Source organism: Myotis myotis, unplaced genomic scaffold (assembly GCF_014108235.1).
Source record: "Myotis myotis isolate mMyoMyo1 unplaced genomic scaffold, mMyoMyo1.p scaffold_m19_p_5, whole genome shotgun sequence".
Classification (NCBI taxonomy): Eukaryota; Metazoa; Chordata; class Mammalia; order Chiroptera; family Vespertilionidae; genus Myotis; species Myotis myotis.
In genome coordinates this window covers 37,087,233-37,301,261 of record NW_023416357.1, presented here as the reverse complement: position 1 = coordinate 37,301,261, position 214,029 = coordinate 37,087,233, and the positions used below count along the sequence as shown (strand labels likewise).

At 39.8% G+C, this 214,029-nt stretch overlaps 10 protein-coding genes, 3 non-coding genes and 1 pseudogene across 46 annotated transcripts; 4 read left to right on the top strand and 10 right to left on the bottom strand.

Annotated features, from left to right (window-relative positions):
• Window positions 1-1,547: 1,547 nt before the first annotated feature.
• MARVELD2 (MARVEL domain containing 2) lies at window positions 1,548-20,188 on the bottom strand. 6 transcript variants are annotated; one of them, XM_036310798.1, is made up of 8 exons: window positions 19,916-20,053; window positions 16,184-16,856; window positions 15,693-15,916; window positions 13,093-13,128; window positions 8,023-8,171; window positions 7,588-7,759; window positions 6,730-6,780; window positions 1,548-5,878 (listed from the first exon to the last, which is right to left on the bottom strand). In XM_036310798.1, exons 2-8 carry the CDS (start codon window positions 16,839-16,841, stop codon window positions 5,756-5,758), a joined length of 1,413 nt encoding a protein of 470 aa, XP_036166691.1. In that variant the 5' UTR covers window positions 16,842-16,856; window positions 19,916-20,053; the 3' UTR covers window positions 1,548-5,755. The 6 variants fall into 6 exon arrangements, with proteins under 6 accessions (XP_036166691.1, XP_036166687.1, XP_036166685.1 ...); XM_036310794.1 differs by lacking the exon at window positions 19,916-20,053 and adding an exon at window positions 20,097-20,188 and having other exon boundaries at window positions 15,693-16,856; XM_036310792.1 differs by having other exon boundaries at window positions 15,693-16,856.
• Window positions 20,189-20,451: 263 nt separating this feature from the next.
• RAD17 (RAD17 checkpoint clamp loader component) lies at window positions 20,452-49,114 on the bottom strand. 9 transcript variants are annotated; one of them, XM_036310789.1, is made up of 18 exons: window positions 48,945-49,060; window positions 48,589-48,631; window positions 46,912-47,019; window positions 45,135-45,389; window positions 44,571-44,654; window positions 42,943-43,099; window positions 38,269-38,405; window positions 37,742-37,794; window positions 37,532-37,657; window positions 37,371-37,440; window positions 35,608-35,719; window positions 32,953-33,138; window positions 30,894-30,979; window positions 30,616-30,762; window positions 28,895-29,044; window positions 26,169-26,289; window positions 23,076-23,133; window positions 20,452-21,230 (listed from the first exon to the last, which is right to left on the bottom strand). In XM_036310789.1, exons 3-18 carry the CDS (start codon window positions 46,951-46,953, stop codon window positions 20,960-20,962), a joined length of 2,055 nt encoding a protein of 684 aa, XP_036166682.1. In that variant the 5' UTR covers window positions 46,954-47,019; window positions 48,589-48,631; window positions 48,945-49,060; the 3' UTR covers window positions 20,452-20,959. The 9 variants fall into 9 exon arrangements, 6 of the variants coding, with proteins under 6 accessions (XP_036166682.1, XP_036166678.1, XP_036166680.1 ...); XR_004967777.1 differs by lacking the exon at window positions 48,589-48,631 and adding an exon at window positions 21,894-22,018 and having other exon boundaries at window positions 21,100-21,230; window positions 48,949-49,114; XM_036310785.1 differs by lacking the exon at window positions 48,589-48,631 and having other exon boundaries at window positions 48,949-49,114.
• On the top strand, window positions 29,936-30,064 carry LOC118657234. Its single transcript, XR_004967946.1, has one exon. It is a non-coding gene; the product is annotated as a small nucleolar RNA SNORA11 (small nucleolar RNA).
• On the top strand, window positions 48,600-63,326 carry AK6 (adenylate kinase 6). Of its 6 annotated transcripts, none has more exons than XM_036310801.1 (5): window positions 48,603-48,712; window positions 51,029-51,121; window positions 60,465-60,523; window positions 60,633-60,778; window positions 62,716-63,326. In XM_036310801.1, the coding sequence occupies exons 1-5, from the start codon at window positions 48,637-48,639 to the stop codon at window positions 62,906-62,908; spliced, it is 567 nt and encodes a 188-aa protein (XP_036166694.1). In that variant the 5' UTR covers window positions 48,603-48,636; the 3' UTR covers window positions 62,909-63,326. The 6 variants fall into 6 exon arrangements, with proteins under 6 accessions (XP_036166697.1, XP_036166694.1, XP_036166696.1 ...); XM_036310803.1 differs by lacking the exon at window positions 48,603-48,712 and adding an exon at window positions 49,297-49,427; XM_036310800.1 differs by lacking the exon at window positions 48,603-48,712 and adding an exon at window positions 49,678-49,853.
• TAF9 (TATA-box binding protein associated factor 9) lies at window positions 49,385-53,075 on the top strand. Its single transcript, XM_036310799.1, has 3 exons — window positions 49,385-49,427; window positions 51,029-51,121; window positions 52,130-53,075. Exon 3 carries the CDS (start codon window positions 52,147-52,149, stop codon window positions 52,939-52,941), a length of 795 nt encoding a protein of 264 aa, XP_036166692.1. The 5' UTR covers window positions 49,385-49,427; window positions 51,029-51,121; window positions 52,130-52,146; the 3' UTR covers window positions 52,942-53,075.
• An 8,545-nt stretch (window positions 63,327-71,871) lies between the features above and the next one.
• On the top strand, window positions 71,872-100,996 carry CCDC125 (coiled-coil domain containing 125). Of its 3 annotated transcripts, XM_036308472.1 has the most exons (13): window positions 71,873-72,268; window positions 80,148-80,273; window positions 80,385-80,488; window positions 83,826-83,884; window positions 85,129-85,215; window positions 86,245-86,322; window positions 87,228-87,313; window positions 88,356-88,438; window positions 92,234-92,349; window positions 93,111-93,218; window positions 94,982-95,156; window positions 98,172-98,302; window positions 99,880-100,996. In XM_036308472.1, exons 2-13 carry the CDS (start codon window positions 80,188-80,190, stop codon window positions 100,186-100,188), a joined length of 1,422 nt encoding a protein of 473 aa, XP_036164365.1. In that variant the 5' UTR covers window positions 71,873-72,268; window positions 80,148-80,187; the 3' UTR covers window positions 100,189-100,996. The 3 variants fall into 3 exon arrangements, with proteins under 3 accessions (XP_036164363.1, XP_036164365.1, XP_036164364.1); XM_036308470.1 differs by having other exon boundaries at window positions 71,872-72,268; window positions 80,148-80,488; XM_036308471.1 differs by lacking the exon at window positions 71,873-72,268 and adding an exon at window positions 79,039-79,488 and having other exon boundaries at window positions 80,148-80,488.
• CDK7 (cyclin dependent kinase 7) lies at window positions 95,150-124,168 on the bottom strand. 10 transcript variants are annotated; one of them, XM_036308473.1, is made up of 12 exons: window positions 123,991-124,164; window positions 123,609-123,668; window positions 120,974-121,007; window positions 119,768-119,835; window positions 118,859-118,927; window positions 116,761-116,871; window positions 115,294-115,412; window positions 113,105-113,204; window positions 108,294-108,380; window positions 105,966-106,115; window positions 103,716-103,863; window positions 95,150-95,765 (listed from the first exon to the last, which is right to left on the bottom strand). In XM_036308473.1, exons 1-12 carry the CDS (start codon window positions 124,054-124,056, stop codon window positions 95,680-95,682), a joined length of 1,098 nt encoding a protein of 365 aa, XP_036164366.1. In that variant the 5' UTR covers window positions 124,057-124,164; the 3' UTR covers window positions 95,150-95,679. The 10 variants fall into 10 exon arrangements, with proteins under 10 accessions (XP_036164366.1, XP_036164370.1, XP_036164369.1 ...); XM_036308474.1 differs by lacking the exon at window positions 95,150-95,765 and adding an exon at window positions 102,962-103,156 and having other exon boundaries at window positions 123,991-124,163; XM_036308477.1 differs by lacking the exon at window positions 105,966-106,115 and having other exon boundaries at window positions 123,991-124,168.
• Window positions 124,169-127,621: 3,453 nt separating this feature from the next.
• On the bottom strand, window positions 127,622-135,779 carry MRPS36 (mitochondrial ribosomal protein S36). Its single transcript, XM_036310122.1, has 4 exons — window positions 135,662-135,779; window positions 130,433-130,496; window positions 128,645-128,832; window positions 127,622-128,126 (listed from the first exon to the last, which is right to left on the bottom strand). The coding sequence occupies exons 1-4, from the start codon at window positions 135,698-135,700 to the stop codon at window positions 128,109-128,111; spliced, it is 309 nt and encodes a 102-aa protein (XP_036166015.1). The 5' UTR covers window positions 135,701-135,779; the 3' UTR covers window positions 127,622-128,108.
• A 1,493-nt stretch (window positions 135,780-137,272) lies between these two features.
• Window positions 137,273-152,173, bottom strand: CENPH (centromere protein H). Of its 2 annotated transcripts, none has more exons than XM_036309379.1 (9): window positions 152,015-152,173; window positions 149,660-149,715; window positions 148,387-148,435; window positions 147,972-148,046; window positions 146,721-146,777; window positions 144,158-144,221; window positions 143,771-143,822; window positions 142,210-142,373; window positions 137,273-138,581 (listed from the first exon to the last, which is right to left on the bottom strand). In XM_036309379.1, the coding sequence occupies exons 1-9, from the start codon at window positions 152,089-152,091 to the stop codon at window positions 138,489-138,491; spliced, it is 687 nt and encodes a 228-aa protein (XP_036165272.1). In that variant the 5' UTR covers window positions 152,092-152,173; the 3' UTR covers window positions 137,273-138,488. The 2 variants fall into 2 exon arrangements, with proteins under 2 accessions (XP_036165272.1, XP_036165273.1); XM_036309380.1 differs by lacking the exon at window positions 152,015-152,173 and adding an exon at window positions 150,577-150,698.
• On the bottom strand, window positions 145,734-145,862 carry LOC118657238. Its single transcript, XR_004967950.1, has one exon. It is a non-coding gene; the product is annotated as a small nucleolar RNA SNORA11 (small nucleolar RNA).
• Window positions 152,174-155,006: 2,833 nt separating the features above from the next.
• Window positions 155,007-162,888, bottom strand: CCNB1 (cyclin B1). 2 transcript variants are annotated; one of them, XM_036309377.1, is made up of 9 exons: window positions 162,756-162,888; window positions 161,922-162,092; window positions 161,656-161,826; window positions 159,623-159,805; window positions 158,368-158,526; window positions 158,016-158,252; window positions 157,526-157,666; window positions 156,768-156,878; window positions 155,007-156,288 (listed from the first exon to the last, which is right to left on the bottom strand). In XM_036309377.1, exons 1-9 carry the CDS (start codon window positions 162,774-162,776, stop codon window positions 156,181-156,183), a joined length of 1,302 nt encoding a protein of 433 aa, XP_036165270.1. In that variant the 5' UTR covers window positions 162,777-162,888; the 3' UTR covers window positions 155,007-156,180. The 2 variants fall into 2 exon arrangements, with proteins under 2 accessions (XP_036165270.1, XP_036165271.1); XM_036309378.1 differs by lacking the exon at window positions 157,526-157,666.
• A 4,663-nt stretch (window positions 162,889-167,551) lies between these two features.
• SLC30A5 (solute carrier family 30 member 5) lies at window positions 167,552-193,195 on the bottom strand. 3 transcript variants are annotated; one of them, XM_036308979.1, is made up of 16 exons: window positions 192,824-193,193; window positions 186,819-186,941; window positions 184,545-184,611; window positions 183,436-183,521; window positions 182,397-182,484; window positions 179,981-180,068; window positions 178,345-178,421; window positions 177,939-178,109; window positions 177,143-177,431; window positions 176,768-176,976; window positions 175,904-176,061; window positions 174,941-175,070; window positions 171,369-171,570; window positions 170,531-170,757; window positions 169,975-170,103; window positions 167,552-169,243 (listed from the first exon to the last, which is right to left on the bottom strand). In XM_036308979.1, exons 1-16 carry the CDS (start codon window positions 192,916-192,918, stop codon window positions 169,073-169,075), a joined length of 2,310 nt encoding a protein of 769 aa, XP_036164872.1. In that variant the 5' UTR covers window positions 192,919-193,193; the 3' UTR covers window positions 167,552-169,072. The 3 variants fall into 3 exon arrangements, 2 of the variants coding, with proteins under 2 accessions (XP_036164872.1, XP_036164873.1); XM_036308980.1 differs by lacking the exon at window positions 192,824-193,193 and adding an exon at window positions 192,364-192,796; XR_004967503.1 differs by having other exon boundaries at window positions 169,107-169,243; window positions 169,975-170,117; window positions 192,824-193,195.
• On the bottom strand, window positions 169,411-169,498 carry LOC118657160 (annotated as a pseudogene).
• Window positions 193,196-206,801: 13,606 nt separating the features above from the next.
• On the bottom strand, window positions 206,802-206,905 carry LOC118657148. The gene has a single exon (XR_004967884.1). It is a non-coding gene; the product is annotated as a U6 spliceosomal RNA (small nuclear RNA).
• Between the last annotated feature and the right edge of the window lie 7,124 nt (window positions 206,906-214,029).

Sequence of the window (214,029 nt, the reverse complement as noted above, 5' to 3'; positions counted from 1 at the left end):
TTGTGTGCCCGGCCTATTCGTAACTGAATAAGGTAAGTCCCTGACTACACTCACACTTAGGACAACCACTGCTCCGTAGCCGACACCTGTTTTCTGGCTGTCAGCATCCAAATCCCTTTATTCCTCTGGGAACTCCCCAAGTGACGAACCTGGGAATCAGTCCACTTCCCACTGACTCACCTGAATCTGAGTCACGAGGCCACCAGCATCATAGGATGGGAGGGTTGGTGGAGCATTTGGTACAGAAGGCAGCAGGAGAGCTGTTCTCACCAGATGGGATTGCAGGTGTGATTTTGGACATTGTCCCTGCTGCCAAGCCTCCAGCTCAGTTCTCCAGCCCTCCCAGCAATTCTGTAAGCTAGATAGTAGATGGCAATAAATTCTTCTTCTCCTTAATCATACAGCGTAGGTTTCTGTGACTTATAACTAAGACTCCTGACTGCTAAATCCTCCTAGCAAAACTCCCTACAAAATGATTACAAATATTTATTGTTTTAACAGTAACACAAAATATTTTGTGTTGTGTAAAAAAGAGCAATCTCGTATATTACTTACAAATCTTACTGTCTTGGCAATTGCCTATTATGGGTCTAACATCTGGCAATAACTTTAGTTCCTCCAAAGCAAGTAAATGGTAGGGTTACCCATTAAACAAATTACTTCACCGGGCAAACAGAATTAAGTCTCTAACTACATACCTGCAGGTAGAATGCACGATAAGTTCATTCTATCTGGGGACCGTTCCCCCCTCTTTATAAAGAAGAAAGGTGCCAGATCCATGTTCTGTTAATTGGAAAATGCTGCTCAGTCCCAAGCCTTCTCTTCTCTTTCTTCCTTTCATATTAGCATGAGACCTTGCAGATCAGCAATCAGTTGAAATGGAAATGTAATTTGAGTATTTCAATGCCAGTGTGTAGCCAATAGGCTGTGTACAGACCTCTAAAGAAGCCTGACTATATAATAAACACTCATTAACAGCTCGAGTTATTAACAATGAACTGTACTTTAACATCAGAACAAAGAATGTGGAACTAAATGTCAGGATTTTAATAGAGTTTTATGGCTGACAATATCATTTCAGATAGTTTTATCTCATCTCCTCCCACTGCTCAGGGGAGTTAAGTGAGGCCACATAGCTTGACCCCAGACCGAACTCCCATTCCTTGGTTTTCCCACCATACAATATGAACATCAGTAACTTTAAAACAATAATATAACTAAATTGAATTAAATTGAAATAAGTAGAAAACAAACTCTAAATTCAGGTAAATCACATGATCTAGTTTTATTATTTTTTAAAAAAATTTTTAAATTGATTTTTTACAGAGAGGAAGGGAGAGGGATAGAGAGTTAGAAACATCGATGAGCGAGAACCATCGATCAGCTGCCTCCTGCTTACCCCCTACTAGGGATGTGCCTGTAACCAAGATACATGCCCTTGACCGGAATCGAACCTGGGACCCTTCAGTCCGCAGGCTGACACTCTATCCACTGAGCCAAACCGGTTAGGGCTATTATTTCTTAATTAAAACATAAAACACAGCATATATAACTTTAAAATTTTTTATTAATACCAAAACTCGTTCTTTATTTAATATGCTTGTGTAAATACAGGGAGGGGGAAAAGTAGGTTTCAGTTGTGTGGAAAAGTAAATAATAATACAAGAATAGCTCAGTGCTACAGAGTGAGAAGTCATTCATGAAAAGAAGTCAATCAATGTGGCGAAGTTCATTGTCTTAATTGCCAGTCACCCCCCATCCTGATCAGTCAACAGCCATCAACATTGAGGAAAGACCCTCCACCAGCAAAAAGATTACAAATTATTGAAATCTGAGAGGATGGTCCCTAATGCCATTTTACTTAATACTGGTCCATCATTACCTGGGATTGGGTTGTGTGTGAACATGCTTTCAAGGACTCTTGGTGGGATTACAGAGCTTCGCTGATGATGACTGCAAATTCAAGTCTTAACTCAGAGTATGCGGGAAATTGTCAAGGATAATTTGTTTTCTGTTCATGTTAGATTTATTACTTGGAATTTGATAATGTACACATAAAGAACATGTCTCAACTATAAAAAAATAATACAAGAATAAACAGTTTCGCATACCGACAACTGTAAACCTACTTTTGCCCCACCCTGTATATAATTAAGACGAGAATGGAAGGATAAGTTTCGAAATATTAATAGTGACTATCTCTGAGGGGGGTAGAATTATGGGCAATTTCATTTGTGTGTATTTAGAAGAATATAAGCTTATCTTCATTTTCTAAATTTTCTACAATAAATGCATTTCCATATACTTTCTGAAAAAGCCTTTTGTCATTGTTATTATTAGTTATTTTGATATTCTACCTTTAAAGTAGTCAACGCAATACTGAACTCAATGAAAGTATATTTGAATATCCAACCACCACTTATTGAGCAATTGGTTATTTTCCGTACATTATTGCATTTAATTTTCACAACACTTTCATCAGGCAGTATTATCATCCCCAGATAAGGAAGCAGATGCTTGAAGAGGTTCATTTGTCAAAATCATACAGTAAGAGATGTGTTGGTTGTGGGCTCATAAGCCCACATTCTCCTTCTGCTGGGCTGACCCATCCTTCCTACCTTTGACTGTCCCTGTTACATTCTCTATTACAGGAGAGTCGCTCTGTCACAGGCTGGTGTAGCCTCTCAGATACTCTTCTTTAAAAACATATTTAAAGTATTAAAGTTGGTAATTTTTAAATGATTCTATGTATCATAAAAAGACTAGAAAGAGCCCTAGCTGGTTTGGCTCAGTGGATAGAGCCTTGGCCAGCAGTTTTAAGAGTTCCAGGTTCAACATCAGTCAAGGGCACATACCGTTTTTGCAGGCTTGATCCCTGGCCCTGGGCAGGGCACGTGCAGGAGGCAACCAATCAATGTCTCTCTCTGACTCTCCCTCTTCTTTCCATTCTCTCTAAAAATCAATGGAAAAATATCCATGAGGATTAACAAAACAAAACACACAACAAAAAGACTAGGAGGATATGCTCCCAACAATATATATCGCCAGGGAGTGGAACTGATAGTGGTTGGACTTTTATTTTCTGAGCTTTTATACTCATTTGTTTTTGTGGGGTTTTTTTCCTTTAAAAAAATTTCCAATCGTTTTTTAAATAGATGAGTCAGAAAAAATTTATAGACTTTGCCTGTATTGTTTATCTTTTGACCATTGCTGCATCTCATATAAGGTTTCTTTCACAAATCATTTCCAGAAATGCACATCAAAATGTGTACTGCATCAACAACCTCTTGTCTTCTCATTCAGATCTCCTGTTAGACTATAATCCAAGGTCTCTATCTGACTACTGACTACTGTATCTTCAATGCTACAACAACCGCTCAGTGAAAACATTTGGCACGTAACTGGCAAATGAATAAGTGAAGACTATATACTTTCCTCTTTCCCAGTTTTAGACACACTGACATAATCTTATATTAACTTTGAGATTAGAATATATGTTAAAGTCAGATAAGAGGGGAAAAAATGTAGAGAATTATCTTTGCTTCCAAATCTTCACACCTTGCCAAAGGTGGCTGTTATGGGTTGAATTGTGGTTTCGACCCCCAAAAGATTATGTTGAAGTCCTAACCTCTGGTACCTTAGAATGTGATGTCATTTAGAAACAGGGACTTTACAGGTGTAATCAGTTAAGATGAGGTCATCCTACGGAGGGCGAGTCACTAATCCAATATGCCTGGTGTCCTCACCGGAAGACAGCTGTGTGAAGACAGGATCTGGGTGATACGTACACAAGCCCAGGGATGCCAAAGATTGCCAGGAAACCACCCGAAGCCAGGAAGGATTCCTCACAAGTTTCAGAGGGAGCATGGCCCTGCTGACATTGTAATTTCAGACTTCTAGGTTGCAAAACTGAGAGGCAATAAACTTCTGTTGTTTTAAGCCACTCAGCTTGTGGTACTTTGTTATGGCAGCCTGTGGAAACCAACACAGTGGCCTTGACTTTGAATTCTTACAAGTAATGGGGGAGGAGTAAACAGCCACCTGAATGTCATGACCTACAGGTTTGCAGTGATTTCCCAGCGTGCTTTATGATAATGAAAATATTTTCAAGAACATGCCCAGTCAACACAGGAATGTTAGAAAAGCAAAACAACAGGTAACAAGTTTTAATATGCCTAGGTATTGATATAAAATTTTAAAAAAAATCAGTGTTACAACACCACTTCTCAAGAATTAACATTTACAATTGTAGTAAAATAAAGTTTCACAAAGTTAAATTTCCTAAATGCTTCATTTCAATATTAATCTAAATTTTTACGGTCTACCAAAATGTATTCTTTCATCTATTTTATTTTTAAAGCATTGGTGCTCTTAAGTGAAATGTTTGTTAGCGGGCCCCAATACATAAAATAGAAAGGGAAGCTGTTCTAGGTGGGCGGGGGTGTGTGTGCTTCCAGAGGGGGCCTCACACTTCCCTCCGTGTCACCTTAAAACTCTTAGAGCCCTAAGCATAGTCTGAGCACCATGGTATTAAAATAACAACAACATTAAATAAGATTTCACTGACAAAGAAAAACTAGGAGGTTCATTCAGTAACCAACACTTTTAACCCTCTGCTTTTCTACGTTTTCAGCAGTTTCACTTTAGAAAATTCTTTGGACACCAATTATTTGAATGGCAGCTATATTGAGCAGAAATTGTATTTCTACACCTGGGAAATTACAAGATAAATGCTGCTGAATAGGATCTAATAACAAGGATTTTCAAAAAAATGTTTTAAGGCAGTTCATTGTTCATACTAATAAAAATAAAACATTTCTCATGAATAAAGCCCCAAAGCCAAGATAGTTCTTAGGAAGATGAAGCATCCCAATAAGTGAAAGTGGGATTCTAGGTAAATGTAACGTCATGGGGCCCGAGGATAAATGTCCAAACAGCAGAGAAAATGTCCAAACAACATCCACATGGTCCCATGAGATGGGATGCGTACAGGAACAGCTGGGCTGTGGAGATGTGTGCACAGGGAGACCGATTAAAGATGGGAAGGCTGTGTTGGACCCCACTGGGCACAGAACCACAATGAAAGCATCTACTTAAGGCTACGAGTGGTTAGAGTTATTAACAACACAACAGGGAAGGTCAGGAGACACATGGCCTTGTGGTTAGCTGGCAGGGCTTGCTCATTAAGGACCTTAATCCTGGTAACAACCCAATGAGGTGGGTACTATTTTAGGCCCGTTTTACAGGTGGGGAAATAGGCATAGAGAGGTCACACACCTTGGCCAAGATCATCGGGCTTGAAAATGTTGATGTTGGCTTCAAACCCTCTCCAGGGAACAAATGACACCTTTGGCTAGGATGAGAAATTTGTCCTAGAAAATCTCAGGAGCCGGCCTGAGTGAAAAAGGAAAAGCTGATCCTCTACGGCACCAGAATCAAGACTTCCTCAGCACCAGAACTGATACTCATCTTCTCTCACACCCCAGGATACGAGCTCTGAATCACTTCCAATGTCAACAAAGATAAACATAAACTGTACAGAGATGAATTCAGTATGTCTTCCATTCTTCGTAAAGTTGAGTCTTTCTGAAATGTCTGATGTGAAACCACACTGTTCTAACACTGCAGACTGGCTAAACCAACTGAAAGCTGATTCAGGAAGCACTTGCTTCTCAAATATCACAGAGACTAACATAAAAAAAGACAGTAAATAAATATTAAGTTTGATATTAAAAAAATTGGTTTCAGATAAGGTTTAAGAATAACCTTGTACATCCCAATTCATTACTTTATCATATTCTTGAATTCTCTGCTTTATGTGAGAAAGTTTATTCTTTAGGTAATCACAGCGCTCCTTCTTTTCCAGAAACGTAGGGTCCTGGGGAAGAAACACAGTTGTTAACGTCAGCCTGTGCTACCTCAGCGAAGAACTCAGACACACATTATCACCCGGAAAATGACCCTTCTCAACAGATTTTCCTGCAGCAGATTTCAAAATCTGCTTAGCAAGAAAACCAGCTAAGCTCTCCACAGGTTTCTAATAAACTGTATTTTTTAGAATAGTTTTAGGTTCACAGCAAAGTTGAGAAGTTCAAAGAGCTGAGGTACCTATAACGTTAGTAGTTTAAAATACATGCAAAGTAAATAATAACTATAGAAATGTTTAATGAAAGCTCTCTTTGGCCTCTACTGATTGGTGCAAACAAGTGAAGGATGGAGTTAGAAACATGTAAAGTAACGGAACCTTGGGGAGGAAATGTGGGTGACAAGTGGTGTTTCAGTGCTCCTTTCCCTGGGTGGCTAAATCAGGACACGACAGAATGCCATCAGAACAGAGCAAAGGTGAGAAGAAAAGGTGCCCAGCAGGCACTCCTGGTCCCCTAACAAGTAGGATCTTAGGAAACACAGAAAAACAGCCCTGTTTGTGTGGCTCAGCTGGTTGAGCACTGTCCTGTGCACGAAAAGGCTGACAATTCAATTGCCCAGTCAGGGCATATGCCCTGGTTGCAGGCTCAATCCCCAGTTGGGGTGGGTACAGGAGGCAACCCATTGATGTTTCTCTCTCTTTCTCCCTTCCTCTAGCTCTAAAAAAAAAAAAAAAAAAAAAAATCAACAAAATAAGAAATAAAAAAAAACAACACCTACTTTTAAAGCTAAAAGAATCTAAAATCTGTCAGGTGTCTCCATTGTACCTGGATAATATACTTTGAAGAAAATAATTTCACTAACCTTCTTTTTTTTCTTAAATTCTTCATGGATTCTTGAAATTCTCTCATGTTCCTAAAAATAGTATATTGTATACTTAATATATTGTGAATTAAAACACTTGCATTTATGCACAACCTATCTCAAGAATGTGTCTCAAAGCACACTGAGAATTAGAACAGAAAACAATTTTTACCTAAGACTGCAATCACAATATTCATACACAAAAATGCAATTGACCGGACGTGTGAGGATTACTATGTGCCAGGCACTGAGGTGAACAGACGGAGAGGCCCCACCTGCATGAAACCAGAAGCGAGTCCCAGTGCCACTGCCTGCCATGGTGTGACCTTGAGCAAGCTCATTCCCCTCCCTACGACTCAGTTTTCTTATTGGTAAAATGGAAGTAATAACCCTATGTACCTCATAGGGTTGTGAGAAGCTTCATTTATATGAAATGATGCCTGTAAAGTGCTTGGCACATAATGATCACACTCGCTATTATTAAGCATCATTTTCACCCTTGTTGGAAAGTTCTTTTTCATGTTATCACATATTGTGAGTAAGAGGTTGAGATTTTCAACTTTGAGAGCAGCTAATATAATGTTCCTTCTAACTTTACTCTAAGTTTTATATAAAAATATGCAATTTATACTTTACTTAAATGAGAAAATAAAATCCTGTTTAATAATTTAAGGCCGAAGACATTAAATTATATAATTTGAATTGTAACCTTGACTAGTCACCTTGACGACCTCAAGTGACTTACTTCCCTAGACATACACAGCAGGCGCATGTGGTTATGACTTCTCTATATTTCAAGAAAGGTCAGATGTATCCTTTCGTCACTCTCGGTGTTCCCAGGCAGCCGCAGACACTGACCTGTTGGTTTCCCGAATGATGTGGCAGTCTGCTCATCACTGCGTCCAGCTCATCGAACTTCCTCAAGACGGCCTGGACTTCTGCAGAGAGCTCCTTGTACTCTGAAAACTGGTCTTGGAACACAGCCTTATAGCGCTCCCGTTCATCATCTGTCCGAATCACAGGGTATTTTCTGGGGGGAGGGAGGGAGAAGGATTAACCAGAGTTATAACTTGTTCACTAAAACAAGCTGAACTTGAAATCAGTTTAGCTTATTCCTCACTGACCATACTGTGCACCTCCAACTCAATATGCCACCTCACAGGTAACAAACAGCTGCTCAAATAGAAATGATTGCAAGCAGAGAGGATTAACTCGGAGACAAAAAGAAAAATGAAAAGCCCAAATGGAAAATCTCAATTTCTACCCCGAAGAAGGATTTATATTGATACTCACGCCACATAGTCAGGCAACATGATAGGTTTGGGAATGTGGCCTGAGGGGATATGTCCACTCAGTATTTCAGGTTTCATATTTGTTGGTCTCAATTCTTTGAAATGAACTTCTTGGTCTCTCTGTCTGTCACCTCCGATGGCCATTTCACACTATCGTGAGGGAGAAAAAGAAGATTTGTTTATAAACAGAGACAGAAGGAGAAAAAAAACAGCGGAGTTTATCCTTAGAAGAAAATGGAGGGGCAAGAAGAATAAAAGCAGAAATAACAATTAACACGTCCCTTCAGAATTACATGTTTTATAGTCACAAAGTTGTTCTGTTTCTGTAACAGCTAAAGGGACACACTGAGATATGGGAGAGCTCGTAATAGGTACAACACCCTCCAACCCCAATCATATGTATGTCAAAGGTGGACCATGACATGGTGGGTGTGGGCGTCTTAAGTACTTTATTATTTAGGATTTATACCCCCAACCAATTGTAAAAGAGTAAAAAATGTAGTCCAAAATAAGAAATTCAGGGAACAAAAATGGAACAAGTCTTCTTAAGTGGAATTAGAAAGAATGACACCAGAACCTGAGATGAATGAATTACAAGTAGCCACTGAGTAGCCCAGAGAGGGATGCATGGTGCATTGTTTTCATTATCAGAAAGGAAAGCAAGGACTCGGCAGGGGAGGTGCTGGATGCCTTTAACTTGCCCATGTGTCCCTAACCTGCGATTCCCTGAGAGACCCGTAAGGATCTTGGAGGTGGTGGTTTAAGTCACCGTGGTTTCTACCCTGGAGAGCTCCAGAGGCCTTTTTAGTAAAAAATGGTACATTCAAAAGACAGGAAAAGAACATAAGATGAAGTGGCCCAGGGAGGAAATATGGGGGACAAGCCTTACGAGCTAAAATAGCCGAAAGAAGGGCAGAGGGAGTGGAAGGCCCGCGAACCTGCCCTAGACCAGGCCAGCTAAGATGGATACGCAGCTTTGGGGCTGGGAAAAGAGTGTTCAAGGCCCCACTAAGCAGTGCCCAGAACACCGAACAAGTTGGTCAGGTTGGTGGATGCCAGGAAAGGGGTTTCCACATAGGAGCCATGTTCAGAGAGGTTTAGTACATTCTCCAAGGTCCCACAGCTGTGGCGTGCAAAGGCCACAATTAAAACCCAGAACTTTTTGGCTCACTGATACTTCAAATGAGTAATACAAGGAAATGGTCTACTTAATTGTATATTGTTCAATCGCTAAGTTCCCTGAAGTTCTGGTAGCATGCCAGAAAGGAGTTTGAGCAGGGTGGGGCGGGCAATGCCATCCTGCTGGAGGAATGAACTTGAGCTGGGCACACTGATTCCTCCTCAGGTCCATCAGCTCCCCTCCTCTGCCCCCATGGACCCCTGGCTCATGCTTGTTAAATTAAACTAAACTGAGAGTAGCTTGGGAGGGCCCCTACTTCACTGAAAACAAGTATCAAATGAGATTTTAAAACCATGCCAGGCAGCTTTTAAAATCCTTTGTTTCTTGATTTTCTATCTCTAAGGCTGCCTTTGAGGCTTGGTCTAACATTAGCTCATTGTAAAAACCACTAGCTCCAAACTCACCAAACCTCGAAGCCAGATTAGAGGATCAGACTCCGAGGCTGCTAACCAGGGGAGGGCTATGAAAAGGAGAAGTCTGGCCCTGACTGGTGTGGCTCAGTGGATACAGCGTCGGCCTGCAGACTGAAGGGTCCCAGGTTTGATTCCGGTCAAGGGCATGTACCTTGGGCACGTCCCCAGTAGCGGGTGTGCAGGAGGCAGCTGATCGATGTTTCTCTCTCATCGATGTTTCTAACTCTCTATCCCTCTCCCTTCCTCTCTGTAAAAAATCAATAAAATATATTTTAAAAAAAAGAAAGAAGAGAAAAGGAGAAGTCTGCAGCCCAGGTACTAGGTGAAGGGGAACCAGACCATCTCTGAGCAGGCCCTCACATCAGGCAGGACAGTCCATGGGAGGTTTGGCTTTCTCCTGGGTAAAGTTTTTTCAAGCAGGAACTACTCATTTTTCTTACTATCCCTATTTCCAACATTTACCTTTTAACATAAAGAGGGAGTTTTAGGAAGCCAGAACACTTCCACGAAGACTATTTCGTCTGCTTCAATGTGTTTCTGTTTGTATGCTCCTAACATTGTCTTCCACTCTTTTAGGGAGAACCTCATTAATCATCCGTTCAGAAAACCCTGTTGGGGAAAAAGGTCTGGAACTGGACCTGAGACAAAGAATCAAAACCGCTTTAAGCTTTCACAAGACGGGTGCACTGGCTCCAGCCCTGGGCCAGACCATGCTCAAGCAGTGTTCTGATTACAAACACAAGCCCCCACATAGGGCTCTTTGCTTTTCACAAAAACTAGTCCTGTCAGCAAATTTCAGAAAAGCTTTATTGTGAGGCAAGAGAAGGTAATTAAGCAACGGGATAAGTAATGCTTTGGATATAATTACTAAGCCTCTCAAATTAAAAATGGGCTGAATGAAAAAAAGGGGGCTGAATGAATATTCTGTTAGGTTAGAAATAGGGCAAGCTAGATAAGTGTTTCAGTGTCCATCTGCCCAATTCCCAATTTTCTCTCCCTCCTAGAGTATAATGTAATGAAGCATAGGCCCCTGATCCCAAACCCACACCATTACTTTCGATGCCCAGATTAGATTTTGGCTTTTCTAGCTTGGGAAAGAAAATCTGCTCAGCATTTAGGGATTTATTAGAATTAGTTTCTGTCTCTATTTGATCTTAGTTTATGTCTATATATTATTATTTTTTTAATTATCTTATTTGCTCTTTATAAATTGTAGCTGTTAAAATACCTGGCTGGTGTGGCTCAGTTGGTTGGGCATCCTTCCATGCACCCAAAGGTTGCCAGTTCAATTTCTGATCAGAGCACATGCCCTGGCTGCGGGCTCAATCCCCGGTAGAGGGAGTGGTGTGCAGGAGGCAGCTAATGAATGTTTCACCCTCACATTGATGTTTCTCTCTCTCCATCTCCCTTCTGTCTCTAAAAATCAATAATAATAATAAAAAATCTCGCTGAAACCGGTTTGGCTCAGTGGATAGAGCGTCGGCCTGCGGACTGAAAGGTCCCAGGTTCGATGCCGGTCAAGGGCATGTACCTGGGTTGCGGGCATATCCCCAGTGGGAAATGTGCAGGAGGCAGCTGATCGATGTTTCTCTCTCATGGATGTTTCTAGCTCTCTATCTCTCTCCCTTCCTCTCTGTAAAAAATCAATAAAATATTAAAAAAAATAATAATAATAACAAAAAATCTCTAAAAAAATAAAATAAAATACCAAAGAAGGAATAGCCTAGTAGATAGTTCCAAACAAGTGACAGAAAACTGAAATTCAGAGATGGTAAGTAATTTCCCCAGGGTCACAGAGCTATTAAGTAGCTGATCTTATATTCCAATTCAGATTTGCCTGATCCCAAAGTTTATTTTCTCTGCATCGCACTGCACTGTAAAAAGAGAATGGAGAAGTTCTTCATGTACTTCATGTACTAAGGAAACATCTTAGAAATGTATTGTTTGTCCTGGCCGGGTAGCTCAGTTGGTTAGAGCATCATCGTGATATGCCGAGGTTGCAGGTTTGACCCCCAGTCAGGGCACATACAAGAAGCAACCAATAAATACATAACTAAGTGGAAAACAAATCCAATGCTTTTCTCTCTCACTTATTCTCTCTCTTTAACAATAAATCAATAAAAAATATTTTAAAAAAGAAATGTATTGTTAAGCGGAAAAAGTTAGGAACATAACAGTGTAGATGGTATGCTACCATTTGTGTAAAAGGGGGAGGAGAGCGAATGTACACATAACACATTTCTGAAAGGAAACACAAGACACTAATAACACTGGCTGTCTCCAAGCAGGAGAACTGGAAAGCCAAATATAGGAGAGAAGACTTTGTATTAGAGCTTCTTTTGAATTTTGGACCAAGTGAATATACTCCCTTTTCAAAGAAAGAAACAAATTGATAAATTGGATTCTCAATTTTTTGCTTAGAAGTAATACCCAATATCTTTTTTTTTTTTTTAAATATATATATTTTTTTTATTGATTTTTTTCAGAGAGGAAGGGAGAGAGATAGAGAGTTAGAAACATCGATGAGAGAGAATCATCGATCAGCTGCCTCCTGCACATCTCCTACTGGGGATATGCCCGCAACCCAGGTACATGCCCTTGACCGGAATCGAACCTGGGACCTCTCAGTCCGCAGGCCGACGCTCTATCCACTGAGCCAAACCGGTTTCGGCAATACCCAATATCTTAAAAAAGAACTTTTCAATGAGGTAAAATTATGATTAAAATATATTAAATTATTACATATATGTAAATAATTATAACAGAATCTCATTTAATCATCTCAGCAATCATGCGAGGTAGAAATTATTATTCCAATTTTATAGATGAAGAAACTAAAGCATTAGAAGTTTCAATACTTGCTGACTACCACACAATTAGTAAATGGTGGAAGAGAAATTTCTTTCCTGACTCAACAAAATTTGGCATCTGAAAGAACTTTAAAGAGACTGCAGAAAGCTTGGGAGAATTACCTTTATTTTTAAAGATTAGAATTTAAACATACAAGAACCAACAGGCCGAAACCGGTTTGGCTCAGTGGATAGAGCGTCGGCCTGCGGACTGAAGGGTCCCGGGTTCGATTCCGGTCAAGGGCATGTACCTGGGTTGCGGGCATATCCCCAGTGGGGGATGTGCAGGAGGCAGCTGATCGATGTTTCTCTCTCATCGATGTTTCTAACTCTCTATCTCTCTCCCTTCCTCTCTGTAAAAAATCAATAAAATATATTAAAAAAAAAAAAAAAAAGAACCAACAGTTCACTTGCATAATTATTCATCTAACAGAAGTAAAAGAAGCTATTAATAGCCTTATCTAACTTGGTCCTTTACGTATTAGAAAAAACCTGAAAGTCCTCTTATGAACTCAATGTAACGGATACACCTTCAGAGAAAGAGGATCTACTCTGTAGATTTATAGACAAGAGAGAAAAGTATTTAACAAATCTATAGAGGTAAAATACAATGTGAACTTTTTTCTTACCATTTTTCTTTTTGATGGAAATGATGGCTCACTTATCTGGAACAAGAAGAGTTAACATGATTTTTCAAAGGCATGTGAAGTTATTTGCAAATATTTTCATCCATCTGCATTTAGCCCAATCTCAATTTTACGGAGGTTGGTTCTCTACTTTTCAGATGCTCCTCCTACTTTCGGCCATGTGCTGACGGGCCAGTGGAGAACCAGATGGGGTAAGGGTAATTCCTTGTCAATCAGGACAAAGAGCAGAGTTGGAAATATGGAGATGGTAGAAGCTTAGGTAAGCTGCTTTGAATCACCTAGAGATTTTCTTTATTCTTGGCTCCCATTACCTTGCACAATTAAAGAGTTTGAGACAGTTACATTATAAAGTTAACAGAAAAAAGCCACAGGCCATTACAGCTCTCTACCTTTTAGGAAGTTACAGTAACATCAGAGGTGATTCAAGTCCAATCAGCCATTATGAAAAGTCTGACAGAAATAAGTTTTTATCAGGAAATGAAAGAATTATGTTGATAATTACAGATACTATTAATGTAGAATTTTGAAATGACATTAAGAACTCTGTTATTATTAAATTTCCCTAAAATTATGAGGATGTATGTTTCACTATCCAGATTTCAAACTGATTGAAATTCTTTGCTTTGTATACAAGTTCTTTACTTTGTATCCACAGATGTAAATTTAAGAAATATGCTTAACAATGCCCAAATAAGCTTTTAGAAAAAAACTTAAATCTAGGTCAAGCTCTAGTAAGATTAATATATTTTGTGACAAAAGAGTGTGGATCACATTGAAACATGCTGAGGTTCTCCATATTACATAAGGTACTGGATATATTTTTCCCAAATAAAAATGTTACCAATTAAAACAAAAGAAGAAGGTTCTTGATATAAACTTAGTCAAGTTTTTGTAGTTGTTATGCATAAGATTCATGCAAAAGAATAAAAACCATATAAGTCAATGGGTAAACAAATACCTCATCCAGTAACTAAGGACAGGACTTTACTATCTATAGTTTTGCCCAATATACAGGAGTGGGCAAAAGTAAGCGTACAGTTGTGAGTACCTGAAACAGTTTATTCTCTTTTTTTTTTTTTTTTTTTTTTAATATATTTTATTGATTTTTTACAGAGAGGAAGGGAGAGAGATAGAGAGCCAGAAACATCGATGAGAGAGAAACATCGATCAGCCGCCTCCCGCACATCCCCCACTGGGGATGCGCCCGCAACCCAGGCACATGCCCCTGACCGGAACCGAACCCGGGACCCCTCAGTCCGCAGGCTGACGCTCTATCCATTGAGCCAAACCGGTTTCGGCAGTTTATTCTTTTATTATTTATTAATTATTGTATTATTTATTTCTATTACAACCTACTTTTGCCCATCCCTGTACACTATGTGCAATTATGTATCTAGGAGACTTTTAGAAAAGCGAGAAAAGATGCAAACATAGTTAACTTGAAGTAAAGAAAAAAGTTAAAGTAATAAGACATTTTCAGTGTTATAGGAAATTCTACTACACACTACTCCTTAGAAGACGAAAACAAAACAAAACGAAAAAGATGAAAGCAAGACATTAGCTTATTTCAGGGTGTATTGAAGCTAGTAGAACATACTCATAACAAAATAAAATTATTTTAAATAAGGCTTTGATACAATCTTATTCTGTAGGTATTATTAATTCTCCTCCTCCTTCTCTTCCATATATTTAAATAGTTAAATCCTAGAAATGAAATAAAGTACATGGATCCCACTCTAATTCTGGAACACTCATCTCCCTAAAATAAGGATGAAACATCAAAACACCTGGGTAAGTTTTCAGAGTATGTTTATTACAACTTAGCTTCTTGATACTTAACAAAGCATATGTGGTTCACCATATTCTTACTTGACTTTAACTCACTGGAAGAAACTGGGACTCATGGTAACAGATTTAAATGAGCACTTTGCTCCTCTAACAAAAATTATAATTTTTTTATTGTCTTACCATACTGAAGAATCAAGACTGTTCTCTAACTTACTTTAATGAGACATTTTATTTACTGAGCATGTTGTTATTCTTCTTTGCAGGAATTCAGTATCTCTGTTTTCCCTTACGCATCAGAGAGACACAATAATGCAGCCAACAAGCTCTGTATTATGTTACACATCTGGTGTCTACTTGCAATGCCACACAACAGTGACACTGCTGAGTGGGCTATTCCAGGCCTACCATGTCAGATATGGAGCTTTTCAACTTCAGATCATTAAAAAAAAAAAAAAAAAAAAAAGGCTTGCCCTGACTGGTTTGGCTCAGTGGATAGAGCGTCAGCCTGTGGACTCAAGGGTCCCAGGTTCGATTCCTGTCAAGGGCATGTACCTTGGTTGCGGGCACATCCCCAGTGGGAAGTGTGCAGGAGGCAGCTGATCGATGTTTCTCTCTCATCGATGTTTCTAACTCTCTATCCCTCTCCCTTCCTCTCTGTAAAAAATCAATAAAATATATTTTTAAAAAAAGGCTTCTATAAAATCCTTGTTTTGAGAACTATACATTTTTAACAAGGGAGTAAATAACAGAAAAAAAAACACAAAAAACAAAAGAAAGATTGTGAAATTCCTTACCTCCTGTTGTTCCATGTATTCCCTATGTCTCCGAGCTGCCTCATGCCTCCATAACTTGAGGCAAACCAAAGCACTGATGAGATAAACAATCATGGTGACAAACAGGAAGACCATCGCTGCTGTCTGTCCTCCTTCTACCCGACAGAACATTGCATTCATTGGTGTATTAAATACTGGATAGTAGCAGAGTCCACCTCGGTTGATATCATTCACATAGACTATGGCTGCAGCCATATACAAAATAAACAAGGCAATGTTAATTCCAAACTCAGTCAGGGGCCACCAGTTAGAGTCCAAAAGAATGGTCCGATAATACATGGACATGCCAAGAACCAGAATAATAATGGTGGTGATCCAAGCTAATCCAGCAACCACGAGTATAAAAGGAGTTTTGGGGCCACTGTAGTAGTAGCCCCCATACGCACTGCCCAGGCCACCAAAGCCTCCCATGGCTGTGGGAGGGGAATAGCCAAACATGTTGTACCACTCACTGTCCTTGTGAATGTAAGCTGTGACACAGGCGAAGACGCCCGCCCCCAGCAGCAGCTCCACCACCCCGAGGATTCTCAGCAGGCCAGGCCACGACTTCATGTAGGAGTACCTCAGGTTGTAGGCCTCCACCTTCTCACTGTACGTTAGAGCCGTTTGTGTGTGTCGGCCCAGAGACCCATAGGGATCCTGGGGAAGCATCGCTTCAGCCTCTTTCCGGGAGTTAAAGGTTCCTTCTGACCCTCCGTAAGGATCTTTGTCGGAGTTGGGGCGTGAGTGGTGGTTTTGTCTCCCTGGAGAGGATGGAGGCGAACACTCCACTCCGTCTGAGATGTATCTGATGTCTGACACCGACTTATCCCATTCTGGGTCCTTTTTCTTTCCTCTGAAGAAGTGCTTCCAGGACTCAGGGACGAAGCGCCTTACGGGTTTGAGGTCTGGTGCTATGGCTGGTTCCTCTGTGTCACTTGAGTAGAAGTCAGGGCCAAATGGTGGCTGTAATGGGAGAGGGGGTGGTGGCAAAGGATCAGCGCTCACAGCCAGCTCACTGTCATGAAGAGTCTGGAGGGTTCTTATGGTGCCATCTTCATGGGTCAAGTCCCTTGGGACTTCATTGTAGTGCCTGTCTCGATTCCTGGATCTCCCATCCTTTGAAGACATTTGTGATTTCTATACCTGTGGCCAAGATTAGATATCACTTATGCTTAGTTTTTTATTATTTTTATTATTTCAATGCTGATTTTATTTACTCAGCAGCAAATGATCACATTTAGGAAACCGATAGGATCATGTCTATTATGATATATTAAATAACATAAATATGTGTATTTTAAACATATATAACAATTATGTTAGCCAGGGACATAATCATCATTCTATACAATTTTAAAGGCAATCAAAAACTTAAATCTTAGCCCTGAATGAAACATTTATAAGTCTAACTTATGTATGAGCTCTGTAAACAACAAAATCTAAAAAAACAAAAATAGAACTACATTTTAACAAGACAGGATGCTATCACTTTCCAAGTAGGGTCCTTTCCTCAAACACCTAAATCTAAATATTTAAGTTTGAGCAAACAAAAAAATGATAAGTCAGTACATACTCTTCATTTTCATTAACTCAAATCTGCTTTGGAATGAATGGCCCCAAGAAGCAGTCTGTTAAACACAGGGAATGAAGAGCCCCTTTCTTTCTTAAGCCAGAAAAGTCAGTTTAGGGGCATTGCTTCTGCCACTTCGAAATATTAATACTTGATACTAGATTTTAAAAACTGATTTCTCAGAGAATAAATATTACCAAAAGTATAGATTCCCCGAAAGCACAACACAGAGCAGCAGCAATGACCATGCATATCAGTCTTTTCAGAAGAATTATCTAAATGCCACTGCTATTGCCATGGAGAGACTCAGAAGTTACCTTACAGGATATTCAATCCACCCAAAAAATAGGGCACAGAAAAAGTACTTTTACTAAACCTGTTGATTTCCTTCATGGACACAAATACAAAAAGAATGAAAGCATTTGCTAATGTAACTAGGTTTATAGCACATGAATTTCTCCCTCAAGTTGCTTACATGTATATTTACTTGGAGACTCACTGGGCACATGACATTGTACTTGGCACTATGGAGGTAGCATCAAAATTTATTTTTTGTCTTTACTTTTTAAAATTTATTTGTGTGTGTGTGTGGAATCAAAGCTTAAAAGGCTAATCCCACCTTATAATATTGAACAATTTAGAAATTCCTAAGGCTTGCTTTATTTTACTTTGTAAAATGGAGATTGATCATTCAACAAATATTTACTGAACACCTGCTATGTACTAGGGGTATCAGTGCTGTGTACCATGCTGAAAGTGTATCAGTGAAGGAAGCCAACCGAAACCTTTGCCTTCCAGTGAGGCAGATGATAGTAGACAAGGGAAATAAAATAGATTGAATGCTCAGGAACAAAGTTAAGAAAGGGGATAAGGTGTGCACCATGGGCAAGGTGTTACAAGTTTGAATAGAATGACTAGGAAAGTCTTCATAGGCAACAAGATATCGGAATATAGAAATGAAGGAGATAAAGGAGGAAGCTAGGCAGCTATTCCAGGGAAAGCATTCCAGGTAGATGGAGCAGCTCGTGCAAATGTCTTGTTAGAGTGCCCGGCATGTTGAACTATTACGGCATGGAGGCCAGTGAGACAAGGGTGACAACGGAGACTAGCTAGGAGGCGCCCGAAATAACCCAGCAGGCCATGGTGGTAGCAATAGAGACAGCAAGAAGAGGTCAAATTCTAGATACAGGAAATTAAATTATTTTTTAATTAAGCTTTTTAAATATAAATTTTCCAACATAATAAAAATGGAAATAGTATGATGAACGCTAATGTACCCATCGACCATCTTCAATGATTACCAATTTATGACCAATCTTGTTTCATCTATATCCCCTACCTTAGTCCCTCTGGCAATACCTTACTTTGAAGCAACATTTCTTCTTCCCTCCTGTTTAGCCTTGGGGAGAAGCAGCCTCGGGGAGTTTGAAATCCAGCTGGAGATGTCAAGTGTGCAGTCTATGTACAGACGGGCATGTACTGCCACAGACTAGATAGATCACCCAAGAAGGGGGTGGAGATAAAGAAGTCTAACTTGGGGGGTCTTCTAATGGGACACTCCAATTTTAAAGAATTAACTATGATAGTCCTAGCATGGTGCCCAATGCAAAGCAGGAGCTCAGGAAGTGATAAAAATCATTTGTGGTCTCTATTTTTTATCTTTACCTAAGTTTAAATTCTAGAAATACAAAGTACTACTACAGTTTTGAAGTACATTTTCCTAAGAGTAGAAGCAAAAGCACAATAATTTTAGCAAGTTTTACATGATATCCCTCAATACCTACCTACACTGTATATGCATTTAAAGGATACTCCATTGCTTCATTTAGCTCACTGTAAACAAAAAGTAATGGATTTATCTTCACCTGAGAAAGGTGGCTTATTTGAATTAGGCCACTTTGCCAATGTTTAAATAAAAAGCAAAAAAGTATAAATCTGAAGAATTGCGTAAGAGCGAAATATTTGATGTCCGAAGGGATGCTCAGCTGTACTTGGGCAGGTCTTAACTATCTGGGTCCAGGGTTTCGTCGAGAGTCCACTTCGACCTGTGCGCTGAGGCCGTGGGTCTTGTGTTTTCTTCAAGCCCCGGCCCTGCCTGCATTCCCCGGGACGCACACCTGGGAAAGCCATCGCGGAGGCAGGAGAAATGGTCCCCCGGCAAAGCGTCCCAGGAACGAGCTTGGTTACCTCTACACGAGCAGAGCCGCAGCTGCGGCGGGCTTTAACGTTCTGCTGGGCCCGAGGAAGGGGCAGATTTAGGGTGTTTTGGGCTCCAGGGGCTGGGAAAGGCCCTGAGGGTTTTAATTCACCCGCGAGTGCGTGCCACGGGCCGCCCAACCTCTCCGCTCGGACGGCTCCCGAGCTCGCCGCTGGGCGTCGGGTCCCACCCACCTCGCTCCGTCCCCTGCTCTGCCCACCCGCGCGCGCGCTCCGTCTTCGCGTCTCGGAGTGAAAATGCACGCTCAGTGCTGGGAGCGTCCCCCGCAGAGTGACCGGAACTCAGCCGGCTCTGCCATGCCCGCCTCCGGTAAGTAGGCTCCCCGCGCCCGGAAGGACGGAGCCCGGCCGCGCACCTGTCCCTGAATGAGACGGGCGGGCGGGCCCTCCGGACCCGTGTCCCGCTGCCTCTTACCGGGCTGGCCGCGGGTTAAGGCGGGGCCGGGAGTCGAGCGCCGCGGGCCCAGGAAGCTCTGAGGGGTCCAGGACCCCCCACTCCATACACGCACCTGCCCGGAGGCGCCGGCCCCGCCCGCCCGTCCGTCCGCCCGCCCGCCCGCGTCCCGGTCACGTGGGCCCCCCCGGACCCTCCTCACCTGCGCGGCAGCCGGAAGAGCGCGCTCCCTGTCCGCAGGACTGAAACCGGGATCCGGCTCTCGGGGCGGGGCCGAGCCAAGCCTTGCCCCGCCCGGCTTTGTTGGGGCCCCGCTAGGAGCCCTAGCCGGTCGGTGCCCGTCCCCCAACCCCCACGCCCACACCTCAAAGCAAAGGTAAGGACCCAGCTGGTAGTGAGGGGTGACTAACCCTCCGGAGAGTTCTCAGCGCAAGGCAGCCAGTCTTCCCTATTTTTTAAAAAAGTTCGACTCTGGATGAAGGAGTTTCATATCCTATGCCCAGTGATACACCGCAGACAGTACACGTTAGGAGATATTAAGACAGGAGAAACAGAAAGACATTAAACACTTTAATTTTGATATAAATTATGTAATACTTTCCAAAAAGTATCCAAAATATTCCATTGTACAACATATTAAAAAGGTATCCAAGAAGTTAAGAGACCATAGAGAAACTGTAATTAAGGCACAAAGTTTATTTACACTCATAACTGCATACTAAGCTGTTTTATAATTCATATTTACAACCCCATAAACTTTTTGTATTCTGAATTATTCCTTCACATTTTGAGATACTTGGCATAATGTTCAAACACACTTCATACACACTGGCCTCTTCTCCCAATACCACTCACAAGATTAAATAAATACTAGAGAAAAAAAGATATATTTGAAGGCTTTCCTATTTACTTTGAGAGAAGAGTCAGTTTCTTGTGCTGAAATACTACAAGAGTGAAGACTTACACTGTAATTCACTTGAAATATATATTATATCTCTGTTCAAGTACCACTGACTAAAACGAATGTGAATCTGTCAGGTAGCAATGTGACTGGTGGGCTGGTTTCTATGTTCCATCGCTCTCATAGTCTTCTATTCTCATGTCGTCGTCGTCTTCTTCCATGTCTCCCTGGGCTGAAAAGGGCTGAGGCTGGCTGGCAGGCAGTTCATTCCCACTATTCTGACTCAAAGGCAGAGAGCAGGTTTCAGGTTCCCGGGTTTGAGTAGGTTGTTCCACAGCTTCCTCTGAAGCTTGTCCTCCGATAAACTGGGCTTCATCTCCACTTCCTGGGTCCATCAGTCCATGCTCCCTGTCGGTCAGCGCTTCCATTTTTAATCTACCAGATTGATAATGCAGGCATTAATAATAACCAAAGGAGATTCCTTTAAATTACACATGAGTATGAAGATTATGAAACCTTCTCCCGATGCTTTCATTTACCTTCATTCTATTCACTATTTAGTCAGGCCCTTTAGTTTATTTAACAATATAAACAAAAGTACAAGGTAAATGACATTGTGAATAAACCATTACAACTTACAATACAAACGAGTTGAATAATCTCTTTACTAAAGAGTTATTACAAACTAATAAAAGATAAATAGAAAATGGGCATAAAACATAGAACAACTTACAGAAAAAAAGTGCCAATGGTAACTAAAGTGTTCAACCTGATTTATAATTTTAAAAATGGAAATGAAAATATTAAGTTGTTAGTCCTGACCCCGTAGCTCGGTTGGTTAGAGCGTCATCCCAATACACCAATGTTTCGGCTTTGAACACTGGTCAGAGCACATACAAGAGGCAGCCAATGAATGCATAAGTAAGTGGAACAACAAATCAATCTCTCTCTCTTTTTCTGTCCCTCCCTTAAAAAACAAACTACTTTTCTCATCTTTTAAACTGGCAAAGACCTTTTAAAATAATAAGACCCAGTGGTGGCAAGAGTTAGGAGAAAAGAACATGCTAATACACTGTAAAAGGGCATAAAATTGTCAACCTGTTCTTGGAACCAATCTGGCAATATAGAGCAAACAGAAAGATGTATATTCGATGATTCAGCTATTTCATTTCATCCTCTGTAAATAGTATTTGATGTGCATGATGATTTAGCTATAAGAAACGCTGTGATAAAAGTAGGAAGTAAGCTAAAGGTACAAAAATAAGGTGCAGGTGAATTACAGGAAATTTTGCAGCTATTAAAATATTAAGCTAAATATTAATATTTAACATTATCAATGTGAATCAAAGATAATGTTAAATGTGGTCATCATAAATGAAAGATAACAGTACTAGTCATTGTAATAAGTAGCACTGACAAAGTCAGATAAAGTACTTGAACCAATAACAGTGATTAACTCTTTTTAATTCTTTTTAAATGCCTGAGTGTAGCCCTGGCTGGGTGGCTCAGTTGGTTAGGAGTGTCTTCCCATATACCAAAAGGTTAAGGGTTCAATCTACAGATGGGGTTGTATGGGAGGCAACAGATCGATGTTTCTCTTTCTCCCTCTGTCTGTCTGTCTGTCTGTCTCTCTCTGTCTCTCTCTGTTTCTCTCTATCCCTCTCCCTCTCCCTCTCCCTTCCTCTCTAAAATCAATACAACATATCCTCTGGTGAGGATTAAAATGAATAAATAAATGCCTGAGTGTATAATCTGACCTTACAAATAAGCTAAGAAGAAATGAACTATAAATATTGTGTTAATCACTGATATTAGTGCAGAAACAATTTTGCAATAAAATGAATGGTACAGATATAGGCTTATCACTCTAAGAATCTGTATTTTCTCAATTGTTTGGATTTTCTATGATAAGTAAATAAAAGATAGTGCTTGGTCATTGCAGGCTTCAAATATAGGCAAGAAAATCTCTTGATAGGAAAGCTGAAAAGGTGTTTCCAGATATGCAAAATTTGTTCAACTAGATGATTTTAAAGATTCTCTGCCTTTGTGATTCCATGATTCTATTTAGTCTGATATTCCACTGTAAGCTGGTGAAAATACATTTTTATATGTAATAAAATGATGGGCCTACAATGCAATCATGGTCTTTAATCACTGGGTCCAAAATGTATTTCTTGGATTTTACAGATAACATTTATGGGTTGTATACTGGAAAAATAGATATCATATTCAGTGGACAGTTCAGTAGCAGTTCTTTGAAAATTAAAATCATCAGCTTACCTTCCAAAGTGTCGATTCAGAGGAAGCCTTCCAATATCTTGGATAAAAGAAATCTGAGCTGAAACAGAGATTTTAAAAAGCTTTAAATAGACACTTCCAAAGATATATAAATGGCCAATAAACATAGGAAAAGATTCTCAAAGTCATTAATCCTTAGGAGAATGTAAATCAAAACCATGAGATACCATTTTATACCCCATGAGATGACTAATATTTAAAAAACAAACACAAAAAGGTTTGGCAAGAATGTAGAGAAATTGGAATCCTTTTGCACTGCTGCTGGGAGTATAAAATGGTGTAGCTGATGTGAAAAATGGTAAGACAGTTCCTCAAAAAATTAAAAAATAGCATGACTATATGATCTCACAATTCCACTTCTGGGTATACATCAAAAGAACTAAAAGTAGGATCTTTTAAAAGTTATTTGTATACCCTTGTTTATTGTAGCACTATTCACAATAGCCAAAGGGCAGAAGCAACTTACGTGTCCAGATGAATGGGTAAACAAAATGTGGTATATATATACAGTTATTACTAGTCTTCAGCCTTAAAAAGAAAATTCTGATTTATGTTATGAATGAACCTTGCTAAATGAAATAAACCAACCACAAAAAAATTGTATGATTTCACTTATGTGAGGTATCTAGAATAGTTAAATTCATAGATAGAAGATAAGTGGTATTGGCAGGGTGGGGTAAGTTAGTGTTTAATGTGTATAGTTTCAATTTTGCAAGATGACAAATTCTGGAGATTGGCTGCCCAATAAGGTGAATATGCTTAACACTACTGAACTGTATACTTAAAAATGGTTTAAGATGGTAAATTTTGTTAGGAGGAAACATTTACTCAAGAAAATCTGCCCAGCCGGCGTAGCTCAGTGGTTGAGAGTCAACCTATGAACCAGGAAGTCACAGTTCGATTCCCGGTCAGGGCACATGCCCGGGTTGCGAGTTCAATCCACAGTGTGGGGTGTGCAGGAGGCAGCTGATTAATGATTCTCTCTCATCATTGATGTTTCTATTTCTCTCCCCCTCTCCCTTCTTCTCTGGGGAAAAAAAAAAAAAGCACCAACCCTCTAATTATGTGGTTCTGGTGTGGCCAACAAAACAGAAAACTACAAGAGTCTGCAGCATTTGAACTAAGACCTGCTTCCTCTCTTCCTCAGCTTTAGGGAGACTTCACTCCAGCTGGGTGCAGCCAGGAACATAGGGCTCCCTCCTGGTGAGTGTGGTCAGCTAAGAGTTTGGGGCTCCCTTTCTCCACTCAGCCCCCATCCACAGGATGGGAACTCTACTCCAATGGCAAGCAGGTGAATACTCCCTCCTCCTCAAACTGCAATGGCCCTTGCCCCAGCCCATTCGTAGGGCAGAGGGTCCAAACCTGGATAAGCTAAGCCAAGCCAATGAGAGACTACCTCCAGTTGAACACCCACCAGAAAGTGGTCAGGGGTTTTGCCCAGGGGGAAATGGCATTCCATATGAAGTGAGAACTCTGAAGCTCTACTCAAAGGAACTGTCTTTATTTAAAAGAGTGTGGGGAAGCTCAAGCTTAAGGGACATCTTAAAATAAATGCCTCCTCTTAATTAAGAGCAACAAGTTAAACATAAGCCAGCTACTTCATCTGAAAGAAAGAAGAGCCCTCCTGGGGTCAGAACAAACCACGAGATACCATACCTCAAAGTCTACACCTGCCCAATTTAATTCTATCAGACTGGGATAATTTGTCCCTGGCACTGTTGAAACTGATAAACCAATCAGCTAGTAATTAGTAGAGGGTAATAGGTTGGTTTGATGCCATACAAGGCAGACAGTTTAACCAATAAATAAAGCAAAGAGAAATAAAATCAAAGTGAGCCCTGCTAAAACCACTGTCATCACAAGGAGACTGTGGGCATGCCCAAGGCTGAGCTCTTTGAGAAGATTTCGTTAAAATAGTTTAGCCAAGTCGGTAAACAAATAAATAAGCAACAACAATAAAAACAAGCCCAGAAGATGGAGGGAAACCAGTATCCAGAACTTGCTACAATGTATTACCTAAAATGTCCAAGTCCAATATTTAACAAAACATTGAGACTATGCAAAGAAACAAGAAAGTATGACCCATATACAGGAAAACGGGTAAGCAATTGAAATTGAGAGGGCCCAGAATTAAATTTAATAGAAAAAACTTCAAAGAGCCATTACAAATATGTTCAAAGAACAAAAGGAAACCATGTTAAATAAGCAAAGGGAGGGGGGATGTAGACAAGGGCACAGTGAAGATGAATGGTGATGGAAAGAGACTTGACTTGGGGTGGTGAACACACAATACAATATATAGATGATGTATTATAGAATTGTACAACTGAAACCTATATAATTTAATTTACCAATATCACCCCCAATTAATTCAATTAAAAATTTAAGAAAAAAAGTCTCAGAGGGAAGGCAGTGTTGAGTGGGTGGGTAGAGATTAACCAAAGAACTTATATGCATATATGCATAACCCATGGACACAGACAATAGGGTAGTGAAGGCCTGGATTGGGGTGGGATATGAGTGGAGGAGGGCAATGGGGGAAAGTAGGGGAGAAATCTGTAATATTCTCAACAATAAAGATTTAAAAATAAAAATAATTAAAAAATAAATAAAGGGGAAACACTTAGTCTCAGTATTATATATCAACTAGAGGCCTGGTGCATGAATTCGTGCACTGGTGGGGTCCCTTGGTCTGGCCTGCAGGGATTGGGCCAAAACTGGCTCTCTGACATCCCCCAAGGGGTCCTCCTGGATTGTGAGAGGGCACAGGCCAGGCCAAGGGACCCCACCGGTGCACGACTGGGGTCGGGGAGGGACCATGGAAGGGCTCCAGGGCTTGTCTGGCCTGTCTCGGCCGGTGTCTCGCCCAGTCCCGATCAGCTGGACCCCAGCAGCAAGTTAACCTACTCGTTGGAGCGTCTGCCCCCCGGTGGTCAGTCACATCATAGTGACCGGAAGTTCTGCCATTCAGTCTATTTACATATTAGCCTTTTATTATACAGGATGAGTTGACCTACAAAATGATAATGTTATAAAACACTACTTCTTGGGGAAAATAAAAACCCATGTTATTACCTTGATTTCTCATTGGAATGGTTAGCAAAGCAAGATATGGCAACAGCTGAGTTTGGAGGCATAAAGCTGGTAAGCAGAAGTCAGAAAAAAGTGCTTTTGCTGCCAGGCAATTTTCCCGATACTGTATGAAAAAAAAAAAAAAAAGGTGAAAGAAAAAAGTATTCCTAGACATACTAAGTTTATTATATCACAAAATATGTAGGCTTATATACTACAAATATACTTTTAACAGTTTATCTAATGAGTTGTTTAAAATGATTCTAGCATTATCTAGTACAGTATTTTACCAACACAACAATTTCACATTTGACATAACAGCAATAAAAATTTTTTATGCCCGACAAGTATGGTTCAGTGGTTGAGTGTTGACCTATGAACCAGGAGGTCAAGGTTAGATTCTCAAGTCAGGCACATGTCTGGGTTGCAGGCTTGATTCCCCAGTAGGCAGCTGATCAATGATTCTTTCTCATCATTGATGTTTCTATCTCTCTCTTCCTCTCCCTTCCTTTTTGAAATCAATAAACATACATTTAAAAGAAAGCAATAGTGATTAAAAAAAATACTTTAGGTAGAATGAAAAAAACACTTAAAAATCAAAAGAATTGTTTATAGCCCGGTTGGCCTGGCTTGGTGGTTGGGCGTCAACCTATGTATCAGAAGGTCATGGTTTGATTCCCGGTCAGGGCACATGCCCGGATTGCGGGCTTGATCCCCAGTAGGAAGCAGCCGATCAATGATTTTCCCTCATCACTGATGTTTTTATCTCTTTCTTCCTCTCCCTACCTCTCAATAAAAATATATTTTTTAAAAAAGAATAGTTTATGAGCATACATACATCACAAAATTATGCGAGGACATTGTTTCATTTTTTTTTTTTTAAATACTTACCCAAGGAGATGTTTGTGGTTGATTTTAGAGAAAGAGGAAAGAGGGAGAAAGAGAAACATTGATGTGAGAAACATTAATTGGTTGCCCCCTGCATGTGATCTGACTGGGAATTGAACCCGCGACTTTTTGGTGTATGGGGCCATGCTCTAATCAACTGAGCTACCCTGCCAGGGCAGAACTTACTTTCTTCAGGTAACACAGGTGCAATGTTTGTGCTTCTTTCCTTATCAGCCTAACATTGCAGCACAATCTTGCTTTCAAGGAGCTTACAGTCTTGGAAAGATAATTCATATGTAACTATAATGCAAAATTAGTATGTGCTATAATAGCAAAGCAAGTCAATAAGGGATTATAAATTGCTTAAAAGTCAAAGTTCTTCAAAGAAATCTGTTGAAATTTCTTAGACTATGAATTATAGGCTCATATTTAGCCATGATTTTAGAACTAGAAGACATCTTAGAGATGACCTAGTCCAGGGGTCACAGGTTCAGATGCACATAATATAAATCAAAGCAGTGGACCAGCTGGGGACAGTAGTACCTACCACTCACATTTTCAAGGGACAGATTCTATTTGGTTTCAGCAGATTGCTGCCATGTAAACATATGGGCCAGTGTGGGTTCGGCGTGGCTCAGTGATTGAGCATCAATCCATGAACCAGGAGGTTCTGGGTTTGATCCCCAGTCAGGGCACATGCCCGAGTTGTGGGCTCGATCCCCAGTGTGGGGCGTGCAGGAGGCAACCAATGAATGATTCTCTCATAACTGATGTTTCTTTTTCTCTCCCCCTCTCTCAAATCAATAAAAATATATTTTAAAAGGTTGGTGTGGGTCAGTGGTTGAGCATCAACTCATGATTTAAGAGGTCCCTGGTTCGATTCCTGGTCATGGCACATGCAATCAATGTTTCTCTCTCATTATCCCTCTCCCTTCCTCTCTCTAAAAAATCAATAAAAATGTATTTTTAAAAATGGGCCAGTGTTGCCTTACTTTTCCTGTCTTTCCCCCCAGGAGATTCTAGAAATTTTGAAGCCAGAAATCCATGTCCAAATTTTAATTATTATACTAATTTTTAAAGATGGGCGATTCACTGAAAATATCTATTCGAGTTACATTCAACTTGTGGGCCACATGTTTTTTGACCTTTAATTCAATCCTCTTCTTTTATAGCTGGGTAAACTAAGTATACATACTTATTAGTTGTTAGGTGAAATAATTTATCTAGGTGGTTAGAGGCAAAGCCAGGATTTATTTTCAATTAACGCTAAAATATAATTATAATTATACTTTGATTCCAATAAGTCAACTTACAAAATAGGTACGGGCTTTCAAATTGAGTGATTTTTCCCTAAAAAAATGACTAAGCACTTAAGAAAATTGTTTTGTTTTTTTTTGTTTTTTATGTTGTGTCATAGTTTAATGAAAATTGTGGGCCTAGCAACTATTTCTTACTAAGAATGAAATATTTTTCTTTTTTAAAACAACATGAAACCCAACTTGCCCTTGCCAGTGTGGCTCGGTTGTGTGTCAGTCAACCCATGCACCAACAGGTTGCGGGTTCAATTTCCAGTTAACAGCATATACTTTGGGTTGCACGTTCACTCCCTGCCTTGCGTCAGGGCACATGCAGGAGGCAACCAGTTGATGTTTCTCTCACATTGATGTCCCCCGCCCCCTCCATCCTTCCCACTCTGAAAAGCAATGGAAAAAATATCCTCTGGTGAGAATCTACTCCACCAAAAAAAAACACAAACAAAAACTTTATTGACATGTGATTCACATGCCATAAAGTTCACCTATGGAAAGTGTACAATTCCTTTTTTTTTTTTTTTTTTTTACCTTTTTATTTATTAAAAACCATTGGGGTTTGTGCAATGGCCGAAAACTTGATCCTCCTCCTTGGCAATGAGCAAATCCTCGGGCTTTGTTGGAATGTATCACACCTCTTGTAGCTATTGACGTACTATATTCCCTGAGTAAAGAGCGGGTCTAAAAAAGAAAGGATGTGAAAGAAAGAAAATATGAGATTTATAAAATAGTACTAATGGTATTTCTGACACCAAAAAAGGACTAACCATATTTAGCCTTTTTCAACATCACTGCAGGCCTAAAAATAATATGCTACAAGATTATTTAAGACAAATCCAACTAAGAAATAACACTCAAATGCTATGTGTAAACTCTGATTGGATCTTGGATGAGAATGGGGAAAACGACTTTAAATACATTTTTCAGACAACTGGGGAAATCAAAATAAGGACAGTACGTTAATTTTCTAAGGTGGGAGGCTAGTATGCTTGTTTGTAACAGAGCAATGTTATTATGGATGCTTAAGTACTAAGTGTCATGATGTTTACAATTACTTTCCAATTATTCAGCTAAAATAAGTCTGTAAATACACAGAGATTAAGCAAATGTAGCAAAATGTGAAAAACTGGTAAGCAACAGTTAAAGGTACACAGATACTCATTGTACTATTCTTTCCGTTTGTCTATAGATTGGAAAATTTCAAAATAAAAAAGTATAAAAAATTAAGCAAATACAATTGCTGAATAATGAAACTCTAAATATGATACACTATATAAAAAATGTTTTTATTTTATCTTTCCTAGTTTTAATTATTAATGCTATTTCAACATTTAAAACACAGAGAAATATTAACATATCAAAACAGTGTTGCCCTGGTCGGTTTGGCACAGTGGACAGAGTGTCGGCCTGCAGACTAAAGGGTCCTGGGTTTGATTCTGACCAGGGGCTCATGCCTGGGTTGTGGGCCCAGCCTCCGATCAATGATTCTCTCTCATCATTGATGTTCCTATCTCTCTCTCCTCCCTTCTTCTCTGAAATCAATAAAAATATATTTAAAAACAAAACAAAAATTGGGTGTGGAGAGAGCAGAGCGCCCGAAGAATGGCTTCTCTGTGTATAACACATCCAACAGCAACTTGGGCTTACTCCTCACGGGTGGCAGGATGCTGTGGCCTTCCTGTGACATTACGCCCTCTACATTAAAAAAACAACAAAAACAAAACAACACAACAAAAAACAGTGTTAACCAGGTTGCAGGTTCGATCCCCAATGTGGGGCATGCATGCAGGGGGCAGCCAATCAATTGTTCTTTCTCATCATTGATGTTTCTGTCTTCTTTCCCTCTCCCTTCCTCTCTGAAATCAATAAAGATATATGTTTTTAAAAAGTTAAGAAAAAAGTACAAATTTTATAGTGAATAATTTCAATTTATAAAAAGGAAACCATTAAAAAACTAGCAGAAAGTATAGAAAGTAGTTATTTTCCTTCTATCCACTTTTCAATGGTTGTCAAAATTTCTATATATTAATTTTATAACCAGAAAACAACTTTAGAAAAAAATTAAGTGTTATTTTATCATCGGGAAAATCAAGTTAACTGCTGAAGCTTCATTACAAACACTGAGTTGGATGAATTAATTTTCTCATAGCTATTAAGTTATATATGTCACGTCAAATAAGTAAGAGTAAAATTTTTTTCTCAATTCTGAGGAAACAATAAAAAACAAAAACATTTAAGTCAAATGGTCTTACATTCCAGTCACCACTGATGATATCTGCAAAACTCAGAAACTCACTGGCTCTCACAAGATCATCTACTTCCATGAAGAAATCTACGTAGTTTTGGTGAAGATATAAATTAAATAACTCTCCTGGCATGTGTGACATTTCTACCACTTCCTATAATATAAAAAAAAGCACACGTACATAATTTTGGTAAAAAGGCAGTGGTCAAATATATATGCCCACAAATGTAAATAATATATGTCTTGTAAGTAGTACTTAGTGTTACTAAAGGTTTTACACTTTACCTCAGGATGAACAAGTAATGTATCCCGTTCATACTCTGACAAATGGGAGGGCAATCGAGGGGAGTCTACTTCTGTTACAGATGCTCCTATAAAAAATTTCCAGATTAAAAAAAAATCTTTATAATTATATAGCACATCTTATTTTAAAGTTTTCAACACTTTAGGAACATAATTGCAAAAATACTAATTGAACTGTTAAAAATAACTGGAAGCTTATGCGTTGCCTCGCTATTAAGAAAATGTAGAATTCTGATATCTAGATTATGGCATTTCTAGAATTAAAGCGCTCCACATTTCACCTTTCCAGCTCTGAGTTGCTTTCTTCTTTTTATTCTCATCTCAATCTAGAGGCCTTTACAGCTTATTTACTATTTGGTGGATGATACTCTCTGCATGAGAGAAGAAGAAACCCCATTCCCTAATACAGAAGGTTATAAAAGAGTGTCGAGGAGGAAAAGAGTGGAAGGAAAAGAATCAGTGAATGGCCACTAGGCTCCAGAGGCCAGAGGAGCCAGAGACAGAGTGTCTTCATTTCCACCTAAGTGATGCCTGTTTCATTTTCTTCAGGTGGCACGGAGGTTTCCATTTAGAAATCCCAATTTTTGATAAGAACGACTGATAGAAAGCAGGTGTAAGAGGCATTCACAAAGTTTTATAGGAAGATAAAAAACAGTAGTTTGAAACAACAGGGTTTTTGACAACCAGAAAACACTCTCAAATAATAACGGGAGTGATAGCATGAGGTTTCAGTGAATTATTTGCAACATTTTACAACTCACGGTTATTTGCAGCTATTTTACAAGAGATTTGGAAAACTGAGAGAATGTTGAGGATACTGTACACATAAGACTTTTTTATTGTTCATCATGAACTATTTTTTGTTACATAAAACTATTCTAAACTATAGCAATGATTTTTCTTTTAAAAATCTGTGTAAATGTTTTATAAAAATTGCACCAGATAGATTTAAAAAAATAAAAAAGAAGAAATCTCCACTGGCTGGTGTGGCTATTGGTTGAGCATCATCCCATGCACCGAGAGGTCACTGGTTTGATTCCCTGTCACGGCATAGGTTCAGATTGCGGGCTCGATCCCTGGTGGGAGGCATGCAAGAGGTGGCTGATAGGTGTTTTCTCTGTCTCTGTTCTGTCCCTCCCTCTCTCTCTAAAATCAATACAGGCCGGTTAGAGTGGCTCAGTGCTTGAACGGTGACCTATGAACCAGGAGGTCACAGTTTGATTCTTGGTCAGGGCACAATGACCAGGTTACAGGCTTGATCCCCAGTAGGGGGCGTGCAGGAGGCAGCCAATCAATGATTCTCATCACTGATGTTTCTATCTCTCTCTCTCTCTCCCTCCCTCGCCCTTCCTCTCTGAAATCAATATAAAATACATATATTTAAAATCAATATAAACATTAAAAAAAAATCTTAATTTTCTTCCTTTAGGATCATAGACTGAAAACTGATATTTTCCACATAAAATAGGAATTTGGGATTTTATTGAAAGAAGAGACAATTAGAGACGGGTAATGGGGGTAAAGAGGCTGAGAAGCAGCCATTAAAGACAAAAGAGGGTAAGTAATTATTAAAAAAAAAAAAAAAAAAAAGAAGAGGGAAAGGAAGAACATTTCTGGTTGGGGACAAAACTGCTAGTGAAGGGACCAGAGAAATGTAAGAGAATCCAAAGAAACCTGAAGCTACCTAGCAATTTGCTTAGGGCCCTGGTGGCCAGAGTTCAGTGCTAAGAGGACTTGGGCAACCAACACTTGCCACTAAATGTCTAGATGGACTGATGTCTTACTTTCAGTAAACTGTAATTTTAAAGACTTAATATGGCCTGGAGTACTTCGTTTTTGTGTTTAATCCCACTCATATTCCAAAAATACTCATCTGGATAAATACATTTTCCTGCATAGGCCTTGCCAAACAGCATCTGATCTAGTCCTAGTTCTTTGTTATAAAAGAACCAAACACATGACATTTAAAATTTTTTGGTATTTTACTTCAGTTTTAAGAATAATACCTAACAAACTTTTAAAAATGTGTAAGTTTTCTTACTTTTGCAATATAGTATTTTCCCCAGAGCTCTGAAGAGAAAGAGAGAAACATCTTTTCCACCAATAGCTTGGACCTCCTGATTTTCAAAAACCTTATCAGATTTTTTTCTTCGTCTTGATTTTGACAGCACAGCATCTGATTTTAATGAAGACATTCCTTTTTTCCTTGGGCATAAATTGTTTCTTCCTAAATAAGATACACCCAAGTGACAATATTTAAAATAAAAATAAAATATGAAAGCTAAAATTGAGAACACTTCAGATACAGTTATACTAAGTATTCTAATTAAGAAATATTTTCCTAATAAACAATAATTATAAAATACCTGAACTGAGTCAGAGTCCTCTTTGAGTTACTAAACTATTAAAACAGATTAAATGTCATCTAAACTATTTCATGACACATTTCAAATTTTCAGATACACAGATGACACATCCTATATAATAAAAGTGTAATATGCAAATTGACTGAACAGCAGAACAACAGGTCAGTGGGGGGAGAGGGGGGAACCAGCAAGCAGGTGTCACCAGGCCAGCCAAGGCGCATGCCAGCGGGCAGAGGGAGGGGACAGTGATGGGATGGGGGGCGCGGGCAGCGGCAACCAGCAGCAGCAGGGCGATGGGGGCTGGTGCCATCCCCTGATCGCCCACCTGGTCGCCTCCCACAGAGGGAGGCCACGGACGGCATCAGCAGCAGGGCAATTCGGGGCAGGGCCACCCAGCACCATCCCCAGATAGGCCTGCCGGGGTTGCCTCCCGCAGAGGGAAGCCAGACTGCGGCTTAGGCCCGCTTCCCCTAAGCCAGTGGTTCTCAACCTTCTGGCTCTTTAAATACAGTTCCTCATGTTGTGACCCAACCATAAAATTATTTTCATTGCTACTTCATAACTGTAATGTTGCTACTGTTATGAATCGTAATGTAAATATCTGATATGCAGGATGGTCTTAGGCAACCCGTGAAAGGGTCGTTCAACTGCCAAAGGGGTCGCGACCCACAGGTTGAGAACCGCTGCCCTAAGCTGTCAGTTGGATATTCCCTGAGGGATCCCAGACTGCGAGAGGGCGCAGGCTGGGCTGAGGGACCCCCGAGTTCACGAATTTTTGTGCACTGGGCCTCTAGTTCTTTAATATAGTCATACCCATATCACCTCAATTTCTCAGTGTTTTGTGCAAGGTACTATTCTTGGTACATAATATGTATTAACTAATTTAATCCTCATAAAAACCTTATCAGGAAAGAACTACTATTAGGAAAAGAACTACTATTAGGAAAAGAACTACTATTATACAGATGGAAGAAATGAGGTGTAAAGAACTGGCTCAAGGTTATCATTTAGGAAGTGATTTGAATCCAGGCAGCCTGGTTCTGCAATCCATGCTTGATAACTATTCTTTATTACCTCTACTGATGTGGACAGTCTCCAATTTTGAATATGTTTGTGTTCAAATTTCATTGATATTCTATTGTTTAAAATTCAAAATATATCATTTAAGAAAAGCAGCCTGGGATAGCAGAAAGAACACGAGATATGGGTTTGAATACTAATACTGTTTCTTTCATTAGGCTGATCTGAGAATTAAATAAAAAAAACATATAATTGCTAATACAGTTCCTGATCTACTAAAAAAATTAATTTTCTTCCCTTTACAATTTCAGAGCTCAGAGCAACAATGTTAAAAATGATAGTTAGGATCCCAAAGTGGCCCACTTCAGTCTTTCTAACACATAATTCCAGTAGTAAACCTAAAGACCATTTACTTTTAAGTTTCTACAGAAAGCAGAATTCTGTTTTCAGTTGTGTCAGGCTGCCTATTTTATTTCTCTACAGTTATTTTGAAAAACAAAGTTGTAAACCAGATGAACATGTTACACTTATGGGTAGAAATTAGTACTTCAGGTGGATTTTGAGAGCTCCAAAGATGGCTTTTAATTTTTTAAGGTCATTTCTGAATGTTAAGCATCAACATTTGTTCAATGTTTTCTGATAAAGACTGTGCTCAGTGAAATATGACTACTGGAGTAAAAATGTAACTCATTGCCATTAGTGGGGCTATCTCTATAATATCATAAGGCTGTGCACCCCTTTTACATATCAGTAAAGGGAAACTAATTTGTTAAACACATCATATATATATTATTATGAAAGAAGTTCAAAACTAAACCTACATGAGCACAATATTATTAAATTCATTAACAGCTGGCCATTTATTGAGCCCTTATTATGTATCAGGCACTGGAATAAATACAAGTATTACTTTGCTTACTCTTCACAGAACTTGAGAGTTTTTGATATAAAAGGTGAGAAAATAGAGGCACAGAAAGGTTTAGTCACCTGTAAGATTGTCACTGCTAAGTGGCAGAGCCAAGGTTTTCACCCAGGAAGTCAAATTAACTTTCAAAGGTAAAGTCGCAAACCACATAAATGAATTAGGTTTTGTCTCAGATGTACAGATACATATAATGACATATTCATAGGGGTCTGTGCATGCATGTATACACATATATTATGACATCGTCTCAATAAAAAAATAGTAAGTGGAAATAGGTATACATCGATTACAAGCTAAAATATGTTTAGTCTAATTTCATTTCATGAACAACTACGAGAGAGCAGTCACCTATATAATGCTGTAAGAATATATTTTCCATAGTTACCTTTTGAAGAAGAAAACTGGAGGCTGTTGATTGCACTTCTGATATCACCAGAGCATCCCTGACAGAGCAACTCTAGAGAAGTTTTATCAGGGACGGTAATATTTCCGCCATTCTGAAATGAGAAAATTAAAAATCTTAAATGGTTTCCTAAATAAAATAAAACACACAACCAAAAACTCCCTCTTTTTATAAATTAATGGAAGTACATTAGAATCTTTCAAATTTGAATTAAGGTGATAAAGTAGTATATTGATTATTTTTATTATTTAATGTTTGATAAAATACTTAAGACTATAATTTGTAGTATGCTCATAGTAAAGAATGGAGATTTTTTTTAAAAAGATATAAAAAAATCATAAGTAATCCAACCATACAGAACTAATCACATTTAACATTTGTATGTACTATTTTCTGGTATGTGTACGTTTATATATATGTGTACATTTTGTTGTGACTGACAATTGCTTGTTTTGTTTTAGCACAGTAAATTGGAGTCAGAACAAATTTCAAACCTGTCTGATACTTAACAGTTGTGGGATATTATGCAAATTATTTGCCCCAAAGTTCAGTTTCCTTACCTGTAAAATAGAAATAATGTACCAATTTTATATGGTTATGATGAGGTTTAATAAGATACGTATGTAAACACTTTGCATAGTGACTGACACATATAAAGGGCTGAAGATATTTCTACTGTTAGCATTATCATATAAGTTTATATCTTGTTATTTTTAACTTGGCATTTAATTGTATTGTCCCATGTCACTAAATATTCTCAAAACACTAATTAATGACATAATAGCTCAACTGTGTAACTGCTTCATTATTGTTGGACTCAGTTTGTTTCTAATATTTCATTATGAAAAGTTATTTATTCAGTTAAGTGCTCTACACACATACATTATTTTAATATTCAAAACAACCCCTTCCTTGGAGATTTCCTTCAATTCCTGTGATCCCAGCAGTGCAAAAATAAATAAATAAATAATGTTTCATGTAAGATCTAGAACCATGCTGCTAGAAGTTCCATCAATTTAACATCACCATGATTTGAAAGATAGAAAAAAATGATGCATTAAAAGTGACAGATGCTTTACAACCATGTTAATATGCCTAACACTATTCAACTGTATTCTTAAAAATGGTTACAGTGGCATAGTTATAATACTATATTATATATTTGAAAATTGCTATGAGAGTAGATTTTAAATGTTCTCACCACAAAAAAGAAATGGTAATTACATGATGTGATGGAGGTGTTAGGTAATGCTATGGTGGTAAACATTCTGCAATACATAAGTGTATCAAATCAACACATTCTACTTCTTAAACTTATGCGATGTTATATCAATTATATCTCAATAAAGCTGGAAAAAAATATTTGTGATGGTAAATTTTATTATGTTTTTTACCACAATAATAAAAAGTGACAACGGCTAAAAGTACAGTTGTACTGTTGATGACTAATGTACCTAGATGCCAGTTAACAGTTTCTTGATTACAGACACAATTTAGAACACTAAAACAAAGGAAAATTGACCTAATGTGAAAGAGAAAGCTAAGTTTCAAAATAAAAATGTTAAGGAGCTTTTAAATCAATATTTCCTATATTTTCCAAAATGACATGCCTTATAAATGTAATAAAATTGTTAATTATAAAAATACGTGTCTCCAACTCCTCAAGTTTACATTATATCACTTAAGTTTGGTTTTGTATAATTAGAATGTTAGAATCAAATTAATCATTTCTTAAAGAAACTTACCTTCTTAGCTTCTATTGACACTATCCGATTAAGAAATTTCATCATAATTGTTGGTGCCACAGGGTTGAAACTGTCAGTTTTATACAACAAGAAAATGGTTAAATGATTAATTTAAAATACAATGTGTATGTGAACATTTTAAACAGAAATTTAATTCTTACCTAATGTTTGAGATAGCACACTCTTCTTGAATTTCTTTGGGAAACAGTAACCTTTGATTATTATCTCCACTGAGACTGTCAGAGATTATAAATATTAGAGGACATCGACCAATCTGTACATATTTCCTAAAATAACAAAGTATAGCAATGTTGAAATTTAAGCCACTTACCATTTAATTTGGAATTTTAGAAAACTTCACTGAAACTCACCTTAGAACTTCATGTAAAGTATGAGAATCTCGATAAAACTGGTTAGGTAAATCCTATTGAAATTACACAATAAATACTTGTTCAGTTTTATTCCCATGTAAATTTATGTTCAGATTTATATTTACCAAGACAGGAAAAAATGCTGTCTATTCAACATATTGTAGCCAGAACTTTTATAGAAAGAGAATATGAAATAGCTGATATCCTCAACAGTAATGTCCACCAACGGGAAACCCAATTTTCACATTAAATTTCTTAGGGTCACTACTAGTTATAGTATTTTCACAAAGACATCATTTTCCAAATATTAATTTTGCTTTTCTACACTTAAGCCGTTAAATTTCTAAAGTCCATTCACCTATAGCTACTCTATTCAAGTTCACTAAGTAAGTTTTTAAGTTTCTATTATCAAGCCCTTATGTTATATTTTACCACTATTAATACTAAGAGTAAATGTCATTATCACTGAAGATTTACTTGCAACTGTTTACTCTATAGGTACTGCAGATTTCAAAAGTTGTACTTACTTCAACCAGAATTATCTTCTTATCAGTTCTTAGATCATCTCCAAGCATTTGTAGTTTGTTATATTTTGTTGCTCTTAGTAGAAACTCTTTAAAAACTGTTATCTGAGACTGGTAGGGAAATATATGGAAGCTTGATTCTGAAAGGAAACATATTTAACCCTTTTATTGTCAACAATTTATATATATACATCAATATTACACATATGTACATAATATATACATACTAGTGGCCCGGTGCACGAAATTCATGCACATTGAAAGGGAATTAATTAGTGGAATGTAATTTGGACTATCTAACATCAATAATATGTGAGCGTGAGGCAGTCTGTGTTTCTGAAATTCAATGACATGAATTTTAGCTATTACTTTGCCAAATAAATGGAATTTACAGATATCATTTAAGAGAGCATTCAGCTTAATATTAAAAACTCTGGCTACCAAGTCAGGTCTGTTTTCAACTTTTTGCCAGCTTTGTAAATTGTTTGCAATATCTGCCCATTTGGGGTTGCATGTCACGGTTATGAATAAATCAGGCTTGCCATAATTCGTTACAATTGCCATAGCATCCTGATATCACTGCTGCATATTTCTGGGACTATCCTCAAAAGATGATGGAAGGCCCTAACCGGTTTGGCTCAGGGGATAGAGCGTCGGCCTGTGGACTCAAGGGTCCCAGGTTCGATTCCGGTCAAGGGCATGTACCTTGGTTGCAGGCACATACCCGTTAGGGAGTGTGCAGGAGGCAGCTGATTGATGTTTCTCTCTCATCGATGTTTCTAACTCACTATCCCTCTTCCTTCCTCTCTATAAAAAAATTTAATAAAACATATTAAAAAAAAAGATGATGGAAGTATTATCATTTTACCAATCGGCACATTGTCATTTTCAGATCTAGATTTGAGATAATCCATCAAGCCACTATATTTTTCAACTCTCAACTTAGATTGGTTTGCTTTGATGAAATTTATCCAATTGGCCTCCATTTTTGAATATGAATCCACGATAAACTGTTGAGTTAATTTTGTCTAGTATTATTGTCAATTACACTGTTGTCTCTGAGTTTTAATGCAATATCTGTTCCCCAGCCTTGTTTACCATGTGGATAAAGAATAGGATATGTCATTGCATCTAATGTAGGAAACAGGATATTGATTTGTTTCGTTTTAGTGGCATTTGGATTATTGGGATCTGGTTTACAATGAATGAGCGAGTTCCTTTCAAAAGGAGGTTCTCCATCTTCGTTTCTGAGTATGACCGCAACCTCGGTTACATGGGGAGAATTATATCCACCTGGGTCACTGTTATGATCATATTTAATTGCCATTGTTACTTCTGTGGGAGCAATACCTTTTGCTGCTGCTTCAGATTGGGCTTCCTTTTCTACCTCATGTAGCATCTTGTACGATTTTGTTAATTCATTTATTTCATGCATGAGGTTGTTGATGTTGATCATGAGTCTTTCTGAGCACCCTGGTTTTCTGGCATTGTTAATCTTTTACTTGTAGCTTCAGCTGTATCCAAAGTATAGAGGTGAGCAAACTTCTGAGAAACACCATCCGAAGGATGTAAAATTCCAGTATGGTGATAAGCTTGCCCGTGTATTCTAAAACAGTATGGCCCATATCCTGATGGCGACGCAATATTTGCACCCATGGAAGCAAAAGCAAAAGAACTATTTATGGAACGAATATTTTCCATGAAATCTTTACTGTCAGAATCTTCATTTGTCATTAATCTTTTTAAATATGCTGGGTAATTTGGAAAATGTATATCATTTTGACAGACTTTCCCTTTGCTACAACATTGAGTAAATTTCCCATTGGATGGTTTTTCATCAGAGAAATTTAGTGATAGGCAAAATTCACATCCAACAGTCATTCCACCACAACTATGTTCAAGAATTGCATCCTCATGTACTCCATTTTTGCTGAGAAGGCAGTTCCTACCAGTACTGGTAGAACTTGTTGATGACTGCTCTCTAGACATATTTTGTCAAAGCCACTGCCTTCTTTCAACTTCAAAGGTACGTTGGTCTTTAGACATTTTCTGTTGATGACGCTGGTGTTTTTTGGCATCAGAGTGATGTTTTTCCAATAGCTGGTCTTCAGATACATTCGTCGCAGGCGCCACCTTCTTTCAAGATCAGACGCATGCTGCTCTTCAGACATTTTCTGTCGATAACGCCAGTATCTTTTGGCTGCAGAGCTATGTTGTATCAACAGTTGTTCTTTAGACATAGTCCCACTTGTCTATTGTCACGGTCTGAGATGCAGGTGAATGAGAGTCCTGGCTGTCAGGCCGCTGAAAGCTGTCTGACCAACGAATGATTCTGGCTGATTCTGTCGGGGTGGGACTTCCTCCTCCCTGCTGTCAGTTTCCACAGTTGTGATAAGGAAGCTGGGGTGACAGAGGGAGCCACACCTTCCAAGCCGCCCTCTCTCTCGCTGTGCTCTATGTCCAGCGGCCTCCTGCTCTGCCAAGTCCTCCAAACCTCCCACTCTCCTGCTCTGCTCTCTGCTGGTGAAGGTCCCGGGAGCCCACAGGCATGGCTAGGAGGGCGCTTGACACCTGCATATGCAAATTAACCCACCATCTTTGTCAGGTTAATTTGCATACTCTCTCCCGATTAGGTGGTGGGCATGGCTTGTGGGCATCGTGGAGAGACGGTCAATTTGCATCTTTCCCTTTTATTAGTATAGATACATTAATGAGTACATTTACATATGCAAGAACAGCTCACAATACTATACAGTGGGTCCTCGGGTTACCGTTGAAGATCCATTCCTACGGTGCAACTTAACACAATTTTCGCCCTAAGTTGGAACCCACCTACATAAGCACTTACATCATTCACATGAAGCACATACACAACAGTAATGAAGTGAAAACAGTAAAAAAAATTTAAAAGAAAGATAACAATTCCTGACCTTTACTTGTGGTAAATAATGAAAAACATAACGCACATATGTATATACGTCGAAATGATGGAACATTTTTTTTAATAAATAATGGGAGATGGCGATGTAACCACGAAACGACGTACGTCAGGTCTGACGTAACCCAAGGACTGTCTGTAGACTGTTTTCTTTCTTTCTTTCTTCTTTTTTTTCTTCAATATATTTTATTGATTTTTTACAGAGAGGAAGGGAGAGAGATAGTTAGAAACGATGAGAGAGAAACATTGATCAGCTGCCTCCTGCACACCTCCCACTGGGGATGTGCCTGCAACCAAGGTGCATGCCCTTGACCGGAATCGAACCTGGGACCTTTCAGTCCGCGGGCCGACGCTCTATCCACTGAGCCGAACTGGTTATGGCTGTAGACTGTTTTCTAATTAGGCAAAACTGTTCAAATTTAAGATGGAATACTCATTTCAAAAGACAAGAGTTGCTGAAGCTGGTTTAGCTCAGTGGGTAGAGCGTCGGCCTGCGGACTGGGAGGTCCCAGGTTCAATTCTGGTCAAGGGCATGTACCTGGGTTGCGGGCACATCCCGGGTGGGAGATGTGCAGGAGGCAGCTGATCGATGTTTCTCTCTCATCGACGTTTCTGACTATCTCTCTCCCTTCCTCTCTGTAAAAAATCAATACAATATATATATTAAAAAAAAAAAGAAAAAAGACAAGAGTCATCATGATACCACGTGCGGGCGCGCACATACGGTGCAATTGAAACTTCGTGGCCCATGCGCAGAAGTTGGTATTTTGCGGAAGAGCCACACTCAAGGGGCCAAAGAGCCACATGTGGCTCGCGAGCCACAGTTTGCTGACCACTGGCCTAGGAGATTTCGCTACCCCTAGTTTAGTTATAGTAACAATAAGAAAAACTATGAACGTTAAAAATGATTGTGCTGGAGTACCTAAACATACATGTAAATTTATTATGTAGCACATCTTTAAATTGGTATCATTATTTTTGGATGTTTGTCTTAAGGCCTCCTTCCCAATTCCAAAGATAATCTTTGACTTATGCTTTGATTTGATTTGATTCTCACAGGTATGATTTAAGTTCTCTCCTCTTGTTTGGAGACAAGTTCTTTTAATACATCTTTTTAAAAATATGTATATTTTTATTGATTTCAGAGAGGAAGGGAGAGGGAGATAAAAACATCAATGATAAGAGAGAATCATTGATCAGCTGCCTCCTGCATGCCCCCTACTGGGTATTGAGCCCTCAACCAAGAAAGAGGTCACAGTTGGATTCCAAGTCAGGGCATATGCTGGGGTTGTGGGCACAATCCCCCGAGTGTGGGGTGTGCAGGAGCCAGCCGATCAATGATTCTCTCTCATCACTAATGTTCGTCTCTCTCTCCCTCCTCCTTCCTCTCTGAAATCATAACAATATATAAAAGGAAATACGTAAAAAGGAATCCTACCCTCCTCTAGTGGAGACGCCATTCCTTTCCTTCTCTTGAGATTATTTCTCTCTGTAAATGGGGAAGTATGGGAGAAAATGCACTCATACAGTTTCATTTGATTGCTACTCTGACTTTGTAAAGCAGTTGGTAGTGGTTAGATGCCAATCTAGGAGAGGCAATATACACCTTGTTCTCAAAAACATGTACCAAAAAGGATCTTAGGAATCTTAAGGATATATACTGTTAGGAAGTTTGTTTCAAATGTCTGTTTAGGACAGACTTTTCCCAGTACTTCCATTACCTTCACAGCAAACCTTACCATAATTAAATATCTCCTTGAAGTCATCTTTTAGGAAGTCTGATAAAACTGGATTAATCCACTCTTGTACTTGAATACCAAGCTCCTTTGAAAGTATTTTTATAGTTGTTGTTTTTCCACACCCAGGAGGCCCTGTTATTAATAAAATAGATCCACCCTAAAACCAAACACAAACATAAAGATTCACTGAAATGCTAGAATGTTTGAATTTTCTTTCTAAATATTAATTCTGTAAGTATTTACTGACTATCTAGTATAAGCAGACTATATTTCACAATAATGCTAGCTGCAATAAACCAGCTTTAGATAAAATAAGATAAATTTATTTCCTGGACTTTAAGTGTAGCTTCTGGTAATGCTTCACTTTTTGCATTTATGCCCCTCCCACGGACTACTTTGGTAGCCAAATTAAAACAACTAAACTTCAACTAAATTAAGGAGGTAACATCTGAAACAAACATTTTTAGAGGTTACCTAAACTTATAAAATTCAATCTTAATACAGAACTCTTTGGATTATATACTTCAATATTACACAAATACTAAATATTCTAATGGGAAGACCTCAGTTTGTACATCAGATTTTTAAAGAAATGTATACTAAGAAACATATTTAGAAGAAAGGACTCTAAAGAAAGACTAGAGATAATAGGTCCCAGGAATATTCCCTCATACAGTAAATCTGATTTAAAAAATTATTTCCTTTAATTTCAACTTTGAGATGAAGTAGTTAATGTTTCAAGTTGCCTCTAATGGAAACAGGTCCTCTTTTGAATCATGGTCTTTTCTATTTGGCTTTCGTATCTAAATCTTTGGTATAGTGTTAAAATTACACAAACAGCCCGGCCAGAGTGGCTCAGTGGTTGAGCATCAACCTTGGTCAGGGCACATGCTCGGGTTGCAGGCTTAATACCCAGTGGGGGGCATGCAAGAGGCAGCTGATCATGATGTTTCTCTCATTGATGTTTCTCTCTTTCTATCCTTCTTCCTTCCTCTCTCTCTAAAAGTCAATAAAATATTAAAATAAAATAAAATCAAGAGACACAAAAACACACCACAGAACCAGACATATTTTCTGATATGATGCAATATAAAATAACACAACTTATAAAGTATTCTTACAAAACTTCGAATCCATGTATTAATCTACCATTCTATTTTTATGTTTGAGGAATTTCTAGATTAGAAAAGCTTACAAAGAGAGAGAGAGAGAATATTCTAGCTTGGGGGCTGAGAGTATTTGTGGTATTAGGAAGTGAAACAAAAAACATCAGTATAAATGGATGATGACTGTTTTAGGCTATATTTAGTACCAAAACTAATATGTAATTTGCCTGCTTGCTTCAATGTGAGAATATCTTACGTGCTAAATATACCAGCACCTGAATTGGTTTATTGTGCTTTATGTTGATGCCAGGACATAAGAGGGGAAAAGAGGTTAAGTACAGGGAAAGTCAATCTCAGATTCTTTTAGTGAGGCCAGAAGCAGTAAGGTCAGAAAGCTTTCTATAGCTAGTGATCTGGATTTATTTGAATAAATCATCATAAAAGTTTAACTTCTTAAAGCCACCTATAAGACAGAGAAACATTTGGTGTTAAATACTTAAAATATATTTTTTATTTAATTACCTGTTTTGATTGCCTTTCTAAGACTTCAGCTTTTAACCATGTTTCAACTTCTTCAATTTTCTTTTTGTGTACAGCAAGTTCATGCTAAAAATGTCAAGTTTCAAATAAAACATTTTAACTCAAGGACTTTTGGTACATTAGCACAGATTAATCTAAACATTTTAAAAGTAGCACACAATTAACATGATATAGCAATAAAAAAGGTTGATTACATTTAATTTTTCTATCATTATAAAAAAATCTGATCTTAACTGATACCATTATATAAAAATTTGGGGAAGGTTGGAGTTATACAATTTTTTAAAATTCTGTAATACATTTTGGGAAGGGAATAAATAACAACAAAAATCCGATAAATTCTATGTTGGGGTTAAATTTAATCTAAGACAAATTACCAATGGTACAACTTCAGAATAATTTGACAAAATACTGAGCCTTGGGATATCTAAAAAACCTGGAAATCATTATTTTTTTCTAATTCATTTAGACTTTATGAGTAATAATCTGAAAATGCACATCCCTTTCCTTCCTGAAATAAAATTATGTTTGCATGCTATTTAGTACCTGAGTTTCTGGTTTGTATTTATCCACCCATGGTTCATTTTCAGACAGACTTTCTTTTGAATTTTCTAGGCCATATATCTGTTCTGAGGAAGACAATGTTCCTCTTTTTCTAGTTGGAAATCTGCTACTTTCTAATGTGGAAGGCACGTTTTTTCTTCTATGACTTGAGTTATTCACACTTAATGATGTGGCAGTATTAGAGATGCTTCTATTCTCTGAAAAATCATCAAATGATGGATCTACCCAATCTGTTACCTGAAGAGAAAAAAAAATCATGTAAATAATATTACATTTTTAGCATCTATTCCCTATAATTGAACCGCTCTGTAAAAAAAAAAAAAATTGGGTATTTGTAACATTTTTTTAAAAAGCTCACAAGTTAGCGCTTTAAATAAAACTGATTCCATATATATTTGTTATTTTTGTACTTTACAATAAGTGCAAATGCATAACTTGTCTACTTGACCATGGTAATGATGAATACTATATAAAGGTATACAGAATACAAACGTAATTTTTTATTAATGTAATCTTCCCAGGATAAAGAGTAGGCTGATTCTTTTAAAACTCATTTGTAGGGCTGAAACCTAAATATTTAAATTACCTATCAAAAAGAAGCAAAAAAAACCAGAGAAATAAAATATTACTTTAACCATGTACAAAGTGAAAATAATAATACTTCTTCCTTAACCAGGTTAACACATAACATTTCATACATCAAAATAATCCCTATTATCTTTAAGACTTTGTGAAGATAATAATCTAAGAATCCTGATACTATAAATAATTTATAATTATGACATGAATATATTCACTCTTTAAAGGGAGAGGTTTAGGAATATTATCAATAGTGGATAAAGAAATGAAAACCTCTGGGAAAATTTTCAGTCATAACTACTTGATTCCTTTCCTCCTCTTCAAAAGACTGTCACTATTACTTCAATTTTGGCCACTTTCATATATAGTCCAGAGTACATTAAAAAAATATCTCTTATTAGTATAGTAATTCTTTTGATAGCAATTCTGATCTACATGTTAGTTATACATTTTATAGTTTTATTTCTTACATAAATGTGGACTCCCGTTTACTCAAGAAAAGAGGAGAAAAGGCCAAGTAACATAATTCATTTAAGATCAAAGATAAATCAGGCGTGGCCTGTATGGCTCAGTGGTTGAGCAGTGACCTATGAGCCAGGAGGTCACGGCTGAATTCCTGGTCAGGGCACGTGCCCTGGTTGCGGCTCATCCCCAGGAGGGGGCGTGCAGGAGGCAGCTGATCAATGATTCTCACCACTGATGTCTCTCTCTCTCTCCCTTCCTGAAATGAATAAAAATGTATTTTTTTAAAAAGATAAATCAGACCAAACACTAGGAAAATAGCTATTCTGCATATGAGTATCATATTGTCTGACCTTCATCTACTCTACCTTCTAACTCTGCTGAGAACTAGCTCACTGAACCATATGATTTCTAAGAGGCAGGGCCTGTTGTTAAACTTTAACATCAACTACAACTCATGTTTATTTTCTTCTACTGCTCTCTCATTCTAGAATGGTTAGTCTTTTCTTTGTGACTGGGATTATAATTTTTTTTCTTCAAAATTAAGGTTGTACTTTCAGTGTCCAGTTGTTTCACAACTTATTAGACTTTTTAGATCACTAATTACAACAGATACTGAGCACCATCACATTGATAAAGTAATAAATCACTGAGAACATGTACAAAAAATGTAATTATTTTTGGGCAATTATTACATGACCATTTCAGTGTAGCATACCTTTGTGGAAGATACTTTTTGTCTAAGAAAAGCTTTTGACATTATAAACTTTGATAGTTCCCATCCGTAGTGTACAACCGGTAGTACACTGAAGTATATATAATTCACCTAGGGGGGGGGAAATTTATCAATTAAGACAAACTGTGAGAAAGGTAATATATAAGATATAATCAACAGGATATTAAAGTTAAAGCTCAAGACCAGTGAAAGAGAACACAGTATAAACACAGGTGAAGCAAGTATCAAAATGCTAAAATAAAATTTAATTTTAATGACAATAACCTGTGCCAAATAATCTATTTATGGTGTTATACGTGGAAAATATTTCATCCTGGCCAGGTAGCTCAGTTGTCACCATATGCCACGGTTGTGGGTTCCATCCCCTTCAGGGCACATACAAGAATCAACCAATGGCCCTACAGGTGTGGCTCAGTGGTTGAACCTTGACCTAAGAACCTGGATTCCCTACCAGGCACATGCCCTGGTTTGGAGATGGAGCCCCAGTAGGGGGTGTGCAGGAGGCAGCAATCTATGATTCTTTCTCATCATTGATGTTTCTATAGCTCCCTCTCCCTTCCTCTCTGAAATCAATAAAAACATTTTTTTAAAAAGAATCAACCAATGAATGCATAAATAAGTGAAACAAGTCGATGTTTTTCTCCTTTTCTCTCTTTCTAAAAAAAAAAAATCAATAAAAGTATTTCATATGAGCTCAATAATTAAAGAAAACAGAAAAATCATATATGTGTGTACAGACCTTTTGTCATTAAGAAAAACTAGGCAATTTTATTTGTGCAGTTTTTATACAGAAAATGAAAATTTCCCTCATTTTAAATTACAGTTGCAGCTTTTTACTACCAAAATTAAAAAAAAAATACAATGAATTCAAATTTTTCACTTTAGACCAGTGGTTCTCAACCTGTGGGTCGCGACCCCTTTGGGGGTCGAACGACCCTTTCACAGGGGTCGCCTAAGACCATTGGAAAACACATATATAATTACATATTGTTTTTGTGATTAATCACTATGCTTTAATTATGTTCAATTTGTAACAATGAAAATACATCCTGCATATCAGATATTTACATTACGATTCATAACAGTAGCAAAATTACAGTTATGAAGTAGCAACGAAAATAATTTTATGGTTGGGGGCCACCACAACATGAGGAACTGTATTAAAGGGTCGCAGCATTAGGAAGGTTGAGAACCACTGCTTTAGACAGACTTTAAATCTAACTGTAAATTTTTCCTGTAATTGTATTACTTATTTGAACACATTAGGAAATTTTTTGGCAGCACTGTTTTCGGCCTTTCAGAATTCTTCAATACTTATACAAACTAGTAAACCCACCAATTTTTAGTTAGCCAGAAGGAAAGTTTTTTTTAAGGTCTATAAACTTATAAATTGGAAGGTATATTGGACTCTTTTATAGCTGAAGGCACACATTATGTGTGAATACTTCCACACACAAGAAAACAAATTGCACACATACACATACAGATCATTCACGATTACAGAGGTTTTTGCTTTGGAGTTTGAAAGAGGTGCATAGGTGGGGGGAAAAACACCTATTTGAGCAAAGACTGGTATAGTTGGCAGGTCGCGATAAAAGGCGCAGACTGTAGCCGCGGTCAGGACGCTAGTTGTTCTTTGAAAACAAGACTGACAATCACCTCCTTTCCAAAGCAGGTAACTGTCCCTGATGATGCCACGCTCCTGAAATGAGACGTCAGAGGGAGCGGAGACCTTGGAGAATGTTTCTAGCAGCCCCACCACCACCCTACCTACTGCACGGGGGTAAGCAGCTCGGACGGCCGCGCAACGTCCGGCTGCTACCGGCGGAGCGCCGACACGGGCTCGCGCGCCCCGGCTCCGGGCCAGCGGTCCGCACCCCCCACCCCTCTGATCTCCCAGTGGGATGGGCAGGTCCGGAAGGGAAGCGATGAGAACCCGGGAAGGCGTGAAGGCAGAGATGGACGCGCGTCCCTAGGACATACACACACCGCAGCCGCAGCCGCGGCGGCCTTACTTGCCGGGAGCTGCATGCCCTCGTGGGCGGAGAGGAGCGAGGAGCGCAGGCTCTACTCCAGGTGGAAGGGCAGCCTCCCGGCCCTACCAGGGCTCAGCGCCGAGTCCCTCCGAGGCCCCGCCTCCCGGGGCCTTCCGGACCGGTCGGCGCTTCCGCGACACAGCCCGAAGGGCGGGGGCCCAGAGGAGGGAGAGCCTTAGGCGGCCAGAGCACTGCCTGACTCAAATCACGGTTCTCCCCCTATTTCCCTGCCGCGAACCCTGCGATGACAGCGTGTCATAAAGGGCCAAGTAACCCATGGTCGGTGACTGGACGGCGGAGATGGGTCACCAGCGCCGCGCAGGGTCGCGGTGACTCCGGGGCCATGGGCGCTGGCCGCCGCCGCCCCTTCCGGCTCCTCCCTGTTGTGCTTAGGGCCCTCGTGCCGAGGTTCCAGAGCCTTCGCGTTGAGGACCATGTTGCTTCCGAACATTCTGCTCACGGGTCAGGCCGCGCGCAGGGAGGGGCTGGCCGGCGGGGCAGGCGACGCCGGGCGCCTGCGGCTCGGGGCGGCCGGCGGGGGAGCGCTCAGTGTGCCGTTTCCACGCTGGTCGAGGGCCGTCTGGGGTGGCAGTGGTCGGGCCCTCGCGACTTTGCGGGGCGGGGGGCGGGGAGCCTCACTCCTGGTGGCCCCAGGCTGCTCGGTGAGGTGGGGCGAGGTAAACCCACCAGCTCCCCTTCCTGGCAAGCTGCCTGTTTTTCTGGATCTGGTGTTCGTGTGTGAAATGGATGCTGACATTTTTATTTTCCTGGATTGCCTTTGGCTTGTAGCGAGGTCATGCTGGTGGCTTTGTTGGCGGTGGATGCCTAGTCCTTGGGCCTTCCTGGGCGGTCTTTCATGTTCCCTTTGTATCGGAGAGGCAGCTTCCGGTGAGAGCCCGGTGTTTGTGGCGTAGGTGATTAATTTGCTGTATATGTCTGCGGAGTTAACATCTTAATTCCCCTTTTTTTTCTTTGAAGAACAGACATCTACCGAATAGACCTGGTCGTTCCTCGTAGGCGGATGCGGTCCGGTCCCCGTAGGGTCCCTTCCGGGCCTTGGGGTCCACGCTCTCAGGGGGCGCCCCCTGTTGTCTGTGGGGGTTCCAAACGGCCGCGGGACGGCTTCAGCTCAGGACCCGTTTATGAAATTGTAGCGGTTACTAGCATGGCAAGGCATTCATGGGAAAATCGAACGGTGTAGATGGCAAAATCGAGGCGCTCTTTGCCGTGAGAAAGCCATCAAGTTCTTATCGTTTAACAAAACAACCTTGTTGGCCACCCACAATTCTGGTCTGTTTCTGAGACTAAACAAATTAATGTTTAGCCTTTAAGATTCTGTAAGGAGAAAATTGTACATCCGAATTGTTTGGTTCTGGTCTTTTTAATAGTAAGCCATACTGTCAGAAACCTGAATGTGCGCGTTTTACTGCAAAGATGGCGAGTGCAGGGTTCAAGCTTGGTGTCTTCTAGTGGACTTGAGGTAAATGTTGTCTTGTATAGAGAGACTTGGTGTATCCGTGCTATCTCGGATTATCATGATTGAGTGTTGTTGTTTCAGTGGCATTAAACCTGCACAGCTGAAAATTATGCCTTTGATTATTTACCTTGAAACACAGTAGATATTAACTTGGTTGAGTTTTAGTCTGGAAATTTCCATGGTGGTGGCAGGCCTTCTGTGCATTGGTGTCAAGAGTGGACCAAGCCCCCATTTCTGATAAAATCAGATAAACCGGGTGAGGTTCTGCCCTCCAGCAGGCTTTGTGTGTGTGACTCACATAGGATGGCTAATTACGAAACTTTTCATGTCCATTGTAAGAATTTTTTTTTTTTAATTGAGAGAGAAAAATACCGATTCGTTGTTCCGCTTGCTTAGGCATTCATTGGTTGATTCTTGTATGTGCCCTGACCGGAGATGGACCCCAAACCTTGGCATGTGGGACGGTGCTCGAACCAACTGAGCTGCCTGGCCAGGGCCTCAGTTGTTCAGAATGTTAAGAGGGGCAGATAGGTGGGAAAGTCTAGCAAGAGTTTCATGAGCAATGTTTTCTGTGGCTGTCTTACAGGTACACCAGGGGTTGGGAAAACCACACTAGGCAAAGAACTTGCCGCAAGATCGGGACTGAAATACGTTAATGTGGGTGATTTAGCTCGAGAAGGTAAGGGACATTTTGGTGTTAAATTTGTTTTTAAAAAGAGAGAAATAATAGAGTATTAGTACTGTTCTGTGAGAACAGACAAAAAGCAGAGAAAGATAGCTATTAAGGAATTGATATTCTTTTTAAAATTGAAATGATTATTAAGTGTCTAAAGCTGTGTCTCGGTTACTTTGTTACATTGCCTCCCCCACAATTTCCTGGCAGTTCTTATAGATAATAATTGGGAAGGTCATGAAGAGATTGATTGGACTTAGGATAGGTAGAATCTGAATGTAAGGAAGAGGAAGAATGTTTTTTAGTTTTTAATATATTTTTATAATTGATTTCAGAGAGGAAGTGAGAGGGAGAGAGAGAGAGAAATGTCAATGATGAGAGAATCATTGATCAGCTGCCTCCTGCACATCCCCAGCTGGGGATCAAGCCCACAACCCCGCCCCATGTGCCTGACTGGGAATGGAGCCGTGATCTCCTGGTTCCTAGGTTGATGCTCAACAACTGAGCCACTGTCCAGGGCCGAGGGAGAATGTTTTGAGATGGGTGAACACATAAAGGTTGGGGTGGTGCTAAGCATATCTGTGGAGACAGTGATTATATTGATCTCACTGGAAGAAAAGATTATTCCGAACTCAGGCAGTAGGACATGACTGTCCTATGGTATTTGCTTAGAGTAATTTGATAGTTGCTTTTCTACATGAAACTTTACATAAGCTAAAATGATACATGTTTTCACTTATTTTACCCAGTTTCTCTTCAATCTTTGTCACTTTGTTATTCTGTCTTTAACTTTTTATATTCTGTAATGATTAGTACAGGTAGAAACTCAAATAAATTCAAGTAAAGGGAACTTTAAGTATGCCTCATTAAAATTAAAAAGATTTAACATATATCTTTAAAATATATATTTTTAAACACATGACATTTTAAATTTTAAAGTTCCTGACAGTTGCTACTTAAAGTAACTATTTCAGGTTTGATCTAATGTACATATTTTTTTCAAATGATCTAAAGTCTGATCACCGGATATCATGGACTCTGGCAAGATGGCTTCTCCCAAGAGCATGCCGAAAGATGCACAGATGATGGCACAAATCCTGAAGGATATGGGGATTACAGAATATGAGCCAAGAGTTATAAATCAGATGTTGGAGTTTGCCTTCCGATATGTGACCACAATTCTAGATGATGCAAAAATTTATTCAAGCCATGCTAAGAAAGCGACTGTTGATGCAGATGATGTGCGATTGGCAATCCAGTGTCGTGCTGACCAGTCTTTTACTTCTCCTCCCCCGAGAGATTTTTTACTAGATATTGCAAGGCAAAGAAATCAAACCCCATTGCCATTGATCAAGCCATATTCAGGTCCTAGATTGCCACCTGATAGATATTGCTTGACTGCTCCAAACTATAGACTTAAATCTTTACAAAAAAAGGCTTCTACTTCTGCGGGAAGAATAACAGTTCCACGGTTAAGTGTTGGTTCAGTTACTAGTAGACCAAGTACTCCCACACTTGGTACACCAACCCCACAAACCATGTCAGTTTCAACTAAAGTAGGGACTCCAATGTCCCTCACAGGGCAAAGATTTACAGTACAGATGCCCACTTCACAGTCCCCAGCTGTAAAAGCATCGATTCCTGCAACATCATCAGTTCAGAATGTTCTGATTAATCCATCATTAATTGGGTCCAAAAACATTCTTATTACCACTAACATGGTGTCATCACAAAATGCTGCCAGTGAATCAACAAATGCATTGAAAAGAAAACGTGAAGATGATGATGATGATGACGATGATGATGACGACTATGATAATTTGTAATTTAGCCTTGATGCATGTAACATGTATACTTGATCTTGAATCCACTGTACTGAGATTAAACATGCATGCCAGATGTTTTCAAGTTGTGTTTGAGAAAACTTAGTATTTAATGAGTAAATATAGTTATCATAGTTTTTAATTGAGATGTGTATTTTCTTTATTAGAAATCATAATGGTTTTTCATCAGCCTTTAAGAAATAAAGTTGTCATTCATTAATTTGATTGTTGGTACTTTGGCAATTACATTTTTAGAAACAATTTTATTCCTCATTATCACAAACAGGAATAATAGTTGTAACAACTTCAGTTGTTACAGTCTATTACCAATAGTGTGTGATCTCTAGTGGCTTCAGATGTTTAAGTCATTGTATGATCTCTTGTGTATAAGTCACTTTTATGGGCCATTCTCTCAAATTAAAGAAGTATGGCCATGTTTCCTTTTTGGAGAGAACACTTGGTCAGGATTTTTATTCATAGTGAATCCTCATCTGTTTGGATTTATCTTCCTCAATTACCCAAATTCTTCGTAGGTCCTATTTTTCTATCCCTTTGGTTATATTTAAGGACCCTGGTGTATCTCCCAGTATCTCTCCAGTTTTTTTTTTTTCCATTATCCCTTTTGCAGGTCAGTTCATTCTTGCTTACCATAGTTTGATATAAGTCACTATCATGCGCATATATATATTTTAATCCTCATCCAAGGACATGCTTTTATTGATTTTAAAGCAAGAGAGAAACATCTATATGAGAAGGAAACATTGATCAGCTGCCTCTCACATGTCTCCGGACCCGGGATCAAACCTGCAACCTGGGTATGTGCCTTGACTGGGAATTGAATCCACAGCCCTTCAGCATACAGACCAATGCTTCAACCAACTGAGCCACACTGGCCAGGGCTACCATGCTCATGTATATACTAGAGGCCCAGTGCACGAAATTCATGCACGGGTAGGGTCCCTAGTGGCTGGCGGCTGATGGCCAGGTACTCCCTCCCTTCCCCTGGCCACCTGTCGCCATCAGGACCTTTCTCCCTTCTCCCTGCCAGTTCTGCCCCCTGGTCGAACTCCCAGAAGAACTCCCGGTTGAGGGGACAATTTGCATACTATGCTTTTATTATATAGGATATTTTTAAAAATATTTTTTTTTATTGATTTCAGAGAGGAAGGAAGAGGGAGAGAGATAGAAACATCAATGATGAGAGAGAATCATTGATTGGCTGCTTCATTCATGCTCCCTACCAGGGATCAAACCCGCACCTGGGCATAGACAACCAAAATTGAACCCAGGACCCTTTAGTCCACAGGCTGACACTGTATCCACCGAGCCAAACCGGATAGGGCCATGCTCATATTTTTAATCCAGGTCTGGCATTTAAGTTAGTAAAACTTAGGTCATTATTTAGCTATTGTATCTAGCTTTAAGTTTCCATTTTACACCTATATGAAATCTAGTTTTGTTTCTTTGCCTGTTTAACTTTACAGTTTTTGACAAGTGATTTCAGAGTCATATACTGTAGTCATTTTCAGTCATCCAGTTTGATCTCACCTCAATTTAACATTTCTAAACTTAATGAAGTTACTGTATAATCGATCATGAATGGCATTGCAAGGAATAGTAACAGTGGACCATTGTATCATCTCCTACTTGTATTCACATCATTTTAGCCAGTTGTGTATCCACCTAATGGTGTATAGCAAGGGTGGGGAACCTTTCTTCTGCCAAGGGCCATTTGGATATTTATAACATCATTCGCAGGCTGTACAAAATTATCAACTTAAATATAAGCCTGCTAGCCAATCAATGATTCTCATCACTGATGTTTCTATTTCTCCCTTTCCCTTCCTCTCTGAAATCAATAAAAAAATATATTTTTAAAAATAACATTTCATTAACTCACCCTTAATGCCTTGGCAGGGCCAGATCAAATAATTTCTTAGGCCTTATGTGTTCCCCACCCCATATAGTCTCAACCATTCTCTTAGTATTTTTATTGATGAGATGGAATTTGAGCTTAAAGGAAAAGTGTGTTCCCCCTCATATAATGCCAAGGTAAAGGATTTCTTGTCTGACTTGATACGGTGTTGAATGAGGAACTTTGTAAAGTTCTCATAATGTACCAGATTTTTTTCCTCATGCCATTTAAATATACCTAAGAATCTTTTTTTTAATGTTTTTATTGATTTTAGAGAAGGAGAGATAGAAGTATTGATGAAGAGAAACATTAATCAGCTGCCTCCTACATGCCCCTACTGGGAATCGAGCCCACAACCCCAGGCATGTGCCCTGACCAGGAATTGAACCTCTTGGTACATGGGATGACACTCAATCCACTGATTCACATCAGTGGGGCTGTATCTTACTAGAAAATATTCTGAGATACCTAGCCTCCTCATATTTCTCAAATGATGATATATTTTAAGGAAAACAACGCAATCATCTATAAAGCCGTGGTTCTCAGCTAGGGGTGATTTTGCCCTTCAGGGAACTGGGGTTGAGGGAGTTGCTAATTGATATCTAATGAGTAGAGGACAGTGATTCTGCTGAACATCCCACAGTTCACATCTTCCACCCCTGTAAAGAATTGCCAAGTTCAAAATGTCAATAGTATTTGAGGTTGAGAAGTTCTGCTATAAATAAGACTAAAGAAAAAAAATTGTTTTAAACAACTGTCTAAATTGGTGTTTATTACCTCCTAACAATCATGTTGAATTGCTCTATTATAGTTGGCCTTCAATGACATGGGTTTGAATTGCACGGGTCCCTTTATATGAAGATTTTTCAATTGACGTGTGCAATTCAACTCTGGGATTCCATTTATGTGGAGGCCTGGCTAGTTATACATGGATTTTTTACTTTGTGGAAGGTTGGTCCTCCTAATCTCTACATTGTTCAAGGGTCAACTGTAAGAGACCATCTTTATGCCATTTAGAATCCTGGCAGGAAAAATTAGTTGGGAAATGAAGGTTAATAAAACTATTGTGTGACTAAGAATGGTTTTCTTATCCCTGTTCTTCCAGTCTCTCAGATTTCTCCTTGATTTCTCATGTGCAATCACTTAATTACATTTACCAGCATCCTTAATTTTCCTGCCCCCAGTTTATCAGTCTGAAGCCTCTGTTACTAACTCCAGGATGTCTGTAGGTCCAGACAAAGTAATATTATATTGACGTTGGGTTCACCAATTAGAGATTGTAAAACATAGCTGGGCCCTCAACACTTAGAATCTAGTGGTGGCAAACTTGTGTTTATAGGAACCACTAGCTAAAGATTCGCTCACAAAGCCTGCGGTATTTGCTGTCTTGCCCTTTCCAGAAGTTTGTCATCCTCCCTCTGACCTCTTACATATCCCATGTTTTCCTTCCACTGGAAGCCTTTGAAACTAACTTCATTGGCCTCTCCAACACTGTTCTCTGTCAATCTTGGCACCTGATCCTCTCCCTGCCACCATATACCTCTTTCCCTGGTGATTTCACTGCAGCCATCTTGTAGTTCTGCCCCTCCTTCTAGTAATCTCACTCAGGAATAGTCATGCCCTTTTAATGATGACTCTTAAGTTTATAATTAACACTGAAATGTACCATCTGGAAGGTTCCCAGACATCTCTGACTTAGTGTTTAAAAAGCACATGCAGGAGTTATCCCTGACTCTACTTGCTCACTCCTGATTCCTATCCCACACACATACAAACACATGCACACACTACACAGGTCCATTTGACCTTTAAATTTTGATTATGTGAAAAATCCCTGGTATGTGTGGCTCAGTGGTTGAGAGTAGACCTAAGAACTAGGAGGTCATGGTTCAATTCCCTGTCAGGGCACATGCCCAGTGGGCTATATCCCCAGTGATGGGGGAGGAGTGTGAGTGCAGGAGGCAGAGGATCAATGATTTCCTCTCCATTCCTCTCTGAAATCAATAAAAATATTAAAAACAAAATATTAAAAATAAATATATAGCGGGTATGGGTGGGAGGCTGGGAAGAGAACAACCAAAGAACTTGTATGCATATATGCATAACCCATGGACACAGACAATAGGGTGGTGAAGACCTGGGGCAGGGGGTGGGGGGCAGGCTAGAAGAGGTCAATGGAGGGAAAAAGGGGACATCCATAATCCTTTCAACAATAAAAATTTAAATATATGTGTATTATGTATTATAATTTTCAGGTTTTCATTTTATTATAAACTCTATGAGGGAAGGACTGTTTGTTTTTCTGGTTCTTTTCACTATTCTCATTACCCCTAAGTCACTGGCATATTGTGTTTGATAAATGAGTTTTGAAATGAATTCTTGAAAGCTTGTATTACACTATTTTATTCAAGTACAGTATATTACGATTTAGCAAATCCTGCATTTCAGTATTGTTGTATAGACATTAATTCTAAAAGTTAATGTTGCAATAGTTGTCTTTATTTTAGACAGCATATAGTTTAAAATATTTCACTAGTCTTTTAATAGTCAAGGATTTAATCCTGACCAGTGGGCTTTGTTGGAGCATTGTATTGTACACCAAAAGGTGATGGGTTCAACCAACTTCCAGTCAGGGCACCCTGGTTTTGAGTTTGATTCCCCTTTGGGGCACATATAGGAGGCAACGGATCAATGTTTCTCACAATGATGTTTCTCTCTTTTCCTCTCTCTAAAATCAGTAATAAAAAAAAAAAAAACATATGGTTTGGCTCAGTGGATAGAGCGTCGGCCTGCGGACTGAAAGGTCCCAGGTTCGATTCCAGTCAAGGGCATGTACCTTGGTTGTGGGCACATCCCCAGTAGGGGGTGTGCAGGAGGCAGCTGATTGATGTTTCTCTCTCATCAATGTTCCTAACTCTCTATCCCTCTCCCTTCCTCTCTGTAAAAAAATCAATAAAATATAAACACACACACACACAAACATTTCCTTTGGTGAGGATTAAAAATAAAAATAATTTTAAAAGAGTCAAGGATTTAAAATATGAAGGAACCTCAGCCTACTCCAGACTCCCACACAGTACAGGTCAGCTATAGCTATTCTTATATTTTGTGACATGTAAAAAAATACAGTATTATAAAAATAATACGCAGAAAAATTCCCAGTTCTACTAATTTATTTCCATCTTTTGTTTTTCTTTCAATCTTTGTCCCTGTTTCAGATAACAATGAATTCTGCTTTTTATGTTTTACCACTTATAGGCATTTATCATATTGCTACTTAGTCTTACTACATAGTACTTTTAACTACCTTATACTTATTTCTTGAACTTTATTTAATTACATAGCATTTCATCAAGTTAGTGTATCAAGATTTAACTATTGGAACTTTTTTGTTGTTGAACATTTTAAATCACTTTATCACCTACAATCTTTTTCTGATTAGAAATTAAAATGGTCGAGGAAATCCAAATGGGTATGTTTTTCTTTTTAAAGTTATTTTATCCATGACCGGTTTGGCTCAGTGGATAGAGCATCAGCCTGCGGACTGACAGGTCCCAGGTTCGATTCCGGTCAAGGGCATGTACCTTGGTTGCGGACGCGTCCCCAGTGGGGGGTGTGCAGGAGGCAGCTAATCAGTGTTTCTAACTCTCTATCCCTCTCCCTCCCTCTCTGTAAAAAATCAATAAAATATATTTTAAAAAAATTATTTAAAAAATACATTTCTAGAGTTGATTTACTATAAATGTACATATACAACAACAGGCATATGAAGGGTCATTTTAATTTATACCCCTTTAATAGCTGGGAAAGTCCAACATTTTTTTCATGTATTTTTATTCTCCATCCTGTGTGAATTCTTATTCTTCTTATTCTTTGTTAAGCTACTTATTTTTATCTGGATTTTTAAAGTCTTTGTATAACCCATATTTCAGTACTTGATCCTACAAAATATTTCTCCCACTCATTTTTTCTGTTATATTATTTTTCATTAACAGAGATTTAACTTTTTTAAAAAATTTATCTTTATTGATTTCAGAGAGGAAGGGAGAGAGATAGAAACATCAGTGATGAGAGAGGCATCAATAGGCTGCCTCCTGCACACCCCCTACTGGGGATCAGGCCCGCAACCCAGGCATGTGCCTTGACCGGGAATCAAATCTGGGACCCTGCAGTCCGCAGGCCAATGCTCTATCTATTGAGCAAACCAGCCAGGGCTAACATGTTTTAATTAGTCATTTTAGCTCTTCAATCCACCTATTTTAATGGAATAGAGATATAGGTTGTTTGCTAAATTATTAACCAATGTTACCTACACCAAGACAGTTTAATTGTTTAGGCTTACAGAGTTTCTGCCCAAGGAGGCAGAGGCCACATTAGGGTGCTGGAAAGGTGGGCCGCTCCTGTCTCCCCAGTCCACATACCCTCCAGGCAAGACAGAGTTACCACTGCCTCTGGCCTTCCACTGACTCGCTTCAGAACTTAAGCTCATTTTAACCTATTTCAACCCATGCCAAAATATTAAAGGGGAAGAAGTGGGAAGACTGTAGCATGCCCTTAGACATAGCTGGCTAAAAGGACGTTCTTAGCCTGCTTTATTACATACCTCCTAGGGATTCAGGTGAAGGTGCAATTGGTATGTCTCACCTGCTGAAGTAAGACTCACTTGGAAAGCCAGCTTTGATTTGTTGGAATCTTTTTTTTTTAATGAGTTTATTTGAACCAAGCTGATGACATGCTGGAAAGCAAGATCTCAAGTGCTCCCTGGAATGTTCTTCGTCAGATTTAAATCAGCCTTATTTAGACTGCCCATCATTCTTGTTTAGCCTTCTGAAATAAGACATTTAACCCTTGACTTTTGGGGATATTGGAAATCTAGAAGTAAAGATATTGTTCAGGAGCATCTGGATACTCTCTTTCCCCAAACTATGAAGGTGTGACCTCAGTGACAACACGATTCATTTCTGAATTTGAGAACCTGTTTTTAAAAAAGTTTCATATTCTTGGCCAAATAAGTTTGGAACTTAATTTTGTGTTAATGTGTGTGAGATTGTATACCTGCGTCCTCTCTTCCTACCAATATGTAGGTCACCAAAATTAATACTGTTCTCTTCTGATAGCCCTACAAATTTAGAAATAGCTATTATTAATTCTTTAGTTGGTGTCAATTTTGATAACAAACAGTTTCAGATTTGTGGCCATCCAAGTCTCCCTCTAGACCAGCGGTTCTCAACCTGTGGGTTGTGACCCCTTTGGCGGTCGAACGACCCTTTCACAGGGGTCGCCTAAGACCATCCTGCATATCAGATATTTATATTACAATTCATAACAGTAGCAACATTACAGTTATGAAGTAGCAACGAAAATAATTTTATGGTTGGGTCACAACATGAGGAATTGTATTTAAAGGGCCAGAAGGTTGAGAACCACTGCACAAAATTCTAATTCATTAGTATTTTCACAGTATCCATGTGACATCTATTGTCTTAGTGTCCTTCATTGTCTCTAAAAGAGTGATGATATGTTTCCCTTCCTAAAGTCTAGAATTAATTGAATATTGCTGAAAGTTACTTAGAAAATACTACTTTAACAAGCCAATGCAAATCTCTTTCAGGACAGTTATATGATGGCTATGATGAAGAGTATGACTGTCCTATTTTAGATGAAGATAGAGTAAGTATGAATTTTAAAATAAAATACACATTAACAAATTTTAATTGGAAAGTTGACATCAGTTTTTTTAAGGAGCACTCACCCTTTCCCCTCCCGACCTTTCTTATAGGTAGTTGATGAATTAGAAAACCAAATGAGTGAAGGTGGAGTTATTATTGATTACCATGGTTGTGATTTCTTCCCTGAACGCTGGTTTCATATAGTTTTTGTGCTGAAAACAGATAACAGCATATTGTACAAAAGACTTGAAACAAGGTAAGAAAGGGGATACATTGAATTCTTAAAGTATAATATAAACTTCTATTCAGATTCAGAAATTGGCCAATGTAATTATTTGGTCTCTACCAACATTCTGAATGTAAGAGAAAAAGATGCTTACAAAAATACATACAAGTGCATGTATAATACAGGCATTTATGTAACTGAGTGAATACCTCAACTAATAGTTTGATATAAGTGAAATGTACTATGTAGCAACCTTTTTAATATGCTTTTTCCATAATGCAAAACCTTGCTAGGAAAACAGCCAAGCCAATAACGTATTCTTTGCTATTAAATGAACATTACCCAAATTATTATATTTGAGGCCTGGCTGATGTGGCTCATTGTTTGAGTGGCAATCTATGAACCAGGAGGTCATGGTCTGATTCCCGGTCAGGGCACATGCCCAGGTTGCAGGCTCCGTCCCGTTGGAGGGGTGTAGGAGGCAGCCAATCAATGATTCTAATCATTGATGTTTCTGTCTTTCTATCCCTCTCCCTTCCTCTCTGAAATCAATAAAAATATACTTTAAAAATATACATATTTGACTTAGTCCTCCAAGAGAGAGTTACAATCCAGAATAACAAAAAAAAAACAAAACAAAAAACAGAACCATTTTTGAGGAAAACATTTTCCCACTGTCTTCTTTTTTTAAATTTTAAATGTAGCTCAGTTGATTAGAGCATCTTCCCAATACACCAAGGTTGCAGGTTTGATCAGAGCACATAAAAGAATTAACAATAAATGCATAAATAAGTGGAACAACAAATCAATGTTTCCCTCTCTCTCTTTCTCTCTCCCCCATCAATAAAAAAATTTACTGTTTTTTATAAATAGCCAAAGATTAAGGCATGAAAAAACTATGAGAGCTAGTCTTTTTGTTTTTAGCCTTTGAAAAAGTTAAAGTAATTACTGTTTTTAAAAAAGACAGCTCTATTGAGATAAATTCACATACCATACAATTTACCCATTTGAAGTGTACAAGTCAATGGGTTTTAATACATTACAGAGATGTGCATCCATTACTACAACCAATTTTCTTTTTTTTTTTTTAAATATATTTTATAGATTTCAGACAAGGGAGAGGTAGAGAGAGAGACATCAATGATGAGAGAGAATCATTAATTGGCTGCCTCCTGCACGCCCCCTACTGGGGATCGAGCCTGCAACCTGGGCATGTGCCCTTGACCTGAATCGAACCTGGGATCCTTCAGTCCGCAGGGCGATGCTCTATCCACTGAGCCAAACTGACTAGGGCACTACAACCAATTTTCAAAAATGCTCATCACCCCCTACACACAAAAAAGGCATCTTTTCATAAAATTAATCATCTTTTAAGTAGTTTCATTTAATTTTTATTGTTACAAGATTTAACTAATTCAAGTTTGAATTTTCTTTATAATTTTCACTAGCTAATTGATTCGCTAATTTATATACTGCCTAAAGATTACTTGTTTATTTTTTCCATGTCTTTGGAATTTGTAAAGTAGATATACATCTGTGTGATCAAGTACCCAAATTAGTATATAGTATTTCAATCATATGCATTTCATTTTATTATATGCCATCTATTTGTTTCATCTGTCTACATCTTAACTCCTCTAATTCTGTGTAAAATCTAGGACCATATCTATAGACTTCTTATTTACCTCATAGCTCAGAATCTGGCTTGAGATAGATATTTTTGCTAAGTGATTGACATAAAGTCAGGGGGAAATAAATTTCAGACAAACCTAAACATTGGTCTTTAGTTTAATACTCCTGTCAAAGAAGTCCCTCATTATAGGTGCCAGGCTATTTTCTATAGGTAAGGAGACTACAAGAAGTATTTTTGCATGATGTTTCATGTATTCCAAAGTGTCCAGTTTCTGGTATGTTCCTAAAACTCCAATTAATGCCATTTGTTTGCTTATCTTCTCTCTGCTTTCTAGGGGTTATAATGAGAAGAAACTAAAAGATAATGTTCAGTGTGAAATTTTTCAAATTCTTTATGAAGAAGCATTAGCATCCTACAGCGAAGACATAGTGCATCAGCTGCCCAGCAATAAACCAGAAGATCTAGAGAATAATATCAATCAGATATTGAAGTGGATTGAGCAATGGGTCAAAGATCATAGCTCTTGACTTACAAGACTGGCCACTTTATAATCACTCTTAATATTTCTCTGCCCACATCATATAAATTATGCATTTATTAGTAAACCCTTTTTATTAAAATTGTGCTGCAGGACTAGTAGGTGGATAGTATAAAGGTTTATATTTGGGTGTGTTTTTTTCCGTAAGAAAGTATAATGAATATAACTTTATTCACATGTTAAGTGCCCAGCCTGTTTTGTCTTCCACATGGAAAGTATAGTGTCAGTCACTGGTGACTGACTGGGCGCTTAACGCGTTAAAGATTGAGAATAAAAACTGTCATTGTTTAATGCTTCAATTGCTAAAGTATAAATAAACCTGACCAAATGTGTGGGAGGATATTGTTTAAGTTTATTAAAAAAGAAAATGAACATGATCTTGTAAAATAAAATCTAAATATAAAGCACCAGAGTTTCCATTTTTTATGTATTCCCTTTTAAGGAAAGGAGGGGTGGACATACTTATCTATATATATAAAAGCCTAATATGCTAAGTGTCCAACCCATCGGTCAACCGCTCAACCAGTCACTATGACATGCACTGACCACCAGGGGGCAGACGCTCCGACTGGTAGGTTAGCTTGATGCTGGGGTCTGGCTGATTGGGAGTGGGCAAGATGGGCCAGACATGCCCTGGAGCCAACCTCTTGCAGTCCCTCCCTGGCCTCTAAAATATTTCTTCTAATTAATTTCCTTTTAATATGCATGAATTTGTGCACTGGGCCTCTAGTACTCTATAAAATGCAAAAGGTACAAAGTATACTGAAAAGGTAGTTTCTCTTCTAGGCCATCCCTGTTCTTCACCCATCCCACATCACCTCCCTTTGGGACATAATGTTACCTATGTTTCTCTTCAGATAGTTAATGCCTGCACAGTGTGTGTACACATTATTTTAAACATGTGGTAGCATACCATGTTCCCTATTTTTTTCATTTAATATATTTTGGAGATTATACAATCTTAGAATCTACATACCTCCGTATCCTTTTTTAAAATATTGCCCGGCTGGTGTGGCTCAGTGGTTGAGTGGCAACCTATGTACCAGAAGGTCATGGCTTGATTCCTGGTCAGGGCACATGCCCTGGTTTCTTTGGGCTCAATCCCTAGTGGAGAGTGTGCAGGAGGCAGCCAGTCAATGATCCTCTCTCATCATTGATGTTTCCCTCTCCCTTCCTTTCTGAAACCAATAAAAAATATATTTAAAAAATAAATTAAGGTATAATTCACATACCAGAAAATTTACCATTTTAAAGAGTATAATCCACTAGTTTTTGTCATATTGACAAGACTGTACAACTATCTAATTCGGTAACATTTTCATTACCCCATCAAAAATAAGTACCATACCTGTTAGCACTCACTTCCCGTTCTTCCCTTCTCCCAGCTCCTTGCTATCACTAATCTTTGTCTACATGGATTTGCATATTCTGGACATTTCATATAAATGTAATCAATTCAATATGTGGCATTTGTATCTGGCTTCTTAGCATAATGTATTCAAGGTCATCCATAGTGTAGCCTGTATCAGTACTCTATTTCTTGTTATGTGGAATAATATTCCACAGTATGGCTATACCACATTTTGTTTATCCATTCCATCAGTTACTTTGGGTTGTATCTACTTTGGGTATTGTGAATTATGCTATGAATATTTGTGTACAAGTTTTATGTGGATATATGTTTTTAATTCTCTTGGATATATTTCTAGGAAGGAAATTGCTGGGCTAAATTGCAACTGAGTTTAATTTTTTGAGCAAATACCAAATTTTTCAGAAGTGGTTGCATTATTTTACATTCCCACTATCCATGTATTAGGTATCTAATTTCTCCACATCCTTGCCAACAGTTGCTACTGCTCATAATAGCCATCCTGTGGATATATTATCATATTTTGTTTTGTTTTGATTTACATTTCCCTAAAGACTAATGATGTTGAGCCTCTTTTCATGTGCTCAACCACTGAGCCACACCAGTTGGTAGGCATGAACGGCTGTTTTGAAAAGACTATGCTGTTTTGAGAAGTCTATTATCTTTTCACTAATAGGATTCATTAAATTCCCTTGCTAATCAAGTGATTGCTCATTAACTAATATTGACTCATAATAATAAATGAGATTTCCCTTAAACAGATGGGAGATATTGGAGTCTAATACAGAGCTACACATATTTTATGAATTTTATAAATATTAATATGCTCACCAACTCAGCCTAGATTTCATGTGAAACGAGTGACAATGCTTTAACACCCTATAATTGTCTTAAAAATAACGTCATTTACTGTTTGTCTCTAATTTTAGTCAAACCTATTTGTAAACTTTTTGTTTAAAAGGGATGATTTATTTATTTTTTTTTTAAATTTTTTTTTGATATATATTTTATTGAGTTTTTACAGAGAGGAAGGGAGAGAGATAGAGAGCTAGAAACATCGATGAGAGAGAAACATCGATCAGCTGCCTCCTGCACATCTCCTACCGGGGATGTGCCTGCAACCCAGGTACATGCCCTTGACCGGAATCGAACCTGGGACCTTTCAGTCCGCAGGCCGACGCTCTATCCACTGAGCCAAACCGGTTTCGGCTAAAAGGGATGATTTAAATCAAATTTGAGAAATAAGTGTGTGGGCCCTGGCCGGGTGGCTCAGTTGGTTAGAGCATTGTCCCAATACACGAAGGTTTCAGGTTCAATCTCCAGTCAGGGCATGTACAAGAACCAACCAATAAATGCATAAATAAGTAGAACAACAAATCAATGTTTCTCTCAAATCAATAAATAAAATAATATAATGAAATAAAAAAGATAAGTTTGCCAAATTTTTAATCATTTTATAATTCTGTAAATCAGACTTCTTAATATAATTTATTCAGTTTCCCAAGAGTGCTTTCAGATAATAAGCTTTGGCATATGCATAACCAATTATTTCTTTCCCTTATACCCTTCTTGGTATATTTTTATTTTGTGTGCTTTGAGATAGGGGTTTGGCCTTACTTCAGCTATATTTCTTCGGCATTCTAAGCATGTCCTATCACCAATCCTTACTAACATTTAAATTTGTTTTTAACACAAAAGTGATAGGGGTCAAAACTACTGAGAACTGTTTATTCTTTCCTATGGAGTGGGAAGAGGGCAAGGTAAAAAAAAAAAATCACTTTTTAATAATTTTAATAGCTGTATATGTGAGAAACAATATGAAAATTCTTTATATATACCAAGGCTTTTACTTAAAATTTAGTTCCCTAACCCTTTTAATGACATAAATCTAGTGACAGTCTGATGTAAGCTATAAACACACTTCCTCCAAAAAGATATACATATTACTACAAAATGTTGCTTATATTTTTCAAAGATTTACAGACACCTGAAACCCATCCAGAGGTTCATTGTTTAAGGGGTTAATTTTTATGGAAGGGGATTAAAAAATAATTTGTGAAACAAGACTAGTGAATAGAAAAGCATATTAGTCATCCTGGAGGTCCTAGCCAGTGGATTAAGCAAGAAAATAAAGACACGCAGAGCTGAAAGAAATAAACTATTCTTAGTCAACATGATTACCTATGTAGAAATTCCAAACAGAATCCACACAAAAGCTACTTGAACTAATAATTTACTGTTGGCAAGGTCACAGAATACTAGAACAATACACAAAAGTCAACTGCATTTCCATACAGTAGTGAAACAATTGAAAATTAAAACTATTTACAGTACCAAAAATCATGATGTACTGAGGTATATGTCTAATAAAATATGTGCAATATCTGCATGCTGAAAATTCAAATGAAAGATTCAATTAGATGGATATACCAGGTTCATGAATTACAAGACTCAATATTAACATGTCAGTTTTCCCCAAATCCTAATATATAAATACCCTGGGTCTGTCACATCCACAACGACCAGGAGGCTTGACCAACTGGAAGTCAGTCCTGTAGTCAGCGCTGGGTTGCCGTGGCGACCCAGCGCTCACTGCTATGACTACAGGCATGGTGACCCAGCACTGACTGCTGAGGGGGCTACAAATCAGGCCCAGAGAGAGGCTTGAAGAGAGAAGCAAGGTCTGATCCATAGCCTCTGTGGCAGCTGTTGATCAGCACTTGCCTCTCTCTTTAGCTGCGGGCCTGGTCAGCAGCCTTGCCTCCATTTCTTTCCAGGCCTCCACCAGGGCTACTGATCAGCCCCGCCTTTATGATCAGGCCCGTTGATAGGCCCAGAGATGCTGACTGGCATAGAAACCGACCAATCAGAACCAAATCTGGTCAACTGTGAGGAGCCAATGGCTGCCTAGGAGGCGGAGCTTTTGACGCTGACTGGCATAGAAACTGACCAATTAGAACCAAATTGGCCGGCAGAGGAAGGCAGTTGGGGCGGACCAGGCTTGCAGGGGAGGGCAATTGGGGGCCAGATCAGGCTGGCAGGGGAGGGCAATTGGGGGTGAGATTAGGCTGGCAGGGGAGGGCAGTTGGGGGTGAGATCAGGCGGGGGGGGGGGCAGTTGGGGGCAACCAGGCTGGCAGGGGAGGGCAGTTGGGGGGGGACCAGGCTTGCAGGGGAGGGCAATTGGGGGCGATTGGGCCAGCAGGGGAGCAGTTAGGTGTTAATCAGGCTGGCAGTGGAGCAGTTAGGAGGTGATCAGGCTGTCAGACAGAAGCAGTTGGGGGCAATCAGGCAGACAGGCAGGCGAGCGATTAGGAGCCAGCAGTCCCGGATTGTGAGAGGGATGTCCAAGGGGTCCCAGACTGGAGAGGGTACAGGCTGAGCTGAGGGGCATCCCCCCCCTTGGTGCACAAATTTCATGCACCAGGCCTCTAGTTCTATACATTCGATCCGAATAAAAATCCCAGCATAAAATAAAAGTTGATAAGCTGATTTGAAAATTTATATGGAAATCTATAGGAATGGGAATAGATAAGCAATGCTGAAAAAGAATAAATATTGAAAAAGTTAAAAGACTTATAGTACCTCACTTCAAGATTTGCTATAATAAAGTATTAATTGAGCCCTGGCCAGTGTGACTCAGTTGGTTTAGTTTCATCCTATGCACCAAAAGGTTGCTGATTTGATTCCTTGTCAAGGCACATGCCCACGTTTTGGGTTTGATCCCCAGTGGGGGTGCCTGCAGGAGGCAACCAATCAATGTTTCTCTCTCACATTGATTTTTTTTCTCTCTCTCCCTTTCCTTTCCTCATGCTCTAAAAAAATTTATTTTAATCAATAAAATAGGTTGAAATTTCAAAATGTGTTTTTAAAAAGGTTTTAATTGAAGAAAACTTATTTTTGGTTTGCAAAGCGATTGAATATGTTTATCATCCTAAATGAGATAGTACGCAACTGACTTTACAGTTATAAATATATTACTCTTCTATGATAATTTTAAATCCCGAAGCATCTAATAAGCACATAGCATTGATCTTGTCCTATTATCAGGAGAAATTTTAGAGCCTCGGTTCTGTCTAGTTTTCCATATATCTAGGTATGTCTGCTTTCGAAAAGCAGCTGGTTAAGGAAAATGTGGACTGGATCTAGAGAAGAGAAACACTACTAAAAAGAAGTTGGCTACTGAGAGGAAAGGGTTTATTAGTTTATTTCCAAACCAAAGTAATCTTTAAATCCGGCGACTACGAAGCCCCTTCAGATATTTCATGGATGTTGCTGTGGACAAAAAAGGGGCTACCTACTAAACCTGACAATCTCAGGGGAAGTTTGCATGGTGGGCCTTAAAAACTCAGAGACTGAGAGAAACTAAGATGGCGGCATAGGTAAACACCAGGAAATTGCCGCCTCCCACAACAATTGAAAATTACCACAAAGGACAGAGCAAACATCATCCAGAACAACAGGAAGGCTGGCTGAGTGTAAATTCTACAACTAGAAGGAAAGAAAAGCACGCTGAGAGCCAGAGGCGCTGCAGAGGTGAAGTGCAGAGGTACAAGTGCAGAGGTACGGCCGGCTCGCGCGCGCGCGCGAGTAAAGGGGGTGGCACCTGAGGACGCGGCTGTCTTTTTGAATCACAAACTCCCGACTGCTCTGAACTTCGGTTCCGGGAAGTCTCTGGGGACCCAGGACTCATATGGGGAGAAGCTGGTCTGTCCGGCAGCGAGCGAACTTGAGGGCGGCTTTCCCTCAGAGGTGCTTGCAGCAATTAGCGGGTCACTGAGACCCGCGACTCCGGGCGGAGAATCGGCCATAGCTGCTTTCTCCGCCCTTTGACTCCCTGAGTCCCCGCCCCACCCAGGCTGCGGCAGAGGCTTTTGCATGTGAATGTACCTAACTGCAGCCGAGCCAGGCAGACCCAGAACTTCCAAGAGAAGGCCCAAGGCCCCGCAGCGGCTTGCATTGCTTCACAGCTGAGCTTCTTCGTGGCTCCTGCTGTGTGGCCTCAGGCAGAGGCTGAATTAGCACCTCCTTAGATCCAGGAGCCACTGTACCCAGTGGTCAGAGGGGGACCATCCAGATTGCAACTCCTCACATCCATAAGGGACACACTCAGGGAGCAGACTCAGTGAGCACCAAAGCCCCACTGAAGCAAGTCTTGCCCCAGAAGGGTGTCTTCAGCACAGAAGTTCTCCCACTTTAGACACAGCTGATTCTCACAGCCAATTGGCCTGGAGGTCAATTCCTCCCAGTGATTCTACACCAACCAAGGCACCAAGAGTGCACCAAGAGTGTCCATCCCAGGTAACTGGGGAGGCTGAGCTACTGGGCCCTACAGGACACCTGGCACGCAGGGCCACTCTATCAACACAGGGAAGCTGCCAAAATGCGGAGACAAAGAAACAGGTCACAAATGGCAGAAATGGAGGAAAGCAAACGATTGGATATAGAGTTCAAGGCCACGTTTATAAGGTTTTTCAAAAATTTTATGGAAACCGCCGATAAATTTAATGAATCCCTCAATAAGTATAGTGAGACCATGGAGGACATGAAAAAGGACCAACTAGAAATTAAGCATACACTGACTGAAATAAAGAATAATTTACAGAGATCCAGCAGCAGACAAGAGGATCCCAAGAATCAAGTCAAAGATTTGAAATACAAAGAAACAAAAAATACCCAACCGAAAAAGAAAAAAGAAAAGAGATTCCAAAAATATGAAGATAGTGTAAGGAACCTCTGGGACAACTTCAAGCGTACCAACATCAGAATTATAGGGGTACCAGAAGGAGAGAGAGGGCAAGATATTGAAAACCTTTTTGAAGAAATAATGACAGAAAACTTCCCCTACCTGGTGAAAGAAATGGACTTACAAGTCCAGGAAGCGCAGAGAACCCCAAACAAAAGGAATCCAAAGAGGACCACACCAAGACACATCATAATTAAAATGCCAAGAGCAAAAGATAAAGAGAGAATCTTAAAAGCAGCAAGAGAAAGACAGTCAGTTACCTACAAGGGAGTACCCATACGACTGTCAGCTGATTTCTCAACAGAAACCATGCAGGCCAGAAGAGAGTGGCAAGAAATATTCAAAGTGATGAATAGCAAGAACCTGCAACCAAGATTACTTTATCCAGCAAAGCTATCATTCAGAATAGAAGGTCAGATAAAGAGCTTCACGGATAAGAAAAAGCTAAAGGAGTTCATCACCACCAAACCAGCATTATATGAAATGCTGAAAGGTATTCTTTAAGAAGAAGAAGAAGAAAAAGGAACTCTTACCATTTGCCACAGCATGGATGGAACTGGAGAGCGGATAAATACCACATGATCTCACTCATTTGTGGAATATAATGAACAACATAAACTGATGAACAAGGACTGATCCAGAGACGGAGAGGCATTGATTGGACTGTCGGGACTTGGAGGGAAGGTAGGGGAGGGTGGGGGTAAGGGGGAAAGATCAACCAAAGGACTTATATGCAAGCATATAGGCCTAATCAATGGACATGGACAACGGGGGGGTGAAGGCATGAGCGGGGGGGGGGGGGTATAGGGTAACGTGGGGACAAGGACACATATGTAATATCTTAATCAATAAAAAATATATTAAAAAAAAAAAACTCAGAGACTGAAAGTAACCATATAGGATGTTCTGAACACAAAAATTCCTAACTAAAAGCGAGTCATGGGGGACAGTCACGTCCTAGGTCTGTAGCTTCCTTGACAAAGGTCAATCTTTACCTCTGTGAGTCTGAGTATTATCTTTTTGCATCTAAGAAAACATACCTTTGGAAGGTCAGCCTAATCTCTTCCTCCAGACCCCTCAGGGCACAACAGCTGCACCAGAGAAGAGAGCACAGAACCCCTCCCCGCTGTCTTGTTCTCCCACGTTCCATCTGTATGTGCTGTAAATGTTAACTATTAACTCTCCTGCACCCACCAATGTAAATGAACCAGATGTTTCTCCATTTTGCCTTTTTATCCAATCCCAGGGATTTCCCCAATCTGCTTCCTCCTGCCCCCTTAATCTATCACCAATGGATTTCATGTAACCCTCCTCAGGTGTACTCCTTGTATTCGAATGTCTAAACTAAGCTGCAAAACCCCCCATTCTCTGGAGCATTTTCTCAATCCAGTTGAGATTTTGCTTCTGGACAATTGTCAGTTTGGCTCAAATAAACTCATAAAAATTCTTTATAGGTTTGGACACATTTTACATCAACAGTGGGTATTAGGAAATAATACCAAAATAATTTCACCAAGGCAATGACCCAACACGTTTTGGTGAGATTGGGCGGAGGCGGGGTCCGTTTCAGGAAACCCACAGGAATAGGTCGTCCAGAGTAGCCGCTCTCCGGACCCTCAAGGCCACTCCCTCTATCAGCTGTGGGCAAACTGCGGTCCGTGGGCCGGATCCGGCCGTTTGAAATGAATAAAACTAAAAAAAAAAAGACCATACCCTTTTATGTAATGATGTTTACTTTGAATTTATATTAGTTCACACAAACACTCCATCCATGCTTTTGTTCCGGCCCTCCGGTCCAGTTTAAGAACCCATTGTGGCCCTCGAGTCAAAAAGTTTGCCCACCCCTGCGAGTCTAGCTCCTTCCCTCCGCCAGGCCTTGGCTCTGCAATGCCCTCACCATTTCCCAGTACAGAAAGCTTGCATTTCAAAGCCGTCTCCACCGCAGAAGTGCAGCTCAGCTCAGCTCCGCTCCGTCCTTCCAGGAGGGGACCCCCAGACGCAGGGTTCTGAATGGTCTAACGTTACCTTCATTGACGCGCACGCTTGGCCCTGTCCTGTTTGTCCAGGCCCCGGGCTATTATTTAGACCTCGGTTGCCCGAAGCGGGGAAAGTGCGGCTTCGGAGCTGGAGCCAGCTGCCCCCGCGCGCTCGGAGCCCCGCAGGTGATGCCCAGGCGGCGCCTCCCGCGGTCACGTGGCCGGAGGGGCGGCGCGCGACGTGGAGGCTCAGCGCCGGGTGAGCGCGGGGCGCGGGGCGCGGTCCTGGGGGCGGGGGGTCCCAGTCGCCGGGCTGGGTCCGGGGTCCCAAACCCTCCCTCGCGGAAGGCGGGGCCCGGGGCGGGGCAGAGCCCGCAGGTGGGAACCGCGCGTGGGAAGGACCCGGGTCGGCGCACATCCGTGGAAACTCGGCGGGTTGTGGGCGAGCTGGCTAGTTGGCTGCTTTCCCGCTAATGCTGGTTTAATGGCCTGCCCGACATTGAAAATATAAAGAATAGGTTTGAAAGACTGCTTCTGCCTCTCTCCCTTCCTTCTCTCTTTATTTTTTCTATTAATTTTGAGCCTTAACACTGACAGCACACTAAATGCAGTGTAGTATCCCGGATCGCATCCCGGAACAGAAAAAAGATATCAGAAGAAAAACTGGGGAGATTCTAATAAAGTCTGTGGTTTTAGTTCATGTTAACTTCTTAATTTTGATAAATGTACCCTAATGTTAACATTAGAGGAATCTAGGCAAAGGCTACACAGGAGTTCTCTGTATTATATTTCAATTTACTGTAAATCTAAAATTGTTTTAACAGGAAAAGTTACAGAACAAAATCGTACGGTGCTGTGCGACAGGCCATTGTTCGGGCGGGGATCCGGTTCATTGCTCTCTGCCAGGCCTGACAGGAATTGTGTGTTTGACCAGCTTGTTTGCTGAGGCCAGAGTTGTTAGGCTGCTGGGCGTGGGTGCTCCTAGTCCAGTTTTCCAGGAGGAATCTGTTTTCTGTTTTAAATCTGTCAGATATCTTTGGAACGCTTGTTCTGCAAAAGCAAATGAGACACATATACAGTACTCCCTGCACTAGGGGTGTGTTTAGTAAAAACATTAGGGAAGAAGTAAGGACTGTAAAAAAAAAGAAGAAAGGACTATTAAAAGGTTTAGTACAGAGCTAGAATGGCTCAGAGGTAGGAGAAATCACCTCTGGCCCAGGGTAGTCTGGAGGGCCTGGCTGAAGGGAGGGGGGGAAAGCATCCCTGGGGTGGAAACTGGCCCCAGCAGAGAATTGAAGGTACCAGGCTGAGGCTACCTTGGAGCAGATGTAGGCCCTCTCACATGGAAGCACAGAGCATGCCCAGGGAGTACTCACAGTGGAAACAGGAAGTGAAAACAGGACTCTTGTAGCAAACAGGGCAATACTTTAAAAAAAATATATATTTTTATTGATTTCAGAAAGGAAGGGAGAAGGAGATAGAAACATCAGTGATGAGAGAGAATCACTGATCAGCTGCCTCCTGCACGTTCCACATTAAGGATTGAGTCCGCAACCCAGGTATGTGCCCTGACAGGGAATCAACCGTGACACTCAACCACTGAGCCACACTGGCCTGGCAGTAGAGCGACACTTTTATAATATAGGCCATGGGAGCCATGAATGGACAGGCATCACTTGATCTGTGCTTCGTCACAGTGTGTGGAGTAGCTCAGTTAGGGAATTATTGGTTTAGTCCAGGAGAAATCATAAGAAATTCACCCAGGCCTGTGAAGTTCAGGTGCAGAGAAGGACAAGGCATTGGGAGATTGTGGATCTAGAGGACCTGACGACTGAAGGTACCAAAGAAAAGAGAAAAAAACCCAGAGTTTTGGACCTGGGTGTTTTATTTTTTATTTTTAAATAAATCTTTATTGTTCAGATTATTACAGTTGTTCCCCTTTTTTCCCCCATAGCTCCCCTCCACCCAGTTCCCACCCCACCCTCTGCCCTTACCCCCCCACTGTCCTCATCCATAGGTGTACGCTTTTTGAGGACCTGGGTGTAGAAATAGAGGATGCAGGAGGAGACACGGCGGGAACTGGGGAGGGGAATGAATTTGTTTTTAAACAAGCTGCATTTGAATTGCTGCCAGGATATCCTGCTGGAGATGTGTCCTTAAGAATGGGAGCCAAACATATACACAAGGGACAGGAAGAGGAAAGGAGCCTGAGGGGGCAGATAAGAGAGAGTGGGGGGGGGGGGGTGCAGACGCGGGAGGTTAAGTCCGCAGGGACAGCTTCTGCAGAAGTGGATGTGGCTGAGGAGCGAGACTATGTCTTGGATTTAGTGATTAGGAAGTCACTGGTCTCTTCTCAGAGAGTTGTTTTAGTGCAGAAGTAGGACGATTGCTCAGTCTGCAATCTGTTCATTCTGTGGCCTTTCCCAAGTGACCAGACCACAGAACAAGGAGCCAGAGAGATGTTCCTAAGTTCTGGCTGCCACTGCCTGTATAATTTGAGGCTGGGCACCTGTGCCTAGACTGGCATAGTAAAATACAGCTCGTACGCCCTAACTGGTTTGGCTCAGTGGATAGAGTGTCGGCCTGTGGACTGAAAGGTTCCAGGTTCAATTCCGGTCAAGGGCATGTACCTTGGTTGCGGGTGCATCCTCAGTAGGGGGTGTGCAGGAGGCAGCTGATCGATGTTTCTCTTTCATCGATGTTTCTAACTCTCTATCCTTCTCCCTTCCTCTCTGTAAAAATCAATAAAATACATTTCAAAATAATACAGCTCATAATAAAACCAGAAGGGCTCTTTCATTCTTAGCAACACCTCACAGTTCATAGAACTAGGGTTCCATGGGGCACTGTGGAAAATGTTGATACAGAACTGGGATTTTAGGGCTTTAAAGAACAAAAAAAAATCGTGTCCAATTCCTTCATTTGACAGATGAAAAACTAATACTCAACTTCTAATTCATTAAACATTGATTTCAAATATATCAGTGGTGCCCAGATATAGGGTTTATGGAACTAAGCATAACTCTCTAAAAAGTAATTATGCTTAAACCCATTTTGGAAATTTGAAGACAGGCTCCAAGAAGTTAAATGACTCGCCCAGGATCACAGAATAGCATTAGTGGAGTGAAATTTGAACCCAGAACTCCTGAGGCCAGGCCTTCTCTGTTGCCCATCTACTGCCTCCCTGGTTGTCAACATTGAGTGCATTTAAAACTAGTCAAATGGAATGTTAGTAATATGTTCCAAAAGTCAAGTTTAATTTGATTGTATTCCACATTAATATTACTATTAGTATATAAAAAGTGGGAGGGTCCACAGCCAACAGTTCCTGAATTACATTTTTTTAAAAAATAATTTTATTGATTTTTTACAGAGAGGAAGGGAGAGGGATAGAGAGTTAGAAACATCGATGGGAGAGAAACATCGATCAGCTGCCTCCTGCACACCCCCTACTGGGGATGTGCCCGCAACCAAGGTACATGCCCTTGACTGGAATCGAACCTGGGACCCTTCAGTCCCAAGGCCGACGCTCTATCCAGTGAGCCAAACCAGCTATGGCCTGAATTACATTTTAAAAAACAGTAGGGCATTGGACCATGTGAAAGCTTACTATTATGTTAAACTCTTAATAGCAGGAAGATGTTCTCCTGATGCCTGAATATAGGGGGTGCATTAAAAAATATTCTTAGCTAATCCTGTGGTTGCATATTCTTTCCCCTTATTGCATTTTTCCTTTGTGTTGACCAATTCCGTTTTCTTCACTGCTGGCTGCCTAACCCTGACCACACCTTCCTTAACAGAGATATGAGGTTATAAACAGGAATCTGCTGGACTAGAGGTAAAACACAGCCTCTTAGGTAACAAATAACTTCCCATCTACCCTGACAAATAAAAATAGAACTTACTTATTTAGGAAGTATACTTGTAAAGGAACCAAGATGATTTTATTAAAGTTTTGGGGGGAAATGGGTCTGCCTGGCCGGTGTGACTTAGCGGTTGAACATCGACCTATGACCCAAGAGGTCACGGTCTGAGTCCGGTCAGGGTACATGCCCAGGGTTTTGGGCTTGATTCCAGGTAGGGGGCATGCAGGAGGCAGCCAATAAATGATTCTTTCTCATTATTGATGTTTCTATCTCTCTCTCCCTCTCCCTTCCTCTCTGAAATCAATAAAAATATATTTTTAAAAATAAAAATAAATAAAAATGGACCCAATAGACTGCTGAGTGTTGCTAAAACTAGCTATTTTAAGCTTTTACTTTCAGTTCTATTAGATGTAGTAATAAAAACTTGATTTACTCTGATGTTAATCTCATTGAAATTCTCCAAATGATACAAAGCAGTGGCTAAGAATGTAACAGTGTCTCTGACATCAGGGATCTGGATTCAGAATCTGGCTCCAGCTCTTGTTAGCTGTGTTACTTTACCTATGTGCGCTTCAATTTAACTGTACTTAGTAGTAACAGTGTTGTCTTACAGAGTGTTTGTAAAGAATAAATAGAATAATCTAAGTAAAGCACTTAACATAGTGTCTAGAACACAGAAAGCAAGCAATACGTACTAGCTCGCTATTATTATGTTATTAAAAAATTGTTGCTGATTTAAGGCACCCATTTTAATTATTTCCTTATATAGGAGGGCACAATTGATTAACACACTTCTCATCTTGTCCCCTAATCCAGTTAAATTCCCTTATTTTTTTCTGTGACTATCATATTATTGAGGTAAAATTTGCATATATGAAAATGCACCATCGTTAAGTATATAGTTGGATTCATTTTGACAACCATCGTTCTAGTCAAGATATAAGACTTTTCCATCATCCAAAAAAGTTCTCTCGTGCCCTTTAAAGTTCACCTTCCCACCGTAGGCAACTGTTGACCTATGGTCTATTATGAACGTTAGTTTTGCTAGGATTTCATACAGTATGTGGTTCTTCAGTTAGTATAAATGTCTGTAACATTCACCATGTTGTTACATATATCAGAAATTTATTATTTATTGCTGAATATATTGTATTGTATTGTACGGATGTACTGTAACTTGTCTGTTTTCCTGTTGATGGACATTTGGGTTGTTTCCAGGTTGGGACTAATTTGAATAATGCTTTGAACATTCTTACACACATCTCTGTATGAACATATGTTTTTGTTTCTCTTGGATAAATAACAAGAATGCAATTGCTGGGTCACTGTTGAAAAGAAACTGTCAAACTTTTCACAGTGTCTGTACCATTTTATGCTCCCACCAATAGTGTATGTGGATGTCCACATCTTGGCAACACTTGCAATTGTCAGTAATAGGTGATTGAATGTCATTGTAGTCTAATTCGACAATTCCCTGAATGACTAATGATGTTGAGTGTCTTTCCATCTTTGTATCTTCTTTTATGATTTACTAGAGGCCTGATGCATGAAGATTCATGCAAGAATGGGTCTTCCTTCCCCTGGCTGCTGGCACCGCCTTCACTCTGGCTGGAGCCGCCTTTCCGCCTTCCCACGCTGCCCAGAGGCCCAGAGCGGCTGGGGTGGTGCGAAATCCCCCCAGCCGCTCGGCACCTGCGCATGCAAATTAACCCACCAGCTTTGTTGGGTTAATTTGCATACTCACTCCTGATTGGCCGGTGGGTGTTGCGAAGGTATGGTCAATTTGCATCTTTCTCTTTTATTAGTGTAGATTATCTCAAATCTTCTAAGGACCTTTTTTTTTCTTAGAGAGAGAGAGAGAAACATTGATCAGTTGCCTCCTGACCAGGGATCGAGCCCACAATCTGGGTCTGTGCCCTGACTGGGAATCAAACCCACCACCTTTTTGTGTAGGGGATGATGCTCCAACCAACTGAGCCACACTGGCTAGGGCTTAAGGGCCTTTGCTTTTACACATTGAAAATATATGGTACTTTGACCCTAAAAACAACAGAAAACCCTTCATACGTGATCAGATCTAGTTGGCATCCATGTATAGTTTTAATAGTGGAAGAATAAGAGAGAGATATCAGTAAAAAATAAGATGTAACCATTTTTGAAAGACTGCATGTATGAGATTTATTTTTGAAAGTCCTGGTAAGCAATTACTTAAACAGCAGGATATTTAGAAAAATATGTCAGATGTGGGTGGTTTTTTTTTTAATGAGTCTTGTGAAAAGGATGAAATATTTCTAAATAACTACAGCAGAGCAGCTGTTTTGTAACATCTGGTGATGAAAGCCCCTCTTAACTGTATTCTGTACTGGGCTGAGCATTTCAGGTGCTCTCCAGCCACCAGGTAGGCCACTGTCATCAGGTAGGTGCCTACGATGGTCTTCAGACCGGAAGGCTCAGGGATGATTTCCCTGTAGGGCATTTTTACCTGCAGACGTTTTCTTCTAGGAAGAAGGGCAGGCAGTTAGCCCCATGCTATCCAGTGTGCAGCCTTGCTGAGGTGATGGTTTTGTTTTTCTGCCCTAGAGGCAAGTTGATTTGTTTGCATAGTCTTTCTTTGCTTTATTCTTTTTGCTGTCATTGTGTGTGTGTGTGTGTGTGTGTGTGTGTGTGTGTGTGTGTGTTAATCCTCACCTAAGGACATGCTTAAAGAGGGGAAGAGGAGGGAGGGAGAGAGAGAAACATTGATGTGAGAGAAACATCGATCGGTTGCCTTCTGTATGTGCCCCACCAGTGATCGAACCTAAAACCCAGGTATGTGCCTGACTGGGAATCGAACTGGCAACCTTTCAGTGCACAGGTCAATGCTCCACCAACTGAGCCACTCCAGTTGGGCTATTCTTTTATTAACCAGATTTCTTGAGCACTGGTTATGTCTCAGTTTTAGGCACTGGGAATGAATGAGTGGTGATCCAAACAAAGGAACACTTCTGCCCTTGTGGAGCTCACATCTCCTTCTTCTTCTTTTTTTAAAAAAAATATTTTTATTGAGTCTATTTCAGACAGGAAGGGAGAGGGAGAGAGAGATAGAAACATCAATGATGAGAGAGAATCATTGATCGGCTGCCTCCTGCACGCCTCATACTGGGAATCAAGCCCCAAACCCGGGCATATGCCCTGACTGGGAATCGAACCCGTGACCTCCAGGTTCATAGGTCGACGCTCAACCACTGAGCCACACAAGCCAGGCTCACATTTCTCTCAGGGCCACCCACAGCAGGTCTGGGCTCTGGTGGGGGAAATCTGAAGGGTGCCCTAGCTCTTGACAGACATCCTAGGCAGCTGGAGCCACCCTCCGCTTCACCTGGCTCCCTCTGCTGGGCTCCCTTTCCCCTTTCAGAGGCGTGATTTGAAAATGAGTAAAATATGGTATGTTAGAACGTCATAAGTGCCAAGGAGAAAGATAAAGCAGCTAAGTGGGACAGGGAGAAGGCTGCAGTTTTAGACGGGGTGCCAGGAAAGGCCCCACTGAGAAGGGAAGACTGAAGGAAGGACCCACAGGAGGTGCGGAATCCGCTGTCAACTCTCTGGGGGAAGAGCATTCATTCCCTGAGGCAAGGTGAGTGCAAAGCTCTGGGGCAGGAGTACTTGGCATGGTCCACAGCACCGGAGGCCAGGGCAGTCAGCCTTGGCTGAGGGCGGGCAGAGATGGGCATCAGGCCCTGCGCCACTGGAAAGGCTTTGCGGTTTGCGCTGGTTGCATTGAGACATAGGTTTTGAACGGAGGCAATCTGATTTGAGAGGGAGGTGGGGCACCTTCCCCCCTCCCACCTAGGACTGTCCCACATACAAAACCTTTGCTAATAGTGTCTGCACAGGGGCTGTCGGAGGAACCGAAGAGCCCTGGGCACCTGAACTGAATAAAGGGCGGCGAGGGGACAGAGGCAGGACGCTCTTGGTCGTTCATTGCAAGGCTCGTTTTTTTTTCAGAGACTTGTCTGAATTTTATGTAGCTCTTAGGCTGGTGAAAACAGAACCTTTTGTATCTCTGTTTCCTTGGCAAAGACCCATCTGCTTTATCCTGATCAATAGGTTATTCAGTAACTGCCTTTCCTGCTTCCTCCCCATTCGCTGCTTCTTTGAAATAAGAAGTGAGAATTTCCCTCACCAGTAAGTCCTTACATGTTGAACTGGATTGCGTTTGTGTGCTGGTGCTCCCTGGAAAACCCAACTCTCTTACCCTGACGGTGTTTTAACTACTCTTCTTCCTACCTGCAGATAAGCCGGTTTTCCTTATGGTAACCGCGGCACCTGGCTGATGAGCAGGGCGTTGAGGCCACCGAGTGAGGCCGGGGCGCAGACCTGGGAAGCGGAGGACGATGACATGGCAGAAGGCGACTTAGGGTACGGCCTCGGGAGAAGGCCGGGCGGTATTTATGAAGTGCCAGTTTCACACTTGGTCACATCTAGAAGAAGATCAGATGAGACGAACTGTAGCCCTCCCCTGTCTCCCAGGAAGGGGGAAGAAAGAAGTGGTGCTGTTTGTCGGCGTCCCAGGCCTCAAGGCACATACCATGAAGGGCCCAGGACCCCCCATCACAGACGACACAGTAGCACTGGTAAGAATGCGTATCCCCACCTCCCTCCCCACACAGGACAGTGGTCACCAGAGTGCATTTTAGAGATGTTTCTCTATTCACCTCTTGAGATTGGTGATGGTTCAAAAGTAATTGATGTCTCTATTTCCAAGAATTGTTCAAATTGCAAAGTACACTAGTTATTCTGCATTAATACACACATGTTAGTTATATCAGTGAATAATTACCTACCTTGCTTTTTTTGTTTGTGATATAGTGGTAGACTTCATGTATTCCTTTTTTTTTTAATTCAAAAAATATTCATTGGGTACCTATTAGGTTCCTGGGACAGTTCTAAGCTCTGGGAATAACATCATTGAACAAAATTGTCCAAGGCCCTAACTGTAGTCTAGGAGACAGAATAAACCTACAAATCAGCAGCTGTATAACATCAGGCAGTGGTAAGTGAAGGGATAGTGAGTGATTGGAGAGGCTGGGACACTGCTATTTTAGGCAAAGGTCAGGGGAGGCCTGCTAAGGAGGTGACATTTGAGCAGGCAAGCCCAGTGCTTATCTGGGGAAGGAGTGTTACCAGCAGAACACACAAGTTTCTGCTTATTTTAGGGATGTCATGAAATTCTCAAAAATTAGAAAAACAAAATTAATCTTGCCCAGCTGGTGTGGCTCAGTGGTTGAGCATTCTTGACCCATGAACCAGGAGGTCATGATTCCATTCCCTGTCAGGGCACATGCCTGGGTTGTGGTCCCAGGCCCCAGTAGGGGGTGTGCAGGAGTCAGCTGATCAGTGATCCTCTCTCATCATTGATGTTTCTATCTCTCTCTCCCTCTCCCTGAAATAAATAAAAACATATTTTTAAAACACAAAAAATTAATCTTCACTTATTATAACTAAAAATAAATTAAGCTGTACATTAAGGAAAGAATAAAATGCAGATCATACTGTGATAGAATGGTACAACTGCACAGCGTTTGGGAACCCAAGGATGAGGCCTATGCCTGCGCCGTGGTACAGCTTTTGTGACTGTATCTTTTGTAATCCACATTGTAAAACTTCCCCACCAAAGTGAAACAAACACACATTAGAACAACACAAAAGTAACTTAAGAAACATGATTTTAGATTTACAAACAACATGTTGTAGTTGGGGATCTATCCCTATCCTACAAAATCCTTTTTGAAATTAGGATGGGATTATTTATATATTTTTCTCCCAATTTCTTATCATGCATAGGAATGCATACTATTTTGCAAGCAAGATGTTGAAAACTGAATATGATGCTTTGTAAAAACATGGGGAAACCACTGGGATAGAAACGAGATGCAATAGCAATAGTATGAGCTCTTGTTTTGTTGGGTTATGGGCTTTTATCTTTTATCAAAGTTGACCTGATCTTAGGTAAGAATGTTGTGTGAGTTTCCTAATAGGTTGTTTCCAAATTACCAGAAATTTAATGGTTTAAAACAAAAGACATTTATTATCTTACAGTTCTGTAGATAGTCAGAAGTCCCAAGCAGGTCTCACTGGGCTAAAATCAAGCCATCGACAGGGCTGCCTTCCTTCTGGAAGCTCTAGGGGAGAAGCCGTTCCCTGGCCTTTTCCAGCTTCTAGGCCGCCTGCATTTCTTGGCCATGGTCCCCTTGCCCCATCTTCAAAGCCAGCAGTGGCTGGTGAGAGTCTGACACTGACTCTCCTGCCTTCCTCTTTCATTGATAAGGACCCTGTGAGGACATTGGACCCACCTGGGTAACCCATGGTACTCTTCCATCTCCAAGTACATCCCATCTGCAAAGTCCTTTTTGCTATGTATTCACAGGTTATGGGGATTAGGATGTGGGCATTGTTGGGGGCCATTGTTCTGCCTACCACAAGTATTAATAAAACAGAACTTGTCATTGTCCATCCAATGTTACTTTTGTCCCTCCTTTAAAACTTTGTATCATCAGAGTAAAAACATGAAGTAGGTTTTACCTTGGATACTGTCATGTTGATGAAAATTCAGAATAGCAAAGGAAAAAATTGTTTTGAGAAAATTTTAATATTCCTCAAAATATTCTTTCTAATTTTCTTCTTTTCCTCCCACTTGTAACTTGCCACTTTAACGTTTTCCTGTTGCCAGTGAGACCACAATGAAAATGAAGCTCCTGGAAAGCTCAGTGTTATGTCTCAGTTGATCACATAAGGAGAGAATAATTGAAGTTATAGGAGACTGCTAGTCATTCTTGTTGGAAAGAAATTAAATTCAGGTTATTTCTTAGGTATTCATATCACTACATTGATCAAATTTAAGCCAACACCAAAACTTATTTAGTTCATTCACCAACATTCATGTGTTTTTGTATTGTGTTTGTATAGTAGTAATATGTAGTAACTGACCCAATTATTAACAACAGTTTTTTTAAAATATATTTTTATTGATTTCAGAGAAGAAGGGAGAGGGAGAGAGAGATAGAAACATGGATGATGAGAGAGAATCATTGATTGGCTGCCTCCTGCACGCCTCCTACTGGGGATTGGGCCTGTAACACAGGCATGTTCCCTTGATTGGAATCGAACCCAGGACTCTTCAGTGTGCAGGCCGATGCTCTATCCACTGAGCCAAACCAGCTAAGGCAACAACAGTTTTATTTTAGAGTCCTTCTTAAAAGTCTTTTTATTCAAAGTAAAGGGTGTCCCAAAATTCACGCAAGAAGTAATTTTGATAGAAAACATAGAATTATAATTAAAAATTGTAAATTTTTTATTGATTTATAAAGTATACAGTATAGGGTTATGTGGCATGTATGCACTCTTTTGTTATTGCCTGAGTAGCCGTATTCTCGAAGAAGAATGGTCCGAAGATGCTTCCAGCCCAAAATCCGCACCAAACAGCGACACGTTGTGGATGCATTTGTTTCTCAACAATCACTCGTGGATTTTCTGAACCCCAAATGTGACAATTTTGTCGATTAACCAAGCCATCAAGATGAAAATGAGCCTCATCGAAATTCAGCCACATTTATGCAAAACAGTCATGGAAAATTTCAACAAAAGAGTGCGTATGTGCCAGCAAAGCCGTGGAGGCCATTTACCCGATGTGCTATTCCATACATAACCCTATACTGTATACTTTATGAATCAATGAAAAAATTACAATTTTTCATTATAAACCTGTGTTTTCTATCAAAATTACTTCTTGCGTGAATTTTGGGACACCCTTTATGTATCTCTTCATTTGTGAAATATTTTAAGCTACTTATTTTTATCATTTTTTGGTTTATTACAATTCTCTTTGCAATTTAGGGGAAATCTATATTTGATAATTTGTAAACAAATGTCCTTATATTACTAGTTAAAGCAAATGTGTTTTTTTTCTAATAGATTCTAATTCGGAATTGCCAAATGTAGAGTTAAAGCAACGTCTTGATGAAGCATTAGAGGTGGGTACTCTAACATAAAAATTCTCATGGGAATAAAGGCCCACTGGTAGATATTTTGTTTAAGGAATCCTAAAATTGTGTGGAAGGCAAATGTTGGCTTTCCAGATATTGCGAAGGAGCCATGTGGTGAAACTATGAGCTGGCTCCTGAGTTTCTTATCCTCCTCATCTCTCAAAAAGGCTCTTTACTTAAATATGCCCTCCAGTTCTCCTCCCCACCCCCACCCCTATCCCCCCATCCCCCCGCCCACTACTACTTCTCGAATCTTCTGGAGAAAATAGTTACCACTTCTTTCCATCTGTCTTTTCTGGCTTGAAATAACCTGACTTACTTTAACCTCTTTGAAGTCAAAAGACCAGAAAGTTTGCCAGGTGGCCGAGGAGGTGGCTCCTCCTGCTGGGAGTAGGGGTTCCTGGGGGGTAGGGTGCCTTTCCTGTGGGAAGCAGGAAGCCTGTCTTCGTGTGTTTGTGACTCCTGTGAAAGCCGCTGTACTGTTTCCTGCGGCTGCTGAAACAACGTGCCACACGCTCTGGGCTTAAAACAACAGATTTATTCTCTCAGCTCCGGAGGCCAGAAATCCAAAATCAAGGTGTGTGTGTGTGGGTGCATATTCCCTCTGAGAGGTCTGGAGGGGAATCCTGTCCCTCTTCCTAGCTTCCCGACAATGCTTGCTCCTGGCATTCCTTGGCTCGCGGGAGCATCACTCTAGTTTCCGCGTCTGTCGTCATTTGGCCTTGTCCCCTGTGTGTCCGTGTCCAGATTTTTCTTGTTTTATAAGGACACCAGTCATTGGGGTTTACCCTAATCCAACCTGACCTCATTTTAACTTGATTACATCTGCAAAGACTATTTCCAAATAAGGTCACAGTCACACTATCAGGAGTTAGAACTTGAACATTTCTTTTGGGGGGACACAATTCAACCAATAATAACTACTGTTGCTTTGTGAACACTCGTGTTTCTTTTATGTGGTCTAAGGAATTCTTTTTTTCTTTCAAATTCTTAGCTGTGTGGCCTAGATGCGTAAAAGCAAAAGATTTGGGTTTTGAGTTACAAATAGCACCTGGTAGTGAGGCTCTCAATTTTTGTCTGTCTGGTCCACTTATAGAGCCCATAGGAATTTCCAACCTCATTTATAAGGTCAGAGTGCATTCAGTCAAACTGAATATGGAACTTAAATGTAGACTATCAAATTGATCATTTGGGATTGCCGATAAGAAGACTCATTTTATTTCTCTCCTCAGGAGGTAGAAAATTTAAAAACTGAACTGGAGGCCTCTCAAAGACAACTGGAAGGTAAAGAGGCAGCACTGAAAATTCTTCAAAGCATGGTAAGAAGTTTTTTTAAAACTTCCATCACATTTCAGTACTCAGTTGTATGGTTTTAGCTTTTAAAACAAAAGTAGCAGTGCTTAAGATAATTGAGTTTCTTTTTGAGGTCTAGACTTTTTTAACAGTTTTATTGAGGTATAATTTACATGCTATAAAATTCACTTGTAAGCATACAGTTCATTTTTACTAAACTGAAGTTATACAACCATCACCACAATCTAATTTTAGAACATTTTCAACACCCCAAAAAGGAACTACATACACATTAGGAGTCACTTCCCATTCCCATCCATAATCTACCTTCTGTCTTATAGATTTGTCTTTTCTATTTCCCATCAATAGAATCATAGAATATGTGCCTGGATTCTTTTGCACCTGACTCTTTTAGGTAGCATGCTTTCAAAGTTCAAGCATCGTATAGACTGTGTCAGCACTTTCTTCCTTTTTATTGCCAAATAATATTCCATTATACAGGTTTGGCACATTTTGTTTATTTTTTTTATCCGTTCACCAGTTGATGGGCATTTGGGTTTCCATTCTTTGGACGTTTTGAATGTCTGTGTACAAGTCTGTGTGCAAATCCTTTCGTGCATGCTCACATTCATTGGGGATGACCCAAACCAAGATCTTCTGACTTCTGAACTATCAAATACTCCACAAAAGGTGGTCTCTGTGGAAATTCTCATCTCAAATTACTTTTCTGTTGTCTTACAATAAAAATGTTAGCCCTAACCGGTTTGGCTCAGTGGATAGAACGTCGGCCTGTGGACTGAAGGGTCCCAGGTTCGATTCCAGTCAAAGGCATGTACCTTGGTTGCGGGCACATCCCCAGTAGGGGGTGTGGAGGAGGCAGCTGATCGATGTTTCTCTCTCATCAATGTTTCTGACTCTCTATCCTTCTCCCCTTCCTCTCTATAAAAAACCAATAAAATATATTAAAAAAAATAAAATAAAAATGTTAACTTCATCATGCCTATAGGAGTGATTAGAAATTTTATTTGTACTGATATGATTTTTATTGTTCTTAGGCAATATTTGGCAAAGCCACAAGTCATACCCAGGCAATATTTCAAAAAACTGTGGACGAAAAGAGATCCTTGGAGAAGGTATTTGCATTTTTAGCAAAGATGTAGTTAATCCAACAAGCTCTCAAACAGAATTTCCTTAAAGGTCACCTGATCAATGGATATGTTGTTTGTGCACACCCTCTGCTAGGTGTGCTTCACTTCATATGGTTCCTTCCCCTTTGGAGCTTATAATCCAGATTGTCAAATGGGCAAAGACGGTTTCTTTTATTTCCTCATTTTAAGGTATTAGGAGGCCTGCCAAGTTGACACTTCCTATTTTTCTTCTTTTCTTTATCTGCTTCCAGAGCCTGCCTTTGTCTGGCCACCTGATCTTCACTAAAACAGTAGTTAGGTATCACCCTTGAAGGTCCTGTTCCTGTGCTGGTAGTACTCTCCCTTGATGAAACGGTCCTGGGTGCAGACTTCCAGGAGTGTATTTTGCTTGTGGAGTCTGCATGGGTTAGGGCAGTGGTCGGCAAACTCATTAGTCAACAGAGCCAAATATCAACAGTACAACGATTGAAATTTCTTTTGAGAGCCAAATTTTTTAAACTTAAACTATATAGGTAGGTACATTGTTATTACCTCAATTAGGGTACTCCTAAGGCTTAGAAAGAGCCACACTCAAGGGGCCAAAGAGCCGCATGTGGCTCGAGAGCCGCAGTTTGCCGACCACGGGGTTAGAGGGTTCGGGGGGAATGATGAGAAATCTAGGTTTGGACCAGCAAATTGTTAACCTAAACAATTTTAAATTTCTCCTATAGTAAGCAAGCTTTGGTAAAGCTCTTTTGAGTGCTAAAGAGGTATGTTATGTGTGTTTACAAACGTCATACTCTTTTTGATCAATACTTAGTTTTTTTCCTCTTGAACCTATTTCTGTGAAATGATTATATTATTTAGTTCAGCTAGTCACAATGTCCTGAAATGCTATTTTCTTTCTATAGGAAATAAATTCCTTGCAGTGGAAAATAGAATTTGATCAGAATAGAATAAAAAATATAGAGGAAACTTGGACCCAAAAATATGACAGGTTTGTATATTACTATTCTATAGTTTTTCTTTGTGAATCTTTAAAATGTTTGTAATTCAAATGTAGCTTAGGCCTTCTTCTTCCTTGAGCTAACTCCATGTCTTTCTGTTAGTTTTAATTTTCTTGTTTAAAAAATAGTATAAACTGTATTTTTATTATTTGTTATGTTTTTATTGATTTTAGAGAGAGAGGAAGAAACCTCAATTGGCTGCCTTCTGCACAGCCCCTACTGGGGATCCCGCCTGAAACTCGGGTGTGTGCCCTGGCTAGGAATCGGACCAGTGACCTCTTGGTACATGGGACTAATCTCAACAGAGCCATACTGGCCGGGCTAAACTGTATTTTAATTTTTTTACTTTTTTTTTGTTATTCCTCACTTGAAGATATTTTTCCATTCATTTTTAGGGAAAGTGGGAGAGAGAGGGAAGACAGAGAGAAATACCAATGTGAGAGAAACACATCGATTGGTTGCCTCCTGCACGAGCCCTGACCAGGGCCCAGGCTGGGGAGGAGCCTGCAAGTTAGGTACGTACCCTTGACCGGAATTGAACCCAGGATCCTTTGGTCCACAGGCCGACGCTCTATCCACTGACCCAAACTAGCTAGGGCTAAACTGTATTTTTAAAAACAATGTAAGAGTCATTGTTTCCCAAGTTATTTTAGCATTGATACTATTTTTTCAAACAAAATCTTTTGATCAACTCTTTCATTAGTGTGAATTTAATTTTAATTTTTTAATCCTCACCCAAGGATATGTTTATTAAACTGAATTAAAACTTCAGTAAAGAGAATGAATATTCAAAATGGTTGCCTTAGAGCTATTTCTGGTTCTGATTTTTTCTGAGCTGTACTGAAGGGTTTAGAGTATGTACAAAACCTTTCCACACTCCTTTAAACTGTCTTTATTTTGTAACATCTAAATTCTAGACTTTTGAAGTAGGAAAAATTATATTTATTTTTTTGTGCTCTAAGGGATGAAAACATTCTGATATAAGTACAAAGTGTTAATATTTTAGTTATTTGGTGGTTACTTTTTTCCCAGGCTAAACTGTGAAAATGCAGTCCTCAAAGAGACTTTGAAACTAAAAACAGAAGAAATTAAAATGCTGAAGTCTGAAAATGCAAGTAAGAGTGGTATTTTGATGATTCTTTTAAAATATTATGTTAAAAGATTCATTTTATATAGTGTCCTATGTTAATAACATACACATCAATAGAGATGAAGTGCTAATATTTAGAAGTAATATATTCTAAGAATAATAGAAGAAATGCATCACTTAGGTGTTTTTAATTTTAAAAATGTTTTAGGTAAAAGTCATGTAACAAAATTACCATTTAAAAGTGAATAATTCTTGCCCTAGGGCCACCCCTCTGTGTTGTTAAGGGTCAACTGCAAATGTAAAAAATTCATGGCCAAGGGCACATGCCCAGGTTGTGGGCTCGATCCCCTACAGGGGGTGAGTAGGAGGCAGCCAATCAATGATTCCCTGTCATCATTGATGTTTCTATCTCTCTCTCCCTCTCCCTTCTTCTCTGAAATCAATAAAAATACATTACCAAAAAAAAAAAATAAAAGTGAACAATTCTCAGGGGGAGGGGATGGGTGGAGGTGGGAGAGGGTGTATGGGGGATAAATGGTGATAAAAAAATAAAATAAATAAAAGTGAACAATTCATCCTCCCGGGGCTACGCCTGTCTGAGCGTCGCTAAAAAAAAGAAAAAGAAAAAAAAAGAAGAAAAAAAAAGTGAACAATTCAATTGCTAATTACAAAATACTCACAGGTAAGTAAGTCATAGGAAAGTCAATAATATTGTGATAACTATGTATGGTGCCAGTTGGGGAACTAGAATTATCAGGGGACACTCTGTACAGTATATGATTGTCTAACCACTAAGCATACACCCCAAACCAATACATAATAATAAATAATTTTTTAAAAAATATATTTTATTGATTTTTTACAGAGAGGAAGGGAGAGGGATAGAGAGCTAGAAACATCGATGAGAGAGAAACATTGATTTCTTGCCCTACTGGGGATGTGCCCGCAACCTAGGTACATGCCCTTGACCGGAATTGAACCTGGGACCCTTCAGTCCACAGGCCAACGCGCTATCCACTGAGCCAAACTGGTCAGGGCATAATAAATAATTTTAAAAAGTGGAACCATCTAGCTCCATAACATTTCCATCATTCTAAAATAAAACCTCAAACCTATTACAAATTTCTCCCTATTTCTCCTTTATCATTTAGCTTTTATACTCCGTGTAAAATAAATGGTAGAGCACCTGATGTTTGAGGAACCTGAGTAGGTGTAGGTTCTCTTGGGACACTAGTAGGGAAAGTTTGTAAATATATAGTTATTTAACATTAGTTTCTTTCATAAGTGTCTTCTGTAACTTTATCACTAATACGATCATCCTTAATTTTTCAAGATGATATTTGACTCACTAAGAATTAGAAATTTTTTACATTTGCAGTTGACCCTTAACAACACAGAGGGGTGGCCCTAGCCAGTTTGGCTCAGTGGATAGAGCATTGGCCTGTGGACTCAAGGGTCCCAGGTTCACTTCTGGTCAAGGGCACATGCCTGGGTTGTGGGCTCCATCCCCAGTGGGGGGTGTGCAGGAGGCAGCCAATCAAGGATTCTCTCTCATTATTGATGTTTCTATCTCTCTCCCTCTCCCTTCCTCTCTGATATCAAGGAAAATATATATTTTTAAAAATCTTTAAAATAAACAACACGGGGGGCGGTTGGGGCATCAACCTCCGTGCAGTCAAAAACTCACATATAACTTCTGACTCCCTGAAAATTAAGTCATCCATCTATATTTGTGGGGGATTGGTTCCAGAACCCACTATAAGGGAGACCAAATACTTGTATGCTCACATTCCCCATATAAAATGGTATGGAGCCCATGCTGGTTTGGCTCAGTGGATAGAGTGTCGGCCTGTGGACTGAATGGTCCCAGGTTCGATTCCAGTCGGGGGCACATGCCTGGGTTGCATTGCGGGCTCGATCCCCAGTAGGAGGCATGCAGGAGGCAACCAATCAATGATTCTCTCATCATTGATGTTCCTATCTCTTTCTCCCTCTCCTTTCCTCTCTGAAATCAATAAAATATATTTAAAAGAAAACATTCCAGTGATCCAAACTCCATCAGATTTTTTTATTAAGAATTTTCACAAGAGGATTTCAAATCATTTAGAACATTTCTGCTAGTTACTGGAGAGCAGAAAACGGTACCTTCTCCCCTCTTGTTGCAGGGTGGAGTGGGAGGGAGGATGGGGAGGGGTTGTCATGAGCAGCTTCTGTCTGGAGTACTAACTTAACACAGGAGAAATCTCTGCTCAAATCACTGGTACAGAGAAGCACCGTGTGTGTGTTCTCACCCGGGGCATCGCCACAACTCACGCAACTACACTAGGAAAAGTGCCTCTCTCAGGCCATGACCCGATTCAGAACTTATTTTTGTCCCCTTCAAGCCACCACTTTTTTTAAAAAATATATATTTTATTGATTTTTTACAGAGAGGAAGGGAGAGAGATAGAGAGTTAGAAACATCGATGAGAGAGAATCATCGATCAGCTGCCTCCTGCACATCTCCTACTGGGGATATGCCCGCAACCCAGGTACACGCCCTTGACCAGAATCGAACCTGGGACCTCTCAGTCCGCAGGCCGACGCTCTATCCACTGAGCCAAACCGGTTTCGGCCAAGCCACCACTTTAAAATAGTTTCTGTTCAGAAGGGAGAATCAATATCTTCTCTTAGAATTTTATAAAAAGTTGGTACCACCTTAATATTCTTAAAACACTTTAATATTGCCCTAACCGGTTTGGCTCAGTTGATAGAGCATCGGCCTGCGGACTGAAGGATCCCAGGTTCGATTCCGGTCAAGGGCATGTACCTGGGTTGCGGACACATCCCCAGTGGGGGGTGTGCAGGAGGCAGCTGAATCAATGTTTCTCTTTCATCAATGTTTCTAACTCTATTCCTCTCCCTCTCTCTTCCTCTCTGTAAAAAATCAATAAAATATATATTTTTTTAAAAACACACACACTTTAATATTCTTTCATTAATTTTTGTCGTAAGGTAGCTCATTATATAAGGGATGTGTGGTGGGGGGAAGTGCACACATATACACCCGACTCTTGAACAACACGGGTTTGAACTGCGTGGGTCCACTTATACACCAATTTTTTCAATAAACATACAGTTGACCCTCCTTTTCCCTGGATTTTGCATCTGGTTATTTAACCAACCTCAGATGGAAACACTGTTTTCAATCCATAGTTGGGAATCCATGGATATGGAGGGCTGATTGTATGCATTGTTCCACATCATTTTATTTTATCAAAGTTGATCTGATCAACTTTGGTCCACAGGCCGAAGTGGACCTCCTGTCCACCCCCTTACTGGGGATCGAGCCCACAACTTGGGCATGTGCCCTTGACCAGAATTGAACCCGGGACCCTTCAGTCTGCAGGCCGATGCTCTATTCACTGAGCCAAACCAGCTAGGGCGGATTGCTGGTACATTTGACAAAAAACAAATATGATTATCTCTGGTTATCTCACTATCTGGTTATCTCACTACAACGTCTCTAACTTGCCTTTGTATATTTTCTCTTTGAAAATGCTACAAATTTTCCGAGTAAATGAAGACTAGACTTAGGTTGCAAAGTTAAGATACTTCCACTTAGAAGTAATAACATTTTACCTAGTGTTACACATGTATTCTCTCACTCCATCCATACCCACTATTCTATCAGATTTTCTGGATGGGGCCAAATTTTGTGGGCAATGCCTGTTGTATATGCATTGCTTGTAAGGAATGAGTATAGATGTTGATGTAACAAGATTAGGTGAGACCAGAGTTCGCCCTCATAACTAACACTTTCTTGTATGGCCCTTCCTAGGCTTGAATCAACAGTATTTGGAAGCCCTTGCTATGCTTGAAATCAAACAGCAGAAGATGGTTCAGGAAAACATGTGCGATGCTAAAAGTGACTTTACAGCGTTTTCAGGCCTTGAGGTAGGTAAGCAGGTATGAAAGCTTAGGAGGATGGAAATTTTCTACTTCCCATCGTCACCATCTGTTACACATTCCAGGACAGCACCATACTTACAATTTGAGGCCCATGGGTTTGTCTAGTTCAGCTCTTGTCTTGCTGGTCCCACACCCTTCATGCATGTCATTCTTGGAGATTAAGGAATATGTTAGCCATTTACTTCCTTTTATTCCTTAGTTTTACAGTTTTAGCAGAAGCTATATTAGTAGGGCCTCACGTTATATAATCAGTGTTTTTTTTTAAAGGCGTGGACAGATGATTGCTTTTCTCATTGACATTAAAATGCATTCATTTTTGAGTATGCGACTCTCCCTGACAGGAGCCGGCAGTAATGAATGCTGGGCAGCAGGGCCAAGTCCAGTCACAGGAAGTCCACATTGTGGATGTTAATATTGACTTCACTAGGTCAAGTTCCTGCCAAAGATTCAGAATTATAGGAAACTGGTGCTAGGTTAAAGGTGATGGTGGAGAGTGAAAAGAAGGAAGGTAGAATTCCATTATATTTTTGTCCCAAGTACCAACATTCTTTCCTCGTTTGCATGTAATTAACCTTCTCTTGGATGCTGAAATGCTGGTCTCATTTTTCTTCTGTTTTTCCCCCCAATTTCTTTGAATAAAATGCTTGACTAGAAATGTGTGTGGGTATGTGTGGGTGTGCCCCTGCATTTGTGTCCAGCTAAGCAGTGTGACACTTAGAAACAGGGTAGTGCTTTTGGATTTAAAGCTTGCGGTCCTTGGAGCCTGCCTTTGTCATGGTCCTGGAGGGAGCCCCTGTTCCTGTGCCAAAATGGCGGCATCTGCTCAGAAAAGGATTCTTCAGCTCAAACAAGAGGTATCGTATTATTAGAACAGTAAAAGCCTTGGTTTTGTTTCTCTATTAATAGTAGAATAAATGGAAGTATTTTCAATTATTAGCTTCATTTTACTAGTCATTGGTGATGGATCTTATGCTTAGTTTTATAAAATAGCATTAACTTATAAACTGGATATGGTTCCAGAACACAAATAGTATTTGGCATGATACTGTAGCCACATAAAGTTGTTTGCCTAAGACTGTAGTTAATACTTCCTAAATTCTATTTCTTTTGTTTATACTGTATACTAGAGGCCTGGTGCATGAAAATTTGTGCACTCGGATGGGGGGGGGGCGGGTCCCTCAGCCTGGCCTGCACCCTCTCCCAGTATGGGACCCCTTGGGGGATGTCCACCTGCTGGCTTAGGCCTGCTCCCCAGGGATTGGGCCTAAGCTGGCAGTCAGAAATCCCTCTGGCAGCCCGGGAGCCCTCAGGGGATGTCCGACTAATGACTTAGGCCCATTCCCCGTGGGGAGTGGTCCTAAGCTGTTAGTTGGATATCCCTAGCCAGGGGTCCTCAAACTTTTTAAACAGGGGGCCAGTTCACTGTCCCTTAGACTGTTGGAGGGCCGGACTATAGTTTAAAAAAAAACTATGAACAAATTCCTATGCACACTGCACATATCTTATTTTGAAGTAAAAAAACAAAATGGGAACAAATACAATATTTGTATTTGCATGTGGCCTGCGGGCCGTAGTTTGAGGACCCCTGTCCTTAGCACTGCCACAGAGGCAGGAGAGGCTGTCCAGCGCAGCAGCAGTGGCAGGAGCCTCTTCCGCCTCTGTGGAAGTGCAGTGACCACCAGGAAGCAGCTCCTGTGTTGAGTGTGTTGAGCATCTGCCCCCTGGTGGTCAGTGCGCGTCATAGCGACCGGTCGTTCCTGGTCATTCTGCTGTTAGGGTCAATTTGCATATTACCCTTTTATTATATAGGATTGGAGGAAAAGGTGCACTTCTACTTAAAATTGCTAGGATCTGCATCACTGATTAATGAGATCAACATGAAGCTTATTAGAAGAGCAGTGAGGTTCAGTGGAAGGAGCCTTTGTGCTACCAAACCTAGCTTTGATCTTAGGTCCATCACTGTCTAGCTCTGGCTCTGGACACATATGTTAGACAAAGGTAATAACTAGTTTGGAGGGTTGTTGTAAGAAATAGAGGAAGTAGACATATATTTAGCACGTGCCCAGCATTTAATCAAATGGTAGCTGTCATTTTAGCATGGGCCATAATTTTAAAAATATTTTACCTTTACTGAAGGTATGAAATTTAAAGTCTTCAGACTATATGGAAAAGCTAACAGCTAAATATTAAAAATTCATTAGGAGAAGCATATGATTACATAGATCAGAGTAAGGGTCAACTATAGTTGTCTGAAAGATGATATTCAAAATCATTTTCAGTGTTATTGTCTGGAATGGCCCACCGGAGTACTGAAATGCAGGCTTTGGCAGTCTCCCTTCTCCCTACTGGGGCAAAACACACACAGGGCCTGTCAACGATAATGAAGTCCAAGAGAACTGACAGGCACCACAAGGGGAATTTCTGGTAATCCAGTTCAGAGTGGGCAGCTCCTGCCAATGAGAACGGGCACATACTAATTAAAGCAGATGAAATAGACCAAGGACAGAGTAGTCCCATGCTAGGCAGGGAGATTGCATTAGCTAATCTGACTCAGCATTCAGACAAGAATTATTCTGGTTTTGCCTCTGACACCTTTCAAACTTTCTTTCAAAACCAGCTGGAACTTTTGCAGAAGAGAAAAGAAGAAGCTTACATAATGGCAGATGCATTCAGAATTGCATTTGAGCAACAATTAATGAGGAAAAATGACCAGGCACTAAGATTGACACAAATGGATAAAATGTGTAAAAAAGAAACAAAGTGGATAAATTCGAAGCACCTTAAAGAGGATGGTAAATATGAACTATAATGACAAAATTAGGTATAATTTCGGAAGTTTTTGGTTATAATCAAAGTTGATTAAGCATATTTAATACAATTGATAATATAATTAAAATTTTGCATACAGTTGTGATTTAAAATTTTAGTATCTATGGGAAGAAAGGGATCACTGGATGTTACATATGTAGAGCTATTGGGATTAACAAAGCCATAAAATAACAGGATAATTGTTGGTACTCTTCTAATGGCATTCCACATTGTCCTGAAATTAACTCCTAAAAGTTTTTGTGACATGAGACTTATAGAGGCCATTAAGCAAATATAATGGTGAAGTCATCAACAGTACTTTATAGGAAGTACAAAATCAATATTTATATGGTTGTTTTCTATAATTCCTTGACAAAAACTTCCATGTCCAACTCAAGGTGGGTGATTTTGCCAGGGAAATAAGACATAGTCCATGTGTTTAGCCTTTTAGGAATCAGTGGGAAACATTAAGAATTTTTCTACCATGGACAACAACTGTGTGGGCGATCATCCTCGCGCATCTCTTCTCTCTGCTATGCCCTTGATAGGAGCCACACTGCAGCATTTCAAAGGAATACTCTTTGAGGGCAGCACTGTAGGGAGAAGAGTGATGGGCGAAATAGGAAAAGGAGGGGCAGACATGATTAAAAAGTAATCTTATGAAAGCTTGTCACATTCTGTCACTTGCATAGAAGGCCTGCTACTATGTATGGATATTGGCCATAAGGGTAGTGCTATGTAGACCAAGCTGCGTTTTTAAGAGGTAGATTTGTACTCATTTCAGCACTTGAGTATGGACTCATTATTTTTTTTTAGTATATTTCTTTATTGATTTCAGAGAGGAAGGGAGAAGGAGAGATAGAAACATCAATGATGAGAATCATTGATTGGCTGCCTCCTGCACACCCCCTACTGGGGATCCAGCCTGCAACCCAGGCATGTGCCCTTGGCTAGGATTGAACCTGGGACCCTTCAGTCCACAGGCTGACGCTCTATCCACTGAGCCACGCTGGCTAGGGCTGGACTCATTTTATTTATTATATTAAAACGTATTTTTATTAATTTCAGAGAGGGAGAGAAACATGAATGATGAATCATTGATTGTCTGCCTCCTGCACGCCCCCTACTGAGGATCGAGCCCACCACCAGGAATTGAACTGTGACCTCCTGGTTCATAGGTTGATACTCAACCACTGAGCCACACCAACTGGGCTGGACTCATTTTATTTATTTATTTATTTATTTATTTATTTATTTATTTATTTATTTATTTATTAATTAATCCTCACCCAAGGATATTTTTTTCCATTGATTTTTAGAGAGTGGAAGAGATGGAAAATACCGATGTGAGAGAAACACATCGATTGGTTGCCTCCTGCACACGCCCTGACCAGGGCCACGGCTAGGGAGGAGCCTGCAACTGAGATACGTGTTCTTGACAGTAATCGAAACTGGGACTCTTCTCTCCACAGGCTGACACTCTATCCACTGAGCCAAACCGGCTAGGGCTGGACTCATTTTATATTCCAGAATTCCTGCCTTTCTTAGCTAGTAATAAACTTTAGGAACTTTTCCATAGATTGTTTGATAGGTGTAGCTCCCAGTCTTTGCTTTCCCTTAAGGCACTGAGAGATTTAGAAGCAAAATTTAAATAATTGATTCATCTCTGAAAAGATGTTACAAGTCCTTACAAGTTTCAGTAATTCTGTGTTTCTTACTGACAAGATTCTAATTTTACTAGTATATATTCCAATAATCTGAGCAGGTATAGGATGATTATTACAGGTCATTTTCTTTTGTGTGGTTAACACTGAAGGCATCAACTTTTCTTCTTGAGACAAGTTCTGAGAGAGTTTACAAGCACAGGTCCTTTTTAGGCTGAATGTAGAGACAGGTTCATCCTCTCATTGAAGCTGCGAGAGGGGCAGCTGGTCTGGTGTTTCCACTTTGCCACAGTTGCTCACAGAAGAGATCAGGTGTGAGCCCCAGTCACTGTGGTTTATCTGCTCTTGGTTTCCCAGGAGACCATTTGCAAAGCATTCCAAAAGCAACCTTGACATTTTCTCTGTATGAATCTATTAATTTTGTACCTTGTACTATAAATTGCATTCTTTCTATGGATGAAGAACATTAGTGCACATATTTCAGGTTGTGGATTTTTCAACTTTGTCAGTACCTGGGCTAGATGCTTTCACAACTATGGGTTTTTTGTTTTGGTGGTAAAACAATTACCACCTTAGCCATTTTTAAGCAACATTAAGCATATTCACATTGTTGTGTAACCATCACCACCATCCATCTCCAGAACTTTTTCATTTTCCCAAACAGAAACTCTGTACCAATTAAATGCTCACTGTCCACTCTCCTCCAGCAGCGGATGCTCTATTATTTAATACCACAGCAACCTTGAGGCACAGGCACTATTCCTATTCTAGAGGTGAGGAAATGAAGCTCAGAACTTGTCCACGGTCATGCAGTCAGTAAGTGGCTAAGTGAAGATTCAAGTCCAGGTCTTTCTGGTTCTAAAGCTGAGTTCACATGGTTCAGAGGCCACTGGCCTATAGATATGTTTTGTGGGGTCTGCATGGTGTTCTCAAATAATGTGGGTAAGTGCCTGACATTTAAAATTGGGAGATATCACATACAAATCTGGATTGCTGGCTCCTCTGGAGGACTTAGATGATCTGGTAGCATGGGCTGCACTCTCTCCCGGAGCAGCCATTGTAGCCAGCTGAGGAGCGGTGATGCGACGAATGGCAGCGTGTTGCTCTGGATTCTCACTGTGGCCCTCTCCTTGCATTTACTATCTTGGCGCTAAAGCCTGTGCTTTTCCCCCTCCACTGTGCTACCTGACTCACCTGTGTTAGTGGTCTCCTGAGAAGGACAACCTCCTGACCGAGGAGTGAATTAGCCTTGGGTCAACGTACCTCTTTTCCTGGAAGTACTACATCCATAAGTGTCTTTTTATGTCTCAGCTGGATTTTCATGTTCAATTTTAGGATCACTATCACAAAGGACTAAGAAGACCCTAGGGCAGAAACTGTTGGGTATGCTCCCTGCAGAAAATAGTTCTAAGAAGACTGAAGACCAGGATAACCCTCAGGAAATCTTTAAGATGCTAATAGATTTGGTTAGTATCGTTGCTTTCTTTTTGCTTATTAATTCAACTCTTCCACTTTACACTTAACTTTTATGCCCCTTCATCTCCTTAAACTCTCTGCATGCTCTTCCCACTTAAGCTCCACCTCTGAAAAAAGAGGGCTCCCCATAATTAACTCCAGGCATCTGTCACCTGCACTGAAATACAGTTTATGACAAGACCTTGTACTTATCCATCCACTTCCTCAGAGATCCTCTAATCACTGCCACATGCTTGAAACCAGTCCTGTTATCCCCATCTCACAGATAAGAGACTCACATTATACGAACATGCTCATCTATACGAGAGTGTTAGTTATTTGCATACAAATATAAAAACAATTTTATATTTAACTTCCCCTTCTTTTACAGAGATAAGTACCTGTTGATTTTATATGTATATATACTTATATATGTATTTCCTCCTCCCTTCAGATGACTTAAAATTTTCAGAAGAATAGTTTCTCGCCCTGGCTGGTTTGGCTCAGTGGATAGAGCCTTGGCCTGTGGACTGAAGGGTCCCAGGTTCGATTCTGGTCAAGGGCATGAATCTTGGTTGCAGGCACATCCCCAGTAGGGAGTGTGCAGGAGGCAGCTGATTGATGTTTCAAACTCTCTATCCCTCTCCCTTCCTCTCTGTAAAAAAAATCAATAAAGCCAAAACCGGTTTGGCTCAGTGGATAGAGCGTCGGCCTGCGGACTGAAGGGTCCCAGGTTCGATTCCGGTCAGGGGCATGTGCCTAGGTTGTGGGCACATCCCTGGTGGGGGATGTGCAGGAGGCAGCTGATCGGTGTTTCTCTCTCATCGATGTTTCTGACTATCTCTCTCCCTTCCTCTCTGTAAAAAATCAATAAAATATATTTTTTAAAAAAAATCAATAAAATATATTTTTTAAAAAAGAATAGTTTTCTCTTCTTCCTTAAAAAAATATCCTCCATAACTTGTAGCATGAAGCTTGGGAATGAGTGGACACCTAATTAATTTATTCATATTGACTAACTTCACAGACTGAACATTGTTTAAAACAGTTTGGCAATTTCTTTTTTTTTTTTAATATATATATATATTTTTAAAAAAAATTTTTTTTTTTTTATATTTTATTGATTTTTTACAGAGAGGAAGGGAGAGAGATAGTTAGAAACGATGAAAGAGAAACATCGATCAGCTGCCTCCTGCACATCCCCCACTGGGGATGTGCCTGCAACCCAGGTACATGCCCTTGACCGGAATCGAACCTAGGACCCTTCAGTCCGCAGGCCGACGCTCTATCCACTGAGCCAAACCGGTTTCGGCAAATATATTTTTATTGATTTCAGAGAGGGAGAGGGCGAGAGAATCATTGATTGGCTGCCTCCTGCACACCTCCTTACTGGGAATTGAGCCTGAAACCCAGGCATGTGCCCTTGACCAGAATCGAATGCGGGACTCTTCAGTCCGTAGGCTGACACTCTATCCACTGAGCCAAACTGGCTAGGGCCAGCTTGAATGTTTTGAAAAATGCTTCTGACTATAGTTCTATACTGTTACTTGTTGACTAACTGGCACATGTTTAATTCCTGTGCATGCAGCTGAATGATAAAGAAGAAGCTTTGGCTCATCAGAGAAAAGTTAGCTACATGCTTGCTCGGGCACTGGAAGACAAAGACATAGGCTCAAGAGAGAATAAAGAAAAAAATCCCATGAAGGACAATTTTTCATTAAAACACCCCAAGCAGAAAACGTCAGAATTCTCTGTTTTGCATGATCCTGTACATTCAAGTGTTCACATTTTTAATTCTGTGGGCTGTGTTTGTTCAATCCAGCACCTTCATACAGATCAAAACTATAGAAGAACTCTGAAAAGATCTCATTCTTTGCCACGAAATATCATCTTTTGAAGATAAACCAGTTGAAATTAGAACTGAGAACTGTTTGTCAAGAGACTTTGAAAAAGGATTGTGTAAACATTGCCACATCTTCAGAAATTGTATGTTTTCCGGGTATTTCTAAATTTTAGGAGGCAGCTTAAATACTCAAATGTTTTCTATAAGAAATTTATTAGTATTCTGTGATGACATATTTATAAATTACATTACTATATTTTATAAAATCTTCATTATTTGCCAACTTCTTAAAAACAAATATTATTTTGAGAAAAGCAAAACATTACTTAACTATTTAGAATGACTATGGGGATCTTTGACCGGCTCAAGCAAGAATATAATGTAAATTAATGCTCTAAGAAATGACAACAATGCCTAGGAGTGATGGCATGTTAATTTGTGAAATACATTTATCATGTTTTATTTGTGTGTGTTTTCAGGATTTTTCATTTGCCACATAACATTTTTATAAAATTTCCTTAAGTTAATCTCAATTAAAAGTTTTTATGGTGGAACTTTGGCAGAAGTATATTCAAAGTCACAGCTAGTAACCTTCCTAGTTTTTTTTGTTGATGTAATGACATTCTATAGCCAAATCTACCAGAATTCTGGTATTCAGACCAGTCTGAATTAACTTCTTGGTTTTGATGCTAAATTTTAGGCCACTTAATTTTCTATTTCTATACATATTACATAGTAATAATCTTTAATAACTTTTGGGAATGTTGCTATATTAGTAGCATCACAATTATGTCAAAGGAAATGTATTACATTACCAGCAATTATAATAAAATTTATCTCATTATGATCTCCAGTGAAAAGATACATGGCTTCACTGAATACTACTTAAATAGGTAACAATAGAGTATAAGGTAACAATATAAATCATTTATGGTTGTGTTAAAAGGAGAGTATTTAATTGGCATTAGTAAATAATAATAAAAGCTGAAAACCTGGCAAGTGAACTTTGAAAAAGAAGAATGATGAAGAACTATTGTTATCAGATATTAAGATATAGTATCCTGATAATAATACAAAGCTACATTACTTATAGCAGTGTGGTATCAGCAGGTCAATGGAATAGGATGAAGACCATACACAGACCTAGTATATATAAGAGTTTCATATAAAATGAAAGGCTAAGGAGCCCTAGCTGGTTTGGCTTAGTGGATAGAGCATCAGCCTGGGGATTGAAGGGTCCCGGGTTCGATTCCGATCAAGGGCACATGCACCAGTTGCAGGCTTGATCCCCAGTAGGAGGCGTGCAGGAGGCAGCCAATGATTCTCTCTCATCACTGATGTTTCTCTCTTTACCTCTCCCTTCCTCTCTGAAATTTCAAAATAAAAATATAAAAATACATATGCATATAAATGTTCTACTTTTAAAATAATTTTGAAAAACTAAAATAACCTAAATATCCATGTGGTAGAATTCTAAAGACGACCCTTCTCACGATTCCCATCTAGGGACAGTGTAGATAACTGCCATGAAGAGATTTTTAATATGTATTTAAAATCCAAGTGAGTTGACCTTAATATATGAATAACCCGATTAGGTGAGCGGCTCCCCCAACTCCTTTTTTTTAAGGAGCAGAGATTTCTTAGTAGCTGATGAGGAAGACAGACAACCTGAAGCACTGATGCTGGCTTGTAGATGAAAAGTACCATAAAACAAGGTATGTGCACTGCCTTGAGAAACTGAGAGAGGCCCCTGGCTGACAGCTGGGAAGGAAAGATGGCATGTGCGTTAAAGCAGCATGAACTAAATGAACTTGGAAACAGATTCTTCCCTGGAGCTTCAGATAAGCACCCAGTCCCACTGATACCTTGATTTTGGCCTATCTGACCTCACAACTGTGAGCTAATAAATTTTTGTTAATTTAAGCTGCTATATTTATGGCAATTTTTATGCAGCAAAATAAAAACAGTCCATAAGTAGAGCATATGTAAGTAATATTGTACACATATCAGATATAATCCTCCTATATAATAAAAGAGTAATACGCAAATCGACCGAATGGCAGAACGGCCGGTTGCTATGATGCGCATTGACCACCAGGAGCAGACACTCACACAGGAGCTGCCCCATGGTGGTCAGTGTGCTCCCAAAGAGGGAGCACTGCTCAGCCAGAAGCTGGGCTCATGGGTAGCGAGTGCAGAGGTAGTGGCAGGAGCTTCTTCCACCTCTGCAGCAGTGCTAAGGATCCCCCGAGGGTTCCTGGACTGTGAGAGGGTGGAGGCTGGGCTGAGGGACACCCCCCCACCCCGTGCATGAATGTTGTGCACCGGGCCTCTAGTATGATATATGACAGTTAAAATAAACTAGATGTATATATATTAACATAGAATAAATTCAAAAGTTTTCAGTAAAAAAATTTGCAGGATGAGGTGTATAGTCTATCACTCACATAAAATTTTGAGACCTAAAACAATGCTGTGTATTATTACTACATGCAATTTTATAAAATAGCAGTATAAAATCAGGGGAGGACACACTCATCTCCTTAGCCATTCTCCTTTGGGTAGGGTGAAAAGGAAGAAACTGAACAGAATGACTTATTAAAGGGACTTCAATTTTATCTGTAATAATTTTTCTTTTTTCCTATTTAGTATATTAACTAAAGTATTTGTTACATTACTACCATATTGTCCCTATTACTACCACTTTGTGATGTTATAGGAGCCAGATCATCAAAATAACTGGAAATTATTTTTATTAAGATTTCCTTAATGCATTTCAGAGAACTGAACTTATTTTTGCACTCTAATCAGAAAAATCAAAATTAAGTTTGTTTTAAAATACATTTAATAAAAATAATTGTTTTACATATTTTACATGTGTAGAATATTTACAATTCCTTCTATAGCATTTACTTAATGTTTACTATTTTTAAATTATTTGCCATTTTGACTATTTCCTTCAGTAGTGAAATACTGTCCAGTGTTATCTGTAACTAAAAAATTAGCTTCTTGGGTAATCCTCCTAGGTGAAAAAAAAAAAGAGGTTGTTCACATTTAAGTTAATGGCAATTTTAAGCAGTCATTGCATTCCCATTACATTTATTTTATTTGCTTTAATTTTCCCAATAGCATTTGTTAAACATTAAGCATACAGTGTACCAGTAGGAATTCATGAAGAGAAGGTACACACTGATAGTTCTGGTTACTCTGAGGTACACTCAAAAGTGTTCTTGTCGCCCTAACCGGTTTGGTTCAGGGATAGAGCGTCGGCCTGAGGACTCAAGGGTCCCAGGTTTAATTCCGGTCAAGGGCATGTACCTTGGTTGCAGGCAACTAGCCAGTAGGGAGTGTGCCAGTAGGGAGGCAACTGATCGATGTTTCTCTCTCATCGATGTTTCTAACTCTCTATCCCTCTCCCTTCCTCTGTAAAAAAATCAATAAAATATATATACTTTTTAAAGTGTTCTTGTCCTTTTAAAGAGCATCTTGTAAATATTCTCAAAAGAATTTTTGCAAATGCAGCTAAAAACACCACATTCTATCTGTATTCACTGCATTTCTTATAAAATTGAGAGTTTTACCTTGTTCCAAGGCTTCTGTTCTCTTCCGTTTCGTTGCCAGAGATGGATTAGCCTGCTCCTTTAAAGTTTCCACTGGACAGTTTGGTCTAGGCAGTTGACATCCAGGTGTTGGCCCTGGCCGATTACTGAAATACTTAGTTTTCAATGCCTTTTAAAAGAACAGATAGCAAAGAAAGTAAACTTTTAAGTTACTATCTGGATTGTGTTTAAAGAAATCTAACCTTAAAATTGTTGGGAACATTAAAAGTGCTATGTGAAGCCCCCTGCTTCCAAAAAATGAAATTAATGTCAAGTATTTAGACAAGCAAATTATTACAAATAAACATCTAGGAGCCCAAGACTGACTGATAATTCTATTATTGTAAGAAAGACACTACCTTTTAATTTTCCACAATTACACAGTCTATACTAAATATGAAATATCCTTAATAAGATATTATGTAATTCAGCTCTCTATGCAGTTTTACTATTAATGAAAACAACTTTCTATATAGTTTGATCTGATCTGGAGTTTCATATGATGGAGATAATATGCATATATGTATGGGTGAAAAGGTAGTGAGTTACTTGTATGTATTCATGTAGCATTTACATAAAAAGAGGGCTTATAGAAGTAAATGCACTAAACAGTGATGTGACCATCTGTAATAAACAAGTGGAAAAAAAGTCCACTTTGTATCCTTGATATAGTGTATATTAACAAGTTTCATTAGATCGGAAGACTTGACATTTCATTTTAATTAGTCTCTTCCTTTATGAAGCCAAATCATTGCACTGTTACACTTTTACATATCCTTGCCCCGATTTTAAGTGTTTGTGATTTTACCCTGTCTGTTTGTGTGCTTGTTTTTACAAGGAAAATGTGTTTTGTTTCTTTTCTCAAATCTATAGTTCTTACATTTTTGTGTTGGATAACATTTCTAGAGAGCAGATATACTTGGTCTTTCAAATTTTTGTTGAGTTTGATTCTTTTATTTTTAATGTTTTCAAGGTTCATTCGGGTGGTGGCATGTATCAATGCCTCATTCCTTTTAAAAAAAAATGTTTTTATTGATTTTAGAAAGGGAGAGGGAGAGATAGAAACATCAATGATGTGAGAGAATCATCAATTGGCTGTCTCCTGCACAACCCCCTAATGCAGCGGTTCTCAACCTGTGGGTCGTGACCCTTTTGGCGGTTGAACGACCCTTTCACAGGGGTCGCCTAAGACCATCCTGCATATCAGATATTTACATTACAATTCATAACAGTAGCAACATTACAGTTATGAAGTAGCAACGAAAATAATTTTATGGTTGGGTCATAACATGAGGAACTGTATTTAAAGGGCCAGAAGGTTGAGAACCACTGCAATGGGATCAAACTCACAATCCAGGCATACGCTCTTGGCTGGAATTGAACCTGGGACCCTTCGGTCCGCTGACACTCTTATCCACTGAGCCAAAATAGCTAGGGCGAGTTTGATTTTCATTTCCTTAAACAACTGTCAGTTTCAGTGTTTGTTCTATTTGGACTATTTTCCAATCTCTTGTAAGTACAGTTTTACTGAACTATACCATTTTTCTCCCCATTATCACTTTCTGACTGTAATAATGGCCAGTGTGCATATCTGGACTGTATTTTAAGGGAAACAAGAAAACGCTTTAGGCATTAGGCTTGGCACAACATTTCAATTATACATAACATCTAATTGAAATATACTAGTGTCTTACTCAGTTGGTTGTGGCTCATTGGTTGATCATAACCTATGAACCAGCAGTCACAGTTTAATTCCCGGTCAGGGCACATACCCCGGTTGCGGGCTTGATCACTTGGTAGGAAGCCTGCAAGAGGCAGCTGGTCAGTAATTCTCTCTCATCATTAATGTTTCTATGTTTCTCTCACTTTCCCTTTTCTCGCTGAAATCAATAAAAATACATTTTAAAAAAGAAATATACCAGTGTCTTAACAAATACAAACCTTATTATTTTTTCTTCTCTAGGAAGACTACTTGAAAGCCAATTAATTATGAAATTGGTATGTATTTATGTTCCAAATAAACTCTCCTGTAGTTGTACATACATAATTTAATACCAATCTGAATAGTGCTTGTAGCTTGAAGATAAAATGTTATTCCTTAAAACAAAAACACATCTTTCCAGTATAATAAAGAATGTTAGACAATATTATGAAATTCTATTTTTATCTCATCAATGCTACAGTTAAGATGATCCTCATATTTCCTAATACAAGAAAGATATGCTAAAATACCTGTGTGGCTGTAATTCGAGTACACGGATTAAATAAGAATAAGCCTTGTATGAGAGCTAGCAAGTCGTCTCCTGCTGCAATGAAGATGTGTTGTAATGGGATTCCAGGGAAACTCTTAAATGTCACAAAATCTGGAAGACTACACATGTCCTGTAAAAATATTTTTATAATTCAAACTTAAAGGATTAAAAGGCATATAGATCTCAAATGAAGAAATAAAACTGTCATGCATGATATAATCTATGTAGAAAATCCCAAGAAATACATTTAAAAACTCCTAGAATAACTGAGTAGAGCAAAGTTGCACAATATAAAATAAATATACAGAAATCAACTGTATTTCTATATACTAGCAAAGAGATTTTAAAAATGCCATTTAGAATCACTCAATAAGAACAATGAAACACTTAGGTAAAAATCTAACAAAGCACATGCAGAACTATATAGAAAGCTACACAACACTGATGAAGTAGATCAAAGCTCTAACTAAATGGTGAGACCTATCATGTTCATGGATTGGAAGATTCATCATCATAAAGATGTTAATCCACCTCTAATTTATATATATGTTTAATGCAATTCTTACCAACATTCTGGCAAAATTATAAGACTAGTGTCCTGGTGCATGGATTCATGCACATTGAAAGGAAATTAATTAGGAGAAATATTTTAATATTGCTATTCGCATCTTGCTAATGAAAAGAAAATAGAATTCTACTGAGTCTCCTATCTACCTACTCCAGGACTTATGTGACGATCAAATGAGATGAGGCACAGGAAAACGCTTCACAAACATTTGGTTAAACTGTAAAATGTTTGCACCTGGCTATAAAGCAAGTTGGGTTCCTGGGCTGAAGAAACTCCAAGGATGCTAGTCACTAGGAGAGAAAGCCAGGCAGTGCTATGTAATGTCATAATCCGGCGCCAAAAGCCACCGTTTTCAGGCTGGGCTGGGCTGGGCTGTGGGCCACATTTTGCACCATGGGGTCTTGGCAGCGTTGGTTGCGATTTGGTGGGGTGTCACTCCAGGGTGGTGGCTGGGCCTGTGTCCCACTTGGGGAAAGCTGAGTGTTGGTTTGTCAGCGCCAGGTCTGTGGTGCCATTTATTTCTAAACTAGAGGCCCAGTGCATGAATTCGTGCACGGGTGGGATCCCATGGCCTGGTCAGCAATTGGGGCTGATCAGGGCTGTGGGAGGTTGGTTGTAGCAGCACACTGACTGCCAGGGGGTAGCTGCTGCGTTGAGTGTCTGCCCTCTGGTGGTCAGTATGCATCACAGTGACCAGTTGTTCGGTTGCTTAGGCTTTTATATTTATAGACTAGAGGCCTGGTGCACAAAATCTGTGCACTGTGGCGGGGGGGGGGGGGGCGCGGGGCGGCGGCGGTGAGAAGGGTCCCACGGCCCGGCCTCTCACAGTCCGGGACCCCTCGGCGGATATCCCTTTCGCAGTCCAAGAGACCCTCGCTCCTTACCGCCTGCCTGCTTGCTGCTCCTTAGCACTGCTGTGGAGGCAGGAGAGGTTCCCGCCACTGCCGCTGCGCTCACCAGTTGTGAGCCTGGCTCTGGCTGAGTGGCGTTCCCCCTGTGGGAGCGCACTGACCACCAGGGGCAGCTCCTGCATTGAGCGTCTGCCCCCTGGTAGTCAGTGCGCATCATAGCAACCGGTTGGACAGATGGACACTTAGCCTTTTACATATATAGATTATTCTAAAATTTATATAGGAGCCAAAGGAACTAAAATAGCTAAAATTGAGAGGAATCATGCTATCTGATTTTAAGAGTTAAAAACTGACCCTGACCTAAGTTTCACACCTCATACAAAAACTACCTCAAAGTATTGAAAGTATTACTTTCACCAATAAAGATAAATTTTAAAAAACTAACTCAAAAAGGATCACAGCTATAAATAAATTATATTAATAAACGATAACTATTAGTGCATGTCTTATAATTTGAACACATAGCAAACTTTTAATTAGAGAGTCGAGGAAATAATAGCAGAAAAGAAACTCCTTAGACTTAAATCCAGCTTCAGTTAATTTCATTGCAGAAGGTAGTAGTCTAATTAAAATTACTCTTTTCTAGTACTTATTTCCCAGGAGATGGGGCTATAATAAGAAGGAAAATAAAAAGGTCTATAATTTTAATTTACAAATAAACAAGTGAGGATATTTTACTTAACTGTACATACAAAATTTAGCAACTTAAATTAATAAATTAATCACCAATACAGTAAAAGACAATGAATACGTTTCTTTAAGGAATATTTACATGACAGCACTAAACAGAATCCTAACCAAATTTTAAAGAAAATGTATGAATGCTTACAGGCCACTGTTCCTCAGTTGGTGTGCCCAATGTTTCAAATATTCTTGTTAGTTGGTCAAGGTCTGAATCTCCGGGCAAAAATGGAACCTGAAAGAAAGTGAGAGGCAGATATTTCAAGGTGGTTTATAATAGTCATTATGCAAATAAAACTATACACTTAATAAAATGAAATTGTAACAAAAATTAAAATGTAGTCTGAAGTATACTGAATGTGGCATAAGGTCCTGCCATTGCTAACACAGTAAATAGCACCATACTTCCCATTTTAGTCATTCCACAAATCTTTTATTTTTTCCCATAAATGCAGTCCCCCCATACCAAATTATGCAAATTATTCCACATTTGGGGAAACCACAGGGGTGAAATGGATAAGCCTTGCCGTGCCAGGTAAGTATCACTCCACAAATAAGTTATCATCACTGGTATAAATGTCTATTATTTCTTCTCATTTAACAATAACAGAGGAAGTTCAGAACACTTATTGCTCCTCTTTTTTCTAGTTTAAATAGCTTTTTATTTTTAATTTTTATTTTTTTTAATATATTTTATTGATTTTTCTACAGAGAGGAATAGAGAGGGATAGAGAGTTAGAAACATTGATGAGAGAGAAACATCGATCAGCTGCCTCCTGCACACTCCCCACTGGGGATGTGCCCACAACCAAGGTATATGCCCTTGACTGGAATCGAACCTGGGACCCTTGAGTCCGCAGGCTGACGCTCTATCCACTGAGCCAAACCGGTTAGGACTTAAGTAGCTTTTTAAACCTACTTTTATAAAATTTAAATAAAGGAAAAACAAAACTTTAAAAAGGGTTGAATGCTTATAATAGAAAATCTACTAACTATTCTGCTTTCAATATTATATAATTATCAATATTATACAATACAGTATAACATTATATATAATTATGTAATTAAAAATATGTCATTTATAATTATCTTCTCTACTAGAGGCCCGGTGCACAAAAATTTGTGCACTGGCGGGGGGGGGGGGGCCCTCAGCCCCACTTGTGCCCTCTCACAGACTGAGACCCCTCAGGAGATAACGACCTGCTGGCTTAGGCCTGCTCCCGGGTGGCAGAGGCCAGGCCCAATCCCTAGGTGCCTGCCCCGCAGCCCCTGGTCGGGCTCAGAGCAGGGCCGATTGGGGAGTTGGGGCACTGCCCCCTGTAATGCACAGAGGCAGGGCGGATCAGGAGGTTGCGATGCCACTCTCAGTCACGCTCAGGGTAGGGCCGATTGGGGGGTAGGGGTGCTGCCCCCTGTCACACTCAAGGCAGGGTCGATGGGGAGGTTGCGGCACCACCCCGTCATGCACAGAGCAGGGCAGATCAGGGGGTTGTGGTGCCACCCGTCACATACAGAGCCGGCTGATCAGGGGGTTGGGGCTCCGTACCCTGTCACACACAGAGCAGGGCCGATCAAGGGGTTGGGGAGCTCCCCTGTCACCCACAGAGCAGGGCCGATCAGGGGGTTGGGGAGATCCCCCCTGCCATGCACAGAGCAGGGCAGATCAGGAAGTTGCGGTGCCACCCTAAGTCACGCTCAGGGTAGAGCCGATTGGGGGGTTGGGGGTGCCACCCGTCACACTCAAGGCAGGGCCGATGGGGAGGTTGGGGCACCACACCCCGTCACACACAGAGCAGGGCCCATGGGGGGGTTGGGGCACCACACCCTGTCACACACAGAGCAGGGCCGATCAGGGGGTTGGGGCGCCTTCCTGTCACAAACAGAGCAGGGCAGATAGGGAGGTTGTGACCCTGCCCTCTGTCACACACAGAGCCGCAGGGCGATCAGGGTGTTTGGGCGCTGCCCCGTCATGCTGCTCCATGGGGCCAGGAGGCCTCACGGCTCCGCTGATCCTAGTGCTGGGAGGCCTCGCGGCTCCGCTTGACACCGGGGCAGTGAGGCCCGCTGCTCCGCTGATCCCGGTGCTGGGAGGCCTTGTGGCTCTGCTGATCCCAGGCTGGGAGGCCTTGTGGCTCTGCTGATCCCAGGCTGGGAGGCCTTGTGGCTCCGCTGATCCCAGTGATGGGAGGCATATTACCCTTTTACTATATAGAATAGAGGCCTGGTGCACAGGTGGGGGCCTGCTGGTTTGCCCTGAAAAGTGTCCTGGATCAGGGTGGGGGTCCCCACTGGGGTGCCTGGCCAGCCTGGGTGAGGGGATGATGGCTGTTTGCATCTGGTCACACCCCCTTCGGGGTGGGGGTCCCCACTGGGGTACCTGGCCAGCCTGGATGAGGGGATGATGGATGTTTGCATCTGGTCACACCCCTTTCAGGGTGGGGGTCCCCACTGGGGTGCCTGGCCAGCCTGGATGAGGGGATGATGTCTATTTGCAGCTGGTCATACCCCCTTCAGGGTGGGGGTCCCCACTGGGGTGCCTGGCCAGTCTGGGTGAGGGGCTGAGGGCCGTTTTCAGGTTGGAGGGTGACTGAAGCTCCCAACCTCTGTTTTATTTCTTTTTTCTTTTTTCTTCTGGGATTTATTTACCTTCTATGGCTGTCACTGGAGCTGAGAGCCGTCTTTAGCTCTGAGGCTCAGCTCCAGCTCTGAGACCTCCGCTGCTGAAAGCAGGTTTCTGGGCTTTGTTTACCTTCTGTATTTGAAACTTTGTTGCGACTCCAGCTCTGAGATCCCGGCTGGCTGAAAGCAGGTTTCTGGGTTTTGTTTAGCTTCTATATTTGCAACATTGTTTCTTAGAGAGCAGCTGAGAGGCCAGCAGCGGCAGGCGGGGAACGTTGGCTTCCTCCGTCACTGGAGCAAGCAAGCCTCCCTGTTCACTTCAGCTGCCTGCCGCCATCTTGGTTGGCCGTTAATTTGCATATCTCGCTGATTAGCCAATGGGAAGCATGTCGGAGCTACGGTGCATTACCATGTTTCTCTTTTATTAGATAGGATATATAAAAGGCTAATATGCAAAGTGTCCCTTTGGGAGGTTGACCGTGCGTTTGACCACTCGCTATGATGTGCGCTGACCACCAGGAGGTGGCGCGGAATGAAGGAAGGCTCCGGCAGGTAGCTGGCAGCTGGGGAAGGCAGGCCCCGGAGGCCCTGATTGGCCCTGATTACTGGCCAGGCCTAGGGACCCTACCCATGCACAAATTTCATGCACGGGGCTTCTAGTATACAATGTAACAATATTATGTAACTATTCTTTTTTTTTTTTTTTTTTTAAATATATTTTATTGATTTTTCACAGAGTGGAAGGGAGAGGGATGGAGAGTTAGAAACATCGATGAGAGAGGAACATCGATCAGCTGCCTCCTGCACACCTCCCACTGGGGATGTGCCCGCAACCAAGGTACATGCCCTTGGCCGGAATTGAACCCGGGACCCTTCAGTCCACAGGCCGACGCTCTACCCACCGAGCCAAACCGGTTAGGGCTATTATGTAACTATTCTGTTTTCAATTATTATCTGTTTGAACTACAGATCTCACCACAGATCTAGAACTGTATGGAAAGCATTTCCATCGATGATATTTTTAATGAGCAAAGGGACAGCTTAAAATACGAAACACTGCCCAACCAGTGTGGTTCAGTGGTTGAGCATCAACCTATGAACCAGGTCATGGTTTGATTCCCAGTCTGGGCAAATGCCCAGGTTGTGGGCTCCATCCTCAGCGTGGTCTCACTCAGAGAAATGGTATAGGATCACCATGTCTGCTTTGCTTGAAGAGAACTAAAATGATCCTCTCACACAAGGTTTAAAGTAACAGAGTTGTAGCTGCAGTGGTTGGTATTACATAGCCTTTAAAGCATACATTTAAACAACCCCAAAGTCCCAGGAGTACAAAAGTTCATCCTGACACATTTAGTTAGTACAGAGACATTACCATGTTACAATCCAATGAGGGTTTTATTACAGTTCTATTTCAGAACATAGGAATGATCAATAATAAAACCTTTATTATCCTAAATGGGAAGGGCTCTCATCACACATTAGCATTAATAAAAAGGTTGTATTAGGTGTTTTAATTGGTTTATTGGCTTTTTGTTGTAAGGATGGTGCTACTCTCTGGAAATTATCTCTAAGAAGATAATTCCTCCACAAATAATAAAAACAAATACTTATATGCCGGGAGCCGGTCCATGCTTGCTGTTTCAAGGGACCTGGCATATATGGCATACTGTTCTTAATATGTTTGCTCACCTTCTTGGCACTATGTGTTTTAACCAAGGTCTCTGAGAAAGGGTGTTTCCCCAGGTAGGGATTTTCCCCTGAAGGTAGGGAGGGAATAAAACCTCTTAACTAAGTGCCAGGCGGGTAATTAATCACTTTAACTATGAACAATCATGCTTAAGCTACATAATCTTTACTCCCTGGAATGGAGATAAGAAATGCCCTAACCTTTGTAACAGAGATTGATAGGATTGGAATCAACTGGTATAAATACAGATGTAACAACACAGAACTCAGAAGACAGAACCAGGAGGCACAGAATGTATACAGAACGGTCTCTAGAGACAGAAGAACTTTGCTGGGGAGAACATGGCAAAAGATCCTGGACTGAACCTGACTATAGAAATTGGCAAGAGAACCTGAATAGAACCTGGTAACTGAACCTGGCTGGAGAACCTGGACAGAACCTGGCTGGAGAACCTAGCAAGAGAACATGGACACAGAACCTGGCTGGAGATCCTGGCTAGAGATCCTGGCTAGGCTGCTGATCAACTGAACACTGTCTCCATGTCATTCCTTCTTCGCCGACTCCGTCCACACCTTTGGGGACCCCTGGACCTGCTGGGGTTGGACCCCAGCACTTATAAAATGTTGAAGTGTGTACAGCAACTCAAGACTTACCCTTAGAAGCAACTCTGCTAATATACAGCCAACAGCCCACATGTCCACACCTACACCATACATTCTAGCACCAAATAGTAACTCAGGGGCCCGATACCACCTGAAAAACAAAAAGAAACATTGTCATTTTAGAGAAAACTCAGCAAAACATTATCCTACTCATGAAATTCACTTTTTTCTACGGACTCACCTATAGTCATTTGTATTACTCAATCTGCCTTCCCATCTGTAACTATCCTTGAGGAGAGGGGGAGGCGGAGGGGGAGGTATGAATGAGAGAGAACCACACTAGCCAGGGCTATCTTTGACTGTTTTCAAAGCCAATCTGGCAACCTGGGCCCTAGATACCATGCTTTCTTGCCTATTTTCAAGGGTACTGCTCCTGTAACTCTCTCTTCTTTCTCCTACATCAACTTTTTGTTCTTTACTAAACTATTACCATCAATGTACAAACATACCATTGTTTCTTTGGCTTTAAAAGATAAACTAAAAACCAAAGAAACAGCCTGGCCAGTGTGGATCAGTGGTTGAGCGTCGACCCATGAATCACGGTTCAATTCCTGGTCAGGGTACATGCCTGAGTTTCCGGTTCCAGTGCGGGGTGTGCAGGAGGCAGCCGATCAATGATTCTCTCCCATCACTAATGTTTCTCTCTCTCCCTCTCCCTGAAATCAATAACAAAAACTTCTTTAGACCCTATTTCCCCTAACAGCTACTCCTTCATTCTCTGGTAGTCTGAAGAGTTCTCTGCTCTTATTATCTGCAATTCCTCTTCTCTTACTCTCTCAAATTCATTTCAATCAGGCTTTCATCCTATCACTCCACTAAAATGGCTCTTGTCAAGGTTAACAATGATATCCACATCATTGATCTGTCAATTCTCAGTCCTCATTTTACCTCACCCTACATTAGTAGCATTTGATTTGCATGAAGAGAAAATATGATAAATTAGTAAACGAAAAACACTGTGTACAGTGCTCTTGTATGTGGGTCCCTATTTGCCTAAGCTCCTGAATGATGGTCTTAATCTTTACAGCAATTACATGAATAACTATTTATATCTCTTTACATCTTACTCAGGGTTTAGGTGATTGACAATGAGATTTGGAAGAAGGTGACAAAGTAATTTAAAGGAACAGATAAAGAAAATGAAGATCTTCTCAGGTCCTTAAAAAAAATCAATCTTGGGCATGGCCAGGGTGGTTCAGTGATTGAGCATCCACCTATGAAGTAGGAGGTCATGGTTCAATTCCCGGTCAGGGCACATCCCCTGGGTACGGTTAGATCCCCAATAGGGGACATGTAGGAGGCAGCAGATTAATGATGCTTCTCTCTCATCATTGATGCTTTTCTCTCTCACTCCCTCTCCCTCTCTAAAATCAATAAAAATATATATTTTTAAAAAGTCTTGGAAATTAACAAATGCCACCCTGATAAGAATTATGCCCCCCCTCCAAATCAGGTGATTATGTAAAATAGCCACTAAAGTTCCCAAACTACCTAACTGAAATGTAAAAGAAGTATAAATTAGTTTCAAAAGTTACTAGCCTGTCCTGGCAGGTGTATCTCAGAGGTTGGAGTGTTGGGTTTGATTCCATCAAGAGCCTGTACCTGGGTTGTGGGTTCGCTCACCCCCTACCCCCAGCGGAGTGCATGCAGGAGGCAACCAGTCTATATGTTTCTCACATTGATGTTTGTTTCTCTCTCTACTCCCCCACCCCCTTCCACTCTCTGAAAAGCAACGTAAAAAATTATCCTCCGGTGAGGATTAACAAAGCAAAACAAAAGAAAAAAGTTACTAGCCCTAGTCAGGTAGCTCAGTTGGTTAGTGTTGTCCCCATACACCAAGGTTGCAAGTTCTGGTCAGGGCACATACATGAAGCAACCAATGAATGGATAACTAAGTGGAACAACAAATCAGTGTTTCTCTCCCCTCTCTAAAAATCAATAAATTAAAAAACAATTATATATATTGAAAAATTACTAGATAAATGTTTGAGGACTGACTTATTGCAACTCTTATTTGAATGAAGGGCTGTATTTTTTTCACTGTGGTAAGATATACATAACATAAAAACAGCTGTATTTTCAACAAAACACCAACGATGATGCCAAGAGAAGCCAAATGATGCTCACTTGTGGTTAATATCCTGCACAATATAAATTTCAATTATTTAAGGGATTCTTACCTGGTTACAACCTGATGTGTATAAGCTCTATTGGGGCTCCCAAATGATTTGGCCAGGCCAAAATCTGCCAGCTTTAGAACTCCATTTTCATCTAGCAACAAGTTGTTTGGTTTCAGATCCTATATTATGGAAGTTTTAAACAAACATGTAAGCAGGATGGGGGAGACTACCATAACAAGGCATTTAGTTGGCTCAACTTTAAACTTAGCAAAAATAGAGTTAACACCCCAAATTAAACAACAATCAATATTTTTCATTGATGTAAAATCCTATCAAAGCAAAACAAGATTAGTCATATTACCTAGTGAGACCATGGATCAAGGTACCTAATTTCACTGAACTTCAATTTGCCTAATTTACAGGGTTGCTGTGAGGATTATATTTAATATTTTCTGTAAAGAGCCTAGTGTAATGACTGGCTAATAGTAAGCACTCAATAAATGGTTGCTGCCATTAATTCAATAACAGTAATATATATGAATTTTAGTAAATAAAAACATTATACATTTAGAAAGGATGAGAAACAGTCTCAAGATCTATATTAAAAAGACACTAGCAATAACCTATTAGGGATTCCAAGTTTTAAGATATGAGAGTTACCAACCATAAACTATATATTTTTTTTTTTTTTTTTTTAATATATTTTATTGATTTTTTACAGAGAGGAGAAGGGAGAGGGAAAGAGAGTTAGAAACATCGATGAGAGAGAAACATTGATCAGCTGCCTCCTGCACACCTCCTACTGGGGATGTGCCCACAACTAAGGTACATGCCCTTGACTGGAATCGAACCTGGGACCTTTCAGTCCCCAGGCCTATGCTCTATCCACTGAGCCAAACCGGTTAGGGCACAAACTATATATTCTTAACTATTCACCTAAATAGGGTGCCTAAGAACACTTCCCTACCTAAATTTCCCTACCTAAATTATCAGTCTTGTTCTTTTGGAACAATGACTTGACCATTTCAGAAATTTTATTTCATTACTTCATAGAACTTTAGACTACTAGAAATATTATTTTCCTAAAGGTATTTTAGCATTGTATAATTAATCCAGATTCTCACTGTGGCTCCCCTCCCTGGCACATACACAACAACAATAGTATGGCACAAAGAACACTGAACACTGGACTTAAGGCCAAAAGATTTAGGTTCTAACACTGTCAGTTATCAGCTACTGATCTTGAAAAATAATATATAACCATAGTCAGGTCACTCAGCAATTTAATTTTTTTTTTAATTCTTAATTTTAAAAAAATATTAAGGACTCTTCCATTTCTAAATTTCACATAGTAATTTACAGTCCTCACAGCACCACCTGGTGGAACTGGAGGGAACACACCAAGAGAGAAGGATAAAATAGTCCAGCTACCTCTTTAACAATTTACATGTTCAGATCATTTATGTAACAAACTAGTTAAATAAAACTTAACATAAAGAAGTTATTACACTTGGTTAAAAACCTTACCCTATGTAGAATCCAATGTTGATGTAAATATTCTAACCCTTGAAGAGTCATCAACATGTAGGCTTTGATGTGCGATGGTGTTAGGACAAGACTATTATCCTTTATTATAACCTGTAAAACAGGTATACAATATACAGGTAACTTTATTATCACAAATAAATGCCATCATATAAAATCATTTACAGACATAAAATGAATTTATTTATATAGGAGAATCTCAAGAAAGGTTGCCTAACTCTCCTTAGGAAGGATGGTCAGAATTTCCAGTCACGTGGTTAGGGGAAGTATCTTTGGTTTGGAAAGAAAGCAGTGCTTTGTCTCCTATTGCTTTTTTTTTTTCCTCCCCGCTTACCCCAGGATGTATAGCCCCTTCTGGTAATAGCATTTAGAATTCTTTTGGGAAGCCACCTGTTCCCACCTCAATCTACATGGTTAAAAATGCACTGACCACCATCTGTGGCCTCTAGAAGTAGGCTCATGACCCAAGCATAGTTAATCACCACTGCTGTCCAGAGATTGTTCAGGGATGAACATGTGATTCAAGTCAAGCCAATCAACCAGACCAAGTACTTGTGCTAGAATTAAAAAGAACAAAGAGGCAATGGAGGGTGGGGTGTGGGAGTGGGGAGAGATTAACTGGGGAATTTATATGCATAACCCATAGATACAGACCGTAGTGTGAAGGCCTGGGAGAGGTGGGTGCAGAGTGGAGGGGGTCAATGAGGGGGAAAGAAAATAATCAAAGAGGACATCTGTAATACTTTCAACAATAAAGATAAGCCTGGAAGTATCTGAGCCACTTTACTGAGAAATTATGCCCATGAATGAAGGTAACAGAGAAGAAAAGAGTTAAAGTGCAAGAATGACTTCTGATGGCATTATTTGTGAACTGTGCCTAAAACTAGTTTATTCCTAGACTTATCAGTTACATAAGCTAAAAAAATGCCCATTTTCTTTTTAAAAAAATCAAATTCAGGTAAAATGTACCCTTTGTAGAGCATAGTTTCATGACTTTTAATGAACACACCCAGTTGTGTAACCACAACACAATCAAGATACAGTTCTATAATCCCCCAAAAGTCCCTCAGGCCTCTCTGTACTCAGTCTTTCATTGTACTTCCAACCCCAGCAACCACTGATCTGATTTCTGTTCCTTTAGTTTTCCCTTTCTCAGAACATCAGATAAATGGAATAATATAACATATAGCCTTTTGAACCCGGCTTCTTTCATTTATATAACGTATTAGAGATTTCTAAACTGTTGCATATATTAGTTCGTTTCTTTTTATTCCCAAATAGTATTCCATTGTATGGATATACCATAGTTTGTATCAGTGGTCGGCAAACTGCAGCCCCTTGAGTGTGGCTCTTCCACAAAATACCACATGTGGGCGTGCACGTACAGTGCGATTGAAACTTCGTGGCCACACTCAAGGGGCCAAAGAACCGCATGTGGCTCACAATGTGCAGTTTGCCGACCACTGGTTTATATATTCACTGAATGGAAAATATGTGGGTTGTTTCCACTTTGGGCAATTATGAAAAGCTAAATATCTGTGTACCAGTTGGTTTCTTTGTTTCTCTTGGGTAAATACCTAGCAGTAGTATTGCTTAAATGTACTATTTTACTGTATAAGAAACTGCAAAACTATTTTTCAAAGTAGCTATACCATTTTGCATTCTCTCCAGCACAAGAATTCCAGTTGTTCCATATCCTTGGATTGTCAGTTTTTGAGATTCAATTAATATTAATGAAAAGCATACGATCTTATTTTTCTCAAAAAGAAACTTGATTGATATTCTACAAAAATATAAAAAAGAAGCTCTGAGTTTTCAAAGGCCTAACATTAATTTCTCTAAAAATAATGTCAATAAGGGAAAGGGTAACTTGGTAGACCAATGCTAATGAAATCCAAATCTCTGTACTAAATAGTGGGAATATGGCTAAATGGATCAGAAGATCCTAGATTTGAGAGTATATTCAGATTTCAAAGTTAAGCATTCTTTTGATTATCAATGTCTTCATAAGTGAAATAAACATTTAGGTTCTTTCTTGATAAACAGAGAAAAGAAATTCTTCTAGGAATCTTCACCTTACCTCTAGATCAGTTTCCATAAAATCAAAGACAAGGCTAATATTAGATTTATGTCCAAACGCATCAAGGAGCTGCAAAGCAAAATTTCAAAAACATAAAAATGTGATTCTCTATGAAATACTTGACAGTATTACACCAACTAAGTATTTTTAAAAATTTAAAGAAGCATTTGGACAGTTGATAATTCCCTGTAAAGTTTAAGTAATTTTAATAAATTTGACACTTATTTTGTTTTTGTTTGCTAGGAATTTGTACTTTGAGGCACAAAAATATTTAACTTATTTTTTTAAAAGTTGCTAAATACTTAATCTCTCCCCCCAAATTTTGGGAGTTATAATTAAGAAATGAAGTGATGAAAAACTCACTTCAGTCTCCAATTCAGAAAAATTCCTACCTAAAAAAAATCCTATAAACCACAGTAGCATCTATCACAGTGGTTCTCAACCTTGGCTGCACATTAGAATCACCTGGGAATCTTTTTAAAATCCTGATTTCTGGGCCTCATCCTCCAGAAATTCTGTTTCTTTGTTATGGAGTCGGGCCACAACATTAGTAACAAAGAAACAGAATTTCCGGAGGATGAGGCCCAGAAATCAGGATTTTAAAAAGATTCCCAGGTGATTCTAATGTGCAGCCAAGGTTGAGAACCACTGCTCTAAGGTATGACACAGAGTTGTGCTCAGGGTCTTACACATACTAGAGCTCTCCAGGCTTCAAAATGATTCTGACAAAATCAGCCTGTATGCCGAAATTTAATTTATTTCATCTGTTGCATAGTTTTAAAAGACGGGGCCTAGAGGAAGAATTAGGATAGGAAATACTAGCCTGATAAACTTTTAAGCTTCTCTGCAAAGCTTGCTTAGAACAATTCATTTTGTCAACATATCAGAATCAATTTAGATCATACTTACACCAATTATATTTGGATGACTTAGCTCCTGTAATAATTTTATTTCTCTTAAGGCTGTTCTATTTATACCTATATAAAAACACAAAATAAAAAGTGAAAAATAATTCTCAAAACTTTATATTGCTTTTATTTTTTAAAATATTTTAAATGATTTTTAGAGAGGGGAAGGTAGAGAGAGAAAAGAGACACATCAATGTGAGAGCAGAATACTGACTAGCTGCCTCCTATACAACCCCTACCAGGGATCAAGCCCATAACCTGGGCATGTGCAGACCAGGAATCAAACCAGCAACCTTTTGGTGCACGAGATGATGCTCAACCAACTAAGCTACACCGGCCGAGGCTTATATTGCTTTATTTTTAAATATGTTTTTATTGATGTTTAGATAGAGAGGAAGAGGGAGAAATAGAAACATCCATGAGAGAAACACACTGAATGGCTGTGTCCTGCACAGCCCCTACTGGGAATGGAGCCAGCAACTCAGGCATGTTCCCTGACCAGTAATCGAACCTGGGACCTTTTGGTCCATGGTCCATGCTCAATCCACTGAGCAACACCAGCCGGGTGATATTGCTTTATTTTTCAAATAGCTTACATAGATCATGATAAATGGTGAAAAAAATATTCATTTTACCTATGGCATATCAGTGCTGGAATAACAACACACCTAAGGGTGTAGCATATAGACGCTAAATTACAGCTCCCTTCTCTTGCCCTATGAATATTAGCAGATTTTTTATGCTAATAGCAAACTAGTGATAAGATAGTATCTTTCCCAATGCAAAGGCTAGACCTCAAAATTAGCATTCTAGAAAACAAGGCTTTGGAAGGGGGATGAAGAGTTCCATAGTGAGCTTTGTGTACTTCCATGAAGGTATACCCTGAATTTTCAAAGTAATTAGAAGCTCAGAAAAATGAAGAAACAATGGCTTGTAACAATACCTGAAACAGTAATGAAGACAACCACCAGATAAGCCACTAATAACCTTGCTGCCTTCCATTTTCTGAAGTGACTTGAATGTGCTTCTCTACACTCAAATGGTGGAAGTCACAAATATACTGTCTCTATCCTGAGTCTATCTTTACTCTCCTGGGACCCTGCAATGACTCTACCCAGACGACTGTTAACTCTAATTAATACTTTGCTCATTCCTCAGTGGGAATAAAAACCTTTTCTGTTCTGTCAAATTAAATGAAATAACTTACCATCTTTAGCTTCTGATCTATGTCCAAGTTTGATCTGGTAGAGGAAAAAAAGAGCACATTAAAAATATGTTATTTAGACTTAATGAATGTGTGTAAGTAATACACACACATGCATACTTAAAAAACTCAGCTACAGCAAAAACATTTAACAACTCATATGTATTTAGTATTAGTAATCAAGAAGGAAGTGTGTAATCATTAATCAGAAAGGCAAAAGTAATATAAGAATCCTTGTCCTTTAGGTTTTTGAAGTACATATTCAAAGCCACTCAAGCCCTGGCCGGTGTGGCTCACTCAGTTGGTTGAGCTTTGTCCCATGCACTGAAAGATCACTGGTTCAATTTACAGTCAGGGAGGGCACATGCCTGGGAGGCAGCCAATTGAAGTTTCTCTCTCACATTGATGTTTCTCACTCTCTCCCTCTCCCTTAAATCAATAAAAACATTTTTTTTTTTTTAAAGAACTGCAGTGGAGAAAGACTATTCTATTATGAATGGCACCAACCAAGAGAAAGGGAAGCTAATACTTAAAAGCCCAAACTCCCTGATGGCATGTAGGTTACAGATTATATAGTGCAAAATGATAGGACACCATGGGTTAGGAGTTAAGGCTGGTGTTGGGAGCTGATTGGTTGGAGGGGAGGTAAGCGTTAATACATAATTTCTTCAGGTCTTGAGGAGAGCTCTGAGGTCTGCTCTGGCATCCCTCTATTTAGTTTCACGGAAAGGTAGCCAGGGGGTTATTCCACCTTAGATCTCAGGAGCTGAAACAATTTAGGTCAAGATATTATCTTCAGCTTACAGTAACAGAAACACATACCTTGTAACCCTTAATCAAGGTATGACCATCGTTTCTGGCTGCTTCAGAATGACTAGTAAGGAAAAGGGCTAAGCTTATAGGGCATACTGTAAAGAAATTGAATCGAGTGCTGGCATACATATTAGAACCCTTGGTTTCACTGAGTCACCTTGAAGGGGTAAAAGTCTATCCCAGAAAAACAGGATGGATTTTACCCTAATTTATGTTAACAGCAAGCAAACAAAAAACCCCACTTAGACTTTCAGACAACAATAGAACTCAATATGCCAATAGTTTGAAGAGACTGTATCAGTCAGTTAAGTGAATACGTATTTTAAAATTTATCTTTGTTGTTGAAAGAAGTGAATACATTTTTAACGAGTGTCTACAAATGTACCAGCCATAGTGTCTAAGTGTGATTTGAATGAAAGTAAACAGACAATAAACTCAGAGATAAAAGCATTTCAGGTTTTGATAAATGCTATGAAGATAACAGAGAAATATGGTAAAGAAGACCCGGGGAGGAGGGAGGCACGCCTGTTTTAGCTACAGTGACCAGCAAAGGCCTCGAGGCGAAGAAACATTGGAGTGTGATCTAAGTGGTAAGTAATCAGCCATGCCAAGTTTCAGAAGAAAAATATATTAGCCAGAAGGCAGAGCAAATGCAACAATCCTGGGGCTGGAATAAATTTCGTGTTCAAGGAATAGAAAGGCAGTGTGGCTTGAGTATAGAAAAACAGGAGAATTGAAAAGATAACTTTGGCAAGGATCAGGACAGTGGAGGGTTTTACAAAGGAGTAGCTGGTGCTGGATTATAGAACATTAGCTGGAAAACAAGATGAGAGACGTCAGAAAAGGTAAGGTGGAGGGCACTTACCGCATCGGCAGGTCTTGAGCAGTGAGAAAAACAGCCTCTCCTTGAGAGGGGTACGGATTTCAGGGGCATGGGAAAGGGAATCCACCGCAGCAGGGCACCTGGACCTAACGCCTCGCTTTAGCCATTACTATCCACACCATCTTGGCAAGTCACCTCATGGCTCTCAGCCTCAAGAACCTCAAGTGTGAAATAAAGACGCTTACTTTACGTATTTCACAAGGCTATTCTGAGGGTTTAATGAAAAACGCTGGTGAAAGCGCCTGGCATATAGAAAGCTAGCTGAATAGAACCTAAATTTCTTGAGTGGATGCAAATAAAAGAGATACTAAAACCAGTTTTAAAAACACATGCACATCCATGTTGTTAATGTCGGTGAAAGCCTTTTAGGGTAAATCTGTCCACAGAAAATAGATACGATACACAGAGTGGAGGCAGGTGAGGCGGAAATAGCGATCCAGGAAAATAATGACATTAAGTGGCTCGTTCCGAGGACCTAGCAGATTGGCAGTTGTTATCCCCTTTGCCAACTTGTGAGTTTAAAAAGCCAGCATCCAGCTTCCCTTTCATGTCAATGTCAATTAACGGCACAAAAACCTAGTTCAGCCCTGGCCGGTGTGGCTCTTGGATGGGGCTTCCTCGGGTGCACAGACGGTCACCCGTGGGACAGGAGCGGGTGGCGGGCGCCGTCCCCGGTAGGGGGCGTGCAGGAGGCAGCCCACCCAGGTGTCTCTCTTCGATGGTTCTCTCCCTCCCTCCCCCTTCTTCTCTATAGAAATCACTAGAAACCAGTTCAACCCGAGTTCCCTCTTGGAACACAAGACACGAACAAATTCTGCTTCCTCTGACAATGACTTAACTCCTCATCCGCGGAGCAAGGCCTAGACTAGTAAAACGGCCAGCCCCCAACTCACACATACCCCCGTCTCCCCAGAGACCCAAGGGAAACAAACGGCAGCTCACCTTCTTGATGGCGACAATTTGGTTGGTGTTCTTGTCTCTGGCCTTGTAAACCGTGGCAAACTAGAGAGAAATGCAAAAATAACCCAAGCGCGTGGGAAGGTTGTTTGTTTGTGTCTGTCTTTTTTCTTTAGGTCTTGGGAAGCCAAGAAGCAAAGATTCTAGGAGCGGACTCCCGGCGGCTGGAAGCGTGGGGGGCAGCCCACGCCGCGTTCCTGTCTGTGGCCGAGAAGGGAGAGGGCCGCTCCGGGTGGGCAGGGGGGCAGCGGCGGCCGGCAGCCAGGCCAGCGGCCAGGCCGGCCTCGGAGGGCACGCGAACACCGGGGAAGACGTGGGGCGACCTGGCGCTCTGCCCGCGGGATGCCCCGAACGCCGAGAGCCTCACCTGTCCCTCCCCGAGGAAGTCCAGCTTCTCATAGCGCTTTGCTCGCGACTTCACGTCCACAGCCATCCGTCACGCGAAGCCCGGCGCCAGCCGCAAAGGGCGAGCTCCCCGGACAGAGGGAATTTAAAGCTACTTTAAAGCCTCCAACAGCCACTTCCGCTCACCAGGCTCCGACGCGATGTTAGCCCCGCCCCACTTCCGGGGTGGGCGTGGCCCTGCTAAGTAAGTTCGGCCGCAAGGAAGCTGCGCGAAGCTGGGCTCCTGGGCTGTTCTGCGCAGCTCCCCGCCCTCTCACGTGCTGGCCTGTGGGTGCCGGAAGCCGGGTGTTTCAGGGTGGTGCCCACGCGTGTCACCTTGTTATCGTTTTAACTTGTATTATTTTCTGAACTACCGCGGCGGGTCAGCGTTCTGCTACGGTTCTGAGTCCGGAATTTAATAGGTGTGTGTGCGTGCGGCAGGCTCGGCCTTCTCCCTCATCTCCCTTTCTCGTTCTAGGTCGTGGGTGTTCTGGCGCTATGGTTGCTATGGACGCCTGGCCCCCGCAGTCTCGGGTTACTTAGACGCCTGCCCACTTCTTCAGGGCAGATCAAGAGGCGTTCTTATTAGTCCAGTGCTTTTATGAAGAAGCACAGGCAGGGAAACAAAATCCAAGTCAACTGAAGGATTTTGTGCTGTGGAACAGACTTATGGTCATCAGTGTTCTACTCCGTGAAGTGGAAATAATAGACTACATCACAGGTGGTTGTGAGGATTAAATGAGACATGCAGAAAGGTTAGAGTTAGACATAGTAAATGCTCAATTAAGTGTTAGCTGTGATCAATACCCAATTTCCTCATGAGTTTTCACAAATTAACAAATTATACATATTAATTCATTTATTCAATGAATATTTATTGAATATGCTAGGCTCTGTTGTAGACTGAGAAATGAGCCAGAAAAAGACGAAGATTCTTGCCTTCAAATGGGAGTAGTTAACAACCAAGTAAAATATGTTACGATTTTTAAAATACTATGATACATAGTTATAAGTGATATAGAGATAATAGAGCAGGGAAAAGAGAGAGAGGTATTAGGCTTTTCAGTTTTAAATATGGTGGGACAAGACAAACATCAGTTTTGAGCAGACAAATGATATGATCCGACCATGTTTCCAAAGGTCCACTCTGGCTGTTGTGAGAGACCAAACTTGGTGTGGGGGAGGTGGCAAGGAAAAGCAAGGCCAGGTAAGGAATTACTGTGGTAATGCAGATGGCTGTATTAGATGGTACCAGTTTTTCTAGCCAGAAGGATTTGCTGACAAACTGGATGTGTTGGGTGAGGGAGTAAGGAAAGCATAACTCTAAGGTTTTGAACTGGGGCATTTGATGTAAGACTTGAGAATCCTGGTTTTTCAGTTATGTTGCCAAAGGCAGCAGAATACCAAGGCTCATAATTTAGTAAAGATAATATAGTGTAAACATTGAGTCCTTGCTGTGGGTCTAAACTGCCCACATTGACTCCTAGGCCAAATATTCAATCAATGGATATATAACTTGGGCAGATGATTTAACCTTTCTGTCCCTAGTTTCCTCCTCCATAATAGGACCTCATCATTGGGTTGCAGCAAGGCTTAAGTAATTTCACTCTAAAAACCCTTAGAAAAGTGTCTGATAGTGCTCTATTTATGTTAACCATTACGTAACTATTGTTGGTCACCTCCCAGCTCTTTTCACTACTTGGGTCTTTATTGAGCTCTGATATGTTCATAGGCAAACTTCTCATACATTGCAGAAAACACACCATCTTTATCACTTAATTCTTAATTTTTTACTTGTGGCAAGTCATACCTAATGATCCATGGTGTGACATGACTTAGGCCAAAGTTCCTTTTTAAAGACATCACTGTAACAACTAACCTCACTTTTAGTAAAAATAAGCTAAGTAGTGAGCTAAATTTGATGGTAGCCCTGTGAGGCTTGAGTGTGCTACGGCATAAATGCACTTTCACACATTGGTAGTAGCCATCTTCCAAGATGGCCCCAATGATTCTTGCCTTCTCATATTAATGAACTGAGTAGATTCCTCCCACAATGAAACAGGCTGTTATGTGTGACCAGCAGAATATGGCAGAAAATGTAACTTCTGAATTTAGGTCATAAAAGGCATTAATACTTCTGTCTTTGTATGCTTGGATGATTTACTGTGGGGGAAGTCAGCCAACATGCCATGAATTTGCTCAGGCAGCCTTGTAGAGAGGAACTGAGTCCTCCTGTCAACAGCCAGCTTCATTCAGCTTGCACCCTCATGAGAGACACTGACTGAGCAGAACTGCCCAGCCAACCTGCTCAGGAATTCCTGACCCAGAGAAAACATAAGCTATTGATTATTGTTGCTTTTAGCCACTAAGTTTTGGGGTGACTTGTTACAAAGTAATAGATAGTACTGGAAAGGAAAACCTAAAGGTGGCCCTCAGACAGATCCAGTATTAGGCCCACAGTATTACTCAAGCCACTCTTTATTACCTGAGCCCACTGTTTCTGAAAGTAAAAAAATTTGCCCTGGGCTTCCTTTCACTGAAAAAAAAAAATAAAAAAATAAAAAAAAAGTTAAGGCCCTAACCGGTTTGGCTCAGTGGATAAAGTGTCAGCCTGCGGACTCAGGGGTCCCAGGTTCGATTCTGGTCAAGGGCATGCACCTTGGTTACGGGCACATCCCAAGTGGGAGGTGTGCAGGAGGCAGCTGATTGATGTTTCTCTCTCATCGATGTTTCTAACTCTCTATCCTTCTCCCTTCCTCTCTGTAAAAAAAAAAGTCAATAAAATATATCTAAAAAAAAGTTAAGGGGGGGGGGGTTGGGAAAACAGTGGTAGTTTTAAAGAAAAATCTTCCAAATAAATGTAAATAACACACCAAAAAAACATGAATTTTGTATTTTTTGAGTCACCAAAGTAGTGTATTGTTAGCACCAAACCCCTGCCTCAAATTTGAGTTGGGCAACATTTTCACTAGACCACAACACAGAATTTGCAAGAGAAGCAGATCAACTCTAGAATAGTAAATACAACAACAACAACAAAAAAAGCAAATGAACCCATAGGCAACTGGGCAATACTCAACAATTCTACTCATCTATTGCTTACAAGCTACCTTTTCTATTAGAGATGACTTCTTGAAAGCATATTCTAGAAATCATTAACGGTACAGAAGAGAATTTATTTAGCTTTGTGAGGCTTTACTTTCACAATAATATACCCTTGGCACAGGAAGACCCTTTAAAGTCTCATAAATTGCTTAACAAAGTAAATATTTACGTTGACTTAATGAAGCTTTCAGACATTAAGTTTGAGAAAGTTAATGATTAGCACAATTGCATACATTATCACAATCCAAACAGTAAACCAAAGAACAAGATTTTCTTAACACCCCATAAAACGTAAGAATTAGCAATTTTTACTCAAACATTATACCTCTGCTATATTTTGATCTCTGATTTTATACTGGCTTTTTCTTTCTTTCTGAAAATAGCTTACTCTTTTGTGTTAACTCCCTAGTCTTAATACCCAAAGGTCACTGGATATACCTTGGCTCTATTTTTATTTAGTGTAGGATGTGCTTACTAAGCCGGTTATACTCCAGTAACTTTGTGAATGAAAAAAATGCTAAGAGAATTAACAAATAATGGAGTCATTATTTCACCTATCCTCATCCAATTTCAGGAAAATCACTTCCAAAAAGCAATTCTGCCTGATAAACTAATGTCTAAACAGAAACCGAAAGAAAAGTGAAATTATGGGAAATCTATGATGGTTTATTAGACATTGTGTGCTTTTAATAGTTAAACACTGGTAATACTTGATAATAAGAGTAAATTAATAGACTAACATTTTTAAATGTGTACTTTAATAAGTATAAAGTAAATAAACAATTAGGTAAGCTTGTGGAAAAGCTGCCAAGATACATAAATTAAGAAATACAGTGTCTATCTAAGTTTTCTATATTTCTTTCTTTTTTTTTTTTTTTTTACAGAATATTTGTTAAAGTTGTTTAATGTATAATTTCTCATTAGTCATTTTGGAAGTCCTTTATTGTAAAGATTATTCTTTTGTTTGATAACAAACAGCAGCCATAGTGTCAGTGATTATTCAGGACCTCCACGCTGAAAAAGAAAAAATAAAACAGATTAGGTATCAAATTTACAGAAAAAATGTTTTCATGGCCACTATACAAATTTACACTATTTTAAGTAAATGATCTTTAGTTTTTTAAAACAATTTCAGGTTTTCTCATTGCTTTATGTCACTCATAGAAATGTTATAAATAATTTCAGATCTGGAAGGGATTCAGGTTGATCCAGATCAGTGGTCCTCAAATTTCGTGGTCTCAGAAGCTCTTTACAATCTGAAAAATTGAGAACCCTAATGAGCTTTTTTCTAATGTGCTTATGTTGATTGCTTCTACACATACTTCTACACATATATTTCTTCATGCATGTAAACTGAGGGCTTGGACATGGTTTATTTCTCATAGTCCTGGCCTATCAGACCATCTGTATCTTAATTATGGACACATCATGACAAGACAATGGGAAAGGCATGTAAATCAGCATATGAAATTCCAAAAGCCAAAAACGTTAAGGTGTTTTGCATAATATTGTGATAAAGACCAACAACATACTTGGATATATTCGACTTCTTCTTGAGACACAGGTTTCCTTCTGTATTTCTGAGGTAATGTTTTTATTATTTCTGCAGTGTCTGGTGGACCCTGATGCATCAGCCAATCTGACGATTTACTTCCCTTAGAATGCTGTGAAATTGAAGAAGAGTGAGATGGTACTCCTGTTGATCTCACAGCTTCTGATACTGAAATTTAAAAAATGTAATTAGAGAAATTGTTCAGGTGTCTTAAAATACTATGTTGTGTTCTCCATTATTGAATAATCTAGTCATTCTTGAAATAAGTATTATAATTCTGAGAGGTATTAGAGTAACTTAGTTGGGTAGCTATATATAATTTCATAAAGTTCTTAAAAAAAGGAGGTAATATTAAACGAGTGAGTTACTAAATTGAACAAATTTATAAAATAATGAAATTTCTAGGTAGTGGAATTCAACCCATATAGATAACCTACATTACTTAAGTTTTGTCATATGGTGGAATTTACAGGTAATATCTTACAATGGGGAAAAAGAATTTTGATAACTATAGATGAGATTAGTTTTCTCAATACTTTTCATTACCTATATCTTAATTCAAGAGTTACAATAGCCCTAACTGGTTTGGCTCAGTGGATAGAGCATCAGCCTGCAGACTGAAAGGTCCCAGGTTCGATTCCGGTCAAGGGCATGTGCCTTGGTTGCGGTCACATCCCCAGTTGGGGGTGTGCAGGAGGCAGCTGATCGATGTTTCTCTCTCATTGATGTTTCTAACTCTCTATCCCTCTCCCTTCCTCTCTATGAAAATCAATAAAATATATTTTTTTTAAAAAAGAGTTACAATAAGTTAAAAACACCTGTGTAAAATTTGTTAAAATTCTCCCTGAATTAAGGATCAAATAGCTTATAATAAAGACAGAGACAGAGGATCGGGTAAAAAGGAGGGGTCAGAAAAAAACAGGACTTGTTCAGAATCTTTAGTTACGTTATGATTACTAAGGTTTATAGCAATCAAAGAAATATTTACTGATTGAATGGATAAATGAGTCAATGAAAGAAAAGGTTAGCTGGGAGAGAAATATGGAAATGGTTATTATTCCTCACAATATATGCAAGTGTAAGTGTGGGAGATTAAAGGATAGAAGGAAAAAAAGGTAGAACAAAAATTCCCCTGTATAAACTCAATATCATTAAAAATTCAGAGACTTCTATTGAGTCATTACCTTTTTAAATGGAATAAGTTAATTTCTACTTGCATGCAACCTAAGGTACATACCACTTTTTTAATAAAATATATTTTTACTGATTTCAGAGAGGAAAGGAGAGGGAGAGAGAGAAATATCAATGATGAGAGAGAATCATTGATTAGCTATCTCCTGCATGCCCCCTACTTGGGAGCCCACAACCTGGGCATATGCCCTTAACCAGAATCAAACCTGGGACCCTTCAGTCTGCAGGCTGATGCTATATCCACTGAGCAAAACCAGCTAGGGGGTTATGTACCATTTTCATCTAAGTTACCGAATCTACCTAATTTTAAAATGAAAAATATTGCCTATAATAGGATATTCATGTATAAGTATACATGTACATCTTTGCAAAAATAAATGCCTTGGTCAGGTAGCTCAGTTGGTTAGAGCGCTAAAGTTCGATCCCAGTCAGGGCCCATACAAGAATCAACCAATGAATACATAAATCAGTGGAACAACAGAATCAATGTTTTTTTTTCTTCCTCCTCTCTCCCCCTCCCCTATCCTCCCTTTGAAGTCAATAAATGAAAATTTTAAAAATCTAAAGTACAACTTACCATCTAGTTTAGGATTGTCTCTTCTGTTAGGGAACCTTATTAATGGAGTATGTGGCTTGACTACCTAAAGGAAAAAAAATGCATAAAAAAGATGAAACACTAAAATAAACTCATTAAATATATATATATATATACAAGAAAATTTACTGAACCACATAGATACCTTCATTAAAATAAAATACCTTAGTATTTGACAGCAATTTTTATTTTTTTAGCAATTTTAAATTTTACTATTTTACTCTTCCCCAACCAGGAAAGCTGGTCTATGAATTATTAACTTGTTTATCTTATCTGCTATTCATAATAACTTTGTACTTTATACATCACAAGACATTTTACTGTACTCCCAACTGACCTCAAAGACAACCCTATGAAAAAGATGACATTGATTATATGTTGTGTGACTTATATATCACCCTGTTGATTGGTAAGAATTGGAAGTTTCCTGACTTGTATTGAGTGTTGTTCCCCTACTCTGTTACTATCTAGCAGTTTAGAATAGGACAAAAAGCATATTGAAAATTAGGTAATTAAAAAGATACTTTTTCTGAGTAAAAAAGTAACGTGTTTTGTGTAAAAAATTTGGGAAAAATGCAGAAAAGCACTAAGAGGAAAACTATAATCCCCAAAGCCACATAAAACAGGTTTAAACATTTGATAATCCTTTTAGTCTTTTTCCTATACCTATAGAAATACATACTTTTCATTGCCCTAATTCATCATGCCATTTCCATCCCCATTCAATCTCTGCCCAATCCCACCCATTTCCATGCCTCCCCTTTCATCTGACTGTTTATCTTTTTTTTTTTTTTAAATATATTTTATTGATTTTTTACAGAGAGGAAGGGAGAGAGACAGAAAGTTAGAAACATCGATGAGAGAGAAACATCGATCAGCTGCCTCCTGCACATCTCCCACTGGGGATATGCCCGCAACCCAGGTACATGCCCTTGACCGGAATCGAACCCGGGACCCCTCAGTCCGCAGGCTGACGCTCTATCCACTGAGCCAAACCGGTTTCGGCATGACTGTTTATCTTTTAAAACAGCTCAAATATCACTCTGCTCTAAGAAACTTCCCCTGATTCCAAAATCTGATATTTCTACTTTGTGTTTCCATGGTATCCTGAACATCTTAAGAATACTGTGCAGCAGACAGAAAAATGAGCCAGTGATGTACAGGAGAGCTGAGCTCCTGGAAAGGCAGAGTCAGAGAATTAAGCACTTCTGCAGCGGTGCCTGATACATGACATAATAAGTGCTCAAGAAACATATGCCAAGTGAGTGAATAGACTATCTGTATGGTAGGCCTAAGTATATAGGTATGTAAGTATATAGACACACACTCAACAATACAGGGGTGGGCAAAAGTAGGTTTACAGTTGTAATACAAATACCTGATAAATAAATACAAGAATAAATTGTATTTTCCATACTCACAACTGTAAACCTACTTTTACCCACCTCTGAGGTACATCAGAGAGAAAGAATTCATTTCAACGTTGCTTTTGAATACTTAAAACTATAATGTAATATGCCCTTATAAGCTAAATTCCCACACTATTTGGGTTCCCCCTTCCTAAAAAAATACATAGCCAGGCTGATGTAGCTCAGTGATTGAGCATGGACCTATGAACCAGGAGGTCACGGTTCCAGTCCTGGTCAGGGCACATGCCTGGGTTGTGGGCTCAATCCCTAGTGGGAGCTGTGCAGGAGGCAGTCAATTGGTAATTCTCACCATTGATGTTTCTAACTCTGTCTCCCGCTCCCTTCCTCTCTATGAAATCAATAAAAACATATTTAAAAAAATAACTAAAAATACATAAAAGTAGAGAGAGAGAGTAGGGCAATAAGCCCTGATAAACACATTACACAACTTCAACAGTAATACAGTCAATCTTATGTTATCACCCCTCCCCCTACAAGGGAAAATATTTGATAATTTGGACTGCACTAAAAAGAAAATAAAGATCTTTAACACATCAAGAAAAAAATCCAAATTTAAAAATACCAACTAGTTAAAAAATTTCATAACAGACCAAAGGTTAATAGCCATTATATACAGAACTTGTAAGCATAGCAAAATGGGTAAGAAGTCTTCACAAGTAAAGAAATGAAAATAGCTCTTAACCATATGAAAAGATGGTTAGCCTCATGTATAATAAGACAAAGTTAAAAGTACATGGTAATATTTTTCATCAATGAGATTTTTTGTTTTTTGTTAATCCTCACCCGAGGATATTTTTCCATTGATTTTTAGGGAAAGCAGAAGAGAGAGGGAAAGTCAGAAGAAACATTGATGTGAAACACATCAATTGGGAGGAGACTGCAACCAAGGTACATGCCCTTTCTGCAGGCTGACACTCTATCCATTGAGCCAAACTAGCTAGAGTCATCAATTAGATTTTAATGTACAAGTTGGATAACACAAGACTGTTGGGAAGGCTGTAAGGAAGCCTTACATTCACTGCTATAGGAATGCATCCTATATAATAAAACCCTAATGTGCAAATCAACTGCACAGTGGAACTGGTTGCTATGACACGCACTGACCACCAGGGGGCAGATGCTCAATGCAGGAGCTGCCAGAAGGGGAGTGGGCCTAAGCCGGCAGGTGAACACCCCTGGGGGGCCCCCTGGACTGCGAATAATACTAGCATGTACTGCTTTGTATTATGAATATCTGAGTCAAAGTCTTTGCAACTCTGTTAGGAGACAAACCATTCCTTATTGTATACCTCAAAGTATCTTTTTTTCATGTATCAGTATTTAGTTCTTTACTATTACTGTATATTGTTGCATTTTAACACACCTACCACAATTTGTTTATCCTGCTAATGGACGTTTGATTGTTTCTGGTTTGGGGGTTGTTATAGATAACGTAGCTATGGACATTTTTATTTTTTTAAACATATTTTATTGATTTTTTACAGAGAGGAAGGGAGAGGGATAGAGAGTTAGGAACATTGATGAGAGAGAAACATCGACCTACTGGGGTGTGCCCACAACCAAGGTACATGCCCTTGACCGGAATCGAATCTGGGACCTTTCAGTCAACAGGCTGAGGCTCTATCCACTGAGCCAAACTGGTTAGGGCTAGACATTTTTATATGAGTCACTTTTTGGGTATATGCAATCATTTCTCTTGGGTATAAACCTAGGAATAGAATTGCTGGGTCAAAGGGTAGGTGTGTTTAACTATTAGAGATTGACAAGTTTCCCAAAGTGGCTGTACCATTTTATATTCCTAACAGCAATGTATGAGGGTTTTGGTACTTCACATTCTCATCATCACTTGGTATTGCCAGTCTTTTCTATTTTAATCATTAGATGGGTGTAGTAGTACTTCCTGGTTTTCATTTGTATTCTCCTGGCAAGTAGTGATATTGAGCATCTTTTCATAGGCTTATTGCTCATTTGGATAACTTCTTTTGTGCAGAATCATTTTTTTACCCCATTTTAAAATTGGGATATATATATTATGATACGAGTTCTTTGACAGATGTTTGTCATATCCCAACAGAATCTTGAATTAGTTAATGCTCAATACCCAATAAATGAATAAATGAGGCTCTGTGGAGAGTGGCTACAGTGTTTGGACAGGTTCAAGCCTCGTACTAATGAGAGGGCACAGTCCTCTCATTGCCACGTGCAAGTCCCAGAGTGGAGGGCAGAGCCCTCCCAGCACAATTATAGCCAACAGCTATAGCTGTAAGCTTGAACCTATGGTCCGAACACGTGGCCCCATGTGCCTGAGTGATGTGGGCTTGATAGAGTTCAGGTGCATGTAGTTGAGTAGGATCGAAACCCATGAGAATGTTATAAACATCTTGACCACGCCCTTACATTGCCTCATGGAATCTGGCTATAAAATAAAGACACGGCTTGTAGTCCGTGGCGCTGTCTCTCCATCTGGGAGCAGCGTCCCACCCAGACCCAGCTTTTATTCTCTTGTCTGTCTTTTCTCCATCCTTCACCGCCCCCTCTCAGGGTCACTGAACCTGGCTGAGCTGGCATGGCACATAAGGCGCCCTGGGGCTGAGTATGCCATGGCCGTGCCAGCTTGCCACAGGCTCATTCATTGCAATGGGACTAAAAGACTGGGACCTGGAATTATCTTTCAGACTGACACTTTAAAAAAAAAATCTTCACCTGAGGACATGCTTATTGATTTTAGAGAGGGGGAGGGGAGAGAGAGAGAGAGAAACATAGATCTGAGAGAACCATTGAGATGGGTTACACCTCCCGAGGGTTCCCCACTGGGGATCAAACCAGCAGCAACCCAGTCTGTGACCTGACCAGGAATGGAACAATCCAACCCACAACCTTTTGGTGCAACTAAGTCACACCAGCTAGGGCAGACTGACACAATTTTAAGAAATACACTTATGCAGAGAGAAAAGCACTTCTCATATCAAAGTTAATAATACAATAATACACTTTCAGAGCTGAAAAAGCTCGTGTACACCAACCACCAGTGGAGGTTATGTCCCTTTATGGCCAATGTCACCCCTCCTATTTAAGCTGAGACCACAGCTGGAAGAAAAGCTACCAGGCGTTAGTAACCAACGTGTGCGTTAATGTGTGGTTCCTCCAGCTGCCCTCTAACCTCAAGAGGAAAAAGCAGCTTGGGAACCCAACACTAAAACACGTATCACGGTTCATCTTGTTTCTTTTCTTCATCCCCTCCATCCGGCCGATAACCAGGCATTCGAGTCGGTGGGGGGACCCAGTCCGGGTCAAGGGCGCCGCCAGCTCTGGCCCATTCCCAAGACCTTGAAGGGACACCGGGTCAGGGCAGGGCTGGCTTCCTTGCCCTCGCCGCTACCGCCTCCCTGCGATTGGCTGAGCGGGGACGTCGCCGACTATGCCAGACGCCGATTGGCCGGGCGACAGCGGCCGCCGAGCCCCAGGCACCCGGGAGGGCCAACGAGGTCCTCGCGGAGGACAGGGCAGCGGCCGCCAAGCAGCCGCGAGCCTACGTGCTGCGCTGCGACGTTCCCGCGGTCTGGCTCGAACCCTCAACTCCGGTCCCCGGTTTGCCACCCGATCCAACGGGCTCCGGTCTAATCCTCACCCCCTCTCCCCCCCGGGCGGCGCCGCTGGCCCCGCTCACGGCCGCGGCCCCGTCCAGTCCCCGCCACCGCCTTTCCTCGCCAGCGCCTTACCTAGATGTAGTCAGCACCCTCCCTACCGCCCTCGGTGCGGAAAGGCGCCCGAACCGCTTTACCTGCACGACCCTGCTAGCGGACGCCATCTTGCTGCCCATCACGACCCCGAGAAGGGGCAGCTTCCGGGGCGCTCGAGCCGCGGCGACAACCGGAGTCCCGGGCAGCCGGGGGCGGGCCCTTTATGTGGCGTCACGGAGGCGGGGCGAGCGGGCGGGACCCTCCTCCCTCGTCCCGCCGGGAACACGTGTTTCCCATCGCCTCGTTTTGCAGACGAAGGTTTGTCATGTTGGGGTTATTTTGATCGTTAGCCGTGAGTGATCTAGGACCCTTTCCGCCCCCGAAAGCCAGTTTCTAATTTCAGTACAGAGTTTAATCCAGTTATTCATCCAATTATTTCTCTGAGTTGGCGTTTAAGAGGGAACACACAGGATAATCGAATCCCAGGAAAAATGCAGTTTTTCAGATGATACTGATAATCTGCTCATTTGGGAATCACTAATATAGTGTGCATCTGATTCATTTAATGCTGTATTTTGGGGTCAGGAAGACATTTTACAGCAACTAAGTCACACCAGCTAGGGCAGACTGACACAATTTTAAGAAATACACTTATGCAAAGAGAAAAGCACTTCTCATATCAAAGTTAATAATACAGTAATACACCTTCAGAGTTGAAAAATGTTACTAACGTTGTAGCCCCACCCATAACAAAGAAACAGAATTTCCGGAGGATGAGGCCCAGAAATCAGGATTTTAACAAGATTCCCAGGTGATTCTAATGTGCAGCCAAGGTTGAGAACCACTGTTTTACAGAATGCTTTTTTTCTTAATGATAGAAACAAGTTCTTTTTTAAAGTGTTTTTATTGATTTCAGAGAGGAAGAGGGAGATAGAAACATCAATGATGAGATAGAATCATTGATTGAATGGCCTCCTGCACACCCCCTACTGGGGATGGAGCCAGTAACCTGGGCATGTGGTTTAATGTGTGGTTCCTCTAGCTGCCATCTAAACTCAAGAGGAAAAAAGAGCTTTGGGAAACCAACACTAAAACATGTATTACAGTTAATGTTTTTTTTTTTTAATATATTTTTATTGATTTTTTACAGAGAGGAAGGGAGAGAGATAGTCAGAAACATCGATGAGAGAGAAACATCGATCAGCTGCCTCCTGCACACCTCCCACTGGGGATGTGCCCGCAACCCAGGTACATGCCCTTGACCGGAATTGAACCCGGGACCCTTCGGTCCGCAGGCCGACGCTCTATCCACTGAGCCAAACCGGTTTCGGCAATGTTTATTTTTTTTTAGTTCCCTCCCATCCGGCCTATAACCAAAATCGAACCTGGGACCATGCAGTCCGCAGGCCTTCGCTTTATCCACAGAGCCAAACCGGATAGGGACAGAGTCGTCTTTTTTTTTATTTTTAATTTGTTTATTGATTTCAGAAAGGAAGACAGAAGGAGACAGAAACATCAATGATGAGAATCACTGATCAGCTGCCTCCTGCACGTCCCTTACTAGGGATCCAGTGGAAACCCAGGCATCTGCCCTGACTCATTGGCCCATGCTCAACTACTGAGCAACACCAGCTGGGCCAGAATGTTTTTCTAGAAGAAAAATAGTTTTACAATTTATGTTGACAATTTTTGCTGTGGCAAAAAGAACAAAATTACAAATAAATGATTTATCAAAAGAAATGAAGTCACACTATAAATATTCCAAAGAAGTGTTTAGTGCACATGTAGGCAAATCTCTGCATTTTTACTGATCCGAAGAACAGATTTCAAAAGCTATTACACCTGCAGAGCGTCTTCTCAAGTTGTTTAGTCTTTTAAAGAATGCTGGAAACACTACATGGTCTATAAAAATGATCAACTGCTCCAAATTAATAAAGGGCTCAAATTAGAATTTACAAAAGATGGAATGGGATGAATAAACAGTGGCAGTTTTGTTTTCTAATTGAAAAGCAAAATTTGTGGTTTTTTTTTGTTTTTTTAATCTATAAAAGTTATGCATGGGGGGAAAAAGGAGACATATGTAATACTCTTTGTAATATTTTAAGCAGTAAAAAAAAATTAAAAAAAAGTTATGCATGATAAATACAAAAGAAAAAAGTCACAATTCTTCTAAATATGTTTTTCTTCAAGGCTGAGGTGCATTTAAGTCTCTTTAAAGATGTAGATGGGGTGGGGAATTGAGATGTTGGTCAAAGGGTACAAATTCATAGGTAGAATTTGAGTAAGTTTTGGATATATAATGCATAACTCTGTGATTATAGTTAACACTACTGTATTATATATTTCAAGGTTGCTAAGATACTAGATCCTAAATGTTTTCAACAAAAATAATTATGTGACACGATGGAGATGTTAGCTAAAGCCATGGTCAATTCAACATACTGTACACCTTAAACTTATACAACATTATGTATCAATTATATCACAATAAAAAAAAGTTTGTAGCGAGATAAATCTAAAATAAGAATTATTTGAATAAAATACAACTGGCAGCCATAAAAATAAAGATGTGGATATACTTTTCTAATTTTTCTAGTATTTTGGTTGACAAAGAAATGCATGAAGGTATTCCAAATGAGAGTTGGGACTTCTAGGGATGTAGAAAAAATGTCCACACTGAGCGGAAAGCTGGATTAGATGATGTCTTTCCAGACCTTTGCAAAGCTAAGATCTTCAGATTTTTTTCAAGGATGCCAGTCACTTTAATGATCATATTTAAAGCAATAGATTCCATATCATAGTGTTAAGCTTTAAAAAAAAGCTGTGTATAATAGTCATAAAAACACCGAAAAAAACACATTTCACCTGAAATTTACTATTTAAATGGCATCAAAGACAGAAACAAGTAATGCCAAAACAGAATTCTTATTAGATCATGGTGAGATTCTTCTCAAGCTGCAGAACAGTTTCCTTTAAGGCAGAATCCTCTGCCCAATTGACTTTACTCCCCAAAATGAGGTTCTGTAATACAAAAAAAATTTTTTTTAAATTAAAGTTTTAAGCATTTTTTAACTTTATTTTTATTGTTGACAGTTACAGATGTCCCTATTTCTCCCCAATTTACCCACCTCCACCCATCCCATGCCCTCCTCATTCCCTCTGGCCATCACCACACTGCTGTCTATGTCTATGGTTATGTATATACTAGTAGCCCTGCGCACGAATCCATGTGCCAGTAGCTCCCTGCCGCCTTCCAGTAGCTCTCCGCCTGCTGCCCCAGCCTCGCTGCTACCCTCCTGTAGCTCTCCACCACCCCACCTTCCTGCTGATCTGTGATGCAGTCGTTATGCAGTCGGCTGTTATGCTTCATGGCATAATGACCATTTGCATATTACATCTTTATTATATAGGATAGTCTTTGTACTTTTAAAATTTTAACAAGCTTTGCCCAGCTGGTATAGCTAAGTGGTTGAGCACTGACCCATGAATGACCTATGAACCAGGAAGTCAGGGTTCGATTCCCGATTATGGCACATGCCTGGATTTCGGGCTCCATCCCTGTGGAGGTGTGTAGGAGGGAGCCAATCAGTGATTCTCTCTCATCATTGATGTTTCTAACTCTCCTCTCCCTTCCTCTTTCTGAAATCATAAAAAAATATTTTTAAAAATTTAACAAGCTTTTAAAAAAATCCTCTTTCACTGACCTTATTACATAATTACCAAACTGGGTATGAAAATTTACTCTCTGATCATGAGAAAAACTAGTAATAAATTTTGTGATTTTTTTTTTTTTTTTTTTTTTTTTACTTCAGAGTGAGAGGTGGGGAGCGAGAAACACTGATGTGTGAGTGGAACATTGATCAGCTGCCTCCTGCAGGACTCCTACCAGGGGTCAAGCCAAAACCTGGGCACGGGTCCTACCTGGGAATCGAACTAGCAACCTTTTTCATGCATGGGACCATGCCCAACCAACTGAGCCACCCCCAGGGCAAGTAATACATTCTTGTATCCTCATTTCCACTTTCAGCAAGGCTTCAACCTTGATTCCCATAATGCCAGGAGAATTTACAATGCTAACAATTTTTATGCTTTATCCATTTTTGTGGGTAGTTTTACATATTAAAGATACTTGCAATGGCAGCCTACATTATGGGGAAAAGATAACAGCTGTTATCTTTCTGGGCCTCATCCTCCAGAAATTCTGTTTCTTTGTTACTAATGTTGTGGCCCCACCCCATAACAAAGAAACAGATTTCCAGAGGATGAGGCCCAGAAATCAGGATTTTAAAAAGATTCCCAGGTGATTCTAATGTGCAGCCAAGGTTGAGAACCACTGTTCTAGGACGAACAACAATTTAAGCCTAAGTAATATGTCGTATTTTTAAAAAGAGGTACAAGAAGAGCTTAGTTCTTAGTCCTTGCAAAGTTTCAAGACCCTGAAAAAGGTGAAGAACATTTTCTTGTGGTAGACAATGGAGGAATGATTAAGGTCATAATTAATGAAAATTCTGGTCATTATTCTTTGAAAACCCATAGCTCAATGATACTGAGTTACTAATTGAAATATTGTTAAAATCAATTTTAAAGAATAAGTGGTAGCCCTAACCGGTTTGGCTCAGTGGATAGAGCGTTGGCCTGCGGACTCAAGGGTTCAGGGTTCGATTCCGGTCAAGGGCATGTACCTTGGTTGTGGGCACATCCCCAGTGGGGAGTGTGCAGGAGGCAGCTGATCAGTGTTTCTCTCTCATAGATGTTTCTGACTCTCTATCCCTCTCCCTTCCTCTCTGTAAAAAATCAATAAAATATATTTTAAAAAAAAGAATAAGTGGTATATTATTACATATAAAAATATATAAAACTTTGGCCTATATAAGGCAAATTCTTGCTACAAATGAATAAAAGAGCTTGTGTATATAAATTCAGTCAAATTTACTAAGGCAGATGGAAGTAAGCTTTCAAATATGACAACCCCCGAAAGCTGATCTTCCTTTTGGAACAAAGAGAGCTCCCAAGTTAGTCAAATCTATGTTCTATTAAACATTGCAATGAATTCATTAAACCAAGATTAACACCAATTTTGAGAATATAAAAATTAAGAAATGCAGAATAACGGAAGTCGCAAAGCAGTAGGAAGGAATATGTGCCAAAGAAAATGAAAATGATTCTTTACTTATGCAATCTTCTACTTGAGGTTAGCCTAAGGCAGTGGTCGGCAAACTGAGGCTCGCGAGCCACATGTGGCTCTTTGGCCCCTTGAGTGTGGCTTTTCTACAAAATACCACATCCGGGCGCGCATGTACAGTGCGATCGAAACTTCATGGCCCATGCGCAGAAGTCGGTATTTTGTGGAAGAGCCACACTCAAGGGGCCAAAGAGCCACATGTGGCTCGCGAGCCGCGGTTTGCCGACCACTGACCTAAGGGATTTGATTATTTCTAATAGAATCATCCACTGCAACTAAAAAGTAGGTGTAAGACCTGGGGAAGAACCCTAGCAGGTTTGGTTCAGTGGGTAGAATGTTAGCCTGTGGACTGAAGAGCCCCGAGTTCAATTCTGGTCAAGGGCATGTACCTTGGTTGCAGGCTCAATCCCTGGCCCTGATCAAGGTGTGCGTGGGAGGCAACCAATCGGTGTGTCTCTCTGTCTCTCCCCATCCCTTCCATTCTCTCTAAAAATCAATGGAAAAATAGCCTCTGGTGAGGGTTAACCAAAAAAAAAAAAAAAGACCTGGGGAAGAATTTCTTATGGTGAGACATTAAAACCTCATTTTCTACAAGGACATGCTTTACACATAATATGCACTTGTTTCACATATAATAGTTTAAACTATGCATCTTCATAATTCAAAACTGGTAATTTATGTATTTCAACAGTTTCAGAGACATTTTATAATTCAAAAAGTAGTTTAAAAAACCCCTCCAGAATAAAGAAATAGGACACTTACGATTTAAAACTTGACATGATAACAAGTACCTACATTTATTAACATGAATGTGTTTAGTTTTCACAACCACTCTTTCTAAACAAGGACACTGATGCTTAGAAGTTAGTCATTTGTTCAAGGTCAGCAACTATTCAGTAGCAGTCAGGATCTTAACTCTAGATTCCCATCAGCCCATCCATATTTCCCCCAATCCCCAACTTGCAGTCTAGTGCTCACCATCATTATATCATTCTGCCTCCACAGAGCTGCTAAAAATCATTCCATTTAAATTGCCATAATGAAAAATCAAAGACTTAAACATTAAATATACACGGATTCCAGATATATGTAAACAGACTAATTTTCAGTACAGAATTTTTTTGTTTTGTTAATTCTACTGTGAGGATATTTTTTCCATTGATTTTACTTTATTGTTTAGAGAGAGTTTGGAAAGGAGGGAGGGTGGGGAAAAAAGAGAGAGAGAGAGAGAGAGAGAGAGAGAGACAAAGATGTGCATGCAATCCAGGTATGAGCCCTTGACCAGGAATCAGCCTGAGATCCTTCAGTGCACGGGCAGATGTCTATCCATTGAGCAACACCGGCCAGGGCAGTACGGAATTATTTTGTCAAGATCAAAAACTAACTGTAAGTAAGTCTGAAAGTAACAGAATCAATCATTTTTTTTTAAAGTTCTTTACCTCCCTTCCTAGTTTATATACACTTTACCTGGAAGACATGTTGAATAACTGTAGTAATTTGTATTTCCTTCTGTAGTTTTTGTTGTAAGGTCTTTATCTTGTCTGAATTTTCCATACTGGCCAAAGCATCTTTCTCTTTGTTCTTTTCAGTCTGTATTTCTAAAAATTTACTTTCTGAAGCTCGTTTTAATTCTGTGAGGTTAAAAATAAAACAATATACTATATATGACAACTCCTACAAACGAGAATCTTTAAAAATTATGGTTCTTTCAATAAAGAAAATTTTTTTTAATAAGGAGCATTTTAGGTTGCAGTCTATTTTGATCTGAATATGACTTCCCTGGTATAAAATACCAATATTTTAATTTTATATTTAGCAATGCAAATGTTCAAGGTTTGTATGTATGATAATAGCTGTTGACAAGTGTTTGAAGTGATATTGTATCAAAGAGGAGCTACTCTGGGTACCCAAATAGGCAGGAGATTATATATATATATATGTATATATATATATATATATATGCAAATAGTTTTCCTCCTTCATTTTCAAAATGACATATCACCAAGAAAAATTTTCAATGAAAAGTAAGGTTCCCTTCACCAACCATTTTTGTAGTTCCTGGTATGTTCTAAGAATTAAACTATTTGAAAACATAAATGGCATGCCGCGGAAACTTGACATTAATGTATCAAAAGTAGGCTGGAATGCAATGGAAAATATTAGGCATCCAAAGGGTAATTAGAACTGCTGACCAAGACTATTTCTGACGCTGGCATTACTTATAATCAGGCAAATCTGTATATTTAAAAATAATGAATCATGCCTACACTGTTAAATGAAAAAAAGCATTGTACAACACAGAATAAAGTGATACCAATTTTTCTAAAAAAAATAAGCACTGAAGACTGATTATTTCTTGATGGTAAAATAAATTTAACTTTTCCTATGTATACTTTTCTGTTTCCAAATTTTCTACAGAGAATGTGTACTACTTTTGAAATATTTCAGTAATTTTAATGCAAAAAGCCATCTAATGTTAAAAAGTTAAAGAGCCATATGTATTAATCGACCATTTAAAAATGGCGTATAAAAAAAAAAATAAAAAATAAAAAAAAATAAATAAAAATGGCGTATAAATATGTCTAACTGTGATCGCACATGAAGGAGGCCATGCCTTTCCCATGATACTTTTCTGTATCATTTGATCCCCCCTCCTGAGTTTATTAATTTCATGATTTAATGTTCTAAACAACAAAAATATATCAAGCAAAATACATTTTATGTACTACTTTTAAAATTGCCACATCTAGCCCTAGCTGATTTGGTTCAGTGGATAGAGCGTCGGCCTGTGGACCGAAGGGTCCCAGGTTCCATTCACTGATGTTTCTATCTCTCTCTCTCTCTCCCTTTCTCTCTGAAATCAATAAAAATATGTATATTTTAAAATTGCCACATCTAAAATTTTAGGAAAATTTAAAATTATTAAGAAATGTCTCAGTAGCTGAGAGATATGGCCTCATCAATCTCCATAGTAAGTAAAAATGTGTTATACAAAAAACAAACAAACCACCAAAACTGTTCTACATACCAAATCTCTTCTTTTTAACATTGAGCAGTTTTTCCTCCAAATCCCAAGATTCCTGTTAATAGAAATAAAAAAATTAAGGGACATTACCTAAGAACAAACCTGTAATACTTACATCACTGAATTTTATCTTAGTTCATGTTTTCTAAAACTCCAGTTATTAATTCCTTCATTTCCACACATCAAGAGAGGAGACAGTAACTTAAATTATAAACACTTAGCAATATTAGTGAAAAATAATAGAGTTATAAAAAGAGAGAGAAAACTTAAGGACAGTGAATTTCAACTATACCAGTCCCTTTGAGCAATTCTATTTAATCATACATAATACAGTTACCAGCAAGAAAGTGTTACTGAAATCATGAGAATGCATTAGCAGCCTAAAGTTACCTGCTGTAATTTCATTATTATTTTATTTAGCTTTAATATGTGTTTCATGTTGTCCATGAGCTCACTGAAAAGGAATAAAAAAATAGATTAACCTTAGTTAAAATAAATCTCATTAATGAAGGAATCAAGTAGTACATATTTACTTTTATTAATACATTTCATAGAAAGTCATCACTTGATGTAAACTAAATTTTTGTTTAAAAGTAGAGATGCAGCCCTAGCTGGTTTGGCTCAGTGGATAGAGCATCGGCCTACAGACTGAAGGGTGCCAGGTTCGATTCTGGCCAAGGGCACATGCCCAGGTTGCGGGCTTGATCCCCAATGGGGGATTTGCAGGAGGCAGCTGATCAAAGATTCTCTCTCATCATTGATGTTTCTATCTCTCTTCCCCTTTCTTGACTCTCTAAAATCAATAAAAATTTTTAAAAAAATTTTAAAGTAGAGATGCATTTTCCTAGAAAAAAGTTTGGTCATAGACAATAAAAAATATCAAATTTAAGCATGTAAGAACATTTCTAAAAATGTCATTTTTAGGGAGAAAAAAATTCCAAAAACTTGCTCATAAGTTGCTTTTTGTAAAAAAAACACACAACTTTATTTTACTTTTTGTTAATCCCCACCTAGGACTATTTTTTTCTATTGATTTTTATAGAGAGAGTGGAAGGGAATGCTGTACATTTTATGGGTTTGACAAATATATAATGACATGACTCCACCACTACAGTATCATACAAAATAGTTCACTGAATCAGCTGCTTTTTATCCCCATTTCTTCAACGAATATTTCTGAGTGCTTACAACATACCAAGAGCTGTGCCAGGCTCCAGGGATGTAAAAAAGAATAAAACACAATACCTGTTTTCAAAGAGGAAAGAACCTGGTGCGGGGAGAAAAATAAATGTACAACCGTAGTACGGTTTCACTACAACCAGTAATGGATATGAATCACTGTAAGAATTGCGCAGAGTGAAGCAAGGGATATGAATCTTAAAGGACAAGAAGTAATTTAAGTCAAGTAGTTTGGAATGGCTAGAGCCAAAGGTGTGAAAAACAGTTTTACTTCAAAGTGCCACAACCCCTTGAGAGGCTTGTTAAATGTAGACTGCCAGCTGCTCTCCCCACCAACTCCCACCCACCCCCACACCTTGGTTTTTAGATTCAGAGTCAGTAGGTTTGCGATGGGACCAGCAGTGTGATCACTGTGAAAGTGTAGTGCGGAGGCTGAAAAAGGAATGTTTACAGAGATGTGGAAGATTTTCTACTGGTTATAGCTATGCTTGATTTTAAAATTTATGATGAATCTGTCCTGTGCCCCTTTAACTCAAGAATTGTTTTTAACACATTGCGGGCCAGTAGTTTTATTGCTAACTTTACCCAGTGGCCAAATAAGTTTCTATTTGAACGAGTACAAAAAATGTTTTACATAAATGTTAAAGGCACGCCTTAAAATAAAATACCCATTGCATTTTGAAGTTATTTATTACATGTTCTTACAAGTTAATGTCTTTTTAAAGTATGATACTTTCTAAAACACTGTGTAATATGAAAACATGAGAATCCTTGTGATCCGTCCGCAATATATAGGGTGTAACGTCACAGGAAGGTCATAGCATCCTGCCACCAGTGAGGAGTAAGCACAAGTTGCTTTTGGATGTGTTATACACAGAGGACCCATTCTTCAGGCGCTCTGCTCTCTTCACACCCAAGGAATGTTTTAAGCTCATTTATGGGGAGCAATAGTTAATGAGCTCAAATTCAGATTTTAGGATTTATGTAACCCTGGATTTAAATGGAATAGAGGAGAATGTGTATGAGTCTGAACTAAGATAGGAGAAGTACCCAGATCCATCTTAGTATTTTTCTACTCTCATGGGAGGGGATTTTACATAAAAAATTTTTAGACCTTTGGGAGATAAGATCACAGGTAAGGCTCCTAAGGCAAGATATTTAGAACCAGATTATAGAGGACCTTGATTGCCAGAGTCTTATGGTATATTCCTTGGCAAATTTATATATACAAGCTCATTTCTGCCAATGAAAAATAAAGAGTATACTTTCTATCTATCATTGGGGTGTTGTTGGATTAAATGAAATAGCATTGTTCCTGATTTTCAGTAAATAGTGCAGAAAATTAACTTTCAAACCTTCCTTCAAAATAATCTGGTTAAAACCTAAATTGCTTCTTAGCATTGCATTATGAACAAGATGTCAGCAGGACTATAAAAGTTGTTGTAATGCTGAGTGAGGAAAGTCCACAAAAATTCCATCACTTTTCCTATTCCCCAGATAAAAGTGGTTGGCAGTGATAGTTAATTTTTTAAAAAATCATGAGCCCTGGCTGGTGTGGTTCAGTTGGTTGGAGCATTGACCTATAGACTGAAAGGTCAAGTGTTCGATTCCAGGTCAGGTTGCATATGGGAGGCAACCAATCAGTATTTCTCTCTCTCTCCCCCTCTCCCTTCCTTTCTCTCTAAAATCAATTTTAAATCAAGAAACCAAAGTCAATATGCAGATACCCCTTCTTATTCCCATCCTTACCAAATACAGGAAAAAAAATAAGTACCTAGTCTGAATGTTACTCTCCTCCAGGTTTTTTCTAAGTGCCCTTGAAAGTTGCATCCTATGAGAGAGGAAAAGCTTACATTACAAAACATAGATAACATTTATGGTACACTGAAAAGAAAATTTTAAAATGTGACAAGTTAAAGATTGATTTCTGTTCAAATATAATATAAAACATAAGTAGATTTAAAACAGTGTTGTATGGGAAATACTTGGTAAATAAATCACAGAAATATGAAACAACACTAAGACGGATGGGATTGTTGCATGTGGTTGTGCACTGACAGGCTGAGGGACTGAGTAATCCAGCCTGAGCTTTGTTCCCCAAGCCATCCACCTTGGTGCCAGGAGGAAGCAACACAGCATTAAGGCACTACAGAGAGCAACAGGGCCTGAGATGGAGAGTTAGGGAATACAAGGCCACACTGAACTGTGAACTTGACATATGCCTACATACCAACAAGCTCCATAAATCACCTTCAAATTCAAACAGCTAATAATTAAGTAAAAATAAAAAGGCAATCAGCTCAGCAATATTAGAGCCCTTCCCTTCTGTCACACACAAGAAAATTCAGTTCACTAAAAGGAGATCTCTTAAAACCTCTGAAGTCACCTTAGTTAAAAAATATGATCTATATAACAAGCCAGCATATGAGAGGAGGGGAAAAGCTCACTGTTAGAAACAAAAGTGCTTTAACTACTTTTCAATGAAACATATAAAGAAATTCATCTGAGAAGGCCAGAAATATAAGATAGTAATTTTAAAAGTCATTCACTTAATTGAGATTAGTCAGATCACAAAATCTGTAAGAAACTATGTTTATTTTACTAACAATGGTATACCAACACCTAGTGTAAAGCTTAGGACATAACAAGCACTCACATATTTGTTGAATAATTTTAAATATAGATGCAAAACTTATAGTTAAAAATATACTTTATTTAAACTTGATGACAATTCTTTTACTCAATGAACAGTTACTGGAATAATCAAATCCATGTAATCCTTTCAACACTGAATGGGATTTAACCTCACATTTCTATTGCCTTGATTGATATTTCCTTATTAACCCTCTATTATGTAACTTCTTCAAATGAAGATGCTAATGAATGATGTAACGTCTCTCAAGGATCAAAATTTGTGTGACCATTATCTAATCATCATTTTGCTCATTTAAAGTAAATTATTTTCTCCACCTTGAGCCATTTTGCATTCAGTTCACAATGCTTATACCCTAAATGTAAAAATTACCTGTCCAATGCAAGCTTTTTCATTTCAAAAGCAATTTTCACCTCTTCGATTTCATTTTCCAGGTCTTCAATTTTACTATCAAAGAAGCATAAACAAACGAATTTCAGCAATATCAAAAAAGTCATTATTGGAATAAATGTTAAAGTAAACCTTTGAAAAAAGTAAAATGCCTCTATCTAAAAAAAGTATTCTATAGACTCGCCACACCAATACACTTACAGATTTGGTAAACTCTTGAAATACTGATAAATATCTTGTTAAGGGGGAATGCCAAAGTGCTAATAGGATTACATCCTGTGTCAACAAATTCTCAATACATGCATGACAAATTACTTGGGGAAAAAAGGTGGGGGGGAGCAAAGTTAGAAGATAGATATTATTATTAAATATTAGTAAAAACCACAAATAAAGTTACGTTTCAATTTGCTTTTCTGGAATGATTTCTTCTGGAGTTTTTTCTTCATCTACAAATAAATAATTTTTTGAAGTTAGTAACATTTTAGAACAGTGCTGTCCAGAAATATAATGTAAGCCACAAATACAAACCGAGTATGTAATTTTTATTTTCTAGTTTCCACATTACAAAAGTAAAGAAACAAATAAAAATAATTTTAATATACCTTACTTAACCGAATAGATGCAAAATAGTATCATTTCAACATGCAGTCATTTTAAAATTACTAATGAAATATCTCACAAGCTTTTCTTCTGTGCTTATTTTACATTTATAGCCCTTCTCAATGAGGACTAAACACATTACAAGTGTTCAGCAGTCACAGAGCAGGTGCCTACCATATTGGACAGAACAACGTTAGAATTATAGAAAATAAAAGGGAGTAAAAAATGAACAAGAGCAATATTAAAAATTAACTGTATGTTTGTACAAATTAAAATTTTAAAATATCATGGACAATTATATTAAAAAACATGAAATACTTAAGAATCAATTTAACAAAATATGTGTATGACCTCTACACTGAACAATACCAAATATTTTAATGGAAAGATATACCATGTACATGTACTGGGAGAATCAATATTGCTAATGTAGCAATTTCCCCCATATTGATCTAAAGATACTAATAAAATCCCAGTTAAAATTCTATCAATTTAGCCCTGGCCAGTGTTGCTCAATTGGTTGAGCACTGTCCCATGCATGGAGAGGTCACCTGTTCCATTCCTGGTCTGGGCACATGCTCAGGTTTCAGGCAACCAATCGATGTTTCTCTCTAGCTCTCAAATCAATAAACACTTATTTTAAAAAAATCCCAATTATCCAGTGCTTTTCAAAGTGTAGGTCTCAATAAAAAGCAACAAAAAACAAAGTATAGGTCTCAGAGCACTTGCTTCATAATTATCTGATCTGCTAGTTCAATCTTCAGGTTGTTGATGGTATAGCAAATTCTACGATTCCTTAAGCCCACCGGGATTTCTCAATTCCCTGATCAACAGAACTTAACTGCCTTGTGCATTGTTATTTAATTGTTTAATATCTATTTCCCGAATCCCTAACTAATTCCGATGGGCAGGGCAAGCTGCTTTTTGCCTTCTTACATGGAATAGTATAGCATTATTATGTCACTCCTATTCCCCAAGTAAATAATTTTTTGTAAAGTTTATTTTATTTTCACTAGAGTAGTGCTCATTATCAAATTAACAAAACCTTATCTGAAAATGCAAATACTTACTTGCATCAACCATTGATTTATATTCCAAGAGTTGTTGTTTTGTCTGTGCCCTCAGCCTGAAAACAGATAAAAAAAAAAAAAGAGAGAAAATCATATATTTATTGAGGTTCTACTCATTACTGTATGATAAAGCAACTCATTTTTGGGGAGTTAATGCAACAAAATAAATATAAATAAACTCAGCATTAAAGTCTTCTAGTTTGGCCTCATTTTATTTAAAATGGCATACAGAACTTTAGGGCCTCAGAGAAAAAAAACCAAAATGGAATACAGTGGAAAACAGCACCTGTGAGGAAAAGTTAAAAATTTGATATTTAAATTTTTTTCACTTTATTAAATTTATTGGGGTGACATTGGTTAATAAAATTATATAGGTTTCAGGTGTACAATTCTAGAATGCATCATCTGTATTCTTTATTTTTTTTTAATTCATATTTTTGGTTAATCCTTATCTGAGGATATGTTTCCATTGATTTTTAGAGAGAGTGGAAGGGAGGGGGAGAGAGAGAGAGAGAGAAACATCAATGTGAAAGAGACACCGATTGGTTGCCTCCCCCACATCCCCAACCAGGGCAGAAATGGAGTCTGCAACCGAGGTATGTGCCCTTGATGGGAATCTAATCCATTGAGCCAAACTGGCTGGGCTTAATTTATTCTTAATGGGCCACAGTGAAGTGAGTGTTAATGAGTACTGCTACACTAAGAACTAGATCAAAACGGGGAAATCACAAACACTAATGAGTTACTACCAGATTGTAACATGCTCGGGAGATCCAGAAAAATAACAGGAATACTAATCTTTGAATAGGTAAGTAATTCAAAGTTTCTTATCTGGATTCTACCTAATTCAAAATCATACATAAAGTTAAGTAGAAAAGCTATGGGTAAATGGGAATTAGCTATTAAGTTGTACTTACAAGACGTTTCACACTTCATAGTAGTTTCATAAATCTGAAACTGTTGCTTTGTCTTTGAATCACAAAGAAGCTAAGAAATATTAGACAACTTCCTAAAGCTTCATGCACAGTACCTTGTTTCAAAATTCCAAATGAAAAGAGCAGTTTATTAGATGTTAATCAGGCTGGCGTTTCTAAGACACACTGAAAGGATCGTTCCTTTTTAGCTGAGATGGGAAAGCTCTTATGTCTTTAATGTTTTAGCATTTTACATGGCAAGTAGGAAGGAATTTTTAAAGTGAGCTTTATTAGCCAAAGCCTTTCAAAGCAGTGGTGAACCTGAAAAAGTCACAGTGCTTATTTTTAAAAACCCGCTTGTTATAATTTAGAAGAGTCTGCCACCTTCTTTTGTAAAGGACCAAGGAGCAAATATTTCAGGCTTCCTGAGCCATATGGTCTCTGTTGTAAGTACTCTACTCAGCCCTTGTAGCAGGAAAGCTATATTCCAATAAATACTTTACTTAAGTTGGGGCAATAAAATTTGAATCCCATTTAATTTTCATGTTATTAAATATTCTTCTTGTAATTTCTCCCTCAACCCTTAAAGACATAAAAACTACTCTTAGCTGGAGGGTTGTCACACAAAAACAGGCAGTAAGGTGGACTTGGCTGTGGTCTGCCCACTAGTTTAGAGGACTGATGTCCCTTCTCATCACATCTTCTTAGAAGATTGATGTCCTTTCTCATCACATCTTCCCCTAATGACGGCGTAGTGGAAAGGTATACACATCACCCTGGTGGCCAGGCCTGCGCGGCTCAACTGGACGAACTTCGCGGAAGGCTGCGGTCGGGGCACAGACCCAGGTTGCAGGTTGGATCCCGGGTACCGGGTAGAGGTGCCTGCGGGAGGCAACCAACGGATGTTTTTCTCTCTCACATCAATGTTTTTTATCTCTCTCTCCTTCTCACTCCCTCTCTAAAAATCAATAAAAACATTTTTTTTTAAAAAAAAAACGTTAAACGATCAATGTTAAAGTATATTAAAAACGTCACCCTGTTGGCAGAAAATACAAATGAAGCTTGTGGATCGAAAGGCTCATAGCTATAAAGGGGCGGGACAACCCACGTCCAGCAGCTCAGGGCTTGGGCGCACCCCACAGCCCTCTGAAAACCGGGGCACCCAGGGTGAGGGGATGAGAAAGGGAGGGGAATGACAGCTTCGAGGGCTCTCGGGCCGACTTCTCACTTAACCCCTTTAGCAACCGCGATCGGAGGTGTCATTTCTTTCCGCTCCTTTTCCAAGACGAAGAACAGGGTTTACGGGGCTTAATCTAACGACGCTGTCACGCAGCCCACCAGGGACCAAGCCTGAATTTGAAATATTCTGGCCATTTAGCGCGGAAGGCGGAGCTCTCGGTGCGCCGGCACCGGTCCGGCCCAGCGGGCCAGCGGGAACAACCTGAGCAGCAGCGGTATGGGGTCCTCCGCGGGGCCCGCGGGCTCGGCGGCGCCCGGCTCCTCGGGCTGCGGCTCCATCCCGGCTCGCGCGAACACCTTCCCCGCAGACGCCGTCGGAAGGGGCCCCGTTTCCCGCCACCAAACTGACGCCCGGAAGGGGACGCAGCGCCGGCGCGTCTCGTCCCGCCCCTTCCGCCCTAAGGCCCGCCGCTTCCGGCTCGTCTTTTGGCGGCCACAGTTGCCGCTGTCCCTTTCATCCAGGCTCTACCTCTAGTTTGAAATCGACACCAACCACTAGTACAAAAAGTTCCGGAACTTTACTTGTCCGCTCTCCCGAGGGCCGGGCCAGAGGCGGGGCTGTAGCATTTGGGACCTCGGCGCGTCGGGAATCGCGGCCCGGAGGGTAAGACCCCGACAGAAACGCTCATTCAGCCGTGGCGCTGGGACGTGGGGTCCCTTTCTACCCCTGGCCCTGGAGAGCGGGTGTGCCAGGTCGCTGGGAAAGAGAAACATTAGGGGGTTACGAAGACTTTGATCTGAACTGATAAGGTCCAGACCCCTCGTCTGGCTGAGAAACGGATGGCCCGAGTTCATGGCCACCCACGGCTCTCTGCGAGGCAGTGCAGTTCTTGAAGCCCAGACTTCCGGCGTGAAACTCCGCTGTCAGCACAATTAGCACCCCTAACAGAGTTGGGTGGCCCCCAAGTGTCAGCTTGTTGACTTGGCAGGTTACAATTGAGCTTTCTTAGTTCGGCAGAGAGCGGGAAATGGAGGAAATGCAGGACGTATAAATGCCCGATGGAGCTGGTTTTTCGTTTTGGACGGTGGCGTAAGAGACACTACCCTTGCAGCACAAGGCCAACAGCTCGAGGGAGGAGCATTCCCTTCTGTCGCTACTTTCCCGAGTTATACTTGATCGCATAGCTCCCCTTCCTTCCTCTCCATTATCAAATACAAGTCCTGGTAAAAGATTCAAAAGGCACTATAGGATATAAATGTTAGTTCCCCACTCCTACCCCCAAACTCCTAGCATTTTGTTTCCCTTTTTTACACAAAAGTGATCCTATTGTGCGTTTTTTCCACTTTACCGGGGGCTGTCTTCCAAAATCAATCTCATCCTTTTAAGCGGTTGCCTATCAGGTGTCCACTGGCCAAATTAGGGACAAAGACAATACAGTTCTCCAATCTGAGCATTCATCAGAATCATGGAAGGGCTGGTTAAGCATTGTGAGGTGTCTAAATTAATGAGTTGCATTTCTAAAAAGTTCCAGGTGATACTGATATTGCCGGTTGGGAACAACACTTTGAGAACCACTGCAATAATGGATCTTAACAGTAACTTCAAAAAAAATCCAGAATAAAAAGTGAAGGTGTGGGCGGGCAGCTATTCTTTTTTTAATTTTATTTCAGAGAGGAAGTGAGAGAGATAGTAACATCAATGATGAGAACCATTGATGGGCTGCCTCCTGCACATCTCGCCCCCACTGGGGAGGGAGCCTGCAACCCTGGGCATATGCCCTTGATCCGAATCGAACCCGGGACCCTTCAGTTCTCAGGCCAACGCTCCACCCACTGAGCCAAACCGGCTAGGGCGGGAGCTATTCTTTCAGGGTGGTCCGTGAAGTCCGAAAGGTTGGCGACCGCTGCTTTAGAGAATATCCAACATATTTAAAAGGGATAATATAATTATTTAACTATCATCATGCCACTCCCAGTGATAAATGACTCAAAGCAAGTATAATTTATGGATACTAAAACTAAAAAGAACACCTTTACAGCAGAGCTATACCTGGCAGTTAGCACCTTAACCAGCTTGATCAAACCTGGTACTACCAGTAGTTAAAGAATCTGATATGTGATTCCAAAATGATGCATTTGTTGTGCAGATCACCTATATTCTTGTCAAAATGCATAACCTGAAATTAACTATAAAGAAATAAATAAAACTCTTGCATTTGAGGCCTAGAAGACACTAAAAACAAGAAAACTGATGTCAGCTGGATAAGAAAAATACAACTAGAAATAAAAATAAAGTCAAAATTAGATTCTGTTCATACTAGTGACAGAAAACACTCTTCTAAACTCAATAATAAACTTGACAACTCATCACGCAATGTTTTTGTAGGGAACCTGGTGCTAAAGCATTCATAGACAAAAAAACAAAACAAAAAACCTTGATAAGAAAAGTGCAGCAATCCTATATAAAACCCTAATATGGAAATCTACCGAACAGCAGAACTACTGGTCACAATGACCACCAGGGGGCAGACGCTCAATGTAGGAGCTGACCCCTGGTGGTTAGCCTGCTCCCACTGGGGGAGCACCACTCAGCCAGAAGCTGAGCTCACTACTGGCTACCACAGAGGTGGTGGTGGGAGCCTCTCCTGCCCCACTAAGGGCCCCTCGGGGGATATCAGACTGCTGGTTTAGGTTCCCTGTGGGGAGCAGGCCTAAGCCGGCAGGCTGACATCTCCCCAAGGGGTCTTGGACTGTGAGAAGGCACAGGCCAGGCTGAGGGACCCCCCCCAACACCCCAGTGCAGGAATGTTGTGCACCCCGCCTCCAGTTATATAATTAAATTCTAACACTTTAGTAACAACATATTTAAGTGCATGTGTTTGAAAATTGCCCCCACATATTTGAAAAATAGTGGTAGTCTATAGTTTTACATTGTTTGTCACAGGAAAAAACAAGATCAGGAAGCAATAGACAGACATTGATGTTTCAGTTCAGTTGGACAGGATTTTAATCATATGGTAATGGCATGAATAGGAACCCATCTAAAGAATCCTACCTCAGACCACAATGATTAAAGATCTAAATGGGAAATTTTTAAAATTTTAGATATTATGGCTTGGAGATGGAGTTGACCTTAACATTGAAAATCCAAAAGCAACAAGAGAAAAAAAAAATTTAATAATATAACTTTTAAGTGTGTGCATGGCAAACGACAAAGTTAAAGAGCAAATGACAAACTGGGAAAGCCTTACAAATTTTAAGTTAGTAGACAACAAAAATTTATTCAAGTAGCCATTAGCAGTATAAATTAAAACAGCAAGCAAGGTAGAATATTTTTTTTGCCAACTTCACAGAAATTGATGACGATGATTACCTTTAGTTCTGGCAAGATTGCAAAGAAAACAAACACTTTTGCACATTGCTGATGACATTGAGAAAGTCCCCTAGCAACACCCACTAGAAATGAGATTACACATACACTTTGGAGAACCCAGTGTACATTTAAAAAAACATGGTATTTAATAACATTTAAACAGTATTGCTTATAGAGACAAAGAAAAAAAACAATCTGAATGTCAACAGCAGAATGATCGAATACATTATAGTATACTATGGGATATAATACGCAAATACAGGGTAAGGCCTATACATGTTGAACATTGCTGAGTATGTACAACAGTCCTATTTTTTAAAACATCAACAATTTACATGCATGATTATGTTTACAGAAATCATGAAAGGATGCATCCCAACTGTTGACATCCTTCAGGTGGATGGACTGAGATGTAGGAAAGTTGGGGAGGGGTAAAATAAAATTTTAAAGATACTTTTGTATGTTTGAGGAGCCCCATTTATTTTCTCAACCAATAAAACCAACAAACAAAAAGTCAAGCAGGTTAGGTTTAGAATATAGATTAAAGTTATTTTTTTCAGTTAAAGAGCTGACACTAAATTTGGTAATCTAAGAAATAGTGGTAAAAGTAGATTAGAATTATTGGAAGCAACCACCAGAAGAGCAGAAAACAGGGGGACTAGGAATGAGGTGGCAGACTTTTAAGTAGAACCAGGCAGGCAGCAGATGCTCCATGATCACTGGGCTTACATGCAGTATGCTCTATGGAAGTAAATTTTGAATGCCTTCAAGTAAAAACCAGATACATAAAACAAAAACAATGTAAGCAACAGTTATATATATATTAGTTGGGTCCCCAAGTTAATCGAAAGCACTTTTTATATTCCCCACCATATATTTACCACACCTTTTAAGGTACCCTAGAGTAAAGTAGCCACATTCAAATGAATTAAGGTATAAGAAGTAAAAAGGACCACAGCTTTATTAAAAGTAAATGTAACATATAATATATACAGATAGCACATGGTGCCAATTGTATTTGCAGGTATTACAGTACTCCAACTCAAGTTCACAAGTTACACCTTTGCCACAGCCTTGGCTAAATCTTTAACTAGTGCAGAATTTAGCTGTGCTAGAGTGCTGATCTTAGCATGCTTAGACGTGGCATACTTGTTCTTGATAGTCTGGAAGAGAAAAGCATAGTAATTAATGAAGGAAAAGAGGAAAACATAAAAAATGCAGTGGTACAGGTATTCATGTAAAACGGGTTGGGAACCCTTTCTCTGCCAAGGGCCATTTGGAAATTTATAACATCATTTGTGGGCCACACTAAATCAACTTAAAAATTAGCCTGCTCTATTTAGGCAAACATTTAATTAACTTACTCCTAATGCCTTGGCAGGGCCAGACCAAATGATTTTGTGGGCCTTATAGGGCTCAATGGCTGGACATTTCCCATCACTGACATAAAACATCAAGTCCTTAAAAATAAGCTATGCATTTGCAGGCATTAAGTCTTTCCATGCATGTACTCTGACAGGGAATTAAACCCTGACCTCTTGGTTCATGGGTCAATGCTCAACCACTGAGCCACACTGGACAGGCCATGAATTCTCATTTTCACTTTCCCCACAATATCCTAAAGTGCCACTGATTGACTTACCATGTGCTTTGTAAGCCCACAATTCACCATGACTATGTTCTTAGCGAGGTGTTGCATAACAAGGAGAAGTGATTCTTCAGTGTATGACAGGTAATGCTGTAGAACTGGTGTCTATGATAATAAGAGTTAATGTTAATAATGCTCATCAACAATGGTTTTCATAAAATTTCTAGATGTTATTCAAGAGGATGGTAGGAAGACTGATACTGTATGACTGCTTATCACTGAAATTTAAGACAAGCTTAAGACCCCTTCTTCCCTAGGCACTCTTCTTTCATGCTTCTCTAAGATCCTGTCCTTAAACCTATCATACACTAACATGCTCAAACTGATACACTTTTTTAATTGTTGATGTATCCACCCCAAACCTAGACTTCAAACTCCTTGAGGCCCACTTTCTCATTCACAATTCTATTCCTAGGCTGAGGGTAGCACATGGCACACAGAAATACTTGTTGAATCAACCAATATGAATAAACTTCTAGTATGTCATTTTTCCTGCTTGTACTTCTCCATCTATAAGGAGTAGCAGCTGTTCTGCCTTTCTCAAGGGGATATAGAAAGATGAAATTAGGTAATTAAATGAAAGCATTCTATGAAGACTTCACAAACAGGATATCATTTTTAATCATTCCCTCCGTAGATGCCACATTTAGGAACCATCTGAATTGTCCTTTAATGAAAAGTTCTGCATTCAGGCAAATACTATTTACAATGTAAAAGCTTAGGGCAACCTAGGTCTGTGGGACAGAGCTTACCCATTCACCATTATCGAGAATTTTCAGTGCTAAGCAAAAAGCTCCAGCTGCAATCTGAGAAGGAGGAAAATGCACCATATCATAGTCTAACATAGTTAGTTCCATCAGGTACTTGGCCAAGGTATGTTGCTCCACATCAACCTGGAACAAAATCCACACAGATCACTGAGCTTCTGCCAGAAAAATTTGCCTTGGCAATAACCAGTATGTACATAACCATAACTACAAATATTTGCCTATAAACTCTTAAGTGCGATTACCCATGGAAGGCCTTAATAATATTAACATGTTAAGCGCCCTGTCAGTCACCGGTGACTGACACTATACTTTCTGTCCAGAAGACAATATAGGCTGGGCGCCTAACATGTTAATATACAGCCTGACTGGAAATAAAGAATATGTTTATCCCTTCCCCATGTAGTTATTAGATCTGCTTGGTCGGCAATATTGTCTAATATACCACACCAAAGGTTTCTCAAGAGATCTATACCTCTCCGATCTTAGATGCTCTCCGAAGGAAGTGCAGGGGTAGAGGGCGACCCAGGCAAAAATTTAAAGCTCTCAGAATCTTCATTTCCATCTGTCTGATTTGGAGCTTAGTGTAAGTGTTGTCAGTCACAAAGGCAAAGTCACCGATTTCTGGAGGGTACATTTCTTCATATTTGCTCGCAATAAACATGGCAGTGACACCAACCAGCTGCAGCATCTTCTTGGGCACAGAATTATTCTGCAATGGGAATTTCAACTGGATGAATAAGTAATATGTATTTGAAAAGAAGACAGAGGTATGAAAAAGACAGACACCTGGAGGTGAGAACTCTCAATTATTGAATTATGCTCACCTGCATGAATCGGTCAATAATGGAAACAGTCATGTACATGGTCTCCTGCAGTAACCTGAATTTCATCTGAACCTGCACCAGCCAATCAATTAGGATGGCTCTCATATTTCCAGTGACTTCACGACCTAGTAGGTATTTTGGTCTGACTGCTTGCTCTTCCTGCAAAAGAAATGCTGATCATTATTAGAAGCAAGACTCCATGTGACATTTCTGACCAGAAATATTAGTCACCACATAATAGCTCTAGAGCATTTAGAATCTCTAGCAGTCCTTAGCTCAGTTATTCATATGGCCACTACAAACAGCTCTATCACTGAAGAGAAAAAGCACACAAACATTAAGTAGAACAGTGTGACAATTTGTATTGGCAGATCTGAGTTCAATTCACCATTGTCCCATACCCTGTACCCACTTGTTCCCAAATAAAGATACTTTACTATCATCTCCAATCTTTTCACCTAAGACTCTAAAACCCAGAACCTGAGCTTTATCAAGTAGAGAAAAATAGCAGCAACTCTCACATCAGCTGGAACCCTGGTGCTACCATTCTCCTGCCCCAGGGTTTAAACCCCCAAAACACCCATCGATAAGGTGAAGAATGAATCATCAAGGTACGGCACATACATTTGCTAAATCCACTCCTCCAAAGTTAGAACACGAACTTTAAGAAGGGAGAAGAAACCCAAAGCAGAAAGCTAGTCCTAGCAAGGAAGTCATCTTGCAAGACAATCATGTAGGAAATGGAGATGCCTCAAAGAAACAGGCAAGAGATTAAAGATGTTAATGATGATAAGGGAAGAGCATGCATTACCAAAAACTGGAAAAATCTGGTAATGCATAGCCTATGTTAGCATACAGAATGTTTCCCCTTTTTGGGGTGGGGGAAGGGATAAAGGTAATGCCGCTAATATCCATCTACCTCCTGTTATCCTCCTTAAACCCAGAGTTTGGGACTTGCCAGTTTCTAACTGTGATAGATATAAATATATCACCCAATCTGTGGAATTTGTTAGAAAGAGCCATGGTAGTATCTACTTTTACTTCAAACTATCCCTGTTCAAAATGGCAAATACAGACTTCCTAAGTTTGTTTAGTGACTTTTTTTTATTCAAGGAAGGAGAATTCGAAAGTGGAATTTGTTAAATGTTTTTCTCACATCCAACTTAAATTATTGTAAACTATTAATAGAAAATACCTAATAAATTTAGATGCAGTTTAGAAAAAAAACCCCAAAGATTCTAATCATAATACTGACCTCAACTTGTCTCAGATAAGTATAGATATCTTTCACATATTCACTACAAAGGTTTGGATCAGCTCCATCCTCTGCATCCACATCATTCACTGCAAGCATTACATCAGAGAAAGCCTGGCACAGATATTCTTCTGCAGGGGCACAGCCAGATGTTTCCATTGGGCTTGGAGAGGGAGTATCAACCTTGAAAAGAGAAAGACTTTTAAAATTAATAGCAAAGAGGAGCTTAAAATCTGGGAATAAAGAACAGATTATTGGTACCAACTCAAGAGATCATTTGCTGAATAGTCATGTAATTCATTTCCTTAAAGGAAAAATACCTTCTTTTTACATTTATTCAATATCTTGTCAGGAAGTGATTCATATGAAAAGTGAGCCAATTTGAAATCAGCAGAACCTAAATGCTTAACAGGTAAAACAGAAAGCAAATTCATTCTGGACCTTCCTCCAAAGGAAATTGATAAGTCACAAATCTCTTTATCAATGTCTGTGAAGTTAACCCAAATGAATGACAAGTCAGTCTTTTCCTGTTTGTCTCAAAATATAGACTGCTTGTCACTGGAGCAGGAGTTCTGTCCTGACTACTAATTATTAATTGACTTTATTAATGATTTCCTTCAAATCCGTTACCTCACTGTTCATTTATTGAGCACTTTCTTCAAGCCAAGCTCTGTGGTAGGCACTGACTTTATGATGTCCTAGTGGGGCTTTAAATTTAGAAGAGAGAAGTTAGGAGAAGCAAGAGGAGTTATTCTAGGAACAGTAATTGGGGTGGGGGAAGTTAGTTAAAGCTTCAGGAGTTAATATTTGAGATGTTTTGAAAGCTGCAAAGATTACTAGCTAAATGAAAGGGAGCGGGAAAGGAAACCTCAGGTAGTTTGGTACTGCCAATTAAAGATTGTGCATGCTTCAGGTTTCATGAGCTAGGTCCAGAAGGTCAATACTAAGTCTTATACCCTTAGATATAAGAAGTCAGGCTGAATGACATTTACAGATTTTCCCAACCGGTTTTACTAATTTTTTAAAAATAAGAGCTTCAGAATGCAGTTCATTGTAATTTCAGCAACGCAGCCTCTTCCAGATGACCTGTTTTCCCCTCACAGTAAATACATTTATTTAATTCTTGGTTTTTGAGGCTAACTCATCTTTTTACCTACTTTTGGAGAGCTACATTTTCTTTCTGCTTTACACTATTATATATTACAGGCTTATTAATATTTAACTAGTGAGTGAAAAAATAATTCAAGAGAACAATCTATGTTTCAGTCAACAAATTTTGGTCAGAAATGACTTGTATCAAAGACAGCTCAATCCGGTCCAGGCAGTTACTACTCAATACCATCAACAAACCGATTAAAAGCATAGGTTGTGCCCTAGCAGGTTTGGCTCAATGGATAGAGCAGGCCTGCAGACTGAAGGGTTAAGGGTTCAATTCTGGTCAAGGGCACAGTGATTCTCTCTTATCATTGCTTTTTCTATCTCTCTCCCTCCCTCTACCTTCCTCTCTGAAATCAATTAAAAACAACAACAAAAAAATATAAAAAGCATAGGTTATGCCCTGGCCCGTGGTGCTCATAAAGCATGGGAAGGGTTGCAGTTGGATTCAAGGGCAGGTATCTATCTGGTTGCAGGTTTGATCCTGGCATGGTCAGGTGCATCTCTTTCACATCAATGTTTCTTTCTCTCTCTTTTTCCCCTTCTCCCCCACTCTCTCCTTCCTTTCTACTCTCTAAAAATCAATGGAAAAAAATACTCTATAGTGAGGATTAACAACAATAAAAAAAGCACAAGTTGTGAAGCCAGACAAGCCTGGGTTTGAATCCAATTATGTGCCACTGATTAGACATGACTCTAGAACATGCTTATCTATAAAGCAGAATACTAGCGAATAGAATTAACGCATTTAATGTTTAGCAGAGTACTCTATAAATGTTACTATTACTATTTATTCAATTGCTATTCCATGCATTAGAATATCAAGTGAGGTTTGAAAGAAACAATCAACAGACTCTAAAATAGTAAAATAGGTTTACCAGAATAGGCTCAGGCGAAAGTTTTTCTTCTTTAACAGGCTCCGGCTCGGGCTCCCGCGCTGGTTCCGGCGCAGGCGCGGGCGCAGGCACAGATGCAGGCCCCAGTGCCTTTTCCATAGGTTTCGGTAGTTTTTTAGCAATAACTTTTCCAGCAGCTAATGTTTTTGCCTCCTGTAGATGAATGGGAGAGAATGAATGTTTTTCTCTCCAGGGTCACAGCTGGAAAGTGGACTTTTAGAGACACGTTGAACTGGGAAGATAGGTACCTTTTTCAGAGGCAGCTTGGCCTGGGGCTGTTCACTGACATTGTTAGCGATGTCTCCAAGGGCTGTTCTCGGCCTCAGCCCGGCCTTGGAGGTTGCAGTAGTGGCCACGGGCACGCGCTTTGCGCCTGCTATAGTGATCTTCGCCTTATTTTCGGCATTAATTTTCGTGTTCTGAAAGAAGCAAGACAATTGGAGAGCTGGCCCAGACAGGTTAGAGTAAGTCGGGGTTAAGAGGAGCCCAAAGAGAGGCCCTTAGGACGGAAGTCGGCTGAGAGCCAGGGGAAACCGGGTTGCAGGGTCTGGCTAAGACCGTGACAAGCCCGTTTCCTCCCAGAATCCCTTCACTCTCGTACAGAGGGATTGCCGATGGGTCCCGGCTGGCCCTAAGATACCACGGCTTTGCATCTGAAAGGAAAGAAAAAAGGTCTCCAATTGCCGGCACCTTCTCTCTCTCCGGGAAGGGAGTCAACACAGTCGGTGGGAGCCCACACAGGGAGCCTCATCACCTTTTACTTTGTTTTTTAAAATATATTTTTTATTGTTGGTAGTATTTCCCCGCTCCATCACCTTTTAGGAAAGGTTTTCCGTCGACCCTCCAACAGCCGCCCCCTCCCCCAGTGTTTATCCAAGGCTCATCCAGATCTTTGTCACCTTCCTCTCTCCGTCGGTCGGATCTCCAAGCTCCCCACCAGGGGCCCACCGACACCCTTATCCTCCTCCCCAAATCCCTGCGTGGTCCGCTCCCGCCCGGGGGCTCCGGCAGACAAGATAGGAAGGGAGCACGCAGCGAGAGGGCCGCGCCCTCCCTCTCGCCGTCCGCAGCAGCTCACTCACCCTGGTGACCCGGAGCGCCATGGCTTCCTCTTCACCAGGCCGCAGCTCAGCGGGAGAAGCAGAAGACGGGAGAGCCCCCAGGAGCTGGGGACCGGTACCCAACACAGGCCAACAGCCGTTCCGCCGCAGCACGCCGGCGACGCCGGGCCCAGCCGCGAATTTAAACTCCGCACCGCTCTCTCCTCATTGGCCAGTTCGTGGCACTCGCTCCCTTCCCATTGGCGGATGCCGGTTCCCGAGAATGCGTTTCCACGGCGATCCCGCGACGGAGTTCGAGACGGGGCGGGGCCAGAGCGAGCGTGCGGCGTCGCTCGGTCGGGCTCTGCGCCTGCGCTCTGCGGCCAGGCGAGGCGAGACGAAGCTTGTGCGCCGCCAGGTGTCGCGGAGGGGCCGGCCGTGTGGCCTCGGAAAAGTGACAGTGGAGCAGCCGCAGTTTGAGAAGCAAGAGAAACAGTATGTTTCTAATCCTACTTATTGTTAACACACTTTCAATATAATGTATACCGCCTCTCTCTCTCTCTCTCTCTCTCTCTCTCTCTCTCTCTCTCTCTCTCTCTCTCTCTCTCTCTCTCCTCTCTCTCATATATATAGTGGTGTGCAGCAGTGCAGATGAGATGAAAGAAATTGGAAAGGGTAAAATTACACAAGTCCTGTAAACCGAGATAAGGAATCTGGACTATTTGTGAAGTGAAAGCCTTTACAGGTGTTTTTTTTTTAATTGACATAAATTTGTTTAAATGTTTTTACTGATTTTTTTGTTTTTAGAGAAAGAGTAAAGGAGAAGAATCGAGAGGTGGAAAAAATCAATGAGAGAGAAACATCAATGGGCTGCCTCCTACACACTCCCCACTGGGGACGAGCCCGCAACCTGGGCATGTGCCCTGACCGGGAATTGAACCATGACCTCCTGGTTCATAGGTCCATGCTCAACCACTGAGCCACCGTGGCCAGGCTGGAGGGTTTTAAACCAAGGTGTGGCATAGTCTATCTTTCAAAAAGATAACCTTAATCACTGTAAGGTAATGTATGTAAGTGAGAAGGAGGAGGAGAAACAGAAGAGAAAGTGAAGCAAGGGGAGCCATGAGGAGGCTATTGTAAGAGGCCAGGCAAGAGACGATGGCTTGGATGGTTCTGGTAGGGCTAGACAGAAAGGGATGGGTGCTAGAAATAGTTTAGAGATAGACTTGCCGGGGCCTGATGGCTTGCACGGTTAGAGAGAAAAAGGAATCAAGGATGACTCAAGTTTTGGCCTAAGTAACTGAAACAAAGAAGACTAAAAGATGAGCAGCTTTTAAGGGATAGCAAGTTTGGGGTAGGAGATTAAGATAACAACCAATGAAATTGAAGCAGTAACCAAAACATTAATTAAAAAAGACATCATTCAGCATGATTTACAATAGCCAAACTGCGGAAGCAACCTGTGTCCATCTTCCACCGATAGACAAATGGATAAAGATGTGGTATATATGTATACAATGGAATATTAGCCATAAAAAAAGAATGAAATCTTGCCACTTGCAAAAGCAAGGATGGACCTAGAGGGTAGTATTATGCTAAGTGAAATAAGTCAGACAGAGAAAGGTAAATACCATATGATTTCACTTATATGTGGAAGCTAAAAAAAAACAAAATAAATGAACAAAAAAAACCAGGACCAAGCTTATAGATTCAGAGACTAAATCAATGGTTGCCAAATGGGAGTTGAGGGGAAGAGGGAAAAGGGATTAAGATGTATATATCGCCAGTTATAAAAAAGTCACGGAAATGCAAAATATAGAATAGGGAATATAGCCAATATTTTAATAACTATGTATGGTGTCAGATGGGTACTAGATTTATGGGGTGATAATTTTGTAAGTTATATAAAGGTCTAGCCACTATATTGTACAACTGAAACGAATATAATATTGTATGTCAACTGTAATTGAAAAATAAAAAAATATTAAAATGAAAATAAGGAGAAAAAAAAAAGACTGAGAAAATACAGGGAGGAAATTACAGAAATAATACAAGAAAACTTCCCAAACCTGGAGGACATGAATTTCATTAATTCATGTCTGAGTGTCATGTATAATAAGTGAACAAAAACTTATTCCATGGCACACTGTGCTGGCATATAATATTAAGAATAATAGCCAGGCAGATGTGGGTCAGTGGTTGAGCATTGACCTATAAACCAGGAAGTCATTGTGATTCCCTGGTCAGGGCATATACCCAGGTTATGGGCTCAGTACCCAGTGTGGGGAAAGCAGGAGGTAGCCAATGATTCTCTCATCATTGATGTTTCTCTCCCTTTCCCTTCCTCTCTGAAATCAATTGAAGTATGTTTTTTAAAAATGTTCTTGCTCTAATGCCTAGACCTGTGAATATGAAAAGACCAGAGTAATTTACCTGACAAAAGAGGCTTGGAAGACCTTGAGATAGGAATTACTCTGATTACCTGGGTGGGTCCACTGCAGCCACATGAGGCCTTAAAGGTAGGAGAGGATGGGAGAAGAGGTGGTCAGAGAAAGATGCAACAGGGGAAGAAGAGGCAAGAGAGATCTGAAATGGGAGAAGCATATGTCCAACTGTTGCCGACCTTGAAGATAGAGGAAGGAGGTCACAAGCCAAGGAATGTAGGTGGCCGGTAGAAGCTGGGAACACCAGCAAACAGGGACCTCAGTCCTACATCCACAAGGACTGAATTCAATTAGTCTGAATGAACAAGGAAATGGCTTCTCCCCTAGAACCACGGTTCTCAACCTGTGGGTCGCAATCCCTTTGGGGGTCGAACGACCCTTTCACAGGGGTCGCCTAAAACCATCGGAAAACACATATATAATACATATTGTTTTTGTGATTAATCACTATGCTTTAATTATGTTCAATTTGTAAGAATGAAAATACATCCTGCATATCAGATATTTACATTACGATTCATAACAGTAGCAAAATTGCAGTTATGAAGTAGCAATGAAAATAATTTTATGGTTGGGGGTCACAACATAAGGAACTGTATTTAAGGGTCGCGGCATTAGGAAGGTTGAGAACCACTGCTCTAGAAGGAAATGCAGCTCTGCAGCACCTTGATTTTAGCCCCATGAGACCCATACTGGATGTTTGATCTTCAGAACTGTAAGTTTGTGTTAAGCCACTGAATTTGTGGTAATTTGTTATGACAGCAATAGTTAATACAAACCATTTTCTGTGCTTGATCACTATAGTCTTCTCTGCCTTTGAATTTCATATACAGAGAATCATACGGTATGAATTCTTGTGTTTGGCTTCTATTATTTTTAAAAATCTTGATGAAAATATTACATATGTCCCCCTTTCCCCCCAATCGACCTCCTCCAGCCCACCCCAACCCCCTGCCCCAGGCCCTCACCACCCCACTGTCTGCATCCATGGGTTATGCATATATGCATACAAGGTTTTTAGCTGATTACCTCCCACCCACCTACCCTCTCCCGTCTTCCCTCTGAGATTCTGCACTCTGTCCCATGCTTCCATGTCTCTGGATCCACTTCGTTCATCAGTTTACTTTGTTAATTAGATTCCACATATGAGTGAGAGCATGTGATACTTGTCTTTCTCTGACTTATTTTCACTTAAAATGATACTCTCCAGGTCCCTTCCATGCTGTTGGCTTCTTTCACTTAACATGTTTTTGAGAATCACCTATATTGTTTGTAACAGTAATTAAAAAAACAACGGTTAAGTAGTATTCCATTATGAATACACTACACCTCCTGATGGACATTGGATTGTTTCCAGTTTTTAGCTATCATGAGTACATTTTAAAAAAATGTATCTTTATTGATTTCAGAGAGGGAGAGGGAGAGATAAAAACATCGATGAGAATCATTATTTGGATGCCTCCTGCACGATTGGGGATCGAGCTGTGCCCTGACTGGGAATCAAACCGTGACCTCCTAGTTCATAGGTCGATGTTCAACCACTGAGCCACGCTGGCCTGACCATCTCTGAATTAATATAGTGGGTATTTTAGGGGAGAATCATAATCTAAATTTAAAGTAAAGCCAGGATTCTTTAGAGATATTTAACTATATACTAGTATAGCCTCATTCTTCTACTGTAATGAGAAAAGTTTAAAGTTTGATCAATTATCATGTAATAGAAACAATAAATCTGTGTCTTAACAGATGTAACATTTATTCTAAGTGGAAATCACCAGTGCCTAAATTGGTAAGAAGGGAAAACAATAGTTGGAAAGAAAGGGAAAGGAGAGAAATGGGGAGGGATAAAAGAGAAATCAATAGTTTTGTTAAGCAACCACCACCACCCTTCTTGGGGCAAACGAACTATAAATAGACTTGTTTTGGGCATTATTTTAAGCTTGTTTGTTCACTTAATATAATATTAATTAATCTCTCAGATGCTGATTTCAATAGGAAAAAATGACAAATAAAAGCTACCTCTGAAGTGAGGTTTAAAATATTAAAAATCCTTTAACTTTACTTAGCCCTTTTCAACTTTCAATTTATTTTCACATTATTCCTTTTGCTCCTCATACTCCTGTGAATTTGAGATTTGGTTTTGATTTTATGTATGAGAGAGAAAAAGAAAGATACTTGGAGAGGCTGATTTGTCTAAAGTCGCATGGTTTGTATGAGCTGGAACCAGTACCCAGGTGCTCTTCAATGTGGAGTTTCCCTGCTTTCTGCTTGCACTCCCCTTAATCTTCAGCCCCTGCCTTCTCTCTCAGTCACATTAATTTTATTTTCCTGTTGTTTATATGTCTTCTAAGGAAAATGATAAGTTTAGTAATGGTGCAATATTCATTGTACCTATCTACTTAAAAATTTTTATTGTACAAAAGTTGCATTGAAACGCCAATATGCATTTATTTCCCCACCATTCATAAATTTTTAATTTTGAAGATTCTGGACCAGATAATATGTAAAGAGAAGACAAGGATTATCCAAATAAGTTATAACAAATTTCTAAACCTCTCACATATTAAAATTAGTAAGACAAAAATATGATTTACAGTACACATTTGCCATTATGTTAGATAAGAAAATAGTACCCATACTAAAATTAATTCATCCTACTTATCAAAATTTCTAGTATAAGAATGAAAATATTCAGATTCTTATAAATAGACAGGTATTCAAAAGTTTCTTTTGGACAACATTCTTTGGTGTTTATAAAACTGCACATATTATTATATATCTATTTTACAGTCTTTTCAGACTGTACATTCCTTTTAAATTGGAAATTAAAAAATATAAGTTAGATATATTTATAGAAAATAGTTATAGGATATTTTGATTTCATGGTGCCCTAGTGTTTATAGACCATATTATTAAACTTTAAATGACTACCTATACTTTGATATTTCTTATATATCTACATGTACCAAAAAAATGACATTTATGGGCAGAAAATTAAACTGAGTTGACAATAATTTATGACTCTCTCAAATGGCTATTCCACAACATACAGAGCTAAATGAAAAGATGAAAAGCCTAGCATTGCTTGGATACCAGCTTGATAAACAACTAGGAATGCCAGATTGCATAATAAGAAATGTAGTATTCTACTTTAGAGGCAGAAGACAAGTGAGTGAACAACATGGACACAACTTAGTATAAGTTCTTCACCTTAATAAAGTAATATTCATTTGCAAATATTACCAAAAGTAAAAAAAAATTTATTTTACAGAGTGGTTGGTTTTTGTAATACATCAAAAACTGTAGTTATACTTCCCTATTCTCACTGCTTGTCTCATTATCAGTGGTTGAAGTTTCTCCCAAATAATTTACTTTACATTAAAAGTGGCAATACAGATTTTACTTAACGGATTTAAGTTTTAATTAGAAACTAGTTTTATATACAGAAAATCCATAAATATAGAACTTTTATTCTTTTTTTATCCTAGGGCTATGCAAAAAAATCGACTAAAATCTTTCATTTGGGTCTTTGTAATAAACATGTACATACATTATTTACAATGGAGATGCTTTCTGGCACAAAGTAAACACAGAAGTAATTTTGGTCTTCACTTGATTCCGTCATTATATGTTCATCTTTAAAGATGATGTGATATATCATGTTCACTCAAATTTCAAGGTTCTTGTTATACACATAATTCAAATAATGATTTTACTTGAACAATGAATGCTCCATTCTGTATTTAAATTTCCTTTAAGATCCCTTGATCCAATAGTAGGGAACTTTAATTTTGTTTTTCAAATATGGCAAACTGTTTGTACAATTGTGTGCAATTTTCTTCCTTCTGGCAATATTCTAAGTACTTAGTCATTTAATCTTCATTGTTTACACTCCAGAGGTAATTCCCGGTTATCTCACATGATGTAAGTGCCATCTTTGTAGTATTTCATGGACTCCATTTGTTTTGTCATAGCCAGGACATCATGAAATCCGGTACTTAGGCCAGACATATGTTGAAAGTATGCCTCTTTTTCCACTTGAATTGTTAAATTATTTACTCCAGCATCTTTAAGTATTCCTGTAACCTGTTATAAAAAAATCCATGCATTTTAAAGCTTTTAGGTTAATGCATATGTCTTAAATAATTGATATTTCATTTTTTTATAGCTACAGATAGTCAAAGATACATCCTCAAAATAATGTTTATTATTTATTTGGGCAAATGTTAGATAGGATTTTATTAGTTTTTGTTTAAAATATGGAACACTTGACAAATCTGCATGTCATTCTTGTGTAGGGGCCATGCTAATCTTCTCTGTATATGTGCTGCCGAAGGGAGCACAAAATAGGATTTTAGACGACGAATAAATTCTGATCTCACTTTAAAAGTAGTAAAAGAAAACAGCTACTGCTTCCAATTCAGGATGTCCAGAATAGGGATACAAGAACTGTTTTGATCCCTATCTTCAATCATAGCATATACCCTGCCAATGTTAATATTATTATAATTAATTTAGGGCTACATTTATAATAACTTATTTCTTGATCATCTATTGGGAATTAAGGTTGATCATAAATTAATTTTATTTTACATTAACTTAAGCTGATCCTCTAAATCCTAAAACTTGATTTTATTTTAACCAGTTTTGGATATAAAGGAAACCTAGATGTACAAAATGTTATCCTCAGATGAAAGACTCATATTTTCAAACAGTTAAATTACTATCGAACTGTATAAGTTATAATGCAAGAATTACCTCAATTATATGCAAGAATTACCTCAACTGAAATTACTTTAAAAACAAAAGATTATTACCTGCTGTACTATTCTTTGTTCCAGCACATCAGATGTCACCTGTATATGAATTGTTCCTGCCACAATACTGGCAGAATGACGCCAAAAATGAGGGTCTCGGTATGATATTAATCCTTCAATTTTTTGTATCTGTCAAATAAAAGCTGAAGTAATATAAATGGACTTAAAGGTTATAATTTACTTAACACAAAGCAATCTTTTTGGTCCAGGAACCACTATTAAACTAATTATTTATGTGTTTTTTGTTTATTCTCAAGCATTAACTCTTTCCAATAAGCTTCCAAATAATATTGGATTATCTATGCTCTCCCACAACAAAAACAAACAAATCCAAACGAGAGGCAACTACATTGGGATTTAAATTAAAGAAAATCAGCATCTTCATAATATAGTTTCCTATCCAAGAAAGTATCTCCATTTATTCAGTTCCTATTTTATGTCCTTTAAATAAAACTGTATTTTGTTCCTTCATATATTGGACATTTCGTGTTAGGTCAACTTAATTTCAAATGCTACTTTAAGAGGAAGAAAATAGTGAAGAAATTACACACACTACCTTTTCTAAAGCAAGATGTAATTCTTTTTCATATTCTGGCGGCAGTCTCAGAAGTAGAACCTGACAAGCATCTTTAATCAGTGGAACAACACTGAGAAATATTAATACAGCAATAAAAAGAGAGCAGAGGGGATCAGCAATGAACCATCCAAACTGCTCTATAAGAATTGTGGATACAATCACACCAACACTGCCAAGTGTGTCTGCCAAAACATGTAGAAATACACCTGTAAGTAAAATATATAAAAACATTAAAAATTAAATCACATCTAATTTAGTTCTTTTATCCATAAAATATCTATAAGTATTACTGGATACCTACTATGCACCTGTCACTCAAAATGACTAAAACATGGTCACTACCCTCAAGGAATTCACAACCCAGGAGTAAGTCAGTATGATGTGGGCTACTGTACCACAGTGTGGCGAGTTTTATGATGGTGTGGTTTACCTTGGGAAGGCTTCCTAGAAGTCGTGTATGAGCCAAGTCTTAACATTACCCAAATAATTTATATTAAACATTCAGAATAATTCAATACAGTGATAAATACTTCTCTCATTTTTTTTTATAGTACAAAAAAATCTTTTTTTTTTTTTTTTTTTTGTAGTGAGAGTTCATAATGGCATACTCAGTCCTGGAAATAATATTTATGCAATTGTCACTATGAAAAGAACTCTATAATTATACAGTAATTGATATTTATTTACTTCAACCTTTTTTTAGCCACAGATTGTTTTTCCAAAATAAAATTGTACCAGAGCCCAATATTTAATACAAATGAACAGTGTCAAATCACAACATGGTTGAAAAGTAGGTCAATATTTGGCAAGGACTCACCCCTCATGTTAGCATTCATGCCTCCGCCTGCAGATCCATGGCTGTGACCGTGCCCATGGTCACTGTGGCTGTGCATATGGTGTGAATGGCTGTGATCAGATGAGTGACAGCTTCCTTGAGAAGCTCCATGGGTATGGTTATGGGCATGGCTAAAGGCACAGATACCAATAAGGTTTACTATCAGTCCTCCAACTGAGACTGGCTAGCAAGAGGGAGAAAAGAAAACCTTTAAATTTGTAATTTAAGAAATAAGCTTGTTGCTTAAGAGTTAGTATACAGCTATAGGTTTTCTGTTTATAGTTTTGAAGGTATTCATAGCAAAACCTCATTACATTCATTAAGTAAATCCAAATATTAAGTGATTAAGAATATGTACTTGATTCATGACTTATGAATAAATAAATGATACTGAAGTTTTCTTTTATTTAAATAAACAGTTTGAAAATACTAATTTGTAAGTATACACTCTACCTGAAATCTTGTTTACATTACTAGGTAAATTTCAATAGTATGTATTTATAGGTATAACTCATTTTTCTTAATAGCTGCATAGTATTCTATGAGTGACAATTCATTTAACTAGTCCTTTCATTAGTGGCCATTGTCCCCCCCCACAACCATTATAAATAACTAGAGGCCCGATGCACGAAAATTCGTTCAAGAATAGGCCTTCCTTCCCCTGGTTTCCCTCCGGCACCTGGGACCCGGGCCTTTGCTCTGGCTGCCACCTCCTGCCTTCGCTCTGGGCCGGAGCTGCCTCCCGCCTGCTCTGGCCAGCTCCATGGTTGCCACCCGGAGGCCAGCCCTTGGCGGCCGGCCGGGGCTTGCAGGAGGCTTGGCTTCCTTTGTTGCTGGGGCGACGAAGGAATCCAAGTGTCCCGCCCACTCCGGCCAGCTCTGTGGCTCCAGCCGGCGCCGCCATCTTTGTCATGGAGTGATGGTTAATTTGCATATTACCCTTTTATTAGTATAAATGATAAAAGCGTAATATGCTAATTAGACCAGACGTCCTCCCGGACGTCCTTCCTTCTGGACAAAGCCACAGCAGGCGGGTGCTGAGGCAGTGGCAGCAGAGGCCCCCCGGCCATGGCGGCGGCGGGTGGGGGCTGGGGCCAAGGCCCTTGCATGTATTTCGTGCATCAGGCCTCTAGTTATAAATAATGATATAATGAATCATGCATCTCTACACACTTGTGTGAATATTTCTGTATTAAATATTAAAGCTCAAAGGATATGAGCACTTAAAATTCAAAATATATTTCCAAACTGTAATCCAAAAACATTTTACTAATATATGCTTCTACCAACAAGACTCATAATTGTTTTTGTTTTTTTTAAAATATATTTTATTGATTTTTTACAGAGAGGAAGGGAGAGAGATAGAGAGCGAGAAACATCGATGGGAGAGAAACATCGATCAGCCGCCTCCTGCACATCTCCCACTGGAGATGTGCCCGCAACCCAGGTACATGCCCTTGACCGGAATCGAACCTGGGACCCCTCAGTCCGCAGGCCGACGCTCTATCCGCTGAGCCAAACCGGTTTCGGCCATAATTGTTTTTAGTCATTCATCAATTAATTGCTGAGTTCCTACAAGCCAGGTGCTACAATTTAAGAGTTAATGATATACAATTCAGGTCCTGAAAACACTTCACTTATATCTTAATTGTGGAATAATGACAAATTAAGCAATAGTTATAACTCAACACTGCTATGGGAATATTGAGAAAGGGATATCTAACAAACTTTCCAGAGAAAAGAAAGGAGTTAGGGGAAAGTATGCCACCGGAGGAGACATATAAGCAAAGTCTTAAGGAAGTCTGAATGTCAGAAGTAAGGGAAGGGCAGGCCAACTACAAGAAAGCACATATAAAGGTAGTCTTTAGGTATAGGTAGAACATTAAAAGTTGCTATAGTGTTCCTATAATCTGTGGAGTAAAATTAATATTTTTCTGTCCAACCAGTGTGGCTCAATTGTTGAGCACTGACCTATGAACCAGGAGGTCACAGTTCAATTCCTGGTCAGGGCACATGCCCGGGTTGCAGGCTTGATCCTCAGTGGTGGGCATGCAGGAAGCAGCCAATCAATGATTCTCTCTCATCATTGATGTTTCTATCTCTCCCTCTGCCTGCCTCTCTGAAATTAATACAAACATACTGGAAAAAAATTTTTTTTTTCTGATTCTAACAAATTTTTTCAGGTACTTAAAAACACACTTTCAAACAAAAACATTTATTTTTTATTTCTTTTTTTTTATAATATATTTTATTGATTTTTTACAGAGAGGAAGGGAGAGAGATAGAGAATTAGAAACATCGATGAGAGAGAAACATCGATCAGCTGCCTCCTGCACACTCCCTACTGGGGATGTGCCCGCAACCAAGGTACATGCCCTTGACCGGAATCGAACCTGGGACCTTTTAGTCCGCAGGCCGACGCTCTATCCACTGAGCCAAACCGGTTTCGGCTATTTTTTATTTCTTTAAGGAAGTTAAGCCGAAATCGGTTTGGCTCAGTGGATAGAGCATCGGCCTGTGGACTGAAAGATCCCAGGTTCGATTCCGGTCAGGGGCATGTACCTTGGTTGCGGGCACATCCCAGTGGGGAGTGTGCAGGAGGCAGCTGGTCGATGTTTCTCTCTCATCGATGTTTCTAACTCTCCATCTCTCTCCTTTCCTCTCTGTAAAAACTCAATAAAATATATTAAAAAAAAAAAAAAAGGAAGTTGAATCAGCTTTTAATATTGGAAGGCATTTTATTTTATTTATTTATTTTGGTTAATCCTCACTGGAGGATATTTTTTCCTTGATTTTAGAGAGAGTAGAAGGGAGTGGGGTGGGGGGGAGAGAAAAGAGAGAGAGAAACATCATGTGAGAGAGCTATATCAACTGGCCGCCTCCTACACATGTCCCACCTGGGGCAGGGAACCTGCAACCCAGGTACATACCCTTGACTGGAATCGAACCCGTGACCCTTGGGTTCTGGGCCTGACACTCTAACCACTGAGAACACCAGCCAGGGCCAAACAAAAACATTTAATAAGTCAGAAAGAGATCTCTATGTTTTAGAATGTCATCTAATATTTTGCCTACTAAAGTATTAGAAAAAGGATTAATTCTAAGAGAAAAAAAATTTTAAAAAGAGAAAAGGAAATTAAAAAACTTTCCTCTGAACACCAGTGAGGCATCTGAGCACTGGTGGGTGGAAGGAGGAGGAGAAGGGATGGGGGGAAGGCTCATTCCAAAAAAGATGGGGCCCAGAAGAGTATTTCAGCAGCCCAGAGGGCAGGGCCAAAGATATGGATCTTCCCTAGGGCAGTGGAGGGAAGGGTGGCAGGGTATTTATCAGGGATTGGTGAATTTGCTAAGAATCTGCCAGGCTCCTAGAACTCTAGCACAGCCTGAGGGGAAAAATTTTTTGTAAGAGTCAGCAGTGTAAATAACAGGAAGTTACATTGATTTAAATAAAAAATGAAAACCTTCTAAGATCAATAATTACAAACAGTTATACTTTAGCATGAAAAAACTATGTGAGTATGAGCAATGATTAAAATAGAAAAATAAAGACTTACTGTTAACATGTGTGTGTCTAGTTCCGGAGGATCAATTAATCTAGCCACTGACTCCATAAACACAAAGAAAGCTATTACCATTAGAAAAAGTCCATTAATAAAGCCAGAGAGAATTTCTATTCGGCCATACCTAAAAATGTAGAATATATTTTTAGAAAAGGAAATGACAAATACTTTAAAAGTATAACATTATTACTTTCCAAATGAGAAAACAATCCAAATTTTCAACTACATAAATAGTAATATTAGAAAGTTACCAAGATTTTAAACATCATACTAGTATGTTCCAAGGTACTTTCTGGACATGTATCTGTTGAAATTTTATATATTTATCAATATATAAATGTTCCCTCTTTTACACAAAGCCTTTCCTAATTTCTTAGCAAGAAGTTATTTTTCCTTTAAGCCCTTAATGTGCTCTGTATCTCTGTCACAGCACATAGATTCTGCTTTATACCAAAATCATTCGTATTTTTGGCTCATTTATCTTTCAAAATATAAACAGTTGAAAATAAGAACTGAATTTATTAATCTATTTAGAGTAGGTCTTATCAAAATACCTTGTACCAACAGGGGATTCTAATATTTGTTGAACTGAATTATTCATTTAATGAAAGGATATTTAATGTACAGCCCCTTCATTTTTAATACTCTTAACAGCAAAGATGTGAATGATCATGTACATTCCATTGCCTCAAAGAAACATGTTGAGCAAAGAGCTCAATGTTTAACTATTTGCTCTCTGCCTATAAGAGGGATTTGCCAGGGAGTACAATCTTGAGCTTACTGCCAATTAGTATTTATTAAATGTTTGGTTCATTTCCTCTTACATAATTCAAATTAAAGAAAAACAAAACTCTGAAAAATTATTTTTATTAAGAATAATAAAATTTCATGTCCCTAAGATGGAATTTGCACTTAAGGCTCTTTCACTGTACTACATTACCTTGATAGTGTACCTACCCATAGGAGAAAATCCGAGTTGCTTTCCATCTACTCATTAGGGCAGCAAAAAGTCCCATGACCAAAGCAGAGCAGTCAAAGAGCATGTGAAATCCATCTGAGATCAGACCCAGACTATTGGTCAACACGCCATAAAATAATTCCACAAAGGTAAAAAGCTAAAATATAAAAAAAAATAAAAAATAAAAAATAGGGGAGTGTGTTGGGAAATACTGTTTCAAGAGAGACTCACCAGAATTTAGTCAAGAGGATTTTACCCCAATTAACCCACATTATAACCTTAATTATACCTAATCTTTACTTGAAGATATAACTGCCTCTAGTTATTTAACTGGTATTTCTACTAAAACTGCATGTCATATAAATTATAAAAAACTACACTAATCAGATATGTCCATCTCATAAATTATTTAAAAGGAGATGGTTTTATAGTTTTATTTATAGGTCTGTAGAGTGCAATAAACTAAGCTTTAACATGTTAGCATCTGGTCTGTAGTGAGATCCTATAAGGAATAGATAACTTCTTTAAAAGCTACTATATTTATTGATTTGAAACACTACACTAAACCGTTTCTAAAATGCCTCAAAAACTGTTTGCCTAAGTAGTCTGAATATAACCCTGTAATCTTCCTACTACTTAGAGAAAATGTAATTTTTTTTTCAATTTTTGTGAGTTTATTTGAGCCAAACTGTCGACATATGCCGGGAAACAGAACCTCAACGAATTGAGATAATGCTTGAGAAAATGTAATTTTAACCCATTTGTAATTACCAGAAATTTGGGAATTACTAAAATTAAACCAGAATTGTCAGGATAAAAAGATTAAGCTTTTAAGATATACCACTTATATTTTAAAATCTTACCAGATTCAAACACAAGAAGTAAAAGATCTGCCTAGAGTCATTCTCCTCGAGAATTTGTTTTAGTGATTCCTTAATAAACCTAGGAATGGATTGGGAGCTATGCTGAAAAGCATCACCCATGAAGTTATAAAGAGGTGTTCCTTCAGGAGAATATCCAATTAGGGTACCTTTCTGTCCTCTTTTAGAGGGAGATGATAAGATGTTAGCAGCTAAAAAGAGAGAGAGAAAAAGAATATTATAAAAGTTTAAGCTACCAAAACCTAACACAGTATTTGCCAGCACTAAGTGCAAGCACTGAATAAATTTCCAAATTGAGTAAATAATGTAATCATCAGAATCCAAAAGAAGAAATTTTCTAAGGAGAAAAACGCTTACACAAAATAAAGAATATAGCGCTCACTACCACTCCTCCAGACAGGACGTGTTCAGTGCTCTCCTGGTGTGCTGCTCTGTTCATAGCCCGGAGCTGGTCTGTTATTGGATGCGTCCAAAAATTTCCAAAAAGTAGAGCACTAACGAAAATGGTGAAGGATCCATAGCGGGCACATTTGTTAACTTCTATTTTGACTGAACAAATGGCATCAACATAGAAATCCAGGATCATGATTAAAAAGATAACCGTTGTGAAAGGCATAACGAGAGAAAACCAAGACTCGACTTTACTCTAGAAATAAAAAAAATTTGTGGGGGGAGGTCAATATTGTAACGGTATAAGCTCGTATCTCTTAAGATGTTTAAGTTAATCCCTTTGTGTATAACAAATGTTCTTGTGATTCAGTATGATTTGTAAAATGCCCAAATAAAGACCTATAAGATACTGGCACATTTCCCCAATATACCCCAAAGTATTAAAAACAAAAGCAGTTGGGTTCAATACTTTTTAAAATAATAGGTGACCCATAATCCTTGTGCCTAACTCATGGTGGGTATTAAATTGTTTCAACTGATTCCTTTGAGCCATAGGCATGGGAAGGTATATAAATATAATGGTACTTGATTTGATTTCTCTATAAACAATAAAATTTAAAAAATTTCAAAAACTACAAAGAAAAAGCAAAGATAATTTAAGCCGCTTGCAACCTCAAATTGAAATAAAATACAATGTACCAAACTAAAATTTATAAGTAATAGCAATTAATTTTATTTATTACCAATAAATTCCTGATCTTACCTCAGTTGTCACAGAAAGAACAATGACCCATGGACACAAGAGAAGCACAGAAACAAGATGGGATAAAGCTTGAAGACGTTTGGCTCCACCAACATCTAGAGAGAGCTTTCTGGAAGCTGTATGAAAGCCAACTTTACAACACAAAGCCAGTACTAGCAATAATACTCCGCCCTATGAGCAAAATTAGATAATTCTCATTAGAAATATACACAGTCCAATATTCAATCCTTAAATACATAACATTTGAAGAGATGAACTAGTTTTTCCATATCCCAAATTCCTGAACTACTTAAATGGCAGGCAGTATTGTAAATTATTGGTAACTTATTTTAAACACTTTTAAAGTTATAGTTGCTGTAAATTTTCAGAATCTTTGATCACATTAGTAACAAAGAAAAGAACATACCTTGTGATCTGCCACACCTAAGAAGGCAATGGCTGTGTAAAGCATGTGAGTTAGAGCACTGTCATGATGTCCTTCAGCTAAGTGAGTTGGAGTAAAGGAAAAAATTGCAAATATTAACTCACTGCCCTGAAGTCCTCCTGGAATTTTTGGTACATTATTTTAGGTTGATAGACTAGTCTAGTCCGGGGCCCCAAACCTGACTACCCTCAATAGTTTCCCTTAAAACAAAAATAATTTAAAAATTAATTCTGGGATATTACTAATAAGTTGGCTGGTCTGTATTCCTTTTGTCGTCTCCAAAACAATTATAATAGTGCCTAAGATATAGGTGTTAAATTTTAGTTCTTAACCTCCAGGAGACATATACATATATACTGTAAGTAGAACAAAGGGACAAGAGCAAGGACCCTCCCTGGACCACTCCTATCCAATGGACTTGCTCTTTTAGAATGACTTTATTAATTATATACATTTTTATTGATTTCAGAGAGGAAGGGAGAGGGAGAGAAACATCAATGATAAGAGAGAATCATTCATCGGCTATCTCCTGCACACCCACTACTGGAGATTGAGCCTGCAACCCAGGCATGTGCCCTGACCAGGAATCGTACCGTGACTTCATGGTCATGGGTTGACACTCAACCACTGAGTCACACCAGTGGGGCTAGAATAACTTTTAAAATCAGTCCTAAATCTGTTTCTAAGTCATTGACTACATAGCCCTCATCAAAGCAAGCAAAAAACAAACTCCTGTTGCTTGAGAGCAAGAGAGTGAATATCAAGGGTGTGTGAGATAGCTGTACTGCAAGCAACAGGAGTTTTTCAAAGTCATGGCACCCTCTTTTACTGTAACAAAGTAAACTGATACAACTAAGTTTCTGGGCAGTGAGTAGCTGTAACCAGGAGAATAAAAAAATGGTGTCCTAAGTTCTGATAAATAGAGTGGGCAAAAAAAGATGTATGGATAAGAAAGAAAACAAATTATGTCTGTAGAGGAAAGTGAGTAGACATATTTGACTCAAAAGTTGTGTTCACATAAGAGAAAATTGGGAGTTGAATCAGAGATAATAATTTAGAGCAAGAGAGTGAATATCAAATTTAAAAACTTGAACTTTTTTTTACTGGCAAGATGCCAAACATTTTTCATCTAAAAGAAATTTATATTTAACTAGAGGCCCCATGCACTGGTGGGGTCCCTCAGCCTGGCCAGCGCCCTCTTGCAATCAGGGACCTCTTGGGGGATGTTGGACTGCCAGTTTCGACCCCATCGCTGCAGGCCAGGCCGAGGGACTCCATTGGTGCAACGAATCCCTCTGAGATTCATCAGTCTATTCCATGTTTCCATGCCTGTGCATTGAGCATCTGCCCCCTGGTGATCAGTGTGTTGCTTAGGCTTTTATATATATAGATAATTGCCAGTGACTTCTAAAACAACTGTTTAAATTATTAAATTACAAGGGAGCAAATAGATTGATTTTGTTGAGTGTCAAATCATTTATTTAGCATGAGGTCAATGTAAAATACTTTTACTGTCCCTAAATTTCTGACAGTTTAATTCAGTCACTCCATTTCCCATTCTGCCAGTCTTTTATTTTTTTACAAGAATAAGTAACTCTGATCTGTTGCAAAAGGATACGGTGTTCAGCCATTTTAGCCATGAGATCATCATTGTCGAAAAGCAATAGGCAGATCACAGCAATAATAAAAAAAGCGGCCCCCCTTGTCTGGAAATGAAGAGAATAATCTTAAGAATGGCTTTTTCAGGAATTGATTTTTAAGACCATGATTACACAAACATGAAAAAATATTTTTTGCAAATAAAGATTTAAGGTAAAAATAACACCTGACATTAGAGCCCTTATACTGTACAATATACATTTACAGTATTAAAAGTAAGGTAAAAGTAAAGAGCTCTAATAAATTCTGCAGGATATTTTAAGGGTACTTAAGACACATAATAATGACAACTTCAATTGTCTACTTACTAATATGGCTAGCCATGTTACCATACACAAACAATTATTGTTCACAGAATTAATCTTTGAAAATGTTACTTTGCTTTTGATTGAAAAGCCCAAGTAGGTAAAGAATAATTATTAAGGACTTAACAGTTAATTTATAATAATATCAATATTCTAGGTACCACTCCTCTAGGGGAAAGAATTAAAAAGCTATATTAAGAAAACTAGCAAAGTATTTTTAATATCTAGTAAAGGTGTAAGGCACTTAAAAGCTGACAAACTTTTTATGTTCTCATTCCAGGGAAAGGATTTTGACAGAAGAAAATTATAGAAAGGACATACTAACTTAGTTTTTACAAATACTTCAGTTTATACAAAAGCAATTTAAATAGCATTATTATACATTCTTTATTTACAAATTTACAGGTATAATACCAGATACTTTCATTAAATAAAAATTTTAAATGAAAAGTGAGGATCCTATTTTACTTATTACATGTTACTACTACACTTGATAAATTATTACTGTGGTAGATATTTTGACAAAAGTCAGTATACATAAACCGCACAATTTAAAATTTTGTAATTTTTATTGAATCAGAATATTGCAACATCAACAACACTCAAATATGGAGAATTTAATCTAATCTTTTATTAACAAAGAGGACAACTGAGAATTTTGTAGTGCTTTAGTCATAACTAAGGAAAAAACCCACTGAGTCCTGGATAAATGCTGAGATTCATTATGGACACTAATGAGAGGATATGCAAGATCTATACTCTCATTTCTGATTATTGGTGCAGCAAAATTTGTGTTTTGTTTTTTTTAATGTTTTGAATCCTTTGTATTTCTTTTGTGAGTTGTTTTCCCCTGTTTGCTCATTTCTGTTGAGGATCTTAAGTATTTTTATTAACTGACTTATATTTTAAAGACGTGTAAAGCTTTTTTTTGGTGGCAATTTGCTGCTGTTAGTTTGCTTGCACAATGATTTCTGTTATATAAAAGCCTGTAATCATTATGAAGTTAAATTTAAATGTATTGAATTTTCCCTTTGTGATTTTTAAATTATTTACTTTTCAATTACAGTTGACATAAAGTATTATATTAGTTTCAGGTGTACAACAAAGTGATTAGACAGTTATATACCTTACAAAGTGACTTTGTGATATTTTCCCTACGGCTTTTATGCTTTTACAAATATCTCCCACCAAACTCTTCAATTCACTTGACATTTATTTTGGAGTACTCTGTAAGTTAGGGGAGAAGCTTATACAGTGGCATATGCTTTAATATTAATGATCCAATGTGGAATCTACAGTCTCTCACTCTGTACTTGGCACATTATTTTATTCATCTTGTCTCCAGTACTTAGCCTGAAAGTCTAAGGGGACTATTATATTTTATTTTTCCTTTTCCCTATAACCAGAATAGTGTACCATGCATAGGAAACATTTAATATGATAAATAGCAATATTGCAGTTGTAAGAACTGGAATTACAGATGGATGACTCATTTACTAAAAACAAATAATACTTAAAATTATAAGTTGAATAGGGATGCCTAGTTGGCAAAATGTTGTATAAATATTCATAAAAATGTTCATCAAACTTTAAATAAAGTTCTTAGGTATTTTCCAAAAATGATGTCTGGGGATTAAAAATGAGGTGGGAAAGGGTTCAGGTCCAGCATAAAGGAGATGTTTGTGGTGATCAATCAGTTCTGTATCTTGATTGTGGCAGTAGTTACCCGAATCTACACATATAAACACACATATGAATGTATTTAAAATTGGTGAAAACTGAATAAGGTCTATGGATTGTACCAATGTCAATTTCCTGGTTTTGACAGTATAACTGAGTTGGGTAAGAAGTTACTACTGAAACTGAGTGAAGGGCACAAAGACTGCTCTACTATTTATGCAACTTCCTAGGAATATATAATGATGCCAGAAACGTTATAAAAAAAATGTAAAATTAATAGAAAAAGCCCCTGCATTCTTTCAAATGTTAAAATATACTATTTTGTTGCTTTGGATAACATTTCAAATGTATACTTTCAATTTTCAAGTAGCTAATAATGGAAAATTCTACCTTTGCTGGTCCTCCTCCAGAACCAGTGAACAAAACACTGAGTAGGGAGATGACAACAATATCACTGTGTTCAAATAGCAGCAAAGTCCTACAAGAATAAAACATATCATTCGTGAAATATATCTGATCTTTATAAAAAAGCATTAATTCAACTAGAGTGAAAGAAAAGAAATATTTCCCCTTGATTCATAAAACATTATGAGAAAAATAGGAATAGTGGCTCTGGAAAATATTTTGGCATTATCTACTTTAAAAAGGCTGAAGCTATAAATACTCAACAGTACTACTCATAGAATTTTATCATACAGATTTCTTGTATTTGTGTACTTGGGAACATTTATAAAGACACCAGCATTGTTTGCAGTAGCCTAATATTGGAAATAACCGAAATGCCCACTGATAAGATAGATGATGTAAATTAGAATATATCCATTTAGTGGACTATATTATACAGCAGTAAGAATGAATGAAATTCCATGAATATACTAATACAGAATTGTACACTTTAGAAGTCCTATAGACTGAATGTTTGTGTGCCCTCCCCCAACCTATTCATATGTTGAACCCAATCCCTAATGTATCTTAAAGGTAGAGTCCTCATGGATGGGATTAGTGCCCTTATAAAAGAGACCACATAGAGCTCCCTTGCTCCTTCTACCAAATACTGAATATATCTCACCTTGATCGTGAATTTGTCAGCTTCCAGAACTATGAGAAATAAATGTGTTGTTTATAAGACACTCAATCTGTGGTATTTGGTTATAGCAGCCCAATGGAAAAAGTATGCTGCAGAAAAATACATGCAAGTAAAAAACTTGCAAAGTTAACCATTAAAAAGAAGAAATATGTACATATTTGGTAAAACTATAAAGAAAAGCAAGCCCTATATATTTGTTGAGTTGTACCCAATGCTATAGAAGTCATAGAAGCATTTGTATGTATTTTGACACAGACATTTGACATAAAATCTAATGGAACAAAACTAATATTCAAAATGAAGAGATATAAACAAGCATTCAAAATATATATTTTTATTTACCTTAGTGGTCCACAAAGAGTGAGGCCAAAAAACCACAAGAGTGAAATGATACACCCAGCAACTGCATGTTTAAATATTTTGATCCACTATAAATGGAAACAAAACATTAAAAATTTCAGTCATAAATATCTGAAAATCTTAATACACATAGGGAAATATAATAATGGTAATACAAATATTTTAAAGGCTAATTACATATTTTGAAATTAAATAGAAAATGTTAAGAGCCTTTAACTAAATTTGAATTTGAAGACAGTATTCTGGTTTCCAGGAGTCTGTTGTATCTTGAAATCTTTTTCTATACAGTACAATTTTCCGTCCCCTCCCAATTAGTTTATCACTAATGTACTAGGAACATTTAATATTTTAGTCTTTAAATCCTTTTCCATCAGGAATAGTAAGTGCTTCAATAATTTGAAGAGAGAGAAGAAAAGTTAAGATGTGGTTTAAAATATTAATCCTATTTTTAAAAACAACCTTGGTCTCTAAAACAGAGGTACTTAAATTTGCCATTCTGATAAAAAATCATGGCACAGATTTCCAAAAGCAAACATGTACTAGGGGATAACTACTATCCAAACAGGTGGTAATATGAGATTATGCAGAATGAAGGACATTTCTGGTATGCATATTGAATCTCAACTGTCTAAAGGGAATAATGATAATGATGATGAGGGTGACATAGTATGTATTGCATACTCTATATGTTAGGCACTATTTTAAGAATTTATATGTATAAACTCATTTATTCCTATGGAAGGGAGGTATTATTATTTCCACTTAAGTCAAATGACATTTGTAATAGGCTCTGGGTCATGTCTCCATGTCTGACTTGTAAACCTTTCAGAATAAAGATCCTGCACTAAAAAAAATAATTATATGCATGTTTTAAAAATGTTCTACCCTTTTCTGCATTTTTAAAAATTCCATTATCTTACAACTTCATAATTCATTCTTGACGCTCCAATTCCAAATAGACAAGCTAACTTTGGGAATGTTCTGCTTTGCACTAAATTATTCGTTAAGTAACCCTGATCAAGGAAAGAGCACCGTCATCCGGCCTACTGACTGGGAAGCAGCTAGGGAAAAGGATTCAGCAAAAAACTCACCTGGTGTCTGGTAATACTTTTTCCAGAAGAAAATGGCTTTTGAAACAAAACCATAAGAAATGCAGTCCTGTGAATATTGAAACATTAATATATTAATCAATCTTAAATACAAGGTTTGGTTTTAAGTAAAGACACTTATTTTAGATAAATTCATACACTAGAACTTGAAAGTTCTTTAGAGGTACGTTAACCTCTAAAGAAATTATACTAAAGCACAATACTGTGTGTGTGTGTGTTTAATTTCAGAGAGAGGGAGAGAAAAATATCAATGATTAGAGAGAATCACCAGTAGCTGCTTCCTACAGGCCCACTACTGGTGATTAAGCCTGAAACCCAGGCATGTACCCTGACCCAGAATTGACTCCTGGTTCATGCTCAACCAGTGAGCCACACTGGCCAGACAATACTAATTTCAATAAGGCAGCCACTGCAACATTTTGGGACTCTTTTTTTTGCAGTTGCCTTCTGAACCAGTTCAAAAGCCACAAAAGAAAAGGATATTATTTTATACTTGAAATACCAAAGAAAATAATCCCAATCTTATCCAAAATTTAGTAATAACAAATCTTAATAGAAATGAATAAAGTACTAATTATGTATCCTTACCTTTCACTTTCCCAAAATCCTATATAATAAAAGGCTAATATGCAAATCAACCGAACGGCAGAACTACCGGTCGCTGATGGGCACTGACCACCAGAGGGCAGATGCTCAATGCAGGAGCTGCCCCCTGGTGCTCAGTGCGCTCCCACAGGGGGAACGCTGCTCAGCCAGAAGCTGGGCTCATGGCCTCTCCTGCCTCCACGGCAGCGCTAAGGATGTCTGACTGCCAGTTTAGGCCCACTCCCCCAGGGAATGGGCTAGCGGGCCTAAGCCAGCAGTTGGACATCCCCCGAGGGCTCCCGTACTGCGAGAGGGTGCAGGCCGTGCTGAGGGACACCCCCCCAAGTGCACGAATTTCATGCACCGGGCCTCTAGTAGTTATATAAAAATGCATACAATATTGATTAAAATTTCCTAGTCAAGTATCATTTCCCATAATTATTACTAAAATTATACTCCCATGAGTTTTTAACATATTTTTAGTAACACAGAGGGTGATCACTATCAATCTCAAGGTCCAGAGAATCTTTATTTAGAGAGAATTTCTTATTATATGCAGAATAATGTTAAATTTATACTATACTAGAGGCCTGGTGCACAAAATTTGTGCACTCAGGGGTGGTCCCTCAGCCCGGCCTGCGCCCTCTCACAGTATGGAGCCCTCGGGGGATGTCCGATTGACGGCTTAGGCCCACTCCAGGACATCCTTAGTGCTGCCGCGGAGGTGGGAGAGTCTCCTGCCACTGCCGCTGCGTTCGCCAGCCGTGAGCCCAGCTCAGGGCTTCTGACCACCAGTGGGTAGCTCCGGCATCGAGCGTCTGCCCCCCGGTGGTCAGTGTGCATCATAGCGACTGGTCATTCTGCCATTTGGTCAATTTGCATACTAGCTTTTTATTATATAGGATAAGGACCCTGTACTGTGAAGGAAACATGTAGTAAAAACAGCCCAGCATAGTTTATCTTAGAAAATAAGGAACATCTGTGCCAAGACAAGTCTCAGGTAACATTCTATGCCTGCTGGAAGATTGGACTATACTGGTGGTATGGCCTGGGAATCCCTAGGGCCCCTGAGACCCTTTTAGGGCGTCTATCTCTATACAAACTAATACATTATTTGCTTGCCTCTTATTCCCTCAGGGGTGTACAGGGAGCTTTCAGAGGCTAGCTGACATTAAGATACTGCAACAAATTATTGCTGAAACAGAATGAGAATCTAGCTGTCTTCAATTAAGCAGAAATTTGCCAAACCCTCCTTAACACAAATGAAGGTAAAAGTCTATGTTTTTGGCAAGCTATTAGACAATCCCTTTTGTAAAAAAAATTTTCACCTAGGGATATGCTTATTGATTTTAGAGAGAGGGGAAGGGCAAAAGAGAGAGAGAGAAACATCAATGTGCTCCGACTGGGGATCGAACCTGAAAACCAGGTATGTGCCCAGACTGGAAATTGAACCGGAAACCTTTTGGTATACAGGACAACGCTTTAACTAATGAAGCCACACTGGCCAGGGCTTTTTATTTACTTATTGTTTTAATCAATCTCCTTGTACTGCTAACCTTAGATATTCTATTTCAAAATATTCCACATAAAATTTCCTAAATATACTCAGTTAAAACAGGATTTTCAAAGAAATAAAAAACATTAAGGAAAAAAAGAACCATATACACTCACCCAAGCTTTAATATAAAAATGAACTGAACAATGTGAACTGCTTTTAGGAGATCATATGATTCAAAAAGTCCCACTGCCTTCAAGAATTTAGTGAAACATAGTAACACAATATATTTTGTGAATCTGAAAAATAAAAGCAGAAACAAGTTTCAGTATCACTGAAATCACAAGGATTCTGTAATCTTTGTTTTTTCTTATTCTATATAAGTAGTAGGGATCATTATAAAAAGCATAAACATACATAAACCAAAAATGAAACAAACAAAAACCCAAAGAAGGGAAGCTGAAGTCCACAGAGTTAGCTAGGGTCAAGCCCATGTCTCTTTTATGCTCTTTGTGATATGTCACACAGAAAATCAAAGTTCATCCAAAAGATTTTGAAAGTTCCCATCCTCTAAACTGTTTCCAATTACACAATCACACTGGTCCACATGAACAATAAAATCATCTTAAATATGAAATAAAATGCATATTAAAATCTAAGATTAATTTAGTAATATTAGCCCATTTAAACTAGAGGAAAATATCAGAGATGTAAGTAAATTAACTATACTAATGCCATTTTATTTATTTATTTAAAATATATTTTATTGATTTTTTACAGAGAGGAAGGGAGAGGGATAGAGAATTAGAAACATCGATGAGAGAGAAACATCGATCAGTTGCCTCCTGCACAGCCCCCACTGGGGATGTGCCCTCAACCCAGGCACATTGCCCTTGACCGGAATCAAACCTGGGACCCTTCAGTTCGCAGGCCGACGCTCTATCCATTGAGTCAAACCGGTTAGGGCTATACTAATGCTATTTAAATACTCTTGTCGTGGTAGCAATTCATAATTAGCCAATAAAAATAATAGTTGAGCTAGAAATCCTTTGTTTATTCAGCTCCTAACACAGGGACTTGCATAACATATGTTCAGTAAACATTTACCAAATGAAAAAGTGATAACTCTACAATTATACTTATGTGATACAGTAATATTTAGTACAGTAATATATATAGTGCAGTAATACAGTACATAAGAGGCATTCAAGCTTCTGGCAATTTAAACTACCAGCAACTCAGCCATAAATTCAAAATAAAAGAACGAAATCAAGTAGAAGGAAGGTCAAAACCTCCTAAAGCTCTTAACTAGGTGTAAAAATAAGGTAACATGATAGAAACACGGACATAAAAAACAACCGTCGACAAGATAGAGAAAAAAACCCAAAGAGCCCAGCCGGTGTGGCTCAGTGGTTGGGCATCGACCCCTGAACTAGGAGGTCACGTTTTCATTTCCGTCAGGGCACATGCCTGGGTTGTTGGCTCAATCCCCTACCGTGCAGGAGGCAGGCGATGGATGTTTCTCTCTCATGATTGATTTTTCTATCTCTCTCTTCCTCTCCTTTCTTCTCTCTGAAATCAATGAAAAAAATATTTAAAAAGAAAAAAGTTTCCTTGCATTATAGTGTCTCTGTTACTGGTTTTTAAGAGCTTGTTTATGACTAAAGATGTTAAGCATTTCTCATACATTGCAAATGAAACATCCTGTTTTTTTATTATTATTTTATTCTGGTGTTTCACTTTTTGGTTGTATCAAACTTATATATTAAATATAATCATGTTCTGTTTAAAAGAAAAAAAAAAACAAAGACCAGGAAAAACAGTTACATTAAAAACCACAGCAGTCTGGGAAATATTGATGTCAGCCAAGAGCCTTGTACGTTCCTCATGGGGCTATTTAGCCATTCTTCAAATATTGCTTGCATACTTTACTATATGTTAGGTGCCGTATGTGGCCAACGAGACCCAAGAGAAACCTGACAGGGTGGCTTCAGGTACAACCTACCCTCTTCCTGATAAAAGGGCAAGATATAGCTAGGAATCCTTTTACCTTTTTTTTTCTGCCTTCCAGGGAGGGCTTCTGTCTAAAACTTACCTAAAAAAATGTAACACATTTTACAAGCCTGAATATGAAAGCCACACTTAGGCAGGCAGAGAGCAAAGATAAAGAATCTGGTTCCATGGTTTCTTTAAAAAAAAAAAAAAAAATCCTCACCAAAGGATATGTTTTTATTGATGAGAGAGAGAGAGAGAGAGAAGAAGAGAGAGAAGAGAGAAACATCAATCTGTTGCCTCCCGTAAGTGCCTGACCTTGGAACCTTTTTGGTGCCCAGGACACCAGAACCAACTGAGCTACCCGGCCAGGCAACCAATGGTTTCTTAGACATAAGGTTATGTCTCTATTTGTTTAGAAAGCTCTTACTTTGGTTACTTACATCTAAACACATTTCTAGGTACTATCCAAGACACTAAATAATAAAGAGACCCTGTCTTCCAGGAGTTAAGATCTTAGGTAGGCAGAAAAACAAGTATTTATGTGACCCAAGAAATAACAGAATTTAAAGGGCTAGATGTGGAAGCAACTATGTAATTGTTAACAAGGAAAGCAAAGATCATCTTCAGAGTTTGAGATGTACAAATGTGCATACGAGGGCAAAGGAGGAATCCTGAAGCAAGAAAAAGGGAAGGGTATTTCAAAGTACAGAGAACAACATATGCAAAACGCTGGCACTACGAAGGAGCCATTGAAGAAATGATTGTATTTAAGCCCAGTTCACCAGATTATGCTCAAAATGACCTGAAGTCACTAAGGAAATTATATTTAATACATTAGTTTTAAGAAGATGGGAGCAATATGAAATTATTTCTAAATAATTTTTGTTTAATGTATTAACAAAACGTAAAAATATTGGCACTTTCAGCCAGGTTGGCATGGCTCAGTGTTTAAGCATCGACCTATGAACCAGGTCACAGTTCGATTCCCCATCAGGGTACATGCTCAGGTTGCAGGCTCGGTCCCGAGTGTGGGGCGTGCAGGTGGCAGCCGATCAATGATTCTCTCTTATCATTGATGTTTCTCTCTCCCTCTCCCGCTTTGAAATCAATAAGAATATATTTTTAAAAAATGAAAATAAAAATTTGGCACTTTAATGGCAAGATTTAGTCATATGGAACATTAAATACTTCTTGATAATATGTTACTATTATGATCTTTCTGATACTAATTTTCTTTATTCCATTTTTTATTTCCTTTTTAATAAAAAACAAAACAAAGCAAAAAACACACCAGAGATTACAAAAGCACACCTAAGTAGCTAGCTGGTTGTTATAAAAGTTTTAAAGAAAGTCATTCCCAATTTCCTCCTCATAGGTGACCAACTGGGTTTGTATATCCTTCCAAACCTTTTACTTTGCATCTCCATAAATTGATACACGTCTTTTAGATACATTCATATATCCAGAAATGTACATATTTTTGATATTGCAATATGACTTTAAAAGTAAATATTGAAGATCTTTTGTTACCATATTAAATTAGAAAATTCATTTTTGTATAACATGAACGTGCTATATCGGCTCTGGGTCCCTGTCTCTCCATCAGAGGACAGTGGTCCCACCCAGTCCCAGCTTTCCCTACTGAAAAAAAAAAAAAGGAGGGGGGTAAAAAAAAGAGAAAATTTATTTTCCAATTTTAAAAGTTGGATAGTTTGATTTTTAAAGTCTCAATTAATGAAGTCTTGTTGGGCTAAAGATGACACACTAGCTAAGTAGACATTCCTAGTTTATATTGCAGAGGGAAATAATGAACAGCTTCATTTACTAAAAGGAAAAATGGGGGGGGGGAAGGGCTCTTGAACAAGGGCAGTGACCCTTGAGACACTGACTCTGGGCAACTGAGGGGGAGCCAATCCACCTCCCCAAATTAAAATCATTATTTGCCTTTAACTGTCTCATCAAACGTATCACTGGTCTTTTCTGTGAAGGATTAGAAAAATCTCTGGTTCTGTAAACCTGGAATTACTGAAATTTGGGTTTTGGGTTCAAACCTGTTTCTTAGGCTTTGACCACTGCAACAGCTCACAATTCTTCAGTTTAAAAAACAAACAAAGCCCTAGCTGGTTTGGCTCAATGGATAGAGCATCAACCTGTGGACTGAAGAGTCCCAGGTTCTATTCGAGTCAAGGGCACATGCCCAGGTTGTGGGCTTGATCCCTAGCAGGGGACATGCAGAAGGCAGCCAATCAATGATTCTCTGTCTCATCAATGTTTCTCTCTCTCCCTCTCCCTTCTTCTCTGAAATCAATAAAAAATATCTATACTAATAAAAGGGTAATATGCTAATTAGGGTGGACCTCTTACGGACGACCATCCAGACAAAGCTGCAGCAGCTGCCTGAAGCTCAGGCAAGCCGTGGATGGTGGCTGCTGCTGCCCAAGGCTGGCCCGAGGCTCAGGCAGCCATGGTGGCCACCAGTGGCAGCAGCAGCAAGGTGATGGGGGCAGTGCCTTCCCTGATCGGCCAGGTTGCCTCCGGCTGAGGGAGGCCAGACTGTGGCTTAGGCTAGGGACTGAGGCAGAGGTGGTTAGGGGCAATCAGGCCTGCAGGGGGGCAAGGTAGGGGTGATCAGGCCAGCAGGCAGGCAGAGGCAGTTAGGGGCGATCAGGCAGGCGAGCAGTTAGGAGCCAGCGGTCCTGGATTGCAAGAGAGATGACTGTCTGCAGACATCAATAGGAGGGCAGCTCTGCTAAGTAAATAATGCAAATGAAGCAAAGGACTATTTCCAACATCAACCTAAGACAATAAGCTCTTGAGTAAATAACAAGGTTAAACTGTTATTTAAAAATAACTTAAAGTTTACAGAAAAGTTGCAAGAATAGTACACCTTTACCTAGCTAGATTCTCTAATTGTTAATGTATTGTCCTATTTGCCTTATCTCTCTCCCTAAATACACAGACTTAATTTTTTTTCTGAAGTATTTAAGTTACATACATTATGCTCCTTTACCCCTAAATACCTGTATTTCCTAAACATATAGACATTCTCTTATAAAATCAGCAGTTACCAGCTTCAGGAAACTTAAACATTAATATAGTTTAATCTATCGTCCATAGTCCAATTTTGTCAATTGACCTAATACTGTCCTTTTTAGCATTTTTCCTGTCTAGTACCAAATCCAGACCGGAACCGCCTATTGCATTTAGTTGTCATGTCAGAGTAAACATCTGATATCTGTCATTTATAAAGTGAGTTGCTCAAAACAGATGAAAAAATTAAACTTGTACTACAGAAATGCAGTTAAGTTGTTCCAGCATTTTGTGTTCTTTCCTTTTCACAGAAAATAGTTGTTAGTAATACTATTTCTATGATTTCAAAGAATTTATCAACCCAACTTTTAAGTCTCAAAGAAAGTATTCAAGAACGAGAAAACCTTAACCTCATTGAAAACGAAGTGTCATCTTTGACACTCAGGACTCGGGACGGGCCACGGGCACACTCCAGAGTGGTCACTGTCAGTCCTGGGTGGGTGGGTGGTGGTGGAGGGGGTCGCTGGGAAGACTGGCAGGAGGTGAAGAGGGGAAATTCACTTCTTACTCTGAATGTCTGCACTGTGGGTTTTTTGACAATGAGCACACATCTTATTTAACAATAAAATAAACCACGAAAGGAAAAGAAAACCAGGCGACGGGCGTGTGGTGTTAACCTGAACTTCCGAAGTTCACCTGTTTGTACTTTGGTTTCTTCGCCTGAAGACACGATGGTGACACCTTCCCCTAATTTACACAGGAAGATGTCAGGAAGGTTAAGCCGTCACTAAACTACTATTTTAGGGAGAAACAGCATCAGAAACACCTCCGTGGACGGACCGGCAGTTCTCCGGTAGACGGTCTGCCCGAGAGCCGCCCTGACTCCAGACCATTCATTCCGCGGCGGGGACCGAGGAGCCAATGGGCGCCGGCCGGCCGGGGGCCCGGGAGCTGGAGCCGGGGGCTGGGCACGTGCCGAGCCCAGGAGGCGCTCCGGGCTGTCAGGGTCGGGAGGCGCGCCGGTCCCCGCGCGCCCGGGGAGCCAGGGCAGCGGCGGGGAAGGTGTGTCCGGGCGGCCAGGCTGTCGTCCGGGGTCGCGAGTGAGCGCCTGCGAGCGCAGGCACGTGGGCAGCCCTGGAGCGGGCCGGTCCCTTACCGAGCGCTGGGCGCGTCCACCGGCCCGAGGCGGCCGCCGCCGCCGCCGCCGCCGCCGGGGCCAGCTAGCACGTCCCCGCCGTATTTCTCCTCCATCCCGGGCTCAGGAGCCGCCGCCGCTGCCCCCGCCGCGCGGTCTCCTCATGTCTCGCCGCTGCCGCGGAACAGCGGGCGCAGCGCGTCACTCCCCCATGGCAGCGGCCTCGTCGGTTCCCGCAGGCCGGGCCGCCGCCGCCCCGGAGCCGCCTCACCAGCGCGATCGCGTCGGGACTAGGCCGCGGGCAGTTCCGGGGGCGCCGGGTTCCCGGGAGGTGCACCGGCGCGGACGTTGCCAGGCCACGTCATCGGGCCCAGCAGCCTCCACTCCCGGGGGAGTGCCCGGCCCCGCGCCTGCGTACAGAAGCCTCGCTGCCCCGCCCTCCCTTAGGCTCCGCCCACTGCGGGGTGAGGACTGGGGTCCCGCTCCGCCTCTCGGTCGCCCCGGCCCCCGCGCTTACCCTGCAGCGCCGCCTAGGGGCCGTCGGGGATACAGCGGAGTCTTGTCGCGCAGAGGGAGGACCAGGCCCTATTTTTCTGTTACTAAAAGGCTAGGAACGTGGTTTTCTGTGTCTTGGTTCAAACCCCAGTCCTGCCACTTAGTAATTGTGTCACTTGGGCTTTTTGTACCTCGATTTTCTTATCTGTAAAATAGACGTAGTAATACCTGTATCATAGGTTTGTTGGGAGGATTGTATGTGTTAATATGTGAAGACTGTCTAGAGCAGTGAATCGAATATAGTAATCAATACATTATTATTGCTCAGGGAAATTTGAGGGGAAAAGGGGGTTTGGAGCGGTGTACATTATGATTAGTTCACAATCCTCTACTTATTTTGAATACACATAACGAGTCTGAGTAACATACAAAAGAATGAGAATCACAGCCTCTACCTGCTGGAACGTCATCATCTATTCTGCAACATTTAGCCATTTGAGAGCAAGGCCTGGGTGGCAACATTTCATGTTCTTGGCTTTTCGTGTTGAAGGTTTCTCAAACAATGTGTGATATGGGTGTAACCAGAAAAGACTCACCGATAGGCAGCACCTGACCTGGAACTGGCAAAACGTGGATATGGCACCGTGGGAAGCCGAAGGCTGTGTAGAACACAGAGGAAGGACTGACGCTTAAAGCTAACGATGCATATTTTCCCAGTTGAGGCAAATGAGGGAGCAAATGTACAATACTCCTCGGCTGTAGGGAGGTTTTAAATTCAGAATGTTTCATAGCATTGTCTGTTTATTGAATTGTACAACAATGTCCATATCTTTTACCGGCACCAGGCGATACTTGTTGGCCCAGAGTGGGATAGTTCAAGTAAAGCCCACCAAAGAGTAGCATTCTTTTTTATTTTTATCCAAAATGTGTTTATTGGGACAGTTCCCACTCTCCTTGGTTCCGGTGTTTTTAGTGCTGCTTCCTTCTGAAGGAGTGTCCTATGGAAGCCTTGCTTTTCCTCCTGTCGGCCTAGAGAGAGAGGACCGTAGAGCTACCGTTTGTGCGGCTAAGGATGGTAGCGATTTTATGCCATCCTTGGCGTTTCACATTCGTGAGGTAGGAATTGGGGCTCTGCACCAGGCCCCTCTCCTTCCCTTCTGGAGAGGAATGAAGGAGATTCTTAGCGAGAGGCATGTCGTCAGGGGGAATTCTCACCAGAAAGGGAGTGACATTCTTGCTTCACTGTCTCACAAAGTGACTTTTTTGGTAGCAATTTTTGGGTAGCAAATTTCTTTGTAGAATTCTTATTTTCTAATTGGAATGACAGTAGCATCAACTATCATGTTTGTCTAGAGCTAGTGCCATTCCTAGAGAGAACTAGGTAAAATGACATGTATAAGTTGAAGTTAAATTTCATCCCAAGTGGAGCTTGAGTTCACTTAATATTTCTGATTTGGTTAGAATTGTTACACTATTTTTTTTATGCCAATATAAGTACATTTCCTACAACTGAGGGATGTGTGTGTGTGTGTGTGTGTGTGTGTGTGTGTGTGTGTTGGAAGGAAAAGTGTCTCTGGTTTCCTTATTCCTACTCACTTATCAACCCATTCCAGCTTGCTTCTGCATTCCTCACTCCTCTGAAGCAACTCTCTCATGGAGATTTTTCAGCAAATGCCATCTCACCTCTCTATAGCTTTCAACATAGTTAATCCCTCCCTCCTTCTTGGAACCTTCTCTTTCCTTGGTTTCTAGAACCCCACATTTGCTTGTCTCAAAGGAAGCTCAAGTTCTTTATGTCCAAAAGTATATGCATGATCTTTCCCCTAAATCTGGCACCATTTATTTCTTTAAGCAAACCAAAAATGTAGGCAGCATCCTTAACACCTCCCCTTCCTTATGCTATATATCCAGCCCATCAGCAAGTCATGTCAATTTTGTTTACCTTATCAGTATTTCTTAAATCAATCCAAAATTTCTCATCTCCATCACCACCATAAAGTCTAGGTTACTGCCATCTTTTGTTTAGACCACTACAGTAACCTCCTTACTAGTTTTCCCAAGTTTACCAGAAAGAGAGTGACAGTCTTGCTTCACTGTGTCCCCAAGTGACTTTTTTGTAGCAGTTTTTGGGTAGCAATCTGTGTTTCACATGTGCTACAGTAATAGCGATATTTTCCAAATGCAAATCTTATAATGCACCACCCTCCACCCTCCAGCCTTCCAGTGGCTTTCCATTACATTTAAGACAAACTTGAATCATTAACATGGCCAACAACATCCCATATGGGCTTCATCTCACATCAAGCTGCCTTCTGATCTCTGGGTTCCAGTCACTCTTTCCCCCATCCAGTTGTTCTGCTTATCTTCTAATAAAATAATTTGCTTAGACTATTTTTTCATGTCCAGAATACACTACCTCCGCCTCCACTTGTTAAAATCCTATTCAGCCCTGGCTGGTTTGGCTCAGTGGATAGAGCATCGGCCTGTGGACCGAAGGATCCTGGATTCCATTCTGGTCAGGACACGTGCCGAGGTTGCAGGCTCGATCCCCAATAGGGGGTGTGCAGGAGGCAGCCGATCAATGATTCTCTCTCATTATTGGTGTTTCTATCTCTCTCTCCCTCTCCCTTCCTCTCTGAAATCAATAAAAAAATATTTTAAAAAAATCCTATTCACTCTTTTTGTTACAGGTTGAGTTCTCCAAGAAGCAGACTCTGAGACGAAGGTTAGTGTGCAGGATGTTTATTAAGGAGTGCTTCTGAGAGCAACAGCTGTGAAGGGGAGGGAAAGGAAACAACTGGGCCGCGGGAGGAGTTGAGAAGTGGGGGGTCCAACTAAAGCCTCCGTGGACCTCATGGAGATCTCTGGATTACAATGGTCCTTGAGAAATATCTTACATATTTTCCCAATAAAGTGCTTTATAGCTCCAGGATCCAGTCCAGGATGATGTGTTGCATTTAATCGTCATGTCTTGTTGGTTTTCTCCTATTGGGAGCAGTCCTGGTCTCTCTCTCTTTCACAATCTTGACATATTTGTAGAGGACAGGACACTTACTTTGCAGAATGTTCATCAGTTTGGATTTGTCTGATGTTTCCTCATGATTGACTTTAGGATATGCTTTTTTGGTAGGAATACCACAGAAGTGATTCTATGTTTCTCTCAGAGCCTTCTCCTCCATCCCAGCTGTTATTATTGTAAAATCTAGTTTTGAGCCCAGCTGGGTGTGGCTCAGTGCTTGAGCGTCAACCTATGAACCAGGAGATCACGGTTTGATTCCCAGTCAGGGCACATACCCAGGTTGCAGGCTCGATCCCCAGGGTGGGACTTGCAGGAAGCAGCCGATCAATAATTCTCATCATTGATGTTTCTATCTCTTTCTCTCTCTCTCTGAAATCAATAAAGATATATTAACAAAATAAAAATCTAGTTTTGACTCATTTGCATACAGTGACAAGTATGGAGATGAAACATTTTCTCTTAGTTTAACTTTCAGGCAGCTGGAGGAGCAAGAAAAGGAGCTAATTTTTTAGAGAGGCTACTATGTACCAGGAATTCTCTTGTTTCATTTAATTTTAGAAAATCCTTTCAAGGTTGCCATTATTTTCTGTTACAGAGTTTAGCCCCCAAAAGGGATATATCATAAATATAATATAATATAATATAATTAATATAATCCTATATAATATAGAGCTAATATGCTAATTAGACCAGATGGCTGAACGACCTTGGAATGACCAGTGGGTGGGGGGCAGGGCCAGCGCTAAGGAGCAGTGAGCCCAGGTGGGGGTGGCGAGCACAGCGGTGGTGGCGGTAGCCTCTCCCGCCTCTGCGGCAGGCAGGCAGTAAGCTGCGAGGGGTCCTGGATTGCGAGAGGGCGCAGGCCAGGCTGAGGACCCCCCCCCCCCACACATGAATTTCGTGCACCGGTCCTCTAGTATAATATAACTAGTAAGACAAGATCACCCTTGAGATGGGCAAAGTGCACGTCAGAGTCAGCTGTTTTGCAATGTTCTTCCTGACTGCATAAATAACAACTGATTCCAATGATGTAAGAGAACCAGATTGGGGGCGGGTGCTGTTTCTTAAGCCATGTCCAGGAGTCTGGATCAGAGAGTGTGGTGGACATTGTCATGAGTGGCAACTTAGTGCCAGCTTCCTTCCTTCCGAAGAATATTTATTGAGTGCTTACCATGTGTTAGGTCCAACTTTAGGTACTTGTTGGGTTTCCCAGAAGCAAATTCTGAGAGAAGGATTTGTGTGAAAGTGATTAGTAAATGTTTCAGGAAAAACTGGTAGGAGATGGGAAGATGGGACAGGAAAGGCAAGAAGGGTATGGCAAGGTGTCTTAGTCCATCTGGGCTGCTGTAAAAGAATACCATAGACTGGTCACTTATAAACAACACATATTTATTTCTCACATTTCTGAAGGCTGGGAGTCTAGGATCAAGGTGCCGGCAGAATTGGTGTCTGGGGAAGACCTACTTCCTGGCTCTTAGACAGCAGCTTTTTGCTGTGTCTTCACATGGCAGAAGGGGCAAGCTAGCCCTCTGGGGTCTTTTTTTTTTTTTTAAATTAAATAAGGGCACTAATCCCAGTCATGAGAGCTCTGTCTGCCATGATCTGATACTGTTCCTAAGGCCCATCACCCATCACTTAATACCAATACTTTGGAGGGTAAAATCTCAACATATGAATCTTGTGGGGAAGGGCACAAACACTCAGACCATAGCACTAGGGAATTTGGATATTTGGGGAACAATTTTCTAACAAAAAGAAGAAGGTGCTGGCTGAAGGAGAGCTCCTGGGATGTGTAAAAGTGGGAAAGGGACCCAAGGGGAGATGGGCAAAGGACCTACTGACAGTGCATACTACAAGGCTTCATATATTTTAGTCATTTCCCACATTATGTCCCCTACCTTCTCAAGGTTGAAACCAGAAAGTTCACATGCCCAGAGTTTTTTTGTAGCTAGAGTCCTGACGTGTGACCTGGGGTTCACCAATCAGACATATCCAGGGGTGACTTCAGCTAAGGAGACAGCAAGTGGGGACTGGTTTTCCACTGTGAGGGAGGCATGCAGTCCTTTGGGAGTAGCAGTGGCAGAGCTTCTGGTGTCCATTCCTGAGCATCTTTGGTGCCGAGTGGCAGTGGCATATGCGTTTTTGGCAGAGTGGCCGCCATTGTATTTGGGCCTTCCTTCTGATTGTCTAGCTTCAGAGACTGGCTCTCTTGTCCTCCAAGAGATTCTGTGAATTACCCAATATCCCTTACTACATTTCTGCATGAGCTAGTCAGAGTGGAGAGTGTTGGTAATTAAGAACACTGAATGGTACTGGTGATATTGCACCAAACTTTGAATAACAGTAAGTGGCTCATAGACTTTGTAAATATATTTTATTTCAGAATAAGGAGCAGTAAGTGCAATACTCATTAAAACAATCTAATATGTTGCATGTTAGTGGAGAAAGCTACCTTGAACTCAACTCATCATATTACAGAACAGAAAGAGTTCACCCCCCATTGATAGCAGAGCCAAGCACATTGAGACTTGCAGTGGAGAAATGTTGACTATTTTATTATGAATGGTGCAAACCAGGAGGATAGGAAGCTGATTCACAAAAGTCTGAACTTTCTGATGGAGTGTAGGTTACAGATTATACAGTGGGGCCTTGACTTATGAGTTTAATTCGTTTCGTGACGGAGCTCGTAACTCAAATTACTCGTATGTCAAATCTTAATGTGAACGAGTGAGACACATGATGCTGGGCTGATGTTGTGGTGTTCACTGTGATGTTTGCTGCGCCAACTAGCGGTGGGGTATCTGAAGCTGGCTCGTAACCCGAATTTTAGCTCGCAACTCAAAGCAAAAAATCGGCTGAGAGACGGCTCGTATCTCGAAAAACTCATTAGTCAGGACACTCATAAGTCAAGGCCCCACTGTATAGGGCAAAATCACAAGACACCTGGGTTAGGATTTGGGGTTGGGGTGAGAACTGATTGATTGGAGGTGAGGTATGGGTAATGAATAATTTCTTCAGGTCTTCAGGACAGTCTGAGGTCTTTTCCGATGACCTTGTGTTAGTCCAGGCAACTGTGGCAGGCTAATTGTGAGTTTGCAAGCAGGGGAAAATCTTTGTCCCTTTACAGTTCTTGACACATCTACCCACAAAATTAATATCATCCTATCTAATAAAGAGGGAATATGCTAATTGACCCTCATGCCATTGCAAAGATGGCGGCGCCCACAGCCAATAAGGAGGGAATATGCTAATTGACTGCCCCACCCCCAAAGATGGCGGCACTACAGCCACAAGATGGCGGCGCCCAGTCCCCTCAGCCCCCCAGCTGTCCAGGGCCACCGGAGGCTCAGGTAACCAGGGCTGGCCGAGGCTTGCGCTGCCGGCAGTGGCAGCAGCAAAGGTGTGATGGGGCATCGCCTTCCCCTGATCGCTGGGTCGCCTCCCGCCCCTGAGGGCTCCCGGACTGTGAGAGGGGGCAGGCCGGGCTGAGGGAGCCCCCCTCCAGTGCATGAATTTTCATGCAACGGGCCTCTAGTTTATTTAATTAGCTGTATGATAAAATTCTTGATAGACTATGGTCAAGGGTGTGGGGAAACAGGGATTCTTACATTGTTGGCAGAATTATAAATTCATATTACCCCTTTCAAGGGCAACTTGGCAGCATATATCAAAATGTAGTATGTGTATGATCTAGAAAAGATATAAATATAGGGATATTAATTGTAGTAATAATTGCTAGCAAAAGACTGTAATATGTGCTAATAAGAATAACATTTATTTAGCTTTTATAAGGTCTAAAACACTCTTTTCAGCAACTTTTTGTGTAACAATTCAATCCTCACAACAACTCTATGAGATAGTACTATTCTTCTTCTTTTTTTATTGTAAGAAAACGGAGGCACAGAAAGTTTAAGCAACTTTCCCAATATTACACAGCTAGTGAGATTATTCCTAATAAATAATGGTATATTCATTCAATGGAATACTATACAATTAAATGAGGTAGGTTTACTTGTAGTTAATGAAATACAAGAGGCAGAACAATGTATTGTTTTATGCTTCTTTTTTATACAAAGAAAATAAGGGTTTATTGATTCATGTGTATACAGAGAACATGTCTGAAATGATAAAGACGTATCAGTGAGAGAAAGTCAAAGATGAAGGAGGTTTGATTTTCACTATACATGTTTTGTAGTATTTACACTTTTTTTTTTTTTTTTTTTTGCTATGTGCAGGTATTTTTAAAAACTGTGTGTACTCTGGTTTCTCCCTACATGGTAAGCACTTTGAGAGTAAAGATATGTCTCATCCCTCTTCCCCCACTCTTCCCAAACTGACCATCACAGTACCTTGCATATAGCAGAAGCAACAAACACTTGTTGAATGAATACATAGAAGAAAACCCCACACACAATATACTAAGTTAATACAAAAGAAAGACTAATGAAACATGGGCTTACACAGTTTTTTTACTTAATAAGTAAGATGTTTGCATTTTGGACACGACTGAGATTGGACTACACACAATACTCTGAAATAGAGACCAGCTTTAAACACTTCAACTCACTATATTTGTCTTTATAAATAGAGAATTTGTAGTTGTAATTTTTAAAAAAAATATATTTTATTGATTTTTTACAGAGAGGAAGGGAGAGAGATAGAGAGTTAGAAACATCGATCAGCTGCCTCCTGCACACCTCCTATTGGGGATGTGCCCGCAACCCAGGTACATGCCCTTGACTGGAATCGAACCTGGGACCTTTCAGTCCGCAGGTCGACGCTCTATCCACTGAACCAAACCGGTTTCAGCTGTAGTTGTAATTTTTATTTTGTTTTTATTGGCTGGCTGGCGTGGCTCAGTGGTTGAGTGTCGACCTATGAACCAGGAGGTCACAATTCTATTCCCAGTCAGGGCACAGGCCTGGTTGTGGTCTCCATCCCCAGTGTGGGGTGTGCAAGAGGCAGCCTATCAATGATTCTCTCTCATGATTGATGTTTCTATCTCTCTCCCCCTCTCTTTTCCTCTCTGAAACCAATAAAAATAGAAAAAATATGTTTTTATTGATTTTAGAGAGAGAGGAAAGGAGAGGGGCAGGGAGAGAGAAACATCAATGTGAGAGAAAAACATCAATTGGTTGCCTCCCACATGCACCCCAACCAGAGATAGAACCTGTAACCTGGGCATGTGCCCTGATTGGGAATCGAACTGGCGACCTTTCGGTGCATGGGAACTTTTGTTCTCCCAGGTAATATAGTACCAAAAAGAGTTACATTGGATTTCCTGAAACTGTACAAGAGGCAGTGGCAAACTATATTGCATCATCTGTTTTAAAGGAAAAGTCAATGATGGCATAAGTAGCCTGAGCCTAAAATAACTACCTATTTTCCTAGGGAAGCTGAGCAAGGTCATCTTGTGTAGTCAAAATCTTCCCATGGGATCTCTGTCATTCATTCCAGTCCACTGAACAGACATTTGTTGAGCACCATGTGTTTGGGTGGCCCTCTGATAAATACTGCCTTATAAAAAAGGAAGACAAGACATCATTGAAACCACTAGAGGACGATATAATACAACACAATCCACTGTGAATTTGGACAGAGCTTGTGGCCAAAGCCAGAAAAGGAAAGGTAGGGTGCTGCAACCTGGGATGACTAGGGACGGAGCAGGTGTGTAGCCTTTCTCTTCTGGGGTTCCACAGTCAAGGAAAAATAGTGCACACTGTCTTCACAGAACCCGCTTCACAGGCTGGTTATGTATGACCTTTTCTAAAGCCACTACATACTTGGCTTTCCCCGTTTTCCTGCCTCCCGCAGATCTGCTGAACACCTCCTCCTTTTCAGATAAGCTTACTTTACTCCTTTGCGTGCAGCTGGATTTTGAGAGCACAGAGCCTACTGTGTTCCATTATTGTATTTTTATTTATTTTTGTTTGTTTTCTCAGAGTTAGAAATTCTAAGTAGTTCATAAGTAATTCTTTTATATTAATTATTTTTTAATGTGCTTTTCTTGCTTGCTGTTCTGTCTTCAGCACAATTATGATTTGAGTGGAGACTTTTGAGAATTTCTGTAGTTTTCTTTTTAAAAAAAATTTTTTTTAAAATTTATTTCAGAGAGGAAGGGAGAGGAAGAGAGAGATAGAAACATCAATAATGAGAATCATTGATCAGCTGCTTCCAGCACGCCCCTACTGGGGATCGAGCCAGAAACCCCAGGCATATGCTCTTGACTGGAATTGAACCTGGAATCCTTCAGTCCACAGACCAACACTCTATCCATTGAGCTAAAACAGCTAGGGCTCTGTAGTTTTCTTTTACGGTGTCTTTATATTCAAAAGAGAACCAAGACATTTATCTTGATTTTCACAACTTATTAAAATAATTTAGTTGAGTCCTTGATTATTGCAAGTTAAAATTACCTGGTTTTGTATCTCCAGGGCTTATTACATTAAAGGCTTGGCACGTGGTAGGCACTCAATAAATGCTGTTGAACCTCACTTAGAAAAAGAGTGGACAGGGAAAATGCCAGAATATGGTTTGCCTGTCCATAGTCCATACGAAAAGTTTTATGCCCAGGGCCTCTTGCTGAGCGGGATGGCACTTGAAAGTTCCTTATTCATAGGTGGCCATATCCTAAATCCTATAACTTATCTAAAGACCACCAACCTAGAGATACAGCAGTTGTTTTCAAAGTGTGATCTCAAAATCAAAAGCATCAGAATCACCTGGGGATTTGTTAGAAATGCAAACGATTGGACCCTATTAGAGCTACACTGAGTCAGAAACTCTGGGGTGGCTTGGAGCAATCTGTGTTTTAGTAAACCTGCCCAGGTGACTCCTTGTCCAAGTTTGAGAACCACTGGGCTAGAGGCCAAATGAGGTGGCCTAAGGTTACTAGTTAAATCAATCAGATTTTTTCTCTCAAGACTTTATAGTGGCAACAAAGAGAAAGAGACAGGCAATTGGTAATGGAAGCAGATCTGGGTTCCCCAGAAGGAGCTCGGCACATAACTGCCAAGAGGGTGGACGTGAACTAGTAGAAGCTATGAGTAACATAAGCCAGGAGGTAGAGAAAAGATATTCAGAGTGAGGTGGTTGGTTGCTAGCAGCTGAGCTGGGAAACAGAGAAAGACAGTTGCTGAATCACGATAATGATGGAGGGTTGATGAATACAGCTGCTGGGAGTTAGCATGGTAACCTGGGTCCCTTGTCCCTGCAGCTGCATTGGTGCCTTCCAGTTCTGGGAATTGCATCCCAGGCTCTGTAGTACCTGCTGTTCAGCTTGACTATGCCCCATGGTACCTGGCTATATAGTCGAGATTCTGATTTTTCCTAATCTCATATCTCATATGTAACCTAGAGTAAACTGAAATTGCCTTGACACCAAAAAACAGGCACAGATATTCTGTTACACTTTGCATTACGTTTTTATTTATGTACCATACAGGAGTTAAATCCCTCTTGTGATGGGTGTGAATGAGGAAGAGTTTCTGTAAGATGAAGTAAGGCAAGCTGAATCATAGAACAACCATAAATTAGGGATATTTTTGCTTTGGGCTAATTTCTTTTTAAATGAGAGACCCCCCCAAAACTATATTTGTACAGTATTAAGCTTTCCAAATTGTTTATCAGTTGACCAAGCTGGTCAACATAGTAAAATTTTATATAAAATTATACTTCAAATGACATAATCTCATAGAACCCCAGTCAAAGCTCTTATCTTTATAATCTTGGCCTTATTTTTACTATAAACATCAGGAGATAAACACTGTAACAGTCCCAAATTGGGGAACTCTTCATAGGCCCCTTTGAATGGATCTTTGGAGAGACCTAGCACCCTTGGTGCCCTAATGAGGAACTAATTCTGGAGCCTCTGTTGTACTGCTTTTGTTGGTTGTTTGTTTTAAATCTCATTGCAAATTTTCTTGAAGCAAGTTTAGGCTCAAGGTATTTATTTACTTATGCCTTTGAAACCAAAACACTTTTATGTTGTTTTTTTTAACCAGTCTTGTATTTTATTATTTTTTTTCTGTCACAAACAAAGCACAATGAACATCTTGAACATAGAGCTTATGAACTTCAATAATCTCATAGAATATTTTCTGAGAAGTTAGGCAATTGGGTCATACAGTGCTTATAATTGGAATTTTAATAATAATTGGTCAATTTTACTCCAAGAAAAGTTATTTCACTCATATCCCCACCTATAATGAAGAGAGCACAGATGTCCCTATGACCTTGCCATTGTTCAATGTTATCAATTCTTTTTTTTTGAGCAGCTCTTTTATCAGCTTTGAAGTTTCTCTTAATCTCATCTGTAACTCTGGTGTGATACAAGCCGTGTCTATGTTTAAAATGCATGAATTAGGTGCTCTCTCTTCAGGGAGCATGCCCCAAGGCCCCCGGCCCCCCCACCCCCGCCTCCCTTCCCCACACATGTAAAAAATATATGAATTAGAAATAGAGTTACTGATTTGTTTTATCCGTAGGGTCTCCCAGCACACAGTTTCATCATACAGTATTAATGAATCTGGCTTGAATAGGGGCTTGAATGCTGAATTTGAATCCACAAAGTTAAAATTTTCCCCTTTTCAACAAATAAACTCTGTAATTTGCCTGGTAGCTATAGATTACAAGGATCACTAGAGCACCACTCCCTGCTTTTATAAGCTCCTTAAGAAATGAAGTATGTGCTATTAATATATGAAATATAAAATAAACATTTCAGAATCTACATGTCCAATGAATTACATAGTATGTCTTTGAAAGTTTTCTATTTTGTGATATGGATCACTTACACAAGTGATGGAAGTGCTGAGAACATTTTTGAAACCATAGAAATGATTTTGTTGGAGGATTTACTAGCCAGGTGCTACCCTTTCTTCTGTGGGGCAAACAATTCAAAGATGTTTCCATTAGTGCTTATTAATTACTTTAATTATACAGTAAGTTATTTCTGTTTTCTCCAAAGGACAGAAAGATCAAATCTAGAAAGTTGGTATAAGAATTAGGACAGATGGGAAATGTGAGATACTACATCCTATTCTTCAGTTCAGATCAAGTTAGTATAGAGGCTACTTCAGAAAATAACCCAAACAGACAAAACAACCAGAGTCAGTCAGATGTTGGGGGACCTGTGCCTTCTTGATAAGAAACAGCAGACCCCAAACAGGAATCACTTGTTCTAAGTCCCACTTAATACCTAATCTAAGTGGAGTTTCAGCCTTTTTTCCGGAGTGGAATTTTAAACCAGTCAGTTGGGATTTCCTGGTAATCTGCCCGATAAAACACCCTGCCTTCCTCTAAGGGGAGGTAACATTGTCTGAAATAATTTTCTTGTCCCAGTTTCTGCCTATAAAAAACCTTCCACTTTGTTCAGCTGCTAAGAGCACCTTTTATTTACTAGATGGGATTCTGCCCAATTCATGAATTGTTTAATAAAGCCAATTAAACCTTTAAATTTACTTGGTTGAGTTTTTGGTTCTTTAATAGTGTATAATGGGCCAAATTAGGACATGTACTTGGAATTAGGTGAAAGCATGCCATTGCTATTGAAAATCTAGTCACTGGAAGAATGAGTGTGGAGTTTTTTCCCACTCAACTCACAATTTTTTGTCAGTTAGACTATACCCAACATAAAAAAAGTCACCTGGGTTTTTGGGCAGACTAATAGCATTAGGGAAAAAAAAAATTAGTGTGTTCTGGAAGAGGCAAATTATGCCAAAAGTCAGTGGATTTGACAGTTTTATAAATTCCTAATGTTAGAAAGTTTTCCTGGAATTGGGACCTGAATGTAGAAGCAAGGTTATCTGAATTTATGGAATTGATGTAGGTACTCCTTGGTGCAGAGCAAAAATTTCCCATGGACCTTATAAATCTACAGCCAGTAAGAGGAATAAATAAATCAGAATTTACAGCTTCTATGAGTGGCAAAATTTGTCAGGAAGAGCTAGCTATTGAGTAATTAGCTTTTAAGAAGCAAAATATAAATCTCCTTTAGCTGTGGGAAAGGGAGGAGAGCCAGAGACAATCATATTTGAGATACTGGCCTAACATTGTATGGGGGAAAAATGGTTTTTTGTTTTGTTTTGTTCTTCTTATTTTTTAATTTAAAATATTTATTTATTAAATTGATTGGGGTGACATTGGTCAACATAAACATATAGGTTTCAGGTGTGGGTTTCTATGTTACAAGATCTGTATATTGTACCATATGCCCACCACCCAAAGTCAAATCTTCTCCTGTCACCTTATATTAGGCCCCCTTCTCCCTCCACCCCCTTCCCTCTGGCAGTCATCTCACTGCTGTTTGTGTTCACAAGTTTCAGTTTTATATCCCACATATGAATGAAATCATATAGTTCTTAGCTTTTTCAGCCTGACTTATTTAACTTAGCAGAATATTCTCAAGGTCCATCCATGTTGCAAATGGTGCTATTTCATCCTCTCTTCTGGAGGAGTAGTATTCCATTGTGCATATGTACCACAAAAAACATGGAATGCTTTACGAATTTTCGTGTCCTCCTTGCACAGGGGCCATACTATTCTCTGTATCATTTCAGTTGTAGTATAAGTGCTGTTCAAGTGAGCACTTATTATTATTTAAATCGAGGGAGATAAGGCTTATGGAGAGCCTCACGCTCCCAGGAGTCCTTAGGTGAAGGGTATGCACAATGAGGGAGGGCCCTTGGGATGTGAAGGAGCAGTTGCTTTGGCATGTGACTTATTTTGCTGCCCAAGAATGACAGATACACTGAAGAGACGTGTCACAGCTGAGATATGCATAAGGCAGAAGGCCAGAGCTAAGAAGAATGACAAATGAATGCATAAAGACTCATACTAGGTACTAGAACTACTATACCTACTACTGGGCTGATATTGACACTGTAGTGCCTAGATGCTGTGAATCTATTGGTCAGGTTTCTGATTTAAAAAATCCAGAAACAATGCTGTAACCGGTTTGGCTCAGTGGATAGAGCATCGGCCTGCAGACTCAAGGGTCCCAGGTTCGATTCCGGTCAAGGGCATGTACCTTGGTTGCGGGCACATCCCCAGTAGGAGGTGTGCAGGAGGCAGCTGATCGATGTTTCTCTCTCATCGATGTTTCTAACTCTCTTATCTCTCTCCCTTCCTCTCTGTAAAAAATCAATAAAATATATTTTTAAAAAAATCCAGAAACATTCTAGTTTTTACCTATCACCACAGACATTAGTATAGCCCAGGAGAATCAGGTAAGAATAGCCCTTTGCTGAGTCTCATCTTGTACCGCAGCGCCACCTATAGAACTCTTGTAGGAACTACATGCATAAGTTACCGAAGTCCTTTGGCATCCACAGATTAGAATCACAGAAATGATGGGACTTTAAAAGTCATTGAGCTAAGTTTCTACCCAATGCTTGAATCACTTTTATACCATATTTTATCAGCAGTTGTCTAACTTCTGTTGAGCCTCCTCAATGAATGGAAACACTCATTAAACAGTTCATTCTATTAATATTTTCACAGATTTCTACTTTTCACTCCATGCTTCACCACTCCCTTCTGCAGAATCTGGACCTCCTAATCTTAGGTCTTTCCAGGTGACTTGGTTTCATTTCATTGGCATCCCTCTTTGCAGACACTTTAGTGGTGGGTTCTGCCAAATCTGTTACCATTTGCTTTCCATCTTTCTAATTGTTGCTCATATCTCCTATTGATACGGAATTTTTGGACTGGAACCCGGATTCTTTGTTCACCAGAATTGAAGAATGAGTCCACGGACAGAAACTGGTATAGCAAAGGTGGAGATTTATTGAAGAACAAGTACAGACTCCCACATGGGGAGAGGGAAAGAGTCCCACAGAATGGGCTCCCAAGAAGGGAGGGGGAAAGGGTCCCACTGAGTTCATTTTCCTATGGCTTATAAAGGCTGCAGATCTTCCTGCCTTGATATCCCCTCTGATTGGCCACTATTCCCCTAGACTGGTTACTATAGTAACTCCTGGGCTCAAAGGTTGAACCTTACATGGGACATGTGAGGTTTTCCCCAAATCCTTCCTTATTGTTTTCCTATCCCCTTTGGGCTTTCTTCTTCTCCCTCTGAATGAAGGGCTTCCTTCTCTTTATTTTGTAAATATAGACCTTTTGCTGTTCCCAGCTCCCTCATTCTATGGAAATGTACCTGTTGCAGCTTTCCAGCTCCCCCATTCTATGGAACTATACCTTCTGCTGCTCTGCAGCCCTGTGCTTCCTCCATGGTTCCCCTAATTTCCAAAATGTCTAATATTTCCTAAACCTGTTCTATTTTACCCCCCAAATTCCTGTTTCACTATCTACTAATTCTCCTCTCTCATTCTCTTTGTCCTTGTGGACTTACATTTTTATTTAAAGAAAAATCTATCTACTGTCATTTTGGTAGATTTTAGAAGAGAGAATTAATAAGTATAGGGTTTTATATTTATACTAGATGCCTGGTGCATGAATTCATGCACTGGTGGGGTCCAGCCAGCCTGCCTGATGGGGGCCATCGGGGGCGGGCTGGCTGGGGGGGAGGGGCTGTGGGCATTCTGGTTGTTCTGCCGTTTGGTCTATTTGCATATTATCCTTTTATTATATAGGATAAGATTTATATTTATTCCAATTAAAATTTTTATTGTTCAATCTGGCTTTGGATCTTCACTCTGCCATTCAAGATATTGGCCACCTCTCCTACCCATTAAAGAAGGAGAAAAGCCAGCCAGCTGTCTTCTCAGCTACTTACTCAATGAACAGGACAAGTTTGAAGACAGAATCCTGGGGTATTAGAGACTCTGGGCTGACACTGATTCATAATTAGCATCTATCTTTGTGATCATCTGGGCCACATTCCTCCACCTCGTTCACAAGGTGAGAGTCTCTGTCAAATGCTGAGATCATGTGCTCTAGCAGAGTGTTGACAGCTTCCTCTGATTTGCCCATCTGGCAGAGTATAGATAAGAGGGGAAGTCCTGTTAATTCATTAAATCATGCCTGACTCCTAGGCATGTTTAATGCTCCCTGTTATTCTCTCTGTGTTTAAAGTGATGTTTGATAACCTGCCTGAAAATTGCAGTGCCCATCCCTGCCCTAGTTTCTAAGATTGTTTTTTTGATAATAAATAGCAACTCAGTTGATCACCATGTCCTTCCAGTAGGAGGCAGGGATGGAGTTCGTTGGGACCAGGAGGTTTGCACTAATGTAGTGAACCAGGTGCTCTCTAACTCTCTCCACCGGTTTAGACTTTTTTTTTTTAAATATATTTTATTGATTTTTTACAGAGAGAAGGGAGAGAGATAGAGAGCTAGAAACATCGATCAGCTGCCCCCTGCACATCCCCCACTGGGGAAGCGCCCGCAACCCAGGTACATGCCCCCGACCGGAATCGAACCCGGGACCCCTCAGTCCGCAGGCCGACGCTCTATCCACTGAGCCAAACCGGTTTCGGCGGTTTAGACTTTTAAGTCTTGTCTGAATGGGTGCTCTACTATTTTCTATCCAATCCTCTTTCTCCTTGATAGAGATGGAAGATGGGAGATAGGAGATGAAGGATTCCTGAACTATGTATCCACCCCAATTATCAATCTTTCACCTTCTTGTTATTATTACTTCTATATAATTTCAAAAAGTTATCCTGAACATTTAAGTAAAAAGAACATGTAGAGCACTTGGGTTTACAAGGAACTGTGTTATTTAACATTTCTGATCTTTATTAAATGGCTTTTTATTGGGTTGCCATATTGCAAACCTATGATTTGTACAGTTTCAAGTGGATCTCTTACCTTAGCAACTCATGATTTATTTATTTATTTATTCATTCATTCATTCATTCATTCATTCATTCATTTATTATCCTCACCCGAGGATATTTTTCCATTGATTTTTAGAGAGAGCGGAAGAGAGAGGGAAATATCGATGTGAGAGAAACACATCGATTGGTTGCCTCCTGCAAGCTCCCTGAACAGGGACCTGGTGGAGAAAGGGCCTGCAACCGAGGTATGTGCACTTGACTGGAATCAAACCCGGGACCCTTTGGTCCGCAGACCAACGCTCTATCCACTGAGCCAAATCAGCTAGGGTGCAACTCATGATTTAAACTCATTCTCAGGAATGAAGAAAAACGTTTCAAAATTCCTCATAGCTTCATTAAGTTATCTGCCTTTCACACACCTGGTATAGAATCTGAAGTGATTTGGCTGGGCAAGGGTGTTGAATTTCTTCCTTGTTCCCCTTAGGACCCATTCTCCATCTTTCTTCATTCTATTCTTTGCCCTGCAAGGCTGTCCTGCATGGATCACATCAAAGGCACCTATGTTCCCTGGCTTTCTGCAGGGGAGCATGGGATTGGGGTACTTATATCCCCGGTTCTTTCCTTCGAGGTTGCTATAGGCTGCGTGTCTCTCAACAGAAGGTCATTGCTCTTGTCTAGGCAGCCCACTCTATACTACTCTCTCTCTCTAGGTTCTGGCCCTTTGGGGACTGTGACAGCTCCACTGCTGCTATCTCTTATGGATTCCCAGTGTCCACTCACCCTTTTGTAATTAGTCCCTCAAACTTTCCTAACTTGAATAGACCATCTGTTTCCAATTTTTTGTGTGTGACTGATATAGAAAGTTTAAAACAAGGCTGAGGGAAGTTTCCTCTATTGTATCAGACTTATTGGATCATATGATGAAATATTATTGGACACGCTAGGAATTGGCTCTTTGTAGAATTTTTGGCACATCATAGTCAAAAATATAAAATAGTTTATAAATTTTTTAGATCAGAAAGTGAGAGAGCAGATTTTTGTGGATGACCTGCTGCTCTCCCATACTGCCGGCATTATTGGAATAAATGCTCAGATATTATACAAGAAAGAACGAAAGAAAGAAAGAAAGCCAAGTGAGATTATTTTCTCACAAGAACATCCATTAATTGAATTTTATGCTATAGAACATATTACTTATATTTTGTTTTCCAAATTGTTGTGTAAAAAATCCCCCCCCCCCCCTATATATAAGAGACTCCTAGGATATATAAGAGACTCCTACAAATGAGTGTGAAACAGACCAAAACAAGTAGGAAAATGGGCAAAGTCACAGATTGCAAATGCATATATAAAGATGCTCAACCTCACTAGTAATCTGGAAATTGCAACTAAAACAAGAAAGCACTTCATTCACATTAGAATGGCAAAAATGGAATGAAAAGTCATATAATATCCTGTGGGGCGTGGGTGTGAGGATAAATTGCTATAACCACTTTGGAAAATAATTTAGTGCTATTTGGGCAAGTTAAAAGTAAGCCCACTCTAAGATCCGCCTCTCAGCGAGAAAGTGCAATTCTCTAACTCACTTGAAATCCCACCCTCCTTCTTCTCTGCACCGTAGTCCCTCTCCCCTGTCCCAGCTCACAGTGCTCTCTGCATTTCTGGGGAGAGTCTGTGATTTGATAAAACCTCTTAGATTTGACTGGCCGCCCTGGTCCAAAGATTGAAAGGACAAAAATGGCTGATTCCAGAGTTAAACGTTCTTTAAAGCCAGGGACATGAAGAGTCTTTGCCACATTCTCTTCAAAGCATCTGAGTGCTTGCTCCCAAGCCCGTGGAACTGAGGAAGGAAAGGAAAGGGAAGAGTCTCCCACTGGCTGTGAGGCGTTGAGAGCTCTGCTCCTTATCACCTCCGCACACTCTCACCCAGTTGGCCTTTCTTGAAAACGAATTTCACAACATTTGCCACCTAATAACTCAACATGTGTGTGATTTCCTGTCAGTTTAACTTCTCCAAACTTTTGTTTAACAATAACCAGAAATTCTCAGAAATAGGAGGATAGTGCAACACTGCTCTTCCTTGTCACCATCCTGTCATCTCCCTGGAGTTCCTGAAATAATACAACTGATGGCTCTGAGCAGAGGCCAGAAGTCAGGATGGGGCAGGAGGCCCTCCCTGCCTGGCCCCCCTGACCTGGATCTGTCTATTTCTTTGTCCTGCCAGCCCTCACGAGTCTATTATTTGATACTATTAGTGCATCCTCTTGATGAGTGACATTTCCTAATTTTTTTCCAACAGGGCCTGTTCTATACTTAGTGGCAGCTAAAAAAAAAAGTTGCCTGCTGACAGCTGCTGGTGGGCTGACGGGGCCACGGAAAGGTGGTGTCCTGGGAAGAAGGCAGCCCTTCCCACCTCCAGGTTGGACTGAATTTCTAAGTGCAAACATATATCTTATTTTCTTTTTGGACTTGGAAGTCACTTTCTTGAGATAAGCAAGAAGATCTCCTCACTGGCTTGCCAAGTAAGTGCTTCTGCCTGAAGTCTTGTAATTGAACACTGTTTATTAACAAAATCATGTATTTGAGAGTTGAAAGGCTCATTTTGTCCAACTTAAAAACCCCCACACTCAACCATTATTAAGAGCATTAAAAAATGCATATATTTTTATTGATTTCAGAGAGGAAGGGGGAGGGAGAGAGAGATAGAAACATCAATGATGAGAGAGAATCATTGATTGGCTGCCTCCTGCACGCCCCTTACTGGGGATTGAGCTTGCAACCCAGGCATGTGTCCTTGACTGGAATTGAACCTGGGACCCTTCAGTCTGCAGGCCGACACTCTATCCACGGAGCCAAACTGGCTAGGGCTCATTTTGTCCAACTTTTTTGATTTTGCAGATGAGGAAAGAGGCCCAGAGACATTAAGAGTAACAGTAACAGCCCTGACCGGTTTGGCTCAGTGGATAGAGCGTCGGCCTGCGGACTCAAGGGTCCCGGGTTCGATTCCGGTCAAGGGCATGTGCCTTGGTTGCGAGCACATCCCCAGTAGGGAGTGTGCAGGAGGCAGCTGATCGATGTTTCTCTCTCATCGATGTTTCTAACTCTCTATCCCTCTCCCTTCCTCTCTGTAAAAAATCAATAAAATATATTTTTAAAAAAAAAAAAAAAAAAAAAAAAAGAGTAACAGTAACATTAGTTTATCTTACATAACATAACTCAAAAGCACTATTGACTCCATTTTACAGAAGAGGAAAGGGCTGATCAGAGATGAGGTGACTGGCCCAGGTTAGCCCAGTGAGTCAGATAGAGAGTCTGGACTTGAAGCCAGGTTTCCTCATTCCTACTATGATGCCTTTTGATGGGCACAACACAGCTTTTGGGCACGGGAGGGGACTTTGGAAATAGCTAGGCCAGCTGTCCGGAGCCCCACTGTGTCTATACTTGTGGATCCAATGCACTAGTAAGAAATCATACGCATTAAAAAATGAAATGCTATTTGTGTGTTCTTCATTAGTAAAGCACATGGTATAAAATTCAAGAGTTACAAAGGGTGTGACATGAAAGAAAGCCTCCCTCATACTCCTATCCCCCAGCCATCTAGTTCCCCTCCTTCAGATATGTGCTATATTTGGGTAAACAAATGCATACATATACGTATATACATTTTTCATAAGAAATGGAAACATACTTTACCTTGGTCTCTACTTTGCATTTAACATTTTTCATGCATGTTGGATGTCAGCCCTTGTCAGCACACACAGAGCTGCTTTACTTCCTTTTAGTGGCTGCAAGTATTCCATTGAATGGACGTGTCACATTTTACTTAGCCTGTCCTCTCCTGATGGACATCAGGTGGTGTCCATTCTTAGGCTACTGCTGGGAAGAATGCAGCACACAGTATACATTTTCATATATATGTGCTAGGATGCCTAGCCAGGGTTGGTGAACTGTATAGCCTGTGGGCCAAGTTCA

Excerpts from the sequence above, each read along its gene's own strand:
- AK6 (XM_036310800.1), top strand. The coding sequence starts at position 49,709 with ATGGATGCTGACATTTTTATTTTCCTGGATTGCCTTTGGCTTGTAGCG. Across the intron at positions 51,122-60,464 it reads GGGTGATTTAGCTCGAGAAG|GACAGTTATATGATGGCTAT; the intron begins GTAAGGGACATT and ends AATCTCTTTCAG. Across the intron at positions 60,524-60,632 it reads CTATTTTAGATGAAGATAGA|GTAGTTGATGAATTAGAAAA; the intron begins GTAAGTATGAAT and ends CCTTTCTTATAG.
- RAD17 (XM_036310785.1), bottom strand. Across the intron at positions 35,720-37,370 it reads TGTCAATAGAAGCTAAGAAG|AATGGCGGAAATATTACCGT; the intron begins GTAAGTTTCTTT and ends TTCTCATTTCAG. Across the intron at positions 23,134-26,168 it reads CATTCCAATGAGAAATCAAG|CTCAGATTTCTTTTATCCAA; the intron begins GTAATAACATGG and ends TCTCTGTTTCAG.
- CDK7 (XM_036308473.1), bottom strand. The coding sequence starts at position 124,056 with ATGGCTGTGGACGTGAAGTCGCGAGCAAAGCGCTATGAGAAGCTGGAC. Across the intron at positions 121,008-123,608 it reads AAATTGTCGCCATCAAGAAG|ATCAAACTTGGACATAGATC; the intron begins GTGAGCTGCCGT and ends TTCCTCTACCAG. Across the intron at positions 113,205-115,293 it reads ACACATCAGGTTGTAACCAG|GTGGTATCGGGCCCCTGAGT; the intron begins GTAAGAATCCCT and ends TTTGTTTTTCAG.
- CCNB1 (XM_036309377.1), bottom strand. The coding sequence starts at position 162,776 with ATGGCGCTCCGGGTCACCAGG. Across the intron at positions 158,253-158,367 it reads TTATTGACCGATTCATGCAG|AATAATTCTGTGCCCAAGAA; the intron begins GTGAGCATAATT and ends TTCCCATTGCAG. Across the intron at positions 156,289-156,767 it reads GTGGGCTTACAAAGCACATG|ACTATCAAGAACAAGTATGC; the intron begins GTAAGTCAATCA and ends TTTCTCTTCCAG.
- CENPH (XM_036309379.1), bottom strand. The coding sequence starts at position 152,091 with ATGGAGCCGCAGCCCGAGGAGCCGGGCGCCGCCGAGCCCGCGGGCCCC. Across the intron at positions 149,716-152,014 it reads CCCATACCGCTGCTGCTCAG|GCTGAGGGCACAGACAAAAC; the intron begins GTTGTTCCCGCT and ends ATCTGTTTTCAG. Across the intron at positions 143,823-144,157 it reads TAATAATGAAATTACAGCAG|GAATCTTGGGATTTGGAGGA; the intron begins GTAACTTTAGGC and ends TTCTATTAACAG.
- TAF9 (XM_036310799.1), top strand. The coding sequence starts at position 52,147 with ATGGACTCTGGCAAGATGGCTTCTCCCAAGAGCATGCCGAAAGATGCA.
- SLC30A5 (XM_036308979.1), bottom strand. The coding sequence starts at position 192,918 with ATGGAGGAGAAATACGGCGGGGACGTGCTAGCTGGCCCCGGCGGCGGC. Across the intron at positions 183,522-184,544 it reads AAAGTATTACCAGACACCAG|TGGATCAAAATATTTAAACA; the intron begins GTGAGTTTTTTG and ends TTCCATTTATAG. Across the intron at positions 170,758-171,368 it reads CATGAATGCTAACATGAGGG|GTGTATTTCTACATGTTTTG; the intron begins GTGAGTCCTTGC and ends TTTTACTTACAG.
- CCDC125 (XM_036308470.1), top strand. The coding sequence starts at position 80,188 with ATGAGCAGGGCGTTGAGGCCACCGAGTGAGGCCGGGGCGCAGACCTGG. Across the intron at positions 86,323-87,227 it reads AAAAGAGATCCTTGGAGAAG|GAAATAAATTCCTTGCAGTG; the intron begins GTATTTGCATTT and ends TTCTTTCTATAG. Across the intron at positions 93,219-94,981 it reads TTCTTCAGCTCAAACAAGAG|CTGGAACTTTTGCAGAAGAG; the intron begins GTATCGTATTAT and ends TTTCAAAACCAG.
- MRPS36 (XM_036310122.1), bottom strand. The coding sequence starts at position 135,700 with ATGGGCAGCAAGATGGCGTCCGCTAGCAGGGTCGTGCAG. Across the intron at positions 130,497-135,661 it reads CCGCTAGCAGGGTCGTGCAG|GTAGTCAAGCCACATACTCC; the intron begins GTAAAGCGGTTC and ends TTTTTCCTTTAG. Across the intron at positions 128,833-130,432 it reads AGACAATCCTAAACTAGATG|TATCAGAAGCTGTGAGATCA; the intron begins GTAAGTTGTACT and ends TTTAAATTTCAG.
- MARVELD2 (XM_036310794.1), bottom strand. The coding sequence starts at position 16,841 with ATGTCTTCAAAGGATGGGAGATCCAGGAATCGAGACAGGCACTACAAT. Across the intron at positions 13,129-15,692 it reads AATACATGGAACAACAGGAG|ATAAGTGAGCCATCATTTCC; the intron begins GTAAGGAATTTC and ends TTCTTGTTCCAG. Across the intron at positions 6,781-7,587 it reads ATCATTCGGGAAACCAACAG|GAACATGAGAGAATTTCAAG; the intron begins GTCAGTGTCTGC and ends TACTATTTTTAG.